The 288,358-nt window shown below is 43.6% G+C and overlaps 1 protein-coding gene and 3 long non-coding RNA genes across 6 annotated transcripts in view; 1 reads left to right on the top strand and 3 right to left on the bottom strand.

Annotated features, from left to right (window-relative positions):
* Positions 1-3,302, bottom strand: part of LOC311605843 (uncharacterized protein) — a gene marked incomplete at both ends in the record, with an annotated part of 342,410 nt that extends 339,108 nt beyond the window's left edge. The window contains one exon of the mRNA XM_084796705.1: positions 3,153-3,302. Coding sequence (XP_084652831.1) covers positions 3,153-3,302 — 150 coding nt within the window. The remainder of the gene's footprint in view (positions 1-3,152) is intronic.
* A 55,767-nt stretch (positions 3,303-59,069) lies between these two features.
* On the bottom strand, positions 59,070-63,265 carry LOC311605665. Its single transcript, XR_014782056.1, has 3 exons — positions 63,185-63,265; positions 60,197-60,309; positions 59,070-59,205 (listed from the first exon to the last, which is right to left on the bottom strand). It is a non-coding gene; the product is annotated as an uncharacterized lncRNA (long non-coding RNA).
* A 104,706-nt stretch (positions 63,266-167,971) lies between these two features.
* On the bottom strand, positions 167,972-267,951 carry LOC311604755. Of its 3 annotated transcripts, none has more exons than XR_014781653.1 (4): positions 267,854-267,951; positions 264,280-264,379; positions 253,055-253,146; positions 167,972-168,098 (listed from the first exon to the last, which is right to left on the bottom strand). It is a non-coding gene; the product is annotated as an uncharacterized lncRNA (long non-coding RNA). The 3 variants fall into 3 exon arrangements; XR_014781654.1 differs by lacking the exon at positions 167,972-168,098 and adding an exon at positions 231,007-232,284; XR_014781655.1 differs by lacking the exon at positions 167,972-168,098 and adding an exon at positions 231,007-232,284 and having other exon boundaries at positions 264,305-264,379.
* Positions 190,070-214,935, top strand: LOC311604489. Its single transcript, XR_014781516.1, has 3 exons — positions 190,070-190,446; positions 210,909-211,106; positions 214,338-214,935. It is a non-coding gene; the product is annotated as an uncharacterized lncRNA (long non-coding RNA).
* Positions 267,952-288,358: the final 20,407 nt, after the last annotated feature.

Below are 288,358 nucleotides of genomic sequence, written 5' to 3'. Positions count from 1 at the left end.
CACAAGCAGAAGTTTGCCTCAGAGGAGATGCTCAAGACCTGAACTCCCAGAGAATGCTGCAGATTGTCCAGGGCTAGACCTTAGCTTCTGGGCTGTGGGGTGGGGCCAGGGCTGTCATGAGCAGAGTCTTCCCTTAGTCAGCAAGGTTCTTCACTTTTCCCAAGCACAGCCTCAGTGGGGTCCCAACAGATATCAAGCCCTGGCCTTCACCATTAGCACTTTAGTCCCCTCCTGCCTAACCCTATTCCCACCTCTCTGTCATGGGATGAAGAAAAAAAATGGAATAATAACCTTCCCCCAAAGCAGGCCTGATGTGCAGACTCCTCAGGAGATAGAGTCTCAGAGAAGCAAGTGCCAGTGTGGCTTGCAATTTTGATAGGGACTGATAGGACGGGGGTGGGGGCAGGGGTGAGGTTAATAACTGGTCCAACACTGCAAATGCATGCTCAGTACTCATGCATATACTAATATGTAAGATTTCTCAAAAACCAGTGACTCTCCATTAAAAAAAAAAAAAAGACATATCACAATCAACATGATCTCATATGGAAAAATATGGGCTAATTCCTCCCCAAATGGAACAGGACTTCCTTATTACTAGAATCCTGCCCATAAATGGCAAAACAAAGCTTTCTCCACACACACTCCCACTCTAGCACTGAGTGGTGTGTCTCGGGTCATCTCTATCCTCTGTCTCCTTCCCACAGCCAGCCCTCGGGAAATTTCTCCTGGTCCCTTCGAGTGAGCTCTCCATAAAATCCCTTCCCCTCCTCACGTCAGTCATTAACAAGCGTCACGAGTGGCGTGGCAGCCCTCCTAAATTAGACGTCGTATACTTCAGGCTAATTTTCTGTTTTTTGTCACAAGTGTGGGGCAGAGTATTAGCAGCCTAGTATTTTGTCAGCTTTCTCATTTAGCAAAGCAGCTTCAATTTATTAACAGTGAGGAGTGCGCATGAATCAATATGTTTCATTGGGCCATGTGTCATTTGTTAATCGGATATTGATGAGATTATTGACGCACAGCTAATTAATCTCCAAGCCTGTGCTAGCCTTCATATGTTTCCTTAATTATGTCCTTCATCTTAGTCTGGCAGCCGGAGCACCAGACCCAGGACCGCAGACAGTGAGTGAAGTAAGCTGTCAGGGGCGCCTCTCACACATTTACAATCCCTTGGCAGTGAAATTATTTTTTTAGTTGTAAATAGGTATCAAGGAGATGTTTAATAACATTTGGTAGAGGACTGATATTGATTGCTGTGGACTGGCGTAGGATCCCACAGCCACGGGAGTCTGCCTTGGAAGGAGACTATTAAAATAGAAATTGCTTCGTTAGTGTTAAACAATCGCAGGAGTCACTTGTCATCTGCTCTGTGGAATTTTAAAAACGCTCTACTGCAGACATGGTTTTTATATCCCTTGGTCAACTATTACACATCACTGGGCTTTGGTTTTCATTTTACCCACACTGTTACCTTTCTTAGACACACACAGCGAATTTGTTGGACTAGAACATTCAGGAAGACAAAAAAAAATTCTACATTTTTTAAATTCGTTGAGTCGCTGTTACTCACACAATTATAGCTCTCCTGCCTGTGTATTTAAAGCCATGAACCCAGAAACTACAAAAAAAAATGGAATTAAAATAAGAGTGCACTTCCCCAGTGAATTTACATCTTCTCTGGACACCAGGCAGGGGCAAGGCAGGTTCTCACATGTCCATTTTTCTGTGTGACTCATTTGAGTGTAATCATTATGCTGAACACATTGACCCATCTGTGAAATGGGACCAAGTTAGCTGATTTGCCTAACAAGCAGGGTTTTCCAAGGATGTGTGGGAAGTAGAGGTGAGAATACTTAGGACCACTTAGGTGTTCAAAGCCTTGCAGATGTGCTTGAGGCATGTAACAGAGCACCATTACTACCTCATTGCCTTTCTTTTTAAAATGTTTTATATGTGTGTACATGTTCGTGTGTGCAAGTGTATGTGTGGACTTTGTATACATATGTACGTGTGGAGGCCAAAGGTCGGCATCCAATGTCTTCCTCTCCAACTCTTCAGCTTTTGAAGCAGGCTCTCTCACTGATCTGACTAGACTGCCTGGCCAGCAAGCTCCAGGGATCTGAGTGTCTCTACCCCGCTGTACCGAGTTACAGATGTTCACCCCCACACCAGGCTTCTATGTAGATACTGGGGACCGGCACTCCAGTCTAGTGTTTACACAGCAAGCACTGTACACATTGAGGCGCCGCCAAAGCCCTGCTCCTCTCTTTCTGTTCACTCACCTGTCCCTCACAGGAACTCACATGCAGTGCTAGGGGGTGGGACATGGAGATTTCATGCCGGATTGTGGGACTGTCCCTAGGCATCTCCTCCTCCCCCATGACTTTCTCTTGCCTGAGATTCCAGGACAGAAATCAACAGCAAATCCTTTAGCATGTATACACAGGTAACGTAAAGCATCATGGCCAGGAAGTGGGACTTTTCCTAAGGACAGCCCCCCGCCCCCACAGAAACCAAGATAGTTCAGTGTTTGTAGCAGCCTTGTAAAGGAAAGGAATGGGGAACAATCTCACTGCGTGAGGAGACTAACGTGGTGGCTAACCTTGGTTGTCAACTTGACATGCCCGGGAGGAAGGGCCCTCATTTGAGAAGTTGCTTCCATCAGACGAATGGGCTTGTGGGCGTGTCTACGGGGCATTTTTCTTCACTGATGATTGATGTGGCGGGGTCCAGCCTGGACTACAGAGAGAGAGACAGAGTGACAGAGAGACAGAGACAGATACACACACACACACACACACACACGCGCGCGCGCGCGCGCGCGCGCGCGCACACGCACACGCACACACACATCGATTATGATTAGGCCTGCATGCCAACCTAGGGAATTGTTGTTCTCCAAAATGCTGTAATAATTAAGATCATCCCATGGATAGCTTTGGTTATTTTAATTTATACCATATAAGTGGATCAGAATGAGGAGAGATAAATCACCAGTAAATTATTCGTAATAGAACCTCAGTGTTGTTTTAATGTGATCTTCCCTATTCAAGGCCAATCCAATACCCTTCCCCTTAAACGCCAGGGTTCCCTAAGCTTGCCGGCTCTGTAACTGTTAGTGCTATCGGTCAACTGGACAGAAGCCCTACATGGGCTGCTGGGAATGTCTGTGAAGGATTGTCTTGATTGTGCTTAAGAGGCGGGGAGTCACACTCACTAAGGGTGACACTGTTCCCTGGCTGGAAGTCTGCGTCATGTAAGAGGATTCTGGAGCTAAGCAGCAGCGTGCATCCATCCATGTCGGCTTTCTGAATCCAGACGTGATGTCACCAGCTACCTCAAGCTCCTGCTCTCCCGACCCCACCCTGAGTGACTGCACCCTTCAACTGTGAGCTGGAAAAGCCCTTACGTTTTACTTACAAGATTATTTTATGATAGCCATGGCAGGGGGGGGGGCCCACTGGGGCGGGGCGGGGCGGGGGAAGTGCGGACTTGGACAACGTGCTCCAGGGCTCTGGCCTTTTGCTCTGTAGACTTCCCATGAGAGAGTGTGGACGCGCGTCCTGGCTTCAGATACCCCTTTGTGTGGGCAAATCTTAATCCTTTGTTTCAGAAAAGACTTGCCTCTGCTATGCCAGACATGCCTCCATTTTCTAGAAATGTCTGTGGAGAAGTGCAGTGATATTGACAAACCCTTCTCACGCATCTTTAAAACTGAGCCACCGTCGCCATCCCCTGCCTCTTCTTTTAATGCGGCCAAATCCTTTGGTTCCCTCTCCTTGATCACCACTAAACAGCTCTCCCAGCACTTCCTGCCTAATTCACTAGCAGCCCCTTAAGCTCCCATCACTCTCCCTACCCTATAAGGCTTCTTCCCTGTGGCAGAAATGTTCTCCTCTGTTTAAAATACTGTTTATGGCTTTCCGCTCCACCTAAGGTAAAAACTCTAATTTCTTCCATCCTTCACTCTGTATGACACTGTGGTCACTGTGTCTCGAGTTCCATCTTCAAATGCTCCCTTGGCATCTCACTGACAGTCTTGCTGAGTGTCTGTCCCTGCCCTGGGCTCCTTGGGCTCCTGTCCACCTTGTTCTGCTTGGGGTGCCCCCTCACTGGGACACAGGTTGCTTGCCCTCTGGTCACAGCTTCATGTCACTGCCCTTGGCTAGTGCTCTGAAGTCATCCACACTCAAGTCCAAGTTGCAATTTTGCCCCCCTTGTCTGTGCTTTCAGGTAATATTTATGAGAAGCTGTTTAGTCGTTTATAACCTTCTAGCTGGCATCTCCTTGATGAAAGGGACCCTCTCCCAATATTAGCCGTTTGTTGTCCAAATGTCACAAGGTTCTTCCAATATGCAGGTCTTCCTAAAGGCATGCCAAATGGAGAGAGGTGTGGCATCACATGCCCGTAAGCCCAGCCTTGTGGTGGGGAGGCAGGACACCACCCTTGATCTGCACAGTAAACCCTGTCTAAAACCAAAATGTGTGAATAGACTTGCTGACTTCTTCATCCACCCCCACCACATGTTCTTCCTTTAATCATATGCTATTTATCTATTTTTTAATTAATTAATTAATTTTTTTCTTACAAGTATGTGGAGCATAATAGGACCTATACCCTCTCTATTCCCTTCTGTCGCCCCCTTTCCCACTGGTCTCTTTGTCCTCCTAGACAATTTTATTTCTGCTTTCCTGTGTTCTGTATATACATGATTTATACATTTACATAAACAGGGACCACAAATGAGAGAAAGCATATAATATTTGTCTTCTGAGGCTGGCTTAATTTGCTTAATATGATTCTCTCCAACTCAATCCATTTCCCTACATATGACATAGTTTTGTTTTTTTCTGGCTGAATAAATTCATTGTGTACCTATGTTGTGTTTTCTCTACTAGTCAGCTGTTGCTAGACACCTAGATTGGTCCTATAAGTGGATGTTGTGAATTGTAATAGGCACTGATGTGCAAGCATCTCGGTGATGTGCGGACTTGGTGCCCCTTGGGTGGATACTCAAGGTCATATGGTCTATCAGGGTGATTTTTCTTTCTTTCTTCACAATCCGCCATATGGACTTTTCAAGTGGATGGACTAGTTCACAGCCATATCTCATCCTCACCAGTATCTCTTGTTATCTATTTTTATTTCCTAGAGGACTGCAGTTCCTGCTGGGAGAAAAGGGAATCACAATGCAGTTTTGACTTGCAATTTTCTGACAACTAGTTGAGAATTTTTTGTATGTTTATTGGCTATTTATGTTCCATCCTTTGAGAACTGTTCATCTCATTGGCCCATTTATTTATTGACTTGTTTGATGTCTGCTTAGTGTTTAAGTTTTTTATTTGTTCTAGATATTAATCGCTTGTCAGATGTATAGCTGGCAAGGATTTTCTTCTATTCTTATTCAATTGTTTCCTTTGTTGCATTGAACCCCTTTAACTTGATATGGTCCCTTTGTTGATTGTTTCCCAAGTAACTAAGGTGTTACTCAAAAAGTTTGATTAATATATTTAGTTCCTTGATCACAAGCAAGGATATTTTTATTTTTCATTCTCATCAACGATGTGTTAGGTTTTTTTCATTGGAGCTATCTGTTAAATTTTGATGAAATAATAGGCTATTTACTAAGTAAAATATCAAAAGTTACATAATTGTGTGATAAAAATCCATTACATATATAGTAAACTTGTCAAAGAGCAAATTTAATAAAAAGTTAAGATTTAAAAAGTTAAATTATTGAATTTTCCAATTAAATCCGAGGCAAAAGTGATAAGTGGCTAAAAATGCATCACTTCCCAACTATGTTACACTTGGCTATTGTTTGTGCTGCTGGGATTGCTTCTGTCTGTGATGTCTGAAAAATTGTGGGACTATGTGGAGTGAAACAGACTCTGGCAACCAGATATGGCTCGGTGCATATTGTTTGCTTAGTATGAAAGACAGTGTCCTAGGGTTCACCCTCAGCATTATGAGGATAAAGGGAGGGGAAGAGAAAGGAGAGGAGAGAGAGGGAAGGAAGAGGATGGAAGAGAATAAGATAAACAGGTCAATGGAAATAAGATTTATGTCATAAAAGTTACAGAATGCTATAAATCAGGGTTGCTCTCTCTTCTGCCATGGTGCGCTCTCTGTCTTCTCCATCATTCCGCCTCCACTGACGTGATGCCTGGTCTGACTCAGTGGCCCATTTGCAATCTGCCCACCTCCTCAGACTTCTCCTTGGTTAGTTTTCCAATTTTTTCCAAAAGTGAGTTTTCTAAAACACAAATGTGATTGAGGCATGCCTCCAGTTAAATAAAGAACAGCCGCTTGTCACCTGAAGAGCTTATAACACTGTCAGAGCCTCTACAGCCCCCTTTCCCCTACCCCTCCACATTCCCAGGCTCTGCATGTCTGCTCTTGCACTTGTGACTTTTTACCAACTTCTCCCACTGCTCTTCCTACAGATTCTGACCTTCCCTGACTTCTTCAGTCATTCTGAAACTTCCTTCCCTGTGCCTCACCCTCACCGTCCTCGCTCAGCAGTAGACACACTTACGGAATGGTTGACTATGGGGTCTCATGTCTCCCTTCCACTCACTTGATGCTTCTACCTGTTGACATACAGTGAGGGTATAAGAAATACTGAATGGATGGATGAATGAATGCATGAATGGGAGCCAAAGAGATTACAAATAACACTTATAGTGAAAATGAGCTCTCTGGCTATCCATATCCTAGGGCTCACAGAAGCAACCCAGTGTCAAAGACAGCTGAGAGTCATCAACTCGGGGACACTGTTGAAGGGTATAGAAAAACTGCCCATCTTGCCTTCTCCCTCCTGTATGCTTTCATGGAGATTGGGGTTGGTGTAAATGAGTCATGGGAATACCCCAGATCACAGCCAACTCTATCATAGTTTTAGGTTGATTGTAACTCCTCTTTTCTTTTCTTTCTCAGTAGTTGCCAACCGTAGCCAACAGTAGCATGCTCTCACATGTGATTTGACCTCCTCAGTAGTAGGTCCACCTTGCTACACAACAGATGTTCACATTACCCCATGCTGTCTCATTTCTTCTTTCAGATGACTCTATCCACTTCATGGTTGGCAGACTCTCTCCACCAGTGTGGACCTCAACTCGCACACTGTTTGCGGAAGCTCTTCTCTCGTTACAATTACAGGCAACATGAATTGTCTCTTTATCAAAACCACAATTGAATATAAACTCATTATAGAGAAATGGATTCACAAAATTTCCATCTGCTGTATATTAAGACTCATTCTTCCTCTAGCAAGGGCACCAAAGTAGGTCTACTCAGAGTTGGAGATTGATGACAGGGGCCTATGCTAAAACTCAATTATCTCCCACACCTTCCCAAATCCAGTGAGGCAGTCCCTAGGGATGGTCCACAAAGGCTCTTGCAGCCATTGGCCCCAGATTCTAAAAGCAAGCCTCAGCTATCAGCATGCAAAGTGGCTGAGAATTATGCGGTGAGCCTAGAAACCAGAGACAGCCAAGATAAAACTGGGTTCACATCTCAAATAACCTTTCCATGCACTGTGACACAGAGAAATAACAGTTGTATATTCAAATGCATGAGCTCAAGTCAGTAGAATATACTAATCCTTCATCCAATACGGTGAGATTCATTCACTCTGCTTTACTTTTGAGTTCAAATGCAAGAATAATATTGGGGGAATGTACACACGTTCATGTGTAAAAAGCACTAGACTGTACAAAGTGACAGCTAACACTTGATAACTTAGGTTAACAAGGCAGTTGTTGACTGCAGCATTTAAGTTCAGTGTATTTGGAATGGCCTTGGTGATTTTGAGGGCCATTAAGAAGCCTGCCTCAAAGAGAAAAAAAGGGGAACTCTCCTCCTAGACAATATAACTGCAGACAAAGGAAGGATGGTGGTACCTGTCTAGCCAAAACAGAGCCTGAACCACAGCACACCATGCAGTGCTCTGACCACATTAAAAGCAATGTAATGGGGAAGGGGGGCAACATTTTAATAATGTATTTTATTTTATGTAAAAATTCTAAAACATTCCCCACCAAAGCATTATGAGCAATATGAATTGGCCGACATGAAAAATCATTAGTGAGCCATTTAGCATTCTTAGTGTGCACACAAAAAAAATCTTCAGTGGGTGTTTTATTCTCATCCTACATATCAGTTTTCCTCAGAAAGACAATCTATATTTTTATTTGTCTACCCTAGATTTCTTGAGAAATAACTGACAAACAAAACTTCTATAACTTAAATTCACAGCATAATGGCTTAAAATACATATACATTGTCAAATGATTTCCACAGTCAAATTAGCACTATTATAACATTCTCTGTTATAATATGTGTGTAAGGGGATAAGGACAAGTAGAACCGATCCTCTGAGCATATTTCAAATAAATCATATAATACCTTATTATCTACAGCCACAACCCTGCTCATTGGGTCTTGAGCACATACTCATTTTAGAATACAAAGTTTGTTTGTGCTCTTGACAAGCATATCTCCACTTGATACATTTGAATGCGCTGTTTTGTGATTTCATAAAATTTACCATTGAAAATGCAAATTCAAAGCCAGATGTGGTGGCACACACCTATAAAGCCAGCATTTGGGAGGTGTAGCAAGAGGCTCAAGAAGTTGAAGGCCATCATGGGCCTAAGAGGTCATTCCCACACACACCAGGAAAAGAACAAACAAATTCATATCATCACATTTTCCCAAGCATAATTTTAAATTTTCAAAGCCATTCGCCTACAACTTAGCATCCTCACTAACAAGGCCAATTCATCTCTCTGGAAAGAACTATTTTGACTGAATCAAATGTATATCCATTCAGAATCAAGTCTGTCCAAACTGAGTGGACTCACTGATGTGTGTCCACTCAGTATTGACACTGAATTCAAGAAGATTTTGCATAAACTGAAAAGCAATTCTAAACTTGTCAATATCAACAAAACCTTCACTTTTTGTAGCTTCTCAGTCAACCCACAGTGCAGATAAATTACAAGTAAAATATTTGGTATAAGGATTCATGTTAGGAAAAATGTACAAGTTAAGTATTATTGATCATAATTATTGGTCTTGACTTACATATTTCTACCCTCCTATTGAGATTATTAATAATTTCTTCCTATTTTGAGGCTCAAATCTGGCTCATTCACATTCTGTGTACTTTGGTGAGAAACTTTGCTTTGACTGCTGAATTCTGTACATAGAGCCAAGTTACACTGGTTTGAGGGAGAATGCAGTTAAGTCTCCGTGAAACTCTTCTCCAACTCCACTGGCAAGTCTGGAGAAGAATGCACAATTTGGATAAACGCTTTCTCTTCTATTAGCACTTCTTCCAACACTTCTCAAAACTGTCAATGATTCACAAAATACATGAATTCTCAAATCACTTATTCATTAATTAATTTATTCACTTTGATAGAATCTTGCCATATAAGCCAAGTGTGGTATATGCTAGACTAGAACTTATTATACAGCCCAGCTACACTGATGACATGGCTGAAAAATTTGTACTTCCTCTTTCAATAGCCATTAATTACCCTGAGGGAAGGGTAGGACTTCATAGCCCCCTCCACCACCCAGGATGAAGGACCCAATATAGTAGATAATAATAGCTACATTAAATTTGTGAAGGCAACAGCTGTGTCATGTCCAGAAGACACCCCTTAGCTCTACATCTGAACATCTCTTTGTCCTCCGGCTCTTCTTACAATCTCTTCTCCTCCTTTTCCACATTTTCACTGATCCTTGGAAGGGAAATCATATCTTTTATATCATTCACGTAGTCCACACTTGAAAACAGTATTTGAGAACTTGAAGAGTGTAGCTCAGTGGTAGAGCATTTGTCTAGCATGTATGGGGCCCTGGATTTGATGTATGTATTTATATGTATGTATATTATGTGTGTATGTATGTATATGTATATATACATGTGTGTGTATGTATACATATATATATATACATATATATACATCTGTTTGAATACGTATTGGTATCTTTGCAAATTTTTAATAAATTCTTCTTTAATGTTGTCACTGTCCTTAATTCTATAGATATTTGTTTACTGGATGAATTAAAGATCTTTTGATTGATCTATTTAGTCTTATCTTTACAATATTTTAACAAAATTTCAACAGCGATAATAAAATTTATTCTTATCTAAAACTCAAGCTGTGTTATATAGCTGGTCAGTGTGAGAAATTCAGACACTGGTAGAAATTGCTTAGAAATTGTTCTTGGGACATTTAATTCTGACATCAGGCACCAAATTCCTTTTATGTCTTTTGTCTATTAGAAAGCAAACATCTTATCAAACCACTATATGTTTCTCAAAATGTCTCTTTGTGCTATTGATTTTGTATTTACATGGAAAATGAACCAACTCCTATGATTGGCTCTGGGGCCGCCATCTTAATTGTTATACTTGGTGAAGTTTGTTAAGCATCTTCTAATCTTCTTTCTCATTTATTGTCCCCATCCAACACCTAGCCTCCAAACTAAACAACAACAACAACAACAAACAATTAACTGCATGAACTAAATCATAGTTTCCACATTTGATTCTGCAACCAAACTCTTGCCTGAAACTCAAGTGCATGTGCATATTTCACTTTAATCACAGTACAGTTTATAAGATGACTGAAACACCAAGCTAATCAGTGTGGTCACCAGGTATTTGTTTTAGGTCATTATCATTGTAAGTTGCACCATTCTCATAAAATATTCAAATAAATGAATGATCATGTTGCTTAGGTGAATGGGAAGGGTAACATGAACTGAGCGGTGCCATTGGCAATGAGTGGCCGTGTCTCCACAGTACCTGTGTCCCTAATGTTTACATGGTTACAGCAGCACCAGCATCCTACAGTATTTCAGCAAACAAGAAAGGTATTTTTACCCAACAGTACTGCTGTGGTTAGGGGGCAATAAATTTTCATGAGTGCAGGTTTTAAATAAATAAACTGAGCTACAAATAAATAAAATGTAATTAAAAAAAAATTCAGTTGTTCTTCACTCCCAGACAGTGCTAATATAGTGCCAGTGAGAGGTAATTTGAGGAGAGAAGTAGAAGAGGAAAGATGAAGAGGAGAGGAAGGAGAGGAAGGAATGTTCTTACCTTTAACCATGAATAGTAGTTAGGCTAAAACAAATGTCTTTTCTCAGATATTCATTTAGTGCAGGCCTAGAAGAAAAAAAAAAAGCAACCACAATTTAAGATAATTGTCAACAATTTTTAAATGTTTTATAAAACAGGAGGAGACAATTCCTGGTAGTAACATATTCAACCTGCCCATTTCCCACAGGGAAATAGAAAGTGCACATGTTAGACCCATATGAAAGCCACAAGGACTTGATTCATACTATTTCCTACCCAGTACAGTGGCTGATTCACATCAGGACCCTCAATAAATAAATGCATTAAATAAATGCCCTTACTTACATTAGCTAGTTGAAGTTCCTAAGCATTTGTACAAGTTGATAAACTATAAAGTTATGCAATGTTCTAAGTACATACAAAAATCAACCTGTCAGTTTTAATTTATAGTGGAGGAGAAAAGACTGTAAAAATAAATTCTAGAGTAAGCTAAGAAATCTGATATCAACTCTTGCATACCACATCATAACTGCAGGCCAATCAGATAAGATTCCCAAACACCATTATCTTGCACTATTTATTGCTACAAAATCAAATCATCACTCACTTTTTTTTTTTACATATATCTTTTTATGGCTTTGTTGAAGAAGACCTGAAAAGAGATTCCTGACCTCTGGGTTCATGTTTTGTTTTGTTTTTGCTAATTAGCAGTATTTGAATTTTGACTGAAAATTTAAAACCAAGACCTGATAGCATTTTATGAAGCTGGTGACCTTATCCATATATGAAAACCTCCACAGCGTGGTGGATGTAAGATGTAAGAAAAGAAAAGGTGATAAATTCCTCTAAGGACTGATAAATCGTCACGTTGCTTTTTCGTGCCTACTTTGAGGTATCATATGTGACCAATGATGTCATGATAGGTCATCTCAAGGAGTCAGGTCACAAGGCACCTCACTTTGATCACTACAGCTTCCGCTTCATCTAACTTTATGAGGACCTTAGAGGCTCTGAAAGATGTTCTTGGGGGACATAGGGCAGAAAGAGTTCACCTCATCCATTTAATGAAGAAACAAAGGCAGGTGTCAGATGACATTTCACATCATGGAGCCAAGGGGACAGAGGCTTAAAGAATGGAAGTCTCTTCCTCTGAGATTAACCCATTTTCCCTTTGACTCTATTTATAGCAAAATGACGTATTGATGGAGTTGTCTGGAACAAGAATAAGAAATGCCCAATGGGAGGAGGATAAAATAACAAATAAAGATGTCTTTTAAAAGTCACAAGAAATCATATTCTTATATACCTAGGGAAAAAACTGTAGTACACCTAAGTCTGTGTATAAATATACATATATAGTTTAAATGACATTTTCTCATCTGAGTTGACAATGACACCTCTAAAAGCCAAAGATCACCTAACGTGAAGCCTAACACCAGACATGAGAATCCCTCTTTTGGGTCATGTTCAGGGTTGTCCAAGACTCCTTAAACACTACAGACTATTACTGTTGCCCTTGTTTGCACCCTTAGGTGGGAAAGCAATGCCTATTGCTGAAGATACCATGCACTTCAGACACAGAGACCAGAGATACCTGAGCTGGAACTGACCTCAAGGTCTTCTTCCTGAGAACTAGCTTTCACAATATCAGAAGGCACGTTGCAAGCTTCCAAGCAACCAACAGTCCTACCCAGATATGATGCTTATAAAGCTCAATGGCTTGCATGACCCAATAGCCGTAAGGGTGCAGTAGTGGCACACATAACTTGGCAGTAGCCAACAACTCTCTAATTGGACTTGAGACCCACTCAACATGAGGAAAATTATGCGAGGTCCTGGAAACCTAGCCAGCTATCCAGGCCTAGAGAAGTCACGGATCTCAGAGGAGAATCTGTAATCATCACATCACTAAACAGTGTAATCCCTAATAACATTATAAACATTTGTCCTACTACCAACAGATAAGAGTAATCTTCTTTCATCGAGGAAACTTCTCTTTGCAGCAGATAAAGGCCATTACATAAGACCACAACCAATCAAAATGCAGAGTTAAGGATGCTAGTCCCAACAGATAGAGTTATGAAACATTCTCACACCTAAAGCTCGGAATACATTGCAGAAAGTGGGAGTAGAAAAGATAGTAAGACTCAGAGGATTCCACAGTTTGCTGTGTACCTTCTCTCCTAGGAATGTCAGAAGTCTCACCAGTATGGCTGCTTAAACATTATCTGAGCAAGGACAAAAGACATGTTGGACATGGCAAAGTGGTCAAAGGAAAGAACAATAGATTTCATCACTAAACAAAGAGCTACAGGCAACTAAGGAGTGCTAAGAGGGAGAGAAACAGCATTAGTCAAGGAGGAGACACTATTTGGTTATCCAGTACCAGAGGGTCAGCCCTGAGCACATACATGCAAGTAACATTATACAGATTGTTCAGATTATATATAGGATATATATATCTTATATTTATTAAGTAATATTATAATATAGAACCTTATGTAATAATATATATTATAAAAGAGAGAAAGATATACATGCAATGACAGTTAGTGAAAAAAAGAGGCCATGGATTTGAAAGAGAATAATAAGTGAGTTTGGAGGGAGAAAGGAGAAGGGGAAATGATGTAATTATAACCTCAAAAATAAAAGAAATTAAAAAAAAATTAATTCCCATCAGAAACTTTAAAACGCTAAGAAGACTTTTTTCACATGGGGGTCAGGGAGGACAAACTGGATTGCTTATAGTCTTAAGACTAACTGAAAACCCCACCTCAGAGAGAGAAAATCCTAATAATCTCATTGCTGACAGCACTTGGGGACTTTTAAGCATTTAACGATATAGGAAGGCAAAAAAAACATGAATGACCCGGATGAGACGGGTTCACTTAATGAATCTGGACAGGCTGCATTTCCTCCAAGCATTCCATTAGCCATGTTTTGTCCCTGGCTTATGTAAAAATATCGTATTATATAAGTGCCTGCGTTTGGACATGCAGATAATTAAAATAGAGGTTTAATGACCATTTGGTTTTACAAAGTTATGACATTTCCTATACAAAGTCAAGGGCTTATTTCCTCTCTAATTCATTTGATAACTTGCCTGGATGGTAATATGAGTTGTGTGTTTTAAGATATTATTTGTTTAGCCTAGGGGTAATGTAAATTCTAAAATGTAAAAGCTACAACTCTAACGATCTGTATAATAACACTCTGTATTTATCCAGAGCCAACTTAATGCCCTTTCTATTTTGTGTTCTCTGTACTTTTGACTAGAGCATTGGGGGAAAATATTCAAAGACGAGACCTCCAACAAGCAATTTTATGTCCACAATATCTGCCACCAGCTCCATCCAAGTGCCTTTCCCCCTGCACACCACCGAATCCATCCTGTACACTCACCAATCGAGAAGAGTTTTCTATTTTACATTTTCTTAATTCTAATTAAACAAATCTTAATCTTGACTTTAATGGCTGCAATTATGATACTTCATTATGTTAAATGTTAGTTGCAACATAAGAATAAATTGTATAAACAGTTTAGCTGCAGTCGCATGGCGTCTGAGTGTACATTACTCATTAACAAGATGTGGGTAGCAGCAATTATAACATTTCCTCCTAATGTCCCCATTTATTGAGTCACAGCAGCAAGCCCCCTTTCACATCGCTCTCTGATTGACGATAGAGCTTTTGTGCTGGTGGTAAAACAGGCACTGTAACCCGCTGTGTGCCTCCAACTCAGATCGATGGAAGTACACATTAGCTCTTAGCCTCGCAGGCCGGAGTTCTTGAAGGTCAGAGTAGCCATCAGCATCACTGTAGGGTATAAAAATCATTTCACAAACTGTGAACAAAAACAACACAACTTGCTTTTCAGTGTGATTATTGTTTATAGATACAGCAAGCCAAGAATTAAAGCATAGCCTTGGGGCAGCGCAATTATTTACAGCTGAAGACTCATATCGTTATTAGCATGCTCCTAATTGCTTGAAGTTATATCAATGTTAGTTGATTTAACACATTTTTTATAACATGCATGGAAATTGGGTCTTCTGCATATGGAGTGTCAGTTTAACTGGTAGATGGTTTTCTAATTTATCAAAGTTCTCCCCCCGCCCCCTTCTAATTGTTCTGTTTTGGTTTGGTTTCACTTTTTCTGTTTTGAAGGAAGTTTTTTCCCCTTTAGCAGGGAGAGTTGAGTCTGAGCTTTAGTCTATATACTGTCTTTTAACACTAGCAGCACCATGATTGTTTTGTTTCCTTTTCACTAAAAATTGAGTCCATGAATGTACAATAGCATCTTCAATTAAGAAATGAATCAAGGTTTCTTTTTTTTTTTTCTCTATGAACCAAGCTTGAACTTTGGTTAAGAGTACAACCACACAGGAAATAGAGGGCTTTCGTCATGCCAAGATGAGGTTTCCATCTCACAATCAATCCATCAGCTCCTTTAAGTATACATAAGGAAAATAAAGCTGCACAAATACTGCAGCGGAGATGGAAACTGACTGGTGCATGGGAGAAGAAAAGGAGAGGACGGCGTTAGGAATTTGCAAGGCCAAAATGAATTCTCCCTCTTTTTCGTGGTGTTCATTACCTGGCTCTGGTTATTTTTTTCTTCTGTAGTTTCTTTTCTACCTGCAGGGAGTGACACTTGTACTGCTACCTAAACAACTGGGCTCCTACTAGGGGGCCCAACCCAGAGGCTTTCGAAACCAGAAAATATCTCCACATGGGAGCCCAGTGCACAGCTTCTACCATGCTCTGTGTCTGAGGAAAAGTCAGCCCTGAGACATTAAGCTAAGCATTTACGTTGAGATGCAGTTGGGAAAAATAAAGAAACTAATTCCAGAACAATAAACCGAGACAAAGTGAAGACGTAAAAGAATAACCTCCTCCGAGGAGCAGCACCCCTCAGCGTCAGACTCCTCCCTCTCTACAGACAGACTTTGAAAAGTCCCAATCAGCTGTAGGCTTAACCCCAACCCCACCACTCATTCCTTCCTCATTTCCTTTCCAAATGAATGGTCTTCTATGATATTATGATAAGAGAGCTGAGAAAATATAAATGTTTATAAGAATACTTCCCAAAGGGAAATATCAATTTAATGGCTAATGTATGTTTTCACAAAAAAGGATCACCACTTGCAGATAGCAAAGTCTCTGAGGCTATCTGAGACAATCACTAATGGGGCTTATTGTTTACAGGTAAGTGAAAACAAATCCCAGGGGCCTCTGCTCTGGGTCACAGAGGTTCCCCCGGAGACCTTATGAAACCTAAGCTGCAATTGTCAACCTGTTAAAAGTCACCACGTTACTTAACGCTTCTGATACTATCAAAGAGACATCTGGTAGAAATCTTTTCTGATGTCCGTGGACAATTCTGTTTCATCAACGGGAATAAAGTGCTAACCACTCTCTCTACTTTATGGAGGACATAGAAGACTTTTACATCGTATTTTAGATTCATTTATTTTAGACTGCCTCACAACAAATTATAGACTCTGTAGCCACCCTGATAGACTGTTTGCAAAGCTCAACCTGCTTCAATTCCAGTGTCCTTTGCACACCATCTTGTGAAAATGGAAAGAAGGTGAGAGGTGGAGAGGTTGGAAAAGTCATTGTCACTATGAGTGGGTGGCATAGGGTGGCAGAGCTGTTCCCCTCAGAGAATGAGTGACACCTTCCCTTCCACATAGAAATGATCTTAAGCAAGCAGAAGAGGCTTAATCAGGCACATAAGGTAAGTTTATGTTGAGTGTTTTTTTAATTTACCTTATTTTATATATAGTAATATATAATAATTTTACTTAGTCTATATTCTAGAAGACAGAAGCAAAATGAATCAGATGGAGAAAACCAAGTGGGACAAAGTAAGTAGTTTTAAATTTAACATTTTCACTACAGCACTTCAGAATCTTCTGGGAGACCAGATCACACTGTGACACACTGGCTCGTTTTCCCTCTTGCCTTCCAAAACTCACAGGGTTCCCTTGGCTACTGAGATTATTTTCAGGAGCATGTTCCATAGGCTGAATTACAAATCTCAACTTTTACCCTCAGATCTGGGTTAAGCACTTGCTTTTCTCGTCCCACTGGCTGGAGTTATTTCCTAATGGGTGCAAACGTAGACAGGCATTCTAATGGTACAACAGTTGAACGGGGTTTTCTGACTTTATCATCCTCAAGGCTTCATTCCTCCCTAGAGTGAGGAAAATGTCACTGCAGTAACCATTCAACTGTTAGCCCTGAAGGATAAAAAGAGGCCGTTTTGACAGTCCCATCTTCAGAGGTGCCTTAGATTGGAGCTAAACTTTACCTGTGGTCTACTCTGCATGGAATCAAATTCCTAAGACCCATGAAACAAATACTTACTTTTAAAACTGCGTCAAAAAGAGCCACGCATTCAGGGCTCTGCCCTTCCTTCTCAGTCTCCTCTGCTCCTCCATCTTAGGTCCCTTTTGAGGAACCTCAAGTCCAGGGCAGGGCTATGGGAGAAGGGGAGCTGAGCTGGCTGGGAACAAGTCTTGGGATCTCACAGGTTACACCATCTGCTGGGCAGATAACATCTGCAGAGAATGACAGGGCAGGGGTGAAGGGGAGAAAGGCCAAGTGGTAGAAGAGAGACAACTGTGGGGGAAGACCGGCACTGTTGCAAGAATTCTGTCATCTCCACTCTTCCCTCTGAGGCTCTCAGTGGCAGCCTCAGGGTGCATTGCAAGTGGTATGTTTCTATAGCTCCCTGACTCCTTCATCTCATTTTGTCTCTGCACTTCCTTTCATTCTGAGGGTAATAGATTTTCCTTTGATTCGTATCTTTTTTTAATGCCCTGGCAATTCCATACACATATATTTATAATGCATTTTGGTCATTTTCACCTCCCCTATCACCTTTTCTAACCCCTCTCCTACTCCTGTTGAGACCCCCTTTTTCTTCCCAACACCCCCTCCTACTTTCAAGGCTTGTTTTTGCTGGGTTTTTGTGACCCACTGACTTTAATTAGGGTCACTTGCAGCATCAAGAATGGGAGGTTGTGAACTGGAGCATGGACGCTTCCCCATTTAACTGATTTGCCCCCTTGAAGGCACAGCCCCTATCTTACTTTGTCTTTCACTCAAAGAACAAAACAGGTTTTGCTTCGCAGTGACTGCTGTGGTGACTCCTGATGTCACCCACACCTAGTACCTTGAGCGTGTTTGCCCTGCTATGCCTGCCAGAGCAGGTGCTGGGGTGAAAGAGTCCCCTGCAGTCACAGGGAGCCACAGATTAGTCAGTCCTAACAGCAGCTTGAGTGCTGAGCACAGTGGATTCCCCTGTATAGAGGAACAAAGAGGTGGCTTACTGACCATCCCAAGTGCATCCTCAAGTTTCCAGGCCCTGCCAAGCTTCACTGTGGCCAAATCTTAAGGCGGGTGAAGGCAAAACATAGATCAACACTGAGCCCCTAGCAGTGAACAACAGGCAAAGTTAAACCACCACATATTCTCCCCCCCCTCTCTCCCTCCCCCTCTTTTTATCCCTTCTCTGCTTCCTCTCCCCGCCCCCCACCTTCCCATTTCACCTCTGGTCCTATTCCCTTCTCCCCCCCCCCCTTCTTCTTCTCTCTCTGTCCCTTTTCTTCCCTCTTCCTCACCTTCCTCCCTCTCTCCCTTCCTACCTCATCCCCTCCCTCCTCTCTTTTTTTCTCTCTCCCTCCCTCCCCCTGTCTTTCTTTGCTAAGTATGCAACTATTTCAGCCATAGGCCTCTCAGACCACAGGACTGGGATCCGCCCAGGTACCATCCTGTCATTTCTATCATAGACTTGGACTGTGGAGAGGAAACAATGGCAGGCAAACTGACCCAGCTCCACAGGGGCATGGCATAAAACCACACCTGCCATCTCAGAGGCAGTGTTAGTGAAAATGCTCAGATCTCCAGTTTATACAAAACCCAAAGCCGGGTTCATGAGCTCATGGGGAAGCCAGTTTATTTAGTAGTAACCGCCAACTAATTCTGACAGTAGCAGCTACTTTCTCCACCCAATACCTTTTTTAAATTGTAATGATGATTCTAGCCTTTTCTTCGCTGTGATAAGAATCACAGAGCCACTCAACCTAAAGGAGAAGCATTTCTAAGGCTTGAGTCATGGTTGTTCAGACTCAGCCCTGTAGACTCAGGGTAAGGGGAAAGCATCATGGTGGAAAGTGTGCTGTGAATTACAGCTGCTCAAGAAGCTCTTTGTGAAGTGAGGAAGGTCTGAAGGCCCTGGGGACAAGATATATCCTCCCAAAGTGCACCCCAGTCCTTGCAATACTTCCAACAACCACCTCCAAATAGCTCACTCAGGCTTCACACGTTGAACCCATCAAGAGCCAATCACCTCTCAATAAAGCCACCAGCTAGGGACTAACCTTCAACACATGGGCCTCTGTGGAGTTCAGGGCACATCCAAAGCTTAACAATGGATGGTCCCAGCACCCATCCTGTGGGAAAACCCATGTCATTGGCTAGTGACAGTAAGACACATTAAGGCTTTGGCCTCAGCACCCTAAGCAGTACTGAGCAAGTCCCTTACCATCACTGTACCTCAATCTTTTCCACAATCCACTCCACTGTGGCACAATGAGGAACAAACAGGAGCACAGTGAAGTGTTTAACCTCTGTGACTGTCATTCAACCCCACTAGTCTGTTAACTTTGTCATGTACTTTTCCAGCATCACACTCCTGAGTTCTCAAGCACCATTCAAATTACATTAAGGCTATGGTCATGTCAAAAGGTGTCTAGAGGGCCAGCAAGATGGTTCAGTTGGGTGTGCCTGCCAAGCCTGACTCATGTAGTGAAAAGAGAGAACTGACCCCAGCAACTTGTCCTCTGACCTCTACAGACACATAGTAACAGGTATATCCAGACATGCATTCACAAATAAGTAAATAAATGGAGTTTTTGAAATTTCAAAAATGTGCCAAGGGTCATGAGGAAAAATGACAAGGAAATTCCCACTTAACAATTTCAAATCATTGAGAGTCCTCATGTTGCTAAGCAATGTGGATAATATAAATCATATTCCATGATAGACAAATTAAGAAAGGGGCAAGTAAAAGGCTTAGACATAATAACCGAAGAGAGTGAGCACTGTAGGGGAACGAAGCACCCTCTCGCAGAAGAACCACAATAAAAGTACTAACCAGGGTTGCAGGGAACAGCTCTTGTGATGAGCCAGCCTAGTGCCCCTTTCAGTGTACTCAGTAAACCTGTTTTTTGTTTATTTGTTCATTTGTTTGTTGGTTGGTTAGTTGCTGTTGTTGTTTTTCCCAAAGCATGGCTGTTGCTTTGCAGATGTTAGCAAAACACTTCATGGCTGCCACTAAATCAAGGAGGTGAAGGCTTTCTTTTGTCAGACAGAATTAAGCGGTGAGAAAACCAATGGCAAGCCCAGGTCATCCCTATTGGGGTGTTCTAGAAGTTCTAGAGATGGATGGGATGGACCAGAACTGCAGACTGCTCCTCTTTTCACTTCTCTTATCTGTATGCTGAATAGCCAACACCCACACCTTACAGCACCATAAAATTCAGTCAATGCTAATGTATCAGGGACTTCTCTCACGGTTGTGACAACATACCAGACAGGAGCAACTCCAGAGAAGAGAGGCTTCCTTCATTGATGCAGCAGTGTCAGCAGCCTCTCTAACTGTGCTTTTATCCCAGAAACAGAGAGGAGATAGGAAGCTGGGCTGAACCTCACAACCTCTTCCCAGGGACCCTCTTCCTTTCGCAACGTTCTCTGTGCACAAGTGTTCAGGCGCATGAACTGGGGCGGGGGGAGGGGTGCGAGGAGGGAATGTCACACTCACACCACACCTGCTAATGACTTTGTTTTCCTAACCAAGCATTTTGTTTTGCACTGACACACCCTCACATTTCCATGCTGGTTTCCATGTTGAAAAGAATTTGAAAACAGATCCAGAAACTTCTGACTATGAAGGTGTACTCCGAAAGCAGTAGATTGAACCCTAGAGGAGTGCGAGTAGAGCCTTGTTCAGAAGGATGCGGCAGCGACAGCAGAAATTAGTAATCAAGAGGTGACACTTGGCCTCATGGGAAACTTCCAGCGTTTAATCTCAAGAGCAGAAACAGAAGGTGACTTCTCCCATCTACCACATCTTCCTACTTAAGCATGGCCTCTCAAAGGTTTCCATCCCCACCCTCCACCTCCCACCAACACACACAGAATGCTAGCTGTCTCTGCTAATGAGCATCCGCTCTGTCATCCTCAGCCTTCAGCAGCTGAGGACATTTCTTTTTTCATCTCCTATGGCTGTGAAGAGCTTTCAGATTTAGCTTTAATCACTCTTCCTTTTTAAGTTAGGTTCAAACGCTGTAAAACAATAGTAACCATTAAGCACTGCTCCATCAGTATCTGAGGCACTGAGATGAGGCCGCCAGCTTCAGTAGTTATCAAAACTGCAACTTCTAACCATGGGAGCCTTTCATCTGCAGTCAGCTTCCCTACTGCCCGGCGTGCCCAGGCTGCAGCCTTGAAGCCTCCAGTTTTCCATTCTCCTGTCTCCTATTTTGACAGGCCCGGATTTGCCATGCCCAAACTATAGATGATTCTTCTCTACAAGTTGCAGGTGTTTGTGTATGTACAGGTACATACATGTTGTGTGCATGCATGTGCGTGTGGAGGGACGGGGGTGTGTATGTAGAGGCCAGAGATCAAGCCTGGGCATCTTCCTCAGTGTCCTTTCTGGCTGCTTTTTGGAGACAGGGTCTCTCACTGAGCCTGAAGCTCACTAATTCACTAATTCAGGAAGACTGGCTGGCCGGCAAACTCCCAGGAACCTCCTATCACCACCTGCCCAATGCCGAGGCTACAAGCACATGTCTACTGAGTCCGATTTTTGTGTGGGTGTTGGGGATCCAAACTCAGACCCTTGCTCTGGATGGAAAGCACCTTGCCTGATGAGTCATCTCTCCAGTGCCGAACCCCCAGATTTGCCTTTATTGTTTCTTTCCCTTGTAGGTAACCGACACCTTCAAGGGTGGGCTGAGCTCTCCCTCCAGATCTTTTTTTTTTTTTTCTGGGTGTCTCTGCTTCCTATGCTTTCTGTGCCTACATGGAGAGGAGGCTCACTGTTAGCTTTGTCCCTGAGGTGTCCCCTGCATGAAGGAACAGAAGTCTGGTTCACTGGTCCTCATTTCTCTAGCAGAGTAACCACTCATGGATAAATGTTTGCTGATTTCCCATGCTGGTCCTAAAGGATGGGAATGTCAAACATGCATCCCCTGCTCTTTCTGCACATGCTCACTAGCTCTCAAGCAGCCTCGAGATTGCTTTGAGGGTCCTGCAGTCATTTTAGAGCAGAGAGAATCTGCTCTTCAGGGTTGCTTCACGGAAGGTGCCATTGAAGAGTCTCGCACGGGCGGCACGAGGCGCACTGCAAGCTGCTGCTCTTCTGTAAAACTCTGGCCGTTTCTTTGTTCTTCCTCTGAATTTTTTAATTACAGTTTTGGTTTTGTTGTTGCTGTTGTTATCTGGGGGAAGGTGTTTGGTTTGAGCTGGGACCTCGTGTAGGCCAGGCTGGCTGGGCAATCCCAATCTACCTGCCTCCGCCTCAGAGATTACAGGTATGCACCACCTCACCCCTCGCCTGAGTCCATTGAAAGGGTTTTTCCCCTCAGGCTTCTGCTTCCCACTCCTCTTCAGAGCTGCGCCTTGCACCTGACCAGTCCCACTCACTCTGTCAGTCAAACTCTCCTGTTACTTCATTTAAAAGGCTTCTAAAATCCCATTGCCTCTAATAAGCAACCAGTTAATTTGGAAGGAGGCAGCAATTTCCCTCTGCCAAGTGGTTCTCACAATTTCCTGCCCTAGTGGCTACATTACATGCCACAGGCCCAATTCCTCTGAGGACCGACTCCTCACTCTGGAAACTAAAGGGTTGTCTGGAGTTTCCTATCGGAGAACATTTGGCTTTTTGTTGATGTTGTTTTGTTTTTCAAGACAGGGTTTCTCTGTGTAGCCTTGGCTGTCCTGGACTCACTTTGTAGTCCAGGCTGGCCTTGAACTTACAGAGGTCTGCCTGCCTGTGCCTCGGAGAGTTCTGGCATTACCACACTCCAGCCATTTTGCATTTTTCTAATACCTTCCTTCCTCAAGGAAAGTCCAGGCCTTCATATATGTTTTAAGTGAAATGAAAAAGTATGAAAACACCAATCATAATTTTTTTAGGCTACAACTTATTCTACAATCATTGACTCAGTAATAGAATACGGGGCTTTGATATGACTTAGGGTTTAGTTTTCGTGGGTTTGAGACAGAGCCTTGTATTGTAGTCCAGGCTGGCCTCTAACTTATGAGTCTTCTTATGTAGTCCAGGCTGGCCTCTAACTTATGAGTCTTCTTATGGAGTCCAGGCTGGCCTCTAACTTATGAGTCTTCTTATGGAGTCCAGGCTGGCCTCTAACTTATGAGTCTTCTTATGTAGTCCAGGCTGGCCTCCAGCTTATGAGTCTTCTTATGTAGTCCAGGCTGGCCTCCAGCTTATGGCCTCCTTCCTCAGACTCAAGAGTGCTAAGATCAGAGTAGAATTAAGAGGTGACCTTTTTTTTAGTCTTGTGCCACTGCTTTGTAAAGAGTGGTAATGAGAGGCTAGGGAGATGGGCGGGCGGTAAAATGTCTGCTGTGGAAACTAAGGAACCTGAATCACATGCCCAGAAACCATGCAAAACCCAGTCTGGTCGAACTGATGAGCTGGGTTCAGTGAGAGACACTATTTCCCTACATAAGGGGGAGAGTGGCTAAGGAAGACACCTGATGTTGACCTATGGCTTCTCCATGCTCATGTACACACATAAAACACCCACACACATATGTACATGTGTGTGCACACACACTCACACACTTAAACAAGTAAGTAGTTTTGTTTGCTGTTTGCTTATTTGTTAAAGAATAGACCTGTCTGGAACAACATGGGTTAGTCAAATGCAGCACTGTGAATTTACAATCTCTCCTAGAACACACGTGTCTTACTTGTGTTTTTCAATGAGGAGAGCATTCCAGCCAGATGTAGAATGGACCATTTGGTCAAGCAGCAACTCCTGGAATGAACACTCACATCTCTCAGGTGTTCAGCCTTTCAGCCTGGACAGGTATCTCCTCTCAAAGATGCGCATGAGAGCTAAATACACGTAAAGGCTTCACATCTGTTGTCTTTGCATTCTGGAGTCAAAATCACCCAGCCTCCCTGCAGCTAGTCAAGACTCTAAAAGTTGTAAGGGAATTTTTCTCTTCAGAATCCTACAAGATTCGGGAAAGATTGACAGTTGACTTCAGTGCCTGCCCGGCACCTTCCCGGAGGTCACGCCTTTTTGTTTTTAAACAGGATGCCGTTACTCTGCACATTCACAAATGTGAGCTGCCGATGTGCACAGACATTCTGTGTGAACACCGCTTTGATCCTGTGTGACGTGTCCCAGGAACCTGAAAGCAGAAGGAAAATGAGTGGAGAGGAGCCCCGGGAGACAATGGTTTACAAATCAGAACTTCCACGCAACCAATGGAAGAGGTCACAGGGTGCCGTGCCAGAGCAGGAAGGCCAAGCAATGCGACTGATAGATGCTAATCATTGTGATGCCAAAAAATGCGGGACACAAATCATTCAACTAACTGTTGGGTGTTGGTATCTGTACCTTTCACTGTAGAGTACATCATATTTTGCAATAACTGTAATGTGAGCATTCAGGCCACAGAATAAATAAAATGAAACATATAGTAGGAACATCCAAAACAGTGTTTTCCTGAGGACTAGAGAGATGACTCAGTGGGTAAAGCAGGCGGCGTAGAAGTGTGGGGATCTGTGTGTGAACCGCCAGGCTCTATGTAAAGTGTGAGTCAGCAATGCAAGGGCTCCTCTTGTGAGAGGGGAGCCAGAGTTGCCACCTGAGAAGCCCTGGAAAGAAAGGAGCCAGCCAGCTCATGACAAAGACAAACAGTGACAAAGGCACGGCCACAAACGCTATGGACACACACCTGAGATTGTCCTCTGACTGCCACACACATACATCACACACATGCCCAAACACACACACACACACACACACACACACACACACACAGAGTGAGAGAAAGAGAAACAGAGACAGAGACAGAAAGACAGAGAGACAGAGAGAGAGAGAGACAGAGACAGAGAGACACAGAGACACAGAGAGATAGCAAACATGCACAAAACTTAACAAGAAATCCTGAAAAGAAAATAAGCTTCCAAAAGTGTTTAAGGGTCCAAGAATTAAACAACTGACTCATCTCCTTCTAGTAATAAAATGGTGGGTGGGACCTGCTTGTTTGGTATCAGTTCTGGTAACTTTTAATTGCTGTTTAGGAATGTATGACGTTAGCAGGGCTTGGAGAGGCATTCCTTTAATTCTAGCACTTGGGAAGCCGAGACAGGTGGATCTCTGTGAGTTTGAGGACAAAAGGAATGTACAAGATGCTGTTGGCATAAATTTAAACCTTAGTAAATGCACTACCCTACATCAAGTTTGAACCAGATTTGTTTCTCTTTTTCTCAGAAGAAGCATATGGAAGTGAATGGGAGTGAGTGTGCTCGTCCGCCCTGAGGAGCAACCTACTCTTACCACAGCCCTAAGGACAGGATCTCATTTTGTCCCCCGAAAGTCCTCCTGAGGTAAATACTGCCTTTATCCCAATTTACACATAAGATTAAAAAAAGACTGGAGCATCACCTGTTCTAAGGAAGACAGAAGGAGGTAAAGACCGAAACACCCACACTCATAGAGTCTCAAATACAGAACCCACACTCACATCCCTCTGTTGCATCCACAGTGATGAGAAAGGTAATGTATCCAGACAAAGAAGCCCAGCAGGTTGTCATAGTGACAGATCCGAAGCTTGCCTTCAAACACTACAGCTGTGCCAAATCCAGCTGTGCACTCCTGAAGTAACCATCCAGTCCACCTAGACTTCAGTTTCCTTGTGTATAAAATAAGATATTAGTCCCTACTTGAAATGGTTATTAAGAATTAAATTAGTTAATATATGTAAAGCATCGAGAACAGACGTCAGCACATACTGGGTATCCAGTGTATTTTTTTTCTTCATAGAAACTGCCACAGCCCATCTGTGCAATTACAACAAAACACATTGCATTGGTGTGATGAAATGGTCTTGCTTCTCACCTTGGCATTGATGAACTACTTGCATTTCTTTGGAAGAAGCTTTGACATGGAGGGCAGTAGGACCTACCCTGAATGTGGGTGGCACCTTCCAACAGGACAGTTGTGGTGTGAAAAGAGAAGTCAAAAGACATAGCATGCAAACCTGGAAGCCCTTTCTTTTTGTGATGTCCTCTTTCTCCCACTGTTGGCACCTGCTGACGTGGGCATCCAGTCTCTTCAGGTTTTCAATGCTGACTCACTCTCAATGACTACGCAGGGAACTTTCAGGCTTCCAGTGCTGACTTAGGGATACCTTGGTGCCCCACTTTCTAGGCAGAGAGCCTGATTTTCCACTTCTCCAGCAAGTAGACAGCCACTGCTGAGTGACCCAGGCCCTTATCAAGGCCAACCTTGTAAAAAATATCCATTATATACATGTATATTCAAATATATGTAGCCATGTTTAATTCATACATGCATATGCTATTGGCCCTGTTGCTCTGAAGAATCCCATCATGTACAGTCTAATCCGAAAGGAAAACAAGTTGGTTTCTCCCAGTTTTGAATTCCAGTGCCACACCCCAGCATGGCACCTGTTTCTGTGTCCTCGGGAGGGACACATGCTGTGTCAGCTCAGAGCAGAGCAGACAAAAGAGAGCAGTGCCAAGTCTCCAAGCCCTCGGTGACTCTAACATGACCCATGAGGGCTCCATGCTCTGGCTTAATCATGTGGACACCACCCTTCCACTTTATACATCTATTGGACAGTAAGTTGCAACATTGTATCTTGGGGTATAAAGAACACTACTCTGTTCTAAGGGAAGAGCAGGATGTCAGAGGCAAAGCCACACAGATTTTTTCCTCCAACAGTGCTGTAGCTTCAGAGAACCAACTAGACCCAAGCTCCGGCTTTCCCAGTCAAATCCTGGTACATGATTCAGAAGTATTGAAACCATGCTGAGAATGTATACAAGCAGGTGCAAGAAAGAACTTGTTTCATTTCTGGAGCAGGTGCTCTCACTCTGTTGAGCACTACAGCCACTTAATGGATATGCTGGGAGCTGCTGTCGACCTTCTCACGTATGCACAAGTAAGTTTCTGCACAGGATTTCTGGTGTGCCAGGAGTCCTGAAACTTCTCTCCCAAAGGAGAGCCCTGCCTTGGAGGGATGGGGTTGAAGCAGGAGACCCATCTCTTTATCAGGTCCTCTGTAGCCAACGAGATGTTTTTGGAGATATCACAAATATCCTTCTCCAAATAAGAAGATTAAGGCCAATGATCCCTAAAACTGTGCTTTCAGGAAGTCTGCTTTCAGAATGATATCCCAGGCTCTTACGAATGACCAATTTCAGTCATTTATTAGTTTCTTCCCTAGGTTTCTTAATTACTATTGATCTTGCTTTAGCTAGTGCTGTCAGCTCTAGAGAAAATGGGAAATTACCTTAGTCTTTATGGACATCTTCTGAGTTTTGAATTTATAATTTACTGCCCAATATCTCGCAGTTTCTATAAAAGAATCTGCATGCTCATGAACACTCTGTCACTTGATTGCTAGTGTACACACAATGATCTGAGTCGCCTGTGAGCAGAACTTGTGGATACTATATAATTGGATTCTTCTTTGAGATTCTCATCACATTGTAATCCTTGCTGTCTTTAATGCCAAGCTAACTTAAATGGTAGATTAAAGAGAGAAAGAACGAGAACTCCATAAAGTTTACCAGCTGAGGGCTTGACTATGACTGCATCACAGAGGCTCTTGAGGCTAAGATGGTCTTTAAAGCTGAAAAGCAGACACACTGGCAAAATAATGCTACTCACATCATCATTGCCCCACGTGTCTGCAAAGACCTGTTATGGATGGCATCTTCTTATTGTCCCGTGGGTCTGCAAAGTCTTGTTATAGGTATTGCCTCAATTGTCATGGTCATCTTTTTGTTTCCCTTTTATTTTGAAAGGACTTTGGGTTTACAAAAAAGTCCCCAAGATGGTACACAGAGGTCCCATAGGCTGAGAATTTAGCTACGTTCCCTGAGTGAGGTATCACATACATAATCACTATAGGACAGAGGTCAAAAAGAGAAGGAGATTAGCACTGGGAATCAGCCCAACTGGTCGAGTGCTTCACCACACAAGCATGAAGAGCTGAACTGGATGCTCAGTGCCCGTGCTGGCCATGGTGACAGTGTCTGTAATGCCAGTACATGGGAGGTAGAAAGAGGAACATCTCTGGGACACACCAGCCAGAGCCAACCTAATCAAGAAACCCCGGGCCAATGAGAGACCCTGCTTCAAAAATGAATGGCTGTTGAGGAATGATGGCTGCTGTTGCCCTCTGACCTATACACACAAACACACTTGCACACATATGTATGTCCATATGCATATGGACATGCATACACACACACACACACACACACACACACACACACACACACACAAATATATCAGTAATGGTTCAATTCTATCTACTACACCACACCTTCAGGGCTCAGCAACAGCACTGATGTTCTTCCTCAGAGTCTCACTGTGGAATCTGACCTAGGACCCCACATTGGCTAACTGCAGTCTGACCCCTCCCTGGTAGGTGATGGTCTCAGAGTCTTTCCAACTCCTCCTTGACTTGAGTAGAGAGTCCCAGTGTTTTACATACTCTTCCTTGGCTGTGTTTGTCTGCTGCCTACTCATAATTAGCCTGGGGCTGTGTTCCAGGAAAGCAGAAGACCAGAGAGAGAATCAAAATTGCCATTTCATTGTATCATCTCAGGGATAACATCAGAATAACTTATGGCCAGCAATATTTCCCTGAATCACTTGGTCAGGATGAAATTGGACTGTTTTCTACATTCTAAAAACACTAATTTCTTCTTTAATCTATGGGCTGGAAGCAAGCCACTACGGTAAGTCCTGATTTTAGAGTTTAGCTTTAACTTCTGAAGCTGTGTGAGGCAAGGAGAGGGGGAGGTGTATGGACCCGTATCATTCAACCGACTTCCGGAGCCCACCACCGCTTAAAGCGCACATTGCTGTGTCCTTTACAGAGTTCAAGGCAGGGCTGACCAAGCCTAACGGCTTGAGCATAGGAGCGTTACTGTACAATACCACTGCCTAGTCTATTTCTACACATTTTCCCATGACAGCGTAGTGTCCATTTAAGTAAAATTGTCCAGGGTTTAACAGGAGCCCAGCAATACGCACTTTTGATTTTTCTTTCGTTGCACACCTAAAATCGTCTCTTAGTTGAAATAATCTGTGACTGAAAAGGTCGGTGGGGTTTGCAACACCTGTCTGGAGGCCTTTCATGTGTGACCTGAGAGGTCCTGGCTTGTCAAGGGCCCATACCTTCCTCAGTCTCTGCACCATCCAGCTCTGGCATCTCCGCACAAACCTTTTCTTTGAAGGCTTATTTATTATTATGCACACAGTTCTCTGCTTGCATGCACACCTGCAGGACAGAAAAAGGCATCAGATCACATTCTAGATGGTTGTGAGTCACCATGTGGTTGCTGGGAATTGAACTCAGGACCTCTGGAGGAGCAGTCAGTTCCCTTAACCTCTGAGCCACCTCTCTAGCCCCACAGATCTTTTCCTACTGCAAGAGTGTCCCGCGGCAACACATTTTTCTATACCGTTAATGAAAGGTAGGGTGGAAGTTTTGTCCTTATCTTGGTATTTACCTTAGAGAACAGATCTTTTGTCACCCAGTCCAGTGGGGGAGCCTACCACAGCACAGGCCTATCAGGAAGAATCCATGGGCTAGGTGGCCTAAGTGATGCAGACACATTTTTGAGGTGAACTCACCACCTGTCCGAGGTCAGTGGTTTCTGCAAGGCTCTCTGCCTGCATTCCCCAGGCTTGGGAGACCTATAGGAGCACAAGGACCCTCACATAGAGGTCAAGGGAGGCCGGATTGCAGCAGAGGACACAAAGGAGGCAAGATGCACTATTGCATTACTAATTCCCAAGAGCAAGCCACAGTCAGTGGCCCCACCTCACGTCAAGTGCAGGAACTCACAGAGCTTTAGAGGTCGCATTTCTTCTGGCACAACTGCTTGTCATATCAGTCAGTCAAGCGGTGCTTAATAAGCACTTGTTTGCAATGGTGAGCCATTGAACCCACGGGAGAGTTGATCCAGAGGGGCGGGGTACCACCCACCAAGGCAGCTCACACACAGTGCAGTAGAAAGACACCATGCATAATGGGGACCCTCCAGCCAACCACAAAAGGGGGCAGCTCTGTGTTACCTGTTCTGAGGTTTCTTGGGTTTTGCTATCTACTTAAATGGTGTGTGTGTGTGTGTGTGTGTGTGTGTGTGTGTGTGTGTGTGTGTGTGTGTCTTCTGTCTTTCCCTTTTGTCTCTCCTCTTTCTCTCCTTTTCCCTTCTCCTCCTTTCTCTCTTGTGCTCCTTCTTCTGGCTCTCCTCCTTCTTTCCTCCCTCCTTTCTCTCTCTCCTCCTCTCCCCCTCTCTCCCCCTCTTCCCCTCTCTCTCTCCCCTCCTCACTTCCTCCCTCCCCTTCTGCATTCTACTGATATCCGACAGCTGTGGCATCAGGCACTCACCTGTTTCTTTTTTTTTTTTTTTTTTGTATATTTTATTTTTTTAATTTTTTTCATACTACATCTTAATTGTTAGCCCATTCCTTGTATCCTCCCATTCCTCCCTCCCTCCCGCTTTCCTCCTACTCCCCTCCCCTATATCTGTGACTGAGGGGGGCCTCCTCCCCCTGTATATGCTCATAGGGCATCAAGTCTCTTCTTGGTAACCTGCTATCCTTCCTCTGAGTGCCACCAGGCCTCCCCATCCAGGGGACATGGTCAAAAATGGGGCACCAGAGTTCACATGAAAGTCAGACCCCACTCTCCACTCAACGGTGGAGAATGTCCCGTCCATTGGCTAGATCTGGGTCAGGGTTCAAAGTTTACTGCATGTATTGTCCTTGGCTGGTGCCATAGTTTGAGCAGGACCCCTGGACCCAGATCCTGTTTCTACAAACATTTTAACTCTGACCCAACTATGTAACCTGTAAAAGTGTGACAAATAGTCATGAGTTTACAGTGATCATTTAAATGTTAATTTGCCTCTGAAAACATTTTTCTAAACTGTCAACACCACTCCCACAGAAGCATGCATCAAGCTCGTCCCTGCATTACCTGGAAAGAATTTCCAGTGCAATGGTGATGTCCACCTTAACCTATATTCAGGAATTATCTCATCTCTACTACCATGTATTTACATTCCGCATGAATTCAAAAACTGATTCCTTTTCAGACACCTTTTAAATTGACTACACTAAAATAAATATTAAACTTGAAGCAAATTAAAAAGAGCCCAAAAGAGTCACTCTGCTAAACTGGAAAGTGTATAGTGTTTTTTTTAATCTTTTTTAAATTTGTCATTAAATTTATATAACTTAACATTCATAGTTTGCCACACATGATGACCCATAACTGTAATTCCAGTAGCTGGGAGGCTGAGGCCAGAGGAACAAGAGTTCAAATCTGTCTTAGGTTACATAAGAAGAACTTATCCTTATAAAATGACGGATTCTCCAGTTTTGAAAATCTTAATGATACAATCATGGTCTGTAGCACTTTCCTCTGAATTGAATCGTTCCCTCCTGCAGGGGCCACAAAAGAAGGAATCCCACAAGACTCCAAAAGTAAAGGAAATGTACAAGGCTTGGGATATACACAAAACTTACTAGGCTCAGGAAGCTATAAGATTCACAAGGTGCCTCCCTAGGTGTTATAAATAGTACCAGCTGTTGATGTGAGGAAAATCTCCAGCCAAAGAATGCGGGAAGTTCCAGAGATGCAGGCATGTTGTGATGAGATTTCAATGAGGCAAATGCATTTTAATCTCTATGCTCCCAGAAGCAACCCCAGTAAACTTACTAGGTCATTAAACTAGTCTTGGATGTAGTCTTTTCTTGGGTGTGTTGTGAGTGGACTGTCTGGAATGAACTGTTCATCTGCTTATGTTTCCCTAAGAAAAGCCACATGAGGTGCCACCATCATCCCATTGAGCTCCAGAATTCCCAGCAACGGGGAGGGGGGCTCTCCAGGATAACTGACTTAATGAAAACGTTATGTGGACCCCCCCCCCCCGAGATTAAGCTCCCGTGCCCTATTTTTGGCCACCTTGCAAGACTCACTCTCTGTTTTGTTTCAATTGTTTTGTGGTGTATAAAGAGGCAGCCACTGGTTTTCAAAGATATAGTTGGCTTTGAGAGAAAGAAAGAAAGAAAGAAAGAAAGAAAGAACGAAAGAAAGAAAGAAAAGAAAAGAAAACTTGTTCTGCTGGTTTTGTGAAACAAAAGGATATTCTCTGTCTTCAGAATCAAAAATACCTAATTGTTGGGTCAGGGGGCAGCAATCTTCAGTTTTATTGAAATGGTTACCAATGGCTACTAAACGTTTATAGACAGAAGACAAGGCATTAAAGCATAGTGTTGTACCCTGGCAGTGGCAGTGCACATATTTAGTTCCAGCCCTGGGGCGGTGTGGGTGTGTATATGTGTGTGTGTGTGTGTGTGTGTGTGTGTGTGTGTGTGTGTGTACACGTGTGTGTGTGTGCGCGTGTGCGTGCGTGCATGTGTGTGTATGTGCAGAGGCGGGCAGATTTCTGAGTTCAAGGCCAGCCTTGTCCACATAGGGAGTTTCCAGACAGCCAGGGCTACACAGAAAAGTCCTGTTTCAAAAAGCAAAATCAAGCAAACAAGCAGACAAACAGAAGAGCATCCTGTGGCTCATCAAACAATCCACATACAGAATGGCTGGGACACCAGGTGACAGGTCACCTATGTGATGTCCAGGTGTTTAGTCTTCACCTGTGGAAAGGCTTCATCCACTGGAGACCCTTGCAAGATGCTGTAACTCTTGTTAACTCTGCATTCCCCCCCCCCCAATAAAAACCCTCACCCTCACTATCTCTTTGTCTTGTTTTTTCCTCATTGTTTTCCTGCAAATCTATTTCAGGTAAGTGTGCTGGTTGGTATATTTTACTTTGCCTAATTTACTAGAACTGAATTTGAAATGCTTTTGTAATGAAAATTAAAACTAACACACTAAATAAGTCATTTTAAAAGATTCAGTTTCAACACTTCTTCACAGCGGCCCCGCTCAGTTGGAGAAGCCTTCGCGCTAATCTTTATCTGAAATTCTGTGGGAATGTGTGCTTCCAGCCGTGCGTGAGTTCACAGCCCCCATCCACCCTGTGCAAAGGACAGGTTATTGTCTGGACATGGAAAGATGCCCGGCCACTCATCTCTGAACACTGAGTCGCCAGGCAATGGCACTATTGTGAGAGAGTGAGACTTTGGGTAAATAGGACTCACCTGGGGGATGGAGTGGACCTGGTAAGGGCTGTAACCTGGCCCTGATTCCTGTCCCATCAGCTGCCTCACACTGGCTACAACATCTGGATGGAGTGGACTGTGTAAGGGCTATAACCTGGCCCCGATTTCTGTCCTCTTCTGCATTGTGTCTGTCCCATCAGCTGCCTCGCACTGGCTACAACATCTAGGAGCTGCTCCATCATAACTCCACTGCCATGACGAGTGAGAACCATGGACCAAATCAAAGCGTTCCCCACTGAGTTGCTCCATCTGGAGTTTAGTCACAGCAGCAAGAACATTAGGTAAGACAGGAAGAGAGGAGGAAAGCCAGTGATGACCCTTCACCTCCAACAAGCCTTTCCTACTAACTCAGATATGAACTTAAACTTTACAGGGAAAAATAGATAGCACTATTATGGGGTTTATGTAATGTATGTGGGTTTAGGTAATCTCATTTAACTATTTGTTAAGTTTAATATGTGTGCAAGAGGAAGAATATATCTAACGAAGGCTAAGCTGTACTCATTTCCAATAAAGTGAGCCTCTGGAGGGTCCTTAGCTTAGATACAGGAGAAAATATCACAAAGCGAAAATGTAAAGTATTAGAAAAACAAAATGCAGACAATCTTCGCATCCTTTGAATTTTAAAGAAAGATAAGTTAGAAGTCATAAATTAAAAATGTATGGTTTGTTCAAAACAATAAAAATTAAAAAACATAAACTGCTACAAAGAAACCCTGTCTTGAAAAAACCAAAAAGCAAATACCACTCCCCTGTCCCCCCAAAAAAGCAGAAACTAATTAGAAGGAATTTTATGTAAAAAAAAAAAAAAAAAAAAAAAAAGCTTTCTTATCTGGATAAACTCATAACAAGAACAAATCTGGATTCTGGATTCCCCTGCTAGGGAAAGGATTGCATACCCGTGTGCACTAACGCCTTTACAGAGATAAGCCCAACACCAACACTAACAGAAATATTGCTTCCTCTTCCCCCTCTTATTATGTTTTCTCTGTCATAAGAGATGCAAAGGAAGCTGAAAGACTTAAGGACTGTGACATTTGAATAACCCTCACCTGCCAGGTATCCAGATATGACAGCTACAAGAAAGCCTGGCCTGCCCCTCCTTCAGAGAAAAACACGTGACCCACTCCACATTCCATGGCTGGCTGAGGGTTTGCTCACAAACAAATACAGAACCTCAGGCTTCCTGTATGCTATCGAAACAATCGTAAAAACTAAAAATAAAGCTTCTGAAGAAGCTAACTAGGGAGACCAGCACCAAGAAAAACAGCTTTGAAAAAAATAAATAATAAATAAATAAATAGAAAAACAGTGCTAAATAGAAGGCAAAAAAAAATCTCTACATAAAGTTTTTTTCATCCTTTGGGAGTTTTCTTTTGTGGGGGCAGTTCTTAAAGAAGTGCCTGTTGCAATTCTCCAGGCAACCAGTAGCCATGCAGGATGCACAGGGCTCAACAAAGCACTGGCTCAAAGGGCCCCTCTGATATCTGCCAGTAAATTCCACAAAGCAAAGTGCTCAAGTCATCCCAGAGAGCAGTATGCACACTGCACAGATCTGGTGCAGCAAATCTTAAATAATAACCCGTTGAAAAGAAAAGACAAAACCAAATATTGGGGATTTATGTCAAAAGTTCCAATCTGTGTTAACTTCAGTGGGTAAAGGGACGTGGTGTTTATGGGGATGACTCTCAGGCAGATTTTAATGCAAGGCCGGATTTTTTTTTTTTGACAAGGTAAAGTCTTTTAAAAGGCTCATTTGAAGCTCTGTATTGATTCACCATTATATTCTAAGTCACTCTCTTTGTATTAGACATGCCAGCATTATGTGGAAAAGGAGACTTGTTTCTGCATGTTCTTCATTGAACTCGCAGTAGGAGGTTACACACACACACACACACACACACACACACACACACACACACACACTTGCACATACACTCATGCACACATTCACACCCACACATGCACTCACACTCTCACACACACACTGCCATCTTCAAAGCACCTTTGTGCTTGTGTCAAATGCAGGGCCCACGCCCCAGTTGGAGATGACGTGTATCACATATATGGCCCCCCGCCCCAGTTACTGGGTGGCCTGTGCTTGCTTGATTCTGAGAGACCATGTCCACCCAGGCTTAAACCCATTTTGCTGTAAAATTCCGTGTGCTGGAGAAAGAAAGCTGAGCTGCACAGAAAGAGTGACACCCACCCCCACCCCTGCCCCCACAAGATGACAGGTGAGAACTCCATTACTCCAAATATTGCTATCACCCTGCTTTTCATGGAGTCAGCAAACCCAGTAGGTAGCTCAGCTCACAAAAGGGATGATGCCCTGTGATAAGAACACCTCACCGCTCTCAGCACACAGGCCCCGGTGTCAGCCTTGCACATATTAAAGGCTTGCAGAAAGAGACACGCACCATCCAATTTCTCGTGTCTTTTGTGCATGTATGCCCAGTGTCCAGAGAAGCCAGGAGAAGGCCTCTGAGCCCCCTGGAACTGCAGTTAGGGACAGTTGTGATCTTCTGTGTGGATGTTGGGAACCAAAACAGGGTTCCCGTCAAAGAGTAGCAAATGCTCTTGACTGCTGGGCCATCTCTCCAAGTGCAAGACATTACAAGTGCCCATTCTTATCTGAGCATGGCAAGGTGTGGGACGTCTGTCCCCTTACACTGAAACAGGAGCCGTGTTTCATGTTACATTGAAAAGCATCCATGTCAGCCTGAAGGATAAATCGAGCTAAAGGGTTCCTAAAAGCCCTAGTCAACACCCACAGGCAGATCGGAGGAAGCATCTAAAGCCCAAATCACATCTCCCAAAGCCTACTCACTCATTATTTCTTCTTCTCAGTTTTGAAAGTATCTGGCCTGAGGGGACAGTCATCTCCCTAGAATTGTAACAAACAAAACACTCTTGAAACAATAGTAAGAGCGGTCCCTAATTTATTTAGAGCCATTTCCTTAAATAGATGGTGTGGTTCACCAAAGAAGACAGCGTTATTTCTGATGGTGACCCCTGAGGGTATGCAGTTACAGTGAGTGGCTTTGTGTAGCTGGGGATCACATTTCATAAATGAGACGGCTTCTGGAAAACTGGGGTGTTCCTCTGCAGTCACGGGACCTTTAAAAGGCCCCGATGTTGAAATGGGAACAGGAATATGTTTCCTAAGATGTCATTACTCATTCAACAGACAAGGGGTGGACCAAGGCTGGAGCTTAACTGTAGAGTGTTTCCCTCACATGCACGAGGCCAAAGATTCAGACCCCTAGTCCCGCCAAATGAGAGCGACACTCTGCATGTTGTGTGGAAAGAACGTGCACTCTGGTGTCAGCCTCACCTTGGAAGCCAGTTTTCCAAGGCACCTACGAGGCATATTGGAATTCCAACTTGGTCAAGATGCAGAAAGAACTACCTGTCGGTGCCCAGCCGTGAGGTCCCGACATCCTCCGCTCAACAAGCTTGGGCTACATACCAGCAACAGGAAGGTTAGTGGAGGACATTTCTGCTGGGGAAACTTAGACTTAGGACCTAGACACAACTTTGGATTCCTTGTCAGCCTCCAGCGTGATACATAGATGCATCCAAATATTAACTCCTTCAGGACCTTGTGAACTAAAGTACAAACATGATTTGTGAATGACTTGGGTATCACACACACACACACACACACACACACACACACACACACACACACTAATCTGGCAAGATAAGCCTCTTCCATCAAGAATCTATGGATTTTTTTCATTAATTTATTTATTTAATCATTTTATAGCCTCTCATACCCTCTCCTCCCACTCCCCCTTCTCTGGGTACCAACCCACCTCACCTGGCATGTCACGTTGCAGGAAGACTAAGCACATCCCCTCCCACTAAAGCCAGACAAGGCAGCCCAGCTACGGGAAAGGGATCCAAAGGCAGACAACAGGGTCAGAGACAGGCCCCACTTGAATTGTTAGAGGACCCACAGGAAGAGCAAGTTGCACATCTGCTACATATCTATAGGAGTCCTAGGTCCAGCCCATGCGTACTTTTTGGTTGGTGATTCAGCCCCATGTGCGTGGGGTTATTTTACTATGTAAGTCTTCAAATAAATGGATAAGCATTGAAAAATGTCCACTCTCCAAGCTTAAAAAAAAAGGGGGGGTGGGATCTAGAGGTCATTAATGACCCACATGGACGATGCTTCCCCTGTTCCCCTGTATTGTGTATCAGCAAGCCATCATCTCTGTGTCCTATAAATGAGAAAGGAGGAGAGCGAGTCTAAGAAGAGAGTAAGAAGCACAGGGTGACCTTCCCAATTAGACGGGAGTCTGTCTGTTCTTTGGAATCCCGGGGTATACTCCAGGGCTCACATTTTGTAGATATTGGCTTGGAGCACAAACTGTCGTTCATTTTTGTCAAAGTCCATTCTCACCCCTGTAACAGCTACCACACCTGCCTTTACCCTGTGGCAAGTGTTATGTGTGTGTTTACGGAGCAACACATACATAGCTTGTGGGTGAGGGACAGTGAGGAGCAAAGTCCCTGTCATCTAAATATCAGGATCTCCCTTACCACTGATTTCTGGGATTGCTATCTGTAGTTATAGAAACAGAGAATAGCCATGGGGCCATACCTTAGTCCTCCCACTAAATTAGTCCCAAGAGATTTAAAGGACCATGTTTTTTCTGTTTCTGTCCTTTGGGAGGTGAGACATTTAGAGACCAGCATTTTCCAAAGCAATCACTTTAGAAATGGAATTTACAAAAATCATTACACATTCCTAGGGAAAAGTATGGGCTAAGAGAAAGGTTAAGAAAGCTCCAAGTCTATACCCTGGCAGAAACAGAGGAAGGAAAGAAAGAAGGGAGGGAAGAAGAGCAGGAGAGAGGGAAGGAGGAAGGAAGGGAGGGTCTGATCTCCAGTGTTAACACGTGATTCAGTCTTCAACATAAAATAGCAAGGCTTGTAAATGAACAAAAACCATGGATCATCAATAACCAACAGATCATGAAAGAATCTAAGTTGTGAATTTACTAAACAAAGACTTTAAAACAACTGCTTTTACAAAATGGATGACATAGAAATGCCTAGAATCTAGATATTCTATATTCTAGACAATGTTGTATGAACATACAAATAGAAATAGCAAAATAATAATAATAATAATAATAATAATAATAATAATAATAATAATAATAAGACAAACCGTGTAGAACTCAAAATACAATAACTAAAAAGGAATTTTTGTAATGATTTTAAGGGCAAACTTAAAGAGACAGAATAATCAGTGAACTTGAGCATCAGTTAGTTGTTTTTACCAGGTCAGATGATCAGAAAGAAAAACAATCAGAAAACCACTGCATTGGCTCATAGGCCTGTCAGACATCATGAAGCTGACCAAAATGTAAGAATGAATGCGGGGGGGGGGGGCAGGCAGGGGGGGGAGACAAAGACATTTCTTCAAGACTAATGACTAAAACTTTCCCAAACTTGATAAAAGACATGACTATAAACAGCCAAGAAGTCTACAAGATTCCAAGAATGCAGAGAACTACACACGCAAGTCAAGTTACAATCAAACTGTTGGAACACACACACACACACACACACACACACACACACACACACACACACACACACACACACAAAAAAAAACTAACAAAACCAGAGAAACAGCTTTGAAGTGAAAAAGCGGCCATTCATTCCATGCGGCCACTCTGTGGGATGGTTTCTTGTCACATGCAAGCCTTCCTCCATGGGATGATTTGCAGGTCTCTCAAAATGACTCCTTGTTATACGTACAAAAACTAATAAGTAAATAATAGCCACTGAAAGAGTTCTTCCACATTAACATGAAAGAAAACACTAGAGGAGAAACAAGCATAGCATAGAGGTCAATATGTGGCCAATTATAAAAGCTAATAAAAAATTTGTCTGGGTCTTTACGCATCTAATGAACCAGTTTTAGAAAGTGGACACCCTGGAAGCTTCTCCTCTGACCTCTACACACTCTGTGTGACGTGTGAGTGACTCTTCAAACCCCCGCCCAACAAAAAGACATAAACAAACATAATTTTAAAAATTAATGTCATATATGAAACCCCTGGCTTCACATCAGAGTCAATAGTGAAAGGCTGAGACTTTTCCTTCAAGACAGGAAATGGGAAACTCGGCAAGGGTGCCTTCACCTGCCACCCCTATTCAGGAGAACACTGGAAGTTCTAGCCACAGCACATAAGCAAGAAAAAGCGATTAAAAAGGCATCCAAGTTGGAAAGAAAAGGGTAAAATTATTCTGCTGTAGATTATATGATTTTTATCTGTTAAAAGAAAATTAAAGGTTCCAGTTTTAAATAAAAACTAGAACTAGTAATGAAATCAACCACATCGTAGGAAACAGAATCAACACGTACAAATCAATGGTAATGTTATACGCTAGCAATAACCAGCCCAAAGAGGAAATTAAAAAAAAAAAACTACTAGAATTACAATACTTTCAAAAGATGCAAACACATAAGAAATCACTTATGCAAGGATGTGAAATGCGTCTACAACCAACACCACACATATTGACAAAAGAAATCTTTAAAAGACTCACAGAAAGGGGGCCTGTGCAAAGTCTTGCACCAACCAAGGACAATGCATGCAGTAAACCTAGACCCCCTCTGTTCGGATCTAGCCAATGGACAGCTCGTTCTCCACGGTTGTGGAGAGAGCAGGGATGGCCTCTAATGTGAACTCTGAGGTCTGCAATTTGATCACTTCTTCTAGGTGGGGAAGCCCTGTGGGCACACAGAGGAAGGGGCAGCAGGCTACCCAGATGAGCCCTGATAGGCTGTGATCATATGGTGGGGGAGAAGGTCACCTTCTGTCAGAGGTCTAGGGGGAGGGGATAGGGTGGGAACAGGAAGATGCAAGCAAGGGGATAACAACCAGGATGTAATCTGAATAAATTATAATAAATTAACTTTTAAAAGACTCACAGAAATAGAAATATAATCCTGTTCATAAATGGGAAGGGCTGATATCATTAAGATAGTAATAACACCCAAAGCAAATTGCAAACATCATGTAATCCCTACCAAAGTCATAATCTTTTTTTTTATATATATAAAAACAGAAAATTCAGTACTAAAATTCACAGGAAATCCTGATAACATGCTAAAACAAAAACAACAAAAATCTTTTCTTAAAAAGTAGGGGATTCACGTTTCCCTAACTCAAAATTTACTACAACCCACAGTAATCAAAATACCAAAGTACTGATATAGAGATAAAAACAAGGCCAAGGCAATAGAATATAGAGCTCATGGGGGAAATCTTATATATACAATTTTTAATAAGGGTGGCAACACGACTCAGTGGAGCAGAGACTTCCACAAATGGTACTGAGGACACTGAGCATCTGCATCCAGAGGAGTGAAGTAAAACCCTTTCCTGGTTTCCAAATTGTTTTCTCTTGCTGCTTTAAAACACTGACCCAAAGCAGCCTAGGGGAGAAATGAGTTGAGTTTATTTTATACTTTATAGTGTTTCTCATCCTGGGAATCCAAGGCAGGACCTGAGGAAGAGACTACAGAAGAACACACAGCTACTTATCTGCCTAGGGATGGCTCTGCCCATAGTGGACTGCACACTTGTACATCTATTAGCAGTTAGAAATCTGTCCCCATAGACACGCCCACAGGCCAGTCTAATGGAGGCAATTCCTTAGTTGAGATGACCTCTTCCTGAGTAAGTCTAAGTTTGTGTCAAGTTGACAAACAACTGTGCTGCCTGCCTCGTGTCTGTCATACACGAGAACGAACTTATGATGATGAGTCAAAGAGATACACAGATGGACTGAAGTTATAAAACTCTTTTTCAAACATTTGGAGCAAAAACTTTGACCCTGGATGGTTTCAGGAATAGCAAAAAAAAAAAAAAAAAAAAAAAAGACAGTGTGGATCTCGGGAAAATCAAAGACTTTTGCACATCAATGGAGAATATTAGCGAGAGAAATGACAAGCAATATAGTGGAAGAAAATATTTGTAAATCACATGCCTGATAAGAGATTAGTAGCATCTACAGATATACAGAAACATCCCGTACTACACACACAAGAATTACAATTCAGAATAAGCATACTTCAATACAGATTTTTCAGTAAATGATATTATGAATAGCCAAAAAAATGTGAGAAGACATCTAATATCACTTACTCTTAGAAAAATACCAAGAAAAGCCTTGCCAGAGTGTCTTGCAGCCATTAGAATTGCCTTAGTAAGGAAATCAGAAAATAGGTATTGATGAGGACACTAAAAAATGGAATCCTCAGGCACTATTGGTCGGGGGTGTAAAATGCTCCAGCATTGTTAAAACAACAACAGCAACAACAAAAACACGCAACTTCTCAAATGTTTAAAGCCTCATAGTCAGGGCTGGAGGATGGCCCAGTGGTTAGGAGCACTTGCAGCACAGTTTTGAGAACCCCAATTCAAATGCTGGCACTCAGGAAACAAACCTGGCATGCTGGGCTTTACTACAACCCCAGCTCCAAAGGGGACAGAAGCTGCCAGCCTGTCTGAGAAAACCCAAGCCCCCAATTCAGGGAGAGTCCTGCCTCATGGGCATACACTCTAACAATGCCCTCTTCTGGCCTCCATGAGTGTGCACGCATGCACACACACACACACACACACACACACACACACACACACACAAATAACTCTTTTAAAAATTAAAATGCAATACCCTAAGTACGTTTTTCAGAAATTCCCGTTTTCTGTAGCCCCTCACATGAGACCCTGTACAAAGTGAAATAAGCCATGCACAGAAACACAGGTGCTGTGAGACTCTACTCACCTGAGGTACTGCTGTGGTCACATTTGTACAGAAAGGAAGCAAACAGTGGCTGGCTGTCAGGATCTGAAGGAGAGAGAATGGGACGCTCTGTAGATGTCATTTCAGTTTAGGATGCTGAAAGAGGTTTGGGGACCAAAGAGATACGATTGCGTAACAGGGGCCACGCACTTAACCCCCCAGAAACGCATACTTAAGAATGAGCATGGCAGCAAACTCCACAGTGTGTGTATCTTACCACAGGCTTTAATTAACTTTTGATGAAGGAAATTTCATTTCAGAGAAAGTTCTTCATTCTTCTATCAGACGTCAATGACCCACCACAAGCACTCTGTAGGTTGGCAGTGTGGTTCAAACATATGTTTCTGTAGAGGAGCAATGGTGAAGGTTTACTAAGCTTGCTATTGCAGACAATGCTCAGACAAGGTTAGAAATGAGACTGATCTAAACTTGAACCTGGTTTCTGCACTGGCCAAATGGGTCACTAAAACATTCAGCTTATACGTTTGTTTTATTTTATTTGAGTTTTAGTCCCTCATATATGAACCCCTTACATGATTATGGTAAGGGCGCTTAACACAGCACCTAAACACTGGTCATAGTAGATAGTAAATGAATTGCAGCTGCCACTATTTATATAACTAAATGTTGACAATATAAAATAATCAGGCTCCCTAAGGAGTTAGAGGGAGGAGATGGTCGGTTGATATGACTAAATTACATTGTATAGGCTCATAACTTTTTCAAAGAATAAATAATATGGTTTAAAAGGAAAAGAAAATAATCAGGCCAGCAGGTGCTCAAATGAAAAGGCCCTTGCCGTGCTATGGTGACGGCCTGAGTTTGGATTCTCAGACCAACCTAAAGGCAGATGCAGCAGAGCGTGTCTTTAACCCCGGCATGCCTATGGCGACATGGCATGCGGAGATGGAAGCATGCTCAGAAGCTCATAGACCAGCTACAATGACGTAAGCAACAGAGAGCATCAAAAGATCATGCCTCAAACCATGTGACCTCCATGTGCATGCAGGATTTTAAAGGGGGAAGTAGTAAACCACAGTAACATAGCACATGGTACCTAATAGACACTTCAAAAATATCATCATCATCATCATCATCATCATCATCATCATCATCATCACCATCACTATCACCGCCATCGCCACCACTGGTAGCTGTTTTGTTATTGTTATCCTGCTTTGATTTTGCAGTTTTTACTTCTAATACAGGTGTGTCTGCAATAAAAGAAGCCTTGGATGTTTTAAAAACAAGTTTATCCTTTAATCTTATTTCCACAGAAACTTATTTTCCACTTTAATAGAATGTATTTTGTTTAAGATAATTAAGCCAAAATATGTGAAAAAAAAATATGGCACCAGCACCACTAAATTCAAAGGATGAGCCCCAGCCTCCTCATTTCCTCTGAGTACTTAGGAAACCATTAGAACTTTTTAATTATTTTGGTTTTTTTTTTTAATCAGAAACTATCAGTTTTCTGTAGTTTGTCTTAAATAATCAATATTTGCTAACATTTCTGTTCTCTCCAGAGGGTAGCAATTAGAACGTAGCAATAAATTGTCATTAACGTACAGAGTTGTAAGTGTCATATGTATCTTATAAAATAAACATCTGCTGAAAACCGTGAGTGAATCCATACATTGTAAACTAGAAAGCATTTTTCAATGTTCCCTAAAAGCCTAAATAACTTTTATTTCCTTTCTAAAATTAGAGGCTTTCTGAGTAGCATCATTCTGAGTTTATAATCTTCATATTTTTCCCTGGCTCGGCATTTTCCCATTCTTATTTCTCTCCATATGTCTGAAATAGTCATTTGAAGCAGCAAGCCTACGTTAATTACCAGAGACAAGTGTTAATGGATTTTAATTTTGCTTTATTAGAATTTATGCAAATTTCACTGTTGAGATTTCAAATAAAATTCTTACAATCCCAACCGTGGGTTTTTTTTTTCTTTTTTTTTTTTTTTTTTCTTTTTGATGTTGACTTCACTTTGTAAATCAGAAGAAGGAAAGTTTTTTTAATATGTTCAGCGATGGAGACTGTTGATGGCATTACCCTTTAACAAGAAATAGGTGTCGTCAAATCAGCGTTAAAACTGTGTGAGTTTCATAATTCATTAATTAACACTTATCCTGCCTTCCTAAATGTTCCAGTACTCAGCCACACATCCTGGTCGGCCTGCTTATTTTCTGACTGACTGCTTGTTTGTGTCTTGATCAAAACAGGCACTCTGGCAGCTGCTCAACAATGTTGTTTTTCACCTGCTTTTTCCTGTGACACGGATTTATGTCAGAGTAGATTTAGTGATCAAAAAATACGCTAGCTTAAGAAAAATATGAAAATGTTTTTATATATGTATATATACATCTATATATCCCTGGCTCTAAATTTATTTCCAAAGTCATATTCCATATAGTCATGTCCATTAGCCATAACCATACTGTTGAACTTTGTATTCATCACTGAATGATATCTTCTATAGCACTTTCTATAGGGCTTTCACACAAATTCAAATTGCAAATTCCCATAGCAATATAAAATTGATGGAAAAGCTCCATGTTGGGCCATTTTGTGTTGCTGTAACAAAATTCCTAAGGCTGGATACCTTCATAAAGAAAAGAGGTTTATTATCTCTCCCAGTTTGGGAGATCTAAGAGCTTCCCATTGATACCTGCTTAGCTTGTATGACAGTGTTGTTGCAGAGGGCACCGTAATGCCTGGTACATGTGTGGGAGAGAGTTCAAGAGAGGAACCAGGCTGACTTACAACAGCCCATCCTTAAGGGAACTAATTCAGCCTGCAGATTTTGACCCACTCCCCCAGAAGAGCATTAATCCAATCACTGGGATGGTTAGCCAATAATCTAACTGCCTGCTGCTTGATCCAACCTCTTCTGCCATTTGAATTCACCAAAGTGAGTGCCAAGCTTCCAGCTCATGAACTTTGGGGGAACAAACCACACCCGCAGCATGCCTTTGTCCCCGTTTTCCACATCAGGAAACTGAAGTGTTAGCTAGGGTCCAAGTTCATATAACTGATACCTAAAAAGTCTGGACAGGACCAGTTTTGACCGGCTTACTCTGTCCCGCAATGTTCTCTTCTGCCACAGAGGCCTTGACGTAGGAAATAGAGCACTGAGGGATGGAGGGCTGACTCACGTGACGTAGCTACCTGGTTGCTCAAATGTGGCAGTTTGAAGAGAAACACTGTAAGTTCCCTGATGCATCTCCCTTCAAGAGGCAGAATCCAGTCCCCATTTCCCCAAGGGTAATACTATTCCTTTTGAGCCACGAAGACACGCTAATTCCTGGTCCAGATGTCTATTGATAACACATTGCACATATGCAAACATATTCTTAGAAATGGACAGATGTTAGTTCATTGAAAGGGAAGGTTCAGGTTATCAGAGACTCTGGACCTTTGAGTGGCACAAAGACACACAGAGACTCTAAAACTCAAGAAGTAATGTGGATGCTATAGCCCATGTGGGTAGCATCCCTCAGGGTTGACAGCTGGGACCAACACTTTCAGGATTTAAAAACCCAACTCAGGCACCCACTGTATATTGTGGCCACATTACTTTGACTCCATACCTCTGGTTCCTTACGTGTAAAATGGGAGCACTTGGGGACTTCAGAAGACCGTGTAAAGGTTCCGTGTGACACCACACGGGGTGGATCTCAGCTTCTAGGACATAGTTAAAGCTCAATAGACATTTGTATAACAATTGGCAGTATAAGTGGGCTTATAGGAGAGCGGAGGAGAAATAGAACCGAGCTTCATGCTTGCAGTACTTTGATACTCAGAGGGCCGTGGGACCTGCCGTGTCGATGGGTTGGCTAGGTCATGTGGGACTCAAGGGCTCATTGCCAGACTAGAGGGTTACTGATGTCAATCATCTGTGACAGCAGAGTCACCCTGTGGAGCCTCTAGATTTTTCTTTTCATTCCCCCAAAATATGAGTGAAGATTCCAGGCATCATTTAAATGATACAAAACTAGCCCTGTGTGAGGTTCGAGTACATGGAAGCCACAAAGCAGTAAGAAAATGACTAAAGAAACCTTGGGTCTGGGGCCACACAGAAGGGCTAGTTGAACAATGGTGTCCCTTTGCAGCATTGGTCCCTTTCTTAAGACTAAAGGCAAGTCCCTGTTATGCAGAAGCCAAGGACCTGCAATCCTGTCCTCAAGGATGTGTGCTCCAAAAGGTGACATGCCTAGCCCACAGTATCTACTGCAGGCTCCTTTTACCTCCGAGCAACCAAGTGTTCCTTCCCTTCTTCCTAAAGAGAAACCCCGAAGCCCTGTCCAGATTGGCAGTGCGTGGTTTTAAAATCCAGGATTTGGAAAAGGCAGTAGTGGCCACTGTTCTAATTAATGCCAGACGGCCTCAAAGACCATCGTTCACCTACAAGTGAAACTAATTATTGGCCTTTTTCCCCGAGACTCCCTTACTGTGGTATGGAAATAGCAGCAGCTGGGTCATCCTGCCCAGTTTCTGCTGAGGCCTTTCAGCAAATCTGTTTCCAGTTCTTGGGGGCCCACCCTCCCCCCCCCCCACTACCCCTAAAAGAAGTGTTCAGGAAATAGAACCCAGTAAAATGATTTATAGGAGCTCCAGTCTGGTGGAGAACACACTGCTATGGAGGCAATGAATTCCAGTCCCTTCTCGGTCATGACCAGGTGTAAACAAACGGAGTTAAAAGAGGCCGACAGGGACTGAAAAGAAAACGGGGGGGTGCATACAGGGGCTATGAGTCCTAAGCATGAGGTCCTAGTGCCCAGTCGGGGTCCCCATGTGAAAAGCTGGGCATGGTGGCATGCACCTGTCATCCCAGTGAGAGGCAGACACAGATCCCAGGGATTCCTCGGCCAGCCAGGGTAGCCTAAACAGCCATCCTAGGTTTGAATGAGAGTCCCTGTCTCAAAAGTAGGCAGGACATATTCAGAGGACGTCAGAAGTAGACTGACGTCAGACTTCTTTACATCCACGTGCACCTAGACACATACATACACCCACAGGAAGGAGTATGAAAAGAAAGAGGAGAAGGCGGCCAGCAGGCACTTTGACACTGCATCAAAAAAACTCTCAGGCAAGAGCGACAAAGGAGGAGTACTATACACCACCCAGGAAAGCGAACATGCCCAAAAGAGTGTTAGATCCGGAAGAGACTTCTGAGATGTTCCTGGCTCGACACCCTGGCCATGAGCAGTAATAACTGAAGCTTGCTCACCTGACGCGGTTCCCTCCGTGCGAAGCAAACCAGAAACGCCCACCTTCCTCGCGGCGTCTGACTACATGAGATCTTACAGGAGGCCCCTGGGGTGAGCAGCCAATCAGAGCAGCTCTTCCTCAGCCACAGTTCTGCAGGGTCTTAATTTCTTACTTGCCGTTCTGTTGTGAACAGCGTCAACGTCAGGGTTCTCACAGCCACTCAAGCCATGACCCTGCCTGAAGGGTTCTTCTAATGTGTTAATGGATAAAGCAAGACTAGTCGCCTTGAGCTCCCAGCCGATTTGTATGCACACAGTCACTAGAACGCAGGGACGCCGTTGCAAACGTCCTCCATGGTCAAGCCGTATACTTGGCATTCTATGATTTCAGTCCAGGGAAAACATATTGACGAGTCCCTTCAAAAGGAATGACAAAATAAGCTCTGATTTGTTCCTCCCCCACCCCCAGCCCCACCCCGTCCCAACTCACGTCTTTCCCTGGCTATCCTTGTATGTATCTGGATTCCTCTTATATCAGAACTGAAGGGCTCCAGCTGGAGACACAGCTCAGCGTACCTGTGCTTAAGGTCGGGAGTTTAATCCCCAGAACCAAAGACATAATTAAAATAGAAGATTGATAGATACATAAAATGGTTAGTCAAGAAATATCACCATACTGATCTCAGTTCTCCTCGGTCATGACTGTTGAAAACTCTCATTTTAAAAATACACAGACTTTAGTATCCAGCCGAAAGTCTGTCCTCCTTCGCGTTAGCTCCTAGCTCTCTCTGTATTAATGCAGCTGCTTGCAAATGTGTTCTGCAAGTGCCTGCGAAATAATGTTCTCTGTGATTCTTATCCTGTGGAGGGTATGAACACCTCTCTCAGTAATGGGGGGGGGGGGAGGAATATACCTTCTCTCCCTCAGGAACAGTTTTGTTGGCCTGTGCCCTTTGGTTCACCAGTAAACCCTATTCACACTCCCGTCCCCAGGAACCTTCTTGGAGGATTTTCTTGCTGGTGTCATCGCCTCTTTTAGTCCTTGAAGTAATCGTTGCACTTATCCATGAGTGATCATCTGCGAAGTGCTCCTCACCCTGTCTTCCTAAATTCTCTCAGACTTAGGCACAAAGAATAGAGCCAAGGAAAGTAAACAACCAAACAAGACAAGGTGAAACGGACTAAGCACCGGGGTACTGGGTACGGGGAGGGGTCTCCTAAAACCTAAGAGGTACAAAGGTGTCTAAGGAAACCTACTGTGTGTGGGAAGAAAAAAGAAAAGAGGGAAAAACAGAAAAACTACTAGAAAAAAGAGAAGAGGAGAGAAGAGGGGTCCAGGAAGACAGGAGAGAAAAGAAAAGAAAATCAGGACAGCTTTCCTTCCGGGTTTTTCCACCTCTTCCTCCACTACAAACTTCCCCCTTTTTCTCTGCTTCACAAAGGAAGGTGCTCAGGAGAAGCAGAGGCACACGGTTTCCCAGAGGACCTGGGCTCAGCTCCCAACACCCACAATAGTAGCTCACAACCATCTGTAACTTCAGTTCCGGGGTCTCTGATGCCCTCTGAGGTCACTGTGCATACACATAGTGTATATACATACAGCAGCCAAAACATTCATACACATAAATTTTTTAAAAAGCGTTTAAAATATGACTTGATGCACTATGCACAAATCATTTAAGTTCTTTTAAAAAATAATTTTTAAAAAGTTCCTTTTTAATGACCTAATTTTGTAACACTGTTCACTGATACTCTGTTTAACATGGTTCTGGGTTTGTTTGTTTGTTTGTTTGTTTGTTTGTTTGTTTTAGGTGAGTAAATATTTTCAAGTATATAAATAAGTTAAAAAGCCACACTCGCAGCTCTTGCCCGTTTTGAGAAACAATTTATAACCAAATACATTCAGTACGTTCAGGCTTTGTTCTCCACTCTCAACTAACCAGCAAGCGTAATAGTTACATCTTGACCCAAGTTACATTGTTTTCTTCAGGGAAAGCTCGGTTCCTATCGCCAACCTCCACATAGCTTGCTGGCTGCCCAAGCTTTACTCCCTTACCTCTGAGCAATAAAGATGACCCTGAGTGAGTACTCTTACTCAGACCCACTGTGTTTCTTATTAGACTCTGTGTAGGAAAACCAGCCAGATTTTTCTTTAATCATCTGTGTGGGTAAACTCTTTAGCATTGAGTACAGCCCCTCCATCATACCCTGCATTTCCTATGCTCATCTGCTTCACCTAAAAAAGTAAATGGTCACTTGACATTGGGTTGCAGTGTCATCTCGTCACAGAACGGGGACATTCCATGTGTGCTAGCTAGTTTTCAGTCAACAGGACACTAGCTAGAGTCATTGGGGAGGAAGGAGCCTCAATTGAGAAAATACCCTATAAGATTTGGTTGTAGGCAAGCCAGTAGGGCATTTTCTTAATCAGTAAGGGATGGGATGAGACCAGCTTATTGGGGGTGGTACCATCTATGGTCTGGTGGTTCCTGGGCTCTATAAGAAAGCAGGCTGAGCAAGTCATGAGAAACAAGCCGGTAAGCAGCACCCTTCCATGGCCTCTGCATCAGCTCCTGTGCCTCCAGGTTCCTGCCCTGTTTGAGTTCCTCTCCTGACCTCTTTCAGTGATGAACTATGATATGGAAGTGTAAGCCAAATACACCTTTTCCTCTCCAACTTTCATTTGGTTGTGGTGTTTCATCACAGCAACAGCAACCCTACCTTAGACATCATGGGGGATTTCGGTTTGTTTGTTTGTCTGTTTTGGTTTTGTTTTTGTTTTTCACAATTTCTTCTTCTTTGTCATTGAAAATCAGTTTCGTCTTACAATATATTATGATTACAATTTTACTTCCTCCACTTCCTCCCATTTTCTCACCCACCCAAATCCGTTTCCTTTCTTTCTCTTTCTCATTGGAATACAAACAGACATATACTAATACTAGCATGCTTTTAAGCAGTCTAGAATGGATTTATGCAAAGGTTAAAACGAACTTAGCATCCGGCACCTGCAGGAGAGTTTTTAATGACATCAGAAAGAAAAATCTCACCCTGTAACCTGGAAGGCTCTCCAGTCCTGTTTGTTTTAGGAAGCCTGGGTGAGTCTGGGTGAGAGGCAGCCAGGAGAAGCCTGCTGTCTAACTTCCATCACTGACTAGAGCTGGGAATGAGCGCACAAGGGCGCAGAGCTGACTGTCAGAGCACATTAGCAGCTACAAAGGAAAGAAGAATTCCACTGTCATTATGAGTAGCTGCTCACTGGTGTGAATCGAGTCCCACTTTTTCTACCTGGGCAGTGGAAGGAACACATCACCGCTAAACAGTGAATCTATAGCCAGAGCCGTGCTCTAGTCCAGGATACATCACAGAGATGTTTGTTACCAAAACATCGAATACAGTAGTTACTTAATTAAAATTCAGAGGTGTGGGGGGTGTGGGGGGGAGGTAAGATAGGCCAGTGGATAAAATGCTTGTCCTATAAGCTAAAGAGCAGAGTTTGGACCTCACCCCCCAAAAACCCATGTAAAAATGGGTCAGGCATGAAGTCTGTCTATAATCCCAGCTTCTGAGGTGGCAAAGACCTGAGATACCTGAGGCAGGCCGGCTAGCTAGACTAGCAGGGATTAGTAGTCTATGGGCTTAACAGACCTCACCTCAATCACAGAAGAAAAAGTGATGTGAAGGGCTCTCAGTATCAACTTTGAGTCTCTGTATGGAATCACATAAACACACATGTGAACGCACACTCACACACACAAAAACAAACAAACAAACAAACAAAAACTCCTTGGGTGTGTTCAGTATCAAGCAGATAGCCAACTAATGGAGGTTTGGAACTTCCTGTGACTACCTGAGCTAAGAGGAGGAGCTATCAGATACGTAGGCCTTTAACACAGAATGGGCGGTACATTTCAAATACAGCACTAAAGCAGCAGTTCTCAACCTGCCTAATGCTGTGACCCTTTAATACAGTTCCCCATGCTGTGGCCACCCACAACCATAAAATTATTTTTGTTACTACTTCATAACTATAATTTTGCTATCACCATGAATTGTAATGTAAATATCTGTGTTTTCCAAGTGTCTTAGGTGACCCTGTGAAAGGCCCATCCTGCCCTCAAGGAGTCACGATCCACAGGTTGAGAACCACTGCACAAAAGCCAGAATGTGCCGGGCCTGGTCCTTCATTAAGCACTAATACAAAGTATTTTTTTAAAACACAATTTAATCAAGAATCTTTTTTAAATTAGGCTCTAAAAGGCTTTATTTCATTATTCCTGTTCCCTCCTCCATTGGAATGTTAATTTTAGAGTAGACTTGCATATTAGGTAGAGTAACTGCCTAATAAAGGGTGAATTCCTATATCCTATGAAATTTACAACCTTCCTCTTCCTATAATCAAATTTATCCAAAAATTCCCAGAATTTCCTTCAAAATTATGCTTCCTTTTTAATAGCAAAAAAACCCCTCTGCTTCATAAGCTTCTTAACTTTTTCTATAACATGTAAAAAATATTTAGTAGATTTTTGCCTTTGTTTTTTCTCTCACTCTAACCCAGTGTCAAAGAACATCATGTGATCACCACCAATCATGACCCACTATTAATAATAAAACAAAATTTCTAAGTAATTAAACTTGTTTATATGCAAATGATTCCCTTCATTACAATCAGTATCACTGAATGCCTCCTGGCATGCTTTGTTGGGGGGGAAAGGGATAGGTGGGGTTGGGGACTTGCAACACTAGCGGAATACTGCCTGCCTCACCAGCCCCTGGGAGCCTGATACATGGATGTCCTCTCTCCTGAGCGTTGTGCTTTAATCCCAGCACTCAGGAGACAGAGGCAGGCGGATCTCTATGAGTTCAAGGCCAGCCTAGTCTACAAAGCGAATTCAGGACAGCCAAGGCTATACAGAGACACACTATCTCAAAAAAAAAAAAGTCAAGAACTACTCCCAAATATAAAACCCCCAAATCGTTAAGACTGAGAAAAATCATATTCCAAAGTAGTGTGTTGCCACGCTAAAACCTTCAAACAGAAGGATGCAGGAGGCCTTCAAAGCCACGCCTTTCCCTGACTTCCTCCAGCCTTCTTTCTCCTAGCACCCTTTCTTCCATAAGGCAGACCAAACAAATTGAGAATTCCTTTCCTCAAAACTGAAAAGCAGAATAGCTATCTCCACAAAGCAGCCATGAAACCTGGGAAAACTATCTGAACATCCTCATCCGTTTTTCTTCCCTATAAGAGATGGCCATAAGTGAATTCTCAAACTTAGCTTGTGAAAGACAGCAGGTCACAAAACTCTTATCCTAGAAGAGGTCCGGTACCCAGGAGGGAGAAATTTCACAAAGGGACCAAGAAAACCTTAATAGATGATCCCTGGAGAGAATTCCAGCTGCCCAAACCATTAGCTTCTCCCATTTTGCCCAGTCCTGTGTCTGTACAGCTGCCAACTCTTCATCAACTCTAAGCATTGAAATAGTAGGCAGGTCTCCCAAGTCTCTAGGTCTTTTTTGCAGATGGCCTTAAGTCATGTAACACACGGTGCTTTTTTTCTTGATTATCTTCCCTGGTATATAAGCATTGGCAGTGACCCCTTTGATGTACAGGTGACAGTGTTAAGATATAAAAATAATTGGAGACTCAACAGAGCTTATATGGAGAGGTTTATTGTAGAAGAGGAAGGGGGCGGAGAAAGAGAGAGAGAGAGAGAGAGAGAGAGAGAGAGAGAGAGGAGGGAGGAATGCCCCAGGGGGTCAGAAAGAGATGGGGGTAGCCAGTTGGTCCTTTTTATATCTGGTGCCTCTGGCACACACCTGGTGTCAGGCAGCAGATAATGACGTCAGAGGCTGGTAAGCAACCTAGAGGCAGGCTGCTTGCATGCCAACAGGCAGTACCCGTCCATTCCTAGGTCTTTGGTGCCTGGCATGGAATAAATGAGACACTCAGCTTACTTCACAGCCTACAGATAGGATCCTGGAGCCACTGAAAACAAAAGTAAGAGAAAAGACTTTATGGGTCATCTCTAACGGACCTCAGCCCAGAGGCCAGAGGGGACCATAGAGAATGGGAAGCAAAAATGTTCTCTCTATCTTTTCATTAACAAATTCAGAAATCAGCAGAAGAGCACTCCTTTGGCTTGTGAGTGTGGGTTGGGGCTTGCCATTTGTAATACATCCCTCCCCAAAGGCAGCGACCTCTTCCCTGTCTCGCTGTGTCCTTAGAGTTTGACTCCGTGACCAGATCACTGAGAATATTTTCTTTGTTCTCTGCCAGCTGGTGGGTCTGGCCTGTGTATGTGTCTGGCAATACTGGAATAGACTGGGAACTAGAATATTCCCTTTCTAACTGCATATGCTGCTGGGAACTTCATTATATTAGAATTCACCTGTTTCTTTTTGTCATCTCACTCGGCCTTCTTTTCTTGGTCTTTTAGCATCTGTGGTCTTCTTTCCTATGACTCCCCTGGGGAGTACTACAGACCCTGCAGGGATTTGGCTTTAGCATCACTTCTTGGAGTAATGTATTTAATTTTTAAACAAATCATTTTTTTTAAAAAAAGATACTGGAGAGAAGCTTCCGTGGGTAATCTACTTGGGGCAGAAACAGTGGACCTGAGTTCTAATTCTAAGACTTGGCATGCTGTGCTTTTGTAACCCTAGTGCTTGGCATGCAGAGGCAAATGGATCTCAGGGATCTTGCTGGACAGCCAGCCTAGCTAGCCAGTAAGCTCCAGGCTCAGAGAGAGACCCTAACTTTATAATTTATATATGTATATATGTGTGTGTGAATGTAAATAAATAAATAAATAAATATGTGTATGTATGTATATATGTATATATATACATATATTATATATATATATATACTAAGTGGACAATGATAAAGGAAGACACTGATGTTGCCCTATTCCCTCCATACATACATGAATGGACAAGAACACTGCTTATACATGCACATGCACACATGCATATGTCACACAAACATATACCACACATATGTTTATACCGCATACTCCACAAATAATTGTATATACCACAACATGCATAAACACACACATACACACACACACACACACACACACACACACACACAAATAATTTTGGCTCTGAGTCAATTGGTTTAAAAAAAAAAGTTGGACTTTAAAAACAGGAAGTCAGGAATATTTGCTGTTTATCCTGGCTGGAATCTGACTGGAGAATCTTGTTCATGGATCGCCATAGTCCAAGGAGACTTCAGGGAAGCTGATGGCGGGGCTGTAATTGCTTTGGAGCCTCTTTGCTCTGCATTGAACCCGCTTCTCCTGTAAGGACTTCTCAGTCCACCTCAACTCTTCCCAAAATTGGGATAACACTGCTCACTTCCTCTGTGCTCCTTGCTGTTGACACAGTTCTTTTAAGGACTATATGGAATTTATGTGCCCTTCTTAAGAAAGCCATGATCTGATCACCCCAAACTGCCTTGTATGTGACTTATTCTTTCCACTTAACTTTGTTCTGCCTTCTTTTCTCACCCTTCAGCTTCCACCCACTTCCCTTAAGTCCTTGATTGGACGATGTCTAACAGGAAGGAAGCAGCACAATTGTTCTGGTGTCCAGCGTGGATGTTCACCAGGCAGGAACACTCTCCAGAAGAGATGTCCAACAGGAACCGGAAACTGTGGTGCACAGCTTGCTACAGTGGGGCTTCTCAGCACATGGGCCTCTGGACACCCGCCTGAGCACACTGGTCATGTGTGTTTAACTATTGGAAGAATGTCATTTCCTTCACCCAGAAGAAAGCACACACTTCTTCCCTCAATTTCAAATAGTCACCTAGCTGAGGAAGCCAATGTATAATTTTTAAAAATTTATAAAGCCACATAACTCCATTTAAGACAGGAAATGTAGAACAGGGTCACTATCACACTCTTTGTATGTTGCACGAGATCATACTTTATACTGATAGTTATCATTTCCTCTTGGGAAATGCATTTGCTAGGTCCCAGGGGGACTAAAAGGAGCATGTGCAGGGCTGGAAACCACTCTGCCCTTGGCCAGGCTGTACTCACTTATTCCTGTTCTTTGGAGTTCATTCAGAGGAGAGGGAAAAAGAGAAGAGATGCTTGTTCACCTTCAGTGCTTGCTACTAAAACAATGTTTCTTTAAAAATATTTTTGGATACATTGCTAGAAAGGGGGAAAGGAATCTCTATACCACTCAGATATATAGACTGAGCATTTATTGTTTTGGTTCCATGTAGCCAAGGTAGCCATGTGCAAGAGAAAATTTCACCCTAGCCGGGACTTCAACAGCTAACATGGGTAGATAAAGTAGCAACGTGGTTGAAAGGACAGTGACTTGTCTGGCAGCTCCCTTCCGGTATCCTGCTATGGGACCAGGACTCAGAGACATGCTTTTCCTTTTCTGCAGTGTGCTCAGGGTAGGAACTGAAATGTGTTAACAACTGTCTGTGACTAAGACAGAAGTGGGAGCACCATTCCCTGCACAGCCTGACGTGGGACCTTTTTTTCAGATTCACAGTAATCCAGGTTTACAGACTCTTGCAGTGGAGCTTTAGGTGAACTCGGGACAGTTATAGACTAACTACCATTCATGCAGTGGTGACTAGGGACAAGCTAGAGCTGTTTGCTTTACATGGATGTTTTCGTCATTTAATTCTTGCAAAATAAACAATACTATGGTGGAGACCACTTTAATCTTACCAGAAGGAGGAAGCAAAAGAACAAGTGGAGGAAAAAAGAAAAGGAGGAGGAGGAAGAGGAGAGAAAGGAAGAGAAAGGAGATGCACACGAAGAGGTTCAGTAACTCTCCCAGCGTCATATAAGGCAGTCATTGTCCCCTTTACAGTGAGGTGGAAACTGAGGCACAAGAATGCATTCCAGCCAAGTACTGCACCTCAAAGTGGAGGGCCCAGGAGTCACAAAGTGTCTTTGAGTTTATGTGCCCTGCAGCTTTGCAATCTGACACTGTTGACTGAGGCATGACTGTTCCTGTTAGCCAGCCACTGAAATCATCCTTACCAGCCTGCTTCCTTTACTCCTTCAGTGCCTCTCCATGGCTCGCCCAGTCATATCCTCTTTCTCTGCCTTCTCACTAGTCCTAGTACTCCCCCCCCACACAAAGGACCACAGTGACACTATTTATTTTATTTACTTACTTATTTATTTAAGAGACCTTAGATTTGTAAGGAGATCTTAGACTTTAAAATCATTGGGATTTTAAAAGACTGGGATTTTTTAAAAAAGCTAGACCATTCGTTATACTGTGATATCAACATGAGTTCTTGGGGACAAACAAGAAAAGAAAGGTTATCATTGGATAGTAATATATTTGTGTGTCAGGTTTACAAGGAGTCAATTGTACTGGTTAATTTTTTGTCAGTTTGACACAAGCTATAATGATTTAGAAAGAAGAAATGCCAAGTGAGGCATCCATCAAATTGTCCTGTAGGCAAGTGCGAGGGGCATTTTCTTGATTAATAATTGATATTGGTATGGTCCAGCCACTGGAGGCTCTGCCACCCTTGCTCAGGTGAGCCTCAGTTGTATAACAAAGGAAGAAGCCACAGTTGGAAAGCCAGTAGGCAGCAGCATGTCTTCCTAGTCTCTGCTCCAGGTTCTGCCTCCCTGCTCCTACTTGAGTTCCTGGCCGATTTCTCTCACCGATGAGCTCTGACTTGAAAGTTGTAAGATAAAATAAACCTTTTCTCTTCCTCAAGCTGCTTTTGGTCATGGTGTTTATCACAACAACAGAGAGCAAACTAAGACATGAGGTAGAGAAGCCTTTGCATCTCTACTAAACAACCTCTCTACCCGTGAAATTATCATGTCCTCTTGACTTCAACCGGTTATCGTCCTAAGATGTCAATCTACTGAACTGCTAAAAACTGCAAAGTGATTTCACCAGTTTTAGAAAGAATGATCTCAATTGATATCCTGTTCAATTAAGAAATTAATCAGTCTTAAAATAATCCAAATATTGGTATTTTCATGCATAGTGATTTGTTTTATGACCTAAAAATGTTCTTAGTAAAGTACTGTGTAATGCACACTGGACATTTGATAGATGCCTTTGCAAAGTCTAATTCTGAAACAGTAGAAATGTGATTGCCACATATTGCAACATCTGCAAGTAACATGATCAAAATCAGACATTTTTAAAAGTCTATAATTTTAGATTATTTTACATGGATGAATTGATTTCTTCTTCTTAAAGAATAGAATTGTAGGGGAAAAAGTTCTCCCAGGCTAAGGCCCGATAAGCGGAGTTTTAGCCTAGAGCAAATTTTTACAGCTCGGTTATAAACCTCTGGAATAGGAGTTCATAACGGAAACAGCTGTTCAACCTTAACTACTGTGGTGCCACTGTAATAAAAGCGGTAGGGGGCACATTAACAGTGGCTTCCCCTTACACTCTTTCCTGTTACCCATCCATTAACCAAACTGCACTGCTTAAAAGAGGTAGAGCCCACTGCCCAACACTCAGCAAAAATCACACATGGGCAACTTACAGGTGGTAACTAATCCATTCCCCCCCCCACCCCCACTGCACATGCAAGTGTACAGACATCCCTGGAGGTGCCCTGGTGCATGAACACACACACACACACACACACACACACACACACACACACACACACACACACACACACCAACTAGACAGGATAATCCTCTACCCTAATACTTTCAGACAAGGGGTAATACCACAGGCCACAAAACACCAGACAGTGACACCTACCTCGTGCTTATGTTTTCAAAAATGTGTTACACTTGCAGTATTGGAGAAAGGACACATTAATTTATGGATAAGATTCACTTTATCTCTTATTTATGTGGGATTATGTGCACATGTACTTGTCTATGCACACGTGCATGTGGGTGCCCATGGAGACCAGAAGAGGGTATCAGGTCCCCCTAAACCACAGTTCCAGACATTTGGGAGCAGCTTGACACAGCTGCTGCGAATCAAACTCCTCCATTTCTTCGGAAGAGCAGTAAGTCTTCTTAACTACTGAGCCTTCTCTCCACCCCGAAGGAATATATTTAAAAAGAAAAAAAAAAAAAAATCAAACGTCCCAATAACAAGACTGATTTTGTAACGGATCATGACGCTTTTAAGGGGAGATGATTTTCTGACATTTGAAACAGTGTTGAAGCTGAAATGAGTCCTTCGCTCACAGATGCAATCCAATCCGTTCAGGTGCACTGGGGGTTTTGTCCTAGCTCCTCTGAGACCCCCTGCCCATCATCTCTTGGGTGTGGACGCCTTGTCAAGTGGTTTGAGTCTATGCTTCTGTTTCCCAGACAGGGATCCATTCTTAGCTCTTATTTACCAGTAAGGAAGCCACCCAGGCTCAGATGGGGGTCAGCGTGTGTTTGCCTCCCAGAGACTCTAAGCTCAGTGAGATGAGCCGTACTTCGGCGGTGTCAGGCAAACCACTGTTAGAGACGTCCGGCGTTGCATTCTCTTCTTTTAGGTCAGAAGATAATTGCCACGGAGAGTTTAAGTGTGAAGGCCTTACTGTGAGACATAAAATGCAATAGGTTAATTTATAAGGGAACTGGCTGCCATCCTATTGTGCGGATTGACAGGGTGGTGGTGCTTCCAAGATTTCACCTGCCTGGCAAAGGCTCGGAATAGCCACCTTCCTGCTGCCTTCCCTGAGGAGCAGTGTGTCACTGCATCGGGGGCACCTTGCAAACAATGGGCCTCTTGAATCCTGTTAGTCTTAAGCTGCCTTCCTGCCCTCTTGGTCACCCGGGTCCCATTCTGGAGTTGATAGGATGCTAATCACCAGGTCCAGGTCTCCTGGTTCCCAGCCTGTTCCCACATGAAGGTGATCTTTGTTCTGTGTCACGAAAAGTTCATCTCCTACCCAGTTGTTTTTTTTCACTCAAAGAAATGCCTTTTAAAAGGAAGACCAGTGAATAAAATGTAAACATTGAAATGTCAGCTATGTTGAGATAACCCACCTCTGAAGAGGCTTCCAAACTAAACAAGGGGCGATTGTGAAAAGGATAGGAAGTGAATGAAGCTCCACGGTCCCCAGGACGCCATCCTTGACAGAGTGAGCAGAAGGCAGTCTGTGCATGTTACACTCTTGCCTCCTCACCCAGTGTGAAGGACACAGTCATATGATGGCTCATTCTGTAATTTTTCTCAGGGTTTCTGTGGCTTCTGAAACAAGCCAGTAGACGGCAGGAGCGCATGCACAGCTCATGGTGTTTCACGTTACGCAAATTAGCCTTTTAAGGTAAGCTAACAACTACCATCCTTTCTTATTTGTGAGACAGCTCCATGTTACCTCCAGGTAGCCATTTCAATCAAAGCTTTTCATAAATAAGTGGTAATTTTTTAAATAATATCAGGACACCATGCTGTAGGGGGCACCCCAGCTGGTGGCCCTGGGTTCTGTAAGAAATCGGGATAAGCAAGGCATGTTGGCATGTTAGCATGTTGGCATGTTAGCATGTTGGTATGTTAGCATGTTGAGCAAGCCAGTAACCAGTACCTCTTCTGTGACCTGCCTCCACAGGTGATGTGTCAGCTCCTGCCTCCAGCCAGATTCCTGCCTTGTTTGAGTTCCTGTTCTGGCTTCCTTCTATGATGGACAGTGACGTAGAACTGTAAAACAAATACATCTTTGCTCCCAGCATGGCTTTTGGTCATAGTGTCGCATCATCAAAATGGCAGTTCAAATTGAGACAAGGGGGGGACACAGTCTACCACAGCCAGGGAAGGAGGTGCAAGCATGGGGCTCACATAGCAGGGGAGCAAGACCCATATGGCTCAGCTCCTTTCCTCCTTTTTTAAAACACAATTCGTTATTGGTTCTTTGGGAATTTCACATTGTGCACACCAGTCCCACTCATTTCCCAGTTCTTCCACGTCCACCCTTCACCCCCATGACTTCCCCTGCCAAGAGAAAATAAATACGTATGATCAAAATTAAAAATCTCACCAACCCGTCTGGGAACGACCCACTCCTCTCTCAGGCCCAGCCCTCCTTCACTCGGTCAGCTCTGCCATACTTGCAACCCAGGCCACACACACCTGAATGTCCCTTGGTGCCAAAACAGGCCAGACCCCTGCTGCTGAAGAGCCACTGACCCAGACAGGGTCCTCAGCAGCAGCCCGGGCTGGACATCACCACGGCCTCTGGTGGTTGTACAGTCTCCGCATGTAGGCCCGTCCTTACCACCATCGAGTCTTTACTTCTACCTCTCTCCGCAGAGCAGGAACCGCTTCGCTTCTCCTCCTCCCCCATCTCTCCACCTCTGTGCTCCATCCTTTCATCTCTCCATCACAGATTTGTTCCTCATAGTGCTGCCCACTGCCCCTTGGGCCAGAGCCAGGGTATCTTAGCGACCCTTCTTTTTATTTTATTTTATTTAGTTTCTGGAGCAACTACATACAACATGAGAATGATGCCACCCACATTTCAGGCAGGTCTTCCCACATCAATTAACGTAATCTGGAAAATCCTTCTCAGACACACCCGAGATTTGTTTCCAGGGTTACTATAAATCCTACCATGTTAACAATCCTTATTAACCATCACACCAAGCCACAAAAGGCCCTGTTAACTAGACAAGTTATCTGGCCTACCTGAACCTGCACAAAACCTTAAGCCAGGGGCCTAAGCTTTAGCGAAGCTGGTAGAGGGGTTGGGGTTAAGAATAGCTGCACTGCAGAGCTTTCTGACACACAGAGAGCTCCATGATCATCCTGCTCCTCCTCCTCCTGCTCCTGCTCCTCCTGCTCCTCCTCCTGCTCATCATCCTCTTGCTCCTGCTGCTCCTCCTCCTCCTGCTCCTCCTCCTACTCCTGCTCTTCCTGCTCCTGCTCCTCTTCCTGCTCCTCCTGCTCCTCCTGCTCCTCCTCTTCCTGCTCCTGCTCCTGCTCCTGCTCCTGCTCCTCCTCCTCGTGCTCCTGCTCCTCCTGCTCCTCATCATCATCATCATCCTCTTGCTCCTGCTGCTCCTCCTCCTCCTGCTCCTCCTCCTCCTGCTCCTGCTCCTCCTGCTCCTCCTCTTCCTGCTCCTGCTCCTCCTCCTCCTCCTCCTGCTCCTGCTCTTCCTGCTCCTGCTCCTCTTCCTGCTCCTCCTGCTCCTCCTGCTCCTCCTCTTCCTGCTCCTGCTCCTCCTGCTCCTCCTCTTCCTGCTCCTGCTCCTCCTCCTGATCCTGATCCTCCTCCTGATCCTGATCCTGATCCTAACATGGATGCTCCCAAGAACCATCCCCCTTCACCACAGGACTTTTCCTTCCTTGACTCCAGCCTTCTCTCCTCACTAGAACTTACACAGAACTCTCTGTTCACACCCAAACATTTATGAATAAGTATAATAGGGTTAATTAGATTAATATCCAAGCACTTGAGGGCAGTATAGATTTCCTACAGACCAAGACATCCAGATGAACAAAGATAATCCCATTTAAATAAATAAGCCAGTATATATATTGTTCCTTCAAAACTATAGGTATGTATTTTCTTGTTTAATTTTAGGCTTGTGCACCATCAAAATAAATTTTACAAGCAATTTCCCCAGAGAAGCACTGATGATAATTACTGTTGGGGGGAAAAAAGTCTAATCTTTTAAATTACAGTTACAAATCATATTTTTTTACTTTTAATTTTCACCATATTGTACAAATACATGTAATTCTTCTTATTCTGCATAGTTTGCTATAAAATGCCTTAGGGGACTGATTGGTTTATCAATTCAATTAGAAAGTTGGTTGTCTTGATTAACATCAACTATTATCTATTATAATGAGCATTGCGATGCCATCTAATTAAGATAAAGAAAGTGCTTGGAATTTTCCAAACCTACAGCCTACATGGGTAAGACCAAAAACCAAAACCAAATAACAAAAACAAAAACTGCCCGAACAAAAAACTGTCTCTGATTCCATTCAGTGTAGAAGCAGTCTGACACTTGGCCTTCCTGTATTGTACAAGACTCTGTGTGGCTCATCTGTGTGACGAATTTCTGTGTGAGCACTCCCCAATGCACATGCACACTCAAACACTGTCCTTTATGCCTCTGTGTCCTGGAGGAAGCTCTAAGAAGCTCATCTGCCCCTACACACACACACACACACACACACACACACACACACACACACACACACACACAGCAACACCACTGGACAGGCAAGAGATATCCACCTACCACCATTTTCCATCTCTAGAAGGTTCCATGAGACTCTAAATAACTCTAAAAGGACTTAGAGTAGCTTAGTGCTACTTAACTCCCTTAGGATTTACTGCTTATTGCTTACTGCTCCTCCCTTCGTCAAATCCTTAACAGTTGAACATTCAGTCAAGGGAAAGTTCTGGAATTACTAAAAAAAGACAATTAGATGATTTGAGTGGATGCTCTTTGAAAAGCAAAAGAATCATGCTAGAAGTATCTCTGACCCCTACCAAAAAAAAGTCAGACTGGATGTGTAGACAGCACTAACTTCTCGTTGTCCTAGCTGTAGACCAACACACCTGAGGTTACGGGAGCAGCTAGTCCTTGCTTTGGTGAGAGTCCTTTTCCTGGTCTGCACACAACAGCCTTTTGTCTGTACCTCGCACGACAGAGAGGGCTTTCTCTTGTCTGTTCCTCCTCCTTTTAGGACACGATTCCTAGAAGAGTAGATTCAACTCCTACAGCCTTAATTGCCTCCTTATTCCATAAACACAAGTTAGGGTTCAGCCTCAGAATTGGGACGTGGAGTGGCGATCACGATTCAATCCTTAGCAAGAAGTGTTCTACCTTTTATACACATCTATACTCAATTCAGAACGCGCTCCCTGGATACGTGCCTTTGTAGTTTTTAGATATAACAAGATCAGATTCTTTAAAAATGTGTAAGTGTGTGGGAGGGACTTAGAACTGTCAGCTATGGTTTATGGAAGTTTATTATTTATTTATGTGCAAAGCATCCTGAATGGGAAGGAAGCAAATTTAGAGAGAAAGTATTGTCACATTGTTATGTAACTGCTGCGCCTCTGGGTTGTGCCTGAGTGTCCTGATGTATCCCGAGATTCCCACTGTGTCTCTGCCTCACTCACCTTTGTGCCAGCCTCTGGATGTTAGCAGTGCATGATGTGTCTAGGCTAAGGAGGCTATCTGAGACAAGACAGTAGACTTTCAGGGATCTCTTATTCCATTTGCAAATTGCTATTATTTAAAATTTGTGTTGTAGAAAGCTGGGCTCTTAGTCTCGAGCACTTTCCTACATTTTTTCTTTTTATTTTTTATTAATTCATTCATATTACATCTCAATAGTTATCCCATCCCTTGTATCTTCCCATTCCTCCCTCCATCCCTCCTGCTTTCCCCCTCCACACCTCCCCTATGACTGTGACCTACATTCTTTTAAAGATTTTGCTGCCATAGATGATGGTGACCCCACATGCAATCTTGGTTGAACCTACATACACAGAAATCTAACTAGACATAAGTTTAAGTTTTAAAAGTTTAAAGTATCTCATCTTATTGAAGGACAAATATTTCTGTTATGATTTTAATGATGAAACCCTATTTGAATTAAAAGCTGTTTTGGACCACTTTCTGAGAGTGACAATTTGTTTTTCTCGTGTGTGTGTGTGTGTGTGTGTGTGTGTGTGTGTGTGTGTGTGTGTGTGTGTGTGTTTTGGGGATCACTTTTTTGGTCTAGAGTCTGGGTCAATCCTGAAATCAAAATCAGCAGGCAGTAACAAGTCCTGGATTAGAGGAGGGTGTATGCCTATATATCTATATATACACATATACATGTATTTGCTCAGTGGTAGTATAATCCAATATCTATGTCCAATTCCTATGATCTACTGAGAGCAGTCAGAGCCAATGGTATCCCTCAGGTACTGACACTGATTACTTACTGCTTAAACCCAAATGCCAGTCAGCAGAATGAATGATGAGCTGTTCATCACGAAGAAGCAAGTGAAACAGGACAGCTCCCTGGTGTGCAATAACGATGGACCGTGGTCCTTTGGAGGATGGCTTTTCTCTTCACCTTTGAACATACCTCCTTTCATGACTAGTTGGTGTCAGGTGTCACACAGCCACATTTGCACAAAAGGTCACTGCTAAACTATAGGATGAACTCAACTCCATGTCTTAAAGGACGCAGTGTTTAAAAAAAGCAATTTGTTCTATGAATTATGTCTTTGCCTCTAACAAGTTCACGTGGCCATGGCCGTTAAGCATAGCTCACCCACATGTTCGTTCCATTGCAGACCAAATGAGCACCACGCTGTGTCCATGGATCTGTGTTTGCAGAGATGACCCTGTGCTGTCTGTTTCTCCAGTTGCGGATGAATAAACTATAACCAGTTAGAGAGATTTTGAACAAGGAATCCATTTGCCCTGTGAAAGTACACATAATTTAGAAAAGTGTATCTTGCCAGGCGTGATGGCACATGCCTTTAGTCCCAGTCCTCAGTAGGCAGAGACAGGTGGATCTCTTTGAGTTCGAGGCCAACCTGGTCTACAAAGTGAGTCCAGGACAGACAGGCCTACACAGAGAAATGCTGCCTCAAAAAAGCACACCACCAATAAGGAATAAATAAATAAGAAGAAAATGAAAGTATGTCTCTATGTGAATTGTGAATATGTGTAAGAAAATGAAAGATAGATGCATCTAGGAAGATCTGAGGGGCACAGAAAGCAGGATCTTTGTGGTGCTTAGTTTTACACTTAGAGCTTCCTGCAGAAGGCAGAGAACTTACATTGCATGAAACCTCTGAGTCTAGCTGCTGTGTGCACTTTCTTGAGTTTAATGTAATAACTTTGAAACATAAATTTGTTAGGATGATGACCTGATTGGTAAAGACATTATTTAATTTTTTATTTTTCAAAGCAATGGCTGCCAGAAAGGAAGGATCACTGGAGGCAGAATGGCATTCTTTAAAGTCTCCTGATGGTCACTTTATCTGCAGTTAAACATGTCCTTTTCCCCCCATGTACAGCAAGTTCTTGAGAGAGCTTCAATTTTAGATAATATCAAACTTTGCTACATGGTCAATAGTTGTTTGGTGAATGGGTTTTCAAACTACTATTTTGATGCCTGCATATTGTTTTGAATAGGAAAAAAATACAAATACGCATGCATGAAGCAAAGCTAGCTCATAACTGTATTTTAGAAGGACTCTCAGAGATCCTTTCATGATAACAAGAAAGTATATTTGGTTTGCTCTTTTCGAGACCATTTAGGGAGAGAGATTGTTTACAAAATCCTCTTCAAATGGGTCAGCGGTGTCATCTTTATGGGGGAAAATTTCAGAAAAAGCACATAGTTGTGGAAATGAAAGCTGAAACACCAGAAAGAAATATTGTTGTTGTTGTTGTTGTTGTTGCTGCTGCTGTTGTTACTGTTGTTTTTGTTTTTGTTGTTGTTGTTGTTGTTGTTTCAGGAATATAGTAACAGTAATGAAAGAAGACTGAGCAACAAAGCTACAACCAGTAAGCTTGTCATTGATACAACAGTTCTGGACCTATGGCTGGTACACCAAAAAAGTTTCTGGAAGTAGGTGATTGGAAGACACCTTCTGAAAGAGCCCATTGGGAGATAACTTCTTCTGTAAAGGAACTCACACCTTTTGTGGTGGGGCAGCAGCCATACAAAAGCATGAAACTGAGCACTTCATTTTACATTAAACACAGCTGGAGGGGCACATCTGTAGTCTCAGCACTCAGGGCACTAATCAGGAGGGTGATGAGTTCCAAGCCAACCTTAAACTATACAGCAAAGTTCCATCACAATCACATCTGGCCAAAATAGCTTCTGTGGAGGAATCGTCAGCCCCTCTGCCATGGTTCTGTTGTACAGAGATGTTTGTGTGTGTAAGCAGTAGTGAGCTCTTGATAACCGTGAATTAGAGTCATTTTACCCTTTAGTGAGCATGTCAGGTCATGAAGCAAAATGGAACGGGATATATCTAGAAAAAACATACTAACTCTGAAAGAAAAAAATGAATGTACTTGAATAATCATTAAGTTAATTTAATCAGTGTCATAATGTTGGTGAGTACACTGCTCATGCGCTGACTCTTCTATATTCTATTTATTTGTCATTATTATTGATGTGCTGATTGATTGTGAAAGAGAACGTTTCTCTTAGACATCCCTTCTACCTAAAAGTCAGTGTTATCTCCCATAAGACCTACCATCCCTCAGAGGCTGGGGTACAAACCGACTTCACATGAGTTCTCCTGAGCTTTGTCACCACGTCCCTCTGGTTTCCAACAAATATGTTGTTCAAATTTTTGATTCCATCTGTAATCCCATAGTGCTGCCTTTTTCTGTATCTCTCCCATTGTTCAGATCCTACCATCCAGCCCATCACTAAGCTGGTCTGCTCTACAGGATTCTTCCTCTGAACCCTCCCCAGAAGCATTCTTAATATTCCTCGACAACGTGGTGTTTTTGTCTGTCATTCAGTTCCAAACCCCAGCCTCTGTACATTACAAAGTTCCATGGGTGCACTGTTAGAAACATCTGCTTAGACTTTGCTATAGACAAAGATGCTGCCTTAACATATGCTTTAGATGAATGCAAGGAAGACCAATATCAAGGTACCAATAGATAGTGTCTGGCAGGAGCCTGTTTCTCATAGAGGGCAGCTTCTGTGTGTCTTCACATGGTGGAAGGGGAAGATATGCTCCTATAGTCCTCTTTTTTTAAAAAACAGTTATTTACTACGGGTGTGTTCACATGTGTGTATGTGTGTTTGTGTATGTCTGCATGTGTGTATACATGTGTGTTTGTGCATGAATGTTCATGTGTGTATGAATGTTTGTATGTGTGTGTATCTGTGTGTGTCTGCATGTGCATGATTTTAGTGTGTGTATGCACATGTGTGTTCATGTGTGTATGTCTGTGTGTGTGAGTGTGTGTGTGAATGTGTGTGTATGGGTGTGTGCACACGCATACACACATGTGCCACAAGGTATCTGTGGCAGAGGACAAGCTGACGAAGTCAGTTCTCTCCTTCCATCACACGGTCTCTGGGGATCACTCAGGTGGCCAAGTTTACCTACCTGCTGAGCCACCTCATTGGCTCTTAGGCCTCTTTTGTTTAAAAAAAAGGAGCGCTAGTAATCTAGCCAGCACCCAGAGGCCTCACCCCTTAATACAGCCATGTTGGGGAGATTATGGTTCAAAATATGAATTTGGGGAGATTGTAACCATTCACCCTGAGTGCCCAGTGTAAAACAATGTTCTCTCATAAAGCTGTCAAAGGGATAAAGCAAGAAGTCTCCCCACTAAGCACAGTACCTGACCCATGGCTCAATGTCCTCAAGAGCACAACTTGTTTCTTCTTTAACTACTTCTTATTTTTTATGGCCCTTCCCTTCATCTTTCCCTTAACACGCTCAGTGTCGGCACTGTACTCATCACACACTGGTCTCAATAAATATTGCTGCATGACTAAATGATACAAAGCTATAACTTAAGCCTCTTCAGTGTTTTGTGAGTTCCAAGCCAGGATGTAGGCGAAGTCACCTACGTAGCATCCCCGTGCTGATAGTAATAGTTCTTCCACACGAATTACGCACATACGAAGTGAATCCTTGGTTGTTTGTTGTCGTGTTGTGGCACTGGAAGGAACTGGGGGCCTTGCATTCTGTCACTCAGCTTCAAGTTGGCCTCTGTGTGCTCCGAATGAAGCTATTATCAGCACTTTTCATTCTAAAACATCTAAACAAGAAGAACAAATTAGAGCAACGAGAGGCAGTGGTGTCAAGGGCACAATGGAGGTGCTGATTTTGCAACGGCATCTTGGGAAAGGAAGTGGGAAGATGGAAGTAAGATGCTGGCCCTGCCCACCTGCCCTTTCCTCAGTCTGTACAAAGGAAACTGAAAAATTAGTGGAAGGCAAGTCTCAGTGGACCCTAAACGATGCCCTCAGGTATCAAATCTGGAATGCAAGGACTATCTAGACAGAGGGCCGGACAAAGCTCACCATATTGACTTCAATAAAGCTGTAAACTACACATCCCAAGTGATTTTTTTAACATTCAATAAAGGGTGGAGCAAGCCTGTAATCTCAGTGCTCAGGAGGCTGAGGCATGGGGACAACATTGAGACAGGACCCCATCTCAAACTTAGAAAGAAAAACAATGAAACTAGAGAAATCAGTAAATCAACTACTGATTGCTAGGGAAGGACGAATTTGTTTTTTACATGTGTATAGCCACCTTTAAACATCCCACATTCTAGCAAATAATCTCCCATCCAACATTAATTAAACCCAGTAGGAAAAAGAAAAGAAAAGAGAAAACATGAAAATATTGGGGGGGGGGAGAACTTGTAGAAAAGGAGGTTCAGATGAATAGAAGATAAGAGAGGGTCATTGGAAGGGAAGTGAACGACCAAACGATATTCAATACACATATGAAATTGTCAAAGAATAGGAAAATTTTTTAAAGAGTTGCTCTAACAAATGCTGTGGGCAAGAGATGGTGAAAAAATAAATATTTGATAACTTGGTCTTTGCTGTTTTAAATCAATGAAACTCATGCTTTTTCACTCTACTCTGTCAGATATATTTTCCTTAATATCTAAAACTTCATATTATGGAAAGACTCTGCATGTTCAGAGAGAGAGAGAGAGAGAGAGAGAGAGAGAGAGAGAGAGAGAGATGGGCATGTAGCATAGTTGATAAAATACTTCTATAGCATGCACAAAGTCCTGGATTCAGTTTCCAGTGCCACATAAACTAGGTGTGGTGGCACATGCCTGTGTTCCTAGCACTCAGCAGATAAAGGCAGGAAGATCCTAAGTTCAGGGTCATCCACGGCTACACAGTGAATTCAAGATTACCTTAGGGTAGGTAAGATAGTGTCTGAAAAAATGTACACACACACTCCACCCTAAGTATGTACACACACAAGCAGCGCGTCTCTTGCTCTCCTGCAGTGTGTCCAAGCCTCCAGGAGGGAGCCCCGTCATATGGTTTTCATCTAGAGCAACATTTACAGCATTGGTTAAGTGCTGAGCACAACATGAACACTTAACAGATACTAAAAATGTTTTTTTTTTTTTTACTTTAAGAGAGAAGAAGTTTAGAAATCCATTCCCTTTTAAAGGCTTTAAAGTAGCATAAAAATTCAAAGGCCAAGAGGCCCTGTTTGGTTAAGCAGAGCATCCTCTAATAAAACGCTCCGGATGGCTGACGGAAACAATAAGTGGTGACATGGAAGCTGGGATGAGACCGTCCGAGCCCCAGTGTTCCAGCCACGCACTGCTGGGACAGAGTTCTCTAAATAAATCCAGAGCTGTCCAGTGTCTCCTCATGTCTGTTATCCTCCACAGAGGACAGAGGTCGGGGCGGGGGGGGGGGGGAGAGAGCAACCAGCCAAATTTACTTGAAAGACACACACTATCATGCAGAATGGGTTTGCAGGTAGCAAGAGCTACATGCTGTTGGTAGTACTAAGAGGAGGCACTGAGGGAGCGGGGGACGCTGTCTGGGAGAGGCTAGGAGGAAAAAAAAAAACAAAGAAACCTTGCACTTGTGAATTCGCTCCAGACCAGAATTTCTGGCTTTCTTCGTCTTAGGTCCTTAATAGGTGTTAAAAACTTGCTGAAGCACTTCCATGGTTAAATGAGACAATGCAGTCAAGAGAATTTTCTTAGCCTCTTTGTTCAAAGTCCATGGATATGTCAGGGGATTTCAAGACACACACATAGGCAGGATTCAGGAATAGGAAGAAAGACTGTCTACTCGCTCATACACTTGTACATGAGGCTGTGGAAAGTCCCTTCTTAAGAACAAAGTTGCTGGCACTGGAGAGGTGGCTCCGTGTTTAAGAGCAATTGCTCTCTTTGCAGAACACTTGACCTGGGTTCCCAGCACCTACATGGCTTCTCCCAAGTGTCTATAACTCCAGTTCTGTGGGCCTAATACCCTCTTCCTGCCCTTGTGGGCACTGTGCATGCAGGTTGCACACGCATGCACATGTAGACAAAAAAAAACTCATACACATAAAATATAAATAAATAAATAAATAATCCATTTTTTAAAAAGACACATGACTGTTACAGTTTGGTCATAAATGTCTCCTAAAGGCTGGGTGCTATGGTGCTACTAAAAGGTAGTGGACTGTTTAAAAAGTGGAGCTTCATGGGAGGAAGTTAGGTCATTATGGGCGTGGCCTTGCAGGACATTAGAATACAAGTCCCTTCCTATATCGCCATTGTACACCCTCTACAGGAGCAGTAACTTCACTCTACTCTACTACGGATTACACTATAGCTCCTTGGTACAGACCCTATAGATAGGAGTTAATAGACTCAGGACTGACACCTCCAAAACCATGAGCCAAGATAAACCTTTGCCTCCTTTAGGTACCTTTTTTGCGGTATTTTGTCACAGTATTTGGACATGGGACTATTACAACAACCTCTCAAGATGCAGGAATGAGAAGAAAATAGTCTGATGGTGTTTGTGAGGCAGACCCTGTGAGGGAAGCCTGGCCAGCTACTCTGTACATGACGTCACCAGCACTTCAGATGTGATGTCGAGAGGGCAGCTTGGAATCTATAGAGTTTATGATTGAGGGGTTTCTCAGCATCCCTGGCCAGACATCTCCTCTTTTCGAAGTCTTTCTCTGCTTCTCCTAAGGTGAGCGTTCCACGGGGACAAAGAGCAGAAGCTCAGCTCAGTAGGAAAAGATAGAAGTGGTGCAGCATCAATAAAAGCTCCTAGCATGCTTGATACCCAAGGGCAAGGTGCACAGGTATAAACCCTACACAAAGGTGAACTGGCCTAGAGACTGCCAAGGAGAAGAAAGGTGGCAGTATTTAACCACTTCTGTGCTTACTCAGCCCAGCCGTGCCTCCCACGTACACCTCCACCACTCCAGCCTTCGCTTGCTCAACACCTGCTTCAAAGGAGGAGGGGGAAGGGGTGGGTCACAGGCGATGGAGCGAACAAACAGAACCTCCTGCCCACTGGCCACCAGGATTGCCTAACGTCAATTGAACTTATCCTGGCTGTGGCAGGACTCGGCACAAGACTGCCTGACCAGGGCCTTTGCTCCTCGGAGTTCTCTACTCAAGGTGATTGTTTTTCTCCTGCTTTTTTCCCCCCTGCCTTTCTCCAAACTTTGAAGATAATGAGTCTTAAGCATTTGCAAGTAATTAAAAGGTGTGGCTGCCAAGCCAAAAGTGAGTCGTTTGCTTTTAGATGGGGAGGGTAGGCTGCCTGCTGGTCACAGGGCACCCATTACGTCCCATGTGCCCATTAGCTCTGCGATCAACTGATCTGGCTCTGGTGGGGAGACCACACCTAGGAAGTAATGAGCCCCTCCTGCAACAATAGCAGCCATTAAGAGCCCAGAAGCCCGGTGTCATCATGACTCAATTATTTATCGTTTGCTGACATCTTCAGCCTTCAACTTGCTTTTCAATTTCTGAGTGACAGCTGAGAGAGCACCACATACACCATGACTGAGAAGAAGAGCAGGAGAATTCAGAACGTGCAGTGGGCAGTCTACATATTGTTTCTCTTATGTATTTCAACAACTTCAGGGAAAGCCAAGCCTCAGGGCCAGGGAGAAGGGTCAGTGTCTGAAACGTTTGCTGCACAAGCACAAGAACCTGAGTTCAGATCCCATGAACGCACGTAAAAAGCTGGGTATGGTGGTGTGTACCTGCAATCCCAACACCGGAACACTGGGGAAGCCAAAACCCGTGGACCTCAGGGCCTCACTGACAGCCAGTCTAGCTCCAGGCTCAATGAAAGACTATGGCTCAAAAGCATAGAGAGCAATAGAAGGTGACACCTTATAGCAACGTCTGCCTCCATGGGTGCATTGCCATATGAATGCATAACACACACACACACACACACACACACACACACACACACACACACATACACACACAGCAGACCACATGCACACACATATACCACATACACACACATACTATACACACACTATACAGACCACGTACATACACACATACACACCATAGGCACATACATGCATGCAAGTGCACACAGACACAAACAGATGACATACACACATATACACCATACAAACATATACACCATACATAAACACACCACAGACCACATACACACCACACATGCACACACACACACACAGAGAGAGAGAGAGAGAGAGAGAGAGAGAGAGAGAGAGAGAAAGAGAGAGAGGGAGAGAGAGAGAGAGAGAGAGAGAGAGAGAGAGAGAGAGGAGAATAACCAGATAAATAAAGCACTATCTTATTCAGTTTTAGTACTTTTCATAATATATATGTGAAATGTAAGGCTACATACAATTTGAACTCTGAGCAGCTCTTCATTTCCCATTGTTAATTAAGAAAGAACTAAAATGTCTGAAAAAAAGGAAAACGTATGAATAACCAATCACTAAGATCACCACCTGTTCAATAGCTTCCCTCCCCAGCAAAGTAAAGGTAATAGCTTGCTTCCACCAGCCATTCTTGCCTTTGACTGATAATTTTCTCAGAGTCAGAAAATGGTCAAAGAATCATCATACTAAACAAGCATATGTCAGAAAGGAGCACAAAATTGTCTTGGCCCAGTAAGTTAGACCAAAAGCCTTGTGATAGAACCCTACCTTACCTTACCCTACCCATTCCTACCTCCCCTCCCCTTCCCTGCCCTGCCCTCCCTTCCCCTTCCCTCCTTTCCTCTATCTGAGATATTTAAGCCAAAGCCTTCATTTTATGCAAGATAAGCCAAGGCACAAAGAAATACTGAATGACTCAAGACCACACAGTCACTTCATACACGTTTAAGGCTCTGGTTCCAGGAGGAAAGGTTGCTATCCTTGGCTTTACCCATATCTTGATGCCACCAGCAGCCTGCTGAGGCCCCAATGCCTGGAGCACAACCTGGAAAGCAAGAGTGTTAAGGAAATGTCCTGGGGCCTTTCAGAAAGATTCCCTTGGGAGGTTGTTTGGTCGTTTGTTTGTTTTCAGTTTTGTTTACTTTTAACTGTGTTAGGGGTGGAGCCCACTAGACCAAGTACAAGACAAGACAAGTGCTCTGCCCTGGAGTCACACTCCCAGATCCACACTTCTTCTTTGGAATTCGTAACAGAAAAGTGTGTGTTGGTAAATAATTAAGAGATCCTTCCTCTATTCAAATAGATCGGTCATATGGCATGTTGACAGGCATGTCAACATAGGTGGCTCACCTGTGCTTGGGGGTGACAGTAATTCTTAGCATCTTCTAATCATTGCATTGGAGTGCCTATGTGTATACAGCCTATTTACATAATTCACTGGGAAGAGGCGGCAGCTTGAGTGCTTGCCCAGCAAGTTCAGGGTCTTGGGTTAGGTCCTAAGCATAACAAAAAAACAAACCAGCCAAATGAAAAAGGTGCCTGCAAAGATCAGCAAGGCTGGGCTCACCTTGGTGCAATGTGACTTGACTCTTAAAGTGATAGTTACTTCGGGGCCAGCTCTTTAAGACAGAGGAATGCCAAATAAAAGTCTATGGGGATGGAAGAGGTGGACACTTGATTAGTTTTGCTTTCTATAGTATTTGAAGAAGACTGGAACAAGACTTGGCTGTCAGCTCATCAATCCCAGAGGTCCCCAAGGACACACCCTTCCTCTCTCCTTGATGGACAGATACCATCTCCCCTGAGAAGCAAGAGATCATGAGTCATTAACAACATTGGATTACTTCCTTAAGTGTTCTAGGGAAAAGAAGTAAAAAATGTAGAAGGCAAATAAGCTATTTACTAATAAGTGCTCATAGATGGAAATCATAGGGCTGAGGAGATAGTTTCTTTGGTTGAACAAAAAGCTGGCCATGTTAGCTTGAGGATACAAGTGTGATCATCAGAACTCATGTAAAATGCTAGGTGTTCTGGTATATGTTTGTAATCCCAGAGCAGGGGAAGTAGACTGACCTTAGGGCTCACTAGCCAGCCAGCCAGCCAGGGCTAATAAGCCAGAGCCCCATAGCAATGAAAGACCCTGTGTTAAACACACACACACACACATGCACACACACACACACACGCACACACACACACACCCTACTATGTATGGGTACCCACATACATGCACTTACACATATACACACACATGCATGTATGCAAACATACATACATCAGCACAGCCCTTCAACTTCCTGAGTGCGCACTATCATTTTAACATGTGCATGCATTTGCTCATTTTATCTTCATATCACTGCCATAACATAAGTAACATTATGAAGGCCACATACAAGAGGAGGAAACTGAAACACAGATGTTAGACAAAAAGGTGAACAGCTACTCAGTTCTGATCTGGGATTTGAAGTGATCCTCTGTATTTTTCTACACTGACAGGCAGGCTTGACTCGGGCCAGAGAACACCACAGTGGCACCCCAGGAAGACACGGTTGCTAGAAGCCCCGGGGGTGTCCTCTTTCAGACACCCTCACCTACTCATGCCCTGACCTAAAGTAAGTTTGAGAAATCCGAGTGAGACTGGATGCCCACAGGGATGGAGTTCTTGATGGATGGTGTGTATGGAAAGAGCAATAGTCTAATCCTCATGCCAATTTATTAAGAATTAAAACAAAGTCCTGCCCCTTCCTCAGGCCCCAGGGCGGGCGGTATGGGTGGAGGGGCAGTTGCCTTCTTACTCTCAAATCTATTGCCGGGAGCTCAAGCATTCACTACTAAGATTTAATGATCAGTTGAGTCAGTATCACTTTTAGGAGGTGACTTGGGTGCTAAAAGTTGTTCTGGAGAAGACAGGAGCACACGGTGCCCATAGATGCAGAAGTAGCCTTAAAGAAGGTGATTGACAGAACATACGGTGGCCTGCTTGCCAAAGCTGCAAAGAGTACCTGAACTGCAGTGAAAGAGATGGTAGCTTATTTTTACTTAACTCTTTCAGGGGTTTTAGCCCATTGTTGTTTGGCTCACTCCTTTAGTGGTTAAGTCTGCGCGCTACGGTAGAGCATACATGGAGGAGGACAGCTGATCACCCCGTCCGTGGTAGGCAAGGAGACAATAAGGAGGAGGAGAAAAAGAAGTCTAAGTGCCAGCATCATCCCCCTCAAGGGCTCACCCCTAACTAACCTAACCTCCTACCTCTCAGCCATATCTCTTTAAAGATTCCATTACCTCCCAAATGTGCCGTAGGCTGGTAATCAAACCTCTCTATGTGTCCTTTAGGGTATGTTTAAGATCCAAGCCATCACAGGAGCAGCCAGAGCTGTTGCAGTTCATTTCAACAGAATGCCAAAGGATGAAGAAACAACACATAAAATAACTAAATACAAGATGGGCAGAGATAACTATGGTAACAAAGGGGCAAGGAGCTCTGAGGATGTGGGAGACAGTTCATGAGGGAAGAATGGTCCCTCCTTCCACCCACCCCCTTCCACTCCTCCTCTCTGCAAAGGGAGATGTTGGGTGCCTGGTATTTTTCACCACACTCACACAATGAAGTTAGGTAACTTTGGAGTGAAATGGGATTAAACAAGGAGAGGCCTGATGAAGTAAGTTTCCAAAATGTATTCCTGGGTGGGGAGATCAGAAAGTGTACAACAATGGCAAATATCAGTTCATCAGGGTGACGGCCTGCGAGCACACTCGTGTCTGTGTGAACATGTGCACTTCAAGATATTTACACCTCTACTTGTCTTCACTAAAAATCTCTGGTTGAGCGTGTTGCTTATATCGTGTTTAAAACATGTCAACATATTTATTCCAGGAAGAATTCTCAAATCCTATGCTACTCACTGTCTTTATCAACCTGACAAAGTGACCAGATGAAAGAAACATGCAAATGCATTCATTTTCAGCTGTATGTTTGAAGAAAAAAAAGTAGAATATCAAGAATTTCCTTTTGGGAATAAAGAAGCCTGGTAATAAATTTATTATAAAAATAGTCATTATAGCAGTAAACTAGGAAGCATTATATAATACCTTTTCCTTCTTCTCCTTTAAAATTTGTATGAGATTTTTAAAGTTTTCAAGAAGAAACTACAACTCTAACTTTAAAATGTAAAAAAGGTGGGCTGGTGACCTGACTAGGCAGTTAAGAGTACTTGCTCTTGCTGAAGGTCTGGACTTGGTTCCCAGAACTCCCAACCACGTCCAACTTCAATTCCAGGGCATCCAATGCTCTCTTCTAGGCTCTGCAGTCACTGCGCAATCTCTGCCGACATATATATATATACATAATTACAAAAATAAACACTTGGCTTTTTAATGAAGAAAACTTAAGAAGCTTCAAACCCTCATCTATTTCACCCTTTCAACACGAGATCCTGGCATTAGATGCCACGTCAGAAGCTGAGTGCAGAGAAAGTGAGTCGAATTCTTAAATACACACGTGATCATTATTCTGTGTTTGGTGGGCGATCTTAGCTTGTGTTCTGTGAGTTGTCACTATCACAGTAACCCAGACACTTCCCAGGAGATTTTTGTGGGTTTGTGCAATGGACTTCTCTGTTTCAAAAGTAACCGTAAGTGGCTTTCCAACTGGACTCACAATATCTGGCTGCATGAAGAGGATTCTTCTCACTGTGATCATGTGGTTTTCAAAAGGTAGATTTTTTTTTTCTCCTCAGAATGAAACTCCATCTATAAGGCTGAAATCTCAGCACTGAGCTCAGTAAGGCTGTGATGATTTGGATTTTCAGGTTTGCTAAGAACGATGAATCACTGAGGCAGTTTGGGCAATATGTACCGTACTGTTTAAAAAGAAGGTGGGGGTGGACTTTGAAATGCTAATAAGATTTTACCTATACTTTACTTACATACATGTCTGAGTATAATGCATGTGTCCTTATGAATCTTATAGGTAGAATTAAGAAGTATTGATTTAATGCTGGCATAAATAAATAGATGGGTATTTTTTTTCAAGTGAATGCATGGTTTTTTTGCTTGTTTGCTTCTTTGTTTTTGTTTGTTTGTTTCATTCCATATAGCAAAAACAGTGTTCTGCATTCCCCTGTGACAGCCCTGAATCAGAGAGGCAGCTTTGCCAGGCTGGGTCCCCATCTCTATCTAAGCTTGACTGTTGTTGGGTTGAATTCTTCCCTGTCTTGCTGGACAGAGGGATACAGAAGTGGATGGGACCCCTGCTGGGAGGTGGCAGATAATCCACTCCACATAGGTAAGTGAAGGCAGCAGCAGACCTCTCTCCTGTCATCCTGCCCCAGAGGCTATCCCTCTTTTACTTTGAGCTACCCTTCTAATGAAGGCCCTCTGGGTTTTAAGTGAGCACTGTTCCTTCCCTCTATGGCCGCATCATGATGACTCTAGGATGTTGTAGTGCCCGTTTAAATTTTTGTTAAAGCTTTTATTTTATGTGTATGACTATTTTACCTAAGTGTGTATCTGTGCATCGTGTATGTGCCTGGTGCCTTTGAAGATGAGAAGACGGGATTAGATCCTCTGGAAATGGAGTTACAAATGGCTGTGAGCTATTATGTGGGTGCCAAGAACTGAACCTGGGTCCTCTTGGTCCTCTGGGTCCTCTGGAGTACTCTTAACCACTGAGCCAACCTCCCAGCTCCCACTGTCCCTCTTAAATTCTCTTCAATTCCAGGCCCAATCATGGCTCCCATGGTCATGATGCCTTCTTGTCTAATAAAGCTTATTTCTGAAAGATTAAAAATAAAAACAAGCTAGTAATGATGGTGCACACCTGTAATCCCAGCACTCAGGAGGCAGAGGCAGACAGGATCCCTATGAGTTCCAAGTCAGCCTGGTCGAGTAAGCAAGTTCCTGGTTAGCCAGGGCCACACAGAGAAACCTGATCTAAAAAAACTAGTAATATCATCATCATCATCAACAACAACAACAATAATAATAATAAGCTAAAATGAGAGTTAATTTGGCATCCAGTCAGTAGACAGGTGGGGAAGTAGACAGGGTCTCTCAAGCAAGAAAGTATAAAAATAATCTTATGTGTTTTTTCTCTACCTATTTATTTTCCCAAATAAAATTATTTATTCTGAGAACTTTCAAACAATTGTCATTTGATAATAATTGAATAATTAGCATCTAATTCCAGAAATGACCAATTAGAAACTGACTTGATCTTCCATTCCAGTTTCAAGCCCCTTCCACAAAAATCAAACATTCTAAAGCAGCTACTATTTGTCAATTAAAGACTGAAAAACTTGAGTATGTACCATGCATGTCTTTTTGGGTCTAGGTTACCTCACTCAGGATGATTATTTCTAGTCCCATCCATTTGTCTGCAAATTTCAAGATTTCCTTGTTTTTAATAGCTGAGTAGTATTCCATTGTGTAAATGTACCACATTTTCTTTATCCATTCTTCAGTTGAGGGACATCTAGGTTGTTTCCAGATTCTGGTTATTATGAATAAGGCTGCTATGAAGATAGTTAATCAAATGTCTTTGTTGTATGGTGGAGCATCATTTGGGTATATGCCCAGGATCTGGACCCAGGGCGTCTGCACAAACTGTTGTACCAACCGAGGACAATGCATGTAGTAAGCCTAGACCCCCTGTTCAGATCTAACCAATGGACAGCTCATTCTTCACAGCTGTTGAGGAAGCGAACTGCCTCTGACATGAACTCTGGTGCCCCCGATTTGATCACTTCCCCTTAGTGGGAGGCCCAGTGGCACACAGAGGAAGGCAAAGCAGGCCATCCAGATGAGACCAGATAGGCTGTGCTCATATGGTGAGGAAGAGGTCCCCTTCTGACACAGGTCTAGGGAAGGGGAATAGTGTGAAAGAGGGAGGAAGAGCGGGAATGGAAAAATGCAAATGAGGAGATAACAATCAGGATATAGTCTGAATAAATTATAATAAAAAATGATAAAGCTATCATTAACAAGACTGAAAAACTTGAGTTCCTCATTGAAAAATATTTTATGTTTCTTCCAAGTTGATACACACATAGGAGGAGATTCCAACATCCTCTAAGAGTCTTGAAAGTGATGCCATTGGCCAATACTGAGGTGCTGACTCTGCGATCAGAATTTCGGTCTTTTGTGACTTTGTTCACTTCTGACTAAGTGCCCAGAGGTCTGCTGCCATAGGTGTATTAGCATTCACACGAGTTTAGGAAAATGCTCCCAAGACCCCAGCAAACCTAAATTTGATCAGTAGCCGTTTCCACCCTCCAGGTCAAGCACACGAGAAGCACATCTGTGTGCTGCCTTCCTCCCCCTTCCCTCTGCATGCCCGATTGGCAGCCACATCACCACGGAAGCTCATCACTCTAAGCAAAGCTATAAGATGCTTGCTTACAGGGCAAAAGCCCTGCGGCTCGTCCTGTCTCATCATGCTACATCATAAGAACCAATGCCAAAACGCTGCAGTCCCAACTCCTTCACCCTGGACCTGTGAGCCACCATTCTCCAAAAACACTAAAGTTGTGTTTCTTTTTCTTTTTCTTTCTTTCTTTCCTTCTTTCTTTCTTTCTTTCTTTCTTCTTTTCTTTCTTTTTTTTTTCTCAGTTTTTTGTTTTTGGTTTTTTTGTTTTGTTTTGTTTTTTGAGATGGGATTTCTCCATTTAGCCTTGCCTATCCTGGGCTAATTTTGTAGACCAAATTGGCTTCAAAATCACAGAGACCAGCTTGCCTCACCTCCCCAAGCACTGGGATTGCAGGCATGCACCATGCCTGGCTCTAAAGTTATATTTCCATAAGTGATCTTTCAAAGTTGCTACTTCTGTCACTCTTCCAATCATAAACCTTGCCATTGGTGAATGGAAGGCGTGTCTACCTTCATCACAGCTTGCCTTACTCTTCAGCTGTTAGCCTGTTATTGATCAGCAATAGAAAAAAATAATTGCAGAGGAAACCAAATTCTGGCAAATTGATAGGATGATTGTATTACAAGCAAACAATAATTACACAATAATATCATTTGTGCTAATAAAATTTATTGTGCCTACTGAGCCTGCAATTAGTACCATCTTTAATACCAGACAAATTAATTTCAGGGCTGACATTTCTAGCACAAAGACATAGTAATTTGTAGTTGTGGGCTTCTTAATCCTACCACTACCTGCTGATACAAGAGAACACTCACAGCCTTGGAACCACATGGCTTATGGAGTGACCCCTCTGCTTACGCTAGGCCTCCAGGAGACTCCTGAAATATAATAAGTAATTGACAAGTGAGTACACTGTAAATGGCCTCAACAGATTCAGACAGGTGACTTGGTCAAGTGAGCCACCACTTGAAGGGGGTGTAAGGAAGCACTTCCCTGTCTCCACTTTTCCAAAGCGCTGTGCACCAGAACAGGGCAGATTCGTGACAGGAATATGCAATTGTCATTCTGGGCATGGCAGCAAATGCCTGTCACCTCAGCACTCATGGAGCAGGGGGGAGGGGGTGGGGGGCAGGGCAGGAGGAGGGCGGGCAGGACAGGAGGATGGAAAGTTCAAGGCCAGCTAGGCCCACATGGTGACAGTTCATCCCACAACCCCAAGAGAAAGTCCATGCAACCTGGAAGCCTGACAGGTGTCCCTAAAAAGGCTAGGCTGCAAAGATGAAAACTTGCCCCATTAAGGCCTTACTGGAGTCAGGCAGCTCAGATATTGTTTGTTGTTTAAGGAACACTCCCTGAATAGGAAAAGGAGGCAGGTTATCTTTTGTCTTAGTTTCCTAAAGATGCATTTTAAAAGAAATGCAGGTGATTTCGCAGATTTGGAGTTGGGGGCGTCTCCTGCATGATCAGAATAGAGAAAGACTGGGAATGTGCAGGGTAGCGATTGCTGTGCTTGGGAGTAGGTGTACAGTCAGCCCCGTCACAGAGCAACTAAAAGAGGGCAAAGGAGGCAGGGCAGGGAAGAAGCCAAGGAAAAGAGAGAAGAACAAAAGAGCACACCATCTGCAAAGCTAACTAGTAAAACCTGTGACCCCGCCTCTCAGAGGCCAGCGTGTTTACAAGGGGAACAGTGAGTTACTCAGAGCTCCAGCCTGTTTCAGGAGACACACAGCTGACTGCACAACTGCCCACTCACTAGATGTTGGACTTTACGAAGGGGACTTTCCTGCCTCAGTAGCCCCACTTGTCGCGTCAAGGCCTCGCCTCACTTCTTCTATTGCTATTACTCAAGGATTTGGTACTTGTCCATTTGGTTGGGAGAGCTTAGCCAGGCCAGCATTTCTGAGATGGACTGGGATCTTGCAGATGGAGGGCATGGGAATGAACACAGATGTCTTCCCAAAGCCTGGGTGCTGTGTGCATCCATTCCAGGTTATACTTTTAAGTAAACTGAAGAGAAGAGATGGAAATGATGTTTTTAGTATTAAGGGTTTTATACTAATGGCGGATTCTATTCCTGGCTATAGTTCAATCAGCATTCTTGCTTCCTAGTTATCTAAAACAAGAGAAAACAATCGTGCGCTACTGATTGCAAGTGTGTTCATGTGCCTCGCAGAAACTGAGGCTTGATTTTAAGACATTGCTTTTGCTAAGTTCAAAGTTTTAGGGCGACTAAGCCTTAAGAAGCAGGGCCACTAAATGAGACTGAGTGTGTTTTGGAGAGAGACAGCTACAACACTGGAGGCCACATAGGACCCAAACCTATGTATCATGCTTCCATAATGTACATGAAAAATAAACTGTCTCTCCAGTAACAATACAACTGCTAAAATATGACTCTGCTATATCATGGTAAGTTGGTGAGACACCTACTTAGCCATTGGTTGAACCCAGGCTTACTATCTTACATGTTGTAGTAACTACATTTCAACTGTCATGACAGCCTTATGGCTAGGACCCTGGCATTTAACTAAGTTGTCTCACTGTGAGCTTGTAGTTGGGTGTAGTAGCACACCCTTGTAATTCCAGCAGTTCAGAGGTAAAGGTGAAAGCACCAAGAGTCCAAGGTTGCCCACTTACCTTCATCAGGCTAAAGACCATATTTCACTGCTGGCCATTTTTATTAGAATTACATGCCTTGTTATTTCTAATCAGTGGTTTGTAATAAAGGAAAATTGGGATAGTCTGTTGCCAGACACTACTCGATTTGTCTGTGACAGCACCTTATGTAGCCCAGGCTAGCCCTGAATATACTATGGAGCTGAGGATGGTCTTAGATGCTGGGATTATGGGTGTGTGCCACCATATCAGGCTTGTGCAACACTGGGGATCAAGCCCAAGGCTTCCTGTATGCTAAACATGGTGATCTGAAAAAGAAATCTCTCCCATTTGCTCTGGCATTTGAACACTTGGCTCTCACTAAGTGGTGCTTTGCAGTGGAGGTCCTGGGAAGGTGTCTCACTGGAGATGAGCTTTGGGACTTTGTAGTCACCCCACTCCCAGTTCACTTTCTCTTCTCTGTCTTAGAATCTGAGTGTGTGATCTTTCAGCTTCCTGCTCCTGCCTCGTGCCTGCCACCTGTTGCCATGGCATCACCCTGCCATAAAGGACTCATCTTTCTACAGCATGAAGCCATCTGTCTTCTGAGCTGCCTTTGGTAGTGATGCTTTATCACAGCAAATAAAAATAACTAATACACTAGGTGAGCACTCTACCAACTGAGCCACACCCCACCCTGTCCTTAACTTTTAATGAGTGTCAACAGTGCTCTAGGCTCTGCTGCAACGTAGCTCAACCACATGTCGAAGAGCAGGCTGCATGTGTGCATGTACTTTAATCAATATGCATTTACTGCTGCTTTAAATGACACTAAAACACAGCTACTCCCCGGGTGTCGTTACCACCCACAATAAGCCAATGGGCCCTCTCCTACTTTATCTCATTAGGTTCCTGGAAAGCTTCATTCAAATCAAGTTATGTTAAATGCTGTCAAGAAAGCCATTATCCTATGGAGAACTCATTTATGAAGCAATAGGTAAGATATTATTCATTTGTGGAATCTTGGTGTCAAGTCCAGGCTTTTCTTCCACAGTTACCCGATCTGTACTCTAGGAAGCAATTCATTCTTCACTCAGCATCCTTGACCTCCAGTTAAGGCAGCATAAGCAGAGTGTCTGCTCCCAAGATATGATAGAGAAGCCATGACCGTTTATATCAGAAGGGAAACGATAAGTCTGTTGTTGTAATAAAACAAGGCTTTCTGTAGCTGTAATAAAACAATGAAAAAAGCATCTTGGGGAGGACAGGGTTTATTTGGTCTTACAGGTCACAGCCCATTCTTATGCAGCTACACCAAGGCTGGAACCTAGGGACAGGAAACGAAGCCGAGATCCCTGAAGAACGCTCCTTACAGGCTTGCTCCCAGGCTCACATTCAGCTACCCTACTTTTCCAGCCGAAGCAGATCTGCCTAAGGATGGAACCACCCACAGTGGGCTGGGCCCTTCTCATATCAATCATCACTCAAGACAGTGACCCACAGACATGCCCACAGGCCAGTCAGGTCGGGCAATTCCTCCTCTGAGGCTCCCTCCTCCCAGGTGTGTCACGTTGACAATCAAGATTAGTCATCATCACCGTACTTCCAAAACTATAACAACCGAAGTGTTACTGGAGTGCTAGGAAGATCCAAAGTGAAAATAAAAGCTGAGAACAAATTATTGCATTCACAGATGCTCAAGCATCCTCAGTATACACAAGCAATGAATAACAGAGACATTTCTATAAGCCTTTATCTTTTCAATTCTTCTTATTTAGCTCTCTGATAAGTATGTCCTAATAAAATATTTCACTCTTACAATAAAACTACTGAGGGTAGCTGGAAAGGTTGGTAAAAGAAAGACTCGGGGCTCAGGAGATGTTTCATTGCCTAAGAGCACCCTTTCTGTAAGCTTCCGGCCCTGAGTTCAAATCCCCAGCACTCTCAGAAAAACGGAGCATGCCTATGTGTGCCTGCATCTACAGCACGGGAGGTGGGCGTGAGAAAAGGTGGAGATAGACCGAGAAAGATGTTTGACATCAGGTTCTAATATCCATATATAGCGCTTGTGTGGGTACACAAACTCTCAGGATTATGTGCACACACACACACACACACACACACACACACACACACACACACTCACACACACACACCACAAAAACACACTTATAAGTATTACAATGTTCCATGACTTACAGAAACTCTTAGATATAAGTGCCAGGTTTTAAAAATAAAAATGTCTGTCCATTTTTTCATAACCTGTTTGCTAATTGCTTCAACCCAAGCCATCCTGACCCTGTCCTCCCCACTCTAAAAGTAGCTCAGCATAAATGTGCTTGGGGGATAAGAGGTGATGGGTGCGGACAGGCAGCCAAGGTGCAAGAGTGAGGTAGGGTGCAGGGGAGACCTGGAGTTGGGCATTAATGCTCTGTGTAGCTAAGCCCGCTGCTATGCTTCTAGAAACAAAGCATCCCACCCCCACCCTGACCCCCCCCTTTTTTATACTGCCATTTAGTTACAGGCTACCACTGGAAGCCTCTGCCAACATGGGCTGTCCCATCAGCCCTCTGGCACACTGTGTTGATCAGTAGATAAAACCTTCCCGGCACTAAGCGTAGCCTCTGCCATGGGTAGAAGCCACAGCAGCCAGCCGGCAGCCCTGCAGAACTCACTAACTGCCTCTCCACCTGCTGTCACCCCCTTGGCTCCCCAAGGCTTTGCTTCTTGTGGATAGTCATGGTGCTTGCTTGACCTTGGCCCCTGCAGCTGGCGAGCTTCCAGAAACAGCTCTACTGACAAGGTGTGCAGGCACTCAGTACAGGGCAGCCGAAGGCTGCTGACATCCCCATGGCCCAGTTTTCCCAAGGAGCAGAAATGCTTCAGGCTTCAGTCTGGCAGCCTCAGACTCTGCCCTGCACCCTGCACGGAGGAAGCCACACTGTGCCTGCCTTCAGGGTGGACAAAAACAGCAAAGAGACGAAGACGAAAACAACAGCAAGACATGAATCGTACTTTCCCGGTCTGTTGAAGCTTGCTTTGCTTTACTGCACACTCAAAAAAAAAAAAATCCTGCCAGCTATTTAAACATGACTACAACATGAGTGACACATGGGCTTTTATCTGATTGATGCTTCCCTGACTCTTTGAAGTCCTTAGGCCATTTGAGAAGTTTCATGTCAATTTACATTTTTCAGTAAGTCGTGTGTGTGTGTGTGTGTGTGTGTGTGTGTGTGTGTGTGTGTGTGTGTGTGTGGTGCACTTGGAACTTGCGTTAGGATAATGGCTAGCTCCTGTACAGCTGACATTGAAAATTGCTCACACAAGATTGAGCCCAGGCGAAACCAGACAGGCGAGTTTCCCACGCGTGCGCGCCCTCTGCACAGAGTTGCTTTTTCTTTGCAAACTCCGGTTTGCTTTTATGTAGCCAGGAAGCATGTGTTGTCATGCCATGCAGTATCTGTGGCAGGTTCCCTTGTGTCTGGGAACCAGGAGCCTTTCCACATGGAAACCCATATCCTGCCAAAAAGAAAAAAGAAAAATGGGATGAAATCACCCTGTTGTTCTCCTCTTTTTCAGTATTCTCTCGGGGAGGAGTTCTCGCTGTGCCTGTGCTGGGGCCTTCGGTCCCTACTGTCATCTTGAAGGAACCGGGGACGACTCTTGAATCATTTTAAGATGCATTTAAAGGTGTTTTGCTTTTCTTCAATGTATAATCAGTTCCAAAGCTCTGTGTGTGTGTGTGTGTGTGTGTGTGTGTGTGTGTGTGTGTGTGTGTGTGTGTGTGTATGCTGGTGTATGTGTATGCCATAGTGTGTGTGTGTGTGTGTGTGTGTGTGTGTGTGTGTGTGTGTGTGTGTGTATATTACTCTATAGCACGAAAAGACCTTGAACATATTATGTAGCCCAGGCTGCCTTGGAATTCACAATCCTCCTGCCTCAGCTTCCTGACTATGCGCTTATAGGTTTGTTTGATCCTTGTAACTACCTTGGAGAAATTCTACCTGTTTTCTTCGGGGGTGCAAGATGACAGGGTCTAGTCTTCTTGTTTCCTTGCTTTCCCAGCTGATGCTCTCCTAGCTAATCTGTGGTGAAGCCGAGACTCAGGCCCAGATCTTCTGAGTCCAGCCTGAAAGCTTGATTTTTCTATTGCCAGTTCTCCAGTTTCCCCTAGCTTCTCTTGTGGAGAGGGAGTACAGGGACACCCTGTGCCAGCCACACCTGTACCTTCAGCCGTGGAATTAACTAACTGACGTAGAAGCTAAGCCAGCGACACACTCTTGCCGGAGTACTGGTGTCTGGAACTGCTAATCTGTCTTTGTCTCTTTCATCATTTATTTATTCAGCCAAGCCTTGCCGTAAAAAGAAATATCAACTCCACTTTGTATGTTTTTGTTATCTTTACATTTTTATAGTTGTTTTGACCAAACAAGTCCACAGCACCTTGCATTTAGGTGGCTTCGATGTTGATCTGATTAACTGGGTCTGCGTGATGGGCGAAGTGTGCTCAGCTCTGTGTGTCAGGACTGTATATTTACTCTCTGATGACTCACCTCCCATAGCTAGTTACCATCATCCTCTGAGAGAGAGAGAGAGAGAGAGAGAGAGAGAGAGAGAGAGAGAGAGAGAGAGAGAGAGAGAACAATAAATAAAAGAATCTGGTCTGAGATACATTATAAACTTGCTACAACACCTGTCTGTGCTTTTAAATTGAGGCCTTTTCTTCTCAGAGTCGCTCAGAGAAGTAACTGATATTCACAGCTATGGAGTTAGAGAAGGCCTCCCTCCCAGGTTCCTTGAAAGGTTTTCAAAGTTGTGTTTCCTGCACTTTCTTTAACAGCTTGTGTGGTGTGTTCTCTTTTCTAGCCCTTTCCCTTTGGGTGGAACGATAGATTCTTGGGCCTTGTGTGTGGCAGAAAGGGTTCTACTCCTGAGCTACACACTCCACCCAGTCTTTTTGAAAACTCATTGCAGACAACGACTGATGATTGCAGCAACTCAGGAGGCACAAATTCAAGGCCTGCCTGGCCTATCGTCGAATAAACTCAAAGCCAGCCTAGCCAACATTGTGAAACCCTGTTATCAGAAGTAAAAGTAAAAAGACAGATAGGAGCATGGGCTGGAAGGAGTGTGCTTACTTGCCTAGCACGGACTAAGCCTTAGGTGAAAAAAATAAAAGAATTTACAAATAACGAAGTGCCTTCTCTAGTCTCTACTTCCTGCCTTTCCTTTCTCTCACTTTCAAAAGCCTTGTTAAAACCCTGCCTTCCAGCTACAAGTAGAGGCACGCATGGCCACTGCACACATAGAAACATACGCACAATCTGAAATCTGACCTCTCTCCTCCCTGCCAGGCTCCTCTTGTCTTGTAGAGAGAAACATGGAGCAGAAGCCTGCATGGGTGGGCACAGAGAGCCGTTCCACACAGCCTTTCTCTTTTTTTGCCATTGAGCTCTTCCTCTCAGATAACCCACGTGTCCCTTGAATGTATCTTGAGCATGCTACAACTGCTCTTTAACAGTGCTCATCAGCAGACACCTTATTTCTGGATGGGAGCTGAGGGCATGGGACCCTAGAAACGTGGGTAGCTCGTACACAGACAGAAGGGCAAAGGGGGCACAAATCACACCCGCCAGAGCAAACCATGCTGGTGGCTGACTCAACTAGAACAGAGTTTGTGCAGGTACAGAGCAAAATAAAACTCGTTATAAAACAAGAGGCAGACTAGAGACACTACCGCTGTGGCTGTTGTGTCACATGTGCATCAGTAGGTGGCAGAGAGGAGAGAGGCTGCATCTACTCTCATTGTTCTGCCCTGTGAATGTCTGAATCATTAGCAGCCTAATATTCCCTCAAAAAAAAGCAAGCCCAAGACGACCACCAATGTGGAGCCAGGGAGCCCAGACAGAGAGCCAAGCTGAGTTGACCACTGGTCAGGCTGAGCTGACCACCGGTCCAGCTCTGTCCAAGCCTGGAGGGGCAGACCATGCTGGAGATAACCCCTGCCCAGCATCCCATAATGCTCGAGCAGGCATAACACTCCTGAGACCACTCCTCAGATGACCCCAGACACTCAGAGGCCTCAGACGCACTAAAAGGAGCAGTAAGTGGTGGAGAAATGGAAAAAGAAACAGAAGGCTGTGGGCACAATGAAAGAGGCAGAACCGGAGACTCAAGGGTAGTGAGGAACAGCCTGGTATGAGTAGCTGACGATGCATGCCACCTGGGACCAGGATGGGGTCCTGGCCTGTGCTGCCACAGGAGGGTGTCCCTGGTCTGGGCTGCCACCCAGGGGACATGTTGATGTCTAAGGGCTATGCAGAACTGGCCCCTCCCCTCATCTGGGCATTGTGGGAGACCTGGCCCTGGGGTCATAAAAGCAGGAGAGCTATCCCTGCCCCTCACCTGCTGAAGCACTAAGGAAAGCATGCCCTACACCTCACCTGGGCAGCACAGTAGAGCTGGCACTGGGTGTGGGGGTTGTGAGTGAGCCAGCCCTAAATCTGTGAGCGTGGAAGAACTGGGCCTGCCTCCTCCGGGTGTGCAGTGGCATCAGAGAGGGAGAGATCCCCTCCCCCTCCCTTTTGCCCTTGCCACCTGCAGTGAGTGAGAAAGTTGGTCCCAACAGGGTCATTAGAGCAGAAGAGATTTCCCTACCTCTTAGCCTGAAGCTCTCAGGAGACCAAGCCCTGCTTTTCTCTTGGGCAGCACAGACCTGGCCCTGGATGTGGGGATTGCAGAAGAACCAGCCCTGCCTCTTGTCTGCTGGGCAATGATGCAGAGGGAAAGATGCCCTCCTCCCCTCCCTCGTCCACTACCATCTATGGCAGGGGAAGAGCTGGCCCTGCCTGGGGTCATGAGAGTGGGAAAATTGGCCATGTCCCTCACCAACTTGGGACGCTTGGGAGAATAGCCCTTGAATCTCACCTGGGCAGCACTATAGAGCTGTTCCTGGTTGCTGGGGTTGCTGGTAAGTAGGCCCAAGGGATTGAGAGATGGGGAGCCGGTGGGCTGACCAGCTCAGGTACCTTTCAGGCCCAGACTCGGGGCTTTGAGTTGGCCCACCCCGACATGTACCCCATCGATGAACTGCTGGAGTGCATGAAGGGGACAGTCCTACAGACCCAAAACTACACAATCTACATGACAACAGGATGTCTGAGAGGAATCCCAGTGAGGTCCCAGTATTGAAAGGTAGTAGAAGACAGAGGCCTCATACCAGACGACGTTGCAACCATAAGACGTTGCAATGGACAATTGCAAGCAAGAACTATGGCCAAAACGGGCTTGCTGTGGGACACACTGTGACACACTACAGCTTCCACAGCTATTGTTTTCTCTCTGCTGGGTGAGAGGTTGCAAGGGTGGATACAAGGCAAGGGAGATGAGTGGGGCTGGTGTGTATGGTGTGAAATTCACAAAAATAAAAATAAAAAGTTTAAAGAAAAGTGAAGAGAAAGGGAGGAAGGGAAGGAGGGAGAGAGGGAGGAAGAAGGAAGGAAGAAAAGAAAGAAAGAAAGAAAGAAAGAAAGAAAGAAAGAAAGAAAGAAAACAAAACAAGAGACTGGCCAGGTGGTGGTGGTGTGCACCTTTAATCCCAGCACTTGGGAGGCAGGGTCGGCAAGCAGATCTCTGTGAGCTGGAGGGCAACTTGATCTACAGACTGAGTTCCAAGACAACCAAATCTACACAGAAAGAAACCAGGAAAAAAAAGGAAGAAGAAAAAAGAAAGAAAACAAGAGACTGTTTTCTGTGCCACTAACACTTCCTATTATTTCCAAAGTAATGGAAAAGAAGTTGGAGACTCAGGGTATAACTCAGTGGTAATTAAGTAAGTGCCTGGATCCCATCCCCAGCAAAATACACACATAATCCAGTGAAGCAAAATTGACATCAGTGGAGCACACTTTTCCTCACGATAAAGCATTGTGGACAACTACTAATGAGACATAAAATAATAATAATAATAATAGATAACAATAATCATAAGAATAATAAAAACAGAAAAAGCCACAATATAACACTATCCATGGGCTTCCATGGAGACCCATCATTTAATCTAAAAAGACTTCTAGATTCAGGAAATTCAGTTTTTTGTGAAGATTATGGACAAATCTTTGATATTTCTCAAAAAAAATTAGGAAGAATCATGAGCTTTATTTTTTCTATGAACCCTGACTGAGTAAACAGTACTCTCATGCAATTTTTATCTATTCTTAGACACAGATTGCAATTGATTTCTATGACTTCATTTTACCTTTCTTTGGTTTAGTCAGGGGTAGCAGGACAATAGCACACCTTCCTGTAGCAGAACCCTCTTTAGTGCAGCTGTTTGTTGCAACACGTGTCAGTAAAAATGAAAGGTCTCCATCCTTACTCAAGGCTGGGCTGCCAGATGCATTTTAGTGCCATGCCTTTGTCACATGAAGATGGTCATCAGAAGTGACCCTTGGGTGGTCAAGGACAGTAGACATCTATGAAAAGAGAGATGGTCCTTGGCCAGGGAGATGGCGTAGCTCTTAAGGGCCCTTGCTGCTCTTCCAGAGGATCTAAGTTCAGTTCCCAGAACCAAAGTCATGCAGCTTGCACCTGCCTGGATTGCCAGCTCTGAGGCATTTAGTATCCTCCTCCTTCTGGCCTCTGAGGGAAGCAGAGATGGTCGTGCTCATGCACACATGTGACGCTCATACAGATAAAAACATAAAAGCAATTCTCTTCTCAGCAGAATGAGGTACTGTCATATCAGGCTTTTACACATATTAAATGAGAAGAAATCTCCCTTCCCCTTGTCTGCTCTGCTTTCTGCTTTTTTTTTTTTTAACTGTCTTTTGTCTTTGTGGGAGAAAAGAAAAAAAAACTGTTTTGTGTCTGTTGTCTCAGCAGCTTCCACAGGAAGAAGAGAAAAGGACCTTGCTTCTTTCTTGGTAATGTGTAAGGACCAGAAGGTATTTTCCTCATTTCATTGCTATTGGCTTTCCACGAAAGGAGAGAAGAGGGTGAACGGAGGGGGAGGAGTGGTGATAAAGGAGGCAAGGATGAGGGGAGGAAGAGGCAGAAGAGGAGAAAGAGGAACTAGCTACATGTTCTCTCTAGGTTTTGTTGTTGTTGTCATCGTTGTTGTTGTTGTTTGCCTTTATTTGTATTTTATGCACATAGGTGTTTTGTCTGCATGTATATCTGTGTACCACATGCATATAGTGTCTCTGGAGGCCAGAAAATAGTGTTGCAGCCCCTGAGACTGGAGTTATACATGGTTTTCAGCTGCCAGATGGATACTGGGAATCAAACTCAGGTCTTCTGAAAAAGCAGCCAGTGTTCTTAATAGACAAGCCATCTCTCCAGTAACATCCTTCCAGGTTTTATAAGAGACCTGGCAAGAGCTTCACTTTTCCCCCTCTTGTGACATTCTTGAGCCCATGGTCTAACTGACCACTAGCTGACAATGTATAGTACAAAGCCCTGAAACTAATTAAGGCAGACTAAATGCATATTAAAGAGTTGTGCCGCCACTGCAGATGTAGCTCACTGACAGAGCACTTGCCTAGCGTGCACACATCTCCCGGTTCAGTACCCAGTACTACAAAACACAAAGCTCAAGGAAGAGAGATGAGCTACCTAAAAAGATCAAGAAGGGAGTTAGAGATTGGGAAGGCTTTACCGTTGCTCACCAGACAATATGTCCCATTCAGAGGCTGGTGGCTAAGCAGAGAAAGCCACTTGGCACTAAGAGAAGATCCTCAGCACCCACGTGCCGGAAGAAGAGAACAGACTCTCGCATGAGGCGTACCCACACGTGTAAATAAAGCAAGCAAATAAATGCAGTAGAAAAGAATCACAAAGAAGCTAAATTAAAATCAACAGCAAATGATCAATGCTCTTACACAGCAATTGGTTAAAAGGTTAGCTTAAGTAAGGGTTGATCTGCTGCCATGGAGACCAGCAGAGACAGCTAACCTTTTCTGTTCTCAGAGCTGTTCTGATACTACCAATCCTAGAAACCAAGGATGTGAGCCTGAAAATGACCATAATAAGAAGCCTGGGTAGACTGAAAGGATCACTGCACGTCATCTTCACTTATAGTACCGACAAAGCTCACAGTGAGGTGTGCTGGGAAGAGAAAAAGGCCCATCCTGAGAGTGTGAAATGGAGTTAGAATTTCCAACCCGCTCCCAAGAGGAATTACTAAGGCAGTGTCTAAGTAATCTGCTAATGCAATGGATGGAGGAGAAGATTCAACTACAAGCAGTTAAATTCCAATTAGCACTATGTCAGCCCGATCAGCTCTGTAAAGTATAAAAAGGTCCCAGGTACAGAGTCTGCCAGATGGGCCACCTGACAGGCTCTCCCCATCAGCAGTCCATAATTTAGGATGTAGCTTCATGTGGCCCCTAATGGTGTCATTACAGCTGGAGTGAACACCTCGCGAGAGACCTGACTTTAAGCTAAGATGAGAAAATCCAACTAGTCAACATCATCTTTCCATTAAAGCTGAGGGGCAAAATAAGTGGTGGGGAGACACTCTGAAAGTTAGGTGACATGGAGCCTAAAACGGCCATCCTCTGTAACTAGGCGAGGCCTCAAGTGGAGAGATGTGCTGCAGGCTGTGCTGGGACCAAAGCCTAGCATAACTGTCACCAGGGAGCCCAGAGAGACTTCACCTAGCAACTGATGGGAGCAGATGCACAGTCCTACTGCCAAACATTAGGCAGAGCTCAGGGAGTCCTGCAGAGGAGGGGGAGGAGGAAGAATTGGCAGAACCAGAGGGGTCAAGGACACCACAAGAATACAGGCCACAGAATCAGCTGACTGAACTCACAGAAGCTCATGGACATCAGGGAGCCTGCATGGGTCTGACAGAGGTCCTCTGTGTATGTGTTATGGTTATGTAGCTTGGGGTTCTTGTGGGACACCTAACAGTGGGATCAGGGGCTGTCTCTGACTCTTTTGCCTGCCTTAGGGACCCTTTTCCTCCTCCTGGGTTACCTGATCCAGTCTTGATGTGAGACTATGTGTCTGGCCTTATTATTATAGCTTGTTATGCTGTATTTAGTTGATGTCCCTAGGAGACCAGTTCTTTTCTGGGGAGAGGTGAAGCGGGGGGGGGTGTGAATTTGGGGGACAGGAGAGGTAGAAAGGAGAGAATTGGGGAGAAAGGGGAGGAAAACTGCCATCAGGATATAATATATGAGAGAAAAATAAATAAGGAAAAATATTTTCACTCAAAAAAACAAAACAAAACAAAATTGGGTGGCAGAAAAGCTGCGGCTTCCACTGACCTGCTCCCACCCACAGGCTGGAACTCAAGCTGTAATATGGGCTTGACTTGGATGCGTGGATAGGGGCGGGAAGAGAAGGCGGAGCGTTTTAGTTCAAGTTCGAGACTTGGCTACCCAGCAAGCTGACTGAGGAGACAGGTGGAAGATCTGAGCATGTGTTCTGCATGAGATGAATGCTTATGGGCTCAGCGCCCTCAAACGCTGCTTGAAGCTTGTGTGGACCATGCCCGTAGGCTTTGCACCCACACTTAACCCTTCTCATTTGTTTTCATTCCTAGGCTTTCCTTTGACTGACAATAACAAGCCAGATAGCTCCACAGTTCCCAGGCATACAGAGCTGTAAGAATGAGACACAAGTTAGATCTTCCTTTCAGTCCTTTATGCAATCTCTGTGATAAACCATCTACCATGCTTACCTAATTCAAAACCAAACAAACAAACACTATGAGCCCAAGGACAGAACTGGTTCGGTTAAATGCTGGTCCTACACAGAGAGCCTGCTGCTAATGGGGAAATATTGGTCCAGTGCCAGCATGAAAGATACCTCAAAAGTATCTAGGACTGTAGGAAAGAATAAAAACCATTCCAGATTACGTAGCCAGGTATTTGGGTGGGCGTTATTTCTTCTATGTAAGACCCCTAACTTCTAAGACAGCACATCAGGAAATGTACCCCATTTGAGGAATTCTGGAATAGACCAGGCAGACAACTTGGTCTACTAAAATGTTAGAGACTTTAAAGACAGCCCCCTCCTCAAAAGGATTTGGGTCATAAGGAAATCTGACCAGTGTCAAACTGATCCTATATATTACCCCCAGGACATGAAAGCAGGGGATGTGACTGTACCATGGACACATCCAAGCTTTATTTGAGAAATGAAGGGTCTGTCTGTGTCATTTGGCCTGTCAGCCATTCCTAGAGCCATGGACTTTATCATTCTGCTTTTCCATAGAGCTGGTGCTGGGCATCTTAGTAACAGGTCATGGACGTGACTTGGGTGGGAGAGTTCTCAAAAAGCATTCAGAAAAAAAACACAACTAAAAGCCCAAAATATGAAAGCATAAGAAAAATCAAGAGACTAACAACTGAATCACGCCCCCCAAATAGTTTCTATGGAGTAAGAACAGCATGGGAAATGACGGTAAGCGATTCACATGACTCTAAACTCACCTTGGATCATAGGTGAAAGAGACATGAAATGTGAGCCCTCCTCCCACTTTGAGGTTGGCCACGCCTACTAAGAGCAGAGAGATTTCCAGATTCTCTTTTTCATCACACAGCGGACTGTTGAGATGTTGGGAGATGTTTTTTGTTGCTGTTCATAGGCCTTCACAGGCCTGGACAACTTCTAAAACATCCCATATGCTTATCTCTTTTGGGGGAGTTGGGGGGCTTTCTGGAGTCAAAGTTTCTCTGAACAACCCTGGCTGTCCCGGAACTCACTCTGTAGACCAGGTTGACTTCAATCTCAGAGCTCCACCTGCCTCTGACTCCCAAACGCTGGGGTTAAAGGTGTGTGACACCACATCCCGGCCTCTATACTTATATCTTAATGCCAGCCACAACAGCATAGACTCTCCTGGACATTCACTTTCTAAAGTTCCTGCTAACCGTGAAGGACTAAATGTCTTCCTCAGTTTTGTGTCGCTACAAGACAAGATCTGTGGCAGAGGGATGTGATGTTTTAAACTTTGCTGTGTTATGCTTGTCCTTTCACACATGTAGGCCAGGCTGAGCTTTGAATTTAGGGATCTTTAAAGTCATAGCAACCTTGTGTCAGCTTCTCAGATTGGCACTTTATATTGGCACCTCATCTAGGCCTCAAGGACCGAATGGCCAGTGCACAGGCCTTTGGAAGACAAACCGTATCCAAACCTTAGCAGCTCGCCACTGTAGATTGTTGATTATATACCACGCGTGGGTAGGAGCATCCTCTATGGATTAAGGCATCACTCAACTGTGTGAAGGAAGGATTCCCTTGTCTCCATCTTAAAAGTGGAGCACAGCTGGCATATGGTTCTAAAGCCACTAAGCAGCAAGTTAAGGTTATAATCCAGGCGGCCTAACTCCAAAGCCAAGCTTTACACAGTCTAAAGAAAAATGCAAAAAATGCTCTGTAAGAATAGAAGAATTTGGAGGCTGGGAAGGTGGCTCCCAGTCAGAAAAGCATTTGCCACACAACTGTGAAGATAAGAGTTCAACACCCAGCATACACATAAAAGTCAGGCATAGCTACACACACACACACACACACACACACACACACACACACACACACACAATCCCAGCGCTGGCGAGACAGAGAGGGGAGAATCTCTGGGGCTTGATAATCAGCCAGTCCAATGGAACCGGTGAGCTCCAAGTTCAGAGAGCAACCGTGAGAATTCTTTACAGTTCTAAAACTCACCAGCGATACGAGCACCAAAGACAATTTCCCACTGCACAAAGGCGGCCTTCCTGCCATGGTCGTGAGAGAAGCCATGAAGAGTGATTGAGAAAGATATTGGTGCAAACATTCATCCTCTATGTACACACACACACACACATGCACGCACAACATGCAAACTGTTTCTGTTCTTGCCTGGCATGTTGGTGCACTCCGGTAATCTGAGGCAGGGTCACAAGTTTCATGGATCAATCTGATGTGATCCAGTCAGGACTCAATAAGACCCTGCCTCAAAACTAAAATAATAACCACATTAAAGTGCTCATTCGGATTCCTCTTGATAGGGATAGTCAAGGGGCGGGCTTCTGCATGCAATTTCTTACTATCAGGCTGCTTAGGACATAAATCCCAGCTCTGCTACTCACCAGCTCTATGACCTGACTATGACAAACTCTGTGACCTGTGTAAGCTACTTAATTGTCCTATGCCTCAGTTTCTCCATCATGAAATAGAGACGGTAATGATAACAGTGTGTAACACAGAACATTCGGAAGCCCAGGTGACTACGTAGTGAGCGCTTAGTGCCCACCACAGTCAAAGGTCTACAAGAGCACAGGAGCTCCATTAGTAACAGACCAGGAAGCAGTTCCCCAGACCAGCCACTGGGAACATTCCGTATAGTTCCGCAACTCCCCCCTGATGCAAGCATCCAAGCCAGAAAGCTAAACTTCCTTTTGTATGAAGCCCCATAATCCTTCTGTGGTGAGGAGAGGAGGCCTCGAGCAGGCAGGGGAGTGTCGTGCCGAGGCATCCATGCTGCGAGCCACTGAGAGGAAGAGGGTGGGCAACATTACCACTTGGAGGCAGGTTCAGAAATTGATTTCAAATCAGATTCTTGAGGCTCACTCGCAAGCTAATTACCATCGTTGCGGTGATTGCCATTATACCTTGCAATTACCTTGATGTAATTAATCCCGACTTGAGAAGTGCTTGGAGATCAGCAGATGAAAGGTGCCGTGTTGGTCTGAAGTATCATTATTCCTCTACCCTCCTTTCATCCACGGTGATTATAGCTCTTCGTAAGCATTAATTAATCCTCATAACAGCCCCCAGAAAGCAGATAAGCGTAGGAGTCATCTTCACTGGGTCCAAAAGAGACATCTACCTAAGGTTAGTGATAGCTCTCCTGTAGCCTCTTGGGGCCGTGGGAGGCCCCCAAATCACAAGCCTTTGTGTCATGAGCATCAGCAATTTGTACAAGCTTCCAGCTCAGTGGCAATGCAAGTGAAGAGCGGTTATGCTTGGTTTGACCGGACCGCTCAGCGGTGGAGTGCGCCTAGCAGATGCAAAGCCCTAAGTTCAGTTCTCAGCACCTTAAACAGGAAAGCTCTTCTTTTTTTTTTTTTTTTTTACTTTATTAATTTATTCTTGTTACATCTCAATGGTTATCCCATCCCTTGTATCCTCCCATTCTTCCCTCCCTCCCATTTTCCCCTTATTCCCCTCCCCTATGACTGTTCCTGAGGGGGATTACCTCCCCCTGTATATGTTCATAGGGTATCAAGTCTCTTCTTGGTAACCTGCTGTCCTTCCTCTGAGTGCCACCAGGTCTCCCCCTCCAGGGGACATGGTCACAGGAAAGCTCTTCAAAGCCTTAGTTCTGAGCAGTTTGTGTGAGTGTTGCTGAGTGGGTTCGTGGGGGGAAGCCACATCTGTTATTATTTGTTGACCTGGCAACTTCCTCATGATGCCAAACATTTCACATGTCCTATGGTAAAGATTTTGTCCAAGGTCGCAAAACTCAGGTGCCTAAACTAAGAATGGCCCTTTACTTGGAGCCACATGCATTCTCACTAGTGTGGGCTCACTGAGGTCCCTCTCACTGCAGCTTGTGTCTGTCTCTGAGACAGAGGGTACTTGAACACAAACTGCTGTGTCACAGACATTCTATAAATACAACATAACATCCTTCAATGGAGATGGTGGAGCAACTCCTTTCCCTGGCTTCTACTCTGTTTTTAATATAAGTATCCCGTGAACAGCATCAGCAAAAAAAATGTGATTATCAGGCTGTGTGTCCAGTGACTGCCAGGGAACCTAGAGCAATGGTCCCACTGACCTTAGTCTGTAGTGTTCCAAAAATCCAAATCTTCTTTTAGCCCTGACATCAAATTCCACATCATAAAAGTTGCTTCATGCACAATCTTATTTAAAATGTCTTCGAGCCATGTGTAGAAGTTGCGTATGACAGAGACATAAATTCCAAATTCAGATTTTCCCTTCCCCAAAGATAGCTCATTATTTGAAAAGACAAAAACATTAAACATTTTGGCAAAGCAGTTCTCAAAGTCTGTGGCAGGAGCTTGGGGTGTGTGGAAGATAATTGTGTGCTTATTTTTTTAATGACTTATTTTTTTAAGTTGTGTACGTGCATTAGGGAGTTATGAGCATGTGAGTGTGGGTGCCCACTACAACAAAAAAGGGGGTCACCTAACCCAATGAGACTGGAGTTGCAGGTGGTTGAGGGATGCCTGACACAGATGCTAGGCATCAGACCCAGGTCCTTTGGAAGAACAGTACATGCTGTTACCCACTGAGCCATCTTGCCGGTCCCAGTTGTGCATTTTTATCACTGTCAAGTTCTAATTTTTGTGTCATTTCTATAGAGATTGTAGGTAACATAAATGTGTGAGGTCTGATTTCTGCCAAGACAAGCTAAGCATGCTGTTTCCCAGGCCTGACTTTTCCCAGCAAGCTCCTCTGTCTTCTCAGAACAGTATACTAACACACCCAGTCCTGGACCATCGTGTCCTGGCACAAGAAACACTATTATTGCACCGTCACAGATGTTCATGATAACTGTCTTTTGTTACCATGACTACTGCTGTTATCATCAAAGATGATAACTGTGTAATTACTAATGGCCATTCATTAACACTTACACATCACAACCTCATGCAGGCTCCTCCAGAGCTTTCTCGTTTGGGTAAACAGAAAATGAGACACCGTAGAAGACAGAATTGGTGGTGGTTGGGGGAGGGGAGGTCTGTTTGTTTTTCTAAGCCACAGGTTACCTTCCTACAGCACCTACAGACTTTCTCACAGGGATGTGTGTACAACCCATGGCTTTGCTTTCTCTGTCCATAGAAAGGAACCCTCTGAAATATACCTATTGTGGTTTGAATGTGAAAGGACCCCAGAGATTACCTGGTCCCCAACTTGTAGTGCTGTTTTGGAAGGCTGTGAAGCCTTTAGGAGGTGGACCCTCCCCAAGTCACTGGAGGCAGGTCTTAAGGCTTGATAGCTTTACCCCACATCCTGTCCTCTGTGTACTTCCTGAATGCCAGGGCAATGAATGAAACCAACTGCCTGCCTTACACCCCTGATACTATACCTTCGCTGCCATGATGGATATATCTCTGTGTGGCGATTCACATGAGTGTCTCCCCTGCCCAGCAGGCTCTGGTATTCGAATATGTGGTTCACAGCTGATGGCACTGGTTGGGGAGATTTAGGGGCTGAAGACTTCCTGGATGAAGTACGTTGCTGGAGAGTGGAAGAGCTTTGATTCTCACCCTATTTCTACTTTGCTCTTTCTGTGTTGCGCCTGCAGCGGAGGATGTGAGGATGTCCTCCTGTTCTGGCCACCATGCCTCCCCAAGCCAAAGTCAACATTTTGTTCAATAAGTTGCCTTGATCACATTGTTTACTTATAGTAGGAGAAGAGTACGTGATACACCTGCACACTGTGAGCCGAAATAAGCCTGTCCTCCCTTAACTTTTTCTGTCTGGGGATTTTTTGCCACAGCAAAAATAAAAAAAATAATAATAATCAACACGTAGTTATTCTCAGCTTCACAAAGTAAGTGCTCAAAAACTCCACTGTGCTAACCTGAACTACGTGAACTATGTGATCCAGGTAATATATTATTTAGAGTTGTGATGTAACGAAGACATAATTCACCTCCAAATCCCTGGCTTCCATAGCTATAGACTCAACTAGCTACAGACAGAAAATATTAGGAGAAATTGTCAGTAGTCAACATTACAGACTATTCTTCTATAAAAAAACATACAGCATAAGAGTTACTTCCATAACATTCCCATCATGTTAGATATTATATGGACTCTAGACATGAGTCAAAGCATACAAGAGGCAGTGCAGAAGATATAGGCAAATACTACCATTTATGAAGGGGCTTGAGCAGTTGTGTATTTAGGCATTTGTGGAGACTTGAACCACTCACTCCTACTCCTTGAACAGACTACACTTATTTTTTAAAAAAATATGTTCTAGCAATTAAGTTCAAGCCTGATGGTTTAAATTGAGAAGCTAGCCTTTCCAATGACATTTTCCTGATTGCACATTGTCACAGCACTACCGTGAGCTGTCGTGGTCACCCTCAAGCACCATCTCACCAGAACTGACTGGCATTCCAGCCGTCAGCCTGAGAGCCACTACATGCACAGACATTACCCAGCGTCTTGCGTGATGGACGGACAGGCTTGCCAGCTCAGCACAGGGGAGACTTCTCTTCCTGTTGCAAGTCAGAAAATGTTAAACGTATTCCTCCAATGCAAATAGCAAATGCCCTCTGGATATATGTTTAATCTTTTGAGCATACACTACTGAAAGGGAGGGTATGTTGGGATTCAGATAGCTTTACATAATGCTGAGGAACAAGATAATTTATTGTTCCTCATCTCGATTCACTATTTAAAGGATTCTCCTGCTTTACCTAAGATTTTCAAAGTAGCCTATCAGTGCTGGTGAGATAGCTCAGGAAATAAAGGTACCTACCGCCAAGCCAGAGAACTTGAGTTCAGTCCCCAGGATGCACACAGTAAAGTGAGAGAACCAACAAAGACAGATAGTCCTCTGCCCTCCACATAGTCACCATAACATGCAAACACACACACACACACACACACACACACAGAGAGAGAGAGAGAGAGAGAGAGAGAGAGAGAGAGAGAGAGAGAGAGATTAAAATAAAATAAGTAACAATGTAATAAAAAAAAAAAGTAGTTCATCCAAGTTACTGTGGTCTATTTAGTACCAAGTCATCAAGCCTGCATGATTGCTTTCAAGCATTGTAAGGGAAATTACATCACAAAGTGCTGAGCTATGTCTCCCTCCAGTTGGCCAAGCCTGTTGTGCCCCTGGCTAGACTGGAGGGAGGGAAGTTTAGCCAGGTGCTGGTGGCTGCAATACAGACCTTGGTCGGCGGTGAGTGTGCAGGCAAAGAACACACCAGAGAACAGCGTAAAAGAACTGATTCAGTCTATTGAGGGGAGGGGGCATCTTATAAAGTCAGACAAGAAATAAAGCCTGGTAACTGTCAGGGTAATAAATTCTTACTAGGGTTGGCAGGGGTGTGGGGGGGGGCAGCTTTATGATGGTGGGTTGGCAGGGTAGCCAAGCCCTCCGGTCCTCATGTCTGAAGTATTCGGGGTTGATGCCCCTAGGACCCTTCCTCTGTAATCCTGAACAACCATTATGCTCCCACAACAAAAAGCATTAAATTTGGAGGGGTGCAGTTCATTTGGAAAGGAGCCACACAGGTGTATATGCTTGCCCCCAGATAAAGCCAAGTAAGAATATGGTGTCTGTAATTTTCCGCTTGTTCTTCCAGATCTTTGCTCCATGCTTATCTGTTTTGATCATGTCTTGAAAGTCTCCCCTCTACACACTCCATCTTTGTATATGTTTGACCTTAATGGACCCCATATCCTAGACTTGCTTCATCTCTGTGGGCCCCATATTCTGCTCTCAACTGGCCTCTGTAGACCCCACCTCAAACTCTCGTTTGTCACCTGATGACTGCCTGGTTTGGCCAAGGGAGGCACCTTGGAGAGAAGAAATGGGGAGGACTTGAGATTTACTTGTTTCCAGTCCTTCCCTCATCAAACCAGAAAGCCTCCTTTCATGACTGTTGCTGTGGTAACATGCTAGTGATGCCACTGTTGTGGTTTGCAGATGGTTTAGGTGTGCCCCACTAAGGTTCATGTGTTGAAACTTAATCCCAATTTTGAAGTATTAAGAGGGTGGAAACTTAATCCAATCTAACTGTGGTATTTACAGGTGGGACCTTGAGAAGGTGATTAATGCTGGATAAGGTGATGGAGGTGCAGCCCCGTGATGGAATCTTGGTGGTTTTCTAATAAGAAGAAAACACCCCTAGACAGACAGACAGAACACACACACACACACACACACACACACACACACACACACACACACACACACACACACAGCACCCGTTTTTTGCCTTGGGACGATATGCATCACCAGATGGGTTTCCTCAACATTTAGTCCCAAAATTGTCTCTTTCTATAGTAGCCTGACATAGGGGAAAGTTGCTGAGTGTTTCACTGTCAAGTCTAGCTTTTCTTGACTCTGCCCTGGACTTCTTTAAACACACCCTTTATCACTGTCCCTTCAGTCACCTTTTTCAGTGCCCCATACATATGCCCCACCAGGATTCCAGAGGAAATGATGTCCTTGAGTTGTTCCTGTAAGAAACTCTGTTCTCCTGTGGTTCTTGGCTCAAGATGAAAAACTGTGTGTAATAGTGAGTGAAATGTAGACACAAAACAAAACAGTGGCACACAATCTTACAAGCTACAACGAGCTATGTGATTGTGGCCATCCCAGACCCAGATATTTGTCAACTCTAGGACGTTGCCTCACATTAACATCAGTAGATATTTCATAGCCTAGATGTCAGTGCTGCTACTCACTATTGCTGCTTGCTGAAGGGTAAGTGTCTATACCACAAGTGACAAAAGTGGGAAAGTTTCTCCTGTCATTCCCATATCATTCTAATGCATCACACAAAGTCGCATGGTTTTGATACAATAATTGTTTAAGTAGCCTTCTTGGACACCTACAGTGGTGGCTTGAATAAAAATGGCCTCTATAAGCTCATATATCTGAATGCTTAAGGAGTGGTACTATTTAAAAGGATTAAAAGTGTGGCCTGGTTGGGGTAGAGGTCCTTGAAACCTACAAGAAGAACATTATGATGGGCAGATCTGAGCCCAGGGGTCCTACTCAAACCATGGCACCTTACAAGGACAATACATGCAGTAAACTTCGAACCCCACATCTAGACGATGGACAGGACGTTCTCCACATTTGAGTGGAGAGTTGGGTCTGACTTTCACACAAACTCTGGTGACCCATATTTGACCATGTCCCCTGGATGGAGAGGCCTGGTGGCACTCAGAGGAAGGATAGCAGGCTACAAAGAAGAGACTTGATACCCTATGAGCATATACAGAGGGAGGAGGTCCCCCTCAGTCACAGTCATAGGGGAGGGGAGTAAGGGGAAAATGGGAGGGAGGGAGGAATGAGAGGATAGAAGGGATAGGATAACAATTGAAATATAATATGAATAAATTAATAAAATATATTTTTAAAAATTAAAAAATAAATAAATAAATGAAAAAATAAAAAAATAAAACGATTAGAAGGTATGTCCTGGTTGTGGTAGAGGTGGCCTTGCTGAAAGAACTGTATCACTGAAGGTGGGTCTTAAGGGTTCAAAAGCCCAAGCAAGGCCCAGTCTCTCTCTCTCTCTCTCTCTCTCTCTCTCTCTCTCTCTCTCTCTCTCTCTCTCTCTCTCTCTCTCCTTGCTGCCTGCAGATCCAAATATAGAACTCTCAGCTACTTCTTCAGAGTCATGTCTGCCTGCCTGCATGCTGCCATGCTCACAGCCATGACAATGCTCTAAACCTCTGAAACTGTAAGCTAGCCCCAATTAAATACTTTCCTTTATAAGAGTTGCTGTGTTCACGGTGTCTCTTCACAGCAATAGAATACTAGGACACTTACTAATACACACACACACCACACCACACCACACCACACCAGCCCTGGCTAATGCAGTGTTTTCCATCTTCTCTGGCTAACTCTGAATGCGCTACTCCAAGCCATGCCTAGAACTTAGCAAGTCTAACTTCACACACACCCTTCCCCTCTCCCAGCTGTGCTCACATTCAATCACAAAGCTGATCCTGAGCCCAAATCCTCCTCCCATCATGCCCAGCATCTACTCTGAGAGATATTGACTGTTGGCATTGGTCCCTAATCTGTTTTTCCATTCTCTTTCCTGTAAGGTACCTATGCCTTTACCATGATCACTGACAGATTTTCCAAATACCAACCCTCATTATTAATCTAAGTTCCACAACACTATCATCTACACAGCTCCTGTGACACAGCTCAACCAGGTCCTGACTTCCTGGTGCAGCCATCCTGATCAGAGACAAGATATGTGGAAACTGAGGCTTATAACCAGCATACCTTGTTCTGTGTCACTCAAATACGCTCACCTCCACCCTTCCTCCTGTGCCCCCAAACAGAGTCTGCACTCTAAGGAAAATGAACTCAATGGGACTGCCATAAGCTGATACTCACGAGACTCATGGCCTGAAAGAGACTGGAGGGTGAAAAGAAGAGTTCTAGAAATTTCCTTAGGAGATACAGTGTACACTTGTCCCAAGCATCCTCCAAGGCAGCTAGCTAGTATTCTGAATTATCCAGAAAAGCTGGTTTGACTCTAACCTGTGGAAACCCACAGGGCATTTTATCTCCCAGATGAGATTATGAGGAAATAGATTAGGGACTGGAAGCGAACTCTGGACAAACCACCTCATTACAGATGTAAGTGCAGTGACGTGTAATGAGTAGAACCAGACTACAGTGAAAGGAGTGACACTGCACATAGCACTACTGCTCTACACCTTGTCGTAAGTCACCAGACCCACACTTTACTAGAGTAAATAAATACTCAGGGGGACCCACATTCAGTTGGAATAACATCCTGGGGCTTCATGATGAACTGGGAGAGTTGACTTCTTTCTTGAGTAGAGAAAATAGTGCGCCCCAAGCTGAGGAGACCAAAAGGGCCTCCAAAACGAGTTATCATTTGGGAATGTGAATTCCCCAAGATTTTCCAGTTAGAATATCATGTAATCCTGCAGTCCCAACTACTAATTGAGTACATAAAGCAGTGGTTCTCAAACTGTGGGTCATGACCCCTTTAGGGGGGGTCAAACAACCCTTTTGCAAGAGTCCCATAATATCAGATATCTAGCATATCAGATATTTACATTATGATTCATAACAGTAGCAAAATCACAGTTATGAAGTAGCAGTGAAAACAATTTTGTGGTTGGAGTCAGCACAAATGAAGAACTGTATTAAAGGGTAGCAGCATTAGGAAGGTTAAGAATCACTGATCTGAAAAAACTGAAATCTGTATGTAGCAGAGATGTCTAGACTCACATGCTCAGTGACTGGCCACAATAGTCTAGAGATGGAACAGATTTTTGTGTTCATCAATGGATAAAGAGCTTTATAAACACACACACACACACACAGAGAGAGAGAGAGAGAGAGAGAGAGAGAGAGAGAGAGAGAGAGAGAGAGAGAAATATTATTTGGCTTCAGGGGAAAATATGAACATGGAGGATATTCCACCATATCAAATAACCCAAGCAGTGATTTCGTTTCTATATGGAGTCTAAACACATGCCAACATAGTTGCAGAAAGGAAGGTGGTGTTCCTACCACTGGCTGGAAGGGAAGATGGGATGGAAAGAGCGATCATGCTCAAAGAAAACAAAGTGTCAAGTGTTAGCCAGACAGGAAGAATTCCAGTTCCAGCACTGGCTACCTAACATGGAGAGTAGAGTGGATATCACTGTAGCACAACTTGAGAAATGTTGAAGGGGTTTTAAATGTTATTACCGCAAACATTATAACTAGGCAAGGCAGTAGATGCCAATTAGCTCAAGTTAATCATCCTACACTATATGTGTGCATTATATTAGAATCTACAAATATATACAACCTTTGTCACCTAGACATAGTATAGCCAAGTATGGTGCCTGTAATCAATCCCGACACTTGAGAGGTGGGGCAGGCAATGAAAAGTTCAAGTTCATGCTCAGCTATGTGGCAAGTCTGAGTTACCTAGACTTGTAAATAAAACAAGGACGAAGAGAGAGAGAGAGAGAAAGAGAGAGAGAGAGAGAGAGAGAGAGAGAGAGAGAGAGAGAGAGAGTATGTGAGGAGCAGAAGCCAGAGAGGAACAGACATATAGAAGTCAAAGGAATCTCTTTAATAAGAGAACACAACATTGATGACCCATAACCCTCTCCAGAACCAAACTCCCTCCCCTATCCTCTTTGTGAGGCCTCGTTCTCTTAACACCCAACATACTAAACTTGGTGACAACCACTTTCTTCCAAAGGTTAAAGTGGGTCTTTAAGCTGAAAAGTGCCCCCAAACGACTTCTCCTTATGTGTTACTGAAGTTTTAAAAAGCAAGGCCAATATTTTAATTCCTGGGTTCCCCCCCCCCTCTCTCTCATTGCAAAATAGGAAAGCCAACATGGTCAATATAATGAATGTGTGCTTAGAATCACAAAATATCTGCATAACATTGAGGTTCAAGGATGATGCCATGTGAACTGGTTCTTACTTGCATGCATGCGTGCATATGTGAGTATACACTCACACACACACACACACACACACACAATTCGTACCCTAAAGTTTAATGCTTCAAAAATCTATCACTTAATCCCTTTGGGCTTATCAATCTGATTCTTTTAAGACAAAATAATCTAGGGACAAAAGAGATCTAAAAGATAATGAAGTGCCTGCAGTCTTTTAAGAACCTTGAGAAGAAGTTTTCATGATCACAGAGCACATTCAGCATAAAAACTCCCAGGTAAAGAGAAATGAAGGCAGAACAAAGTAAGAAAATGAGGAGCAGACCATAGGTTGCAGGCAAGAAACAACTACTAACAGAGGCTTTCTGCTTGCTCCTCCCTTGTGTGAGTCAACCTGTGTGCACTCCAGAAACACAGCTTCATTTGATGGCCTCCCCTTCCAGCCCCTGCCTCCTCTTCTCCCCAGAACTCACCATCACAGGCAATCCCAGGTGTAGATGGAGCCTCTCTCTCTGGGAGTCTGCGGGTCCTTGTGTCCCCAGGACAGTTGGCATTCGTGTCCTAGAACTCATGACGAGCACCATGTCTGCTTTTAAAAGATGATGACAACATATCTAGTCACTCGTCCTAGAGTTTCATTTGCTGTCTGCAAGCGGATGATCCTCCATATATTTAAGCATATTTGACCACACAAGATCTAATATTTATTGCACATGGGTATCTAGCAGGGTGAAGGGGTTACATGTGACCTGCTGTTAGCAGGTACAGAAGGATGGGACCCATGGACAGCTGGCTTCCCACAGTCTCCTGTCACATTCCCGATTCAATCCCCAGGTTGTTGGCCCAGAGCACACCTTCATCTCTATGACAAATACAGTATATGTTTCTGTACATGTGAAGACAAATCTGTCTGGGTTTTTTTTTTATGCCAAAAGGCACTGGGAAGCATGAAGTTAAAAGAGGGGGAGGGGGGAGTTACAGCATAAGTTAGAGTTAATTAACAAAAAGTTGATTCAGGATGTAAAGGTCCAAAGAGTGGAAAGGAGTTAACTTGGAAATCAAATGAAGGGGAAATAATAACTCTTCAAAACAGAGGGAAGCCCCCTCGATCTCTGCGGTCCTCTTCCCTCCACCCCACCCCCTTCTTTATTATTGATACTCTGCTTTTTGATCTCGCAGCCTGTGTTTTTGTCTCGAGGTGCTCAGGGAAAATGGCTAACAGTAAAGTCTTCTGCTGCCAGCGCAGGTTCGGCAGCCAGCCCCTCTGGCTCAGCCAGCTGGATTGCACTGAATTAGCCCACTACTTCATTATCTCCCTTCTCTGCACATTTTGCTCTGGGTAACAAATGCCCAAACAAGAGAGCCTTCTGCCACTGTCTGTGAAGTTCCAGGGTCTGGGCCAATTCTGTAGATCAGCCCTAGGCCCCAGGAGGGGACTACCGTTCATCCTGACCGACCTCCCTTCCTCACAGCAGAAAGCTAACCACCACGGAGCTACTGATAACTGCCTAGCTGGGGAGCGGGGAGCCCTGGAGCCTTGGGAAACCAGGGGATTGCTCACCTGGAGCACAAGCAGGGCTGGGCTTGGAGGGTCAGCCCATAAGGATGTTGGGAGACATAGTAACTATTGAGAGGCCACTCTTGTTGTCATGCAGTGGGGTTGGGTGTCCACAAGCAAGGCCCTGATGGGCAAAGAGGCAGGGTGGAATTTTTTTTTCTTTTTCTTTTTTGAGAGTTATAATGATCACATTGATAACATTTATTTTACATCTAAAAGATGTACACGTACACATAGTAAAGCGGGAATGGTGATAGGACAAATGGACATGTCAGTTATTTCATATTTGCTAGCTCCCACAAGGTGTAGCTATGACTTACTTGTGTAACAAATATAAATAAATACATAAAATCCTAATTATAACATTTTATTGCCAGCTATAATCCTTTTGTGTTTTATTTCTTAATGAATATCAAACTTTAACAAGAAATTCACAAATTCTAAGCCCTGAAAATAAGCTTTTTTAAAAAAAATTTAGGGTGGGATTTTTTTTAAGAATCTTATCAGCCCTGAGAAGGACTTAGAAGTTCAGGCCTGCTATCCCAGCACCCATAAATTGTCCTCCCATCTCCACTAGCATCGCACCCACACACACACCCCAACACACATGCATACAAACAGATAACTACAATATTTTTTTTAAAAACATTTTATTGTTAATCCAAAGCAACACTAAAAAGAACCAAGAAGTGGTCATATAACTTGTATTCTTTGTTTCCTGGAATATGCAACTGTTTCACTGTCCAAGAAAGAAAATCCCAGGTTGTGATCTCCAAATCTAAGCAGAATCTTAGACTTGGACTTCACGCCTGTCTGGGGTGCACTATCACTTGTCTGTCATTGCAGTAAGGCCCCATCACCAAAGTCTGCTTCCTGGTTAGTAAGCTGCTGGCACCTCACTCAAGTGGAGGAGAACTGGCAGACTGAGCTTGGAGCTGTGCTTCCCTAGAACCTTATAGGAAGAATGGAGGCAGGGGATGTATGCTTTAGCGTGACTCAGACTGCAATGTCCTCTGACCTCCATGCACATGCTGAGTGCAAACATAAATAATAGTGATGATGGTGATGATGATATAGATAATGATGATGATGATGATGTGATGATGGTGGTGGTGATGTTGATGATGATATGATGATGATGAGAGTGATGATGATGATGATGATGAGGTGGTGGTGGTGCTGCTGCTGCTGCTACTACTGCTGCTGGTGGTGGTGATATTGATGATGATGATGATGATGATAGTGATGATGATGATGAATATGATGATGATGAAGTGGTGGTGCTGCTACTGCTGCTGGTGGTAGTGATGTTGATGATGATGATGATGATAGTGATGATGATGATGATGATGATCATGATCATGATCATGATGATCATGATGTGGTGGTGGTGCTGGTAGTGATGGTGGTGGTAGTGGTCATGGTGGTAGTGCTGCTGCTGCTGCTGCTGCTGCTGGTGGTGGTGGTAATGATGATATGTTTGGCTAAAGAAGCCAAAATGTCAAGGGTAGCAGTGGTTAAAGGTAACTTAAGAAGACAGGTGAAAAGATGACCCACAGAAAGGTTAAAATTCAGCCTGAGTCAGTAAAGTGCCTGTTGGGCAAACATGAGGACCTGATTTCAAATTCCAGAACCCACATGAAAAGCCAGGCGTGGCAGCAGGCATCTGTAACCCCAGAGCTGAGGAAGCAAAAATAGGATGATCCCAGGGGCTGAGTCAGTGAGCCCCAGGTTCAGTGAGACTCTGTTTAAACAAAAACAAACAAACAAAGTGAGGAGACAATTGAGGAAGACATGCAATGTCACCCTCTGGCCTCTAAATACATAATGCACACTCATCACACACACATACACACACACACACAAATTCAGTGCTGATTGGAGACTTTCTTAAATCAAAAAGGTAATTTCATATTCTTGGTTTAAGTACAGTAAGGAAATCCATGAGAGGGAGAGAGAATGTAGAGTCAAATCCCATGTTGCTAAAGCTAGCAGTATTTGTTTTGTCAGAGGAAGGGAAAGGGCCTTTCACAGACAGCTCTTCCTCTCTATGCCTGCCCCAGATAGACAAGCACCAACATTGCCGGAAGACTTCCTCAGCCATAGACTTCCAGACAGTAGCACCAAGATAAAAATATCAATAGTGAAACAATGCTGAATTAATCCAACTTATTTTGATTATTGATGTCCTACTGTTTTCTGCCTGAAACAACATACGAGATGCATCAGTCACTTATAAATTATTCATTCAGTTATTTTGGCAGCAGCGTCTTTCCATTTATCAAATGATAAATGGATGGAAGATAAGAAGGGTAATTTTATACTCTCTTGACACTTACCTTTGACATGATTTTCATATTTAATAAGGGAAAAACACTAATGAAACATGCCTGACAGCATTGTGGGCCACACAAATGAACACCAATGCAAAGGAGCTACAGGAGCCCTGCCTCCTGCGTCCAGCCAGAAGCTCTGAAACATCAAGAGCTCAGTCCTGCTTCCTACATGACACATGCCCACCCAGGTCAGCAAAGCAGAATGGTCCAATTCTGGTGGAGCTGTTCTTTTCATTGTGCTGTGTGCTTGCTGAATAATTTCCAGGACAGGACCACATACACAATGAATTAACATAATAAAAACATGCTTTAAGCCCTGTGATGTCTGGTATCCACTGCCTACTATTGTTCTGCATTGCCTCAAAGCTAAGAGCTTTAATGAACACTATTAATTGTTGTAAAGTTTCTGTTGGTTGTGGCTTATAGAATCCTCTACCTCAATGTCCCCCACAAGGTGTCCAGTAAAGACAGAGTCATGTGGTTGTGACTGTGACATAGTCTACTTCTAAACTTTCATGTGCTTGGGACATGTAGACTTAGGGACAAGCTTCTTGATGGAATTTTTCTGGAAATGCTAATGATTTATGACCTTGTCAGTCTCTCTGTAGAGCAACTGGAACATGACAGGTGACTTTACCAGAAAAAGGTAGCTAAAAGGGGCCAGAGAGAGTGTGAGAGCAAAACCAAAGCCATGAGTTTTACAGCCTAATCTTAGGTTACATTCTTCTGCCTCAGAATTGAGTCACTAAATCTAGCCTACACTCAAGCATATTAGATTAAACAAATATGAAAACAGTAAGAGATGGAGTGAGAGGGGACAGCTAAGGGGTCCATCTGTCTCACCATGATTGCAATTTATGAATGGGCCAATTTAAGTGGTCCTAAATTTTGAGTGTGAGTAACACACCCATGATATCTATGAGCAAGTACATGGGTTGAAAGAGAGAATTCCGTTGGATATGTTAGCATCAAGTCAAGAAATAGCGTGAGAACAAACAGAGGAGCACATAGCACTCTGTGTGTGTGTATATATGTGTGTGTGTTTGTGTGGGTGTGTGTGTGTGTGTGTGTGTGTGTGTGTGTCTGTTCTATTAACATATGTGATGAACTATGTCAAGGGCTCATGCTCCACAGCACTGTGAGACACTCATCTTTATGAGACTTTTTGGCTCTACTCAAAAAGTAGTCCACTTCCCACCCTTTGGATCTCAGCTAAGCTGAGTATTTCCTTGCTACTGGGATAAGGAAATATGATGATCCTCTACCTAGCAGGCATCCCGCACATGTCAAGTTGGCTACTTACACCTCTGCCACTGCTGTGAACAGAACAAACTCCAGGATATTGCATGAGTCCTAAAGCTTCAATGAAAGACACACAGAACAGAGCCATCCCTAGTTGCCCCCCAAAGCCACAGGTTTAAAGCTCATAATAAATAAATTAATTAATTAATTAATAATAAGAAGAAAATGTTTGTGTTGGGGTCATTTGTTTGCCATTAATCCAGATATCTTGGAAGAAATAAATGAAAAGATCTACAGGAATACCAACTCAAGTAGGCTTCCTTTAAGGATACAGCATGATTTTTCTCCCTCTGTAAGAATAGGTTTCTAGAAGTACCTGGCAGAGAAAATGTGCCTTATTGTGAAAAAGAAGGGCATAAATCCATTGGGCTCTATTTCACAAAACTTGCTGAGGGCTTTGGGTTTTTGAATGTCCGATAAAAGCAAAATATTTTCTCTGATACAGCCAGAGGAATGGTCAAACCATAGAGATGACATAGACCTACAGACCTACTTCCTTTCTGCCAAGTACTGGAAACAATGTTCCCAATTCTTTCCCTTAGTGGCCAAGTTCAGACTCTCAGCATTTCCAGGAATAGGTTGTATAGGGCTAACATTCATTCTGACCCAGCCACTTGGATCTCATGTTGGATTGACATAGACGCTAAGAAGATAATGACCCCGTGATTGAGCACAATGCTTGCTAAGTACCTTTAGAGTGGCCCAGATGGACCCCCTGTAAGCTTTATTAAAAATACCTTGTCTGTTTGTGCAAGAATTTTCCAGACAAAAGGTATAGGCAAATGGCTCAGTGGGTAAAGACACTTGCCACAAAGCCTGATGACCTGAGTTCCATCCCTGGGATCGACTAACATGAAGGAAAGAGAAAAGTGGACTCCTGAAAGTGGTTCTCTAATCTGTATGTGTGCCCTTGTGGCATACAAGCATTCATGCATATAGACTCTCTCTCTCTCTCTCTCTCTCTCTCTCTCTCTCTCTCTCTCTCTCTCTCTCTGTCTCTCTCTCTGTCTCTCTCTGTCTCTCTCTCTCTCTCTCTCTCACACACACACACACACACACACACACACACACTCAGGCATACACACATGCACACACATATACAAAAAATAAATATAATATAATGTTTTGAATATAGGTTTAGTGAAGGGTAAAAGGAATAGACAGGAAAATTTCATCCTAGGATGGGCAGCATCAAGAATGGGTAGGTGGATGTTGTCCAAGAAATCTGATGTCTTGAGAAGGTAACTAAGGTCCTGCCAGGCTAAGGAGATAGGCTAACACTGCTCATCTCTGTCTTCCAGAGTTCCCTGCAGAGTATGATTCAACAAGCAAAAGAACCACAAGGTAGCTCTCCAAAGCCTCTGGGTCTGTTGACCTCTACCTCTTTGAATCGGTTGTCATTTCCCGTGAGGACTGCAGCAGAGGCAGCAGAGATGGCCACAGCTCCTGCAAAACCACCTGTCTCTCCCTGTAGCCTTTGCAGCCCACATTCCCACAGCTGCGAATCAGTAATTCCATTGGACAGAGCTAATGACACTTGGCTGGTGCCATGGACAAACAGGACAGGCTGGATTCAGAACCCTCAGGCAGTCTCTCCAAAAACAAACAAACAAACAAACTTGGTTCTTAAGCAAAGTGAAAAGGCCAAACTCCTGAGGCCAGAAAACTATTAAGAAGACTGTCAACCTGTGCCCCCAATCTGATAGAGAGCCAGGGTAGGAACCCAGGAAAGGGAAAGGATATTTTCTTTCTAGATATGAACTATATCTGGAAGTCATCCCCTTCCCCTTCTAAAAAATAAGGTAGCCTGTAACAACATATCGGGAACACGGGAAGAAAGTCATACAGTTTCCTGTGTTTAATGAAATGGCACTATGAATGATGTCCTTCAGAAGACTGGGGATTTCCGCTGGTGACCTTACCCTTGGTTTATCCAAAAGACTCTTCCAGAAAGGTAACTAATCTGTTACTTACACCCGCCCTTCAGCCAGTTACCACTATGATGAAACCTGTTCAACTAGAAACAGAAGTTTAGAAGTTAACCTAACTTCAAGTAATGTTATCAATAGCATCTTGGCTTGGGAAATCATGTGGGTCAACAGAGACCCATTGGCCAGGAAAGTCATGGATGGCACGAGGAGGCATCATCACAAAAGGGCAGGTTGACATCTTTAACCTCACTAGCCCATCCTGCTGCAGCTGGGCTGGTGTCCTGGACTTATGAAGGCAATGCGGAAGCCTGGGGTGAATACTACTGGTCTTCTGTGACCGAATCAGTGATTGTGGAGTCTGGATCCCTTGACATCCCGATGGAGTTAGCACCGTGGGTTGGCCTTACACTGCTGCCTTAGAGTCTGCTGGTGGTGAGTCTTAAAGCTTGAATTTAAAAATTGTTTTCTTCGTGGGATTACGCAAGTGTCTGTGTTAGTGTATGTGTTTGAGATCACATGCACCCAAATAAAGGATAAGATTCCCCTGGAACTTGAGTTGCTAGACATAGGTACTGAGCTCAGGAACTCTAGAACAATTACAGGTGCTCTAAACACTGAGCCATCTTGCCAACCCCTTAAATTTTGAATGAGAAAAACTGAACGCATTTGGACCTGGTCTGTGTTGGTCCTATTAGTCAGTATGCCAGGTGGAGTAAAGTGAGTATTCATAGCTAATTTTATCATAAACCTGGATGGGTTTGCATGTATTTAGAAAACAACCCTTTATGTGTCTGAAGTTTCTGTGACTGGCTATCTTTGCAGGAAACAGCACGGAGCTCGTGGTCCAGTGAACGAGGGGTGCCACCTCTCTTCAGGGTACCAAAGCTTGGAGTTCTTCCACTCTCTGACCCTTCGTACATGCAAACATCATGTAGCCACCTGCATATAGCTCTGAGAATTAGGGTTCAGGAAATCCTGGAGCTACAAAATTCTTTATTTCTACCTAAGAGCCATGTGTCTCCTGCCAATATATATGAAACTATGGCTACTGTTTTGTACGTTTGTTCATAGGTCTCTGTAGTTCTTGACTGAGAACAAAACAGTACTTCATTTATCCAAAGAATACAGCTGGTCCATTCATCTTAGCCATCATGAAGGCTTCTCTAATAGCTACTACCGAATTAATTGTGTCTTGATCTTTATTAATTTCTAACAGTGCTAAAAATTAATTCATTAATGTCCAATACAGTTCATCTTCTTCACATCAAAAATTCTTATATTCTCCCCCTCTTTCTCTTATCACTATATGTACATAAACTACCTAGTCATGAAGATGTTTCCTCTTTTATTCTTGAAATTCTCTGTATATTAACAAAAATATATGTAATGATGTTTGAATCTTAAAAACTTTATCTGAAAAGCTCCAGAAATAGCACAATGGAATATGTATACATATTATGCAATATGCACCAAATTAAATAAAAACAGGCCAGAGATGGTGGTACAAACCATAACCCCAATACCCAACAAAGAGAGGGGTGGATGGCCTGAGCTACATAGGGAGACTTTGTATCAAAAACAAAAAAGAATATAAACCATTTTTATTCCATATAAATTTCTGTCTCCTGCTGAAAATACTGAGTTCTCTACATTACTGAAGAACTAGAAAAGTATAATGTTTTCTATTTTTAAAGAGTCTTAATTATCAGTGGGCCAAAATAAATTTAGAAAAACAATTCACCTTAGTTAAGTATCAATCAATAAATCATCTGCAGTCAGTCAGCGCACTGTGAGTAGTACAAGGGTGAGTTCCTTCATTCTATAATGAGCATTTTCCCCCAAGGGGCCATGGTATAGCTCTCATGCTAGATTCCATCTGTTCAAATATAGATGAACAAGGACAAAATCCCCCTTGGCTGCTTACAACCCTCTTGGGAGAGAGATGCCATCATTACCAAATTGAGTAGTTTCCAAAGATGCAGTCCATATCCATGAAAGATGGCCCCTTCCACAAGCTCCACCCCAGTATTTCTCTGTGGTCCCCTAACTTTCTGAGTCAAGAACCTTAGAGCTATTCGGGAGAAAGAGAAGGACGGGGGACCGTCTTGCATGCCAGAAGTGCTGAGATGACTTTCTTTGGGTCTCCCAGGCGGGTGTAATGATGTTTCTTTATTCAGCACTCATCAGACTCTTAAACTGCCCAGTGGACAGGCTGGCATCATGATCGCAGAGCCCTCTTCAGTTGGAAAATCGGTACATACTTCTCACAGTCAAAGATCCCCATGAAACGTAGAGCATTTCTAACTCCAGGGTCAACTCAAAGATTGAGCAGTGAGGCTTCTAGGGTGCAAGTCTTCTCACTATTCAAACGTGTCTTCATTTGCAAAAGCAGATGCGCCAGGGAAGCCCTGCACTGCCTCCCAACTTTTCTCAATTCCTCCTTAGACTGCCCCCATCAGCTGTACTGGTTCAGAAATAAAACCATGGGCCTCTTCCATTGCTCCCACAAGCCTTCTGATGACAGTCTGGAACCTACTCTTAAACTTGCAGGTGAAGGCTGTTTTCCCACACTGGCTGATTTTAGCTGATTTGTGTAGACTTAGTTGCCTCCTCAGCAAGTGGATCTGCGTTGCTTGGCTGCCATGACAGCCACACCTTGCTTCCTTCAATACATTCTTCCTTCAAGATCTACAGGTCCCTGAATAACGTTGAAGGCAAAGAGTCAAGCATGACTATCACCATAAGAATGCGGAGGACTGGGATTCGCCATCTTTGTCAGGGATCCATGCCACCAAAGCCAAGGACCTGAGCAGAGAAAAAGCCTGGCTACTTCTCTGACCTCTGCCTGGAAGTTTTTAGATGGTGTAGTTAAGTCCAAAGTACAAATCTTAGGTCCATCTAACCTTGACCAAAATTGATTTTCCATCCAGGGACTGTTCAAATGCTGGGTTAGTTCATGGCCTGCCTGACAAACTGCCATGGATAAATGGGACACGACAGCCCATGAGGGACATTTTGAAGTTTCCCCAAAAGGGATTTTTTTTTCTTACTACCCTCTCCAGAGTTTTCTTTTGTTTGCAAACTAAAACCTCATCTATAAAAGTCCCAGGAACGAAAGAACCATGCATATGCATTTTTGAAACAAAGAAAAGTGGATTGTGGATGTGGCCACTCATTGACTTCTTAAATAAAGCAAAAGAGCTCTCAGAGCCTGCTTGATAAACCCCAGGACTCTACTCAGAGAAGTAACCTATGTTGACTGTTAATATATATGTGTGTGTGTGTGTGTGTGTGTGTGTGTGTGTGTGTGTGTGTGTGTGTCCTTTTTCTTTGTAGTCATTGCAAATGAACAACCCAGGGCTGGGGGGAGGGACTGCTTTTTGTCCTGAAACAGCTTTTTGTTCAGAATATTCTACATGAAAGCAAAACCCAAGTTCTTCCTTCTGTTTGCACTTTGTCAATGGAGTTATTTATTCTTCCACTTTGAGCACCTGAGTACTTCTGGGATCTACAAAGTATATATTGAAATATGCAAATGGTATATAGCATGTGACTGTCAGTTGCATGGAAATTAAATCAAATACAGAGGGAAGAGAAGGAACAGAGTGCATTAAAGCTAACTTTATGGTCGCACGCAGTAGATAAATTGTGGTCTGTGGTAGTTAAACAACAGCTGTTCGAATTTAAAATAAAATTATGATAAGGATCCCCAGAAGACAGCCTTTCTTGAACTAACAGCATCTACCTTAATGTGTCTGTTAGCAAACATCACTGGCAAACACGTCAGCCGGATGCTTATTCCCACACTTCCCCTATGCCCCATCATTCCCACTTCTGGCGGAAAGTGATCCTTACCAGGAGTGATGGGTTCCAGGTCCAGAGGGAATCTCTTGCTCTGAAGTGAGGCAGGAGGATTTCTTCTCTCCCTGTCCATCGTGGGCAGGAAGATATTTGTGCTCCAGTGAGCAGCACAGCCAAGGTCCACTCTGTGAACTAGACACCACCTCTTTAATGGTTTTACACCTAATAAAATTGAAACGCTTATATGTGTTTTTCTTCAGTTCATGAGCAAGAGTTTTATTGCAGACATATAGGAAACCACTCAACTGGGATTTCTAAGAGTGGCAACTACCGTTTCCCAGAATACCAGAGATCTGCCTGTTTATAAGCCCAGGCTGTTCTGCTCATATTGTCTCTCCCTCTCTCATTAATGCTCTTGATTTTTATTGCCTCTCATTCATTATCTTCATCATCACACTCAACAAAGTGTGCATCCACAGCACGTAGATTATGTACCTAAAATAAATCTTTCTCCCAATCTACACTTTCATAAATAACCTCAGCCCAAGTCAAGAGATTTATTCTGAGCTGGAGAGATGGTTCAGCGGGTAAGAGCACTGCCTGCTCTTCCAGAGGTCCTGAGTTCAATTCCCAGCAACCACATGGTGGCTCATGACCATCTGTAATAGAATTTGATGTCTTCCTCTGTTATACATGCAAACAGAATACTCATATAAATAAATAAAATTTTTTTAAAAAGGAGATTTATTCTGACTTCTTTACAGTCTTAAGTTGATGTGACAATAGCAGGTTGGGTACATTGATTGAAAATGTGGTCCATAAGAACACTTAAATATTAAACAAGAAGATGAGCATCTCTTCACGTTCAATGACATGACTGTGGAATGGACCAGAAACACTCCATCTACACAGGTATCAACATGTCAGTTTACAATAGCTTTACTTGGGTTTGTTTGTTTGTTTGTTTCATTCTTTTTCTGGTTTTATTTGTGGGGGAAGGTTGGGAGAAGGGAGGCTTAAGAGAAACTTTCACTGTGTTGTCCAGGCTGGCCTGGAACTCACTATGTTGCCCAGGATAGGCTTTAAATGTTGAGAGTATAGGTACACACCACCACACACTGCTAACAGCTTTTCGTAATTACCAAAGTGTGGAAGAAACAAGACATCTTTCAGTGGGTGGGTAAATAAAAATCTGTGGCACGTTGTAAATGGAACATTATCTAGCGCTAAAAGAAACTTAGTAAACAGGGGCTGGGGGTGTTGTTCCATTGGTCCAGTGCTTGCCTAGCATACAGGAAGCCCTGGATTTGATCACTAGAACCATATAACCCAGGCATAGATGGTGCTTGCCTGTAATCTTATCACTGCAGAGGTAAAGGCAAGAGGACCATAGCATTCCATGGTCATCTTTGGCAACCTGGTAGTTTGAAACTAACCTAGGCTACATGAAAGGTTATCAAGCCATGAAAACATACAGAGGAAACTAAGATGCATATTATTAAGGCAGAAGAGCCAACCTAAAAGTTGTATAGAATGTATGATTCCAACTAGGTGACATCCTGGAAAAGGGAAAACACTGAAAAAAAAAAGAGATAAGTGGTAGCCAAGGCCAAGGAGAGGGATAACAGATGAGTTGAAGCCAGGACTTAGAGGGACAAAAGATACATCAATTGAAACCAGAGTTTGGGAGAGGAACAGCAGATGGATCGGTGGAAGCCGGTGAAGAAGGAATAGCAGAACACAGAGGGCTTTTAGTAAAACACCTCTTTTGATACTGCCATGATTGCTGTCTGTGTCTTTTCTCTGAACTCAGATGTTACAAGGGCTGATAAGATGGATGAGTAAGTAAAGGTGCCAGTCTGGAGATTTGAATCTGATTAGTGGAATACACTAAAAACTATCACACACACACACACACACACACACACACACACACACACACACACACACTGTACTCCCACTTAGAAATTTTTAATTGGAGCATTTCCTCCTGGAGGCTGAAGGGAGGATCATAAACTCGGAAAGCTCTGAAAGTTATAAGATTCATGAGGCCAAGGTTATATAAACAGTAAACAATTATCAGAGAGGATGCTGTCTCAGAATCCACCTGCTGGCAAACTGTGCCTGAGGCTCCTTCGAGGAGCTTTGCTAAGTCATCACCCATGCAGCAGTGGAACTTCTGCTGCTGCAACTGTTTTTGAGTTAGCCTTGCTTCTTAAAGTAGCTCCAAGAATCTCATTGGTTGACCAAGCTAGATTCGGATGAAATCGTTTCTTTAATGTGTCCTGGTGCTTCGTCTGGGATGAATGGAGGCTTATTAACATTCCCTCAAGAAAAATCACACAATAATGGTGAGCACATGTCTAAACCTAAAGAAAGAAAAACCCAAGAGTGACTCCTAATGTAAACACCAGTCTTTGGATGATGAGAAAATGTAACTGGAGCTTCATCGATAATAACTCCTGTCATTGTTCTGCTGAGAGAAAATGATAGTGGGGAGTTGTGCATATATGCAAATCAAAAATCTCTTTGAGAGTATTTTAATGCAAAAATTAGTGTACTAAATATACACTGAATCTAATATAGTAAATACAATGTATTCGTGTATGTTCATTAACCACTAATCTCTGAAATATCATTGTAAAGTATATTTGTATTCAAATCAGCTTTCTACACACCCAGTAAACTTTGGCTGCACATATGAATAAATGAATATTGGCATCACCTAGAAACTCAAGTAAACTTGGTCACTATTGGAAAGCAAAGCAAAGAGCTGAGTAATAGAAACCCTGCTAACGTGCCCCAGGTCAGAAAAAAAAGAAAAGAAAAGAAACGAAGAACAACGGGAAGAGTGCTATGAAATGCCATCTTCTGGACATGACATGACTTACTTGTCACACTTACAAACTCACTGCAACTATAGTTACCAGTACACGACCTACACAAGAGCAAGCCAACAAGATCACTCAACCTTCCAGCAGGCAGTGAAATCAGTGGAGTGTGGGGAAGGAGAAGGGGGTTAAGGAACAGTGGGGCAGGGGGAATTGAGGTGGATAGGATCAAGATATACACTATGTACATGTATAAAATCATTAAAGAACAAATAAATGATACTTTAGAAAAAGAAAACATAAAACATTTAATTCTCAGAAAGTGTAATTACCAAATAAGGTTAATAAAAATTACACAGTTAATGTTAAGAATAGGTTATATTATATTATATTATATTATATTATATTATATTATATTATACTAAAAAATATTGTTCTCATGGATAAATTATGCTGTCACATTTGCTATTTGGAGTTCATAATAATCTAAATTTTAGAACAACCCAGACACAAACTCGTATGTTATAAAGAGGCGTGTTACTGTGTACCTCAAAAGATTAAAGCTTTGTTCAGAATTTATAATACACTCCCAGAAAGCATGCTTAAATAGTAATAGGAAAACAAAAGTTGTATGTAGCAAAAGACAAATTGAACGGCTACAGAAAGGGTCTGAGAAAGACACCTTGATAGTGAAGAGTGCTTGCTTCTCTTCCAGGGCGCCTGAGTTCGCTTCCCATTAGTTACCCTGGGTCTCTCACAGAACTACTTGTAATTCTGGCTTCAGAGAATCCAGTGCCTTCTGTTCTGAGGATACCCACACACATACACATGCGTACACTTAAAAAATAAAATGAATATTTTAAAGACTGAAAATCAAGATAAAATGCATGTAACACAATATGCTCATATCTAAAACACAAGGTTGAAAGACTATGTTTCAGTAATTATTTCTAACATTTGTAAACTATAAGCTTGAGGTGATTAAGTGGGGAAAGGAGGCAGGGGAAACACGGGAGATGAGGGTGTAAGGCTCAACCAAATTAATAATGTATGAAAAACCTATAAGGCCAGCTAATCAAAACACAAAAATTCTTTTTTAAAAAAATGATTTTAAGTGTAAGTGCCTTTTGTAGTTGGGTGAAGCTTCTGGCAGAAGCTATAGGTTAGGTTACTAAACAGAAATCCCTGTGCTAGGAGTAGGTTCGCCTTCTCTGAACTGTTGACTGCTTTCCTTGATGTTCCCCAAACAAAACAGGCAATGGCACCACTCTTGGTTGTCCACCAAAAGATGCTGATTCCAAAGATGCCAAATGCTATCATCTTAAGATATGGGAAAATGGAGCTGGAATTATACCAGAAGCTTCCTTCCTGAAGGCTGGTCCTTCATTAGTGCCAAAAGGGCTGTGCCCACTGCCAGAAAGCATTGCCGTCCACAGTCTTATCCTGTAGTGCACCCTGAGCACACTAATACTGACCATACAGTCCTGAGGAGCCTAGTTGTGCATTAGAGACAAATACTAGTTGGAGTTGAGTCTGGCTCCACAGGAGGGAACTCACATCTGGTACTGTCAATCTGGTCAAAACCCCATGAGCAGGGAAATCATAGACCTATACTGGGAAGATGCTGATGTAGTTTAGCAAATGGATATAATGTGGCCATGTAAATGCCTAGAGAATATCAGAGAAACTTGTTGCCATGGGCTGTGGTGGCTGTGGAGACTCATAACTAGATAAAGCACAGACAGTAAATGGTTGTGGAATGCTCTGCCACTAATGGAGCATCTATGACACCTCTTCAGGGCACTCATGATCCTCTGTATACACTTCTGTGTGTGAACGATTCTAATGAAACTCATTAGGACACAATAAATAAATAAATAAATAAATAAATAAATGTGGAATCACCTGGGAAGAGGACGGGGATTAGTGAGCATGAGAATGAACAAGAGAAGAAAATGTGGAGGTAAATATGATAGAAATGTTATCAGCACGTATGAAAATGTCATAGTTAATTAAGCTTATCATGCATAATGAATACATGCATAACAAAAGCATACCACTTTTTAAAAAAGTACAAACCAATTAGAAAAGGGAAGCGATCCCATAAGAATAAAAGTATGTGAACAGATAATTCATGGGAAAGAAAATACAGATGGCTGAAGGTCTTTATAAAACTTCAGATTCAAAGAAAATTGATTCTCCCTTTTCCAGTAGCCATCACCTATCAAGACCTCCCCAGCTAGGCCTAGGGACTTGTGAGGCCTTGCCCCCGCCTCCTTGCTGGGATGTTCACTGGCTTGATGTTGTGCTGCTCTTATGGGGGCAACCATTCTGCTGTGAGATCATGAGTACAGTGGTTCTGACACACCCCGAAGTCACTCTACATCAGGGTGCTTTCCAACCACTGACTCTGTCCCCCCCCTTCTGCAATAATACCTGAGCCTTGAATGGAGCGGGTGTGCTATATAGATGTCCCATTTATAGATGAGTGCTTCACAGAGTTTCTACATTAGTCACCATTCCCTACACACAGAAGCTTCTCTGAAGAAGCCTTAGAACTGTAACAATGTATGGCTATAGAGATATAAATGTGGAAAGCAGTTTGGTACTATATCCACTTAGCAAATAATTCTAGTAGGTCAACCCCTGGGGCCCCAAAACTCCCCAGTCGAGTTCTTGGCCACATTTACAGTACCTGGCATATTTCCTCCTGTGAAGTGGGCTTTAAGTTCAACGAGAAGGTGGTTGGTTGCCCTTGCAACATTCATGCCTCTATGTGGGCTTATCTTATTAAGGAGGTCGTTATTGTACTTAACGGGGTTCACACTGGGAGGTTAGACATGCCTTGGTGGATAGTACCATGTTCATTTGGGTATATAGGTAGCACAAATTAAACTCAGTGGATTATTTTCCAGAATTCATATTTATTGTTTTCTTTTTCTTTCTACCCAAACACACACACACACACACATACACACACACACACACACACACACACACACACACACACACACACACACACACACGCTCTGACATTGGGCATGCCAGATAAGGTTTCTATTGCTGAGTCCATTCCCAGCTTTGTTTTCAAGCAGCAACCAAATTCATTTGACTTCCTATGCGATGTTAATTACTATTTTTTTTTTTCATACTGAGGGTTGAAGAGCTGGGAGCTCAACATATGAACTGGAGTGAGAGGACAGGGGAACAGCTCATAACAGCCAACAACATTGCAAACAAAGACCAATAGACAACTGTGGTGGTTTGAATGACAATGGCCCCCATAGGCTTATATGTTTGAATGCCTGGTCCCCAGTTAGTGGAACTGTTTGGGAAGAATTGGGAGGTGTGGCCTTGTGGGAGGAGGTGTGGCCTTGTTGGAGTTGGTATGCTATTGAGAGGGTGGGCTTTTGGGGTTTTGAAAGCCTATGGCAGGCCCAGTTTATATTCTCTCTCTCTCTCTCTCTCTCTCTCTCTCTCTCTCTCTCTCTCTCTCTCTCTCTCTCTCTCATCACCTCAAACCAGAAATCGTGTCCTCTGTGCCAGCACTTGTAAACTTTTCACAAAGGGCAAACTTTTCACACAGTTTCTTTAAAAGCAGCCTTTTTGTGCTCCACAAAAGGAGATCTGCTGAGCCCAACAAAGATGCTGTTTTCATTGCCAAGTTTCTTGGCTATTGATTCTTTTTCTACATTTTTAAAACATACGTATGATAAACCCTGTCTTGACAAACAATAAATAAACCGAAAAGCAATAAACTGACCTATGGTATGTTTTTGAGCTGTGGTGTATTTGATCTGACACAGCTCTCTGTTATCATTTTTCTTCTAAAACCTGAGAACTTGATGTTCAAACAGTATATGCAATCCTACTTGTTGGGTTTATGTTGCAAAGAACAAGATCCATTCTGCCTGGTTTAGCAGAAGCAACTTATTATAAGTCTCAAGATAGTACATTGTTGAGAAAGCTAAGGAAACAGCCTGTAGGTTAGATTTTAAGAATGGCTCGGAAGGTTAGGCAGTGGTGGTGTATACCTTTTTTAATCCCAGCACTTAGGAGTCAGAGGCAAGTGGATCTCTGTGAGATGGGGCCTATTTGGTCTACAGAGTTAATTCCAGGAAGGCCAAGGTTATACACAGAAACTCTGTCTCAGAAAAAGAGAAGGAAAAGAAAGAAGAAAAGAGAAGAAAAATAGAAGGACTCAGAGACACAAAATCCTGACACAGGATGAGTCCTTCTTGCAGTCTGGAAGCTTCCTGCCAAATGTAGATGCTGCTAGCTCCTGACCAGAAGGCTACCAGGATCTGTTCCCACAAATAGACCCATACAGCCACCCACTCCATGGCCCAGTGTCTGCCCTTCTCCTCCTGAGGCTGGAACACAAATATCAAGTTCTCATCGCTGCTTGTTACAGCAACCAAGCACAGGGCAGCCTTTGCCTCATCCTCAATTTTCAAATCTTACATCTGGGTACCAAAATTTTCTACTTTGGGGAGTTTAAGTAATTTAGAAACTTTAATTTTAAAAAAAAAGAAAAAGAAGCTCTGGAAAATCTACAAGAATTTATAGCAGAAAAAGCCTGAAAGAGATATAGAATACCAAGCCATCATATTCACCCCAATATCATCTTAAAGATATTTAATACATAGAAAAAAAGGGCCAGGGACATGTGATAATTCCAGTGGTCTATTGAAAGCATCCCACGAGCTTGTTGTAACTGAAAATAAAGATTACAATAAAGTGAACCACAGTGATACTAATCACTTTGAGTTCATACTACATGCCAACCAATAGTCCGTGTGTTTGTGGTCATGTAATCCTTAAAACAGCCCTGGGGTATGCTCTATACTTATTCTTAATTTACATACAGAACAATTTCAGTATGAGGAGGTGAATTAATGTGTTCATGGACACATACTGTTAAGGATGGTCCCAAGATTCTAACCCAGACAGTTGTACCCCAAGACACAGACAGTTTAAGACCATTCTAGACATTTTGAGTCTAAACATAAACAGTGTTCTCACTAAGATCCCCAGGGTGACATTTGTGAGTACCAAAAACTATCTCCAGAGTCTTCTCAATTTTAGCCACTGTTGTGTATTAGTTTCACAGTCAGAAAAAAAAAACTAAAAATATGACATATGGTTTGGCCTGTGCCATATGAGCTCTCAGATAAATGAGTCCACACCCCAAAGAGCTGCAGCCTCCCAAACAGCAGTACCCGAGAGGACCAAGCACTCAAGCACATGAGCCTGTCTGGAGACAGTCACTAAGCTATAATGCCTTTCCAGTGTAATATTACTTTGAAAACTGGTAATTCAGAATTTCTGAAACTTTTGACCAGGAAAAAGGCAAAATATTCACCCTAAAAACTGACATATGTGTTTGAACTGTATGCACTTACTGTAACCTCTAGGCTGTAAAACAGTGGCATACATGCCTCTTTACCGTGAGTTATCCCCCCACACCCCCTGTCCCTTATACCTCCACTCCCTGCTGTCTTGTGAAGCTAAAAGAGACTTTTCCATGCCATGAATTTGGTGGTCTTTTCAGGAGCACAGCCTCAGTAGGCATGACACTTGACACCGTCTTCTGGGAGGTCCAGATCCCACAGGGCTGAGGTGACCACACATTTGACACCCGTCACTTCCACAAGCCTTGCTGCACAAGCCCCGATCCATCATCCAAACAAACATTAATATTTCACCTCAGTTATCGAGTGTGCCCGTTCAAACTTTTATCTAAAACATTCTTTATCATCTTTCCATTAAGTTCTCAAGAGCTAATGGTTTCTGAGGTTCCCGGGGAAAGGATGATGCTTGGAATAATGAAAGCTCATTATTTCTCCACAGAATGCTTGTTAATTCAAATGACGATATTAAAACTATAGTAGCCTTTAGCGCTGGGGTGATTCCTAGAATACTTTATCATGTATCAATATGTACTCTGTTTGTCAAAACTGCCCAGGGCTGGGGCTGACATTCTCTCTGGAGGAGTCTAGTGCTTCAAAAAGCACTGAATACACCAAGGTGACAACTTGCAGGGTTCATGCCTCTAGGAAAAGGAAAGATGAAACTTGAAGTGCCACCGTCTCTCTTGATTTCCTTATTAGCATTCATACAGAGGCGGCACCTCCTCGCTCTACTCCTCATGGGTCTCCCTTTTGGATAGAATAAAAAGAAATCAATATTTTGAAAAGGAAGCACACATGGAGAGGTTCTACACATGAAACCTTATTTATTTCCACTTAATGGATCCCCCAAATAATCTGTACAGGGGGAAAACAGTGCTTTAGTTACCGCCTAGGCATGTACATGTGTAGGCTCAGAATGCGTGCCAACACAGTGCCTAAGAAACCTGGTGATGTTCTGGGCCAAAGGGCTCGCTGTCAGGTTATTTTTAATATGTTACTAGTGGGTTGAGGGGCTTTTTATTCTTCAAAACCATCATACATGTATAAGCCATGTTAATTGTTATTATTGGGGTTCTGGAGTTCTGGGTCTCTTTAAGTATTTCTTTTTCTTGTCCCAGTCTCCCCACAACTCCGTATCTGCTTCTGGTATTGATTTCAGCCCAAGCCAGTCAAGAGCTCATAGTAACAACCAGGGGATCCAACCGCCCTGGGTGCCCCCGGCTCCTACCACCGTTGCTGAGCCAACACTGAGAATGGACACTATTCCCAGCGTCCCTGTGTCATTTGTGAGGGAGGTCCTGGTTCTCTCGGTTCTTAAGGGCAGCATCTCCCCAAGCTGCAGTACATTCCTGAGCAAGTCCCATCCTCCTCTCCTTCCTCTTTTTATTAAAAGGGTAATGAAGCATTGGGAACTCTTCCAGGACATTCTGAACTGACAGAGTTAGCCCAGCCTGTCACCTGGCTCAACTACCTCTTTCCTTCTCCTTTCTCTTGCTCTCTCCCTCTGCCTTCCAGACATTGCAAAGCTTTGCACAAAAATATAAATTGCTTCCTTCCAGCAACTTTTCAGATTGTCTTTGTGCCCTGCATTTGTGATGTGCTTGAGGTTCCAGAGTCCCAGCCAGGTCTCCCAGGAGGAGGCCAGAATTCTCAAAACTAGGTATTTTTATCTCACCCAGCCGGTATAAAACCTGAAGAATTTTATCTGTGCCTTTCTCCAGAACCAAGGAGGAATTGTATTTTTTGAAAAGCAAGCCGTTCTTTACGTTGCTTGGAGCTGCGAGGTCAATACTCGGGAGTGTTGCTGTGTGCTACAGCATGCATTCTGTGCCACTGTCTCTTAATTATCTCTCTTGTGGAAGCCTGGCTGGCCTTCTGCCCACGGGCTCTGCCATACCAGCATGGTGGACCTTCTGCATCCCAGCCTCAATTTCAGAACAGCGACTCTCCGAAAGAAAAAGATCCACAAGCATGGCTATAATTATATAAATTGCAGTACTCAGGATTTTTTGCATTTGACATTAATCACAGTAGGTAACAGAATGATGCTTAGTTGGAGGAAATAAAAGTCACCCTGCTAGTCCGCTGCATGAAGGAAGAGAAGGGCTCGGGCTAATGTGTTGCAAAGGGCTAAGTCCCTAGAATATTTCAGTCCTTAGGTCAATTGAAGAAAAATGTGGTTTGAGAAAAATATGTAGGTCACTTCCCATTGTGTTTGTGGTTGAGTAGTCTCAACTCAGTATCAGGCAGTGTGTTAAAAAACACCTTCTGATTACACACACACTCTGAATTTATTTTACTTTATCTTGCTCTTACTCGTCTATGTATTTCATTTTATTCAATTGTTGATTTGATTTTATCTGGGTCTTTTGAAGCAGGGTCTCGTGTAGCCCAAAGCAGCCTGGAAATCTGGGAGGTGTTATATAGCAGAAGCTGACCTTGAGTCCCACCCTCACGACTCCGCCCTTTGAATGCTGGGACTGCGGGGTGGGCTTTGGGCCTCGTACAGATCCTAATGAAGTAAAGATGAAGACAGTCAATGCCTGTTGATCATGTTATTTGGTCTAAACCACTAATACCCAGGAAACCCATTGATTTTGGGATATTGATTTTCTTCACTGTTTCAGGTTGCCTGCTTCTCCATCCAGTCTTTCTGATGGTTGAGTTTTCTCAGTTAACAGGTAATCGGGGGCAAACTAAATATAAAATTTTCAGGAGAAAAAAAAATTGACTTGTTGGCATCTGAAAACAGCGAGTTAATTTTTTAAGAGCGAGTGATATTTGTCTTAGTCACTGTCCTCTTGCTATGAAGAGACGCCATGACTGAGGCAGCTTATAAAAGAAAGAATTTAATTGTTGCTTGCTCACCGTTTCAGAGGGTGAGTCCATGGTCATAATGGTGTGAAGTGCGGTTGCAGGCAGGCAGGGCTCTGGAGCTAAGAGCTCATACCTGATCTACAAGGTGCAGACAGAGATAGAGGAAGGTCTGACATGGACTTTTGAAACCTCAACGCCCACACCCAGTGACATACTTTCTCCAACAATGGCAGAACCCTTAATCCTTCCTAAACAGTCCACCAGCTGGGAACCAAACATTCAGATATATGAACCTATAGGTGCTTATTCAAACTACCACAATATTATTGAGGTTGACTACCAAAAAAAAAAAAAAAAAAAAAAAGGAAGAAGATAGCTAAGGAGAAGGAACTCAGGGACAGAAGGAGAAGGATCTCTGTGAATTTGAGGCCACTCCGGTCTACATAGCAAGTTCCAACAAAGGTTACATAGGAAATTTCAGTCAAAAACAAAAACAGAAAGAGAAAGACTCCAGGTTTCACTTTCAGTTCTGCTCACAAAGTATTATGGTGCAGTTTTATGATTATGGGGCTGGGGTTATTTAATGCTTGCCTAATATGCACAATGCCATGGTTTCAGTCACTGGCACTACATAAACCAATCATGGTACCAGCCTGTACTTCCAGAACTTAGAAGATGCAGGCAGGAGAACCAGGCAATTCAAGGTCATTCATGGCTACATAGCAAGTTCAAAGCCATCCTGGGATTCACGAGCCCTGTCTGCAAAAATGGGCTTTGTATTTGTATCAGTGTTTGTATTGGTCAGCTTGACATTAGTGTGTCAAAATAGCTGAGTTAATCTACTTCAAACAAGGAAAGATCTTTTGGTTCATGTTTTCAAAGTTGTCCATTCATGGTTGCTTGTCTAATAATCCCAGCAGTCCTGTGGTGAGATGGGAGGCAGAGACAGGAGAATATCCCAGGCCAGCTGGCTTGAGGTATAAGAGGAGCAACATGAGAGCCTCTGCCTCAAACAAGCTGGAAGATGAGAACCAACCCCTGAGGTTGAGGTTGCCCACTGACCCCCATGTGCACACTATACATACAAAGGTATACATACATCACACACATGCATACGTAAAATTAAATATTTGTTCAATTGTATAATTCTTATACATAAGAAAGGAAGATGCATAATCTATCCTTAACCAAATGGCTTGATAGAAAAATATCTGAATTAGGATCGGTAAACTGCCAGGGGTCTCAGATTTTATGTGGACTGTGGCTCTTAGCTTGAATTATTAAAATTGTTTAGACTATGGGCAGCTCTTGAGTCTTTAAAGACTAGAATACTCAACTTGTTTCTTTTATAAAAGTCCATCAATTGTGAAAACAGCCTTTATTCTTTAAAGTGATCTGACAGTCTAAATAATAGATAACTTCATATAAATGCCTATTTAGGAGTTAAAAGAGACCCCATTAGCAAAACTTCAGGTTATAAAATCAGAGTTTCAGAAGTATTTTCTGACCAAGCCTCCATCCTTTGTCTGAATTCTTCCTACATCTCCTCCAGAAGTGATACAGCTTAGCTTAGCTGGTTCTGTGTACAAGAACCTGCCTCAACTGACGAAACTGTCCATCTTACCTTTTGGTATCTCCAAAAATTATAGAGTCCTTTATGCCAAATTAACTGCCAGCATAACCAGTTTCCTCAGTGGTTCTATTCAGTTCTTGGAGGAGACAGAGCGTGTGTGTTTCCTCCTCTGTGTACCAGCTGTGGACTGTGGCTGGTGCCTGAAAACATCTTCTATAAAATCAGAGTACTGTGAGGTTTTCAGGCCTCACAGTGTCTGTCATGATCACTGGCTGTACAATGAAGAATTATTAAACAATGCAGTAAGTTATTGTGGCAATAGTTTTCTTTAACCAGCTAGTTCAATAACGACTGACACAGAAAGACTATGATTTATTATTAAGCTGTAAGCACTATGCTGGGCAGATTCTGAGCTACTCTAATCCTAGTACCTTTAAAACCCACATAAGAGCCAGTTGCTTGCCAATCTGATGACTTCCACAGTGGCTTCTGCTCCATCAGTCTGTCCTTACAGGCATGTGCTCATCGCCATCTTGCCTAATGGCAACAGCTCGCTCTCTCTCCAGCCTCCTTTCCTCCTGCTACATCTTCTGCTGCTTCTCTCTTCTCCTTTCCTCTCTGGACTTCAAGCCCAGGCACCTAAAACTCCGCCTCTCTCTCTTCTACCCAGTCATAGGCTTCGGCATCTTTATTTAGCCAATCAGGGATTGACTTGTCATCACCTGGTTACAGGAGATAGCTCAACATTCATAAAAAAGGCCATGACGGGGCAGTAACCAGATCTCAAGGCACTGAAATCAACATTTGAAAATACGGTTGGGCCTCCCTCCAACAACTGCCTATAAGATGCTGTAGTCACAAGCAGTAAAAGAAGTAGGCAATGATGTGGATGTGTTTGTCATCATTTGTCAATGGCTTGACAATGAGCTGTGTCATTCTCCTTTAGTGATATGTTCCACCATTTCAAACTTGGATGTTCAGTCTTACCTCATAGGCCACACAAAGGAACAGGTCCTGAACCAGGTTTAACCCCTAGCTGCTGTGTGTTCAACCCTACCCACTGTGCACCCACCTTGCCATTCCTTCTTAACACATGAGCTATGCTTTTCTTTTATCCAAGCATTCCCAGTACCTTCAAGGATCTCTTGTGTAATGTTGTGCCATTTTTTTTCTTTATTCCAGGCTAAAATTTCTGGTTTTTGTTTTCCTTCTGTATATGTGGGCTTCACATATATGTATTGGATTATTTACCTAACAGTGTTCTAGTGTTTAAACTTCTCCTTTAATGCTCACATCAGAACTTACAAGTTTATTTTAATTTTTAAGATAAGCACTCAACTACATACTCCAGGCTGGCCTCAGACTCAAACTTAGTCTTTTTCCTGTACTAGGACTACAGGCACATATCACTACTCCAGATTTATTAAATTGGATTTTATACGTGTCGTGATTAAAGCTAAGAGAAGCCAAGTGACCTACTGCAAATCACATGGTTCAATCAGCATACATTTGAAGCCAGTTTCATAAGTACCATAAGTACCAGGGCTTTATACCATCCTTAGTTTCCTGTATCAAGGGCCTCACAACCCTGTGGGAGGGAGTGAAGCTACTCTCATGTGATCCTTGCATGGTGAATCCTTGAGGCTTTTGAAGACCATCTTTCCCATTCTATGCCAGGCAACCGTGTCTTAAGAAGATAGCTTTTACATGGAATTAGATGCAAAGCGAATTTACAGGGTTGCAGAATATTCCCTTTCCCCTCTCCAGAGCACCTAGCATCTCAAAGCAAGTGGGTTCTATGGTGAATCAGGATTTAAAGGGGGAAATGAGATCCTGGGGCATGCTGAATGAGCAGGATTAAAAACTAGATTTACCTGCCAGAGCTTCCATATGGAAATAAGCAGCTGACTGATTCCTAACATAGAAATCCCCCAGCCATGATCTCAATGAAAAAAGACACTTTTATCAGTCAGTCAACATTGTCTTCCATCCTGTTACATCTTCTAGAATACAGACATGAAAGAAGAATATTATTTTCATCTCTTTTCCCAAAATTAGACAAGACCAGAAAAGAAGTGATAGGCAGGCACCTAGAGAGGGCGATGATGAAGACAAGAGTTCCTGGCATGACTGCTGGATATTGAATCTGTAATTCTACCTTTAGAAAGTGGACCCCAGTTTTTACACAGCTGGAGGGCATTCTGGGAAGCAGTCGCAAAGGAGGTATTATGAGTAGGTTTTGCATAACTATACCATGAATAAAGTGGGAACGTATAGCCCCTATACAAAATGACTGCAGTCAAGGTGGCGCACAGGCATATTTCAGGCAACAATAGACTGCGTAGGTAGCAATGGTCCTCTAAGATTATAACGGGGCTGTGAAGTTCTTATCATTCATATGGTATTGCTAAGGCTATGTCACAGGGTCATAGTGCAATGCGCCGCTCATGCACACAGTGAAGATGAACTCAATAAACTCACTGTACTGTCAGTTGTATAAAACAACTACAAGTCTACTCAGGGCATGGCACTTGGTGATGAAAGATAAACATTACAGGAACTAGACTAGGTAGTCATGGATGGATGGAGGAAGAAGGTCTGGGGCAGGAGGATCAAGCGGAGAAAAAAGGAAAGGAGAGTAAGGGAGGGATACATGGAGAAGCTGCTAAAAGTCAGGGCTATTTGACAGGCAGCATGGAGACCTAATACAGTAAAAGCTTTCTAAAATGTATACGTATATGAAGGCAAACTAAATAAAATGGCCAAAAATGAGGGAGACAGAGCCCAAACTAGACACCTTTTGTCAACAAATCCAAATGAAGTTTTCAGTACTGGGAATGGGTTACATCTAAGTGAGTCATTGGCCAAAGGAGTCCCGTGGAAATTCCCAAACAACCCAGACTGTGGCCAAGGCTACAGGTCATTTACCACAAGCTAACAGCAAGGCTCGATTGCTGAAGACAACAGCTACACAACTCATGGAACACGGAGAAGCAGAGTTAGTGCCTACGTAGAGCCTGGTGTTGCTGATACCAGAAGGTACCCAACCCAGAGGCTGTCTCCAATCAATAACCACTTCAAATGAAAGTTCCCTTTTCTCCGAGGGAATCCATTGGGGAAACCTACTACTCTTCAAGGTAGGATGCATGCCCAGCAGTAGATGGCCAATGGAAAGTCAACAAATGGCATCTTTGGAGGTCCCTTGTTTCACAATGTTCTGCCAGCCTCTCTCTCTCTCTGTCTCTCTGTGTCTCTCTGTGCCTCTCTCTCTCTCTCTCTCTCTCTCTCTCTCTCTCTCTCTCTCCTTCTTTCCTTTTTAAAAAAAATTTTGTCTTTTTTCTTTTTCATTTTTATATTTTTCTTTTTTTTTTATCCTACATGTCCTTTGTGTTATATATATTATGGCTCCCCGTTTGTGTTTGTGTGGGATTCCTGAGCGTGTAAATGAGTGGCCTCTGCTTCTTTATCTGGTTCTTGTGCCTTTTCTTGGGCTCTTTTCCTTCAGTGTGTGTCTGTTTGTTTGTTTGGTCCTATTCCAATGTGCTTATTTTATCTTGCTACATTACATTTCTTACCCTTTAGAAGCCTTTCTAATAAGAGACTTTCTAATAAGAAATTTAAAGAGAGTTGATCTGGATGAGAGGAACGTGGCGGGGGGGGAATAGAAGCAAAACCATAATCAGCACATATTACATGAAAAAATATATTTTTTCAATAAAAATTTTTTTTACATTTTTTAAGACAGTCGACATTTCCATTTAAGAGTACAAGTGATAGCCTTTCAATATAGGCTTCAAGTATGAATCACAAATGGCCTTGCATATAACAGAGCTTGTAAGAAGCCTTCTTTCCACACACATGCACACACACGAGCACACACACACACAGAGAGAGAGAGAGAGAGAGAGAGAGAGAGAGAGTGCTAAGGGGTGAAAAGTCTCAGCACCAAAGAATAATGGCCTCCACTAGTGTTGCCTACACTTTAGCCAATAGTCCAGGGCCAGGGCTGGAGCTGGTGGCAAGGCACTTACCTCACACTGTGGTTGGAATGTGGAGCATCTCCAGGAAGCTGATTTGACAATTTGGATCCTGGTGAGTGTTGCTATGGAAGATCATATGGTAGAGTCTCGAAGTCTACATAAAGGTAGAAGCCATAGGCCAATTCCCTGGAGTTGCCTTTTCACCCTTCACATGTGCAATGTGGAACAGGCACCCACATGCATATCATGGACAAACATAGTAATAATACATATATTTTTGAAAAAAAATCAAAATCAAGTTTTGCTCTCCAAAGCAATGAACAGCACCAGACAACCTGGGCACATACCAGCACTGGCCTCTGTGGGGCTGTAGACATGTGCACAACCCAAAACAAATCATATACACTTTGCTTCTCCAATAGGAATATTGGTCCTGCCCTTTGCTTTGTTACTCTCTCTCTGCATGCTATATCTCAAAGGCCAGGCTATGCTCAAACTGTGATGTTTTGGGAACAAGAGCCACATGGAATTTCCTCTATTTCCCCCAGAGACTGCCATGATCTATAAACCCAATATCTGATTGGAAGTCTTTCTAATCCAATCACCAGCTACAGCAGACTCTCATCCTCTGTGCATCCTTGCCTCTCTTTCACCAAAGACATGACCCAGTGGTGGTTGGCAGAGCTGTGAGGTACCTGGCTAAGAGAGAGCGCCCATCAGTGTTTGCTGCAGTCATAATTCAGAGCCAGCTGGAACGCATGGATGGTGCTTCTCAGATTCCCTCCTCCATAGTGGGAGTTGCACCTGAGACCGTTGCCAATCAGGAAGTCCTGAGCACACACCTGCTCTCCAGCATTTGGAAACAAAACTGAGGCTAAGTTTACTGTGCATGCTGCATGATCTGAGCTACTTTAGGTTTTAGCGGCGGGGTGGGGGCTTTTGGAGTGCTCACGTACTTTGAGGGGAGGATATATTTTCTCTAAAAATCAACATTTGTTCTCAGCAGACCTCCTAAAGCTGATTATTAAATAACTGGGAGACTCTTTTCTTGGTTTCTTTTTTAAAGGGTTTGGATCTTATGGGTTTCTAATCATTGTGTGCATGTTCTCACATGTATGGTTTAGAACTCATGCCAATGCCAAGTGCCATTCCCAGCAGAAAGGCTGCAGAGGACGAGCACCCATCAGATTGCCAACAACTCAAGTCTTGATTAATCTTGCATGGCTTGAGAGAGGTAACAGTATTTGAATGTGCTATGGCTGCATTAGTTACCTTTTTTGTTGCCAAGAAAAAATACCTGACAAAAGCAACCTAAGGAATAAGGGGTCTATCTGGGCTCATACCCTGAGAGTACAGACCACTGTGGCAGGCAAGGCACAGCCAGAGGAGCAGGAAGCTTCTGGTCGCACCTTGTGTGCCATCAGAAAGCAGACGCAGATGCCCACGTTCAGGGACAATCTCCTCTCCTCAGTTATACCTTTCTAAAAAACATGTCATAGACACACCCAGAGATGCTTTTCCATTGAGACTCTAAAAGCAATCAGATTGACAATGCAGTGGCGCACACCTATTGTACTAGTTACTTTATAGAGTGTGTGTATGCACTCATTCATTGATCAGCTGTATGAGCGTGTATACATGTGTGGGGCAGGTGTGGGCATGTAGAGGCCAGCAGCTGATGGCCATGTCAGGTGTCGTCCTCTATTGCTCTCTGCCTTATTTTTTGAGACAGGATCTTTCACTGAGTCTGGAACTCAAGTTTCTACTGGACTGCTCAGGAAAAGGCCTGGAGCAGCAGCTCACTGGACCAGGAAGCAGAAAGATGGGGATATTGGTCCTCAGCTGACAGTACTCCAGACCACACGATGGGAATGCTTAGCATTCAGAGAGCATCTTAACAATTTAGGTTTCTCTGACTAAGACACTCCTCATAGACACACCCCCAGATTTGTCTCTCTAGTGCCTGTATGCAGGTATCTCTTACCAATCCAAGGAGACCATGTAGACTAAGTATCACACCTACAGGAGCAAATCCAGGAGGAGTTCAAGTCCAAGGCCAACTTAGGCTACATAGCTAGACCGGTATCAACTTCGCCCTAGGCTCCATCCTCCAAAAAATGAAAAAGGAAAGTAACTATGTTATTGAGTGACTACAAAAGAAGGAAGAGGAGGAGAAGAGACCATAGGTGGTGGCGTGTTCCTGTAATATCAGTGCATGGAAAATAAAGCAAGAGAATCAGCAGTTGAAGGCCAAGTTCAGCAACACAGTGAGTTCAAGTCCAACCCGGGTTAAATGAGATCCAGTGTCAACAAGCAAGCAAGCCAAATTACCAAAAAAAGAAAAGAAAAGAAAGGGCAGCCCAGCCCCAGTAGAACATATTTATATCAGGCCTAATGTCCTCGCACTGAGGTAATGAAAGGATGGAGGGTCTTTTTACTGCTGATGCTAGGGAAGTCCCACTCATGGACAGATGGGTCATTCCAACAGGCAGGTCTACCTAACCTTACATACTGCCAGAAGACTCTCTGGACTGCCTGCTGCCTGTTTAAAGCAGGGCTGGAAAGCTCAGTGCTTGAAAGTGTGCACTGCTCCTGCACAGCTCCTGAGCTTTGTTCCCATCACCCATGTCAAATGCCTCCCAACAACTGCCTGTAACGCCAGCTCCAGAGGCTCTACCATCCTTTTCTGGACTCTGTGGGCACTTGACTCACATGCACAGGTACACACTCATACAGAGAGAGAGAGAGAGAGAGAGAGAGAGAGAGAGAGAGAGAGAGAGAGAGAGGGAGAGTGTGTTTTTAAAGGAATGCTTTAGAAAAATATGTCACTAAAAGTTCACATTTAAAGAAATTAAATTGAAACAGTTCATATTGTTCCATGAAAGTTATATGTGATTGTGTGTGTCTGTGTGTGTGTGTGTCTGTGTGTGTGTGGTGTGGTGTGTTTAGACAGGGGTATGAACATACCTGAATGCAAACAGAAGACACTGGAGAACATGTTAGTCATTAGTTTGAAATAAGAAGATAAGAAAGGAGAGAGCACTACCAAGTTGTCGGGGAAACAAGACTCAACAACATGCTTAAGGTCAACTGAGGCTTCATACATGGCAAAGCCTGCTCCTGCAGCTGTAACTGAAAACCCTACACCAGGTTCTTACACAGCAAACCCTAATCTTCCAAGATCAGGGAACTAGTGTGGGCAGGGTCAACAAATCAAGCCCCGTTCCCACCTTTCAGGCAGGAGCCTTCTCACCATGTTCTCCCGTGGCCTTGGTTGGTGTGTTCATTGGCAAAGCAATTTTAACAACTTCTACATGCATTTCATTTGTTTATCATAAAAATCTTTTTATAAGGAAGCTATTTTACAAGTTTGCTTTGAGTTAATCATTCATTTGACATTCAAGAAATATTATCACTGAGCGTGCTGTGTACAGTCATGGACCTTGGAGAACTCAGCAAGGAAAACACTATACTTAACCTCAAGGAGATAGAGCATCATGGGAAAAAGAAAGAGAAAATAAACAAGCAAACTAAGAAGAGGAGATGGAAGGAAGGAAGGAAAGAAGAAAGGATGGAATGAAGAAAGGAAGGAAGGAGAAAGAAGGAAGGAAGGAACGAAGGAAGGAACGAAGGAACGAAGGAAGGAAAGTTGCCACTTGCAGGGCTACATTTTGTAGAACAAAACAAGACAGAGTCTAATAAAGAAAGGCAGGATGCAGGTTAGAAAGGGTGACTTTGTGAAGGTGGCATTTTAGCTGACATCTGAAAGATGAGAGAAACCCACCCTGAGGAAAAGGAACAGAAAGGGTCCAGCAGTCAGAAGCACAGCTGCAAAGGCCTCTAGACAGAAGAGTCTGGCACATTCTAGAAACCAAAGAGGTCTGTGCATCTGAGTGCAGTGAGCAGAGATGGGATGTCAACACACGAAGGGAGGCTCACAGGACAAGACCAAGCCCAGCTTAGGAAACTACTGGAAGTCCTGTGTTGTACTCCAAGATTGATGAAAGTTGTGGTCAAGCATTACTCTGGGGAAAGGTGGGGTTAGTGTATGTGACTCATGCTCTCTTTCAGTAGAATGAAAAGGAGGAAGAGGAAGTGGTGATGGATCTTAACTAATGGAGACAGAACTGATTTTGATGATGTAGGTAGGCTATATGAAGACTCATACTTAATTCTCTGATATGACCATGGGTCACATATTGAAGAACCTTTGGGGTGCGTCCTAAGGGTAGGTCCCTGTGGGTAGTGGCAGTCTGTTCCCTTTCCATCTCTGATCTGCTTCCTGGCAAATGAAGTAAGTCAGTACTTTGCCCATCATGTGCTCATACCATGATAGACTCAAAGTGTTGGGGAATTCATCTTGGCCTGCAGAACAATGAGCCAAAGAGGGTTCTCCCCACCCTCTTTTATTAGCTAATTATTTCACTGTAGAAACATGAATCTGATACCTAATTGTCTTAGAAAGCTATTTTCAGATGCAGTGGTATTTGAAAGCCATTTTTTAATGATAAAGACACTGTGCATTTAGAACCGTTTAATGGATGTCTATCCCACTGTGCTTTGTGGTGGTGGCATGAAAATAGATAAAACAGTAAGATATAACCCTACCAGACAAGAGTTCTGGAGAGAGTCAGGGATACCAATCAATGCAGAAAAGATGGTTTTAAGTGAAGAATTCTAGAAAGGCAATTAAAGAGAGGAAAGGGAGACAAGACACAGTGACACAAGAGCAGAGGAAGAGCTCTCTGGAACATTCTGACATGTGTAAGCATGTCAAATGAAAGTCAACATGATAGATCTTGAGACCAGAGCTCTGGGTCCTCAGGTGGCAGTGACAGTGAAGGTGTCCTGACTCAAAAGACGAAAGGAAGGGTGCAGAAGGCTAGGGTAAATTTCTTCAGAGAGATCACTTGCCTAGGACAGTTTGCAGAGAGATAGAAATGAAGGCACAGCAAAGACAACATAAGATTTGTCAATCCCAAAGCAAGATAATTTGGGTTAAAAAAGAAAAACCCGATTAGAGACTTTTGTCACATCCCCTAGAGCACCAGGTACACAACATTTAAAATAATAATTGTTAAATTGGACTGAGTTCGCATAATTGGGTATTCTAATATATAAATGTCCAGTTCTGGATTAGTATAAGATATTTTCCTACCAGGCACAGGCAAAGAGCTAGGTGCTATTTTTACATATTTATAAGCCCCGAACAGGTTAATGCATATTCTTGACATCACAGATTTATTTCTATGTTAATTTACTCTCAGAAAACATGTATAACTATAATATACATGGTGAGAAAGTAATTTTATTCATATCTTTGGACATAAAAAATATCATTATGCAGTCTAATAATCCCAGTTGACAGTTAGAATCATTTTTTTCAAAAAAATATATATAACAGATATATTAAGAAAGAATTCAAGAAAAGCAACAGCCGTGCTCTGGCCTGGCGCCTCTGTTTTCCGGGTGGCACTGATTTATGCCATCAGGCACAGTCATTTGCAAGTCCATTTTGTGATCAATGCTTAGCTGAGCTTGCCTTTTATACAGCATTATGAAAAGTCATTCCCCATTTGCATTCACGCAGGCAGCTGGCTGAGGAACTCAGGCCTGAACTTTGCTGACCATGGAGAAAGCAGTTCATAGCTTTCTTTCCAACACACACACACACACACACACACACACACACACACACACAATATACTAAATTATATATAACATGCTTATATATTATGTATTACATATTTGTATATTATATTATATGTATTTTATATATTTACAGACAGATATATAAAATTTTAAGCTAAAGGTGAAAGCACAGATATTTCACACACACACACACACACACACACACACACACACACACACATACTTTAACCTTAGCATGAGAATACAAGAACTGGGGAATTGGCCGTGCTGGTGAAAATGTCAGCCCAACACTCCAGGCCTGATCCCCAGAACCCACATAAAAAAGCAGAGTCTGCTGACACTTCTCTGTAACCCCAGAACTCCTAAAGTGATATAGGTAGAGAGAGACAGGAAAACTGCCCCAAAGCTCAAGGGATAGCGAGGCTATAGTACTCCACCGTGCAGCAGCAGAAACAGGAGAGGCCCTGCCTCAAGGCATGAAGGGAAGAACTCACTCTTGACAGTTGCCCTCTGACCTCCAATCATGCACCACTGCATGTGCAATGTGTGTCCCTGCACTACCTACCTACACACACACACACACACACACACACACACACACACACATTTTTAACCTTAGGACGAGAGGTATATACCAATGGATCAATAGTGAAGAACTCTTTCCTATGCAGCATAAAAAAAAATAAAAAGAAAGAAAAAAAAAAAGAAAGAAATCCAGGTGAGGTTATTTTTGCTATTGATTTGGTGTCTTGCAGAACAAAGAAGCACTTTTTCATTCTTTTTCTTCCCTCTAAAAAACTTTATTCTCAGAGGAAAGCGAACTTGTTGGGAATGAGAGTCTGCCAAGGGCTTCGTCCAGCCGGTGAGTACTGAGTAAATGCTGCTTGCCCTGGGAACCAAAGGCCAGGTCCCCCATGACTTCCGCCAAGTCCTGTGTGTAACTGTAGTGAACCGATCCGGGTGCTCCTAGCTTTTGCCTACTCTGCCTCCTCTTGATCCTGAAGAAGTGACCCGGCTCTAGCTTTCCATGTGGCCCTCCTCCCCAGGCCCTCCATGGGCAAAAATCTTGCCTTGGTGGTCTGGCAACCAAAGAAACTAGCTCTGCACACCCGGCGGGGGGTTGGGGGGGCCGGAATGGCAGCTTTTCCCAGCGATCCAGTGTGCTCATAAACAGTAAAGGGAAGCATTCAGACAGGCCTGCGCCTGCCCTTCAAACTGCCTCAGTGGCCAGGAAGGCAGTGAAATCTTCGGGGGACATCAGTGACTCTTTACCTAAGGCCACAGAGTAGCAGTGTTTACAGCCTTGAGACTCACAGGTGGCACGTCTGTCTACTGGATGCCCACAAGGGAAGGACCAGTTTCCCTGAGCCGCCAACGCCTGGGTGACTAGCAAGTTAACTTTAGCAAGGCAGGAAGCATCCAGAAAGCCCTGTAACCTTACCCTGAGAGGTAAGAAAGCCAATTGCTTTTCCCACCCACCCCACCCCACCCCACCCCCAAACTTGCCACAAACCTCCCTTGCAAATGTGTGCCTGTGTTGTGTGAGCTCTTGGTCTAGGTGACAAAGTAAGTACGCGGTTGAGATAGTTCACACATAAATGCATACGTGTCTGAAGAAGTCAGATTCTTGCAGGGTTTATTTTAGTTGTCGTCTTGTTCGTGAGAATTGTGTGGCCTACAGTCAAACACCCAGATGCACAACTAAGTTCTTATAAAGGCCATAACAAAATCTGGAGAACTCAAGAAAGCCCATAAGCATCAGGTAGCCAAACCAACGCTAAGAACAAATACGCCGTTCCCATGTGACACTAAGAGAAACAGTGAAGACGAAGGCTCCATGCTGACTCTTTCTAGTGACGACTACTTGAAAAAGGTAGTAGGGGCAGAGTTTTAGAAGGAAAAAAAAAGTAGATTGTCATTCTTTTATTACAGTGTTATTTGACTTTTATGAGATGGTTGGTTGATTTTGCAAGTCTAGTATTGGAGCCATGGGAAGTAATGATCTTCAGGTTTATAACCACATGAGGGAGTTATGAAAGTGAGACTGTTTATGTATTATTTTTAATATGCACTCCACAACACTTGCTAGTAAGTCTCTTTGGGCAAATTTAACATTGAAATAGTCTCTGTATTTAAGGTCTTGAAGCCTCCTGTGTATGCTGAGTTAACTTACTCTATAAGCACAATGTTAGGGACAGAAAACAAACAAACAAACAAAAAAATGTCCTTAAAACAGAGGGGTGCTATTGTCTTACTTTTTTCTACTGGACTTGGTGGAGTTTAGGAAAAATCTGTCATAGCTTTTATTTGTAAGACATAGACACACACTCTTTTTGTTTGTTTGTTTGTTTGTGGTTGTTTTAAATACATTTATTTTATTACACATGTATAAAACAAACCACATACAGCAAGGAGAACCATGTGACAGTCATGAGTTCTATAAATGTTACATTCATGTGATTTGGCTATTTGTATTTGTCCAGCTTGAAGTAAACGTCTTTCCTGTCTTGTTGGGTCTAAATTTCTGAATGAAATTCAATGTCTATCCTATCACAACTCTAATAACTTAACTTCTTTATCTTGATCTAAAAAGACCTTATCCCCTAACCAACTAAACTTGACTGTAAAACTATACTGCCTGGACTTCAGTGCCCCTCAGAGACTTGAGAAGGAATAAAACTTAAATTCCTGAGTGAACCAGCAGTGCAGGTTAGCAGCTTCCAAAATGTACAAATTGACGTAGATGGTTTACTACCTAACAGTCACCCAACACTCTATAACATCGGAGCCTCATCTTCGGCTTTCTGGCCCAATATCTCTTCCAGACTTATTCACAAGGCAGGAACTATTTGAGGACTTGCTTACCCTGTCTTGGTAGAGTGTGGCCATCAACTCTGCTTGCATCTAAGCTGCCCATTTTTAGGCAGAATTCTGTTTGTGGCAGAAATGAGGACATTTTGCCCAGTGGCTGGTTTGCCACAATTGAAGCCATCTCCATAAGGAGGTTCTTTGATGCTCCTCTCTGTCATTTTTTTCCCCCATTTTGGAAGCTGCTAACCTGCACTTCCGGTTCACTCAAGTAATTAAGTTTCATTCTTCTCAAATCTCTGATGGGCTTGAAGACCAGATAGTTTTGTCTTACAATTAACCTTAGCTCTTTAGGGGTTACGATGTTTTTAGGTCTAGATAGTTGTTTTAAGTTGACAGAAATGAGATATAATAGATACTGATTCTCATTCAGAATTTTAGAATCACCAAGATAAAAAAGATGTTTTCTACAAAGCTGCCAAGTACAATCAGCCAAAACACCATGAGTGTAACATTCATATGATCCCTCACTGTTTCATGGTTCTTCTTGCTGTATGTAATTTTTTATTTACATGTAACAATATAAATGCGTATGCCCAACAAAATAAAACAAAATCTTTAGAAGTAAAAAAAAAATGTACATACGGTTAAGAAGACAGGTACAACAAACACCAAACATTGGCCTAGCAGACTACAGCTTTTATGTACCAACACATATAATCCATAGCCAGAAGGAAGTTCCCACCTATGAGATTTTAAAATCCAGTTGTTTTTGTCTTGTTTTTGAGACTGGATCTCATATCATGTAGCCCCAGCTGGCCTTGAACACTGTATAGTGGGGAATGACCTTGGGCTCCTGATTCAGCTCCACCCACCTCCCAAGGGGTGGGATTACAGGCACGGACCACCCTGCCCAGGACTACTGTGTGTAATTCTAAAATTCTAAATCCTCCAGCACGTGTGCCATCCTACATTTTCGACAAGACCGGTGTTTTATTTTCACACAATATATGTCAAAAAGCTATTCACATTACTCTGGAGTCTGTGCACAATGGATGTCAAGTAAGAAATGGCATTCTTGTGTGTAGAGCTATGGGGAAAAAAATACCAAGTCAATCTGGAATTCAAGCTAGATTTCAAAGCAATTTAAATGAAAGGTTAAGTATTTCTTTATCTACAGTGTATATATTTTACCCACTGCAGAAGTTGTAGCTAGTTCTTGCACAAATTGAGCTTCCCTCACAGATCAATGGTTAAAACCTACTTCCTGGGTATTATGCCAAGCAAGAACTTATACATTTGTTCTCTCCTCACCCCAAAAGTACTGCTGAGAACTAGGTAAAAGAACATCTCACAAGCCAAGGACAATACGTGCAGTAAACTTCGAACCCCTACTCAGATCTAGCCAATGGACAGGACATTCCCCACAGTTGAGTGGAGAGCGGGGACTGACTTTCACACAAACTCTGGTGCTCCGTATTTGACCACGTCCCCTGGATGGGGAGGCCTGGTGGCACTCAGAGGAAGGATAACAGGCTATCAAGAAGAAACTTGATACCCTATGAGCATATAAAGGGGGAGGAGGTTCCCCTCAGTCACAGACATGGGGGAGGGGAGTAGGGTGAAAGCAAGAGGGAGGGAGGAATGGGAGGATACAAGGGATGGGATAGCAACTGAGATGTAATATGAATAAATTAATAAAAAAATTTTTTAAAAGAACATCTCCTTCCTCTAGAAAGCAAATAAAGCTAAGCCCTATACTAAAAGAGAGATATATGGCACTTCAACCGAGGAGTATAGAAACCAGGAGAACAGCACACTCTGGGGGCTGGAGGCGCAGCTCCATGACAGGGTGCTTGTCTAGTGTGAGCAAAGCCCTGTGTTGCATACCTGGTACCACAAAAAGACTAAGAATAAAGAAAGATCTTAAAAAACGAAACATACCAAAGCCACCCTTGTTCCACAGGAAAGGAGGCAGAAGCAAGAGAAAAACCCTTGGTAAATCCAGGCCACCTCTGGTACAAAACCCCAACCAGGATTTGGGGACTTGGCGTTAGCTCACAGAGACAGTCTGCCAGACTTAATGTATTTGATAAAGTTCCTGGCTTTTTGTCTCCAGCCTCGGTTCGCTGTATTAATCCAAGAGTTTCAGGAATATGAGAAGCAATGGCAGTAATTCAACATTTTTCGTTAGCTGCTCGTGGCTGTGTCTTCATTCGTCACCACTGCCCGACTGTAACGAAGAAGTGGCTGTGTCCCCTGGTACAGATTTGGAGCGATTCCTTCTCAGTGTTTCTCTCAATCCCAGTTCTCCTGACCTGGGGACCAGTCCAGGCTCCTTCTAACCGGGTAGATTCAGACCATAATACTTCCCATATCCAGACTACCTAAGCTCTGCTCTAGGCTCCTGTGTCTGAAACATGACAGCTCTAGCCATGACAGCCCTTACCTAACCCAAGGCTCAGCCACCGGCCTCAATAGGCCAATTAAGGAAGCAAGTAATGGTGAGGGGCAGAAAAAAGATTTACTCAATGTGACCATGTTGAGAAGAAGCGAAAAGAGGTCTAGTGATGCTTCCCTTTCGCCGTCAAGTCCAGCTTGGAACGGGGAGTGTCCTGACCCCCCCATAGGTTTAAATAGAGGACAGTCCTGGTCAATGTGTGGTCCCAAACATCATAACTGTCTCCATGTCATCCTTCAAGACCATCTAGTAAGAATCCTGTGAACTCCCTTCCTGGGAGACCGAGTTCCCCCCGTAGCAGCACCGATCGCCTGGTTTTCCTTGTCCCACCAGTAAGATTCCTGGGGAAACTCCAAGTTCTTGGGGTCTTTTCTTTTTAAAAGTCTAGTAGACAAAATGATGATGCAAAGCATCTTTTTAAAACTATCTTCACCCCTACCACAGTAGTGATAGAGAATCACATCATGAGTGAAAGGACGGGGGGGCAGGGAAAGGGAGGCTTTCAGTAACTGAGCAGTCACAAAAGTCTTAAGGCCAGAGTCATTCAGTGCGTTGTAATGGAGCAAAAGTCCCATCATAAGAGAGCTACAGGGTTCACCGGAAGTAGGTATTCCAGAATTCTTGTCCTTAACCTGCCTTGTATACACTTCCCCACCTGCTTCATAAATCCAAACGAGTTAGTATAAAAGAGGACAGCCCTCGGTCATTGCTCAGGCTCACAGTATGATAAGACACAGGGTTCCCCAAAGGCTAGCACGTGGGTGGCTAGGATTAGCAAGAAAAGGACTGTTTGCTCAAAGTCTAAGGCCCAGGTTTCCACTCTCATTATCATCCAAGACCTTCCCGGTCTTGGTAGTGGTTTGAAAGAAAATGGTCCCCTTAGGCTTATCGGGAGTGGCATGATTGGGAGGTGTGGCCTTACTGGAGTAGGTGTGGCTTTGTTGGAGGGTCAGGCTTTGAAGTCTCATAAACTCAAGCTAGGCCTAGTGGTTCAGTCCCCTTCTGCTGCCTACAGGTCAATATATAGACCTCTCAGCTCCTTCTCCAGCACCATGTCTGCCTGCACACTTCCCTGCTTCTCTCCATGACAGTAATGGACTGAACCTCTGTAAGCCAGCCCCAATTAAATGTTTTCCTTTATAAGAGTTGCCATGGCCATGGTGTCTCTTCACAGCAATAGAAACCCTAACTAAGGTTAACTAACTAAATCTTAACTTTTACTATGAAAGTTTTAAACACTAAATAGGCCGAGGGGAGCTGGAGACTGAAGCTATAGAAACAGTTGGCCTTCTTGCCTATGAGAAGTGGGGTGTGAGTGGGCAGGCTTCTTTTCCTTCACCCCTTTCTCCTGGCTGGCCTGGAACTCAACTCATAGATCTGTCTGCCTCTGCCTCCCCAGTACTGCGATTAAATGTATGTGCCACCATGACTGGCATAAAGAATTTACTTTTAAACAATCCTTTGGTATACATAGAATTTTTTTTTCAAAAAGATAAGAGCGAACTCGCATTTTTAAGAGATGGAGATGTTTGTCCGTCTGACACAACTTGATGGGAAGGTCCACTGATTTGGTACTTCCGTGCTAAAGAGTGATAGCAGGCAAATATTAAAAGTCCTGATTTTGTAACTAAACCATTCTGTTTCTATGAGGACAGGAATCTTCACACACACGGAAAAATCCCTGCAATCCCTAACAACAAGATGTTCTTGACTCTGAGCTGAGGTGTTTGAGGCCGTGCTCACTAGAATTGCGTGGTGTAGCAGCATGCCCAGTGCAAAGTTCACATCTACTGAGTGTACAACCAAGTGAAGCCATGCCATGCATCACAGGTGAGTGCTGCCCCCAAGCACCTTGGATTCGCTGCATGCTTGAATTTCGAATTAATTTGTGGACACTGCATATTCAGAAACCTTTCTCACTGATGCCGAGTTCCCCGACATTTCATATTTAGTGACAGCTCTGTATGATGTTGTGACTCATAGTTTAAGATGTGCTGGTCCAGGAGACTCAAAAGTAAAGAGTGAAATGACCCATTGATATTGATCCCATGATTAGCCTAACCCCTAGGAAGTGACCTAGGCTGGGCAGGGCCAGAAGCATCATAGGACAGAGGGACAGGATGATGTCACTAGCGAATGGAGATTGGTCTGCAACCATGTGGAAGTCTCCATGCTATCCCGGCCTCGGGGAGATGATCAGCTCCCACACCCTAGTCTTCCTGGTCTTCTTCAGGATTAAGCACCATGGCTGTTCTGACCATTTTATACTTCATTCAGAATAAGGCCCTGGCCTCTCCGAGTAGCCCAGCCTTTGAGCAGGGCAGGCCACTTGTGTTCGCACCGCATCCCTGTGGCCATGCACTCAGCCCAATCAAAAGGAAGCAAATGATACATTTAATTATTTCCCCAGCCTTTGTTTGTTGCTTTACTACAAGGTTCTGGGATCAAATATTGTGGTAATTCTAAATAAAAATCTGCCTTCCGAAAGACAATGAGGAGACTATCCAGTTCCAGAAGAGTGGGCCTCACAACTGAGAACTTCCCTTGATAGACTGCCAATGGCACTGCGTTTGCATTAGCACTATCTGCCAAGTGAGAAACTGTGAAACTCAGTCACAAAAGACAGTTTTATACATTCAATGAGAGATTTGTAAGCAACTCCTTGTGAATATTTACTCTAAACAAATGGGCATTTTCTAAATAAAAATACTGGTGATTTATGAGCCAGACACTCTCCTAAAGGTAGAGAAAGGGGAGATAGAGAATGGCTCAAAATGGTCTTATTTCCCCAAGAAAAGTCCAGAACGAAAGCAATCAGGATTGAAGTGCCTTATGGGAAATAGACCTGTGGCTCAGTAGAAGGGTGCCTGCGCAGCTAGCATGCCTAAGGCCTGGAGGTCAATCTCAACAGTAAAATGAAAGGGAAGAAGGGAGGAAGAGAAAGAGGAAGGGAAAACAAGAGAAGGTTTTTTAAAAGGAGGGGAAAGGGAGAGTTGAGGACGAAAGCAAGGGGAAGAGACGAAAGGGGAGGAAGAAGTAGAATGGAGGATTGAGGAAGGGAAACGGGGGAGGGAGGGCGGGAGGAGAAGCAGCAATAACAGCATCATTATCAAGCTCGGGGCTGGTGAATGCTGTCTGCTTCTGCATAGCCTGTGCATCTTAAGTCAGAATAAAGGAGAGGGGACCGCCTTATCTTCTAGGGGTGTTCTAGTGGATTGCAACCAGACAACTCTTCAGTTACTGCAACCTGGCCTGGTGTCAGTCAGGCCTTCGCTAAACACCTTTCCAAATATCACCTGGCCCTCAAGAGTGACAGGGTCACTTCATGTTGTCCCTTTGCGTAGATGAGAAAGCCACCAGTGAAGAAATGGGGCCTCCCCGGCTAGAGTCCCATCTCTCAGCACTTTAATCTTGCATCAAACGTACTAACTATACTTAGTTGTCTCTGAGAGATGATGCTGAACAAATAGGTGCAAAATGAATGAGCCGTTTGACTCCCCTTCTGGAACCATAAGCCAAAATAAACTCTTTCTTCCCTAAGTCACGTTTGGTCACGGTGTTGTAGCAACAAAAAGTAATGAACACAGAAGCTGGGGGAGTGGGGGTGGGGAGTTCCTGTGAAGAACTTAAGCCTGTCGCTTTTGGAGGAGTATGAAAGGCTTTGGAACTTTGGACTAGAAAAGCAGTTACATACTGAAAATAAGGTTTACTGGGCCACTCTAGTGGATGAAGACCGTAGTGCTGAGGTGGTATGTGTGGCCTGTAGAGGCATAAGGAAACAAAGATTTAACCGTAAGTGGGCTACAGACAGTCTCGGAATCGTCTGACAAAGAACCTGTCGGTGGGCTGCCCAGGGTACATACAAGGGGTCAAACTTCAATCTTCCACAAGAGCAGCAAGTGCTCTCAACCCCTGGCTCAGCATCTCCTCAGCCCTGTGTGTGTGTGTGTGTGTGAGAGAGAGAGAGAGAGAGAGAGAGAGAGAGAGAGAGAGAGAGAGAGAGAGAGACAGAGACAGAGACAGAGACAGAGACAGAGACACAGAGACAGAGACAGAGAGACAGAGAGAGACAGAGGCAGAGAGACAGAGAGACAAACACACACAGAGAATGTGAAGATTCACAAAGGATACCTTTGAGAAATAAACAAAGCCATTAGAATATATATACATACACACATATATATATGCATGTATACGCATATATACGCATGTATATATACGCATATATAGAGAGAGGCTTTTCTTCCTCGTTCCCACTCTGTCTGGATTTTCTCCCAAAGATATGGTTGGCCATGGCAGAGAGGGTGCCGCATGGGTCTCTCCATGGTTTGGGCTGGCCAGGTTATGTGGCATATGCACAGCTCACCACTTCTGAGTGCTGGCCATGTGCCATGGGGAAGTGCCAGGACACTGCACCAGTGGCAGGTGCCTAGCAGCTTGACTCACTGATAAGAGGAAGGTAAACAGTAGTTATTTCAAAAGGAAGCTTGCTATGACCAGATTCTGGCCGAGGCTTACTACAAAAGTAATGCTTGAAATGCCAAAAGAGTGCTTTGCATAAATCTCCACTTTCTTCAGTTTTCCAAATCATCTTCTGAGGTTGGCTCACCTTGTATACTAATAGAGAACAACCATGACGCAGTGTGAGATATATGGGCACGGGCAGGGGAGGGGGCTGAACTACTGCAGGATTCTAGGCTGGGGGCACACAGATGTCTTGGGAACATATAGACAGCTTCCTTGGTACCATACTTCAGGGATTCTCACTCTAGAGAGGCTTCCGGTGCTCTGCAGCCCTGTATCCACAGAGGTGCTTGGCTTAAATTCAAATATCCCTTGAGTCATACAAAAAGCACAATCCCAGCCTGAGGGGCTATTTGCGAATGACCGGGTAACTTCAGAATTGTTTACCTAAAAGCTTTCATTAGTGACAACTCTACTCATTAGTTATGACACCATCCTAACTTAACAAATATATACTGTAAATGTGAAACAAATGGGTACAGTTCCCTATTTGGTGGAACACTGGCTGGCTGGTGGCGTCATTTCAGACCACCCCAGATCCACAAGCACACATGACAGCACTGGTTGTGACAAACACATCCCGTGGGACATGCTGGGGGCTGTGTCAGCACTGTTACCTCTGAGACCGCACAATAACAAGTCACACTCAGACCTTTTCACAGCATCCACTGTGTCATTTGAAGTTCTTTCATAGCTCAAGCTAGCTCAGAATAAATAAATAAATAAATAAATAAATAAATAAATAACAAAAAGAGAGCGAGAAGAAAAAAATACTTAAACAAGAAAACTTCTGGGGTGTCTCGGATGTTTTCGTGCCCTGAAAACCCTCCAGGCATGACTAGAATTGGGTACCCAGAAGATAGGCAATCTTAGTCCACTGCTCTCACTTGTCTGACTATTTTGGCTCTGTTCTCAGGGAACTGCCTCTCTATGTGGTGTCCGGATGGCTGCCAGTAGCTTCCAACCCAAGTCACATCATACATATTGGGAGAATGACAATGCCTCTCTCTAGTGGTACAAGAAAATAGGGAGTGGGGGCATGCGCCTTTTCCTTTCTGGCCTTAGCCCCGCCCCCCAGATGTTTATTCCCAAGAAGAAGCAGATTGCCATCTATGAACTCCCTTTTTAAGTAGGGAGTGATGGTAGGGGAAAATAGATGTCCACATCCCCAAACATGCAAAACTGGCAAACAAGGATGTACTCATGAAGACCATGCAGACTCTCCAGTCTCAAGGCTACAAGAAGGAGCAGCTTGCCTGGAGACATTTCCACTGGTACCTCACCAAGAAGGCCATCCAATATCTCTTCCATTATGTCACCAGCCTCCCAAGATTGTGCCTGCCACCCTGTGCATTAGCCATGCTAAGAGTGGAGGTTGTGCTCAAAGGACCAGAGGGTAGGAAACCTACAACATTCATGAAGGGAGACTGAGGGAGACGCTGAGAAGGAGCTCTGTGCCCCATGAGGCTGAGAAGGCGGCCAAGATCGGGGTTCACTCAACAATGGTGTTCCTGTTCAGAGGTGGCTTTGGTGGAGGACGTGGTCAGCCACGTCAGTGAAGGTGGAGGTGATTGTTTTGTGTTGAATAGATTTATAATTTTAAAAACATTAAAAGAGAGATAGGGCTGGGGATATGGTTCAGTAGGTCCTTAAAGCATTGGTCACACAATTGTGAGGACATGAGTTTAGGTCCCAACAAAGCCACGTGCAAGTATGCTTATCTGTGTCCCCTGTGTTACTACAGTGAGAGGGGAGGCAAAGACAAGGGAATAACCAGAAGATGACAAGCCATCTAGCCTGGTGAACACAACGGTAAATAAGATACCCTGCTTCAAACCAGACCTAAGGCAAGACCTAACACCTGAGGTTGCTCCTCCAACCTCCATACACCTGCCATGGTTTCTGTGTACCTGCACTCTCACACACAGATCTCTCTCTCTCTCTCTCTCTCTCTCTCTCTCTCTCTCTCTCTCTCTCTCTCTCTCTCTCTCCCTCCCTCCCTCCCTCCCTCCCTCCCTCCCTCCCCCCCCCTCTCTCTCTCTCACACACACACACACACACACAGGAAAAGGGAAATGAAAGAAAATGGATTTCATTGGCTTAGTTCTCATTGGCAAACCATAGCCAGACACTGGCTATAATAATAGCTGACTCACAGCCGCCTAATATCTACTTAGGGACCAGACCACGCAATGGCATCAGCCTCATTTTGATCTGATATACTAGTTTATGATGGCCATCAAACCAAGGTACCACAAACTAGGTAATTTAACACCAAATACCTATTTCCTCATGATGCTGGAAGCTACATGCTTGAGCTCTAAATGTCACTCGGGTTGGCTTATCGGGAGCCCTTCCTCTTGGCTTGCTCTTGATTGTCTTCGCCCTGGGACTTCACATGGTCTGTGCATTGGTCTCCTAACCTCTAAAGAGGACCAAGTTATGTCAGGCTCTACTATCCCGGCCTTGCTTTAACTCGCCTCTCATGGGGTCTGCCTCTGTATACTGTCACTTTCTGGGGTCCTAAGGATTCTAGCATGTGAGTGTCAGAGAAGCACAGCTCAGCTCCTGAAGTTTGATTTTCCCAGAAATTTAAGATGTTATCAGTAAAAGATGGGACATTAATGCAAGATAGACAAAGGCAACAAGGCCTGCCACAGCTCTTCAGTCTCCTCACAGACTCTGTGGTGAGGCGGGTCTGGGAGGCCTCAGGAATGCCCATGCATGGACGGTTGACACCTTCAGTCAACAGGGCCAGGAAACAAGTTTAATGTTCTCAAATCATGTTGCTTCATTTGAGAATTTAAATAGACCTTACTGGAGAAAAAAAAAAAGATTGTCTGGTTAAAATAATAATAATAAGAAGAAGTTTGTGTTTTGTTTTGTTTGGAAATGCTTAACTCAAATTAGACAAGTTTCTAGGCCACAGGACTTCTTAAAGCCTTTTAATATGTGAATAATTTTTTGTGAAGCTCCAAGAATGAGCGTGTAATCTGAAGAATGTACTATTGCTCCAGACACACAGTAGAGAAAGCTTCTTTATGAAATACTATTCACATATGGGACATAAAATTAAGTTTTGATTGGGTGATGGAGACAGGATGAAGGCATGCATAGACACCAGAGCTGTGCGAGCTTTGCCAATTCTGCAGAGCTCTTGGCCCAATCTGGTGCTGAGTAGCCACATGTTTATGTTTCTCAAAGGTCCCTCTGTTGAAACCTTAATGCCCAGTGTGATGGTATTTGAAAGTGGGGCCTCGGGATGGTAATGAGGTCATGAGAAAGCCCCTGGAAGTTGGATGTGTGTCCTTATAGCAGGAATCCCAGAGAGATGGCTGCCTTGCCCTCGGTCCATCCTAGGACATATCAAGAAAGACTGTATATGAAGCCGGGCAGTGGTGGCGCATGCCTTTAATTCCTGCACTCGGGAGGCAGAGGCAGGTGGATCGCTGTGAGTTCGAGGCCAGCCTGGTCTAGAAAGCAAGTCTAGTAAAGCCAAGGCTACACAGAGAAACCCTGACTCAAAAAAACAAAAAAGAAAAAGAAAGACTGTGTATGAACCAGGAAAGGACCCCTCACAACACACTGAATCTGGGACCCCCTTCATTTAACAACTTCCTAGTCTCCAGAGCTATGAGGAAATACCTTTCCGCCTCGTGTAAGCCACCCAGCTCGGGTATTCTGATATGCCATCCTGAATGCTGGCATTTGACATACTCAACTTCAGCTCACAGACAGCAGTAAGCTTACAAATGAAAGAAGTGAGCCACGAGAGCTGAGTGCAGACAAGAATGAAGAAAAGTGATCAGGAGAGAAGAGGGAAAGAGAAGCATAGCTCAAAACACCAAGTAAATGTTTCAGTACACTAGGGGAGAATCGCAGTGGAGCAGTCTTTGGAGATACTTCCAATTATCCAGGGGTTGGGAAGCCTACTGGATTAATTACTAGTCTCGTTGCTGGGAGAAAATACCTGACAAGAGCAACTTAAGTAAGGAAGGGTTTGTTTCCATTCACAGTTCAAGGGGGAGTTCACCATGCCAGGGACTGTGCGGCAGCATACACAGTCAGGAAGCAGAGAGCGCCACATATCCATGCCCACTTTGCTTTCACCAGGCCACCTACATTTAGGGTGGGTCTTCCTGCCTCAATTAGCCCAACCTACATAACTCCTCCCAGATGTGGCCTCGGAGATTGGTCTCCAAGGTTTTCCTAGATCCTGTTGAGCTGATGGTCACTATAAACCATCCCCCCTACCCTGGAACTCTCCGAACATCATCTGGATGTCTATGATACAGCAGGAAGACCCTTTCAGCTGGATAAGGAAGGTACTAGAATCTAGAAGCAGTCCAGAGAGAAACAACACACCTGCAAGATGCAACCCACAGCCAATGAACCCAGCTGATGTGTAGATACAGTTCACATCCAGAAGACCAGCTTCCACAGAGTCAGAATCGAGCTTAGCCTACTGGAGTCTACTTGTAAGCATAGAGCAGGCCCTCTTCCACATAGAATCTTGCTGCTGTTTCACCCGGGAGGTAAACTGCAGCATGCACTGACAAGGAGACTTACAGCATCTTTCTGACACTCTGGAGCTACTACTAAAGTTATACTTCCCAGCGGATCCCCTAAACCACACCAGGACTCAGACTCTGGCAATTGGTAAGTCACCACCTCTGACCCCCAGCGATTTAGGAAGTTCGCAAAGACAGCTAACATAGTTCATACTTCAGCGGCGCTGTGAGTTGAGCTGTTTCTTTAAGAATCCAATGCAACCAACATCTAAGTCACAGGAAGGGGGTTGAAAGCCCCTTGTGAGCAGGCCCTTGTTATTCATTCCTATCCAGAAGTTCCTCCAAGGGTATAAGGAGTTAGCTAAACTCCAGAAAGAATAAGGACGAATAAACGGATCTTCCATTCCCAGCGTCATAAATGCTAAACACATGTTTTGCAGTTCAATGGTTTTAGAATATTTTCCAACATGACCTTTATAAATATTTGTGTGTCCCTCCCACTCCAGGCAGCCAGTGTCCTGACCATTGGATGGAATCCCTGGGGAGATAGAATGAGGAAGTGCTCTCAAGGGTATGAACTGAGTGTGCCCCAGAGTAAGCCAGTCCCCATGAGGATGTGAATTACCTCCTCTGGGTCATAACACTTCCAATTAGATGCTAATGAGTAACAGAGGAAATTGTTCAGCACAAAGGCCAACAAGATGGCTCTGTGGGTGAAGGTGCCTGCTTAAAAACCAGTCCTGGCAATGTGAGTTGAATCCTCAAAGCTTGGAGAAAAGCAGAAAAAGAGAACCAAACCCACAAACTTACCCTGCCCTCTGACATCCACACGTACACACATATGCAGACATACACACACACTAAATACATAAATGTTTTATATAAATAAGTAAGTTAATCAGGCTAATTATACAACATAGTCCAAAAGAAGAAAGACAGCTTTGCAATGTCAGAGAATCAGAGGGCACCCCAGATCAGGAGAGAGCTTTGAGGTCTGCCTACCTCAAACCTCCCTCCTTACAGATGGACGAGATGGAATGGTGATAAAGGATGAAAGAGAAAAGAGAAATTTGGACTCATACTGTATCTCTCTCTCTCTCTCTCTCTCTCTCTCTCTCTCTCTCTCTCTCTCTCTCTCTCTCTCTCTCATCAGTTGAGTATGCCCTGGGTATTTACGATGCCCCAGGATGGCCTGTTTTATTTTTCTGCTCTTTTTCCCTGACCCCATACTTCCTTCTCTGCCTCCTCTAGGTACTAACACGGTGCTCCAAGGTGTTCTTCTGGTCTATCCCCCATCCCAACACTCCCTAGCAAATCTAACCCAGCCCCTCCGCAGCTCAGAGCTCATGTCCATTGCGCCCCTGGTTGAGCAGCTCCTCCCCAGTGTTCTTCCTTCCTTCTGGATGAGGAGACCTGATCCCCCCCTGGCTGTGCGATCCATTTTCTGTCTGTCTTACCACAGTGCGCCTTACTGTATTGCACGGAATTCTAAGCATCGACTTGCTTGTCTTTTTTACACTAAACCCTGACCCCTACACAATGCCCAGTCAGTCTACGGACGTCTTCAATCATCTGCTATCTGCTTCGCCTCAGATTCCAGTTTCATTGTGATCCAAGGCCATGGGTTTACATTCTCTGCCTTGCATCCTCCAACTCCGTGCCACACATGTCACAGACATCTCCTACTTCCCAACTGAAACCTTTGTTTGCCATTGTGTCCCTTGGTCATCCATGTACCATCCCTCACTCTACTCCTAGACCTCACTTGTCTATTGACTTTGCTGCTATCTAATACTGTTGCTCCCTGCCACACACAAAATCCCCAGGTTTCCATAGATTCTATACTAGGATTTTAAAGAGGAAAAGAACCAATAGACTGAATATATATTCTAAAAGAGGATTTGTTAGACTGGCTTACACTATAGGAACTGGGTAACCAAAAATCTGCTATCTGCTTTTAGCACATGGGCCTTTGAAGGACATATACCCAAACTATGATACCTCAAATAACGCTTAGGAAACATTTATTTCTCTCCAGTCAGATGTATTAGTTACTTCTCTTACAGATGCATAAAATAAATGACAAAAACAACTTTAGGGGAAAGGGGCTTCTTTTGGCTCACAGGTCCCAGAACTATAGGCAGGCATAGCAAGGGAGCCTGCTATCCTTCCTCTGAGTGCCACCAGGCCTCCCCATCTAGGGGACATGGTCAAAAATGGGGCACCAGAGTTCGTGTCAAAGTCAGACCCCACTCTCCACTCAATGGTGGAGAATGTCCTGTCCATTGGCTAGATCTGGGTAAGGGTTCAAAGTTTACTGTCTGTATTGTCCTTGGCTGGTGTCATAGTTTGAGCAGGACCCCTGGGCCCATATCCACCCATCATAATGTTCTCCTTGTAGGTTTCTAGGACCCTCTGGATCTTTCTATTTCCCCATTCTCCCATGCTTCTCTCACCTAAAGTCCCAATAGGATGTCCTCCCCTCTGACCCACTTTCCTGGTAAGTGAAGACTTTCATGGGACATGTCCCTTGGGCTAGTGTCTAGATATAAGTGAGTATATACCATTTGATTCTTTTTGCTTCTGGGTGAACTCACTCATTATGATCATTTCTAGTTCAATACATTTGTCCACAAATTTTGGAAATTCCTCATTTTTAATAGCTAAGTAGTATTCCATAGTGTAAATGTACCACAGTTTCTTTATCCATTCTTCTACTGAGGGACATTTAGGCTGTTTCCATGTTTTGGCTATTATGAATAAGGCAGCTATGAACATAGTTGAGCATATGTTCCTGTTGTGTGCTGGAGCTCCTTCTGCGTATATTCCAAGGAGTGGAATAGCTGGGTCTTGAGGAAGCCCTATTCCCATTTTTCTGAGAAAGCACCAGATAGATTTCCAAAGTGGTTGTACTAGTTTGCATTCCCACCAGCAATGAAGGAGTGTTCCTCTTTCTCCACATCCTTGCCAGCATGTGGTGTCACTTGAATTTTTGATCTTAGCCATTCTGATGGGTGTAAGATGGAATCTCAGAGTCATTTTGATTTGCATTTCTCTGATGACTAAAGACATTGAGCATTTCTTTAAGTGTTTCTGAGCCATTCAATATTCCTCCGTTTACAATTCTCTGTTTAGTTCTGAGCCCCATTTCTCAATTGAGTTATTTGGATTGGTGGTGTTTAATTTCTTGAGTTCTTTATATATTTTGGATATTAGACCTTTGTCAGATGAAGGGTTGGTGAAGATCTTTTCCCAGTCTGTAGGCTGTCACTTTGTTCTGTTGACAGTGTCTCCTGCCTTACAGAAGCTTCTCAGCCTCATGAGGTCCCATTTATTAATTGTTGACATTAAGGCCTGGGCAAGAGGGGCAAGAGGGCAAACCTGACAGTCTTCTCTGATTACAGTCTATCTTACGTCCTGAGACAGGGTTTCCAATCAAACCTGGAGCTCATCTTCTGGGCTAAAGATATCCAGCAATCTCCAAGGAGCTGCCTCGACCTCCCCCATGCTGGGATTACAAGCATACACTACCATACCTGCTGTTTATACATGCACGCTAGGGTATGGAGCTCAGGGACTCTTGCCTGTGCTGCAAGCTCTTTACCCACGGAGCCATCTCCCCAGCCCCGATGTTTTCATACTCGCCTGTGGAGAGCACATCCAAACCAAGTCCTTGTTGCAGTCCCACACTGTGAATGATCAAAACAGGGATAGACATGGTTCATATTTCACACTTTGTTAACCTGTGGGGAAACTGAGACTTAGACGTTCATACCAGGTCATACACGCAGGAAGTCGCAGGCCTTTAGAGCAGGGCTTTAAATCCCACACTTGCTCTTCACAAGTTTCTGTCTCACTTGACTCTCACCTCCCCTCCCTGGCTCATCTTGCCAAAGGAAAGCTAGTAGCAACACATACACACATAAGTCATCTTCCTGTTTTCCAAGGTGCTCATGGCTCTGTGGAAGGTTACTCTGTCGCAACCCTTTTTGAGACTGAACTCACACAATGCCTCCTCTGTAGAGGACTCCATACAGCCTCAGCAGTCCTTCCTCTGCTCTCCCTTTTCACAGGATCTTTATTAAAATAATTGCCTGCTGCTATTTAATTACTGTCCCCATGTCGTCTCTCCAGCTAAGCTCTGCACTTCTCGTACAGTGTCTAACACACAGAGGGGAGAGAAATGTCTAATGAACAGAAGGCAGCAAGAGGATGCAGGGGTCTGGTGAAACTAAACACTAGCTTAGCTTTCACTGAGGAATAGTATTGTTCTAATGCTCTTTCTATTTCTGTGATAGCACACACTAGCCAACACACACTTGAGCAGGAAAGGGTTTGTCTGTCTTATATGTCCATCATTGAGGAGTGTTGGGCAGGAACTCAAAACAGAACTTGAAACAGAAACCATGGATGAGTGCTGCTTCTTGGCTCACTCATGGGTTCATGTTTAGCTGGACTTCTTATAATACATCCCAGAATCACCAGCACAGGGAATGGTGCCACCCACGGTGAGCTGGGCCAGCCTACATCAATTAACAATCGAGGCAACTCCACATTGGCATGCCCACAGATCAGTGTGATCTGGACAGACTCTCAAGTGAGACTCCTTTATTGAGTGACTCTTGGCTGGGTGAAGTTGACCGTTAGCGCCAAATGGGACACTTGCATTATATTTGCCAAGTGTGAGTATAAGAACTTCTAACTACTTTCTTTGTCGTCAGTCATTACAACCCAAGTAAGAGCTTTGCAGAGAAAGGAAATCACTAAATTTGGACAGTTATCTGCTGGTTGGAAGCATAAGATTGAAAAAATTGGGCCTGGAGAGATATCTCAGTAGTTAAGTGCATTGTCTGCTCTTCCAAAGGACCCAAGTTCAATTCCCAGCACCTACATGACAGCTCACCACTGTCTACAACTCCAGTTCCAAGGGATCTGACACCTTCACACTAATGCACACAAAATAAAATTAAATAAATTATTTTTTTAAAGAGTGAAAAACTTTAGCCTTCTGCCATGCTTTCATTTCAGCCAGTGGATTTGGTCCCTCACACTAAATAAAGTAGCCTCCTGAATAAGTGGCACCATAGAAAATGACTTTTCCATTGTGAATCTCACAGGTTAACAGGCATCCCAGAAAGCAAAAAAAAAGTCCCTTCTTTTTAAATATTATGGACGCGATGGCCCCACATATTCTCATGTGACATTAGCTAAAAGAAATACTAAGAGGTTTTGGGAGGGCCCAAGCCCCATTTTTTAGTCAGGAGGAAGATGTAAGTGCCTGGTGAAGCTAAATGCTAGGGCGTTGTCGGGGGAGGGATGAGTAATCCAGGAATCTCCAGTTGGAAGTTATAGGCCTTCTTATTGTCTCTGCAGCCTTGCCCACTAAGTAGATGGTCGTGCAGCAGTCACTGGTCCCAGAAGAATCCTCAAAGTGCCTCCTCAGGATTAGAGTAGGATTCTAGGTCAGCCAAGGCATTTGCACAAAACCAGCTGCCAGAGATTTTGCATAAACTAGATTTCCAGGATTGAGAGAGACAGAGCATTCCCTTGCCAGGTCCTGCCATGCTACTTTGTGACTTGAAGATAGAAGGATGCGAAGAAATATAGGATTCATGGAAAGCAGGAATCTCGAGACTCAGCAAAGAAACTGAGTCTCTTTCTCAGGGCCTACCCCATTTTTTAGCACAGCCAAAGGACTCAAGGCCAGTCCATGCTGAGTGTTTGCCCCACAGAGCTGTGTAGTTGGGCTAAAATGTTTCAAGAATTCTCATTCTATAAAGAATGCACACAAAGCCCAGGGTATTCTGGGAAAAAATTCTCCCAATCCTTGTTACTCTAGGAACTACACAGAGAAGGAGGACACCAGGGCCAGCCATGGTCGTCCAGGTATCCACCTTCCTACACGCCATATTCACTTCTGGTTAATTATAGCTACCTCATTCTGTCTCTAGCTCTGCATGCTCTCCAGCAGGAAGAGGCTGAGATATAAGGGATGGTGCCTCTTTCCTCAGTCCTTCACGGTCAATTCATCATCCGCACCCCCAGGAAGCTGGATGTTTTAATATGTGAGAAGCTTCACATCAGCATCATTCTCTCCCGTTAACGATGTGCTCCAACTCGTCTACTAAGAAGTGTTCTGACTATTGACTATTTGTTCCAAAATCAGTGAACTCATACTACTGGCCGAATTGATGAAATAATTCAAATAAGCCAATAAGTTCATCAAAGAAGTGATAAAGCCACTGCCTTTATTCACCTAAATTTACTGATTATTTTTGCATGGTATGGACAAAATACACCACTCAATAGTTTGCTTTAGTTTACAAAAAGATTTTTTTTTTATGAACTTTCCCTTTCGTCTCAATCACTGCACTGAGCTGAGATTCGTGAGTTCATTTGAGTGAGGATGATAAATGTTGTTCTGAAGGGGACTCCACTTAAACAGTCTGGCAACTACACTGGGGGAGTCTGGGAGACAGGATCCTAGCCATGTGGAGATGAGCTCAGCAAACCTGTCAAGATGCTATATACATGGAGTGCGTTCGGAAGGCGCGGCACTGAACTCCATTGCTTAGGTCAGCCACGAGTGAGCAAGGGTTCTTTTTATATATATATATATATTTAAATATAATGTCATGCATTCTAGAAATTTCAATGTCAGCAAAGATATGCAATTTAGGCAAATATTAGGTAATCCACTCATGGGAAATGTAGCTGTGGAAGTGCAGAAAAAGGAAGCGAGGGGCGGAGAATGGATGAGAAGAAAGAGGGTATGCTAATGTTCAATATTCCTCCTTTATAATAATACTCTTCTACTTTGTTCCATTTTTAATTATGTAAATAAAGGTAATATGTGTAGTGTTATATATGCATATGTGTAAATAAGTACACGTTGGGTACAGTATAGCAGGTAGAAAAGGGAACAAGAAGGACTAAGCGCCAGCCGGTGAGGAGGAGCTGCATGCCAGTAACGAACGTGAGCTCTGCAGTAGGAGATGAAGCTCACTGGTTTTTCAGTTCTGCTATGGATTTTTCAGGTTTGGTGGTACATAAGTTCATAAAAAAATATATTCAATAGTGAAAGGATAAAGTGCACTGTGAAGCTTCAGAATGACTTTTCTAAGTACATAATTTGTTGAGATGTATAGAGTTTAGGCTTGGTTAATTTTGGTGTATGGGGTTCATTTTACTTGTAAATTATTTTATAATAAATTTTATTTTAAAAAGGAAATTAATACGGTCTAGTCACACATATGATGGTCTACCTGTGGAATTACTTACAAAATAAAAAGTAAGTAAAAAGCCATATTGGTCACTGTGACTTACTTTCAGTATGACTTAAAGGTATTCTGCCCAAGAATACACCAGGACACAAATTATTCTCAAGACATCTAGATTTATCTCAAGATATCAACACCTAGGTCTGCTGTGGCAAAATGGGGCAGAAATAGGACCAGAAAACACGCAAATGAAAAGATCCTCCTTAGCTAGGGGACTATATGTCATAGCTGAATTTTGTAACAGATGCTGACATTTGTTGATAGAGATCATTATGGGTTTGCATCTTTCTTGTAGCTAAATGCTTTGTTTCTATTTTCTTTTACATGAAGAACAATGTACAAATCCAGGTTGCACACAGATACTGTAAGAATTTCCATTTTGCCCACTTATTCTAATATAAGGTGCAGACAAGGACTTTCGAAAGTGGATTAGAACGAAATAATTTGGCATTGGTTGGCTTTTTATTTAACTGTACAGGCTGATCTCACAATCCCCCTGCTTCAGCCTTCTGGGTGTTATGGTGAGTGCAGCTACACACCCACACTTAAATCATTAATCAACTGATGTTAGGGGCCAGGGTCTCTCTATGTAGCCCTGGAACTCACTATGTAGACTACAAACTCACAAAGACCTGCCTACCCCTGCTTCCCACTGTAATTAATTGTATGCACCACCATGCCTGGTCCTTAGTTGGCATTTTTCATTTAAAAAAATGTATTGTAGGAAATGAAGTGCCATTTGCCACCAGGACTTGCCTGTTGATTGGTGGAGAGCATGGCCTTTGCTTCTTTTTCTTGTGCCTTGACTTAGTCTACACTCCAAACCTAGAGAGGCAGCTGTAACAAAATGAATTCTCTACTTCAGCCTGTGACTGTGTCTAACTGGGGACACTGTTCATATCTCCACAGGCACAATGGCTGACCTAAGTCACTTAAGTTAATTCAGACTTCAATACTGCAAGGTACATTAGCTTTCCCATCAACGGAACTTCACTTGCTCAGAGATTCTAAATAGTAAATTCCATCCCTTCCATCATAACCATTGGTGAAAAAAAAATAGCCCATTTGTTACCCAAATGGCCTTAGGAGATTAGAAATCTCCCCATGGCACAAATACCATAGAACCAAAGACTATAACAGTTGCTGTGTCCATACTTCAGACAGATGCGTGCATCCTACAGACATTTTCAGACAGATGCTCTCAAGCCTTCCTCTACATTTCCAACAAGGTTCATCTCAAAAATCAATATTAACATTTAAAAGAATTACGGTACTTTCTATGGTAGTTTGAATAGGAATGGTCCCCATAAACCCACGTGTTTGAATGCTTGCCTCATAGGAAGGACGGCCTTGTTGGAGTACTTGTGGCACACAGTCTCTGGCTGCCTGAGGATCAAGATGCAGAGCGCTCAGCTCCTTCTCCAGCACCGTGTCTGCCTGCACACTGCCATGAAGATAACGGAATAAACCTCTGAAACTTTAAGCCAGCCCCAGTCAAATACTTTCCTTTATAAAAGTTGCCATGGTGTCTCTTCACAGTAATAGAGACCCTAACTAAGACAGGACTTTCTCATTTGTAAAATATTTCTGAGAAATATTTCTCCAAGTGTTGTCTATGGACCCGCCAGTGGGCTTCTGAGGCTCTCTAGCTCAAAACCATTTTCATAATAAAGTGAAGGTGATAATTTACTTTTTCATTGTATTGACATTTACAGTGACAATACCAAGTGGTGGAGGAAACCACTGGCACCTCACTGTGAATGAAGGAAGAACATACAATCAAGCCAGCAGCCACTGCATCCTCTGCTGCCCAGTGCTCAGAGTAGGAGCCAGGTCTACTGTAGACTCTTTAAGGAATAAATATGAACTCACTGAATATTCTGTTGAACTAAATGGAGCTCGGCATAAAGCAATTCCCCTGACTATAAAATAACAACAAAAAGACACAACGCTTGCTTGAATTAGCCCCTGTCTTCATGGAATGCCACTGCTACTTGGCAAACAACCGATAGACTATCTATGGTTATTCAGTGTTTGTTATTTAGCACGTTTTTCTTTGAAAATTAATAAATGAGTCTTCATTTCAAAATTAACAACTAGAAAGAATTGTGGCTAATGACTAAAGTATGGGTTATACAATGGGAGCCAATTTCAATGCCTCTGATAATGAAATTCAACAGCAAAATCTGCTACTAAAAGTTTTTTCATCAAGCATCGATTTGCCCATTGAGGTCATCATCATACAGACTGCTGTGCTTTGATAGCTTTCAATACAGCCCAAGCTGTTACAAGCTCTAAGTCTCCAATTTTTTGTATCTGTTAAGGGACTCATTCAGTGTTGACAAGGATTTATTCAATGCACCCAGAGAAAAACCTGTCATGTTTCTGGGCAGAGAGACCTGACAGTGAATTGTGGCATCCAGAAGTCTCGATGGACCCCAGCAACTGACGCAAGAGTGTGAATGAACAAAGTCAACCAGAGAAGTGAGTCCATCCAGAACTATCCAAGAGCTATGAGGATAGAACTGTTCTCCTAGTGGGGCGTCTAAGAGGCTCACCCATCCTACATAGTAAGTCAGGCAGGAAAAACAATCAGTTGAAGAAATGGAGGGATGTATCTTCTTCGTGTCACTGCAGCATGTTCTAATGACTCCAGTGATGCTGGCTCCGGTGTCTTCAGTAATGCAGGTTTCTGATTTAGGCGGTTGAAAAAGGGGGTTTCCATAATTTATTACTAAGACTTTCAACAAGTACAGTCAGCCCTCAGTACTTGTAGATTCTGCAGCCTTGGGTGCAAGCAAACACAGATGGAAAACACTTGGGGGGAACCTCCAGAAAGCTTTCCCCCAAACAAAACGAATGCACCACATTTGTACTTCAGTGAATTTACATGATGGTCTGGTGTGTGGGTGAGTGTGCCTTGCAGTAGCCTCCCACAATCCCACAGTCAGCAGGTCAGCCATCTCTCTCTAGAGCTCATTGTTTGAACATCGTCACTCTCATGCCTCAACTGTGTGCCACATAGTCCATGATACTTGGCAATTTTTTGTCATCATCCCTTAATAAGTTATAACAGCCACTTCCATACCATTTATGTTGCATTAGGTATTATAAGTCCTCTAAGGATGCCATAAAGTATATGTTGCATGAGCTTTATGCAAGTATACGTCACTTTATCTAAAGGACTTAAGCTTCCATGGATTTGGGCACCAGAAGTGGGGAGTCCTTTAAATAGTTCCTCCCACTAACTTTAAAAGATGACTGCACCCCATATTAGCTTAAACTCTTTAGAGTGGAGCTCCCTGTCCACCACCATAACCATCAGATGAAGACAGAGCTGATGACAGAGGGGGACCCCATCAGTGATGGCAAGTACCTCAGCCTTCCAGGTAGGACATTCCCCTAACATCCAGACGGGTCCCAAAAATGTCCTATCTGTAGCAGCCTATGTTACTGCTGGGTGAGGCCTGGTTTTCTATTTTGCCCTCACAGTCTACAAAGTTATCCTTTAGTTAGTTAAATCCAGAGTAGAGACTGACTCCAGAAGTCAGATGCTTTTCATTAGAACACGGCCTGGGGCTAGGTCTACTCAATTATAAGGTGAGGCTGCTTTAACTTCCTTAACTTCCTCCTACTGAATTAACCCTGCAGCTGCTGAGAGCAGCCTTCCTGATGACAGCCTTCCCACTGTCCCAGAGCCTCAGGCCACTCTCAGATTTCTACATTTACCAGTCATTTTCTTTTTTCTGCTTTTGTGGAATTTTATATTTATTTATTTGTTTGTATGTGTGCAAATCTGCATGAGCACATGTGCACCACTTGTGTTCATGGGCACTTGGAGGCCAAAAGAGAGTGTCGGGTGCCCTGAATTTAGAGTTTCAGATGGTTGGGAGCTCTCATGACGGTTGTGGGAACTGAACTTGGGACCTCTACAAGAGCAGCAAACACTCTTAACCATGGAGCCACCTTTCCAGTCCCTGGATCAGTGGTTCTCAACCTTCCTAATGCTGTGACCCTTTAATACAGTTCCGGGAGGGGAGGGGACAGTGGGCACGACCCACTGGTTGAGAACCACTGTCCTACAGTAAGGCTTAAAGTCCTCCATACTGCCACCTCTTCTGGAAAGCCTTCCTGGGCAGCCCTTCTCCCCACCATACAACAAACAGATGCTGGATGGATCCAGTATACGTCAGTCCTCCATGATAGATATTGCTATGTTATACCCTCTCCACCTGGTACTGACAATAAAGCCTATGTCACTGGGGACTGTTGCTTTACACATCTTAAGTACAAAACACCTTGCAAAGAAATACAGAAAAAAAAGTCTCAAGATGTGTTGAAAACTCTGATGCCACCAACGAGTACAAGTCACTAGGCATGCCCCATCCAACCATCTCTCCATGACTTAGTTGGGCTCTTTTGTTGGATTACATTAGCCCAATGCACAAAATCATCTCTCAGCATATGGATGTGAGATGTAACAAGGAAAAAGAAAAAAAAAAAACAACCTGTGGAAATCAGAGTTGAGCCATGACTCTGCCAAGCCATGGAGAACTGCAGCTGGAGGGTGTCTGTAGATTAAAGATAGCTCCAGGCCTGAGCATCATGTATGGAGAACTTTCCCAGGATGCTCTAGATAGCACGCCATAGCTTTGTCATGGCTATGCGTTACAGGCACCACCAGTTCTTTATTCTGTAGCATTTATTCTTGTCTTCACTCCATGTTTTCTGGTTCTTCAGAACATCAAATATTTCCTAACATCTCACATCTCCTACCTCTGCCCCACGGTTTACCTAGACACACACACACACACACACACACACACACACACACACACACACACACACACACACACAGAGCCCTGTAGCTTTTCTTTGCAAGCATAACTATTCCAGGCTCTTCCTGTGTGTTATGATGTACAGTCATGCTGCTGAAGTTACAAAACTCTAAAGCTGGTTAAGTTTCTTTTCCAAAATGGTGTAGTATTTTCTTCTAAGAGTCAAATATCCTCTCTCATATCCGTGTGATCACTTGGGGTTGCTTAGAATCTAGTCCAGTGCAACACTTTGTAACAAGCTGTATACTTCTATTGCTTAGGAGAAAATGACAAGAAAAAAATTCTGTGTCAACCTCCTTAGAGCTCCCTCCCGGCCATCCTCACCCCCAGAGCTGATGACAGTGGGGGATCCCATCAGTGACAGTATCTTGAGAACCTACAGCAAATAAGAGGCCTGGGAGTTCTAGGCAGGACTTCTCTAGCACCCAGACAGGTCCCAAAAGTGTCCTATCTGTAGCAGCCTATGTCAATGCTGGATAAGGTTGTTTGTTTGTTTGTTTGTTTGTTTGTTTGTTTGTTTGTTTTTCAAATATTCACAATACATGGCTGACTGAACCCAGGGGTGGCATCCACAGAGAAGGACCCAACAGAGGCAGAACTCAAAAAAGGGCCAACTCTAATTTCCCCCAGAATGAAGACCCTAATCCACGCAGTTAGCCTCCAGCCAGAACCCAGGCCAGCTGTGAATCCACTCCACTTACACCAGCTGCTCCTCTCTGACCCAATGACCTGCAAAACGGTCAGTATCACATGACAGACACAACACCTGTTTGCCTAGAGGCCCACGTCATCATGGGTGACAGCTATCCTCAGCTGTATGAGGAACCTTCAGTTTGTCCAGAACAGTCAGTATTATTAAGATTCTCCTGAGCCTTCTAGCTGGTATTGCATACCCGCCTCTTCTGCAGTCCCCAAGCATGTTCAGTTGGAACAATCCAGCTGTCATGATCTCCCAGGATCCAGCAATCTGCTCTTAGTTCCATCGTCAAACCCCACTGACACACTTCTTCCAGTGTTCCAAACTACTTCAGGTGTCCTTCCAGGCATTTCCCCCCTGCAATTGGACAAGTAGGCTGGTGTGACTGGCCAGAGGACCCCAAGGACCTGCCTGTTCCTGCCTCCACAGCACTGGGAATACAAGAGCATGCAATTATGCCCAGCTTTCTGTGCAGGGGACCTAGGGACCAACTCAGTTCCACCTAGGCTTTACTGGCTGAGCCATCTCTCAGCCCAGCACTTCTTTTTCTTACAGAATGAAACACGTGGTGTGAACAATTAAAACCTCAAGAACTGTCTCTGAATGCAGAGTCAATCTTTACATTTTAAATATGCTAAACAAGAAAAAACATTTAAGTAGAATATTTTACCAGTGCATGGACTTTCCACAGAACAATTCAAGCATCAAGCAGTATTTTAAATCTAGAGATACTTACTATTCCTGCTCACTCGAGAAACTGGTCACTAGAGTTTGTGGAGTTCCTGGTCTTCTGCTTCCTATCATTTCTTCAAGCCTGCATTCCCACCTTATGACTCTAGAAGTGAAAAGTGAAAAAAAATCATACAAAACTTTAAGACATGGTGATGGTTGTCCATTTCATCACGGACATTTATTCTTCTAGGCCTCTCTTCATTGCAACTACGTTCCCTCCCCATCCCTCCTCCTCCCTCCCCATCCCTCCTCCTCCTCCCCATCCCTCCTCCTCCCTCCCCCATCCCCCCTCCTCCCTCCCCATCCCTCCTCTCTTCTCACAATGTCTCCCCAGGAGAAGTTACGTAACACTTTAGTGATGGTTAATTTTACGAATCAGCTTGACTAGATTACTGGAGCCTCAGACTTCTGGTTAAGCATCATTAGACTTTTCTCTGTGACCTTTCTGAAAGAGATTAGGGGATGAATGAGTGAAATGAGTCAATAGATTGTCCTCTTAATATGGATGGGTTTTCATCCAACCTATGAGGGTCCCAATAGAACAAAGGGCATATAAATGGGGATTCTTCTTCCAATAGAGGATGGAACTGAGACTGTGGTCTCACCTCTGAATGGGACTTAAATTGGGATTTATATCATCAACACTCCTAATACCTGAGCCTTTGGACTTGAGTTGAGTCACAGAGTATGACCTTCTTTTGGTCTCTACAATAGAAGGAAGACTCTGAGCATCTCAGTCTCCATCAACACAGTAACTAATTCCTTATTAGAAATCTTTTAGGTTAATTCAGTTGCTTCTCAAGCAATCATAATCTTATGTCTCTAATAAGCCTATTATATACAAATTCAAATTTTTCTAGTTGAAAAATGTACTTAACGTGTTTGCTGGCTTGGTTTTTGTAAACCTAACACAAATATAGTGTTATCTGGAAATAGAAACCTCAACTGAGAAAATGCCTCCATCAGATTGACTGTGGGTAAGTCTGTGGGGCATTTTCTTAGTTACTTATTAATGTGGGAGGACGCAGCTCATTATGGGTGGTATTAAACCTGGGCAGGTGGTCATGTGTTGTATCAGAAAGCAGGCTGAAGATGGGAACAAATACTGAGACCCAAGCCAGACATTATGAAGAGAGTGAGAGTTGCTTAGAACACTCAGCCCTAAATGGGATGTCTCTACCAAGCCCCTCCCTTCAGGGCTCAGTGAACCCCGGAGAAGAGGAGGCAGAAAGAATATAAGAGGCAAAGATGATGAGGAACACCAAGAAAACAAGTCCCTCTATATCACCATGGTGAAAACTCATACGAACTCACAGGCACTGAAGCAACATGCACAGGACCTACCTGAGCCTGCTCCAGATCCTCTGAGCTTATAGTATAGTTGGAGGTTGTTCTGATAGATTTTAATGCTGATTACTGCTTGCTGTCTCTGTCTCACTGCACATTACCTAACAGCCTAACCAATAAAAGGCCATCACACCTGGGCAGGGCAAATGGGATAGACATGGCTAAGGTTCCCAGGCTTAGGGAAAGAGAGAGAATCTTGAGAGGAGGGACCAGAGGAGAAGAGAGGAAGAAGGAGGCTGTGTCATGGGTTAAGTGGGAGAGAAGCACATGGCCTGCATAGATGGAGACTTGGCCCAGATGATGATAATTAGAAAGTATTTGGGATTATGGATGGGAGGTAGCTTGATAGGAATTATTAGAAGCAGATGGCATGGGATTGAGACAAGTATTCCATACCTGTCCCACTATGGGAAGTAGTTTAGGGGATTAATATCTGCCCTGCCCCAGGTTAACTAAGGCTATGTTAAAATATAACAGGTGTCTGTGTCTTGACTGATTGCTAGCGGGTTAGAAAATACTGCTGTAATAATAATTATAGGCCTAATAATAAACATTATTAGGCCATACTGGTAATTTAACAGCAACATAGTATGGCTTCCAGTTTAGTGCTCTTATGGGATTCTGAAGTGTGTAAATGATTCTTGTGCCTTCTCTTGGGCTCTTTTCCTTCTGCTTGTTTGTCTTATACAACTCTGATGTATTTTATTATATTTTATAGTTTTCCCTTAGAAGCCTGTTTGTTTTCTAATGAGACAGAAAGGGAGTGGATCTGGATGGGAGGGGAGGTGGTAAGAAACTGGGAGGAGTAAAAAGTGGGGAAACTAAAATCGGGGTATATTACGTGAGAAAACAATCTATTTTTAATAAAAGGGAAAAATTTTTAAAAAAAGAAGGCTGAAAAAGTCATGGGGAGCAAGCCAGTAAGCAGCACTCCTCCACGGCCTCTGTTTCAGTTCCTGCCTCTAGTTTCCTACTTTCAGTTTCTGCCTTGACTTCCTTCTATGATGGCCTGTGATGTGAAAGTGTAAAGCAAAAACCCTTTCTTCCTCAAGCTGCTTCTGATTATGGTGTTTTATCACAGTAATAGAACCCTAAGATAGCTATATAACCTACTAAATGTTCTCTCTTTTCAGCACCGTAGAACCAAGTAGAGTATTGGGTTTTCATTCAAGTGCAATGGCAGTTTAATTCTCCCATTGAACAAGACAGTGTGAGGATATGGGGTGTGGCTTGCTGTGGTTGTCTTGTTCCTGTGAGCAGAGCTGAACGGTGAAAATAGCCCAGGGAAGAGTCTTCCAGTTACCTAAGACAGCACAGTATTTTCTGGGATTGGCTAGAGTTCTGTATTCCATGGCTTCCTTTATATAATCTTTTTTTGTTTTTATGATGACAAGGTCTCATGTAACCCAGGATGACTTCAAATTTACTCTGTAGCTTAAACTGTAACCCCCGCCTCCAAGTCCCACATGCTTAGATTACAGGTGGGTGCCAACCTGACTGTTTTTGTGCAGTGCTGAAATTGAAATAGAACTTTCCCACATTCCTTTAACTTTCCTTTGCTCTTTCTTGGCTTCTGTATAAAAGAAAAGGAAACAACATCTTTTTTTTTAACATTTTTTTCTCCTTTATTAATTTATTCTTGTTACATCTCAATGGTTATCCCATCCCTTGTATCCTCCCATTCTTCCCTCCCTCCCATTTTCCCCTTATTCCCCTCCCTTATGACTGGTCCTGAGGGGGATTACCTCCCCCTGTATATGTTCATAGGGTATCAAGTCTCTTCTTGGTAACCTGCTGTCCTTCCTCTGAGTGCCACCAGGTCTTCCCCTCCAGGGGACATGGTCAAAGGTGAGGCACCAGAGTATGTGAGTATATCCCACTTTCCACTCTACTGTGGAGAGTGTTCTGTCCATTGTCTAGATCTGGGTAGGGGTTTAAGGTTTACCGCCTGTATTGTCCTTGGCTGGTGCCTTAGTTTGAGCGGGACCCCTGTGCCCAAATCTGCCTATCATAATGTTCTACTTGTAGGCTTCTAGGACCCTCTGGATCCTTCTACTTTGCCATTCTCCCATGATTCTCTCATCTAGAGTCCCACTAGAATTAAAAAAAAAACATTTAAAAAAAACACAATTAAATTCTCTAAGTTTATAGAAAATTCAAGAAAATTCTTGAATGGTCTATGCAATAAAAAAAAATAGTACTCCTTGGTTTCATTTTTGGGTTTTATTAATTTTGTTTTTGTTTTCTATACAGAATTTCATTGGGTAGCCCAGGTTTGCATCGAATTCACAATCTTCCTGCCTCAACCTCCCCACTATTGAGATTTCAGGTGTGTTCTACTATACTTTGATATTTTTTAACTTCTACTTTGCTTGCTTGCTTGCTTGCAACAGGCTCTCACTATATAGACCTGGCTGGCCTGAGACTTACTATATGTCCTAGTCATTTTTGTCAATATGACACAAGTTAGAGTTTGGGAAAAGGAAACCACAAGTGAGAAAATTGCCTCCATCCCATTGGCCTGTAGATAAGTCTGTAGGGCATTTTCTCGATTAGTGATTGATGTTGGAGGGCTTAACTCACTATGGGCAGTGCCCCTCGAGCCAAACAATCCTCGATTGTGTAAGAAAGCAGACAGAGCAAGCCGTAGAGCAAGCCAGTAAGCAGCACTCCTCCGCGTTCTCGGCTTCAGTTCCTGCCTCCCCGTTCCTACTTGAGTTACTGTCCTGACTTCCTTCCGTGATGATGGAGGTGTGAGCCAAATAAATCCTTTTCTCCCAAGGCTGCTTTTGTTCATGTTTGTTATCACAGCAATAGAAAGCAAACTAGAATACACTAGAATACAATGTAAACCAGACTGGCTGAAACTCACAAGGGTCCAGCTGTCTCTGCCTGCCTCTGCTTCCTGAGTGCTACAGCGATGGGCATGTGTACCACATCAGGCCTTATCTTCTTGTTGTTGGATAAAGAAACAGCTTTAAATGAGCCGTGTGTGTGTGTGTGTGTGTGTGTGTGTGTGTGTGTGTGTGTGTGTATGTGTGTGTGTGTAGAAAATGTCTAGTATAGAGGACAAGAAGAACTCAGGAAACATATAGAAGCTAAAACCTTTCTCCCACATCTGTCTCACCTCCATTTAGGAAGCTAGCTCCCTCTACCAAGCTCTTCAGTGTAACAAAGGGCCTCTGTTCAAGGCTTCTTTGCTGCTCAGTCTTCCTATATGATTGCTGTAATGACCAGCAATATATAAATATTTATAACTCTTGCCTTAGAAATGTTAAAATTATGGTTTAAGGGAATGAAATACTTTGCCCAGGGACAAGATGTTAAGAAGTAACAGAGGGAGGGCTGCTGCCTAGGGTCAGCTCAGTTCAAAGCCTTGCCTTTTACATGTCACCACACCATTCTTCATAACTCATGCTTGCATTATGTTTTATAAGCTCATCTACATCTTAACTCACTTTTATTGTCTTAACAACCCCACGAATTATTAGACCCATTTTATAGGTGAGACTACTGAAGCCCAAAAAAAGGTTAGACATTTACTGTTGACCGCATGGCTTATTCAGCACTTCCTGATTTTTATTAACATTGTCATGGCACTTCTAATTTCAATTATTGTAATTAAGTAAGCATAGCACTGACAGAGGGTATCGTCTGCAGCTACATCTGTGAACCTTTGGTGTCTCTTTGCCAGCGGTTTCACGGCCAAACAGTTCATCCCATCACTCAACACTATCCTTCACGCAGCTACAACATAAATCCCTCAGCACTACCAGACAGGTCCTGGCCAGACACCTGGACCTGCCATGCTTGACTGTCTTTGTGTTCTTTGTTTTGTGTCAGCATGACACAAGTCTGAGGCATGTGGGGAAGAGGGAACCTCAACTGAGGAATTGTCCATACCAGCTTGGCCTATGGGCAGGCCATCTGATGCATTTTCTTGCTTGATGATTGATGTGAGAGGACCCAGATCACTGTGGGCAATGCCACTCCCAGGATGGTGGTCCTAGGTGCTGTAAGAAAGTAGACTGTACAAGCTACAAGGAGCAAGCCAGTGAGCATCACTCTTCCATGGCTTCTGCATCAGCTCCTTCCCCCAGTGCCCACCCTGAGTTCCTGTCCTGATTTCCTTCCATGATGAGCTGTGATGTGGAAGTGAAATAAACTCTCAGCTCCACAAGTTGTTTACAGCCATGCTGTTTCATCACAGCAATAGAAACCCTAAGGCAGTCTTTAAAGCATTGTCTATGCTCTAGCCTTTCCCAAGACAGCCCCCTTCCTCTCTATCCAGATAATCCTTGTTGTGTCAATGTCCATCTCAGAGTCAGGAAGAGTATCTTCTCTCCTAGCCACAAACATTGCCCCAGCCACAACTACTGTAGTGTTTATTTTCACTCCCCTACATGTCAGATATTTCTAGTTTTCCTCTCTCTCTCTCTCTCTCTCTCTCTCTCTCTCTCTCTCTCTCTATTTCATTTTGCAATGCTGGGGACTGAACCCAGGGCCTTGAGCATGCTGTACTGGGTAGGTGTTCCACTCCTGAGCCACATTTGCAGGCCCCTCTCTTGTGTTCACTTTTCCCCCTCTGAAGGAGTTGGGAGCGCCAACCTATATAAGCTCTTTGAGTTCAAAGACAAAAATCACATGATCCTTTATGCCTTTTCCTCACATAGAAGTACTTGGGCTCACAGAGTTCATGGCCTAATGCACGCTAAGGCAGCGTTTGAGTTAACTGAGCCAGCAGTGCCCTAGTTAAGAGTCTCTTGTCCCTTATTATTTGGCTTCGCTTGAAAGCTTGCCAAGTCCTCATGACCTTCCTTTGAGTCACCGGCTTCTCGCCCTCCCATTTTTCCAGGCTTATTTTTTCCACTGACCTGATGTTCTGATGTGCCCTGTGCATATTCTTCATTTGTCTTAACGTCTGCTCTTTCACAAAGCCGAATGTGAAGTGATCCATGCTTTTGCTGGCACAGTCCACTCTGTCCCCCACCACCCCCGTCCTAACTAAGCTATTCATGTGGAGGAGGCTTTTGATCCAGAATACAGATATTCAGTCACACTTTATATAACCAGAGACCATGCAAGGTGGTTATATAAACTCTGGTCTTGACTTGAATAGCCAGACAACAGTCTCTGCAATTTGACTTAAACCATGTTGTCAGCTTCCATTCACTTCTGAAGGGCTGGGTGTCACTGGTATCCTACAATATCACTGTCAAAGAGACCTTTGCGCACATCACAAGAGAACAGTTGGGGGTTCATAGGCATCATGCACAGTCCAATGCCAGCTAAGCTGTATATGGTGGCACATCATCTGCAATCCCAGCACTCAGGCAGGAGGATTGTGAATTCCAGGGACAGCCTGAGCTGCAGAGATCTTTTCTCAGGGCTTGTAAGATAACTAAGTTGGTAAAAATGCTTGCTTTGCACATAGAAAGAGCTCAGTTCCCTATCCAAAACTCAGTGCTGGGCAGGAGTAGATGGGCAGATCCTTGGGGCTCCCCGAATAGATTGCCTAGCCTAGTTGGTAAGATCAAGGCCAGTAAAAGAGAGCCTTTCTGAAAACAAATGTCATCACAGATGCATGGATGATATAGTGGCTTGAAGGAGAATGTTCCCCCATAGGCTTAGATATTTGCAACACTGGGCCCCCAGTCGTTGGCATGGTCTGAGAAAGCCGAGGAGGCGTGGCCTTGTTAGAGGAAGACCGTCAGGCAGGTGAAGGCTTGAGAATTAAAGCCTAGTACCATTGCTAGTTCAGTGTCTCTGCTTCAGGCTTGCAGTTGATCTCTGACGTTTTGGCTTCCTGCTCCTGCTACCATGCCTGTCATTTGCTGCTACGCCACCCTGCCATGATGGACTCTCAGACCACAAACTCTTTCTTCCTTTAATTGCCTTGGTCACGGTGTTTTATCAGTTACTTTTTTATAGAAAAGTGTGACTAACACAGAAGTGCCCAAGGTTGTCCTCTGGCTCTTGTATGCATGCACATACATTTGCACATACACGTACCTGTGTACATACATGCACAAACACACACATACACACACACACACACACACACACACACACACACACACACACACACCACAAATGAAAATTTGTACCAGAAATCAATATAATAATAAAGGTGAACTAAAAAATAAAAAATAAATACAATACCAAGTAAATGATCACATTTTGAAGTCTGACAAAGCAGGTGACATTTTGTTGTTGTATAACCATTTATTCTGCCAAGGACTACTTTCTAACATGCATTCTCTTTCACTTAAATGTGGAAATTTGGAATGCTTCCCCAAGTTCATAGAAAGAAGTAAAGAAATGACAAATAGAGACACTAAGGAAGCAAAATAGAAACAGACACAAATCCACAAACACCCTTTCTGGTGGGCCATGGCAAGCTTAGAAGCCAATTTGCTGTCATGGGTTTCTGGGTCCTGCTGTATGTTGCACCCCAGGCTTAGCTTTGCCATACCTCCTTTGGCCGCTCAAAGGTGGTCATGCATGGTTGGAATTACTTGGTCTTTGTCCTCGTGTTTCTACTAGCATGGTTGGCCTACCCATTTCTCCGAGAACTCTAGAATTTTGTGTACATCAGGTTTGTGCCATGGCATTGGCCAACTGAGCATGACATATGCCACATCCCTAACTAGCAACATGGAAGTCAAAGTGGCTTTAGTCCTAGTTGCCTACCGTGGGGGAAATGTACCTGTTAAGAAATGAGAAAACTCCTGCCTCTTATATGTTGAAATGAACAAAGGAAAAAGTGGGTGGCCATCTCGGAGATCTTGCTAGTGATATGAAATTTGGAGAAGTCTTTCAGCCAGGCTAATGAATGAGTTCATGCATGTTTGCAGGTCAATCACCTTAGTCAGAAAAGGGTATCTTCCAAAATTAACAAGTATTGTTGCTATAACATCCCTTGAGAGAGTTTTAAGGGCTAGCCACAGAGAATATAATTAACCTCTCCACCTGAGACTGCTGGACTATAAGCAATGGAAGCAAGCACAAAAAAAAAAATAGACAGATTAAATAATAGTTGAACTGTGTTGACCTGAAGCCGCAAAATAGCATTAATTCCACAACTGGGTCAGCTGCGCACAGTTATTACACAAGGAAGATGGCTACTCTCTCCATCAAACAAAGAGTGCATTGGCTCTATCCTCATTCCTATGACAAAATGCCTGGCAGAAGCAACTAAGCTGGGGAAAGAGATTTACTTTGGTGCACATAATGTCTTAGTTAGGGTTATCATTGCTGTGATGAAACAGACCACAACCACTAGCAACTCGGAGTCGAGAGGGTTTATTCTGATTACACATCTATATCCTAGTTCATTATCAAAGGAAGCCAGGGTTGGAGCCCGGAGGCAGGAGCTGATGCAGAGACCACAGAGGAGTGCCGCTTGCCTGCTTGTTCTCAACTCACTTTGCTATAGAACCCGGGACATTGAGCCCAGGGGAGGCACCGCGCACAGTAGGCTAGGCTCTCCCACACCAATCACTACTTAAGAAAATGGGCTTGCCAGGCCTTAAGGTCAACAATTAATAAATGGGACCTCATGAGGCTGAGAAGCTTCTGTAAGGCAGGAGACACCATCAACAGAACAAAGCGACAGCCTACAGTCTGGGAAAAGATTTTCACCAACCCTTCATCTGACAAAGGTCTAATATCCAAACTATATAAAGAACTCAAGAAATTAAACACCACCAATCCAAATAACCCATTTTAGAAAGGGGGCTCAGAACTAAACAGAGAATTCTCAACAAAGGAATATCAAATGTCAGAGAAACACTTAAAGAAATGCTCAGTGTCTTTAGTCATCAGAGAAATGCAAATCAAAATGACTCTGAGATTCCATCTTACACCCATCAGAATGGCTAAGATCAAAAATCCAGTTGACACCACATGCGGGTGAGGATGTGGAGAAAGAGGAACCCTCCTTCATTGCAAACTAGTACAACCACTTTGGAAATCTATCTGGTGCTTTCTCAGAAAAATGGGAATAGGGCTTCTTCAAGACCCAGATATTCCACTCCTTGGAACATACCCAGAAGAAGCCCCAGCACACAACAGGAACATATGCTCAACCATGTTCATAGTGGCCTTATTCATAATAGCCAAAACATGGAAACAGCCTAAGTGTCCCTCAGTAGAAGATTGGATAAAGAAACTGTGGTACATTTACACTATGGAATACTACTGAGCTATTAAAAATGAGGAATTTCCAAAATTTGTGGACAAATGGATTGAACTAGAAATGATCATAATGAGTGAGTTCACCCAGAAGCAGAAAGAGTCAAATGGTATATACTCACTTATATCTGGACACTAGGCCAAGGGGCATGTCCTATGAAAGGCTTCACTTACCAGGAAAGTGGGTCAGAGGGGAGGACATCCTATTGGGACTTTAGGTGAGAGAAGCATGGGAGAATGGGGAAAAAGAAGGATCCAGAGGGTCCTAGAAACCTACAAGAAGAACATTATGATGGGGGGATCTGGGCCCAGGGATCCTGCTTAAACTATGGCACCAGCCAAGGACAATACATGCAGTAAACATTGAGCCCCTACTCAGATCGAGCTAATGGACAGGACATTCTCCACTGTCGAGTGGAGAGTGGGGTCTGACTTTCATGCGAACTCTGGTGCCCCATTTTTGACCACTGGTGGCACTCAGAGGAAGGATAGCAGGCTACCATGAAGAGACTTGATACCCTATGAGCATAAACAGGAGGAGGAGGTCCCCTCAGTCACAGACATAGGGAAAGAGAGTAGGGGGAAAGTGGGAGGGAGGGAAGAATGGGAGGATACAAGGGATGGGATAACTATTGAGATATAATATGAATGAATTAATAAAAAGAAAAAAGAAAGAAAGAAAATAGGCTTGCCTACAGGGTGATCTTATTGGAGGTATTTTCCCAATTGAGGTTCCCTCCTCTCAGATGACTCTACTTGTGTCAAGTTGATATAAAAACTAAGCAGCACACAGACTAAGGTGGAACAGGGGAGCTGGAGAGATGGCTCAGTGGTTAAAAGCACTGACTGTTCTTCCAGAGGACCCAGGTTCAATTCCCAGCATGCACATAGCAGCTCACAACTGTCTGTAACTCTACGCTCTGATACCAAAGGCATGCACGCAGGCAAAATATCAGAGCATCTAAAATAAAAATAAATAAATTATTACTTTTTTAAAGATAGAGCAGAGTTCAATGTGGTGAGAAGACATGGCAGTAGGGAAGTGAGACCGTCTGCCTCACTGTGTCCATGGCTGGAATGCAGAGAGACTTGAATGCTGGTGCTCACTTCCCCCTCCTCCCCCGCCTTCTTTCTCTTTATTCGATCTAGGACCAAAAGCCCTGGAATGGGACCACTTCATTCAAGGTGGGTCTCCCATGCTCAGTTAAACCTCTCTGAAAATACCATTACACACATGCCTACAGGTATGTCTTCTGGTAATCCCAAATTCAGGCAAGCTGACAATGAAGATTGAACACAACAAAGAACTGAAAAATGCAATCCAAAACTACAAGGACATAAATGAGTAAGTAGGTTAAAGATGAAAACTGCTTAATAGGAGGAAGTTAGCAACAGTAAGCAGAAAAATTAACAACTATGTAGACTGGTGTGGCACCACATGCCTATAATCCATGGGAATCAGAAGGTAAAAGCAGGAGGTCATGAGTTCAAAGCCAGCCTTGCTACATAGTAATACACACACACACACACACACACACACACACACACACACACACACGGCAATTAAATTAATAAAGTATAAATTTACTTCTATCTACCACTATTTCAGTAATAATATGCAATAAAAGTTTGTTAAGATGAGCAATGGCAGGTATTTCTGGCATGAAAAATGTCTTTCAGCAGATTTGCAAAGCATTTCAGCAGACATTACCACGAACCTGGGATTCTGTTGCTAGGATCTGTCCTTGAGAAATAACATCCAAGAGGGAGGGGCTATATGCATTCATGCTTATCAAAGTATTCTTGGAGGCATAGGCACATTGTATAGTTTTAAGATATTTCTGAGTATTCAAGACATAATAAATAGTTCACATTCTTGTAGCACTTACTTTGTGCCTGAAAGTGTACCAAAGGTTTATGTGATTAAATAATTAATCCCTGTAAAATCCTGTTAGATGGATGGACTACTCTTGTACCACTTTATAGGGATGGAAAAAAAAGCACAAAGAAGTTAGCCCAGAAATAGGTGGGGCAGGGGAAACACCAGGGGCTACTTCTTGGACACAAATCGACTTTATAACATTCTCCTGAGAGACAATGATATGAACAACAAAACCTAACCAGAAACCTGAATCTCACTCATGAACATTCTAAAGAGCAAGTAGTTCATTTGCTCATTTGAATATGCAAATAGGAATCCTGTTGGGCAGCTCAGGTGCATGCAGCATCTATTTAGCATACTGTTGCAACAACTTTTCCATTCTTTCCCACAAATCCCTCTTGTTCTGAATACTATAGCTGACAGAAGTAGATGGCACTTTAGTTTGCCTCTGTTTACAAAGCCTTTATCCAGTGATGTGTCGAACATCTTTTTACAGAAATCTCTTTCTTCAGTACGCTAAAAAGCATGCAAATTTTAATAACATGATTCATTCATCTGGTGTGTTTTCCCAAATTTACTGTAACGATTTGGAGTTTTTCGTTGGTTTTTTTTTTTTTTCAAAGTATGTTCTGGTAAATCCAAAGGGTAAGCTTCATCAACGTCACTTTTGGGAAACTCTAATTAAGTGGGGGAGAAAACAATATTGTGTTGCCATTTTGGTTGCAATATTTTGTTCATTAATAGACATGGACATTTGTTATATATCTAATATTTGTGGTTACTTTTTTTTTTTTTTTCAAACAAAAGAAGCAAACTCAAGAGACTGGCTGGACTTGGCAACCTGTGACTGTTGTTGGGAGATGAAAACAGGAGAATCAGAAGTTCAAGGCCGTGCTCTGCTGTCTAGTGAGTTATGAGGTCAGCCTGAGCAGCATGACATGGTGTTTCAAAAACAAAACAGCCCAGTAATGTAGCTGCGTGGGGAGATAGGACCCACTGACAAGCCTAACAGTCTGAGTTTGATTCCTGGGACTCACATGGTAGAAAGAGCCAATTCCCACAAGCTGTCTTCTGCCCTCCACACTGTCACCATGGTAGGTGTAGCACATGTGCACGCACACACATACACGTACAAATAAATAAATAAATTGTAATAAAATTTAAACAAACAAACAAAAAGTCGTTTGTTACTGCTTCTACTGTTGCAGTTCTGGACCCAGGGCCTTAAGAATCCTAGGTAAGCACCTACTGCTTAGCTGTAACCACAGGCAGAAAATCGGTGGTCGGCAGCTCAATTATCTGAGCTCTTTATGCAGCACAAGTATTCTGCTCTGCCCTTCCGTCACATGTGTTTTTAAAGCTTTTGCTTACCTTAAGCGCTATTTATAAACACAAAATGTTCAAAGGATACTGATGGTAATAAGTACACTATGCTTCATTGATCTCACAGACCATCACAAAAATGTTTCTCAGAATTTGTCAATGGTATGGGGAAATGTTTATTTTGTATGCAATAGGAAATGGTATAAGAAACTGAATGTTAACATATCAAGGTAAAACTATTTGCATGATAAAGATTGGGAAAAATGGTCTCAATGATATGAATGTTTAGTATCAGGTCTTTCATTGATTGTGGGTTTTTTGTTGTTGTTGTTGTTGTTATTTATTTCTTTCGGGGAGAATTAGAGTAAAGAGCTAATAAGTATTTTCAAAGTATTATTCCTATTGGTTATTTATTATTCTCATTATATTCTTATTACTATTACATTTACTTATTAGGGGTGGCAGGCTCTTACTTATGGAGGGCAGAGGACAATTTGGATGAAGTTATCTCTTCTACAGTCCAGGTCCTGCTGGTAGAACTCGGGCTATAAGGTTTGGCAGCAAGCACCCTCTCCGGCTGGGCCATCTCTCTGGATCGAAGTTTCTGATGGTCAAAAACCACTGTCTTCTTTTATTTTATTATCAGAAAAGGAGGAAGGAAATTGATGAAGGGAGAGAAAAGGGAAGAAATGATGCTCTCAAGCATCAGAAAAAAGAAAGCTAACCAGGCAGACAGCAACATCCCTAACTGTGAATGCCAAGACAAGTCCTCAGCTTACACTTCTTGCTCTTGCGAACAGAGAGCATCCAGAATGCAGCAGTCAAGAGTGGAGACATGAAATAGCCAGTCTCCTCCAGTTCTGCTGGACCTCACCAGAAGTCACTTCAACCCACTATTCTCACAAGTCAAAGGAACTGGCATGGCCTATTACGTACGTCAGCTTTCTATTGCTGTGGCCAGTTATCTGAGACACTCAATTTGCATAAAGCAAACGTTGATTCTGGTTCATTTATTTGGAGGACTTAGTCAATATTGTTCATCCCTGTGACCTTGGGCATGTGACAGGCCTGCAAATCATAGTGGGATCGTATGATAGAGAAAGCCTGCTCACCTCATGGAGATGAGGAAGCCAAAAGAGACAGGAAGGAGTCAGGGTCACAGCTGCATGTTCTCAATGACTTAACTTCCTCCTACTAAACCCCACCTCTTGAAGATCCCATATCTTCTCAACAACAGCATAGCCTGGAAACCCAGTCTTCAATATGTGTGCCTTTGGATAATATACATACCCAAGCTATTGCATTTCCCCATTCCCAGCTCTTTATAACTCAGCTGCAGCCAGGAGAGAAGTTCAATGCAGGCTGCGTAAGACCAGCCACTTTAAACCCATTCAAGTTAGCCTTCTAATTTTCTTTTCACCAGATTTTGTTCTTTCTTCTCAGGATATTATTGTCCCTTTGTGACAGAAGTACTATAGCCCTTTATAGATATGGCTGCAATCAACTTTTCTTAAATTGATTGTTGAACCTAAAGCATTTCTTCCAAACTCATGATGTTCCTTAAGGGAGAGAAAGGGAATGAAGGACAGAATTTCAGTCCTTGCCATGCTGGCTGTGGTGCTCGTTCTAAACCCTAACTGAGCATGGGACTTACCTGAGCACCATGACACTCACTCGCACACCATGCCTCAAAAGCACAGGTGTGCAGCCATAGCCGAGACTCTCCCAAGACAGTTGATGGGCTAGTGACTAAGCAGAAGGCAGCAAATGGAAGGGAGGGTTTTGACCCAGACCTAGTACCCTATAGAGCTGGTTCATCTATAATTACATAATCTGTACTAGTGTCCTCTCCATCAGCCTGCATATCCATGCGGCTACCTTCCTTGCCGTCAAGGTAGAGTTAAGACACCTTGCCTGGCATCCCCTCACTAATGCAGGATGAGTGAGAGGCAGAAAGAATAAATAACATCACAGAGGCTGTGGCTGCATCCTTGCTATTAATAGAAGCTGTTTACACTGAAGTGGAAGCGCTTTTTAATGGCCTCGGCGTATGTGCAGAATGGTGTTAAATCAGTGGAAGATTGAGAAAATATTAGGGGAAATGTGCAGCTACTCTCATTATTAATCTGTAGAGGGTCTTTAATAGAGCAGCAAAGGAGAATATTTTTGACTACCTGTTAAGCCAATCAAAATAATGAGAAAGAAAGAAAATATCACCATCTCCGGAGACAATTACTAAATGGGCATTTCACAGTGAAAATTCTATCACAGATAAACCCAAACAAAAACCCTATTTTAACAAAGGATATGCCCTGCTGTTAAAAACACTATTAGACAAAAAACAAAAGTATAATGACTCACGTGGATGGGAGGTTTATCAGCTAATGACTAGATACAACAGGTTCCTTGATTTAAAGTTGAATTAGTAGTGTGTTTTATTACTAATTTTATAAATTGAAAGTTGGGGATGGAAATCAACAAGAAAACAAAACCTACTCCAACAGAAAAGAGAGTGAAGAAGTTAGTGACTTAGATCCATATTTATTCAGGAAAGTTCTCAGATCCCAGGGGATGATAAAATGAGTGTTGAAAGAATCGTAAAAGGCAGATGATGTGTTTTCTCCCCGGATTGCCGTTGGGTTGTGGTTACAAGGAGAGGTAAAGATAGTGGAGGCTAGAAAATGTGGGGAAGGGCTTAACCTTGCTGAAAAGGATCTTGTAAACAAGGCAGAGACTTTTATTTTTAAATGGCTGCCCCGCTTTGCATGCATTTGTGTTTTGTTAACATTAAAGACCAGATACTCAAAGCCAAGGAAACCAGAAAACGTAATTAGACTGACAACTAGAGTTAGGGATGGGTGGGCAGGGAAAGACCTTAGGGTGTGGTGGGTGTGGTGGGTGGGGGGGGAAGTGTTTTATTTTCTGTTCATAAGCCTGTAGCTAAGAGCCAGGTAGAGAAGAGCACCCTTATTCTGCAGCTGGAGACATATTCCTCAGGTTTGTGGAGCCCAAGTGAACTTGGGAAACGCCAGTGTCTCCACAGTGAACAATTAGGAAAATAGACTACATGACAGGTTTGGATGACCCCAAGGAAAGCCTCGCTGGAATATTGACCTGCAAAAAGACACAGAGGAGGGGGGGAGGGAGGGAGAGGGGGGAGGGGAGAGAGAGAGAGAGAGAGAGAGAGAGAGAGAGAGAGAGAGAGAGAGAGAGAGGGAGGGAGGGAGGGAGGGAGGGAGGGAGGGAGGGAGGGAGAGAAACAGCTGTGGTAAATGAGTCTTCGTTATGGTCCAACTGGCTCAGGAGCCCACGTGTCAGAAAACATCCCCACCTCGACCAGGACAACAAACATGGAACCAAAGAAGGCAAGTTCACCTTCAGCTCAGGCCTTCCTCCAGCTGTTTGGACAAGCTTGTGGCATGTTGTTGTGTCTGTTAAATATAATCGAGAGCGGCTTGCTCTAGGGTAAATGAAGGATTTGATTAACGGGAGTGTTTCTTCTCCTTTCTTCTTTTTTGTTTTTGTTCAGCCTTATCCAGTTTTTTTGGCTGGGGGGGGGGGTTGTTTTGTTTGCTTTTAACTGTTGTTTAAATGTTGTCATGTTCTAGGGCAATTTCCAGTTTCTGTTATAGACAACCAAATGCTACAGGCGCGTAGGCATGTTTATGGTATGTGTGTGGTTTGTCTGTGCACATGTGTATGTGCGTGCGTGCGTGCATGCGTGCGTGCGTGCGTGCGTGTGTGTGTGTGTGTGTGTGTGTGTGTTCTAGGATGAAGAAGGTATGGAGAAGGAGTGTACCCCAGAGCGTCTTATTTTAGTATCCTAACCCAAATAGCTCATCAAACCAAAACTGAAGTGGACTATGAAAAACTCTGAAGAAATGTCAAGTGGCCTGTTCCCCAGGGCCCCGCTGGCATCTGCACTAGGCAGCTATAGCTTCTTTGTTAACAAGTACATCCTTCCATTGTTCTCCGTGGCTTTTGACGTGTTCCGCTTATATACCACTCTGAATGCTATGGAGGGGAAACTGGGAAAGAGCAGGTGTGGCATCCGCCGGTCATCTTTCACAAACCACAAATCCCCAAAAGAGGGTGGGATTTGTGAACAAATGCATGTATAGAGCCCCAGCCAGGGAGGGGAAAAGGCTGCTACCACTGTGATCCCGTCAGGCCCAAGGAAAGGAGAGAGAAAGACAGCAGAAAGATGCTGCTCCCCCTTGAGAACAAATGATCCTGGCTGACACCAAACTTTATCTGAAGAGCTTAAAAATAAAAAAATAAAAAAATAGGGCTAGGAGCACCAGTGACACAGTTCATTAGCATGTGATGGTCTTTGTATAAAAAGAGCGTGACTGTCAATGCCATTGGAACTTGGAGGGAGCTTCTAGCTACTGAGATCCCAAAGAGGATGTGCTGTGCTTTCTTTACACTTCGTGCATTCGGTTGTGCAGCTGATAGATCTGTGGAAGACGCTGGGCCTCGAACACAGCACACATTCAGAAAGCAAAAGCACCATTTGGTGGCATGTAGATGCAATGGAAGAGAATCTGTCCCCTTTCTCCTCTGTGACTCCATTGATCATCATTCTCAGTATGTGCCTTGTGGCGTGTGTGTGTGTGTGTGTGTGTGTGTGTGTCCTCTCTTTGTCCTTCTGTCTCCTCTCTCTTTCTCTGTCTCTTTGTCCCTCTCTCTGTCTCTCTCTCTCTCTCTCTCTCTATTTTGTGCCTTTGACTCAGAGTCCCTGGCTGAATTCCAAGTGGCAACCTGCCTCAGATTCCTAGGCTGCCCCCACAGTACCTGACATCCCAATACTTATACTTTCTCATTCCCAAAATTATACCCATCCCCAGTTATTTCCACAGAATGGACCCATTACTACAGCTCTTACCTACCTCAGTACTGGACCTCTGTTGTATAGGATTGCCTGTCATAAGCATTCCCAGGCTTAGAAGCCTCCCTTCTCTTTCGGTGTCTTTGAAAGATAGTGCCAACACTCTTTCTAATGTTTGTGGCAGCTCCAGTGCCTGCCCAAACACTTAAGTAGCCTCCCCCTGACATGCAGCAGGTTGTCACTTGCCTTTTGCAATAGCCAGTGCATTTCTGCAACCCTCTGTTTAGGCAATCCACCTACCCCCACCTACAATGGATCTCCCCCTTCTTCCTCTTCAGCTTTCACTCTTCCTATGCTTTAGAGTCAAGTCCCACCTTCTCCTGGTTCCCTTTTTGTCCAGACAGGACTCTCAGAACTCCAGAGGCTGAGGACTATGGGTCTCACGGGGCCACCAGTCTGGGTTTTTTTTTTTCCTGTCGTTTTTGCCTTCTTCCGTTAATCTTAGTCCCACAGTCAATCCATGCCTGTACTCACTGATCATCTACTGACTGCCTAGCGTGCTCCAGGAACCCAGCACTGAGACTCTACTGTCAAAATGCTCTTGATCATAGAGAAGAAAAAAAACGCCTGGGTCAATAAGCAGATTCCCACTGTGTGGTTCTTTCTGAAGGGTTGGGGCATAGGTCTCTGAGGCTAGTGGTGGCTTTTGTTTTGTGGCTCCATTAAGCTGACTATGCTTGCACCAGGCTTGCTTGCTTGGTTGGTTGGTTGGTTAGTTTTGGTTTTGGGAGGTTTTTTGTTTGTTTGTTTTTTAAAGTCTTGCTCCATGTCCCTGAATGTGCCAATAGCAGATTAAGGCTGGAAATTATCTAGATGATCTTTGAATTTCTTCAGTCTTCCAGGAAAAAGATTTGGGGCCAGAGTAACTTCCCCACAGAATATCTCTGGAAGCCAAAACAAATATTGAATTGCCTCACACACAAAAAAAAAGTGTTTAATGAATGGTATGAGAACAAAACTTTTCCATGTGTATTTTTTTTTCTACTTTTGAATTTTATGCCATTTTCGTGAATGACTCTTTGAAAATAAATGCTGCCAAGCATGGTGATAGATATCATTCATCCAAACACTCAAAAGCTGAGGCAGGTGGATCTCTGTGTGTCTCAGGCCAGCCTGGCATAAATAGAAAGTCCCAAAGCTAACAGAGAGACCCTGTCTCCAAAAAGAGGAGGAGGAAAACAGGGAGGGAGGGGAGAGGAGGGAGGAAGGGAGGGAAGGAGGGAGGGAGGGAGGGAGGGAGGGAGGGAGGGAGGAAATAAGGGAACTCCTGTATTCACTACAGTTTCAATGACTCAGTGGGACAAAGCTGAATTTCCTAGATTTCTCTGTCTGTCTCCTGGAGAATGGATGGTAAAAGTGATGATTTAGAAAGTCTTTAATGCCAGGCAGTGGTGCACGCCTGTAATCCCAGCTGTCTGAGAGGCAGAAGCAGGTGGACCTCTGTGAGTTTGAGGCCAGCCTCATCTACACAGTGAGTCCAGGACATCCAGGCCTACACAGAGAAACCCCGTCTTAAAAAAAAAAACAGATTGAAAGAAAGAAAGGGGGAGGGAGGGAGGAAGGAAAGAAGGAAGGAAGGAAGTCTTTAATGTGGACAGAGATGAGGAAAACTACAGGAAGCATGCAGAGCGAGTATAATGCACAATAAAATCACAGCAGTTCCTGGGCTGGGGAGATGGCTCCATCAGCAAGGTATTTGCCACATGAGCACGATGACGTGAGTTCACATCCCTAGCTCCCACACACACTCACACTTACACACACAAACACACACACATATATATATATACTCTTGGCTACCTCTTGTGTCTGATGGATTTATTTTGTTTCTCAATATTCCTACATTAAGTCCAGAAGAGGTCACTGGGAAAGAAAAAAAAAAAAAGAGTAATTCAGGCTTGATTTGGCTATCTCTGGTTCTGACCCAGGTACTTTCCTGGTAGACAAGGAAGTAAGCAACAGCAGGCTGTGGAAGATCCTGCAGGGCTTATATGACCTTTGCTCAGCCCATCTGTTCCACTGTGTCTATAGCAGAGCTCCCCAGAGTCAGCCTGAACTGTAGACTGAGCCCTACTCCACACTATTCCTCCACATCCCATTTGGTCTTCCACCTTGTCATCTCGTGACGAACGGGCTGCTTATAGGCACTGAGGCTGGGTTCCGGGGTCAGCTGACAAGCACTCAGAGAAATGGCATATGAGATAGCAGCCTTTCCCCCTGCATACCTGCTGTGATTTGAATGAAGTCTGTTCTCTCCAAATGTGTGTTGACATGTGATTGCCACTGTAGTAGAACTGGAAGGCAGGCCCTGAAAGGGGTAGTAAGCTAAGAAATCTTGTTCTCACAGGACTAGATCAGTTACCACAAGAGCTGGTTGTTCTTTGTGTGTTGGCTCTTTGTGCAATGAACTGAGGAAGTAAAAGATAGTCACCAACAGCACAATGCCAATGCCTATAATATCCACATGAAAAAGCAAATTTATTTCCTTTTAGATCCCCTCAGGTGCATGTATTCTGACAGAGGGAGGCAGGACAATAAGTAATGTTACTTTGATAAGAAAGAAATATATTCTCAAATGAGTGTCCTTTCTGTAAACACGTCTCAGAGCAGAAGCTTTGTAGAGGAAACCCCCCATTTCCCACCAAGCACCACAGGCTCCAACTCAATCAACCTCAAGTTCACAACCTTGGAGAAGTTCATGTGAGCAAAGACCAGGTAAGACTCGATTGAACTCCTGTTAGCTATCTCTTTCCCTCTCGCCCTGTGTGCAGCTCACACTTAGCCAATTTGTGGTGTTTCCACTGGCAGGCCTGGAAACTATTAAAAACAGACATGCAGGCTGAGGTCCAAACAACTGGATGAAGCATCTCCAGGCAAGTCATAAACACATCCGTGTGCTTAGCGCTCATACTCCCTTTAGGGGTCTTTGTTAGACTCCTTGTCACACCAAGTGCACAGACCCCCAAATGACTGGATTTGCGTGCTCTCTGGAGTCTTGTAGAATCCACCTTAGCTGATTCAGAAATGTCTGCTGAGCTGCTGAGGCCTTCCAAAAGATGACAGTGAGGACACACACTCGCTGTTGGCTTGTGTATGTTCCTACCATGGAAACACTGGGTCCAACTTTGCTTCCTCCAGTCTATGCTCAGTTATTAGGTAAAGAGAGAGACAAAGGTGAACCAATGTGTTGAACTGTGTCTTACCACATACCTTACCTCATCTCTAGCTGCCTTCAAATACCTAATACACAGTGCACATGCTCTGTTAGCAATGGTATACTCTCCCACTTAGACAACATTGAGAAGGAAAATTGCCTACGCATGTTTAGGATACATATAACTCTTCCCTATCCACAGTTGGCTAAGTTTAAGATGCAAACCCACAAGTACAGAGGGTTGGCTGTGCCTACCGAGCGGGAGAAAGACTTCCCTGTGCCCATTGTCTCCAGGAACCTTCCTGCTATGAAGGGTTCCGTCTCTTCCCTACAGAACCAGATCTGAGGTGAAGAATGGGAAAGGAAATCCACAGGAGCAGGGTTTTAAGGCTCCAGTGTGTGTGTTTGGCTTGTTGGAAGCAAGGTTTCTTCCGGAGTTGCCATGTGTCTAGGGAAAAGACAACCTGAGTGAGAAGACGGCCCGCTCTTTCACAGGAAGCGCTGCGTAGTCAGAGATGAGCCCAGCCTGTCTACTGCCATGCAACCCTGAACACTTCTAAGCTCATCACTTCTTTTCTATGAGCCTCAAAAGTTCCATAGTTTAACAGCTTTATGACCAGGAAGCAGAAAATAAGACCATCAACTCCAAAAGAGAAGACAGGACCATGCCTCTTCACCTACATGTGCTTTCTCTGGGCTTCCTTCCTTCCTTTCCTCCCTCCACACCCCCCCTTTCTTTCTTTCTTTCTTTCTTTCTTTCTTTCTTGTTGTTTGTCTTCTGTTTTTTTAGAAAGGATTTTTCTGTGTAGCCCTGGCTGTCCTGAACTCACTCTGCAGACCAGGCTGGCCTTGAACTCACAGGGATCTGCTTGCCTCTGCCTCCCAAGTGCTAGGATTAATGGTGTGCACCACCATGCCCGGGGGCCTCAAGATTTTCTTTTAATTTCTGTCATTTTGTTGAAATATGTGGTTTGTTACTGACTATGATCTCCATACCTTTAAGATAGATCTAGAATTTTCTTTGCTGAGGTTAAGATTATGTTCACACACCATCTGAAATAAAGTATTATAGATATATACAAAGAAATTTTCTGTGGTTATTTAATAAGCTAAAAAAATAAGAAAATTATATAAACCAATAATTGAAACACTGTAAAGGAGAGAGTAGCTAAGGAAACACACAGTCTTAGATATAGGGCAAAAGTATAAAATATTTACTGACTGATTTTATGAAAATGAAAGCAATAGGTCATGTGACATAGTAAGCCACTGTGCTCTGGGCACTTTGATTCCACACTTTCTTGTCACCTTGTCTTCCCTGCCTCACCATTCCTGAAAGTTCATCAAAACCTCAGCACACTCTACCTTCTGGAATGTCAGGGTTATATCAAAACACAAGGGAAAGGCGGTCAATCAACTCAGGTCTTGAATCTCAGAACTCAGGAACTCACTCATGGCAGAGATCATCGTTCTGCCTTCGAGAGCCAGGGATTTGCATTTCAGTGGACTGGGCCTACTGAAGCACAGGGAGTTTGTGAGGTAACAATAGGTTGCAAGGCGTGCAGCTGAACTGAAACCAGCAGTGTTCACCCAAGTAGAGAGTTAGGAAAGATTGGGAGTAAAGTCAGCAGCTGGTGTGAGTCTGTAAGAGAGTTCTGGTCGTCAGTCACATGACTATCCCTCGGGGCAAGTTCTGGAGAGAGAGGAATTGATAGAAGGTTCCAGACGGGACTCAGAGCTGGAGAGGAACCTAGGAAGGTAACCTAAGAAGTCGCCTTTACTTGAGAGCCTTGGCCCCCAAAGACAGTGGGGAGCCTCTGAAAGCTGCCCCACATCCCTCCTCCTTCCACGAGGAAGGTGAAGGGCCAACAAAGCCCCAAAGCCAAAAGATCCTCAGAATTACACGACTTGCATTCAGAGTGTGTACACCACAAGGAGGAAGCATGGCGTGATCGTGTCACTAAGGGGGAGTGCCAGTGAGTGCACTGGGACAGGAAATGGTATGTTTTCTTCTCTTCATCACTAGTAATAAGTAGATGGTTCTCCTCTACATCTCAAAGATAGCCTCCAGTAATTTACCCCTGACTCAGTTTTAGGCCCAGTCATTGTAGATCAGGATTTAATGGAAGAATTACGTGGAGGATTGCTTTCACTTTCAGAGTTATATGTCCTGGAAACTCAAGTTCTTGGCGAATTAAACTTGCATACTTCCTATACACGTTAATAGGAAAATAATCTAATAAAGACTATTAAAAAAATCACTAATATCCTCTTCAACTAGGATGGGTTACTCTAAGGACTTGCTTAAGAAATAAGCTTGGGGACTCGAGAGATGGCTCAGTAGTTTAAGACACATATTGCTCCTGCAGAGGACCAAAGCTTGATTCTCAGCATCCATGTCAGGTGGTTCAGAACTACCTGTAAATCCCGCTCTAGGGGATCTGATGCCTCTGACCTCTATGGGCTCAGGGACTCAAGAGCACATACCCACACATATGTACGTAACCAAGAATAATAGGGATTTTTTTTTGTATCTTGATAAAATGTAAGTACTCATGTAGTCATTGCTAGATTATTGTTTAGTCAAGTCATTATCAATATAAAATAATTCTCTTGGGAAATGGAAATGTGGAAAGTAGAAGAAATGAGAAATAACAAGGATCTTAGTATAGGAGACTTACTTCTAAATTAAATTGGAGTGGGGTATCAGCAATAGCACTGAATCAAAAGATCTAGGAGGCAACCACTGCCATTACATTACCTACCAGGAAGAAAATGAAAGAAATATGTCTGGGTGGCAGAGATCAGACACTCAGTGGAAGAACTGAATATGAAATTCAACAAAAATCTGGCTGGAAACGTCTAAGAAGAGTGATGGGCACACTAGTGGATTTGACCTCTGAGATCAAAAGAACCCTTAAAAAGAATTAGAACAGCCAGCCCCCCCACACACACACCCCAAATTGGCAAATGCTACATCTACAGATTCGGGCACAGCTGGTTGAAAATATTTAAGATAAAATTAAAGACCCAAAAAGGTGACGCCTGCTCTTTAGCCAAGTGCGATGGTGCACACCTGCAAAACTCAGCCCTCAGGGGGCTAAAAATACAAGAATCATGAATTCCATGCCAGCCTGAGCTATATAGCAAGCCTCTATCTACAATTTAAGTCAAATAAAATATCCAAGAACAAGATGGCTCAGTGGGTAAGGCACTTATCAGCAAGCCTAACAAATTGAGGTCAATACTCAGGACCCACATGGTAGAAGGAAACAATCAACTCTCAAAGTTATCCTCTGACTTCCTTTCACTGTGGCATACAGGTGCTTGCACACAAATTAATCAATTAATTAATAGTAAAAAATTAATCTATATATATATAGAGATTAGTATATATATTCTTTATTTTCCTATGCATGCACATGGACACACACACACACACACCAATCAATCAATAAGTAAACAGTAATAAAAAGTTAAGCTAGCTATATTAACAGATATAGTCTTCATTCTTCCCTAAATTATCCAGTAGAGCAACACTTTTGTGTCTGTATTGTAGTAGATGTTATAATAATTTAAGTATGTAGGAAGTTTGTATGCCTGTTACACCATTCTGTAAAAGGGACTTAGGCAGCGTGGTTTCAATATCATCAGGAAACCCCAGAGACCTAGGAATTCCACATAGAAAAGGTTCAGATAGTGAAAAGGAAGAAGAAGGCTTGTTTGAGGCAGTAGTAAGACCCCAAGAGCAGATAACCCTGGAAACAGGAAGTGAGGAAAACTGGAATACACCCTCCAAACCCAGCTTGTTCCATTTGCATTCCTCGCCAAGTTTACAGGTCACTCAGCTACGCAATGTCATGAGGCTCACTCTAGCTTGACTGCAGAGAGCCCTCTGACGTGTGGTGCCAGTGACGACAATTGCCTAAGCTGGTTTTCAGGAATTCAGAGGCTGCTTTGCGTATAATGCTAATCAGTGTTAATTACCGGCCTCTTCACATGGGTCTGCACAAGGACATGGCAGGTGAGCTCGGCACGTCAGAGCAGAAGCCACTGCAGATCTCGCTACGGCCACCACCTTCTGAACCCATGAAAAACCATGAGGGCTGTCCACACACCTGTGCACCTTAGTTCACTTTCCCCTACTTCTAGAAAACAAAACAAAATGACCCAGGGCCTCAGGTGGATTTGCAGCAAAATTCTACCAGACTTTTAAAGAATAACTACAAACCATACTTCTTAAATTATTCAAAACTATAGAAACAAAAAGGGCAGTTCCAAATTTCTTCTATGAAGCCAGTATTACTTTAATGCCAAAACCAGGTAAAGACTCAACAAAACAATGACACTACCCACCAACATTCCTGATGAAGTAGATGCAACCCCCTCAACAAAGGCTGAATGCAGATATATGCCAAACAGATCATCCACTGCAATCAAGTTGACTTTGTCCCAGAGATACAGAAATGGTTCAATATATATATTTAAGTCCATAAAGGTAATGAATCATATATGTGAGCTTAAAGACAAAAATTGCATGATCATCTCAAAAGATGCAGGGGGGAAAAACTTTGATAAAACCCAGCCTATTTTCATAACAAACGTCCTAGGGGAAACAGGACTGGAGAGAATATAGCTCAACATGATAAAGGCATCTGTGACAACCTACAGCCAACATCATCCCAGGTGGATAAAAGCTGAAACGATTCCACTGAAATAAGTAATGAGACAGGGTCGGCGCATCCCCACTCTTTTTCAATATAGTGTTGAAGCCTGAGCTAAAGCACAAAGACAAGAGAAGAAACTTGAGAACGGATGTTAGTGGGGGAAAAGTCAAAGATTCCTAGTTGCAGATGATGTGACATTGTGCATAAGAGATATCGAAGATTCCACTGACATCTTTCTAGAAATGGTCAATATTTCCAGCTAAGTAGAAGAACACAGAATCAGCCTCCAAATTTAGTAGCTTTTTCTACATATCAATAACAAACATGCTGAAAAGAAAACATAACAGCCTCAAAAAAAATTGTCTGGGAATAAACTGAGCCAAGGATATGGGAAATCGCTACCATGGAAACCTAAAAATTGTAAAGAGGGGCTAGAGAGATGGGTCAGCTATGATTAAGAGCAGTTGCTGCTCTTCCAGAGGATCCAGGTTTGATTCCCAGTACCCACATGGCAGCTCACAATCATCTACAACTCCAGTTCCAGGAAACTTGATGACCTCTTCTGGCCTCTACAGACATCAGGTACATACATGATGCCCATAAATACACATAAGTAAAACACTCATACACATTAAATAAATGAAGGAATAAATAAATAAATAAATAAATAAATAAATAATATTTCTGAAGGAAAAGACTGAGGACAACACTTGAAGATAGAAGAATGATCAAAATTTGGTAGAATTAATATGTAAAAAATGAACATCTACCAAAAGCAGTTTATAGGTTCAATTCAATCCCAATCAAAATCCCCGTGATACTATTCACAAAAATATAAATAGGGATCCTAAAACTCATATAGAAGCACAAAAGACCCCAGATAAGAACAGTATTAGAAGGACTACCATTCCAGATCTCAAGCTATATTATAGAGCTACAGTAATAAAAACAGCATACCATTGGCACAAAACAGACATGCAGATCGATGGAACAAAAGACAAGATCCATACTCCAGTCACATAATTACAGCCACCGGATATTTGACAAAGATGTCAAAAATGCACACTGAAGGAAGGACAACATCTGCAACAAATGGTACTGGAAAAACTGGATGTCCACACATAGAAGAAGAGAATTAAAACTGTCACCCTGCACAAAAACCAACTCCACATGGATCAAAGACTTCAATGTGAAGCCTGAAATTTCAAAACTGCTAGAAGAAATCATATATAGTCCTCTACTTTATTTGTTTGTTCGTTTGTTTGTTGGTTTGTTTTTCGAGACAGGGTTTCTCTGTGTAGCCCTGGCTGTCCTGGACTCACTTTGTAGACCAGCCTGGCCTCGAACTCACAGAAATCCACCTGCCTCTGCCTCCCAAGTGCTGGAATTAAAGGCATGCACCACCATGCCCGGCCTGTCCTCTACTTTAAAGTATTCAAATTAATAAAAGAACTTTCTTAACAGGACTCCAATTATCCAGAAATTTAGGGCAACAATTGATAAATCAGACCTAACAAAACTAACAAGCTCTGAACACCAAAGGAAACAATTGATCAAGTAAAAAGTAGGAGAGCAAGTTTGTACATTATACAACTAAGAGAGGATTACTATCCACAATATGCAAAGAACTAAAAAAAGAAAAAACGAAGAAAGAAACAAAGCATCAAGAAAACAAATGACCCAATTTATAATTCTTAATGAGCTATAGTTTTGAAAAAAGAGTTCTCTAAAAAAGAAAGAAAAATGACAAAAAAAAAAAAACAGGGAAAATGTGCAACATCCTTAGTAATAATGGAAACGAGAATTAAAACTACTTTGAGATTTCGTCTTAACCCAATCAGAATGGCTAAGATTAAGAAAACAACTAAGGAGGGAACAAGGTAGGAGAGGAGCTCAGAGAGAAATGAGGGTGAAGATCAGACCTGGGGAGAGGACAGAGGGCCTGCAGAGAGAAGAGAAACTGTGGGTGGAGGCATCTCCATGACAACCTGGAAACCTAGGGCAGGGTATGTTTCTGGGGGTGACTATAGCTGAAACTCCTAGAAGCAGGGGTAATGGAGACTGAAGAGGACACCCTCTAACTGGACAGGACTCCTAGTGGAGCGAGGGGAACACCAACCCACCCATAGAAACTTCAACCCAAAATTTACCCTGCCTACAAGATGTGCAGGCATAAAAATAGAGCAGAGATTGAGGGAAGGCCCAACCAATGCCTGGCCCAACCTGAGACCCACCGCACAGGAGAAAGCCAACCACTGACACTCTCAACGATAGTCTTCGAAACTCAAGCTGTCCTCTGAGAGGCTCCATCCAGCAGAAGACTGAAGGAAAGGCTAAGATAGCCAAACATTAAGCAAAGTGTAGGGAGTCTTGTGGGAAAATGGGGGAAGGATAAAAGGACTTGGGAGTCAAGGAACTCCACAAGAAGACTCACAGAGCCAACTAACCAGGGCCCAGAGGGGACTTGCAGATCCCTGAGTTCAAGGCCAACCTGGTCTACAGAGTGAGTTCCAAGACAGCCAAAGCTACACCAAGAAACCCTGTCTTGGGGAAAAATAAAATGAAATCGTGAAACTCAGGTGAACAGATAAAATTGGGAAATATACTAAATGAGATAATGCAGACCCAGAAACACAAAAGTCCTATGTTCTTTCCTATTTGTGACTGTTAGCTCTGAATCTTTAAGTTAGTAGAGTAGTAGTAGTTAGGTTAGCAGTACAATCTTTAGGAATCTTTAACTAGTAGAAAGAGTTCAGGTACTATGAAAGGAAAAGGGGCATGCAATGACTGGGGAAGGGAAGGGAGGGTCACACAGAGGAAGGGATGGGGAGGGGAAAATAACACTGAGAATGTTTGGAAAAGCCATAGGGAGACATTATTTTAAAGAGTAATTGAAATCCCCATATTGCCTGTAGTTCAAATGGACTTCTGCCACATGGGATGATAATGCACCCCACAAGAGGCATAGACTATCTAACAAAAATCCAGTGTCTGGCATGGGAAACCTCCCTTTGAGCTGTTAATCGTGGGATTCCAAGAGACTCCCAGAACAATATGGGCTGCTGCTCTTGCTCTTGGTTGCCAGCCAGAAGTTGAACATAAGTCTCTATTGCTGAAGGCATCATGCATTTCAGATGCAAGACTTGGAGAAGATACCATATACTTCAGATATAGGATGTGGAGAATTCAAACTGCATCTGGTCTCCAAGCCTCCTTCCTAGGACTAGCTTCATAAACCAGAAAGTATTATGCAAGTTTCCAAGGGAGGGAGGCAAAGGATAGTCCTACCTAACTATGATACCTATGGGCCACAACAGTGACCAGAAAGGCTTAAGGGTACAATACTGGAACTTATATTTTGACTTTAATCATCAGCTGTCTAGTTGAACTTAAGGAATTCTCAACAGGCTAGAAATCATGCCTGGTATTGGAAACCTAGCATATTAACTACTCATGGGGAACCCACTACCACCACATTACTAAACCAGCCTACTTCCTAACTGCATTCTAACTACTTATCCTTACACTCACAGAAAATTGTAGCTCTCACACCTTATCAAAGTAACTTTTCTTTACAACAAATGGAGACCATTTCAGAAAACCACAACTGGTCAAAATGCAAAGAACGCTTGTTTGTGGGCTACCCATCCCCAGTGGATAAATCTACAACACGTTTCCTTCACCTAGGGCCCAGGGAGCATCACTGAAGAAGGGGCAGAAAGATTGTTAGAGCCAGACAACCAGGAAATGTGCTATGAGATGAAAGCTCCTAGAAAAGAGAAAAGCTTCATCCATGATACCTCAGCAATATGGCTGACTAAACAAGGACAACACCGACAGACATGTTAACATCCTGAAAGTTCCAGAACTTCTCCAGACAGCACCATCAGACAGAGCCCAAATACAGGAGCCTATAAGGGACATTTTTTGTTCAAACCACCACATTGTCCCCATAGATTCCATGGGCTCATGACCATATCATAACACAAAAATAATATTTGACCCAACTTCAAAGGCCCACGTAGTATTTGGTAGCCTCAACACTGTGCAGCACTCCAAAGTCCACTATCTTCTGAGATGCAAGGCAAACTCTTAACTGTAAACCCTTGTATCATCAAAGACAAATTACATATTTCCAACATGTGATGGCAAGAATACGGCAAGAATATACATTTTTCATTCCAAAAGGGGAGAGTGGGGGCACAGTGGGGAAATACTGGCACAAAGCAAGACCAAATTCCAGCAGAGTAAACTTGAAATCCTGTATCTCCATATCTGCTGTCTGGAATTTTAGTTTTAAAGGGCTTAGATGTCACGGGTCCTCCAGCATTGCTACCTACAGCATATATCTCCGGCGAGCTGGTTTTCCTCCTCATAACAATTCTCCTCTATAGATGTCCCACAGCTCTGGCATCTGTGGTATGTTGGGTCTTTGCTGCAACCCAACATCTATAGCTTTCACAAGGCCCCCCACAGCATCAAGGCCCCCCTTGAAGGGATTTCCCTGTTGCTCAGCAGCTCTCTGAAAGCATAGATGAAGAACCCAGGACCCTTCGTCTTTGCTTAGCTAAGCAGGGTCTTTCCCTGAGCTCACCCTTGCCTCATTCCAGTGCAATTCAGGAAGCCTCTCCTCAGTCGTGATCATCTCCTTAGCAATTATAGTGTAGCCTTAAGCTTTTTTTTTTCTCTCTCCAAATTGCACATTTTACATTTTCTCTTTCTTCTTGCTCTTTATCATAGAAACCATGCATAAGAGTAACCGCTAATAACCATTTCAAAGCCTCAACGTTAAACTATCTTGAAATTTCCTCTGCTGAAGAAATTATTCTGTTACTTTTTTAGTTCAGCCTCAAGCAAGTTCTTAGGACAAGGGCAGAAGGCAGCCAGATCCTCTGCCAAAGTAGCACAAGAATGCCCTCTATCTAGTTGCTAGCAGAGAGCCTGTTCCCCCTCAGGAACCTCTGGAGCTCAGTCTCTGCCGTCCACATTACTCTCAGAACTACCCTCTTGCAGGCTCCTGTTAGGAGAGTCTGTTGAGCACTGTTTATAACACTGAGTTTCAAATCACAACAAAGGGGTCAGGAAGAAGACTCCCCTGGTAAAAGTTTCAAAGTGTCTGCTGCACTGAGCCTGATGACCTGAGTTTAGACCCCAAATGCCATGGAAAGAACCAACTCCACAAAGCTGTCCTCTGACCTCCACTCCTATGAGGCACTTATAGGCCTATACTCACGGATACATAATGCATACACATACACACACACACACACACACACACACACACACACACACACACACACCATCACCACCACCACCACCACCACAACAACAACAACAACAACTAATAATAATAATAATAATAATAATAATAATAATAATAAATTTTTTCTTTAAAAAATAAAATCAGCAAAAAAACTTACATATCTTATTCACCACTGTACTAGAGAAGGGCCTCCCAGTATAGACATAGAGTCAAACAGAAACTGATTCAAACATAACATGAATTAGGAAAAAAAATGCCACTGTCTTTCTCTTTAGTAATCACCACAGAATGTGTCATAAAAAGTGAGTACTAATATGCAGTAAAAGTGTTGGGTTCTTGATAGTTGAAAGGGTTCACAACATGCTATTCACACAGCAGCAATCATATTGAGGTTTTTAATTCCATCTAGCTATTTAGGGGGCACACACATGCTATGATGCAGGTGTGGAAGCAGGAGGACAAATTTCAGGACTTGGTTCTCTCCTTTCACCATGTGGGTCTCAAGGATTGAGTTCAGGTCACCGGGTTTGGCAGCAAAGCACCTTTCCCTACTGTATTAGTCAGGGTTCGCAGGAGTAACAGAGCTTAGAGAATGAATATATATATATATATATATATATATATATATATATATATATATATATATATATATATATATATAGAGAGAGAGAGAGAGAGAGAGAGAGAGAGAGAGAGAGAGAGAGAGAGAGAGAGAAAGGGGATTTATTAGAAAGACTTACAGTCTGTGGTCCAGCTAATCCAACAATAGCTGCCTATGAATGGAAAGTCCAAGAATCCAGTAGTTGTTCAGTCCGCAAGGTTGGTGTCTCACTTGGTCTTCAGTGTACACTGGAATCTCAAAGAAGTGGGCTCTAATACCAGTGAACAAACGGACTCGCTAGTGAGGCGAAAACAGGCAGACAAAAGAAAAAAACTTCCTTCTCCCATGTCCTTATATAGGCTTCTAGCAAAAGGTGTTGCCCAGATTAAAGGCAGGTTTTCCCCATCTCAAAAGATCTAGATTAAGGGCATGTCTTCTCACCTCAAGGATTCAGACTAGAAGTGGATTTTCCCATCCGTCTTAGTTAGGGTTTTCTATTGCTGCAATAAAACACCATGACCAAAAGGCAAGTTGGAAAAGAAAGGGTTTATTTGGCTTGTACTTCTACATTGCTGTTCATCACCAAAGGAAGTCAGGACAGGAACTCAAACAGGGCAGGAACCTGGGAGCAGGAGCTGATGCTGAGGCCATGGAGGGGTGCTGCTTCTTGGCTTATTCATGGCTTACTTAGGACGATTTCTTATAGAAGCCGATACCTCCAGCTCAGGGATGGCATTATCCACATTGTGCTGGGCCCTCTCCATTGATCACTGACTGATTGAGAAAATGCCTTACAGCTGGGTCTCATGGAGGTGTTTCCTTAACTGAGGCTCCTTCTTCTCTGATGACTGTAGATAGTTAGCACAAAACTAGCCAGTAAACCATCTGAAAGATCCAGATTAGAAAAGAATCTTCCCATTTTAAATTAAATTAAAAATTCCTCAAAGGTGTGCACCATTGGGAGTTTTTAGATAAATTCGGGTATAGTAAAGTTGTCAACAAAAACAGCCATCACACCTACTGAGCCACATTGCCAGGCCAAGGATAATTTTAAATGATACGATTTATAACAGCAAAAATCATGAAGAAAGGTAAATTGAATGAGAGAGGCAATAAATGCCTCAAAGGCTACACTTAGGGGAGTAATGGGGTTACTTGTATAGATAAAAGTCTGTGGTCAAGGGAGGTGGTTGAGTTTAGGGTTTCAGAGGGAAAGTCACCCCAAGAGATGATGCTGTTGTATAAGCATTGCCACATAAACCATCCAGACGCCAATCTTAGTCAGATACGGATGGTTTCTTGAATGCAACACCCCAAGACTGACCGTGGCCAGGGACACGGTGAACTCAGGAGCCAAACTGTGATTCTGGCTTGTTTTTAAGGCAGGCTTTACATAAGAAAACCCATAACCAGGTAACTACCAGGTAACCAGGTGGAAAGCAAGGGAAGGGCAGCATTACATCACTTTGACTAGCTTAAACACAAGAAGCATTGATTTTGTTCTGAGTACACTGTATCTAGGTAGCTAGACAAAGTATTTTAAACTGATTGGCTAGGATATAGGCTTGGGGACTTTCCAGTTTCCCACTGTGCCAGGAGAAGCAACTTAGCAGGGTACTGTGATTTTTGTTTAAGTAGAACATAAATCATTCACTCAAGCAGAATATTCAACAAGGATTGAACTGTAAGTAGAAGACTATTCAAGCTCCCAGGCAAGGAGAGCCTGAGAACATGAACTTAATTTCATCTTACGATCCAAATGGAGACTCAAAAATAAAATGGCTTCTGTTATGCTAAAGACAAAAAGAAAAACGGATATTAAAGAGGAGCCACAGTTTTAAACAGGTTACAACAACGACAGGGGTTAGAGGGTGGTATAGAAACAGGTGTCTGCCAGGGGACAGTCACCAGCAACTTTAAAGCTTCCTTGAATAACCAAATGTTTATTTATATCAATAAATGCAGGAAAACTACTTCTATGTCCATTGTGTTGTCACAAATAAGACATGTTTTATATGTACAGATGGAGGTACAGCCCCGCTAACCCATCCAAAATTGAAAATATGACAAGTAAAAAAATTTCACTTAATCCAGGTAACTCAAACACAGACCAGCTCACCCACACATTTTGCCAGCACATCAGCTGCCTCCACTGTGGCTGTGCAGCTAAGGAGGCTTGTGAGTCCCTGATGCTGCCGAGCCATAAGAAAAGAAGACAAGCCTCGCATTGCTAGCCTAGGAAAGGGTGAAATCCAAACATCACAGCACTCTGGCTTCTACACAATGCTTGTGTTTATCACCATGCACTCGAAAGTCAAAAAGTCCTCAAAGGATCTGCTATAAGGAGGACTACCCGCCTTTGTAGTATTGTAGCCTGGTTTGGGTGAGTCGTAGGCGGAGCGTGTACAAGAAACTGAACTGCCCTGTACTTGTTGGCATACCATCACTGTAACCAACACCTAAGATAATTAACTTAAAAGGCAAAAAGGTTTTCTTTGGCTCACAGTTCAGGAGGTCTCAGTCCACGGTCAGTTAGTTGCCTGAGGGCTTATGGCACAGTCATGGTGGAGACTGTATGCAGAGCAAAGCTGCAAAGCCAGTCACTTTGTGGCTAAATGCACAGTGGGAGGAGAAAGAGATAGAGACAGAGAATGAATCAGGATTCCTTTAAGGACATACCCCAATAATATAAGATCTTCCACCCGTTTCCACCTCTTAAAAGTTGCACCCCTCCCAGTAGCACCAAGTGGGAACCAGATCCTTTGCATGGGCCTTTAGGAACATAACAGAGGCAACCTGTAGCTATCCAATTCTGCAGTCACCTCATAGACACAACTCCAAGAATAGGAGAAAAATCAGAAATATTTAGTTTTAAATTCAGGGTATTGTGGGTTTTTTTTTTTTAAGTAGAACAGATATCAGTTATTCAAGCTGCCAGGCAGGTAGCTAGGAGTTTTGTTCTTTTTTTATTATTATTATTTATTTGTTCACTTTACATCCCTATCACAGCCCCATCTCTCCTCTCCTCCTGATCTCACTTTCCCATCCTCTTCCCCCTTTCCCCCTTCCCCTTCTCCTCAAAAAAGGGGAGTACCCCCCAAAACTCACCCAAGCATATCACGTCTCATCAGGACTAAGCACAACTTCTTCCAGGGAGGCCAGACAAGGCAGCCCAGCTAGGGAAAAGTGACACAAAAGCAGGCTACAGAGTCCATCTCTGGAACAGCCCCCACTCCACTTGATAGGGACTCACATGAAAATAAAGCTGCTCATCAGCTACAGATGTGTAGGGGACGTAGGTCCAGTCAATGCCTGGTCCTTGGTTGGTGTTTCAGTCTCTGTGAGCCCCCATGGGCCTATGTTAGTTGATTCTGTTGGTCTTTTGTGGAGTTCCTGTCCCCTTTGGGTCCCTCTGTCATTCCCCTCACTCTTCCACAAGAAGAGACAGTAATGTCAGTCTCAGCATCTGTTTCAATTTGCTGCTGAATAGAGCCTCTCAGAGGACTGTTAGGCCAGGCTCCTGTCTGAAAGCATTGCAGAGTATCGTTAATAGCGTCAGGGGTTGTCTCTCTCCCATGGGTTGGGTCTCAGGTCATCATCTTCACCTGCTGAGCCACCTTGTCTGCCCCAGAGTCACCATCTTTAAAACCAGCAACCGTGTAAAGCTACCATGTGTCTGTATGCATTGATGAACCATCCTGGATCACACTTACAAAATTGCTGCTTTGTCGTCAAATAAGCCAGCATCGATATGTTAATGTGAGAAAACGTAGCGTTCTCTGGTAACAGAAAAATCACTGATCATGGCCAAAAGATTGGCTTAAAATGTAAAAGGGGCCAGGAGGTTATAAATCACTTTGTGTTTTTACAGAGGCAGCAGAAGCAAGCACGTCTAACTGCTGCTTGTATTCTGCTGTGGTTGCCCAGATGACGCCCTTAACTATGTTAAGAAGCCATGGAGTGAAATAGCCTGCTTTTGAGTTCCTCAGTGAAGCTGAGTAGGTATTACCTCCTGGCTGATGACTAAGGCTCGGCTGGATGACAAAACGCAGCCCTCCCATTGGTGTGCATCTGACGCGCAATGTGTGCTGCGCCATAGCTAACTGGCACGGATTCTAATTTCAATGCTGTTATGTAGGCCTGATTCTCTATTAAAATTGGAAGTGTTAATTTGCCAGTAATCACTCCACTTTCTCCCATTGCCTCACTGAAAAGGACAGGCCCTTACTGCATGGATAAAACGTAGTAAGGCATTAGTGCTAGGCCATGATTTTAGACCTCCAGCTGTTTTACTGGTTGTGTAACTAAAAAATAAGATAATGTTATGCTGGGTAACCACGGCTTTTGTAGGCATTCACATTTTACAAATCGCTGCACAGTATGCAAACCATTATATTTTTAAATGCTTCAACCCAGCTGAGGAGCCTACCACTTCCATTATTAAAGCAGAGCTTGCTAGCCTGTGAAGTGGGACGCCTGTTGGACAGGGATGCTAGCAGGCTGAGTTTACCTTCCCAGTCCCCACGCGGCCCTCTTGGGAGCCCTCACTCCCGACCTTCAGCGATGCAGAGCAGGATCTGCCGAGGTTAGTGGTTTTGTTTTTAAATTTTACTTGATCTGTAAACCTACTGCTTATTCAAATAATGCAAACCAGAGAATCGGATACTGAGCAAGTGCGGTGGCAAGAAATAGCACGCTTCTCCAAACAGGCCTGTATTAAAAATGAAGGGTCAGAGGAAAGAACTTTGCTGGTTCACATCACGCAAACACATAAAAGTGCTGTGATATTTATACTTCTGTGATCTAATCAGAAAGCCAAAGCACGCTGTCTTCAGCTGGGTATCTGTCTTGCATGAAAACAATGTTGGTAAGTACACGGAGCCATCCTATGCTGTTGTTTCCTAACACATGTGCCTTCAGAAAGGCCAGGCACTCAGAGCAAGTGCTCCTTTATCTACTGTTCCACGTTGACACCAGTCCTGACAGGGCGTTGTCAGTACCCTGTACAGTACCTCAAACCATTTCCAATGTCCTTAAGGTTATTTAATTTTTTTAACTGCTATAGTTTGTAGTTTGCCAAATATTGTCTCTCACATGTAACCACAGCTTTAAATAAAAGCATGGAGCAGGGTGTGGTGGCACACACCTTTAATCCCAGCACTTGGGAAGCAGTGGCCACCCTGGTCTATGGAGTAGACAGCCAAGAGTACACAGCGAAGCCCTGTCTCGAAAAACCAAAAATAAGATAAAAGAGAGACATTTAAAGGTCATAAAAACAGAGCCACAACAGTCATCCCTGGGCAGAAAAGATAGGCTTTTTAGTTTCCCTAAGACTCCTGGGAAACTAAGTGATTCCTGTGTCAATCAGTCAAGACTAGTCAAACCAGCAGGACGTCAATGTCCACTCGCTGTCGCCTGCGTGCGAGATCCAGATGTAAGCACACACTCTGCAAACCCCAAGCAAGCGAGCGGAGGAGAAGCTGGGTCCATGGTGCATAAGAGGAGGCCAAGTTAAGGCTGAGGTTTCTGACAGTGAAAATGTTGAGCAAGGGGAGAGGATGGAGGAGGAACGCAGATTGGAAACCGAGACAGCCGGTGACAACTGACATTAGAAACCACTCCATGAGTGAGTGCTTGAGGTGAAAGGACTGATAAGGGGAGAAGGTTGAAATTATTGATCCTGTAAGAAAAAAATAAAGCTTAAAGAGAAGCTGGGATAGAAGCATAGGGCCCCAGGGATTCTGAAAGATGAAAATGTATTAAGTCCTGCCTGCACTAACAAACCCCTCACATTCTAGAGTAATAAAGATGGAGGCCTTTCCTCCCCAGTCTTTCCTTCTCTCCTAAGGCTATAAAAGTTGACCTTCTCTTGGGGCCTTGAGGCCGTGACAGATGAAGGACTGACTGGGCTCAGTGTATCTCCTGTTAGGTTTGGGGCACCAGATCCTTAGAGATAGAGGGGACACTGAGATCATGGAGTTCAAATTTTTAGTTTTAGACAGAGGATTCTGTAACTGGGAGAACTGACCTGCCTACAGCCCTACAGAGGAGGAGCCATAAACGAAGTCTTTTTGAAACCAAGTTGTGTTCAAGTTACTCTTGTCCAACTTCATCTGTATGCACATCGCCCTCTTTCTGTTTACCATGGGGGAAAACAAATGAAGGAAACTAGTTCTTTAAAGCCGTATGTAACCCACTCACAGAGAATAAAAAATTAAATTTCAGAACAAAAAGAAAAACCACCGTGATTTGGTCCTGACAGTGTATAGTCTCAGAGCCTTTTGTGGGGATGAGAGGCCACCTTGGACCTGCGGCGGGGTGTGGACAGAGGCCTGGTTCTGACTCACAACTTTCCTTTCCTGCTTACTCAGGGCTAATCCTCAGGGTGTGGTGAACACTCCCAGCCCTGTTCTGGAGATACTCTCAGCTTTTCCTATGGAAAATGAACGAGGCAAGAGATTAGTTTAGGGTTTGGTTGGTCTTTCAAAACTTTACAATATCTACACCCAAAGTCAAATTTCCAATGCTACCCTCTACACAGTAAAGGTGGCTCTTGATGCTGTCTTTGTTTGGGGTTTCTGAGACTCCTAAAGAGCCGTGGAACATTTGCTGTCATTTTCAAATAACACCAAATTCTTAAGATTACCTTTCTAAGCCCTACCTGCCTTAGCTTTCAAGTGCTAGGCTTTGACTTGAGAAAAAAATGAAATACAGATATTACAGAGGTTGTTTGAGTGTGTGGCTGCAACCTTCTGCATCTCAAGCAGGCCCCAGCTGAGGCCCCTCCACTCATAGCTAGCACGGTCCCTGTGATTCAGTGTTCTGAAATTCCATTTCTTCCTAGCATCACATTGAAAGCCAAGCACGTATGTTCTCTACCCTAGTCCCGGATGTCCCGAGTCTCAACCTAATGGCAACAGATTAATTTGTTTTGTTTTGTTTTGTTGAGTCCTATTGTTGCTGAGAAAATACTGTACTAGATAGAGCCCTGAGCGAATGGCCCCATCTTTCCCACCTTGTAAGTCAGCTGGACCCATGCAGTCCGGTTCTCCTCCCTGGAAATCTCTGGAGTGTTCAGAACCCCTTCTGTATAGCAGTCCCATCTCTACGCTTCCTTCTGTCCTTCCTTCCTTCCTTCCTTCCTTCCTTCCTTCCTTCCTTCCTTCTATCCATCTTTCTCTGGGGTTTTAGCTTTGTTTGATTTTCTTTTCATTTGAATGTTTTATTTAATTATTTCTGTATTGTGGAGGGAGCACATGACCTGTGGCACACATGTGTCAGTCAGCCAAGCCTGTTCTGTCTTTCCATATTTATGAGGGCTCCAGGGATTAAACTCAGGCTACTGAGCTTGCATGGCAAGTACTATTTCCTGATGAGCCATTTCCCCAGTGTGTGCCATAGTTCTTGTGTGTTCGCCTCCTCCTCCTTCTCCTCCTCCTTCTCCTCCTCCTTCTCCTCCTCCTCACCCTCCTCCTCCTCCTTGCCCTCCTCCTCCTTACCCTCCTCCTCCTCCTTGCCCTCCTCCTCCTCACCCTCCTCCTCCTCTTCCTCCTCCTCCTCCTTGCCCCATCCCCTTAAATACAAGGTCTCACTAAGTAGCCAGACTAGCCTTGAAGTCACAATACACTATGCAGCCCAGACTGGCCTCAAACTTGCCACCTTTCTGCCTCAGCCTCCCAAGTGTTGAAATGGCAGTGTGTTCCATCACACCTAGTTTTCCTGCCTTCCTATTTTCCCCAAAACTAATGTCTCTTCATGGGAGGAGGGGGGTAAAAAGTCTTTGATGAGAGAAGTCTTCCATAAATTAATAAAAACAGGTCTATCTTGTTTATCTCTCAATCATAGGAAGGGTTGGGAGTGTGGCTCCGTGCTTAGAATTCCTGCCGAGCATGCATGAGGCCCCACCACCGACCACTCTTCCAAAAGCTATTAATTATCACAAACCAATTAAGCTAAATTGTCTTGTCACATACACAAGATAAAAATCCAGGAAACGAAAAGTTTCACGGGTCAAGGTGAAAGCAGAGTTGCCCACAAGAGGAATTATGCCCATGCAGCCAGCAGGGCTTTTGTGCTGAGAGGGACATTACCGCATCAGGCCTGCTTTGGCCCATGACTGGCAGCTCTGCCATTGCTGACTGTATAAATCTGTTACGTGACAGTGTTTCACGTTTTTTGATGTGTGTGTGTGTGTGTGTGTGTGTGCCTGTGTGTGTCGGCGTGTCTGTGTGTGTATGTGTGTGTGTCTATGTATGTGGGTCTGTCTGTATGTGTCTATGTGTCTATGTGTGTGTATGTGTCTGTCTGTGTGTGTGTCTATGTGTGTGTGTGTGTGTGTCTGTGTGTGTGTCTATGTGTCTGTGTGTGTGTATCTGTCTGTCTGTCTGTGTCTATGTGTGTGTGTGTGTGTGTGTGTGTGTGTCTATGTATGTGGGTCTGTCTGTGTGTGTCTGTCTGTGTGCGTGTCTGTGTCTGTGTGTGTGTGTGTGTGTGTCTATGTGTGTGGGTCTGTCTGTGTGTGTCTGTCTGTGTGTCTATGTGTCTGTGTGTGTGTATCTGTCTGTCTGTCTGTGTCTATGTGTGTGTGTGTGTGTGTGTGTGTCTATGTATGTGGGTCTGTCTGTGTGTGTCTGTCTGTGTGCGTGTCTGTGTCTATGTGTGTGTGTGTGTGTGTGTCTATGTGTGTGGGTCTGTCTGTGTGTGTCTGTCTGTGTGTCTATGTGTCTGTGTGTGTGTGTCTGTCTGTCTGTCTGTCTGTGTCTATGTGTGTGTGTGTGTGTGTGTCTATGTATGTGGGTCTGTCTGTGTGTGTCTGTCTGTGTGCATGTCTGTGTCTATGTGTGTGTGTGTCTGTGTCTATGTATGTGGGTCTGTCTGTGTGTGTCTGTCTGTGTGTGTGTCTGTGTGTCTGTGTGTGTCTGTGTGTTTGTGTGTGTGTATATATGTGTGTGTGTCTGTATGTATGTGGGTCTGTGTCTATGTGTATGTGTGCGTGTCTATGTATGTGGGTCTGTCTGTGTGTGTGTGTCTATGTGTGTGTGTGTCTATGTATGTGGGTCTGTCTGTGTGTGTCTGTCTGTGTGCAGTGTCTGTGTCTATGCGTGTGTGTGTGTGTGTGTGTCTATATATGTGGGTCTGTCTGTGTGCGTGTCTGTGTGTATGTGTGTCTGTGTGTGTGTGTATGTATGTGGGTCTGTGCCTATGTGTATGTGTGCGTGTCTATGTATGTGTGTCTGTGTGTGTCTGTGTGTCTATGTGTGTATGTGTGTGTGTATGTGTGTCTGTGTGTGTGTGTATATGTATGTGGGTCTGTGTCTATGTGTATGTGTGCATGTCTATGTATGTGGGTCTGTGTGTGTGTGTCTGTGTGTCTGTGTGTCTGTGTGTGTGTATGTGTGTGTGTATGTGTGCGTGTCTGTGCATATGTGTGTCTGTGTGTGTGTGTATGTATGTGGGTCTGTCTGTCTGTGTGTCTATGTGTCTGTGTGTGTCTGTGTCTGTGTGTATGTGTGTGTGTGTCTGTGTGTATGTGTGTGTGTGTGTGTGTATATATGAGCTGTGTGAAGGGCATACAATGTGAAGGCCAGAGGACAACTTTCTAAAGTCAGTCCTCCTTCCACCATATGGGTCCTTCAGATATAACTCAGGTCACTAGCTTTGTCCAGCAAGTGCTTTACACACCAACCCATCTCAGCGATCTTGCTATTGCTTTTCACTGTTTCCTTAGCCAGCACCCACCACTCCTTGATAAACAAGTCACATTGGCCCTACTTCCTATGCTGTTTAGCATCTTCTCTCTCCAGAGACAGTGCGGAGAAGGCCCACAAACGCCTGTTCTAGCTACAGAGGAACTATCTTTGGCTCCCTAGACTTTGGTTCTTACAAACAAAACCATTGAGACTGGGGTATAACTCAATATTGTGTTATTTATGACAAAACTGCTTAAACAGCAAGTCCTGAATTATCATATGTCATTTGTTGACTCCTCATGAAACAGGAAGTAGAGATTAGGTGGAGTGGAGGATTAGCATCCTTTCTCCTTTCTGAATCCTACTTCACAGCTTCCGATAAGGTAAAACCATGTGACAGAGAAGTATGAGGCTTTTCTTCCTTATTAGCAGGTGCGCCTGGGTCCCCCACCCATGCTTGCTCAGACCTTGGCTGGATGGGAGAGTTTGGCCTTAATTCCCCTGAGCCTCAGTGATTTCCTCAGTCAGTGTATCTACCCTGTGAACGTTTGCTGGATGAAACTGTGGGAAATAATAAGCAAAATATTGGTAGTAGGTAGCAATTCTTATTAGACCTGTGACAGCCCCAAAGATAGAGCTTCTAACACAGCTGCTCTCGTCTTGGAACTAATTGGCATCTCAAATAACCACCTTTAGTTCAAGAATCTAACTTGATTATTTGACCCCATGCATCTTTTTAAAAATTTTATTTATTTATTATTATTATTATTATTATTATTATTATTATTATTATTATTATTATTATTATTATTATTTTGGCCCCGTGCATCTTGCATGATTTTCTTTCTTTCTTTTTTTAATGCCTACTAGACATTTTTTTAATTGTGCGTGTGCGTGTGTGTGTGTGTCCACATGTATACCCACCAAGGTATGTATGTGGAGGTCAGAAAATACTTTTTCAAGAGTTTTGGTTCTTTTCTTTCCACCAAGTGGGTTCCAGGGATCAACCTCAGGTAGCCAGGTTTGACAGCAAAGCCTTTAACTCCTGAGACATCTCACCAGCCCCCATATCATGTTCTATTAAAGTAGAAAAATAGAAAATAACAGCCAAGGGTGGGGATGTGGCTCAGTAGTAAAGCACTCTCCCAACATATGTGAGGTTAGGGTCCTAGCCTCAGCACCACCAAAATGAAGATAAACATCAACAACAAGAAAGGAAACGGTGCATCTAAAATGGTGTGTCTTAGTTATATAGCATAATAAGATCCATTGCTTTTGTAACTGACGTTCTCCGTTTCCTTCCGGTCATACTGTACTTTATCCAATTGTCATCATGTGGATGTTACCTCCAGGATCAACCCTGAGAGGCTTGTGCCAATCTGACCAGTTTCTGTCCTGGGGAAGATGTATACCCCATGATGCCTCACTATACAGACAACTGGGGTTTTGTTTAGTAGTGGGTTCCGGGTAGCAATTCCCTCTTCCTCTAGGAAGGTATGCCTTGCACATGGAAGAACTGGAGCTGTGTCAGGCAGCTTCTGTAGAGGACCGTATGCATCCCCAGAGGAAACAGAGCCAAAGGCAACTGAGAGAAACAGAGGCCGGGAGTCACCAAAGGCTTCCACAAATATCAGGGTTTTTAATTTCTAGAGCCAATAAGTCCTTCACCACCACCACCCCCCACTGAGAATTAGATCCTAGGGCAAGAGAGGTCTAATGCACTTTAGAAGTAAACATTTGTCATGATCCAAAATTACATTATCACTGTCTCTCGAGGGCTGTTGTGGAAAACTTCACTGTGCGGTCCACTCGCTGTACCCATGGGTTCCACATTAGCAGATGTAACACACTACATATTAAAAACTGCTTTAAAATCATGCCTGTACTAAACATGTAGAGTGGTTTTTTTCTCATTTTTTTTCTTAAACAATGCAATATAATGACTATGATGTAGATCTAACACTGGGTACCATAACTCAGCAAAATAGTATGTGTGTACAGGAATGTCACAAGGAGATGTCAATATGCACAATTAACATGTATTAATAATTATAATCTTTCAATAATAAAATGATACTTATACCATTTTTTAAAGAAGTATTTCCAAGATTTTAACCAGGAGAGAGAAAGGAATCGAGAGGCGTGTTGTAATTCTGCACAAACACTGCACTATACAGACACCGCACCACTGTTTCTATGCAAGTACAACAGCATTTTATAAGATGAGTTTCATCATCTGCAGGTGCAGAGTTCTGGAACCAATGCCCCATCGATGTGGAGCGGTGACTGCATCTTCTGAAATACTAGCCCTGAAGACATTATGTTGCTGTGGCCTTTACACCCAATCCACGTGTGAATTCACTCTGCATTTCAAATGAGAGACAGGAACCAAGTGTCCAACCACATCTGCAGGCCGTCTGAGGACTTCACCAACCAGAAGGTCTGTGAACTCACATAATGACCTTTTGCCCAACTGAGTAGAAGAGCAGAGGTCAGTTTCTTGGGGAGCGTGGCTAAGCCAGCCACAGCCTGGAACCTTGGCAATATATGAGAATGAGAAGGTTCTGGAAGCAGAGAACACAGCATCAGGGTCCTCAACACCACTGAGCATCCAGGAACCCGGGAGGACAGTGGTGGAAACACCTGGTAATGGTTCTCAGAGGTTTACAGGCGTGTCCAACTCTCTGACATTGAGAAATCACATTCTTATCTCCACATGTGTTCTATTCATGGCATCTTGGGACATGTGCTGCCTGCAGGCTGCAGGTGGGACACACCCAGGAGAACATGACAGGAGCAGGCTTCTCCTCGGAGGCCCTCAATAACCGCATCCTCTCTCTCATAATCAGCATCCTGGAAGTGAGGCTGAGAACCACATCAAACCCACCTGGGGCCCGGGGTGGGGAGTCGCTAAGAGGACATACTCCTGGCTCCTGCCCTCAGCCTGCTGAGCGTGAAGTCAGGTGCCTGAGGAGATGCACATACCCACTGAGTCCCCCAAACTGAGCCTAGTTCCTGACCGCAGCCCTGACCTGAAGCTCATTTTACCCCTGAGACTGCAGGAGTATACCCCTACCTCCTGAATCACACCTCCAAGGAAAGCATCTAGGAATCCTCACCCTTTATAAGAACCCTTTATGAGAACATCCTTATGTCATTTCAGGAGTAGTTCCCAACTTCCTTTAAGCTACAACAGCAAACTAGCATAGACCAGAAAGCTTATAAACCACAGGAATTCATTTCTTAACAGTTCTGTAGGCTGCAAGTCCAAAAATAGGGTGGTTGGCATGGCTGGCTCCTACAGGAGTCCTTTCCTGGTGTAGATGGCCATCTTCCCCACACCTTTTACCTGACCGCCATCTTCCCCACAACTCTTACCTGGTAGGATAAGGACAAGAGGACTTCATGAGTCCCTCTACTGGTGGCCCCAAACCAAGTTTTGAGGACCCCACCCCCAAGTCCGATTTACCACCCAGAGGCCCCACTTTCTAATGCCATCACATTGAGACTCACGTTTCGATACAGAATTGGAGAAGGGTATATGCACACCACATTTCCCCAGAGAACAGGAAAAGTCCCGCTAACACAGTAGTGTAGAAGGTCCCCTTCTCGGGTTTGCTGGGCAGTCAGATGCACGAGAACCCACAGCTCTAGGTCAGCAGAGCCAAAACCTAGACAGCCTGATGTATATTTAAGTCACCCAAGCTTGCAAATTTCAGCTAGCCAGCCACATAACTCCACACCTACCTGCCTTGCGCCAGTCCCAGCCAGCTAAGTGCTCCCCAGAACTGGGCTGCACGATGCTATCCCGCTCAGGCCCTCAGAGTCTGGCTTCTTCCTAGTCTCTTATCCCTCCATCCCAACCATGCCTACTTTAAGTCACCTGGGTAGCTTTAAATAAAATCAATGCCAGGCTCCACCTCAAATAAATGAAGTCAGAATGGCGGAGGCAGAAGAGACGGCTTTGTTCACATCTCCTGCCGTCTCCCACCTGAGTGACACTCATGAACAGTCTCGGATGCGCTGTCCTCGAGTTTCTCCTTCCTCTTCTCAAGGACCCTTTCTCGGTGTTTTTATTTAACTGCTTATGTAAATGAGCATAAGAATATATTAAAATATTTAAATTGACTTGTTAATTCAGTCAAACAACCAGTGACTTTATTTGGGGGAGTGCTTTTTTGTTTTTGTCTTTGTTATTGTTTTTTTGGTAGTGGCAGTTTGACTTGGGTTTGGGTGTTTGTTTTTATCAAGACAGAGTTTCTCTTGTGTAGCCCTGGCTGTTCTGGAACTCAACCTGTAGACTAGGCTAGCCTAGAACTCAGAGGTCAGCCTGCCTCTGCTTCCTGAGTGCTGGGATTAAAGGTGTGTGCCACACCATTATAAGTTTGAGATATGTATATATATATATATATTGCTTTCATTTTTTGCCCAGAACTGGTGGTGCTTCTGGTGCAAGGACGAGCTCTGGGTTTCATCCTTGTGTGTCCCCTGAGTTCCCTACAATGAAAGGCCCAACAGGGGCGTGGGCATGCAGTGAAGGCAGCCATAGATTGGAAGGATGACAATACCATGGAAGCAGTAAGCCACCGTTCACTCCTTGTTGGACCATATCAGCTCACATTGGGACTCCTCGGAAGAGAAGAACAGCTACCTCCATTCCTGTTTCCATAAACTGATGCAAGTCCAATTTGCCTGCAGATCCACCAGTACATTGGAGAGGTGCCCAGTTAATGGCAGCCCCTAGACCCTGAGAGCCCCCCAGCCAAGCCTCACCCTACCCCCACCTTCCTGGGCTGGGCTCTGGCTTGGACATTACTACCTGGCATAAGCACCTCCTCACAGATAGGCCATGAGATCCTCAGGTGGGTCTGTTTGCCTGGCCCAGGCTCCAGTGTCTCAACATTCCTCCCGGAGCCACATGTGATCCTAGAATGTCCCTACTTGTCTGCCTGCCCAGTTCCTAAGTAAATATGAAATCCTTCTTCCATGATGGAATGGCAATCATTAGGAATTCTAGATCCTAAATGATCACTGTGCTTGCCTCATCAGAATACACTATTTTTCATCCTATAGCATGAGAGGACCAATAACTGTAAAGAGGTCAATCCTTCAGCCTTGATCCTGACCCTTCTTCCTCCAAAGACTTGGGTAACAAACTTGAGAAGTCACTCTTGCTCTGGGCCTGCAAGAGGGAGCACCAGGGAGGGCTCATTGTCACATTACACAAATGCACACACACACACACACACACACACACACACACACACACACACACACATACATGCCGTGCACTCTCACACAGTGACTCGCATACTACTTTTGTGAATTGTAAGAGTGAACAAATCAAGAGTCCTACAGGTAACAGTTTCTCACCACCATGCACCTCCTTCTGGTAACCCAATCAGTACCTTTGAAACAAAGTAGCTCTGAAAGCATCTCTCCCAAGCCCTTCCTAACTAGACACACTCAGCACACGCCTCTGAGCCCACCACCTTGCAGTCAGAGTATGGAGGGTCTGTGAACCAAAGGACAGACTAAAAGAGATCTAAAGGAGAGAAGTTAGTAACAACCCAATCCAACTGGGCGGGGGGTGGGGGGAAGAGAAAAGAGCTATTGGGCAATGTAGCATAAAATTATTTAGATGACCATGTACTTTGTAAATTGTTTCTAGGCATGAGCTCGGACACAGTGGAAAGAACACTGGAGCCAATGACCTCAGCCCCAGCCCCAGCTATTATACCCAAAGGCGCCAGGAACTCAGACAAGTCTCTGGGTCCTCTGAATCTTCCGAGTCCCCCACTCTGGCAAGGAAGGATCCCTCCCACCATTATCATGATCAGAAGAGTGAGGCTTGACTGGGTTCAGATCAAAGGAAGTGGCATGTAAAGCGATCCTTTGAAAGTGGCCTTTGTTGTACAGTAGGGCTTCTAGAGATGATACTGTCACAGTCATGACAAAGTGTCATGAAAACTTTTCCCTGGGGATCCAGAGCCACCGGGTGCTCCGGCAACACAGAGACAGAAGTGGAGATCTTGGAGAAGCTTCAGAGGAGAGCCACAGACATGATTAAAGGGACAGAAAATCAAAACCACGCTCAGGAAAAGGTTAAAAAGAACTGAGTTCATTCTGCTTGGAGAAGACAAGTCTACGAGGTAATTGAATAATTGTTTACAAGCACACATAGCCTGGTGTCCAGCTGTTCTTCCCAACGGACAGAGAAGAAAGGATCATAGATTCTTGTCACTGGCAGATTTGACGTGGGAATTTCAAAACACTGTATCATACTGAAGGCTCACGACGTGTTGTAACGTCTATTCTTTTTTTCGTCTGCCGTGAACTTGAACCACAGGTATGTAAAGGGAATTCGTTAGCAGGTATGTAACAGTCAATCCGGCCACCCAACTCTCGGTGCAGTTCTTTGCTAATTGTTTGTACAGCTGTATCTGACACAGCAAAAATAAATAAATAAATAAATAAATAAATAAATAAATAAGAGCTGTCTGTAAGTGTTTGCTCTGTACCAAGCAGTCTATGCTGAGAGTTTTATGGGCAGTGTTGCTTTTAATAGAGAGAGGAAATGAGGCACAAACAGGTTAAGTAACATGGTCAAGGTCACCCCACCAGGAATCACAGAAGCCCGGTTTTAACCCGGGCATAGTCTGGGGCTTAAGTCATTATTTGTCAAAGAAAACTTGTTTCTTCATGAAGAATGTTCTCCAAAATTCTGCGTTCAGAAAGAGCTGAGAGTTATAAAAACCAAGAGGGGCAAAATGATAGCTCTTACCAGAAAAGTGTGGTTGAACATGGGTAGATTTGGTGTTCCTAACCCAAACTAGACTCTCTGTGGACGTGAGTTTAGATGTCAAGTAAAGAAGCCGTGCATACAACTGTATTATGTTGGTGGGGCATTTGGAGTGTAGCCGTATCTAGCCTTCCTTCTCTGGTTCAAGTTAGACTCTGACAGGCCTCCTGCCAGAGCTTGTTTAGGCTGCTCCTTCTATCCCCTGCAGCCAAATCTGTTTGCTGACTACAAATCAAAAGTTACTGGGCATCAGCTAGGAGCCTGCATTCTACGCCTAGCACGACTTCCCACAGGCTCACCACTTTTCATAAATATGATAGCACACATCCTTTGGAAGGGTTCCTATTTATTTATTTACTTGTTTACTTATGCGGCTTTTTTCTTACAAAGTCTGAGATGAACAGCCTGAGAATATGTTAGTACTGAGATAAAAAATGAGAGACTCCTCTAGTAGGCACAGTCGCTGCCCAGGAGTGTCATAGCAGGTTCACTAGAGATGAGAATTAAACAGCAGACCCAAGAAAAAGTGAAGTCCAAGACCAGCAACCCAATATCCACATCCAGCAAGCGAGAAGCCACCTTCAGCAGATAAGCCAAGAAGCCAAAGTCAAGAGAATAGTGGAGGTGGGCATTATTTTTTTAATGCCAGCATTTACAACACAGACCATAAGACAAATAGTGCCAACCATGTCTGTGCCTATTGTACTGCATGATGAGGAGACTATTTCCAGAATTTAGAAGTACACGATCAGTCCAGACATATATTCCTTTGTTCCCTGCTGTACTGTTTGCCTTGAGGAACGACACATGGTGTGGAATCCCCTTAGTACAGTGACAGGAGCACATGTTGGGAAACCATAGAGAAAGGCCCTTCTCGATGACTGATTGGAACTGGGGGGTGTTTATTGTGTGTGTCAAGAACTGAGTGAGAAACAGGAAGGAGAGGTTTCTAGGAAGAGAAGCAGCAAGGAAAGCCCCTAGCCCTGGTCGCAAAGGTACTCAGTTGAAAGAAGCAGCACAAGGAGTAATTCCTAAAGTCACAGAGCAATTCACGACTGTCCCCAGGGGCAGAGTACAGGGTCTTGTGTCTTCAGATTGAAGAGCTGACAGACAGGGAGGAGACTCCAGGTGATCCCTAACCCAGAATGCCGTATTAGACTGCCCTGAACTAGCCACAGTCCACCAGTGGCCTGTGTGAACATCCACACTCTTGTCAGCTCCCCAGAGTATCAGAAATTACACTCTTACATGATGTTTTTATATTAACATAATATATTAATGAATTAACATGTATTAATATATACATCATGTATTACATTATATTTATCTACTACAGTAGATATGTGTATACTATAGAGGTTTCATACATCAATATCATTAAAAATAATATCAAAATAGGAATGGGTCCAGCAAGAGGACTCCATTGGTAAAACTGCTTGTGTCACAAGCTTGACCTGAGTTCAACCCATAGTTATAGTAGAAAATGAGAACCAATTCATGGAAATTGTTTTCTGATCTACAGAGAGAGAGACAGAGAGAGAGAGAGAGAGAGAGAGAGAGAGAGAGAGAGAGAAGAGAGGAGAGAGAAATAACAGTAATAAAATAAAATTTAAAGATATTATGCTATTGCCAGATTTTATAATTAATGAAACTAATTGTCATTTTAAAATCTAAATGACAGGACTTAGTAGTAGAGTTCTTGTGTAATATACTAAAGGCCCTATACTCCAGGCCCTGTATTTAATTAATTAGCAATTAGTTAAATGCTAGGGACAAGAACTGGGTTGCAGCTCCATTGTAGAGTACTGGCCTAACATGCACAAATCCCTGCGTCCGATCCCCAGCATCACATAAGCTGAGTGTGGCAACCTACATCTGTGATCCCTGGCACTCAGAGAATGGAGGCAGGAGGATCAGAAGTTGGAGGTCATCCGTGACTGTATACAGAGTTCAAAGCCAGCATAAAACACAAACGGGAATAAGAGTACAGTGTCAAAAATCATGTTTTGAAACCACAGGCCTGAGCTCAAGAGAGCACTTGGAAGCATTAGCTGTGTGTTGTGGCTCTCCGGTCACTTGAATTTATAAGGTAGAGAAAATCACAGCTGTCACACAGGGTTGTAACAAGGACCCGAGACTCCGAGTTTTAGGTAACCAAGTGGCAGGAAGGATGGATCCCTTGCCTGGTGTGGACAGGCATTCTGGCTGGGATGGGAGTCCCAAAACCAGACCAGAAATCCTTGACCAGAGAGAATATTGCACAGGGTTCAACACCAGGTATGTAGCCACAGCCCTCCTGAGCTATCAGGGGAAACACAGTATGCTAGGTCTGAAGCAAGCCAAGTTGTCAGCAGGATTTTTGGTAGACATGGTGGTCTACATGGAAGAAGACACTGGAAAGAAACAAAACATGGAGCCAAAGAGTACTTCAGAAAAGTCTAGCAGCCCAGGGAGGCTGGGAGGATGGGCCTCAGGAGAACACTTGCTTTCCTTAACACAGATTAATGACATACCAGCAAAGAGGATGGACACCGTGAGATCTATTTGAGAGATGCTTAGAATGCTGCTAGTAGGCTTTGCTCTTTAGGGCAGACCCTCCTTATTTCCTAATAATAAAAGTGGTACTTGCCTTAAGTTGAGTCATTTGTTCAAATATCAATGTGTTGTGAAACCTGTCTTGCCCCTGGGAGAGACTCGATGAAGCCATCTCATGTCAATTACGTGAAAGCCCAGGAAAAAGCCCTGAGCTAGCCCCTTGCTGCTGACACTTCTCACTTACCTTCTTCAGAGTTATCTTTACTAAAATTGTCCCTTCTGCCTCAAATTTCTAGGCTGTTTCCTCCCACATTGGGATATACCTACAACATTAGCAGACTTAACAGATCTAGTTAGCTTTTCAGAGCCGTAACTCATTCTAATGGAAGCTCAAATGTTTTTCCTAAGTATTGGAGCACATCTTCAGGGGCCTAATGGAGGTAGATGCCTAGCACCATCCCTCCTCATGTGTGCTCTGCCCGGGCATGTCACTTAGAGCCTACCTTAGAGCTATGCTTTGAATTGAAGAGGTGAGGCCTTTCCTTAGACTTCCATCAACTATATCCACTGAGCAAGCCTAAGTCACTATCTGGGACACCCTCTTCAAACAAACAGAAGTTCTTCACTGGGTGCTGTGCAGGTGACAGGGACTCCATCAACACCCTGGCCCTCTGCCTCCCTGCCTCACCCTCCTCCTCCTCCTCCACTTTCTCCTCTTCCTCCTCCTCCTCCTCTCCTCAGCGAGATTTCCCCTCTGCCCACACTAGCCTCCAGTTGCTCAAGCAGCAGCATTCCAATCCCAGGGACTTTGGACTTCATTCCTCTCAGGCACCAATGCCCTCTTCCGTGAGATGGGACTCAATCCCTACGTGCCTTCCAGGCTCCTGGTCCCTAGTAATCTCACAGTGAAAATGGTCCCCATTCAAAGAGGAAATCTAGCAACCCTACCCCACAGTCTGCCTGGTTTGCTCTGTCTTTTAACTTCTTTGCCCTGCTTGATTTTTTTTTTCTCCCTGGCACTTTCAAACTATCTGAAGTTCGCAGAACTCACTTGTTTGATGTGCCACTGCTCCCTGTAAACTTGATGAGGACAAGTGTGCCACGGGTTCGATTCACTACGGTAGCCAGGGAACTTCGGGGAGGCACACAGAGGACACACTAATAGCTGAGTGAATGGATGAATATAAATGAGAAGAAAACTCAGTGAAAAACAAGTAGCATCTCAGGGTAGAAATATCATCTTCTCTCAGAAGTCGTGTGCAGGTGCACACAACCACTTAAGCACTATTGTGAAAGCCAACTCTTTCCCCTCAGGTCATCAGGGTGTCCTATGAAGTATTTGAAACCTTAGGCCTTTCCAGATAAAGCCTGATGACGTTACTTGATTATAATGTAGCTGCTCGAATTGAGGCATCAAAGATATGCCTGCAATGTAACTACTTGCCTGGTTGCTAAAGGGCCGGTGAAATAACCAGTTGCCCCAGATATGATAAGGCTATAGCCCCTGGGACAGGCCTTGTTGATAAGAATAGATCAGGCCCAGCTGCTCGCCTTATGCAGCCTTCTGGAAATCTCCCTATGGGAGCTTCAGGCAATAGTGCAAGAAGCCACCTGGCACCTGCCAGAATAGACACCTAGAAATTCATCTCTCCTCCCAGTGGGCAGTAAAGGATTCAGCTTGCTTCCAGGCTCTTCTTGTATGCAACCCTCATCAAAGAGAGAAAGAGAGTCCAGTGCCTAAGCCCCCTAAAGAGTGGCACATGACCCCTTCCCTGCCTTTCTCCTGAGCTGGAACCACGGATGAGTTTTATTCTGTCAAGGCAGAGGTTCTCTTCTCTCAAAAGACTAGGCATAGGATTCATTTCTGATTCTGAAACTACAAAGTCAATCCTTCATCTAATCAAAGGACATCATCTCAGTAGCCATGACATCAAAGTGAAAGCATCAAGTGCTTGGAGGAGGCAGCTGCAGCCTCCATGACAGGAGGATAGGGTGCAGATGCTGTGTTTGAAGGTTTTCCCCCTTTGACTGGTTTTGTTTTTGTTTTTGTTTTTGTTTTTGTTTTTTGAGATAGGACCTTGTTAGATGGCCCAGACTGCAATGATCCCACCTCAGCCTCCATCCGTCGAGCACTGGGACCCACAGGTTCGAGCCGCGTCCCTTAGCACCACGTTCAGAGTGTAGAAGACATACAAGCACTGTATGTAACTAAGCCCAGTCCTACTTGTTCCTCCACACTCCCTGATAATCACTGGAACACACAGGGATTGAGGAGGAAACCTGAGATGTTAAGCAGACAGGAGGGGCGAAGCCCAAACAAAATTGTATAGGAGAGAGAGAGATTAGTTCTACTGGGGGACCTCGCCCAACACCACCCCCAAGAAAGAAGGAAAAGGAAAGCCTCAGGCCCAGGAGAACCTACACACTGGGCCTTGTCCTCAGAGGTCACAGATGTGCGTTTGGTGAAGAATATATTTTTTGTGTTCATGTACTTGTGCATCACATACACATCTGGGTGCATATATGGAAAAGCCATGCACCTCCTTTGAGACAGGGTCCCTTGTTGACCTTGAGATCACCAACTCAGTGAAACTGACTGATCAGAGAGTCCCAGTTAACCATCTGTTTCCATCTCCCCAGAACTGATATTTCAAGCATACTGCCATGCCCATCATTTTTACATGGTTTGGGAGATGGAACTGAAGTCCTCATGTTTATGAAACAAGCATTTTACATGGCATGCTGTCTCTCCATCTGGAATGTAGAATATTTTGAGTGGGGTCCCAGTCATGGTCATTTAAAAACAAACTCTTTCTTCTAGAACATTCTAGACCTCTTCCTTTACTCTCCATTCTCTAACCCTGACAAAGAGAGAATGTTCTCATGGACTGTGACATTGTAGTTATAAGAGGACATCAACATAATCATGAAGATTTAGGGCTGGGACACAACTGAACGGCAGAGCATGTGCCTAACAATCTCCAGCACCAAGAAAGTAGAAGGTAGAGAGAGTAGAGGAGCGAAAAGAAGGGGGGAGTAGAGTGAGGGCAAAAGAGAAATAGAAGAAAAAGAAAGGAAGGAGAAATGGAAGAAGGAAAAGTAGAATAAAAAAGAAAGAAGAAAAAACTGTTCTTTTGTAAGATTTTATTTTTATTATATTTAACTATATGTATATAACTATATATGTGTGTTTAACTATGTGTATGTGTGTTGATATGTACAGGTGAGTGAGTGTTGCACATAGAAGAAAAAGAAGTCAGATTCCCCTGGAGCTGGAGTTATAAACAATTGTGAGCTACCCAATATGGGTTCTAGAAACCAAATTGGTTCTGTGGAAGAACAGTGTGTGATCCTAAGCACTGAGTCATTCTAAAACCAACTCTGTTCTCACACATCCCCATCCTAATAACGTGGGCCCCTGAGCCTGTGCTTCTGCGCTACTGTGCTCCAACAGGGAATAGAGCCTTAGTCTTTGAGTCACTAATACCCTGTGGGCATAAAATGTGGGGCGAGAAGGAAGTGACACGGGGCAAAGGGTCTCCCTTCCAACTGTGGCAACCTCATAGGCGAGTAATTATGGCTTTCCATCTCCCTCAGGGTACCCAAGACAGACTCCTGCAATTACAGCCCACCACCATTCTGTAAGCAAAGTCACACCAAAAACACAACATCCATCCTTTCCCTTGTTGTCCAGGGTGTGTTTGTGCTTTGAAAGTGGAGTTGTGTAGCTTTGACACACATTGTATAGCCATCCCCCAGAGTTAGTTAATTATCTAACCCTTTCCAGAAAATGTGCCAATTTCTGGTTTCAAACACTTGACAGGGAACTCTCCAAGCCTGATCTGTTCTTGGCGTCAGAAGGGTAAAATTAGTCCAGGACCTCCAACCGTTCCTGAACTGGCCCTTCCACCCTATTGAGTGTGCTTGTAATTCTCAACTGCACTTGCTCTAGGACTGGCGTTAGAAAGCTGTGCCTTGCCTGTGGGGGTGGGTGACATGAAGGAGCAATGAACGCCACTTTTTAGATATGAAAGACAGTGCAACTGTATCTGAAGAAAAGTTGCTTCCAGCTGGTGTGGTGGTGCACACCTATGATCCCAGCACAACAGAGGCAGAGGCAGGTGAACTGTGAACCAGGCCAGCCTGGTCTACACAGCCTGGGTTACAGGCCATCCAGGGCTACATGGTGATACCCCTGTATCAAGGAAAGAAAGAGGAGGGGTTGTTCCGCCCCGTGCTCTTCTATAAGTACTGAACTTCTTTCTTTACTTGGTTTTTTTCTTCCAATATCTTGTGTGCTTCAACAGTCACAGCGGTCATCCTATCTTTGGATGATGTGATCTTCCTACAATACAAACATCTGACATTTACTGAGCTTGTTGCTAGATGTCCACCACCCTGTCCCTACCCCACAAGAGCTTTATGGGAATGGTCCCAGTGAAAGCTCATGACAACCTGAGAAATAATGTTCTTCACCATGATGAGCAAACCATGGGAAGAGGCCACATTCACTCACTATATGTTGCTATAACGAAATACATGAAGCGAGACACTTAAAAAGAAAAGAGGTTTGTTTGAGAGGCTAAAGTCTATGATTGGGAAGTGTCAACAGTTCTGCCACCCACAGCCCTTCGAATGGTGTGCCTCTGGTTAGCCTAAGGACCTCTGTTAGGCCTCCTCTTTCTAAAGGTTCCACCTTCTAGTGTTGTCACAATGAAGGACCAACTTCCAACCCAAGAGCCCTTGAGAAGGAAAGCTGTGTGTAAACTACAGCAGGGGCATAAATAATTTCACCATGGCCAGATACACAGTAAATAGAGAGCAGGGTTTCAACCATTGACCCTTGCCAGTAACCACAGCACTGTGGTTCTAGTCACCGTGAGAAAACACAAAGGGCTGGTGGAATAGCTCAGTGGTAGAGCTCGTGCTAAGCCCAGTCAAGCCCCTAGGTTCATTTTCCAGTGCTCTGCCCCCACCCAAAGAAGAAAATATAACAACAACCAACTTAACCAAAATTCTAATTAAGACGCAAATGTCTGTGCAGCATTCACTATCTAATTATCTACCGAATGCCGACGTGCAAGGTCAGTATTACCTCTTGATGTCAATTCATCTGACGGTTTTTAAACTTTATATTAATTCACAAAACACAAGACCATCCACTTGCCCAGCCACCAACACTACAAGCCTCAGTGGACATCTGTTGTTAGAACTCTTACATGGCCGTTCTGAAGCAATGGAGCTTTAGAAATAAGGGTCCATACTTACACTATCAATTTTGTAAGGCCAATTTACATTTCTTCAGTTTGAATTTCTTGATTAGATTGAACCATTTGCAATTCTGCACTGCTGCAGCACCTCATTGAAGCCCTCACAGAGCTTGACGTCACTCTGGTTCTGGGGACATTCCAGAAACTGCTTGATCTCAAGGGAGCAAGGCCCATGAGACTGCTGGTCTAGTAACTAGGATCCCTGAGGCTCCTGGTAAGTGATATCAGGCTTTGCAGGCTCAGCGTTACCTCCTCCACAGAAGCCCCCAGTGATGGCGTGACCCAGGGTGTGCCTCACCTCAGAGCCCACAGCCACACCTGCCTCAGTGGTTGCCATCTGGGCCACCAGGTCTGGCTGCCGGGTTGGGTGGCGGGGAATGGGGAGGGGGGGGCAGCGGCAGGTGAGCCAACTGCAGATGGTGGTGCAGCTGCTGCTGGAGGCTGAGCTGCAGGTGCTCTTCTGGGAGCAGCCCTCATTTAAGGAGCTCAGCTGGCCGAAGGGGCCACTGGGAAGTGCAGCTTTCGCTTCCACTCGGCAACCTTCTTGCTAGTAACCTCTGTCCTCAGAGACGACTAACTGCCAATTCATCTGATTTTTAAAGAATAAATATCATCCATGAGACCAGTAAAGACAAAAATGGTAAATTTTAATAATTTTCATAGTCTCCTGAATCTTCCTTGGAATTTCATCTATTTGCTGCACCGGAAGTGTTTTTGAGTTATCCCCCCAAACTCAAAGACTATCAATGTTCTTATTACATCCGAAGAACACATAGGGAAAGGAAGCAAGGCAGCTAGAAGTCTTCCACCTCTTATTTAATTACGTTGATGAAGATAATTGCAAAACCCTCTAAGTTCCTAGGAGCAATGCCTCAGCATCCTGTCACTCAGTCCTTGCATGTCACTCTCTGCTGACTCATAAAAAGACTCCAAGAATCAGGTCCTTGTCTGTGACTAGAGGATGAGTCAACAAGACAACTCAGTGACCTAGTGCAGACCACAACAGCACAACCCCCTCACCTACTGCAGATCACAACGACACAACCCCCTCACCTACTGCAGATCACAACAACACAACCCCCTCACTTACTGCAGATCACAACACAACTCCCTCACCTACTGCAGATCACAACAACACAACCCCCTCACCTAATGCAGATCACAGCAACACAACCCCCTCACCTACTGCAGACCACAATGACACAACCCCCTCACCTAATGCAGATCACCATTTTGGAAGAGAAAGTTTTGGAAGAGGGGTTGTCTGTTGAGGAGGATTGGTGAAAAGTTGCTTTATGATTTTGCTCTGATTTTGGTTTGTTTTTCAGGAAGTGGGTCACTTTGTAGCCCAGGCTACCCGGTAACTCACAGTATAACCCAGGCTTAAAGTCTCAACTGTATTGCATTAGCCCTCCAACTGTTGGGATTTCTAGTATGAAAAAAAAACTGTTGTTGTTGTTGTTGCTGTTGTTGTTGTTGTTGTTGTTGTTGTTGTTGTTGTTTTGAGATAGGGTCTCCTCTAGCCCAACCTGGCCTCCAACTTACTACGTACTTGAGGCTAGCCTTGATCCTGTTACTTCCACCTTCCAAGTGCAGGAATTTTATTCTGTACCACCACACCTCATTAAAAACAGGGTTTTAGTTTTTGGTTTTGGTTTGGTTTATTGCTATTTTGTTGTTGTTGTTGTTTTTAAGATAGAAACTAGAGCCAGGTGTGGCAGCACACACATGTAACCTCTGCAGTTTGGTGACTGAGGCAGAAGGATCATGAGTTCAAAGATAGGACAGGCTACAGAGTAAGACACTGTCTCAAAACACTAAAATTAGGCTGGGCACTAGTGGTGTGCATCTTTAATCCCAGCACTGGAGAGGCAGAGGTAGGCAGATCTCTATGAGTTCGAGGCCAGCATGGTCTACAGAGCAAGTTCCAGGGCAGTCCAGATAACACAGAGAAACCCCGTCTCAGAAAACAAACTAAACTGAAAGTAAATTGATAAGAGACTCTATCCTGGCCTACACTGGAGTCGGGGTGGGCTGGGGGAACTTAGCAAACTGGAAACCAGCAACTCTACTGCCATCTGTCAGAGAAATGAGGTCACAGGCTAAACCTCCGAACCTCTTGAAGTAGTGCTGGGAGACAAAACCCTGAGTGAGCACTGCTGTAGGCTCTGCAAATGAATTCCAGTCCTGAAGGTCCTTGCACCAGGGTAAATCTGACCTTCTGAGGACTGGCCAGGCCACACTGGACCAGTGGAGTTTCCAGCCATGAAATGGGGAAAGGAACCATTGTGAAATTTGAAAGGGCATTCTGCCATGCTCCCTACCTCAGGTTGGAATCAATGAGGAACCCACCAGGAAGAAGAGATCTGCCCACCACCAAGACCTTCCAGCCTTTGCTTCTGGCTGAGATGCCAGAATTAACCCAGTTCATCCCCGAGCCAGACAAAGATCCCACTCTAGCCCCATAGTTGCCCTCCTTGCGCACAACCACATGAGCCCGGCCAAAGTTATTGGGAAGTCTCTATTGGTAGCTAGAGGTCATGGCTGCACCAGAGCAGCAGGCTAAAGGAATTTCTTGTTTCGTGAAGGTAAACCCATTTGTAGCCTTTTCCCCGGAGGCTGCTGACAAGCACTGGGACTATGCCGCCCTTCCTTACATACTCTTGCCTGTCTCCTTCAATGCCCTCCTCAAATTCAGGACTTAAGGCCTGGAAGGAGTCACAGACACCATCTCACTGGAAGACGAAACTGAAGTTACGAGGCTTTGCCATACGGGAGAAGCGGGGAGAGCAGAGCAAAGCTTGGTGAAGCAAGTTTGGTTTGAACTGAGTAAAGCAAAGGAACTAAAGTAGCCTTCTCTTGACTGGCAATATTCCTTAGGTTCTTGAGTCAGCGTCAGCTTTTCTATGGAACTTAAGGCTCTTATCAGTCAGCATATCCACTGCTATTTTGTCAACTACCAGGAAAAAGAAACTAATAAAACCATGACATCACTGGCTGCAAATCATCTTTCAGAGACATTAACATATGAGTCTCGGAATCAAGGAAAAGTGGGCTGATAACAAGTACTCTGGGTACCTAATCGTATTTAATTCTCGAAACAAATCATCTGAGATGGTAATATGAGTTAGTGAATTCCTTTAAGATGAGGAAACCAAGGGCTTAAAGGTCTCATGAGTAACAGAACAGAGGCAACTTCACACCTGTCTATCTGTGGGATAGAAGTCTGTGAGGGCCACGCCTCTGCAAGTCCAACAAGTCTCATAGAAAATGCAATTTCATGGGATAAGATCCTAGTGAACGTGCAATACAGCAGCTTTCTCCTCTCACACCTAGAGTTCTTGTCTCAAAGGACAGTGAGTGCAATGGTCTGGGTCCTCCGCTGGGTGATACATGTAAGGATGAACTTCTACATCGGCTAGGAGCCTGTGAAGCAAATGAACGAAACATTGCCTGCTTCCTTCCTCCTAAGAAAGGTGCAATGTTCTGAACAGTAGTCACATCTCTAGAATTTAAAACTTCGTTATTCTAGTCTCTCATCTTTTTTTAAAAGATTTATTTATTATTTATTATGTATACAGTGTCCTGCCTGCATGTACACTTGTAGGCCAGAAAAGGGCACCAGATTTCATTGTAGATGGTTGTGAGCCACCTTGTGGTTGCTGGGAATTGAACTCAGGACCTTTGGAAGATCAGGCAGTGCTCTTAACCTCTGAGCCATCTCTCTCCAGCCCTAGTCTCTCATCTTTTAAATAAAGTACTTCACTTACCTTTTAGATAGATAATGTGTGCACAGGATGGGTGATTCAGAAGTAACTCTCCTATTGTCTATGTGTGTGTGTGTGTGTGTGTGTGTGTGTGTGTGTGTGTGTGTGTGTGTGTGTTTACCAAGAAATTGTTTTTTAAAGAAATTCGAAAGCCATGTCAGTGACTATAATTCTAGCTACTTAGGAGGCAGGAGGATTGTGAGTTTAAAAAAAAACACCCTGGGCTATAGAGTGAGTTGAAGGCCACCCAGGCCACACAGAAAGATTGTTTCATACACACGTATACACAGGACTGGAGCGTAACTTGGTGCAATGTTTTCAGCACGTCTATGCTTTGACTGCACTGTCATGTGAGGCAGTTTGCAGAATTCTCCTCTGGTCATACAGTGCTCAAAGTTTCAGATTTTAGATAGGTTATGACTGTTTAAATTCCACCTAAAATGCATCTCAGTCCTAAAATACTCTAACAGAACACTGCAGTACAGTGGAGAAGGCGGCTGACTTTAGGGAAAAAGTCAAATTCCTAGGACAGGCAGAGTGGCTCAGAGGGTAAAAGGCCTGGTCGTGCAGACCTGTTGACCTGAGGTCATACCCAGAACCCACGTTAAGGTAGACAGAGAGAACCAACTCCACAAAGTTGCCCCTTGAGCCCCATATGCACAACATGACACACACACTCTTAGACACACACAATAATAATAATAGAGTATTTTGTAAGTATTAAAGGACAATGAGGTTTTTTTCCAATTTAATGGAAATGGATTTTTTCCTACATAATATATCCTGATTATGATTTCCCCTCCCTCTGTTCTTACTAGCTCCTCCCACCTCCCCTCCAGTCCAGATCCAACCCCTTTCAGTCTCTCACTAGAAAAAAAGACTTCTAAGCAATAATATAATATAGTATAATATAATTAATATAGTAAGATAAAATAAAAAACTAACACATCAGAATAGGACAAAATAAACAGAAAGTGAAGAGCCCAAGAGCAGGCACAAAAAAACAGAGGTCCACTCATTGGCATATTCAAGAAGCCCATAAAAGCACTAAACTGGAGGCCATAATGTATATGAAGAAAACCTGTAGGGTAAAAAGAAAGAAGAAAATAAATAAATAAAATAATGAGATAAAATGAAATAAAAAGCCCTGTCACGACATTATGAGACAAGGAACCTCCAAAGATGTTGATTTCTTGGCCATCTGCTGCTGGGCATGCGGCCTCCCCTTGTTTCTCCAGTGAGACTGTCTTTGAGGAAACTAAATTTTCAATGCATATTAATTTGAGATCGCTTTCGGGTTAGCGATGGGGTCATGTGTCCACGTCTCCTTTCAGCTCTAGGACCCCATCTGGTGCCGAGTTCTTTATATATTTTGGGTATTAGCACTCTAGCCAATGTGTAGTTGGTTAAAAAAAAAATCTTTATCCATGCTGTAGGCTGTCTCATTGTCCAAATGATGGTATCCTTGGCCTTACAGAACCTTTTCAGTTTCATGAGGCCCCAGTTATTAATTGTTGGTCTTAGTGCCCATGCTAACAGTGTTCTGCTCACAAAAGTTTTTCCTGGGCCAATAAGTTCAAGGTTACTCTCCACTTTCTCTCATATCAGGTTCCATGAAGCTGGTATTATGTTGAGGTCTTTGAGGGAGTTGAGTTTGTAGAGGATTGGAAATATGGATCTATTTTGGATTCTTCTACATGCAGCCATTGAACTTGACCAGCATCATTTGTTGAACATACTGTCTTTTATCCATGTTTGTTTATGTATTCTTTATCAAAAGCCAAGTGTCCACAGTTGTGACAATGAGTATCTTAATATTGCAATGAGATGAGAAGTAAAAATGGATTTGCAAAAAAAAAAAAATTTTAATGGATTTTCAATGACAAGAAATATGCCAGATGCCGTATGCACCTGTGATCCAGCACGGAAGCAGGAAATACTAGAGTTTGATGCTGGCTAAAGTGCAAGAGAAGGTGGGGAGGAGGGAGAACTGTGTTAAAAGAATGAGGAAAAGGGGAAGAGAGCAAACTACCATAGTCTTCAAGAGTAGCCCTTAAGGAAGCAGAAGTGTGAGCAAAGGCGTGAGATGAGAGGCAGCCAGCATCTCTCCAGGCACTCCACCCTTCTAATACGTGAACTCTGAGCTTGTTAGATGTTTTTTAGTCCTCTGCTGAAATACAAAACTCAATCACTTGTCCTCACAAAGATGGTGTGTGTATGTGTGTGTATGTGTGTGTGTGTGTGTGTGTGTGTGTATGAGGGGGGTGGAGATCAAGAAGAACTGTGGCCTTAATATAGCTGTTAAAAATCAAGCCAAAAAAAATGTTCAGAGGGTTAGAATTTGCAAAAGATCTAAAAACTTTAGACAGAGACTACTCAAACAGGGTCTTATGTAGCCTAGGCTGCCCTCAAACTCCTGATCCTCTTTGAACCAGTGATGATCTTCCTGACTTAATTTCCTAAGTGAGAGCTACCACTCTGAGCTATTCCTTGAGTTAGAAATTTTAAATGAGCTTGAGTTGCGGGGGAGGGGAGGAGGAGGTGGGTAGGGCGAAGGGAGTGGAAGAGTGAATTGTTAAAGGGATAAAATGCCGGTGTTTCACCCAGTTCAGCATGGAATCCACCGCCTACTAGGGAGCCCCTCAGGTGGCTGCCCTATGAATGGGCACAGAAGGGACCAGTGAGCAGGTAGCAAAGTAGAAACAAGCTATAGGGGCTAAGAAGATGGGTCAGTCAGGAAAGAGCCTACCATGCAAGCATGATTTCTTGAGTGCAGATCCCAAGCATCCAAACAAAAAACCATAGTCAGTGTAGTGCGTCTGCAACCCCACCTCTCGAAAGGCAGAGACAGAAGGCTTGCCTGGGGCATTCTGTCCCATCAGTCCATTCAAATAAGTAAGATCTGGGTTCAGTGAGAGACCTTGTTTCAACAAAACAAAAGCAAAGGATAGAGGGCTTGGGAAACAGTCCATTGAGTAAAACACTTGCCTCGCAAGCCTGAATCCAGAATCAGTATGTTTAAAAGGCCAGATGGAGTAGAACACACACTTATAACCTCAGTGTGTCCACACTGGGGCATGGAAGGCAGAATAGGAAGAATTGTGTGGAAGTTTATAGAGCAGCTAGCCAGCTGTGTGCAGCAGTGGACAATAACAAATGTCTCAAACAAGATAAACTGGGTGGACCAATACCCAAGGCTGTTCACTGCCCTACACATGGGTGCCATGGCACTCTCATGTCCCTGACCATACACACATGCCATAAATAAGAACAACAACTGAGGAAGACACCTCCATATGCACACATGTGCATATACACTGAAACACACATAAAAGAAAAAGAGAGACGAATAATGGAGGGAGGGAAGCTATCAGATAGCAACTGACAGAGTAGGGGTAAGGGGGAGGAAAGAGAACAATAAAAGAGACAAAGGAAAGAGTGTAAATCTACTGAAAAGCTGAGAGATCTTCCACTCCAGAGGTGATGGAAGAGTAGAAGAACAAAGTTCAACTAAAAGATGGATGCTGAATTCTCCAAATGGAGGTTCCATCAATACCCAAGACATGCTGATCTACTGGAAAATATTTTAAAATATGAAACTGAAATATTATTGGACGTGTCAGGCCATCTGACTTTATGTCGCAGTTTGTTCCCTCCAAATCACTCCCCCTACATGAGGAGTGATCTATAGCATTATAATCAAATAGCTGGCACTCGAAGCACAATTTTTTTCTTTCAAGGGCACAGATTAGATACCCTGGGATGGCCACATTAACATATTACCCATCCCTGTGCTTCAAGCATCACTGTGATAACTGAGGGAAACCAGGCAGTCTAAAATGCAAAGTTGATGGGAAGGGTGGAGTTTGCAAAAAGGAAGTAATTAAACTCATTAGTCAAAAGCAGAGAGGGAGAGAGAGAAAGCCCAGCCAATCATTCATTAGACTAGGAAGTGTTTCTTTTTAATGGGAGGATATCACAAAGCTGACAGTTAAAAATGGCATTAATTTTTATGTCATAAGGGTCAGCACCCCAGTCAAGGACACTCCAGCGCAAAGGATACTCTGGAAACCTCCGCCATGACACAGCATGAGCTCCTGAACACTATCCGCAAACCCTTTGACTTTCCTCTTCACACTTGGTTTGTGCCTTTTGTAACCACGCTGAGCACCTGACAAGTGAGTATAAATTATAGAGAGAGAGTATGGGTAGGTTTCTCCCTGGACCAATAAAGTTTATTCGTAAAATGTTCAGAAGCTACACTGATCACAACCTGGACTGGACTTCTACACTCTCCTGCTTCAGCTTCCCTAAGACTAGAAGAGTATACCCAACTCAGAAGCCAAATCCGTGTGGTAAAGGGAGCTGGTATGGTCATGTGAGTGAGCAAGCACATGTGTACGCATGCATCTAGAAGCCAGATGTGAGCCTTGCCTGTCATCATCAACCCATCCTTCTTCTTCTTCTTCTTCTTCTTCTTCTTCTTCTTCTTCTTCTTCTTTTCTTCTTTTCCTTCCTCCTCCTTCTCTTCTTCCTCTTCCTCTCCCTTTTCTTCCTCCTCCTATTCCTCCTCCTCTTCTTCTTCCTCCTCTTCCTCTTCTGATGCTGATGTTAATGCTGCTTCATGATCATCATTAGCAGCAGCAGCGATAGCATCGTCATCATGGTCATCATCATGGGCGGGGCCAAGACTCAGCACAACAGGAATGTGGAGGTCAAAGGAAAATTTGTGGTGGTCACTTTTTTTTCCTATCTTTATGTACTTCTGGCTGTCAACTCAAGTTGCTGGGCTTGCTCAACAAATCCCTTTACCCAGTGAGCCATTTCATTGGCCCCATCCACCTGAACTCAACAGTTGGCTACGCTGGCTGGCCACAGAATTCCAGGGATCCATCTGTCTCTGCCTTCCTCAGTGCTGGAACTACAAAAGGATACCACTGGTAGGGGTAGGAGGAGCCCCAACTGTCATCTCAGTGGCAGTTGAGAATGACTTTTTAAAAAGGGTGAAGAGCCCCTAGAGCAATTGAAGCATGGAACAGGTTGCAGTGGTCAACTAACAACCATCCCAGATGATCAACAGGAGCCACCGGGCCACAGGACAGCCCCACCAGAGTCCAGGGAAGCGGCTGGTACGAAGGTGATTAGAGCATCACTGTAGCAACCAAAAACTACAGAAGCCAGTGCACACAGGGCTTCTGCCAGCCCAGCTCCTGCTTTCAGGTAGCTCCCGGGGACTGCTTGACTCTGTGGAAGAGAAAAGGAAAGGAAAGAACAAAGACCCATTAGAGTCGCAGAGACCTGAGAAAGAGGACCCACTCCTGTCTTCAAGACTGCACAGACCCCAATGAAGTTCTGAGGTCTGTCACTTCGTCTACAATGAAGGAGACTTCGGGGATTGCCAGAGATAGGGGTAACCATGGTCTTGTTTTGCTCAGACTTGGTACAGTTCCTCTGCAGCATCCTTAGACCCTGGAAGAGCTTGGAGCTGTGACACTTTGTGGCCTCACTGCTAGGCACATGAAGCCTGCTGCAAACTTAGGCCTGGAGGGCTGGCAAGCCCTCTCCATCCTCTGGCATCCTGCTTCTACTTTCCTATTCGAGTTTCCACTCTCCCATCTCAAATGCTCCCACATGAAGAAGGAAAGCCCCCTCTCTGTTCTTGGAAGGAGGGCAAGACAAGACCCAGAACGGAGACTCCACAGCCCCTGGCTTCAGCATCGCGCCTGGCTCTGTAATATGAGGAACCCAGCTCCGCAGGCTAAAGCAGTAAGCACCACGGTCAACCAGGCCACCTCCCCAGCCCCCTTAATTCTTGTCACTTGAAGTGTATGTTCCCCTGGAGAATTGCTTCTTGACCAAGCCAGCTTACCCCTGGCTCAGGAGGTCACAAGAACAATTGACAGGACAAAATGCTTATGGACAGGCAGACATTTCTCATTCAGGCTGATTCCCTGGCTTCCTTGAGCCATTTCTGCTCTCCTAAGACCATGGTCTTGGGCTCCTGGCTGCAAAAACTGCCAAGTCATGAGAGTTGAGTCATCCAAAGTTGCACACAGGACTCGCCTGGCTCTTTGGGCGTGTGTTTTGCTGACATGCCTCATTGAAGACAGTTTAACTCCATGCCATGGCTCTGACCCGCCCCACCACCACTACCACCAAGGCCCAGGGTGGGATCCCCCTCCCCCGCAAGCTGTATCCAGCTTTTTCTTCCAGGCACACTTGCGTTCCCAGGCTCCTCTAAATAAGGAGGCCCGGGGAAAAAAGAGAATGACAGCCAGAGTGCCTACGCAGGCGCAGAAACACAAAACCCAGTTTTCACAGAGTGCACAGTGGGAACCAAGAGACGAAGCAACCCACCGAACAGATGCAAGTTTCTCAGGCTCCGGTTCAGCTGGGAACGTGTGCTGGAAAGCAGAGATAAATCACATAGAACTTGCTGTCATCCCTCTACCTTCCTGCTAAACCCTTTGACACCGTCACTTCTCTGGCTGAGGCCGCTGTAGTTTTTAAATGAAGGCTGGGAACCGGCTTTTGGCAGCGCCCGCCTCATTTTTCCGCTAATACCTCTGTGGATTCTGCGTTCGCATCTGGCCAGTGCCATCATGCTGGGTATGATTATAATAGGCTGCTGCTCTTTCCCAAGCAGGAAGCTGGAGTCTTGTAACCGACAGCTTAAACAGGGGCTTGTTCCAAACACAACAGGCAGATCACAGCCAGGGAAGGGGCTGCAGTGCGGGGACTTCTCCCAAGGCATAAAAAAGGAGAGGGAGAGAGAGAGAGAAAGAGAAATGTGTTAACTGTGCTAACAGTGCCAAGTAATATGCTTCGTTAAAAATTTAATCACCTACAAGTGCAAAGCAAGTGCAAGGCAATCATGTTGTAATTAGCACGGCAATTAACACCTCCCTTTCCGATAGCACATGCATCCTAGGAAGGGCAGGATTGCAAGTGTTTTGCTGCTGACAGGCACGGTTCCTATAGAGAGGGGAGGAAGTGCTTGACTCCAATGTTCTGCTTTCTGGCATTTGGGTTCTATGTCCCTAAGAGCTCAGAACCAGCTGCCATTTTGGCTGTGTGCCTGACGTCATCGAGGTCCCTGTTTTACACGTTCTCAGACGCTCCTTTCTCCTGCCACCTTCCCTTCCATAGCATTATCATATACATAAATCTCTACCTATACATAGACACTGAGAGCAAATCCACCACACCATATACCCATGAGCACTTGTTTGCTGATGAATGGCTTTTCCTGCCTCCACCCCCCCACCCCCCGCCCCCCCAAAAAAGGTCTTCCTTAGTTCTTTGTCACTAACCAAAACTAACCAAAAACAAAACAGCAAGAAAACTTCAATGGAAAATTTGGTCTAGAAGAATTCACTCTATATGACCCAAAAACTTGGGCCTCCCCTATACCAGCAAGATAGTTCTGAGGGCTCAAGAGTCAGTCTTTCAGGCAGGGGAGGGGTGCAGGAAGGTGGACCTTTCTAAAAATAGCATACAAAGTTCAGGTCCCATAGCTGGCCTTAAGAGAAGGCAGCTCCTGTGCTCTCTGGAAAGTGTCTGCTAACCTGACAGACAGGTTTCTGGAGATCTCCTCAGTGCATCAAAGTTAATGGGGGAAACAAGTGGGAAACTGGAATGAACTGTCCTCAGCCCCCACTCGAGAAAGTATCTTTGGGCTGGGGATGTCACTCAGTTGGAGACCAAGTGATTAGCGAGCATGAAGGCCATAAATACATAAATAATGGACCTTAAGTTCAAACCCTAAAGTATGTATATTTGTTATAATGCATATAACACACACACATACACACACACACACACACACACACACACACACACACACACACACATTATCTTTGTTAGCCAGATAGAGTAGCTCCCTCACTTGGAGGCTGAGGCAGGGGGATTTTCACAAGTTTGAGGTTAGTCTGGGCTGCATTGTAAGTTTCAAGCCAACATAGTCTACATTATAAGACCCTGTCTCAATGAATGAGTGAATTTCTTTTTTTTAAAAACTTGAGCTTTCTAATCGGTATTTTTGTCTCCACTTGGGTAGATGGAAGCAGGCCCAGAATGTGATGCCACTACTAGAAACAAAGAAGCCAACAAATTTAGGAGACATCTAAGTTTTGGCTGAATTAAGAACTTAAGAAACAGCACTGCAAATCTTTGAGGTTGACCTCACCTTATTCTTACTGAGCATCAATGACACTGTGAAAGCATCTGGGAGAGCCTGGCAAAGCTCTGGAGTGTGGCATTTGGGGAATGGGAAAGCAGTTGCTTTTTGTAGCTGACTCTATGAGAACACTGCTGAGACGTGAGAAAAGAAAAATTCAGGTTGTGAGGCTGCTGAAGTACCATTCCAGGGCCCTGAAGACTGTGAGGTCACCTGTGGGCAGCCATAGATGCTGCTCACTTTCCTCCTTTGCTCTTTCTTTTTTCCAGCAACTCTTTTGTTCAAACACAGAAGCACATCCCAGAAAGCTGGAAAAGGGAAAAAGAAAAGAAACCTTAGTGAGGAGATATGCTTTATAAGTGGGGCAGACTGCATGCTGGCGTGCCTCAGTAGAAAGGAAAATAAAATCCCTGTTTCAAATAGAGAGGACAAATGTCTTACTATGCTAAAAAGCCTCAAATTAAGTATGTAGAGCTAGTTGGAAGAGTTGCAATCATTTTATTCATTCCTACCCGGCAAAAAAGACATCTTTCAAAAGCGCTTCTTTAAATCCTGCTGTCATTTGTAAAACTGGTTGAAACATCTGCAGTAGTGCAGCCTTAACCCAAGAACCCAGAGGATACACTTCTGCATTTCTATTTATCTCTAATAAATAGTTTTCCTAGGCTGCTTAGTTTTTATTTCCTCTTTTGTCAAAAGGGCGTAAATGCCAGCAAGTTTAAAATTAAGTCACAGTGCAACTTGAATGCTCATAGTCACCATGCTGTAAACTTGCTACTTCATTCATTCACTTAACACTACTCATTATATGCCAGGCATTGATCTAGGAGTAGGCACTGCTTAGAGAATAAGAAGAGACTTAGAATAACAACAACAAATAGGACCCTAAGGGCCTCCCAACCCTGAGAAGCTTCCCTAATATCATGTCCCCAGCGCTTCACACAGAGTTCAGCATCCATTAGACATCAGATGGATGCATGCATGGATGGATGGATGCATGCATGGATGGATGGATGCATGCATGGATGGATGGATGGATGGATGGATAGATGGATGGATGGATGGATAGATGGGCGAGTTAAGTCAATCAATAATCAGCTCCACCCTAAACTGACCACAAGCACAAATGCACATGTGTGCACGTGCGCGTGTGCACACACACACACACCCTAACTGTATAGTAAAGATCATCTATTACAACCTGTGAACTGATGAGCACCCTAAGAAATAGACACATTAGTTGCAAAGGGAAGATTAAATACTTCCACCTTGAGTAGTGACAGAGGGCCAAAATAAAAGCTGTAGGGATCTCACTTTTGAAGGAGCTCAGTACCCCAAAGTGGGAAGGGTGTTGGGGTGGCTGCTGGAAAGGGAATCGGAAAGGAATCAGCACAGCCATGAGTATCTGTCAAAGCAAGTTAGACCCAGAGAGGGGTCAATGAAGGAAGATTCATCTGTCTGCATGTAAAAACTGATTAGCCTGGAAACAGACTGGCAGTGAGACAAATCTGGAAGCTACTAGAACAGCTCAGGCACAAGTGAAAGGTCACTCGAGCTGGGAAAGGGCAATGTGCCTGGCAGAAGCTGACATGGGAGAGCTGGAGCCTGTCCACCCACATCTTGAACTATCAGTGCTCCATGGCTGGATCCAGGTGCACAAATTGGAGATTCAGAAGCCAGCACTGGGGGGGAGGGGGGTGGGGGTCTGATAAGATACAGATTGCTGTTTCAGACTGTACCACTATTGGAGGTTGGCTGGGCATTTGGTGGCAGGTGAAGAACACTCAGAAACGTCAAGCTGAAACACAAAGACATTTAAAAGCAATGAGGTTTGGCTTGAGTCCAGCTTACATAGGCTTTTGCACGTTTACAGTCTTTCCATCCTTCTTCCACAGTGATTGGCTAGCTAGGAAAGAGGGAGTAGCCATGGGAAAGGTTAGGGTAAAGGGTGAATACAACCAATTTTCAATAACTGATACAAAACAAAAATAATAAAAGAAAATATTTTAAATGAGTTCTTTACATATATTTTTGGTATATGGTTGAAGTCATGCAATTGAATGAAGGAGAAAATAAAAGTGAGGCTAGACCCTTGATGAGGAGCCTAATGTAGAAAGAAGAGCAGAAGGCATCAAAAGAAGAAAGCCATTCAGAACCATGACATCCAAAGAGAAGAGAATTCCCAGCAAGCCGTAGTTCCAAATGCAGTAGAGAGAGAAATGCAGAAGAGAACTGAGAAAAGACCTGAGCACCAAGAAGTGATTGACAACCTTTCGGAATGCAATACTGATCACCTGGGGAGGTGGCCAGACTGACTGCAAGGAAGGAAGAGTGGGGACGAGGATAAAGTGGTGGAAAAGCAAGAGATACAGACGGTGTATCCAAGAAGACTGGCATTTAAAGGAAGCAAGATGAAAAAGTGGTCAAGTACACCAGAAAAGAATAGGTCGAGGGTCAGTCTCTTTTAGACAGGTTTGCCTCAAACTGAAGGAGGCTATTTATCAAGTGAGGCTGAAGACACAAGCAAGAGGGGACAATGGAGGAAGCTGGTTTTCACAGTGAGAGGAAATGTGATGCTCTGTGAGCCAGAGTGAGCCAGAGCAGAATGGGTCCCATTGAAGGGCTGGAGGGGCGGGAGATCTTGAAAAGACATGTGACATGGTAAGCAAACAAACAAAGAGAACTCAGAAGAACTCACATCTTTCTTCAACCATCAGGCATTAGTTGGAAAAATGAAGAGGTATCCAAGCTCTCAACTCCTGATTATGATGATGATGATGATGATGAAATGATGATGATGATGATGATGATGATGATGATGATGATGATGATGATGATAATGATGCTCGATAGAGCTCAGACCCAAGCTTGACGAGCTAGAATAGACACACAGCTCTGTGGAGTAGAATCACCAGTTAGGAGCCTCAGAGCACAAGTGAGGACATGCACATGAGTTTGGTGAGTTTTCTTAATGGGTGTTCAGATTCCTCCCCAGCTTTTCATCCACCAACTTTAAGCAGTTACCCAGACAAATCATTTTAGCCAGAATCCCATTGCCTTCCTCGTAGTATTTCTTCTACTGACCCCATTCGGCCCTGTGGACTATAAATCTTCACTTTTCCTGATGCAGTCAATGTTAACACACACACAAACACTCCCTCCCTCCCTCCCTCTCTCTCTCTCTCTCTCTCTCTCTCTCTCTCTCTCTCTCTCTCTCTCTCTCAACTCCATTATCCCATTATAATAGCTGTCCTTGAATAAACTTTACTTTATTGTTCAACAGTACCAAGTATATGTTTTTTGATAACAAAACCTCATACTTGTCAACAATGTAAAAATGGAATAGGTGAGTTCAAAAAGAGAACCCATGAAGGGACTTTAGCTATCTATAAATTTATAGACATAAATTTGACAACTTAGGTAAAATGGACCAACTCTTTTGAAGGATAAACTGACACAGCTCATTCAGTGTAAAACAGACCATTTGTCCAGCCTTATAACCATTAAGAAAATTGAATTTGTGATTTAAATGCTCCCCAAAAAGAAATCTCCAGACCCTAATGATTTTACTGGTGAATTCTACCAGATGTTTCAAAAGAAATTAGCAGAAATTCTACAAATCACTTGCAAAATGTAGAAGGGGGGAGTTCTGTCCAGCTCAGTTTATGGCGCTATTATCACCCTGATACCAATGCCAAACAAAGACCACTAAAAAAAAGAAATAATAAACTGAAAACCAAGAACCCTTGTGAATACAGACGTGGAAGTCTATAACAAATGTTAATAAGTAGAATTCAGAAATATTTAAAAAAAAAAAAGAAGTGTACAACCTGGTCAAATAGAATTAATTCTGGATATGCAAGGCCAGATTAGTGTTTGATAATCAATTAATACAAACCACCATATTAGCATTCTGATGGAGAAAATCTTATTGTCATATACATTGATGAGGGAAAAGCCTTTGACAAAATTAAGAGACAAAATTCATGACTAACCTTTATTGTTCATAACCTTCACAACCTTCATTATTTGGGATTAAAGGCATGTACCACCATGCCTAGACCTAAGCTTTTCTTTACCTGAAACTTACTCTATACAAGGCTGGCTGTGAACTCAGAGCTGCTTGGTTCTGTCCCTGGATTAAAGGTGTGTTTGTATTCCAGACAGATCACAGATCCTAGAAGGTCTTTGGACACAATCCCCTACCAGAATAACCATGTTCTGAATTAAAAATCTTCTGCAGTTGGTGACATTGTTTGTGAAGGTTATAGACCCCTTAAAAAGTAGAGCCTTTTCTGGGTGTGGTGGTACATGCATATAATCCCAGCACTCAGGAAGGCAGAAGCAGATGGATCTTTGTGAGTTTGAGGCCAGCCTGGTCTACAAAGTGAGTTCAGGATATCCAAAGCTACAGAGAGAAACCCTATCTAAAACAAATGAAGAATAAGAAGAAAAGGAGGAGGAGGCGGAGGAGGGGAAGGAGAAGAAGAAGAGAGAAGAAAAAGGAGAAGAAGAAAAGAAGAAAGAGAAGGAAAAGAGCCTTCTTGAAGGAAGTACATAACTGAGAGTGGGCTTTGAGGTGATAGATTGGCCTCACTTCCTGTTCTCACCTCACTTCCCTGTGCAGATATTATATGGGAAGTCTTCATCCTGACTGTCAGCTGGACCTCATGTTCCTGCAGCCATGCCTTCTCCATCATGGTAGACTGTATCCCGTCAGAAACTTTAAGCCAAAATCCACCCTTTCTTCCCTAATTTGTGCATGGCTAGAGTGGTCTATTACAGCAACAGAAAACCAACCAATGCAGGTACAAAAACAATTCTGTGACAAAGAGCCCTTCCACAAGGAAAGTAAATTCTCAAATAAATTCCTGAACTAACCCTTACATCCCACACTTAACCCAAAATATATCAAGGTTTAAACATAGTGGGAATCTTGAAGAGCTAGGTTAGGCAGGGATTTTAAGAATGACTCTAAAACCACAACCTAGTTAAGGGGGAAATTGACAACTGGATTGCATCAAAGTTAAAACTTTGGTTGGCCATGATGGTACAAGCCGGTAAGCCCAGCACTCAAGAAGCCAAAGCAAGAAGATAGAGAGATGAAACCCAGCCTAGGCTACCTAGTGAGGGAGTTCAAGGTAAGCCTTGCTTACAAACTAAAACTCTGTCTCAAAATCCAATCACTAGAACTCTTGCTCTGCGGGTGACCCTATTGAAAGTGTGAAGCCATTGCAAACCATGTAGCTGGCAAAAGCCTGCTAGCTAGAATAATAAAGAACTCTCAAAACTCAACAGTTTATGAAAACAGTCTAATCAGAAAATGGGCAAAAGACATGCAGAGACATTTCACCTAAGAGGATATACAGATGGCAAATAAGCACAGGAAAAGATGTTCACCATCATTAGCAATTAAGGGAATGCAATTTGAAGCCATAATGAGGTATCGTTACACACCTATTAAAATGGCTAAGATAAAAAATAAAATAAAATAGTGACACCACCAAATGCTGGTGAGGATGCCAAGAAAGTCAATCACTCATGCATGACTTTGGGAAATGTAAAATAGCACAACCATGCTGGAAAACAGTCTGGCCATTTTTTTAAACCTGTATGTACCACCCGGTGGAACTATCAACATTTATCCTAGAAAGATAAAGGAAAGAAAGTTATGTACAAATGTTTTCAGTTGCTTTATTCATAACAGTCCCAAATTGGAAACAATTCAGATGGCCCTCAACAGATGAATGATTAAACAATCTGGCAAATCCATACCACACAACACTACTCACAAAGACTGCATGTAAACATGAGTGTGTATGTGCAACAGTCTCAAAGGCTTATGCTGAACAGAAAGGGGAAAGCATGAAAGGGATACATACTATGTGGTCTGATTTCTTCATGTTTTATCAAAATTATTTAGATGGGGGCTGCAGTGCTGACTCAGTAGAGAAAGCATTAGCCACAAAACCATGAGGACCTGAGTTCAGATCCTTAGCAGCCACATACAAAGTAGAATACAGAGGCACATGCATTTAATCTCACCACTAGGAAGATGGAGTTGGAAGGATCTTTGGTGCTCAATGGCCATCTAATCTAATCAAGTCATTGAGCTCCAGGCTCAATGAGAGACCCTGTCTCAAAATATAAGAAGAGGCATGGAGGAAGACATGAAATTCTGACCTCTGGCCTACATGTGCTCATGCAGATACATACACATAAATTCATGCACACAGAGACACCACACTCAATAAATTACACAAATAGAGAGAACAGTGTATTGTTCTCTGAGTGAAATCTGAAGGGAGACAGAGAGGAAAGAGAGAGGGAGAAAGGCAGATAGACAGAGAGGGAGAGAGACAGAGACAAAGACAGACAGAGAGAGAAGAGAGGCAGACAGGGAGCAAGAGAGGGAGGGAGGTAAGGAGGGAGAGAGAGAGAGAGAGAGAGAGAGAGAGAGAGAGAGAGAGAGAGACTATAAAAAAGACCATGTGAGTCATCTTACCAAAAGCAATTTACAGATTCAATGCAATCCCTATCAAAATACCTACACAATATTTTAAAGGCATTGAAAGATCAATTCTCAACTTCATGTGGAAAAACGAAAAACCCACAAGAGCTAAAACAATCCTATATCCTATACAATAAAAAATCCTCCAGAGGAATATCCATACTCAATCTCAAATTGTACTATAGAGCAACAGTAATTAAAACAGCATAGTACTGGCACAGCAATAGGCTGGTTGATCAATGGAATCAAATCAAAGACCCAGAAATGAATCCACACACATATGGTCACTTGATTTTTGACAAAGAAGCCAAATCTACTCAATGGAAAAAGGATAGCATCTTTGACAAATGGTGCCGGTCTAACTGGATATCTACGTGTAAAAAAAATGCGGTTAGAACCATATCTCTCACCATGCACAAAACTCAAGTCCAAGTGGATTAAAGACCTCAGCATAAAACCAGAGACATTAAATCAGTTAGAAGAAAAAGTGGGGAAGAGCCTGGAACACATTGGCACAGGAGACAACTTCCTGAACAGAACACCAACAGCCCAGGCCTTAATATCAACAATTAATAAATAGGACCTCATGAGGCTGAGAAGCTTCTGTAAGGCAAGAGACACTGTCAAGAGAACAAAGCGACAGCCTCCAGACTGGGAAAAGATCTTCACCAACCTATATCTGACAAAGGTCTAATATCCAAAATACATAAAGAGCTCAAGAAATTAAACACCACCAAACCAAATAATCCAATTGAGAAATGGGGCTCAGAACTAAACAGAGAATTCTCAACAGAGGAATATCGAATGGCTGAGAAAAACTTAAAGAAATGCTCAACATCCTTAGTAATCAGAGAAATGCAAATCAAAACTACCCTGAGATTCCATCTTACACCCATCAGAATGGCCAAGATCAAAAACTCAAGTGACATCACATGCCGGTGAGTATGTGGAGAAAGAGGAACACTCCTTCATTGCTGGAGGGAGGGCAAACTTGTACAACCACTTTGGAAATCAATCTGGCAGTTTCTCAGAATACTGGGAATAGGGCTACCTCAAGACCCAGCTATTCCACTCCTTGGAATACACCCAGAAGGTGCTCCACCACACAACAAGGACATATGCTCAACCATTTTCATAGCAGCCTTATCCATAGTAGCCAGAACCTGGAAACAACCTAAATGTCCCTCAGTCGAAGAATGGATAAAGAAACTGTGGTTCATTTACACTATGGAATACTACTCAGATGTTAAAAACAAAGAAATCCTAAAATTTGTGAGCAGATGGAACTAGAAATGATCTACTGAGTGAGTTAACCCAGACTCAAAAAGACTCACATGGTATATACTCACTTATAACTGGGCACTAGCCCAACATGGATGTCCACTGAAAGTCTTCACTTACCAGGAGATTGGGATAGATGCAGCGACCTCCTATTGGGACTCTAGGTAAGAAAAGTATAGAATAATGGAGAAATAGAAGGATCTAGAGGGTCCTAGAAACCTACAAGAAGAACATGATGATGGGCAGATCTGGACCCAGGGGGGTCTGCTCAAGCTACTGCACCAACCAAAGACAATACATGCAATAAATATTGAACCTCTACTCAGATCTAGCCAAGGGACAGGATATTATCCACCATTATGTGGAGAGCAGGGACTGACTCTGTCATGAACTCTGGTGCACCATATTCCCCTTGGTGGGGAGGCCTGGTAGCACTCAGAGAAAGAATAGGAAGGCTACCAAGATGAGACGTGATAGGCTGTGAACATATGGTGGGGGAGGAGGTCCCCTTCTTTCGCAGACCTAGGGGAGGGAAATAGAGTAAAAGAGGGAGGGAGGGAGGAATGGGAGGAGACAAACTAGGAGATAAAAATTTAGATGTAATATGAATAAATTAATAAAAAATAAAAGGCCATGTGGTGGGGCATAGCTGAATAGTTGAGATCAGAAGACTTAGTACGAAATGGCCTTAAATTTAATCCCCTAACCAACAAAGTCACCATGAGGTATCCCTTTGGGGACAGAATGTTCTGTATTGTGTCTGTATCACTGTCAACAGTACAAGGCCACACTGTACTACATCTTTGCGAGATGTTACTATTGCTATGGAGAAACAGCGCACATGCCTAGTTTGGCTTGCCTTTTATACGTGCTTCTTACATGTGAGTCCACATGATCTTAATATCAAAAGACTAACTTAAGTATCATCAAAACTGGGGCTGGAAAGATGGCTCAACAATTAAGAGCATTTGCTACTCTTCCAGAGGATCCAAGTTCAGTTCTTAAATACCCAGGTCTGGTGGCTCATAACCACCTGTACACTACCCAGCGCCACAGGATATGACACCCTCTTCTGGCCTCTGCAGGAGATGTATACAAGCAGCATACACTGGGATACAACACACACACACACACACACACACACACACACACACATCAGAACTGTGATTGCTATGTAGTAAGCAGCATGTGTTCATTAACTAAAATTATTTATTAAGTTTAGGAAGAAGAGAGAGGAAGTGGTGGCTGGATTTGAGTAGATAGATGCTTCATGATACTTAACAGAAAGCCAGGAGAGAATTAAAATAGATTCTTACGACATCGATGATAAGACTGCCTCAGAGACCATCAGAAGAACACACACACACATGGTCCTATCTCCCACAGGCAAAGCAGTGTCAATGCCAATTATTTTAAGACAAAAAGATGGGGCAAAAAAACACTACAAAAATGGACATTGTATGGAATTAATACTGATAGCAATGATGATGACACTGAGCGTTGAACACTTCGGACTGCCAGCTGGGAAGTCATTTCAGGGAAATTCTATCAACATCCCATGTTACAGACGAAGACCCTGAAGCCTGCAGAGGTGTAAAGCCACCCAGCATGCACTAGCCAAACCAGGGAGTGATTATGAGCAGAGTTGGTAGCTCCCTGGTGTGCTGAAGGGCTTCTCCCCAAGTATAGAAATGACTTTTCAGCTGCATAACACTGGGCATGAGATGTCCAAATGTTCAAGTCTAGAAAACGGAGGGTAGGTTGGCGAAGACCAACAGAGCCAAAGAGAACTGCTTTTTTTTAGGGATGGTGGAGATTTAAACACCCAGGGAAGAGTGGGAAGACCCAGCACAATCCACACAAACCGGCTTCCTTCCCCTTATTTTCCTCAAATGCTCTCCAAGACCCCTCTGAAGTCTGTTCCTCTTTATGTAAGGCCAAGAGTAAACTGAGAAAGTCCTTAAAGTGTTAATCTGTGACTGTTGGTGATGGTAATTATTTAAACGATACTGGTTAATTTGTTTTATTGTTTCACACAGTTTGATTTATTTGCTATTTATTGGTTCACTTATATAATGAATAGGGTTAGATTAATAGATTTTCGAATGTAAATTCATCTCCATTAACGTTTATGAGCTACATTTGTAGATGAGGCTTAAATAAATACACAGCCAAGAATAAAGATTACAGTATTTTCCAGAGCAATAAAGCAAGGATGCAAATATGTTCCGAAAATAGAGGGGATATGGAGACTCACCATGAGAACTGCGTCCTAGAGGCAGACGGTGGAGTCAAACTGTCTTACGGTGAATATGAGCTGCTTGTTTTCCTTTATAAAGGGGTGTGTGTGTATGAGTGTGTGTGTGTGTGTGTGTGTGTGTGTGTGTGTGTGTGTGTGTGACCTCAAAGGCCAGAAGAGGGCATCAGATCCCCTGGAGCTGGAGTTACAGGCATTTGTGAGCTGCTCAGCAGGAGTGCTGGAAACTGAACCCAGGGCCCTCTTCAAGAGTAGCCTGCACTCTTAATGGCTGAGCCATCTCTGCAGCCCCAATATTTCATTTTCTTCCCAGCCCACAAAGACTAGCAAAACAATAATACTAGACCCTCAAATAATTCCATAACCTGTCTCGTTGCAAAAGGCCTCCTTGCTCTCCTGCTGAGAGCTGCCATGCAGAGTATCAACAGCAACTGACTAAAAGGAGCCTCAGGGGAAGCATCTCTGACCAAGTCCCTATCTTATACCCCTCTGGATCCAGCCATTGCTCCTGCAGAACTCCACGCACAGGAGTCAGGCTCAACAATGCACAGCTAGGACTGATTGATATATAAGGACGTTTCTAGAAATAAATTGCCCTGTGACCTATAATATATAAATTCTTTCCAACCAGCAGGGCATGACTGAGCACAGCAGAAAAATACCTCCGATCAGTGTGGCCTTGGGACCCTGAAAGGACTGATTCACCCCACAAGGCGGGGCAACAGATTTCCCTGTTCCCCTAAAAGGAGGCCTGATGGCTTGAACTAGCCGGCCAGCCAGTTCTTCACAAGTCCATTTATGCAAACCAACCTGTGCATGAAGGAGGCATACTGATAACAAGACGAGGTAAAGAACAGAAAGGCTGAGCAGATTGCCTAACCTTTCAACTTGCTAACAACCATCACGGACTAAGCTGTACCCTTCCTCCCCGCCCAAAGTTCACACACTGAAGTCCCTGGTTCGCAGGACCTCGGACTGCACCTTGTAGTGGGACAGTCTTTGCTATGGTAACCGATCTCATCTGAGACTCGTTGGGGAGGAGTTCGATCAGGGCACAAAAGTACAGAGACATGAAGACGTGAAGCGAGGAAGCCCATTCCACCAGCACTTTGGGCTCTGGCTTCCAGCCTCCAGAATGGTAAGAAAACAAACTTCTCTGTTCTCTTAGGGCAGATAAATACGATGGTACAGCAACCAAGGTGAGGTCATCATCGTGCTCCCAACACCAAAGCTGGGTTCACAGCTCCGTGGTCTGAGCAGGGTACCGATGGTGCAGCAGCATCCTGTAAGCACCAGAAAACTGACTGGTTTGGTTTTTTTGGTTTTTGTTTTTGTTTTTGTTTTTTTTAACCTTTAAGATGTTTGTTATTCCTGTTTCAGTGTTATTCCTTTTTGTTGTAACAATTCTTTGGATGAGGAAAGAGGAGTGGAATTCCTCCCATCAAGCAATTTGTGCATATGCAAAGCTCATTCCAGAAGTCTCAGCCAGGCCCGTTCTTTGCAATTTGTATAGCATGAACAGACCTCACAAACCTAAAGGACTGGTTGGTGTGTTTAGCACTTCCTGGTCTTAGAGCTCATTATGTTTTCTCCTCCTCCTCCTCCTCCTCCTCCCCCTTCTCCTCCTCCTCTTCCTCCTCCTTCTCCTCTTCTTCTTCTTCTTCTTCTTCTTCTTCTTCTTCTTCTTCTTTTTCCTCTTCTTCTTCTTGTTTTTTGTCCTGGATTTGCTTTGTAGACCAGACTGGCCTCAACTAGACCAAGCTGCCTCTGCCTCCCCAAGTGCTCAGGTTAAAGTCATTTGCCACTACTCCTGGCTTCATTCTGTTTCCTCTTCCATCTTGATTTTTGGTATAAGAATGGTAAAATATGGGCCTGATGGAAGTGGTGCATGCCTTCCATCCCAGCTCTCAGGAGGCAGAGGCAGGCGGATCTCTGAGTTCGAGGTCAGCCTTGTCTACAGAATGATTTCCAGGACACCCAGGGCTATACAGAGAAGCCCTGTCTCAAAATGGTGTGGTGGCAGGAGAGACAAAATAGAAATGAAAAAACGTCCTCCCACATGAAGACGTGAATATATGGCCTTCAGATTCTGGGTTTGCCTTTAGGACTGTATGTGAACATCATACTCTTGTATAATGACAAAAATTTAATCTAAAATCAAACATGTAATCGGAGATGTTTCTGGTGGTGCTTGCCTGTGCTGCATTGTAGAACCTCACTGAAGCCTAAACCCTGAGCATCTGGTAAGCACACCATGCATGCTTACACCAGGCTGAAGACCCACGCAAGCCTCATGAAACAGCTTGGCTCAAATCTGAGAATATCGTCTGTTATAAGTTGCAGCATCTTTACTGTACATACAGCTTTCTGTTCTCCCAGAAACATAATGTATTAATTACAGAAAACAAAGGCTTTTAATATTTTCCTACCATCAGTCCTCAGCATATAAAATTAGTGTGCCTTTGCCTTGCATTGCATTACAAAATGTTTGCTTTTTAAAATGACTGAGTTGTCGACTTATGTTTTATATAAAAAATATTGTTAAGTGAATTTTGGCATGGGATTAGAAAAGAATTTCCACCCATTTGTGAAATGACCCTAAACATAATTATGTCATTTACTATTATATATACGTACATGAAGCAGTGTTCTCAACATTGACAGTAATAAATGAAAGCATTGATCAACTCTGAGAAACACTAAAGATGTCATATGTCCTACAATATCAAATATTCATTTGATATTAATTCATTTATATTAATTTATATTTAATTTTAATATAAAAATAAATAAGCAGGTGCATCTACTTAACATGAGATTTGCATATTGATTTTCAAAATTAAATGTACACCAAATAATGTCTTTAAATAAATTTGTTTATAATTTATTGTCAGTAAAGTTTTATGTGTATACCTATTTTATAGCACATATATAGTTACATAAAAATCTCTGATGAAAAGAAATTTCAGTTTAAGCCACTTAAGATGTGCATTTCATTATCCAGAAAATTAATAGTATCCTATGCTTAACTGCCATAGCCATGGGACTCATCTTTATGTTGACTGAAAAATCACCAGTTAATCCACCAAGCCAGGCAACTGAAAACTACTCATTTTAGCTTAGCTTACTTTGGGGGACAGGATCTAGCTCTGTAGCCCAGGTTGTCTTCAAAGTCATGGTCTCCTGCCTCACCCTCCTGGGCACAGGGTCTCTAGACTGATTAAAAAGTAAGAAAGCTCTGAGCAATCTAAAGGAAAGGATTGAACAGTCATGTAAGCCATAATATTTGTTCCATTCTTCCAAAGATTTTTCAAATCTCTAGCAGATACTTTCAGAAAAGTTAGGTCCAGGTTGTTTTTCCCAAGCACTTGGTAAGCTAACATCTAACCATGTGCTCCATTAATAAAAGCACTGCTTCTCTAGTCTGTGTTTGGAGACAGAGCTATGAATGAGGCTGAGTATTTCACTGGTGAAATGGCATAAGTGTGGGACAGGGACACCATCAAGAGTCATTTCCCACAAAGAAGCCAAAAACCATACAATGGAAAAAAGATAACTTCAACAAATGGTGCTGGTCTAACTGGATGCCTACATGTAGAAAAATGCAAGTAGATCCATATTTATCACCCTATACAAAACCTCAACATAAAACCAAACACAACTAAATCTGTTAGAAGAAAAAGTGGGGAAGGGCCTTGAACTCATTGGCACAAAAGACAACTTCCTGAACAGAAGAACACCAATAACTCAGGCTCTAAGATCAACAATTAATAAATGGGGCCTCATGAAACTTAAAAGCAGAAGCAAAGGACACTGTCAACAAAATAACACGATAGCCTGCAGATTGGGAAAAGATTTTCACCAACCCTAAATCCAACAAGGGCTAATATCCAAACTATATAAAGAAATTAAACATAAACAAATCAAATAATCCAATATAAAAATGAGGTACAGAGCTAAACAGAATTCTCAACAGAGGAATATTGTATGGCCAAGAAACACTTAAGGAAATGTTCAACGTCCTTTGTCATCAGGGAAATGCAAATCAAAACAACTCTGAGATTCCATCTTACACCCATCACAATGGGTAAAATCAAAAATTCAAATGACAGCACATGCTGGTGAGGATGTGGAGAAATGGGAACATTCTTCCATTGCTGAAAGAGTGCAGAGTTATAAAACCACTTTGGAAATCTATCTGGTGCTTTTTCAGAAAATTGGGAATAGTGCTACCTCAAGACCACTCTTCAGCATATACCCAGAAGATGTTCCGCCACACAACAAGGACATTTGCTCAACTATGTTCTTAGAAGCTTTATTCATAACAGTCAGAATCTGGAAACAACCTAGATGCCCCTCAACCAAAGAATGAATAAAGAAACTGTGGTACATTTACACAATGGAATACTACTCAGCTATTAAAAACAAGGAACTCTTGAAATTTGCAGGCAAATGGATGGAACTAGACACAGTCATCTTGAGTGAGGTAACCCAGACACAGAAATACATGCATAGTATGTACTCACTTATAAGTAGATATTAGCCCAAAATAGATCTCCAGAGACTCCACCCAGTGGGGAATCAAGACAAATACTAGGACTTGAAGCTGGAGTGCTGAGAGTTGGAGGGAAGAGTTGAGGCATGGTAGGTCCAGGAAGAGCAGGAACTCCACAGGGAGGCCATCAAGGCCTGCAGATCTGGACACACGGGGGCCTGCACAAACTGATGCACCAACCAAGGACAACACATACAGAAATCCAAGACCCCGGTTCAGCTATAACTGATGGAAAACTGACTCTTCATGTGGGGAGGACTTCTGCTGACCTTCTCACATGCACTCTGGCCCCCACGATTTGGTCACTGGCCCTTGGAAAGACAGCCTTGCAGGCACACAGAGGAAGGAAATGTACACTCTCCTGATTAGACCTAACAGGCTGTGGCCAGACAGTAGAGTAGGATGGCTTCCCATCAGAGGTCTAGAGGAGGGGAATAGGGCAGAAGATGGAGGGAGGGATGGAACAGTAAGATAAGAGCAAGGGGATAACAATTGGGATGTAATATGAATAAATTATAATGAATAAAATATACATTAAAAAAGAGTCCATTCCTAGCCAACTAGGAGAAGAACTAAGGACCAATATTCCCATCTGCTGGAGATGTTGGTGGAGAAGAGTGTGTTCTTAAGATAATTGTGTCAGTTGATGGAGCATCTAACATGAGAGACAGTTCCATGAGCTTCCAATGTGGTGAAAAGGAGAATGGGGCCTTGAAGCCTTGCTGTGGCAGATAAAACAGTGATGATCAAAAGATTGTTCAGTTCAGGGAGTCAAATGTCTTAAGGCATTAAAAAAGTCATAGATAGCAATGAGGACTCTATGTAACTACCTATGATAATATTGATAATTAGCTCACAGATAGCTCTCTATTAGTCTACTTGGTTGCTGTGGTCCCCTCTTGCTCTTAATTTTGCAACAAATGAGGTCATTGCCTGTGTTTAGTATATGGAAATTGAGGCATGGAAGGTTAATTAGCCCAAGCTTACATAACTAATGAGTGTGGAGTTGGGAGACAAGCTTTGGTCTTGTCAACTGTGCGTGGAAAACTATGCTGTTTTACGGTTCATTTTGTTGTGTTGTGTTGTTAGAACATCTCACTATGTAGTCCAGACTGGCCTCAAACTCATAATCATCCAGTCTCGACTTTCCAAGTGCTGAGGTTAGAGGAATGTTTAAGAAATTTTATAGAGGCTGAGAAGATGGCAGGAACTTTCATGTGTCCTCACACGCTGTTTACTGTTTGCTGCCCAGTACTCAGCCATGCCACATGGAAGACCACATCTACTTCTGGACTCTACTACAGTTTGACTGGACCCCACATTGCAGAGTGCTCACCCTTCTGATGGCCAGACATCCCGTCACATGAAGGCCACCTCACTGATTTAGAATTCCCCCTACTAGAGACAGTTTTCCTCTGCTCTTGTCTTTTATAAGAGGTCCACTCATTTCCCACAGCTTTCAAGAGAGGCGAGAGCAAAGCTGAAAGGGGGGAAGATGACATTTTGACATTTTTGCCTGTAATCTTTTCCATATATAAGTTCTACATTTGGGGTAGGGAACTCAAATTTGAGTTGGAGCATGAACAAGGACATGTATCACAACAGCTTGGATGGAGACAAAGCTTAGTGCCACGCATCCACGGAGTAGAGCCCTCGATCCACTCCCCGCTACTGTAGGTTGGGTTTAAACCAAGCGGAGGATGCTGGACTCTAATGACAAGAGGAAAGGACGTTTGAAGGCAAAAACATTATTTGCAGCTTAGGTGGGTGTCTATAAGCCTTGGTTGGAAGATAACGTATACTCTCAGCCTGTCCCATAATTCTCAACAAAACAAGAGGGCTACCAGCCAGTGCCTCTTGCAAGGATCCTACAGCAGGCTCTGCCCCATGTGCTATCAGCCTTGCTGCAGCTTTCCAGAAAAGCAGAATGCAGACTGAACCAATGGAGAAGGATAAAAGCAAACAGCGGAGTCCTGCTCTCCCCATATACACTCCACTGCAGAAGAGCATATTTAAAGACACGCACAAACTCTCCTTTCTTGTTTATCATTTCTAGGCTATCTTTCCTGACCAATGAAAAGCTCCCATAGAGCCAAGCAATCTGCCCCATCACTAGCCCCTCCTCATGCTGTCACCTCATTGGCAAAAGTGTCATTAACTTTTTCCACAGCAATTATTTGAGAACCAAGTAAACTGTGAAAATTTGTAAACTCTTGCACAGCTAAATTAAATGCTATTTTAACTAACAGTTAATAGTGTTTACTGCTGTGTAATCGTAATTTTCATTTTTTTACTGTATCTAATGACATTCTGATGACTGGAATTCTCTGTAGGGATACCAAATCATTACATTAAGGATGAGTGATTTTAGTATGCAATGACTGATCAGTACAATAATGTGTAGACGGATGCTTCTGCTAGTAAATTAAATCATTTGCACCACAGTGTATGTCAACTACAATGGGGATTCCATTGTGCTGCTAAATTATAATGTAGAGCCTGCTTAAAGTATGATAACAAATGAGCATCTCAAATTGGGGGAAAACTGGTACAGTATTTTCCTAAGAGGTGTGACAAGGAGAGAAACAGTCATCAACTCCTGGTGGCCACTGGAATAAGCTATACAGGAACCTTGTAAACACTTAGAGTGTTTGTGTGTGAGAGGATTTGCCTACTGGGGGAGGGAAGATCTTGGGAAGACCTGAATATGGCGACCATGTTTACATTTCCTGTTCAGTTATTATATGAGATCCAATTAAAACACACACACAGAAAGACAAACCTCCCTATCAGCTGTTCCTGAGTCACAATCAAAACCTAAAAAACACCCTTGGTTTATGACTTCATCGATGAACTCCACTTCTATCAGTGTTTCACTAACTCTCAAGCCAGACTGCACATCAAAACATAGACTCCTAAATCAATTCAAAAGCCTATACCATGCCCAGTGATCAACGCTCAACATATGAGTTCAATCAAGCTTAAGAGGTTAGAACATCCACTCCCCAAAAGGAAAAGATAATGACAACAAAGTAATTCAAATTTCTAAACTCTTCTTGGATATCAATATTTCTCACTCACTCAGATCACATTTTGGAATAGCATTGTGGAAAGTTTTTAAGAATGGATGGGGCTGAGAAAAGCACAAGGAAAGATAACAGAATACTACCCTCTTCTTCCCAAAACAGAGATGGGGGTGTGAAACAAATAATTTTTACTCAAAATACTCACTGTCTTTTGTGCAGAACTGAGGAATGAGGTCTATTCCATGTGATTTGATGGGAAAATCCATAGTTCAGCACTGTGCATGAATCTTCCATCACCTAAGAGAAGACACAGTGATGTGTCCAGGGCTTGCAGACTCAGAGTTCTGTCCCTAAGCGTTCACTACACAGAAGATGAGATCACATAGAAACCAAGAATTACTACTTGGCCAACTGTGTCATTTTTATTGGTTTGGTTTATTTGGAACTTTTGAGGGGATAGGTATCATTGTGTCACTCAGGTTGGCCTTGAACTCACAGAAAAACCCTACTGCCACAGTCACCTAAGTGCTAGAACTCCAGATGTGGACTTCATGCCAGAATCATTCATGCCAGAAATTTTGTTTATTTGTTAAAGTTGTTGTGGTTGTTGTTTTGTTGTTTTTCAAGACAGGATTTCTCTGTGTAGCCTTGCTGTCCTGGACTTGCTTTGTAGACCAGGCTGGCCTTGAACTGTGTGTGTGTATATGTGTGTGTGTGTGTGTGTGTGTGTGTGTGTGTGTGTGTGTGTGTACATGTGGATGTGCCAGAAGAGGATTCAAGGGCCTTTGTGCTGGAATTACAGGATTTTATGACTACCTAATGCAGCGGCTGAGAGCTGAATTCCACTCCTCACTATTGAGTAGCAAGTGCTCCTAAACCTTAACCCATCAGCCATCTCTCTAGGCCCACTCCATTGTCTTTCAATGATGGGACACAGGACTCCAAGTGCACCCAGAAGAGAGCTCCAAACTCTAGTTGGAGGGACGAGGATTCCAAACATCAAGTGAGCATTGGCCAGGGAAAAAGGAGCTTCCTGTCATGCAGGAAGCTTAGAAGTTGAGGAAAATACAAAGCAGTGTAGCCAGGATGTAGCCTAGTGACAAAGCACATGCTCAACATGAACAAGGCCCTGCATTCCACCCCCAGCACCAGAAAGAAGGGAGAGGGAGTGATGAGAGGAAGAGAGACTGAGAGAGAGAAGATAAGAAAAGGCAGGAAGGATAAGGAGACAAAAGAGCATAAGATGGGGGGGCTGGAGAGATGGCTCAGCAGTTAAGAGCACTGACTACTCTACTGTTCCAGAGGTCCTGAGTTCAATTCCCAGCAACCACATGGTGGCTCACAACCACTTATAATGTGATCTGGTGCATACTGTATACATAATAAATAAATCTGAAGAAGAAGAAGAAGAAGAAGAAGAAGAAGAAGAAGAAGAAGAAGAAGAAGAAGAAGAAGAAGAGGACAAGAGGGAGAGGAGACAAAAGTAAAAGTGAGCATAGACATAGAGAAACCAAGCTGAGAGTGATCTGGAAACCTCCTGCTGGCTAGCTTTCACATATTAGAAGGAGCTATGCAGGCTATTGGAGCAGAAGAGGCATTAGTAAATGTATCCGGTGGTAAACCCTGCATGCAGCAATACTCATTTGCCTGGGGAAAAGTGCTTCCTCATTGATGCAATAGTGGCATAACTGGTATGAGGGAAACCAATTACTCTCTCAATGGACTTGAGGCCCGTCCTTCAAGAGGGAATTCATGGTAGGTACTGTAAACTTTGTCAAAGCCCATTTGTGGCTGGGGAAAATCATAAAACTTAGGGGGAAATTTGTTTGTTAAATGAACATTTTTATCAAGCTGCCTACAAAGTATTTATGTTTATACCTATAGGTTAGTGCTGGTTCAACCTTGGTCAGAGAAGCATCTTTTCACAGTAACTTGTAACTGATCAAAGTGTTGAGCATAAACGACTGTTGAGCCTTTTGCCCTAAGCGGGATATCGATCAATGTTTCCTGCCAAAGGCTTAAGGAACAGCTTTTAAAAGTGGATAGGAAGAATGCAAGAGCGAGAGGAGGTGGATGAATGCTGTGAAATACTGTCTTATGGTCATGACATAGCTGTTGCTTTCATGAACTCATAGCAGCTATAGTTACCTGCACAGGACTTGCATAAGACTAAGCCAGCCAACATTCAACCATGTAGATAAGAGAAGGGCTCATGAATCTTTCCTTGCCTGGGGAGCTATTGCCAATCAATGGCCTCTGGGGACGGGAAGAATCATTTCTCTTTGGAAATGCAGCCTCTCGTAGGCTGTCCATGCTCTGGTGGATGACCTCACACCATGTATGTAGGCAACATTAACTGGATTTAGAGAAAAGAAGAAGGAGGAGGAGGAGACGGAGAAGGAGAAGATAAAAGAGGAAGAAGGAAGAAGAGGTATTGGGGCAACATCTAGGAAGAGTTAGGGTGTATATGATCAAGATACATTGTATGCATATATGAAATTGTCAAAGAATAAATAAATATATTCTAGAAATAAATAAATGTGGAGTGTGAAGCAAGGTTCAAGAGTACAGAGAAAGGAAGAGACAAAACTGTGGAAAGCTTGTGGCCAAGGGCATTCAACACACACCAGTGTCACATGAACATAGATCACACTTGTTTTTATAGAACTGCCATCCTGGTGACAACATAAAGGTGGCTTTAAGAGAGGATAAGGTAAGAGACTGGTAGCATAACTATTATAACAATTAGAACAGTGGCACACTGCAGCTTCCATGGCAAGATGGGGTTTTTCCGGTTGGTTTTGGGGGCGTTGTTTTTCTTTGGTTTGGTTTGGTTTGGTTTGGTTGGTTGGTTTTGGTTTTGGTTTTGGTTGCTTTGTTCTTTCTTTCTTCCTTTGAGGAGGGAGATTGCAAGGATGGATATAGAGGGATGGAGAGATGAGTAGGATTGGGGTGCATGATGTGAAATTCACAAAGAACCAATAAAAAGTTAAGAAAGAAAGAAACAGAGACAGAGAGACAGAGACCGAGAGACAGAGAGACAGAGAGAGAGAGACAGAAAGCTGGGTATTAGAGCACGTGGATGCCAGCAAGAGTGGAAACATATTTAGGAAGTCAAAGAAGTCTTCTGATGTCCACCTGCTGGCAAGGGTGTTGGGCTGACAGAGAAGGCAGTGACCAAGGCAGCCAGCACTGGGAAACCTTTGGAAGGCACTGGGTTCACAATGAATAACTACTGTGGGCTATGCTTACTGGACCGCCCTCTGGCACACACGATACTCTTTCTCATTCCTTTCCCAGAGAATCAAAGAAACTTCTGCCATAATACTATTATGTGTTTTTGTATGAATCAAATCTGTCCCAGATGTAACGAGAGCAAAATGTCACCATTGCAAACTCCATTATTCACAATGGTATTCAGCGGGTGTGTCCCCTGCTAGGGTTTATGACTTCCTGAACAGAACTGATGGGTCCTGGACCGGACTCCTGACTCACACAGCTACTGAGCTGCTTTGGCACACAAGCTCTACCAACAGGTGCCTAGTCGGCCCTACCAAATCCTCTACCATGAAAGACAGTAACAACAAATGACCACGTCCTTGATGACAGGAAAGAAAAGGAGAAACTTAGTCACCAAAGTAAAATATCACCCGCTGACGAGAGAAGAGGAACACATGGCTACTTCCAAAAGTGAAACAAACTTTGTAGTTTTGTTGGAGCTGTGTCATCTCTTAAAAAAAAAATGGGATGTGCAGGTTGGGACAGAGGGACAAGTAGGAACAGAAACAGCAGCTCAGCCTCCACCTGCCAGGCTAAGCAGGCTGACTCAGGGCAGGGACCATGGAGAAGAAAGTCACCTTTTCATCGCTTGCTCAAGTCACATAGCACAGATGGCAATGACAGGCGGGGCACATTGAATTGAATCTTAACTTTTGATTTTAATTTGATTTTATGTGCCCGGGTGTTTGGCTTACATGTGTGCCTATGTACCACATGTGTGCCTGACGCTGGAGGAGGCCAGAAGAAGGCAGTCAAACTGCTGGAACTGGAGTTACAGGTGGCTGTGAGCCATTCTGTGGGTGCTGGGAATCGAATCCAGGTGTTCTGAGAGAGCAGCCAGTGCTCTTAGCCATGGACTCATCTCTCTGAACCCTGCTAAATAATACCTTTTCCAATATTGCCTAGTGAAAATATTATGTAGGAAAAAAATTAGTGAAGGTGTTCTTCTGTTTCATTTGCATAGACCACCTTCCAAGCTATCAAGAAAAGACAATTTTTCCTCTCAAAATATGTAGGTGTGCTTTTTTCCCAAAAAGCATGTCATTTATAAAATGCTCTGAAATATATGCAAAGTTGCCAAGTGCAGGGTAACGTTTTTATTGACATATTTAATTTAGTTTGGTTTTATGTAATTTCCATTCCATTTTAGTTGCTGTTGTGAATTCCAAACACATGAGAGCTAGATCGTACAGCTCTGACTTAAAACAGCTTCTTAATATATCTTGAACCTGCCGGCCAAATGTCAGCCGCACCACAGACCTAGCTTTCTGTTTGTTGGCTGGGGAACTGTTTTCTACTAGTGACATCACAGGGCTAATATTTTACCATCTGACTTTGACAGGCAAATGAGGCCTTGACTAGATTACCTTAAGTAAATAAATGCGGGTAAAGAGATTATCTAGCATTATGGTCTATTGTAGTCCTTAAGACACAGGCCCAATATTTTAAAAGGATTAGCAATCACACTGTGTATCTTAAAGAAAAGCCCTCTGCCATCTAGTGCCCTTGGCCTTGAGCAGTGGCATACCTAACCCTCTCTGCCAGCCCCCCCTTTCGCAAGAGGCCACCACCTGCACAGCACAGTGAGATCTGACTTAGGGAAGGAAGTTACATAACACCATGGAGGGGAAAGAATTTTTTTTTAAACATAAGCTAAGATATTTTAAAAATCCAAGGTTTTTTTTTTTCAACTATCTGGCAATCTGAAAGACGTTATTTAAATGTGCGGTTTGTAAAATTGGGTTTAATGGGTCTCTAGAGAGCTTGGGATGATGCGTTTTGCATGGGCTCTGAGTTGGCACTCGGCATACAAAAAGCAACTGAGGAGAAGAAAGCCTTTTCTTTGATTGCTGATTCAGTAACTCCTGTTATTGGGTGATCAGATCGCCTTCTTAAGGGATTAGCCACTGTCTCACCATGTCATTCCAGTGTTCCAAGAATTCCTTTGGAGATTAAAAACAAATCCTTGGAATAAGGATCCAATTTTTTCAGCCCAAAATGACTTCTTGGGACACCAGTGAAAAAAACGTCAGAAAGGAGGTAATCCCATAAGAAAGGGGATATTTGATAACTCAATAGCACAAATTAATTGTGAGAATGCTCAGGGAATCCAAATGCATTATAATTAATTTAATTCTTAAGAAATACATTGAATAAGGTAGTTAATCCCTGCAAATGTAACCTAGTGGAGGGAGGGTGGGAGTTGAAGGGTTCTGCCCTTCTTTGATTTCATAAACCAATCACAGACAGAAGCTAATTCCACCTGGATACGTCTGCAGACCACATGTATCTCCAGGCAGAAGATTGTATGGGTGTGTAAGCTGTACTGTAGAGACACAAATAACCCTTTCATGTACAGATATACGAAACTAGTGAAGTACAGACTGATGACTGTCGCTCATCAGAGCCATAAACTCTGCTGCAGGAGAATGGCTGTGCCCTTCTGATCAAGAAGAGTGACGTCACAGCAAAGGGCCTGTGTGGCAAAGGACACTGAGCGTCCAACGCCTGGATTGTCTCATGGGCTCGCTGACTCATTTTATCTTCCGCCCACACACAAGAGATCCAGAGATACAAACGCGGTATATTTTAAGTCTGGATTCCTCATTACCGAAAGGTTTTGTGAATTATCGAGCTTTTCTGAAAATAAAAACACATTTAAAAAAAATATTGTATCTATTTTATGGCCTGCTCAGCATGGTTCAGTAGGAGACATTTAGCAAATAAGATTGGTAGACTGTTGAGGATCTTAAGCCGTGCCTTAGCTATGTATGCCACGCTGCTGCTGCTTTTCAAACGGGAACTGCCAGTATCCTCAAGCCCTTTTCATTCAAAACATTGGCAGTCTGACGGTATGTTCAACAGTTTATGGTTCTGCTTGTTTGTCTCAGTGCTAGGGCTTAATACCCGGGGCTTGCATGTGGTTGGCAGGTGCTTTAGCCGAGCCAGCTAGAGCACTAGGGAAAGGCGTGGGAAAGATATTGCTACATTACAGAAGTCAGTCCAAGCATCCCAAACCTAGCACCCTCCGTTGACCTAAAGAGAAGCTGAGCAATGCAGGGAAAGAGCTCCTGAGGACGCGGCCCGTTCCTGTCATCTTTCTATCTACTGATAATCTCAGAAGAAGCCAGGAGCACCGGTGCACAAGGGCGATCCCCAAGCCTGCTCGGACTTGCTGCCTTCTGGGTAGCGCACGTGGAATGGGAGCTAGGAAATGGAAGCCTGGTTTCTGCTCTCAGGTTCCACCTCCTCTCTCACTGCGGAGCCTGTGGGGTTTAGTTGCAGCCCTGTCAGTCCCATGTGACCTCCAGAGAGCAGCCTTTGTTCATTCTATACAAATGTCCTGAATGCAAACCCTGCTAAGGGACATAAACTTAGAACTCGTGGTCGCATCCGGTTCCGGAAGAGGTGGCCGTGGAATGGAAGGAGCCACGGTGAATCACCAGAGGGAAAAAAACAATACGGATTGAAATAAACAGCGAGGCAACTGGAAATGACGGTCATACGCAGGCGATGACTAAGGGACAGATCAGTGTGTCAGACAAGGAGCTCTTCTGGAGGTGACTTGGAGGTGGGCAGGAGACCGGAAGCAAAAGCTATCATTACACACTCATGATTGTGTGCCCACATACCACCCATGCCAAAAAAAAAAAAAAAAGGCACTGGCTTAAGTACTAACTAACACCCATGCCCCATACCTTCTTTAATTGTGCTCTCTCTCTCTTTTTTTTTTTTTTTTTTCCTCTTTCACAAAAGGGAGAGGAAGATAAAAGTGGTGTGGTCAGAATCCTGAACAGAAAGAAGACCAAAGGGGCTGCCTGAGGTCTCTGCTTTGGGGAAAGGGTTAAGCCTGCAGCCAGTTCCTACCATCAGCGCAGCACCATGAAAAACAGAGACAAGGTAAAAAGAAGTCAGGGAGTGCCCCCTCTCACTAGTCTCAGAAGCTTTTTACCCTAAGGACAGTAGGTCAGCAGACACCACCACTCCAGCAGGGAAAAGAGGGTGTAGAAAGGGAGGCCAGGAAGGGTCCCCAGAGGCAATGAATGTTCTACAGGCTCCCGGATCCCACAGCATCATTTTAATTTTTTTTTTTTTTTTACTTTTATTTTTTGTGCACGTGTCTGTGTCTATGTGCAAGTGCTTCCAAGGGTAGGGTGGGCATTGGATCTCCTGGAGCTGGAGTTGAGAGCCATCAACTGTGGGTGCAGGGAACCAAACTGGGGTCCTCTGCAAGAACAGAAAGTGCTGAGCCATATATCCAGCCCCATCCACCACATCTTTTAGACTATCTCAAGGGTTGGTTTCTCTCCAACACACAGGAAGTTCCCACCATGCAACTGTGACACAGGGCTTTGTTACCTGCCTGTAGGGCTGATGGGGAAATTGTGTTTAGACTCAGGGTCTCTCACTGACTTGGAACTCATCAGGCTAGCTGGCTGGCCAGTGAACCCCCCCACTGACCCAAGGATCTGCCAGTCTCCAACCCCCCAGTATGCATTACCATGCCTAATTATTTTTCCTTGGGTTCTGGGGGTACTGAAGGGTCATCACGCTTTCGTGGCAAGCACTTCACCAACTGAGCTGTCTCTCCAGCCCCTCCCTTTGGTTTTAGAGCTACTTAGAGGGCTAATTTACTGACTCCAAAAAAGACCTGAAGTCCCTGAGAAACATGTTTTTAGAGTCAAAGTATGTTGATCCTACCAGTAGCTTCTTGAGGACTTAGCCCCTCAGGCTAAGTCCAGATTTTTCATCCACAGAAAAATACAGTTAAGCACAGTCAGACCTTCTTATCTTCCCCTCTGAGGACTCAGTATTTTGAGGCTTAACAGTTTTTTTTATTTTTTTTTTAAATGGACATAATCAGACCTTGTTTGTTTTTGTTTGTTTTTTCTTGTCACTTGTCAGTCCCTAGATAATACAGTGTAGCCTGTGTGGCACTGACATTGTTGTGGGTTTTATAAGTAATCTTCAAATGATGTATAGCATATGGGATGATATGCATAAACTATATGGCAATGTTGTGCTGTTTTATAGGAGGTGTGAGAGGATGTTGATATGGAGTTGGAAGTCCTGAAACCAATCCCCCCTTTGGTACCATAACACAGCTGCATTGATGAACTGTCTGCTCTTAGGGTGCATTTTCTGTATAGTGTACGGGGCCCAAAGTGTATAGGCAAGAGGCAGGCAGGTACAAAATTCCATAAACTCATGTAAGATAAGTGTTGTGTGCCTCTGAGGTCACAGACCCACTAACACCCTTCCCACTGTGTGGTGCTTTGCGGTGGGGGGTGGGGGGTGGAGCGGAGGGGGAGACTTTATCCTCAAAAGTCAATTATTTAATACTTCCCAAATAAATGTATCAAAAGGGGTAAAAATGGTGAAGCTATTACACTTGACTCTTAAAAATATTCTCGGTGCAGAAGGGAATTCTGACTCACACTATAGCATGGGTACGCATCGAGAACATTACATCAAATGAAATAAGCTAGGCACAAAAGGAACTCACTTGATTCCTTCCTCCTGTGGCAGCCCCCTGTGATGTGAGCTGTCACAGCCACAGCCTCATGGTTACAGGGGTGGCTGCTGAAGCAAGGGGAAGCCAGATGGGACCACGTTCAGTGAGTACAGAGTTCCGGTTTTCTAAGATGAAAGAGATGTGCGGAGGATGGTTGCGCCACAATGCCAAGCTCCTTCACTCCTACTAAAATATAAACTTCAAAGTGGCTAAATTGGAGGCTAGAAGTGTACACCATGAGACTGTGTGAGTTAGACACTTGTGGCCCAAAAACCAATAAATCAATAAGAGCTATGGCCACTGTTGTGTGACATATTCTATCAAGATTTGGGGGGAGAGAATCGGGACAGGGTTTCTCTGTGTAGCCTTGGGTGTTCTGGACTCCGCTTTGTAGACCAGCTGGCCTCAAACTCACATCAGTCCACCTGCCCCTGCCTCCCTGAGTGCTTGTAGTGCCACTACTCCAGGCTTACTATCAAGATATTTTTTAAAAGCAGAGAGCAGGTGCGTTCATTTGCTTTGATGGCTGGGATTCGACTCGGTAGATCAGTAGAGGAGGAAAGTGGATCAGATAGAGATAAGCACAGTTGGCCACGACTTTGTAATGATCACAGCTGAGAAACAGCACAAGGCCATTGATGGCATGCCACTTGGATTCCTTTGTATCATTTCCCAAGATTTAAGCAGTTGTTTTTTTTTTTTAAAGATCTAAGCAAGGTTTTAGGTTCAATCCCCAACACACACACACACACACACACACACACACACACCCCTTTGTAATTAACTAAAGGTGTTTAAGTTATAAAAGGAAATCCAGAATACAGAGCAAGATCACAGTTTCTGAAGGATTATCTGCATGTTTATTCCTGGAACAGTATCACATATGTATGCATTGCCTAGAGATAAAAAAAAAAAAAGTAATTGATGCCAGGCAGTAGTGACACATGTCTTTAATCCAGGACTTGGTAGGCAGAGGCAGTAGTATCTCTGCGAATTTGAGGCCAGCTTGGTCTACAGAGCAAGTTCCAGGTCAGCTAGAGCTACACAGAGAAATTCTGTCTCAAAAATCAAAACAAAAATCGAACCTAGAAGTGTGCTCACGGCACCAGTTCCAATCCCCAACACCAAGAAGAACAAAAGAAGGAATGGAATAATGGAAAATTAAAAGAAAAATAATTACCGAAGGACACATTAGCACTTGATACACAGCACTGGGGCCACATCAGATAGGGTGTCGTGTGTGTGTGTGTGTGTGTGTGTGTGTGTGTGTGTGTGTGTGTGTGTGTTTTGCTGGGGATTGAACTTGTTTAGATCTTTTTTTTAAGACACGTAAATCCTGGGTCTCCAGTCTTGAGTGGCAGAAATCCCGGTCCTAGCAAGAGCATCCTGTACTCAAGAAGGAAGCAAGCAGCAACCCCCAGACAGGCCCTCTTGAGCTGAGCTTGGACAACACATACACATTCCTGTTCCTTCCCTCCCTGGGTTAGATTGATGAGGGGCGGACACTGAGCCCTGGGTTGACCCAGAGAGCAGGGCCAGGCAGAGCCATCAGCCTTCTCTGCCTCAGGGCATCTCTCAGAACAGAGCCCAGACACAGAGGCTGGGAAGAACCTTGCAGGTCACCCGGAGGTGCCCCTGAAAAGACAGCTCCAGCGAGGAGCTCTTAGCATAGCAGTCACTGCAGAACAAAGGGCTTGGAGAAGTCTTGAAGTGTATGTAAATTTTGTGCTTTACAGTGGAACACAGTTCATAAATATGCACACAAACATTTATTGTGTTATCTCTTCTGCCCTGGTATTTGTTTAGCTCGTGGTTGGTTTGCCAGGAAGTAGCAATTGTACTCACTTGGCTATCCAAAAAGAATTGGAAGAGTTTGTTTGGTTGTTTGGTTGTTTGGTTGGTTGTTTTCAAATTAAGTTTTTTATGTGTAACCTACTTGTCTTTGCATATGAATAACATACAGCAAGAAGAGAGAATTAAAGGTATTATTTAATGAAGACAGGCAAAAATCAGAAGTATTATATTTCTTCTGACAAAAAGAAAAATAAAACTACAGAAAACTTCCTTTAGAGCCCCATGTGTAATTATGGTGAAAACAACCTCAATTAGAAGTTGATCAAGGTGCTCTGGCTCGTAGAGGGAAAAAAAAGTTCAGGTCATGAACATTTAGGGTTTTGTTCCCAGTTTCAAGTGGGCCCCTCAGCTTGAGCAGGGACAGAGTGACCAGAGAGGAAACTAACTCTCTGAGGATTCCCCCAAAGTACAGAGAGACACTTTACACAGATTTACCCTTTGCTCTTGGGATAAGCGAGTCTCTAAGCCCAGGGCCCCCTGGAGGTGCCCTGCTTGGAGTTCTGACCTAGGATTTAACTGGTGCAAAAGCCAAACCCCACACATCTTCAGCAGATGGGAAAAGAGATGCGCGTCTACCAAATGTCTCTGTAACCACACAAGAACGCCATGAAGGATGGATTGGAGAGCTGAGTGACCCCCCAAGAGATATTAGAGAATGATACATGGCTTTGGGGGGACAAGATCCTTATACCCCTGAGTCTTGCCTATACCCCAAGTTCTACATGGTCCTAGAAACGACCCATTAAATGAACACTTTAATAAACAGTGCAGATTTTACTTACTCACGTTCTGCCCAGGTGTACTTACGGTGAGGCCGCCTATCTTGCATATGTCGGCGATGGACAGAGTTGAGAATCACTGTTGTGTGCTTCATGCCTAAGGCTGAGAGACAGTTTCCAAATCATTAGCCACATTTCTGGGGCTCTGAGTTAAATACAGTCACCACCTCCTGCATAGACATTGTCGAGAGCTGCGATGTTGCCACGCCTAAAGATGGCGCTGGCTTCCGCCTTCCACCCTCCCGATGGTGAGTGCTCTCCCTGGTAAACAAGTCCTTATATGGCTATCAGCACGGGCATCAAGCCTTACGGTCTCTGTGACTCATTTCGGACCTATGGAGAGGCTACACGTGGCTCTCCCTGATTGGCTCTTGCTGAGGGTATAAGCCTTTGCCCGCCTGGGGGCGGGGCCATTCTCTGCCAAGCGATACTGCTGTAACTTCATTCCTGAGTAAACCACCTTGAGAAGGAACCTGGTTGTCTTGAGTCTTATTCCTGCTGGTCAGGAAGGGCACGGACAAGACATAAGCTACCTGGAGCCTTACTTCATTTGGACACCCATCATCCCTCGAGAGGCGGTTTTGGTCAAAGCACCTCATTTCTCAGACATGGAATTTGCACATTTGCAAAAGGAAGGGTCATTTACAAACTTCACTCCAACTCTTACATAACATGATTCCACAGATAAAACATTTAATGAAAAATGGAAGGTTTATTTTAAGATTTATTATTCTGGGCTGGAGAGATGGCTCAGTGGTTAAGAGCACTGACTGTTCTTCCAGAGGTCCTGAGTTCAGTTCCCAGCAACCACATGGTGGCTCACAACCATCTATAATGTGATCTGATGCCCTCTTCTGGCCTGCAGGTATCTCCTGCAGGCAAAGCATTGTATACATAATAAATTTTTAAATTTTTTTAAAAGATTTATTATTATCATTATTATTACCAGAGAGAGAGAGAATGTGTGTGTGTGTGTGTGTGTGTGGGTGGGTGGGTGGGTGGGTGTGTGTGTGTGTGTGGGTGTGTGTTATGTGTCCAGGTGTCCGGGGGTGGGGGGGGAGGGGGAGGGGGCCAGAAGAGGGCATCAGACACTTTAGTGCTGGAGTTACAGGAGACCGCTGTGAGCTACCCAAGATAGAAAACGGGAACCAAACTCAGATCCTCTGGGAGAACAACGAACACTGAACAACTCTCCCTCCACCCCCGACCCCAGGGTGGGAGAGTTATTTAAAAGGAAAATTGAAGGCAACAATCCAGTCTACAGACAATACTGAGCCTATAGCCTTTAAAAGGAGAACTGCGTGCACCCACAAGGGCAGTGGGAACAGAGGCCCCTCTGTCCTTCTGTAGAACTAAGGCTCTTTGCCACCTATCCCCGGTCCTAGGCACTCCAGCCTGTAAGACCTCTCTTCCTCTTCCAGCTTCTATGGCTACCTTCCAAATACTCAGAAAGAAAGTTCTCTCTTCATGGGCCTACTACACACCACAGCCCATTGGACTAGATTTTCAGGATTATTTTGAATCGGCTCTTTCATCCCTAGACCTGGTTCGTTTTAGCATCCTTGCAACCCTCTTGTAGTGACTACACACAGCACAATCTAAGCACAGCCACAGCCCAGTGACCCCTTCAGAGCAGCCAACTCAAGTGCTAGTCTACTAACCGAGGTGACTGCCAAGGTTTCCGTCAGTCTGTCAACCTTTTTTATAATCACGCCTAAATGAAAACTATTACATCTGGACTTTCTTTATCCTTTCTTTCTTTCTTCACCCAGTGTCTTATCATTTTTCCCTTCCCTCCAACCCCTAGCCTTTTTCCATCACCTTTCAAAGAATAAGCATAATATCACCCACAGAGGCTCCTGCGTTTCAGTCCTTTCCTCTCTACAACTGTCACCCCTTTAAGCTTAACCAACTACGGGCTATCATTACAAATCAACAGTGCCTGGCTGAGTAGGGTAGCCACAAACAAGAAGAGGGGGGAAAAAAGAAAGAAGAGAAAGGAAAAAAGTTGGGGAGGGGTGAAGTATTTAAAGCACTCATAAAATTAAGTCTCAGATTTAAATTCTCCCTCATATTTTATTGTCTTTTCTTTTCTTTTTCCTGTGGTAAATGGTAATTAGAGTCAATAATCTTTTGCTGAGAGAGCACCTTGTCTTCGCAGTGTTTATATCATCGTCATCAAAGATCTGCCTCAAGGGCCTGGCTTGTTAATAATTTAAGGTGTGCTCAGCCTAGTTAGAGCAGGAAGCCTAGTTATTGAGTTTGTAAACCAGCCGATGATTTATGGGAACACCTTGCATGACTCATGCTCATTAAATAAAATACTTCAGTTTAATAAGGAACATGGGGTAAACAGCCCTTCCCGTTATGGGGTGAGTACTCGATTGGAGATTGTTGAGTTTTGTCACCAGGTCCCCAACATTATTTTGTCTTAATTGTACTGGCAGACCAAGGCAGCGAAAAGCTGTGCACGTGCATGTGCGCATCTGCACATGCGCAAAAATAACAGTGGCTGGCTCGCTCCCTCCCAGACCTACAGGACACAAGGGAGGCCAGTCCCTTCTACAACTTCCAGAGTTGTATCACCTACAAGCTATATCCTCTTGTGGAGAGACGGCTAAATATCTCTCTCTCTCTCTCTCTCTCTCTCTCTCTCTCTCTCTCTCTCTCTCTCAAAGGCTACTAATTAAGAAACTAGAAATGTTCATGGAAATAAAATTACAAGAAAAAAAATCAATACACGGTTGTTAAATGTAGCCACATTTAATAGCTCTGACCATACTTTACTGCTAAACACTGTGCTTCGTTCATTTACAATTCCTAAGCAGACTGATACATCAAAAGCTAAACACAGCCTTCTGGTCTGTGTAAAAGAGATGCACACAGGACGCCCTTTTCCTCTTTAGTGTCTGGTGTCTGGGATTCCATGAGTCCCTTGATGTTGCTGTGGCATAGTGTTTCTGAGCAGACACTGTCTGGTGGCTGCTTATGTTTCTCTGATTCTAAATTCACTGATAGGAGCATAAAGTTGGTGTAAAGGAGTTAGAAAAGGGACTTATTTGGTTTTACAGATTCCCATGTAATGCAAACTTTAGTGTTTGGTTGGGATGATGGCTGCATGATTTCTTGGTTAGTTGAGAAAAATTTTCAGAAAGAAAGGAAGGAAGGAAGAAAGGAAGGAAGGAAGAAAGAAAGAAAGAAAGAAAGAAAGAAAGAAAGAAAGAGAAAAATAGGGGGAAGTAAAAACTTTTATTTCACACATCGAAAACAATACAACTCGAGTTTTTTGTTTGCTTGTTGTTGTTGTTGTTGTTGTTGTTGTTGTTGTGGCGTTGAGACATTTCTGAGTGATACCCAAAATGACAAGACAAATCCCTAAGGAAAAAATCGGTTGCATTCATTTAATAAGCTCCCTATCACCCAGGATTTCTATCATCTTTCTTTGGAAAATAAACATGTCCAGAAAGGAAGCTGCCTGTCGCTGCCTAAAGTGGAGTGCTCTGTGGTCTGTTTTCCTACCGAGAAGATGGCTAATCTGGGTCTCAGGTTACAGAGCTTCCCTGCTCAGGAATGCTACCTGCTCTGAGCTGGGCTGGGTTTGCACTCATTAGCCACACAGTGTGTGTGGATGCAGCTTCCACCTCGGAGGCATTCACAGCAGCAGCAGCAGCAGCATCTCACTCCTGCAGAAAGAGAGCACCAACAGTCAGTCCTAGCTGCAAAGAGTGGTTTTCACTTTGCTTATAGAATATGATACTCTATTCCTCTTATAATGAAAGAGGAGTGATCCCAACACTCAGGGAGACAGAAGCAGGCCAATCTCTGCGAGTTCAAGGCCAGCCTGGTCTACAAAGCAAGTCCAGGACAGCCAAGGCTACACAGAGAATCCCTGTCTTGGAAAAAAACAAAGACGAGAGAGAGAGAGAGAGAGAGAGAGAGAGAGAGAGAGAGAGAGAGAGAGAGAGAGAAGGGAGAGAGAGAGAGAAGGGAATGATATAATAGTGGGGAGGGGGCCGATAAAAAATAAACACAACAAACCCAGGTCCAGTTTCGCCCAGCCATGAAACAGCAATGTGTTCCCTCCACGTCTTCTGAGATGCACTGCACACAGTCCTACGTTTACAGAGACAGGTCATGTTGAGTAGCATGGCTTTATTGAAAACATTTAAAATTCTAAATGGCTTTAAGCAGCAGGTACAAGATAAATTACACTGTAAGTCTCTAGCTGGGCAGGAATAGGTACTTACAAAGCTTTCAGAGGAGCATAAAGTTGGCTTGCAGTGACAAGGTCCATGTTGTCGTCCCTATGCCCTGGGGTTGGTCATCTTTTCTTTCCCAAAATGGCATAAATCTGCTTAACACTTTTTTTTTTTCAAATTCAACTTTGGTTTCAGCAATGTATTAAGAGTAAATTAATAGCCACAAACTCACTGAAAAAAAAATCTCATGTCTGTGTGCGCATATACACGCACTCTCTGATAATCAACCTTCTTTGAAACAGGAATATTAAAACTCTCAAGAAATTAACAAACATCTGAGGTCATGTGGGTCTTTGTACTTTGGTTAAGGTTGGGATGAATATAATCAAAATAATGCCCAATCCTTCCTCCAAGACTGCCCTCACACCTGCTGGCTTACCTACAGCCTTCTGGGAGCAGCAGGTCCCTGCAAATGCTCCTACAGCCATGGTACTGCAAACAGATCATAAAGGATGCGTTCTCTGAATCCCTAGGACCATGGCCACACCTTGGACCACTAGCTTTTTCAGTAGACTCTGAGATCTGTCTCTGTTGTCATTGATTTCACTATGAGGTGAATAATGTCTAAGTTTCTGAGAAGTCTCCTTGTTCTTGCTGTTGTTGTTATTGTTGTTGTTGTTGTTGTTGTTACAGTTAAAGTACATGAAAACAGGAGCAAATATGAGGGCTTTTGGAGAACACACACACTCTCTGCTGCCTTAGACACAAATGGGAAGTTTGGTTTTTCTTGAAGGCCCTGGAAAGGTAATATTAGCCAAAGTCTGCTTTGCAAAAATTCAACTTTTCTCCCTTTTGCCACAGATTTTAAAGAGGCATGCCTGGGAGCATCACAGCTAACAATTTCCAAGCAGGCTCTCTGGACTGGCTCTTCTACCAAAGCCAGGGAGACTCAGCTTCTCTGCCAGGCCACACCTGCCCCATAGCCTCACAGCTACTCCCTTCTGGAACAAGAGGGAAATCATTTCTGTCTCAATGCTTCTTTTCCAATACAGTAAATGTTACTCATTGTGCCAAAGTGTGCCAAAGCCCAAGATAGGCAAGCTGTTCGCCCATCGCCAAAGATAGATATGCACTAGCAAAAACAAACCCTGTCAGCCACAGTCACCTGCTTCTGAATGCCAAGAGGCAGCCAGGAAAGGGACCTGTTTTATGAAGGGTGTGTCCATAGCGTACACTATTGTCAGGCAGAATCACCAGCTGCCACGCCCAGAATTTCTTCCACCATTCTTGACACCTAAGCAGAAATTCTCTTTAGAAACAAAAGCAGAAATGGTCTGGTGGGGGGGGGGGTTGGGAAATGATGGTGGGGAGATTAAAAACCTTTCTGTCAGAGAAGGTCTCTTTCCCTCCCTCCACTTTGTGTAAGGACACTGACTCCTAGGCTGCTTGCCCAGCCACCCTGAATGTATAGCTGCCTCTTGTGCCCCAGGGCCAAAGCAGATTTCTCTACTAGAGATGCAATCAGCTCTAACCAATCAGTAAGGAGGGTTAATCAGCTGATCGATTGCTCCCTGAGCAGCTAGGACCTGGCTCCTCTCTGACTGGCTCTAGCCTGGCCTTGGGGCAAGAGGTTGGGAACTTTTAATTATCCACAGCAGCTACCGCTCTGATTGAATGGTCAATGGGTTTACTACTGAGGCGGCCCCGCTTGAATAATAATAGAAAACAATGTGAACGCTGGCGAGTGCAAACAGCAAACAGAGGACCCCAAAAAGGCCCTTGGAGATGGAGAATGCACTGTTAAGACAAGTTAATTGCCTGACAGAAACCAAATTTCAAAGGTCTGGAAGACTTTTTTTTTTTTTTTTTTTTTTTTTTGTCCGAGATGGGTAGAGGCTAGGGGAAAAGCAAGTGGCGAAATGGCATTTTCTTTTCTCCTTTCAGGTCTGTGGCTGCCTTTAGCTGCACGCTGCCCCAGGACAAAGGGTAACTTGCTCACCCTGGTGGCTAAAAACTGATCATTGGAGGAAATTTGTGTTTTGACATTTGCCGGCACTGTCAGGGTTTAATTTTTTTTTTTTTTTAAATCAGGAACCTCTTTGAAAAGAAATTATCATAATCATCCCTAGCTTTAGGACAGAGGATGTTCAAAGAGAAGAACAAGTGAAACATGCCAAATATATGTGTACATGTGAGTGTGCATGAGTGTGTGTGTGTGTGTGTGTGCGCGCGTGCCCGTGGTTATTAAGAGCTTTGCTCTTTGCACTTTATGGTGTACAGGCCTGTCCACTTGACATTCCACAAATAGAATAATAAGCCATTTGCTAAGGGAAGTGTGCCACAATATTCTGATCTTTGAGTTCCCTGATAACAAAGGTTGCTGGTGTCGGTGCCCTCCTCCTTCGAATATTAAGGCAGCTAGTGTCTCAAAATCAAAACATATCTGTGGCCATGTCTTCCTTTTCTAAGAAGCAGACGGCACCAAAGGGACAAAATAACCACATGTCGACTCCATGTGCAGGCAGGGAGGTTAGCAAAAGGTGAGAGGGAGTCCATAGAGATTGCCGAAAGGGATGTTTGGGTTCAATCTTTAACACACACACACACACACACACACACACACACACACAGAGCAAAGACAAAGTAAAAAGAGCAAAAGGCTGCTTTGGCTCAATTTGGATGGGTGGGGGGAGGAAGGTCAGCTTGAACCCCTTTGGAAGGCATCAGTAAAAAATCTCAGTCAAGACCCTCAAATTGTCCAAGATCAGAAGTCATCCTATTTCAGCAGATTCCATGTTAAATTTTTGCCTTTCTCCAGTGATCTCATATAAACACGAGTGTTCATCAGGCGTGCTGGAGTCATTACTATTTATATTACCGTACCCCGGCTGTGTGCAGTCAATTCATAATCGTCCAGTTTTTCTAATTAATCACAAAAGATTTTTGTTTTGCCTGCAGCTAGTTCTGGGGTGACTCACGATGGCAAGCCAAAGCTCATACATCAAACACAGGCCCTTTCTCACTTTGGCCTTCTGCTAGGGAATGCAGTTCGGTGCTCTGCCACCAAAGAGGTGCAGACTGGGCATGCGCGGCCCCCGGGCAGCGGAGAAGCTTGCAGATCTGTCCTCTACTGCGCCACTTGTTATTTTTATCTGATGCGTTCTCAGGCCAAATCAGATCCTGAGAGCGCAGCGAGGTTTCTAAATTCAGAGCTCTGCCATTCTGTCTCCCTTTCTCCTCCTCTTTTATCAAATCAGCTCAAGACCACAACATTTCCAACAGAAGGGACACGGCACGGTATTTTTTTTTTCATATTTTTCAATCCTTCCAATGGTGGCTTTTTGTGAAAATAATAATTTTTAAAAAATGATGTCACCAGGAGAAGGAGGAAAAAGCACAGATTGTGAAGTTTCTCTTGCCAAATCCAGGTCATGACGGACAATAAGAATATCTATTCAGTGTGTAGCGGTTCTCACGCAAAGGCTCCTGGGTGAATATCAGCAGGTTGACAGCTGGAAAGGAGACCCTGAAGATACCTTCTTCCTCCAGAAGTGGGAGGAGGAAGGTTGGGGCCACAGTTGGTTTGAGTCAGGACAGCCTTGTACGTCTCATACAAATGAACAGAGGGCCACCTGTGGAAGCAGGTTGCCGTCATCCCGTGTCAGTTGAGATCAACCCATGTGGAAGACTCACACTGATCGCTTTCGGTCTGTAGATGTTGGCATCCACGTGGAGGCAGCCTAGCAGTATCTTCGGGGTACTCTAGAAATGACTGGCAAATTCTAGAAACTGATTCTACACACAGCCAGCCTTCTGTATCCACGGAAGTCGCACTGAGGGATTCAGCCAAAAGCATGGGGGGAAAAACTATGTACTCATCTCACTGAACACATGAAAATTTTCTTTTTGTTCTGGCAGGTAGAGGGTTGAACCCAGGTAGATGCTTTGCCACAAGCTACATCCCCAACCTCTCTGATTATTTTTGCCATTCCCTAAACGATACCGTATAACAAAGCATAGCACATTTATGGCGTATTGGGTATTTAAAGCACACAGAAGGATGTGTGCGGGTCACGTGCAAATGCCATCATCCCGTGGGAAAGACTTGAGCACTGGCAAGCTTGAGTCCTTAAGGGACCACATGGAACCACCGATTCTCTGAGGATGCTCAGGGCCAACCGCCCTCCTTCATGAGTTTCGTCAGGATGCGTCGGTACACTAGATATGCGCACACACAGGGCACCACCTGCTTGTCCCTTGAAATGCTGTCCTCGAATCTTTTCATCTTAGCTAGGTATCAACTCTGCTAAGCAGCCTCCCCTCCTACTTGCTTCTTGCCCACAATTCTTCTTGCCCATAAAAGCTAATTCTGTTTCTCATAGGAAATACCATCCAGCACCAGCATTGCTTATTATATACCTGCCTGGTGCCCACCACAGGACAGTTCAGACAAACTTCTAGCTCCTGCTTCTTTTCTGATGCCTCCCCATGTGAGGAGAAACATAAATAGTCACCACAGAATAACTTGCAGGGGTGAGAGATGAGGCTAACTAAATATAATGCTCCGCCTCTGCTTCCCAAGTTTCTAGCCATTTTAAGGTGTTTAATTATCTACTCTGTGGGCTCTGCAGAGCTAAGTCTCTTGGGCCAGCCCCACATTCCTCGCATGCAGATCAATGTTGATGTATAGTTCTTTTTGAATCATAATTACAACAAAATAAAGAATGCTGTTATTATCTCCTGATTAGGGAAGGCCAAACATACCTGGATCTGTGTTTGGGCTTTTCCCCTCTTCTGAAACCTATTTGCATACGTAAGGAGTGGGGGGAGGGTAAGGGACATCAAAGGACATCTGCTTGTTTGATCTAATTAGTCTATTTTTCCTTCTCTACCAAAACACTGGAGAAGGGGAATTCCAGACAATTCTTGAATCCCTGTGAAGTAAATCAGTTTCTTGGACTAGAAGATGTGAATTTTCTTTTTTTTTTAATAAATATTTTATTAATTTATTCATCTTACATCTCAAGTGAATTTTCTTTAACACACTAGCCACCTAACTAAGAACCAAAAGTCTCCCAGCCTTTGACTCCATATTTCTTCATAATTTGTGTGTCAGTATTGGTCAGCACAGATGCAAGTGGCTTCTATTCTCCATTCACAAGCAAACAACATTATGCCTTCAAATCTTCTAGGGAGACAAACCTGCTCAGGCTGTCACAAGCAAACTCCCTGGCTATCTGAACACAGCAGTGTCAGGATGTCATGGGAACTGCATACAACTGAGAAAATGGGCACAGTATGCGGGTGCCTCTGAATGTTTCCTTCAGGCCAGGTCCTGAAGAAAGGCTCAGGAAGAAAGTTCTCCCAACCATGTGGGTATGAATGAGCCACACTTCTCTCTCAAGGATAACAGACAGACAGCGCTGGGAGTGCACAGTGGTCTGTCACTGATTCCTTCTTTCAGCGCAGAGGAATGCAGAATGGGGGAGCACCAGCAGGGGCTTTAAGCAGGATGTGCTAAGGACTCTGGTAATATTGCCAGCAACACACTCCTATAGAAAAGGAGGAGAGAGGAAGGGAGGAGAATGAGGAGGAAGGGGGTGAAGAGGAAGAGAGAGAAAGGGAGAAGAGATGAGAAAGAGAGAAGAAGAAAAAGAAGAGGAGAAGAAAGAAGAGGAGGAGCAAGAGAAATGGGAGGAAAGTATGAGAAAGAAGGAGAGACAGAGGAGGTGAAAGAGAGAGGAGGGAGAGGGCAGGAGGCAGAAGGAAAAAAGGGGAATAGAGATAACCCCGAGTGACCGGCCAAGAGAGGGACGGAAATGGGCAGGGTTTAGAGCTACTCAGTAATGAAGAGAAAGTAAAGGAAATAAGAACAGTGGAAGTTTCTGGAAGACCAACTAGAATTAGTTTCTTCAGAATTCCAAGCAGTCTGTTCTGCTTCATCTAGTGTCCCTAAATATGAAACACAGCCACAAGTTTATCAAAAAAAAAGAAGAAAAAATGATGCAGGGGTGGACCAGATGCCTCATGTTTGTAGACTGAACCAGAAGATCCAACTAAGAACTTTGCCCAGACCCCAGTATTCCCTCTGTGCCCTCCTCACAGGGGTCCTCACAGGAACCCATGCAGCTTTCCAAACACCCTTCAGCAAACTCCAATGTCCCTTTGTTAAAGTAATAAGGAGGGGGAGTGACACAAAGTCATTCCTCTAGAGTTAGCCACACTGACCTCAGACACAAGCCCAGAGTCTGGAATCATCGCAGACTTTCCACCCTCACCGGACAGGTTTTGAAATGCAGGCATCTCCTCCCTCTCACACGTTTCTACCACCACCAAGGCCACCATAAACCCTTGGATAGGAAAACCACCAATAGAGGACCCTCAGCAGAGTACCTCAGAAAAGGAGATTTCAGATCTACCTAAAAATTCTAGAAGCAAGGACTGTATATCTGAAAGGAAAAGTAAGTTAGAGTTTTACTTTAAGTTAGAAACTTAAAAATAACACCAATAAGAGTAGCTAAGGGTGTGGCCTGCTGCGTGCTTGCCTAGCATCACTAGTATCACACACACACACACACACACACACACACACACACACACACACACACACTGCACTTTTAAAAACTGCAAGTCCCACCTCCCATACAAGCAACCACAGAGACTGCTCATGTTGTTTAGCATCCCCACGGGCTTCTGGGAGGATTTTTCTAATTTACTTGTAATGTCCCACACTGCCAAGCCTTCACCTTGCCCTCAGAAAGGATTATGAATTGGCTCAATTGTTTTCTTTTTTGATCCTCAAATTAAAAAATAGCTCCTCGAGTGGCCCTAAATAGGCTAGAATTATGGCTGAGAGTCTAATACCTCCCTAGCACGTGAGATGCAGCCCCATATACACAAAGTTTCCCACTGCATATGTGACGTGAGTCTCGAAGCTGAAAACACCCCGCACCCCAGTAACAGCACAAAGGACAAATCTCCTGCAAGTTCTCTCTGAACCAATATTCACAACTGACATAGAATCTCTTCAATTTATTTACTTATTTTGGTTTCCCAAAACAGGGTTTCTCTGTATAGCTCTGGCTGTCTGGGAATTCACTCTGTAGACCAGGCTGGCCTTTAACTTCCCTGCATCTGACTCCTGAGTGCTGGGATTAAAGGCCACCACCTCCCAGCGGAATTGCTTTATTTTAAAGATTGCCATTTATAAAAATACTTTTAAAGACCCCCTAAGTCAGGAATCTTTAAACCCCACTCACCTTCCTTTGTTGAACTGAGATGCTGCACATCGAACAGCCCAATTCAAGGCTGGCAGAAGGATGGAAGGATGGGATGGTTCTCCAGTGACTATTGGGACCACAGTTAGACACCTGCTGTGTCTCCATCAGATGAGGTACAGAGGGGAGATGGTAGAGGTCAGTTACCCTGGTTACACTCTCGGACATCAGACCAAATAGTAACAAACAAGGGTGCTCAGAAATACTTAGAATTGGACTGGAGAGGTGGTTTTTTAGTAGAGAAAGAGTCTCACCTTTTCCAGCCACTACAACTTAGAGAAACTTCTACCTTCAATTCCAACTGGCCTCTCAGTGGCAGAGCACACAATTAGCACAGTGGGATTAGTATACCAGTAAAGGGAGAAAATTGGAGAGGGGGCATGGAGAAACACTTGCCCAGATGGAAAGAAGGCCCAAGAAATTCCCAGTCTGGTCTTCCCCTGAGCTCATGGCTTCAGCATTCACCCAAGTCCCGGGCTCTGGGTTTTAGTTCTAGACCTGACACAAACACAGAAATCTAAGAACTCGAATATGGTTCCATGATCCAGCATCTGTCCAGAATGTGCAAATCCCTGGCTTCCGTCCTCCTCACCAAGCACCTTCACACACAAATAGAGTCCCAGGGTGGACAAGACATTCCTTCTAGAGCTTTCTGTAGACCACCTTCCTCCAGGCAAATGGACTGGAAGGTAGGATGGGAACCTGAAGGGAGAGAATGCTGTCCTCAAAGCACAGTGTTCAGCATCATATGACCCACAATGAGACAGAAGTTACTCAATGAACTGTGGTCCCCTTTGCCCCCATGGGTTTCCATAGGGACAAATGCACACTGGTATTTAGAGCCCTGGGGTGGTTACCAGTGCCACCAGACCAGTGGTTGTCAACTTCCTGATGCTGTCTGTGATGCTTTAATACAGTTCCTCATGTTGTGGTGACACCCCCCACTGCCAACAACCATAAACTTTTTTGGTTTTTAGAGACAGGGTTTCTCTGTGTAGTCCTAGCTATCCTGGAACTCGCTTTGCAGACCAGGCTGGCCTCCAGAGATCTGCCTGCCTCTGCCTCTGAGCACTGGGATTAAAGGTATGCCCAACTACCACCCAGAAGGCATAAAATTATTTATGGTGCTACGTTATAACTGTAATTTTGCTACTATTATGAATCATAATGTAAATATTTGGTATTTCTGATGGTCTTGGGCAACTCCTATGAAAGAGTCATTTGACCCTTAAAAGTGTCTTGACCCACATGTTGAGAACCACTGCACTAGACTGAGGCTGGACAGATGTCCTTTTCCCTCCCCCTCCTTCCTTCTCTTTCCCCCTCCCTCCCCTCCCCCTCCCTCCCCTCCTCCTTCCTTTCTCCTCCCTCCTCCCTTCTTCCTCCTCTTTGTTCCCAATTCCTGTGTTCATTTTTCATTCCACACTTTTAGTCAAAGCAAAGATCATTCATGAATATAAATACTCGATCCACTCGTAAATGTTCTCAAAACAAAACTCTAAGTGCAAAACAGTGCCCAAGCCTCAGTTTTCAAGTCTGTCCTTGGAAAAACAGAAACTTAGACAGTGGCAGATCTGGGAACAGGGCTCTGTGGCAGAGCACACACCTACCACAGTGGGATTAGTATACCAGTAAAGGGAGCAAATTGGGAGAGAGATAGGCAGGGAGGGAAGCAGGGAAAGGCCGTTAAGAGGAAGGGAAGTGAATTTAAGATTAAATCTCAAATTAAAAAAAAAAAATAATTAAAACCTCAGCATCACCTCCCCTATGACTTCCTGACAAACAGCAGTTCAGATCAGGAAGTTGAAAACGTAAGTGACTTCCATTCAGACCCTGTGATTTTTCATCCTTTGGCTAGAGGTCCAATTACAGAGAAGGCTCTCAATCACGCGTATTGTGTGGAGTGAGTCACTCACAGACTTTGAGTGACTCTGTTACTGAGAGCCGGCCTGCTGTTCAGAGACACAGGGAAGTGGAGGGGGTGTCTTCTGGCTTGAGCGCCAGATCCGAGGAGGATAAGGGCAGAAACGCCTACACAGTGTGATCCTTCTCCAGGACCTGGAGGAAGAGCTCCCAGGCCACAGGTGATGTGAGCAGCAGGAAAAGAGGTGAAAAGTGACTATGTGTCATCCCCGCCTCGGTGGACCGGTGACGTGGATGCCGGGTGTTAAAACGCCTAGCATTATTATTAACCGTATATGTGCCTAGGGCAGCCCCGAGTCCTGAAGAAAGAGGTTTGGCCAAGCTGCTATCTCAGGAAAGGATTGGCTTCCTCTCGCCCTCCTGGGAGCAGGCAGCTGCTCCGTCCAGCTAGAAAGGCAGGACAAAGGCAGAGACTAACTGTAATTAGGCTTGGGCCTGATGTCAGATTCAAATGAAGCAGCTTAATGATACCCCTCCACTGACACTCCTCCAAGACGTAGGAATGTAGGCCGACCTACAAGCATCGTAAGAAGCCTGGAGTCTTACAACATTATCCCTTTCTTGGTGTGGAGATATATATATATATGGCTAAAAAGGGATGTATTTTATCATAATGGCTTTATATCTGATTGCACAACCCAACACAAATAGGGTATTAGAGGGGAAAACTGTACCTCAGGCACCATTTTATGAGAGCTAGTGTTTATATCAAACAACCTATCCTAAGAGCATTATATTAAGCGTGGACAAATCATTTGCCTGGGGATTAGGTGTTGAAACGTAATCCTGCCGTTGATTTTCTTTCTTAACTGACAAGCCAAACGTGGTCACAAAAGCCACAGTAAGTGCTGCCATGGGTGTGAGCGTCCCCTCTTTTTCAAGTAGGAGAAACAAGTCCAAGACCTAAGGGATGTGTGACGGCTGTGTCACCCATGAGGTGGAATCGATGCATACACTCACTGCCTCTGCAGTGTCTAATAGGTGTCTCTGGATTCGCTGTCATTGCCAGAGTGTGCCAACCACACTGAGTTCTCAAAGGGTGAAACACAAGAAAAAGAAAGCAGGGCCCAGTAGGAACTGACCAGGGCCTCAGGATTCCCACTGACCTGGCCTGCTCCAGAGGACTCTAGTTGGCCATACTAAACTCTGGCATCCCTAAGAAATACAAGCAGCTAAGTCCTAGGTGGCAAGTGATCTTACTTTCTAAGCCAGAAACATAGTCTCTGTGACCTGTTTTTCCAGGCCCAGCCTCATGTAACCCGGGCTGGTCTTGAACAAGCTATGTGGCTGAGGATGACCTGCTCAGTGCTGGGATTACAGGCCCGCACGACTACGCGGGGTTTGTTCTATCTGACTGAGCCTAGGTCTTCGTGGACATTAGGATAGTACTCCCCTCACAGAGCTATACCCCTAACCAGGAACAGAGTCTTTAAAATGCTGCAAAGCAATTCAGAAGTAAACAGAGGTCCTTAGAGCTTAGGCAAGGCGGGCGGTGGGGCAGAGGGACAGAGCATCAAATAACAGGTTCCAAAACACAACCAAATGGGAAAAGTTAATCCTTTAGCACAGCGGGGAGAGTATTGCTTTAAACCAGTATTTCTCGACTTGTGGGTTGGGACCCCATTGGGGTCCAATGACCTTTTCATGGGGCTCCTTCACCTCAGACCACCAGAAAACCCAGGTATTTACATTACAAGTCATAACAGTAGCAAAATTACAGCTATGGAGTGACAACAAAAATGGCTTGATGGTTGGGGGTGTCACCAGAACATGAGAAACTGTACTAAATGGTCACAACCTTAGGAAGGTGGAGAACCGCTGCTCTAAACAGTTTGTTACATGTTATGTAAAGAGAAAGGGAGAAGGCCGTGCACACAACTGGGTAGTGGAGCGTTTGCCTAGCACTCACAAGGCCGTAGGCTTGGTTTCCAGCCCTGCAGAACTAGAAGGGAGGAGTTCCAGCACTCCCAGTGGAAAGAAATGATCCATGTTTGAGGAGATGGAAATGACAGTTCCCCTTGTGTGATAATTACACAACATGCACATGTATCAAATTACAACCCAAGAACAGTTATTAGGTGTCGATTAAAATTGTGCTCTGTGTGTGTGTGTGTGTGTGTGCACATGTGTAGGGGGTTCCCGTGTACATAAGTGGGTGCCAGTGAGTATAGAAGCTATAGGCCTACATCAGACATTCTCCCCACTCTCTTCTCCATCTTTTTTTTTTTTTTTTTTTTTTTTTTTTTTTGAGACAGGGTCTCTCGCTGAACCTGGAGCTATTAACGGGCTAGCTTGTCCGGCCAGTGAGCTCCAAGGATGCTCCTGTCTCTGCCTCCACAGCACCAGAATTACTGGTACCCACACCCCTTTAGCGTTTTATGTGGGCAGGAACCACTTTCTCACTCTTGCACAGCAAGCACTTTACTGAGTGAACCATCTCCCCAGAACCTGAATTAATTTTTTTTTGAGACAGGGTTTCTATTATAGTCCTGGCTGTCCCAGACTTGCTTTATAGACCAGGCCAGCCTTGAACTCACAGAAACAGATCCACCTGCCTCTGCCTCCCTAGTGCTGGGATTAAAGGTATGCGCCACCACGCTGCCTCAATTAATTTTTGATCTTCCAAATTAATCCATAAGTAGTCACTGGGCATATTTGCAACAGAGATTTGTTAGATAATCTCTAAAGTCTTTACTATAAGATTTGTCTCATAGACAGGAATATCTTACTTTTAAAAAAAAATTCAAATGATATTTTCTAGCTCCAAAGCAAATCATTGCCTTGTTTCAAATTCGGTAAAGGAAGATTTGCCACAAATAAAATGCAGTATAGTACTCCTTTGAATAATACGGTAGTTTAGAGCGTGATATCCCAAGTTAAAATCTTCATACAGCCACCGGTTGTCGGTCCGTTTAGCCTGAATTTGTTTCCTGTACTTTGGGCAAGAGAAGTGATCTGGAGCTAGTAAGCGTCCTCAGAGGTTGAATGCCTCCTCCACCAGGAATTACTCTTTACCTTTATTTACAGTCATTTACTTATCTTTCAATCAGTGCCTCACTGGGGACTGGGGAAAGGTCTCAACTTCCTGTCCTCAGCCTTCTTTTTGTCTCCCAGCCTGCTTACCGTAGTCACCGTGGAAATAGCTTGCAGGAAGGAAGGCCTTGGTCCAAGGAGACAATATTGAGCTGGGAGACACTTTCTCCCTAGGTGCCTCCGTGAGCAAGTAAGGCCAGCCTCCCTGAAGTTACAACTTAGTAGACCCCCTCCAGTGTGGTTCTTACATAGGCGGCATAGTCTCTGGGTCCTTCTAGGACCATGCCACCTTATCAAGTGGGTCACATAGAAATACAGGCAATACAACACTTTCACTAGACCTGAACTAAAACAATTATTTTCCAAATATTAATCGTTCCTGTCAAACAAAGGTAATGATGCCAATGAAAAATTCAAAGGGTGGTAGAATCAAAGAGATCACTCGGATCAGTTGCTAAATGCTTCATTGTAGAATATGGGTCCGTACTGGAGACTGTTTATACTGGGGACTGAATATATACTGGAGAATTTGAATATACACAGAAGGCTATGGGTATATACTGGATAACATGTGTATATACATACTGGAGAATATTAATGCATCCTGGAGAATATGAATCTATACATACGTCACAGCACACTGCCCTAGAGGCTATACAGCCATGATCCTGCACAAGTATTTAATTATCATTTATGTACCAACCCCACACCCTGGGCACACACCGGAGAGACAGACTGAGTCACTGTTTATAAAATCTTAGTCCATGGGCCTCTACAAATGACCAACACCATGCAACTACTCATTACATTCTTACTGCTTGAGAAATGACAGGGGGCCCTGGATTCACTCACATCTGACTGTGTTGTGGGCTAGGATCTAAGCAAGTCACAAGCCTAGGCAGCTTAAGCCCCACTTAGACTTCTTGGGCCCCTGCTCAGTCTGCTATTGTCAGGCTTGTCTGCAACCCCGTTTCTCCATCTGATTAAAAACGCGAAGGAGACAGGCCCTCATTTTCCAAGATTTTGGAAGCACTAAAGAAGCCGTTCTTGCTGAATAGATGTCCGTCCGGATCCTTGTGTAAAATGGCCTGCAATCCATGCACATCTTCCCATATACTTTGAGTCACCTCCAGCTAACTTAAACCAAATGTTATGTAAATATTTGTTCTGTTGCATTGTTGAGGGGATGATGGCAAGAGAAAGTCTACATGTTCAGCACAGATGCGAAGGGAGGGTTCTTTTTCTTCAATATTTTGGTTGGATTCACAGCTGTGAAACCTGTGTGGATACAGGGGACCAACTACACATGGAAATTGTAAAGAGCTAGTATCGCTTTTCCTGTAGAACTCCCTGGAAAATGGTAAGACTCAGATTCTGTCATTTGAATACGTTCCTGAGTAGTTAAAGTATAAAGAAATCAGATGGTCTGGGTGGCATACGGCAATGAAGCAGGGCTCTTATTCCTCAATTTGGGAAAGATCGAGAACATTCTATTTCCTCTCCTGTGTCTTAATCACTTTGTTTGTGACTCCAGGTGAGTCACTTCCTCTCCAGTGTCCCTATTTCTATCAAGACTGAATTAAGGAGAATTCTCACCAAACCCACCATGAGCCTCACACACCGAAGTCATGCAGTTTTATGCACAGTAATTACTTATTGCGTTTATGACCATCCTTGTGCTTTCTTTTCCTTTCCAGATCAAGGTAAGTGCTCTGCCACTGCATCCTATGCAGTTTAAAAAAAAAAAAAAACAGCTCTGAATGTGTCAGCTACCACCACACATTTCTAAACATAGACCTCTTCAGCTCACCATCATCTCTTTTGAAATAGCCATTTGGTAACAAAAGCATTTATTTGAAGTGTTTCTCTAGTAAATATATTAGTAAATAAATTCCTCTAACCTAGTGGTTGTTAACCCGTGGGTTGCAACCCCCATGGGGGGGTGTATCAAATATTTTGCATATCAGACATTTAAATTATTATGTATAACAGTAGCAAAATCACAGTTATGAAGTCGCACTGAAATAACCTTATGGTTGGGGTCACCACCACAGGAGGAACTGTATTAAAGGGCCACAGCATTAGGAAGGTTGGGGACCACTGCTCTGGCTAGTACTCTAAAGGAATCATATCATTGGGTGGAAGGAGGAACAGGGTCTCACTACTCAGTCCTGGGGGGCCTAGAATCTACTACATAGACCAATCTGGCCTTGAAGCACACAGAGATCTGCCTGCACCTGTCCTCTGAGTGCTGGGCTCAAAGGTGTGCACCAGCACATCCAGCGCTCACTGTAGCATCTCGTTCTGCTCAGCCCTAGGTTTCTCCCTCCATTTTTTTTTTTTTTTTTTTTTTTTTACAAATGTTACTCTTCTATATAGAGTGAAGGGCTTTCTGGTCTGAGGCTCTGTAGGAAATAGGTAAGAAGATTTGTGTGTGCGTGTGTGTGTGTGTGTGTGTGTGTGTGTGTGTGTGTGTGTATCACACATCTACACCTCAGAACAGAAAGCTGACACACTGAGATTCACTACCACATAAGTTAGAAACTAACACTTAAAACCACGTGCTTTGTGTCGGCACATCTTTGACACTTCTCAAGCCTCTCCATCACAGATGCCAGTATCTGACAAACTTTGACTTCATTTACCAAAGCAGTTACACTCCACCTCTCCGTACTGTCTTTCTCAGGCCTAGAAGCCTTGCCCACTCTGAGGCAATCACCTCCTTGCCCTGTGAAGTAAGTAAACTCCAAGTAACCAGGAAGGTACACAGTACTCCTCAAGCAAAATACTCATGAAGTGAAAGTTTGCTGTAAACAAATGGCTTTTCAATGTGACAGGACTCCTCAGTGAAGCCATTTTCTACTGTCCTAAGAAAGAGAAAGAAAAGCATCCTTAGACATTTCAATGTTTGAAATCACCAAATGTGAGTTTAGAAGGGATTTTTCTGGTTTGGTCTTCTTGATTGTTTGGGGATTTTGGTTGGTTGGTTGGTTGGTTGGTTGTTGGTTGGTTGGTTTATTTGATACAGGGTCTCACATAACCCCGGCTAGCCTGGAACTCCTGACCCTTTTGTACTCACTAGAATCACAGCTATGTGCCACCAAGACCAGCCTGGTCTAGTACATCTGTTTCAAAGTGACCTTGCACCCAGGCATGGTTCACAGTTCATGCTTCTAGTCCTAGGACTTGGGAAACTGGGCAGAAGGATTGTCAAGAGTTCAGGTCCACCCTGAGCTGCAAAATGAAATCCTTCCTCAAAAGAAAGATACAAAGGAAGGAAGGAAGGAAGGAAGGAAGGAAGGAAAGATGGATGGAAGGAAGGAAGAGAAAAAGTTGGAAAAAAAAAATAACTTAGATCCAAAATTAATTTGCTGCAGACTTGGGCATTTGATTCTGGTACAATTTTGAGGTTAATGTCTTACATCATTTCAATTCCTTGGTATATATATTAAAATTCCTATTTTTGGCATTAGGGTTATATTTGTTTGTTTGTATGGTTTGTTGGTTGTTTTTAGCTGCCTCTTCTGATGAATCATAAGCTGCCTGAAGAAAAGACCATTTGTACCTCCAGAGCCTACCGCTTAGCCAGCCCTGATTGATCTGTCTGTGTGTGGACTGTTCTGGGCTCTTTGCTCTTGGAGGGAACCTACAGGTCCCCATTACTCAGTAAGTTTCTCATTGCTGCCCTTGACAATGCTTTTTTGTCATCATTTTCAAGTTAATTTCTACCATCCTATGTCTCAGTGTGCTCATAAATTTATCAAGCTTCAATTCTTGGCAAGGAAGCCCTACAAACCAAATACCTGTGGACCGAGGCCTTCAAAACAGAGATAGAATAGTCATAGGATCTGGGGGAAGATGGCCAGCTGCTGAAGACCCCGAGGTCCCATTGGAAGACAGTGTTTTGAAAGACTTTAACCTACTCATCATTGCCTCTGCAGACAGGACGATGTCCTGAGGCAGATCACCCTGAGGTCTAAGGATGTACGTGTCTATAGCCTCCTGCACACAGTCCTTCCTAAATGCTGAGTCATGGGGAGGCTGAGCAAGTGGCCACCTTTCTGCGACCTCTGTTTCTTTACCTGAATAATGGGAAGCAAGATAGCAGACAGGGCAGACACCATCGCTCAAAGGAGGTCTGAACCAGAGTTTCCTCAAGTCTTTACTGCTGCCAAGAATCTTGGAAAGGGCCAAAATGAAAATGAAGACAATGGAAATCTCTCTCTCTCTCTCTCTCTCTCTCTCTCTCTCTCTCTCTCTCTCTCTAAGTTTAAGTCTCTATTCTTGGTTGCAATCATTATGCGTGTTTCCTCTTGAGAACACAAAAAGGTACTCCTGAAACTTAAGCCGGTAGAAGTACTTAGACCAAGCCAACGCCTTGGATTTACAAAGAAATCAACAGAGTGATAAAGGTTATACTGTTTACCAAAGGCCACGTGGCCAGTTGTTGACAAGCTGAGATAAATTCCGTGATATCATATCTGGAATTATTAGCTAGAACCTTCCCCACACTTCTGGTAAGAAAGTGAACAGTGGTAACCATTCTTAAAAGGTGACTTAGTGAATACATACCAAGTGTGTCTTTCTGGGTCTGGGTTACCTTACTCAGGATGATGTTTTCTAGTTCCATCCATTTGCCTGCAAATGTCAAGATTTCCTTGTTTTTAATAGCTCAGCTACAGTTTCTTTTTTTTTTTTTTTTTTTTTTTTTTTTTTGGTTTTTTTTTTTTTGTTTTTCGAGACAGGGTTTCTCTGTGTAGCCTTGGCCATCCTGGACTCACTTTGTAGACCAGGCTGGCCTCAAACTCACAGTGATCCGCCTGCCTCTGCCTCCGGAGTGCTGGGATTAAAGGTGTGCGCCACCACACCCGGCCTATACTCTGGTTTCTCTTCAGATCGTATAAATCTTTCGCCTTGTACTACAGTTTCTTTATCTATTCTTTGGTCAAGGGGCATCTAGGTTGTTTCCAGATTCTAGCTAGTACAAAAAAAGCTGCTATGAATATAGTTCAGCAAATGTCCTTGTTGTATGGTGGAGCATCTTTTGGGTATATGACCAGAAGTGGTATAGCTGGGTCTTGAGGTAGAGCTATTCCCAATTTTCTGAGAAAGCACCAAATTGATTACCAAAATGGTTTTACAAGTTTGTACTCCCACCAACAATGGAGGAGTGTTCACCTTGCTCCACTTCTTTTCCAGCATGTGCTGTCATTAGAGTTTTTAATCTTAGCATTCTGGTGGGTGTAAGATGAAATCTCAGAGTCATTTTGATTTGCATTTCCCGGATGACTAAGGATGTTGAGCGTTTCTTTAAGTGCCTCTCAGCCATTTGAGATTCCTCTCTTGAGAATTCTCAATTTAGCTCTGTACCCCATTCTTTATTTGGACTATTTGGTTTGTTGGTGTCTAATTTCTTGAGTTATTTCTATATTTTGGATATTAGTCTTTTGTTGGACACCAGTGATGCTCTGCTATGCTTGCAAACAGGAGCCTAGTATAACTGTCCACTGAGAGACCCCGACTAGCAGTGGATAGAAACAGATGCTGAGACTCACAGCCAAACATTAATTGTAGCTCAGGGAGTCTAGGAAAGAATAAGGGGAAGCATAGAAGGACCCGGAGGGGACAAGAACTCCACAAAAAGACCAATAGAAACAACTAACCTAGGCCCATGGGGGCTTATGGAGACTGAAGCACCAACCAAAGAGCAGGCATGGACTGGACCTAGACCGCTGCCCCCCACCACACACACATATGTAACTGATGGGCAGCTTGGTCTTCATGTGGGTCCCCTAGCAAGTGGAGCAAGGGCTGTCTCTGACGTGGACTCAGTTGCCTGCTTTTGGATCACTTGCCCCTAGCTGAGCTGCCATGTCTGGCCTCAGTGGAAGAAGATGTGCTCAGTCCTGATGAAGCTGGATGTGCCAGAATGGGCTTGTAAAGGGGGGGGGTCCCCTTTTCTGAGAATGGGAGGGAGTAAAGGGGGAGGAGGGTGGAACCCGGAAGAGAAGAGAGAAGGGGTGTGTTCAGGTGTAAAGTGATTTTTTTAAAAAGTGACTTAGGAGATCTTTTACAATGCCCTCAAGTATATGAACGCAATTTGACCGAGAGATTGCACGTCTAGAAATTTTCTGTAAGAAGGTAATTAGCAGTGTGGTGCAGTGATAAAATGTCTATCATGCCCAAGGCCTCAGATTGGGGGTGGGGGTGAAGGGAAAAAATCTGATGTTCCCATGCTTCAAGCATGTAACGTGTTTTGTGTGTTCATTTTCTATTTTTTATTCTTATTTTATTGTACTTAGTGTATGGATGTTTTGCCTGTATGAATGTTCCATATATGTGCCTCATGCTCTCAAATGTCAGAAGGAAGTGTCCCCTGGAACTAAAGTTACAGACAGTTGTGAGCTGCATAGGTTCTGAGACTGAGCCTGGGTGCCTGGAGGAGCAGCCAGTGCTCTTAACCACTGAGCCATCTCTCTGGGTCCTCTTTATTATAATAATAATAATGATGATGACGATGATGATGATGATGATGACTATGAGAGCTGGAAAAATGACAAAATGACTTGGTAGTTAAGAGCACTGGCTGCTCTTGCAGAGGTCTCAGATATGGCTCCAGCACCCACATGGTGGCACTCCACCATTTTTAACTTCAGTTCCAGAAGACCTGTGACCCTTTCTGAGCTCCTCCACAGGAACCAGGCATGCACATGGTGCACATGCGTACATACAGGCAAAGCACTCATATGCATGAAATAAAAAGTAAGGCAGACAATGGTGGTGACACACACCTTTAATCCCAACACTCGGGAGGCAGAGGCAGGTGGATCTCTATGAGTTAGAGGTCAGCCTGGTCTACAGAGAGAGTTCCGGGACAGCCAAGGCCACACAGAGAAACCCTGTCTTAAAAAAACCAAAAAGATAGATAATAATAACTAGAGATGCACCATGATCTCATCACAAAGATGTACATACAGTAGTTTATAGCTGAAACGAGAAGCAATGCGCATGTGCAGTTATAATGGTTCGATTAAATAATGACATATAGGGAAATGATTCAAGCACTAAAAACCGTATCATAAAAGATTGTTATGTTGTGAGATGAATAAAGGGGAGGCCATAAAAAAAATACAACCCAAATACCAACAACAAAGGGGGAAGGGTGTCCAGGACAATCCAGAGGAGACTGGCACCGAGTCAGAGAAGCTGTGGGAGATGGTACCATGTACAAACCATCTTTTGCTGGAATCTCCATGGCATATTTCTATTCGGGGTCCATGTACAGTCCGTACGTGTGCAGGTACCAAAGTCACCAAGTAGGGAAGTTGCTGAAAAGATGATGGGGGGGGGGGTGGGGAGGGAGGGCATGAGGTCTGGAATGAGGTTCCGCGGGAAAAGAGGGGAGTTGCCGAGGGGCAGGGCATCGTTCAGTTCTTCCCAGTGGGCCTGGGAAGAGGTATGAGCAGAATTGGGTGGAGCTCTGGCAGTGACTCAGAGATGTGTGATGAACTCTGACCTAGGCACCTTGGTGATGAGACACCAAGAGATAAGAAGGGACCTAATGATGGGGGAATACACTCACAGCTCAACGAGAGGTGAAGGCAAGGCAAGGCTGCTAAGGAGAGTCGCTCTTGGCAACTTCATGGTTGG

Source organism: Acomys minous (assembly GCF_964271855.1).
Source record: "Acomys minous genome assembly, chromosome: 9".
NCBI lineage: Eukaryota > Metazoa > Chordata > Mammalia > Rodentia > Muridae > Acomys > Acomys minous.
Note: the sequence above shows the minus strand (reverse complement) of the source record. Positions and strands in the feature narration are given on the sequence as shown.